Source organism: Bradysia coprophila, unplaced genomic scaffold (genome assembly GCF_014529535.1).
Source record: "Bradysia coprophila strain Holo2 unplaced genomic scaffold, BU_Bcop_v1 contig_94, whole genome shotgun sequence".
In the NCBI taxonomy this organism is placed as follows: domain Eukaryota; kingdom Metazoa; phylum Arthropoda; class Insecta; order Diptera; family Sciaridae; genus Bradysia; species Bradysia coprophila.
Window position 1 is genome coordinate 2,148,348 of NW_023504022.1, and position 243,793 is coordinate 2,392,140.

Below are 243,793 nucleotides of genomic sequence, written 5' to 3' on the forward strand. Positions count from 1 at the left end.
TACAATTTGATTGTCTTGAAATCACACTTTTGAGTTAATTGCGTTCGAACACGATTTACGAGCAAGATACGGTTTTGTGAGAAAAACTAATTTGGTCTTAAAATGTTGCAATGGGACTACCGATGGATTATTCTGCCTTACGATACCAGGCTCAGAATAAAAATTTTAAGTCGGTTTGTAAAGATACTACCAGATTCAATAAATCATTAAATCAATGTAAACATTTCAAAGATAGTATAGATATAGAGAAATTCTAGATCGAAATTGGCAAGAAGGCCAATTTTAGCCGCGAACTATCCCCATTACCACGGGAAACCAGACATTTTTGAATTTAAATGGTTAAATACTTATAAAATATGGTAAGAAAACTTCAGAAGAATATAAAAATGAAAATCATGAAAAAATATTGAGGTTTGAAGTGACGATCTTGTCACTTTGAAGTTCGTCGTTAACCGACCTTCCAGGTCCCTCCGTTTTCATGGGTGTTTGCACGTTCCGACTCATCGCACGTTTTACGGCTTTTTCGAGCCGGTTTGCAATTTGTCCAGGATTTTTAACAATTTTAGTCGTTGACCCGCTGTTGGCTCATATGTTTTCTGATACCATAGCCGAGTAGTTGGATGAAGATTGGTTTCAGTATTGCTAAGACGCGATCGTTGTTTTTCTTATTCAAGTTTTTTGTAGTGATAGTTGGTTTTCGTTCTAAGTTTCGTCAGGTTTCATTTGAGGAATTGTCTTGGTTTATAATTTTTAAGAGTTTGATTGTTAATCGTTGTAATCGGTTATCATCAGTTGGCAAACATGCTGTCGATGATTATTCCGAATAAAATAAATAAAAAATAAACATTTAGATCAGATTAAAATGAGTAAACTAGTAAACAAGCGTCAAACGTCAGGGCCTAAAAAATTAAAATTTAATTCCTCTGGGGATTACTCATTTGGGGATAAGTTCAAGTAATCCCTGAGGGGATTAAATTTAAATTCTAAACAAAATTCGGTCGCGTACTGTTAATCCCAAAAAGATTTAGATCTAGGTCCATATTTTTATCTGTGTACGTATTACACTCTATTCATACAGGTCCGTTCTTGTTGTTTTTATATTTTTGGCTTCAAAACATTTTTCTTTCAATTGCCTACCAACGAAGAACCAAAAAAAAGACATTCATGCCATCGAATATGTCACACAAACTCGACAAAGATCTTCCTACATATCCTCCTACAGGGCAAAATATTATCGCTTGTTACGATTCATATAAAAATTGTCTTTCGAATATATTTATAATTCCAGATGACATGTCGATCTCTCTCCAAAATGTTTTTATTTTTTTAAATATAATTCCGAATTGTATATTCGTATGAAAATATGGCATTACAAAATATTATTTTAATTTTTTTCTTTTAATTAAATAATTTATATGTGGCGTTAAGCTCCGTTACCATATTTTTCGAATGAAATATGAGTGGAAGTATTAATAACAAATTTATGGTCACATTAATAAGTTTTCGGTAGGTGTATTGGATATTGGATGTAACTGGCGTGTGTGTAGTGTTGTAACTTATACGGTAATCAGAACAATTAAAAATAACTATTTGGTCGCTTTAGCGAAATTATTGCGATGGATTTATTAATGGAAGCCAGCGGACTACGAAATAATAATAAATTAACGACACTGACGCGTATTAATAAATCTCTGAAACGAAAAGACCGTTGCTACTTAAGAGATTAACTATATATTTACAGTTATTACTCATTTTATATTTTGCTACCAAAAAGATCATCATTTGCATCCAAGGTATGTAATACATTCCGTACGCGAAAATATAAAAATAATGTCGATCAATAGTCGACATAGGTGTATTCCATCGAACGGTAAAAACGAATTTTGACAGGCCGAAAACAACCGACTGACATCCATAGAAGCAAACATAACCGCAACTTAAACAAATTTGAAACTTCAAACTGAGCCGATTTGCAACATAGAATGTGGCGACAATTGTTTGTTGCGAGCAAAGTTTGAACATATATGAAAGAGTGATATATTCTCTCATTCATATATGATATTTATGTCCGAAGTTCAAATATTTCTTTCGTTCGCGGTTGAGTGCAGCGTCAAAATGAGCAAATTTTCTTTTGTTAAATGTTTGACATTGCCCTCAACTGTCGCTCAATTTCTCCGTTAACACTGTTCGGAATTTTCGCCAAATGTATTTCGTAACTTCAAATTTACGAAAGTTGATAGCAGGAAGATTTATAAAATGAAAATAAGTCTCATCAGTCAAGGGACCCGACCCACCTAAATGGTGGGATCTAGATATACCTAATATTTACATTTAATTTAAAAAAAAACTTTCATTTTATGAGAATAGAGTAAAATAATTAAAGAATTAGTTCAACTGGCTCCAGGCTTTATATCTGTTTTATAAATTCTTGCGGCTTTAGCAGGAACATACGTACTCGATAATTGTACCAAAAGCGACAAAAAATGTTTGAAATATTTTCACATTGGGAAAAGGTTAAACAAATGAAATTGGTTGAGCAATTTCTGTTGCTCGTGTGTAACAATTGTTTGTTACGAAGCGACAAAATAAGAGTTGGAATTTTCTTCCCGAGGAAATGGCCAAACGAGTTTCTTTTCTACAGACTCAGACTATGCATGATCACAACCATTCTGTGTTAATTTCAAACGATTAAGCTCGATAACGGCTTTGCTACAGAATATTCTTCCGTCAGTTACTACAGACCAATTGATTGGGACTTTCCACCTCATAAAACTCGCTTTCAATTTTTTGCTCAGTTAAATAAGTTCTTATAATAAACGAACTGCGACATACGACCTGTTCTGTTGCACGTTTATTTATTTATTTTTATTAGTTCTTCGATGGCGAGTTAATCCAAAATAACATCGAAATGCCTCTGTCGATATTACTCATATGCGGTGATTCGATAAGGTAATAGCATAGCACTGCTTCTAGCACGAACACTCATTTTTGAAACGTCAAAAAGCCTCCAAATGTGTATGAGTGTACGATTGCATGTATTGTCTGTTTTTATTCACACCAAGAAATCATGACTCCTATGACTCCTTTACGAGAAAATGCAAGGCCTATTTTGATTGCATTAGCCTCCAAATATTTCTTATGTTCATGCTAGTAGCAGAGCTTTGACAATAGTTATTTTCCGCATGACGCATGACGCATGCTAAAATGTTTAAACCGCACACGACGCATGTCTTAATTCAACTTCATAGATACTCACTGAAAGAAATTAAATGAAGATCGCGGCTCGTGTCTTTGAAAACTGTGAATGAAAAAAATCTGCACGTTAAACATATATGTGTATCAACTTCGGCGTATGGGACACGTCTTTTATTTTATTTTCAATATTTGCGATCGATGGAAATGAAGCCATATGCTGGATTATATTATTGACTTAAATCATCAGTGAAATTTAATGGGTCATGTCAAAAATTAATTTGGCCAAAAGTTCATGATTACGGTTTCAAAAATTGATTTTGACATTCCGCTTTAATCTGATACTTTTAAATGACATTCCTTAAAATTTAACTTAGCTAATTCAATCATCAGAAATATAATACGTCACATGGCACATGGCGAACGCCGAATAATATTACAATTTTATGGAATGGAAAAACGACACGAGTATCTCATGTCTGATATATGTGCGAACTGCACGATTATTGAATTTCTAAGGAAAAGTGTTGTGTTCAATTATTACGTAGTGTCTAAGTAGAATTCATAGGCGCCCAAAGCCACTTCCAATAGAAGAATAATAAAAGAACAATAAATGAAACTGACCAACTGACCATTTCCTCTACCCATGTCTAAGATATAGGTAAGGTATCCTTGTTTAAACTGCCAAAAATTCGCTAGTGAACGTTTTCGAATAATTACTTTATACGTGCTATAGAAACTCACTCCAAAACAGGCACAAGAACATATTTAAAATAAGGGCAGTAGCAACGCACTTCAAGCATGAATGGTACTCTGAATAGAGTACTGAAACGACACAGTGTATCAAAAAAAAATTGGCACTGTAAAAAAATCTGTACAAAAATTTCAGGCAAAATAGTACTCTATTTGGCAGCTGTCACTCGAAGCACTTTTGCTTGAAGGGCGTTGGTAGTAGCAGTAGACAGAATTTTTCATTTAAAATTAGCTTTTTATGTTGGTTTAATGCCACCGTGCGGTCCAAAATAACAGGCTTTTTGACCGTTAAAAATTCTGTTCTTGTGTCTGTTCTCAGAGTGCGTTGGCTATAGACGCTAGGGGCACTTTAGAAACATACAAATCATTTCGTTAGATAAATACACTTTAACTTGTATGTGGTCGGTATGACACTAAATGGATCATTAAATACTTACTATCTTGTAATGTAATAATTTTTTACAAAATAACTGATACAAAAGAAGCTTTCACCTACAAGTTAATGCAGAATACTACACTGGTCTATACCAGTTCCATAATCTACTAGAGCGAATAGCTTGGAGGTTGCAATCAAAATTTGAACACAATTTTCTAATTTTTTTCGAAGGCTATAGTATATCCCTACTCACGTTAAAAAAATATTTGGTTCAGATCCTTCGGAGGAATGTCGATTTCGTTTCTTTATCGGACACTAAACAATTCTCTAGAACAACATAATTGACAAAAAATTGTTTCTGAGTCGCGCAACGCATTTAAAGTTTACATGAAAACGCATAGAAACGCATGGTAACGCATGGTAACGCTTGCATTTTCGATTGCGTTGCGCGACTCAAAAACAATTCGTTGTCAATTATGATGTTCTAGAGAATTGTTTATTGTCCGATAATGAAACGAAATCGACATTCCTCTGAAGGATCTGAACCAAATTTTTTTTAACGTGAGTAGGGCAAGGCTATCCTCGTTAGGGCGCTCAATCACAAAAGTCGTAGAACAAATGTTTTTAACCTTGTAAAATCTGACAATATTAGACCAATCTCGCGGCCTGTTGAACCTATGATAAAGCCGGTGGGCTCTGCGTCTATTATATCCAAATTCATATAAAGCAGCAAACCCACTTCCTAATAAACATATAAACATGTACTACACAATGCGTCTTAGCTATACGTATACGATACTAAATAAAGCAGAAAAAATTAAAAATATTTTGAATATGAAATTCAACAACAGTATAAAGAGGTGTTATAAGAAACATAAAACTTCGAGTCTATAAATGCTGCTATTAGGTTCAAATATCAGCGATATCTCACACATCTTATTTTGTGTTATTTTTTTCATGGCAATAGTTATATGTATATCGAAGATACATAATATAATAAATACATGAAATACAACTGACTTTATGCGATCACGTTGAATAGCTCATAAATATTACATGCCACAGTAGAATTACTTTTCGAGCCATGGAATTATAGAAGTTAGAGAGGCAACGCTAGGCAATGTAATCTAATAATTTCATCGAACAAAAAAACTGTCCAGTTTCTAAAATTAGGAGCATAAAATTTAAGACAAAAATAAAAAAAAATTGATTAAAAGAGAAGAAGAGAATTGAAAGAAGGAATAAAACAAACTTTTAATTGATTACCATGGCCATGATTGGCACGCCGCACCAATGGTGACCTGCTCCGCTCGCGTATTACCTTATTTATAAATAAAATTTCTTGTTATTCGTTTTATTTTCATCGTCGATTTTAAATTCAAGAATTTTCTATCTCTTGCCATCTCATTTCAAACATTCCAACTGCATCTTTGCAACTCTTTCTCGTTGTTTTGAACATTTTTTTTTTTGGATTTGGTTTTTTGTTGTTGTTTTGTTTCTTCTTTTCATTCGAAATAAACTTCAAGTCTTATAAAGGCCGTGAGAACAGTCTGCGATACTGAGTTCCCAGGCTCGTGCTTCAGTGAAAAGAGTGGGATTATGTGTTATTAGCATAGAAGTTGCTAAACATATGGCAGTTGTATGTGATTTTTATTTTGTTTGTATGCATGCCAACGTACAATTTTCAATGTTTTGTTGTTTTGCTGTTTGATTCGTATGGCTCTTGTGCAATTTATGTTTATGAAGTTAAGAGGCATTATAATATTATGCTACAGTCGTGTGCATTCATTATATAGATTGAATAGGTATTTTCCTTCTTCGTTTTTTATTCAGCCGTAAATTGATAAGATATTAATAGATCGATGATTGATTGATGATATTATTAGACAAGAAAGAAAATTTGATTCGTAGGGAATTTCTTTTGATGCTGAGATAACCATTCGAATGTAGTTTTTAATTAAATTCCGACATTCGTGCCGTAAAAATGGGCTCTATATGTGTTACGTATGCGTGCATTAGGTGAGAATAAGAAGAGAGATTGACGAATAATAGTTAAGAGGTTTGGTAGCGCTTAAGACGTTATACTTTCATAAATGCTTCATAAATCGAGGCATTTCGCATGCAGAGAAAACTCTTTGTTAGTGTCTTTTTGATGGATTTCGCCGGAACCTTGAATTCCGAAACCTGTCAGATAGTAGGAGGGTCAATGCACGGTAGCATAAAATACAACAAGGTGAAGATTCTGGGTTTGTGTCCTAGCTAGGTTACATTTTAACATTTTCACTACAATGTAAACTTAAGGCTCGAAGCGAGGCTCGAACGTAAGGGTTGTCCATTTATTGAATTCCTCTTTTATCATACACCAAAATCGATCTTTCACTACAATGAAACTTAACTCCACTTCCTCAGCACGGAAAATAATTCAATGCTGTTTGAACTAACAGCAAAGGGTTTCTGATACTATTTCGAGCTGATGAACTGACTTATAAAGCACCAAATAGATGCTTTCCACCTAATAGTGCTGTTTAAAAATACCACATCTCATCAGGTCATGGCGACAGTGGCAAAGAGATGACCAACATCGACAGGTAGTCATATCTTTTTGCATGAAAAAGTTTAGCGAATCACAAGCGAAATGAAACTTCAAACCACTTCATCACTAAACTCGCCTAACATATGGGGGCAAGTGTCTGCTTAATTATAAGTGTAGTTTGGCTTGTTGCAGGTTTGCTGCTTAGCATCTCTTTCTTCTATAACGTCTTATTGACTTAGTCAATAGTTTCGAACTTGTTTGTTACATGTGTTTTTTGGTATTGAACGAAATTGTTTGCTTCTTAGACTCATTAGTCGTTTACATGACTACCTACGTAAAAGAAAAGTTTTGTTGATCTGAGGGTAGGTCAATAAAGCCTCAAAAACTGGACCCTTCACTTTTATTCCGAGTTATGTGGATCTCACATGCTGAGCGCATCGATAGTAGTCCTTGGAACCTTAGACAAATTATACCTAAAATGGTATTTCGTGCGATAAAATGTGTCACCGACATCAGTTTGTATAAGGTATACATTTCGTACGATTTTACGGAGAATGTTATACCAATAAATGAACAAACTTTTGATAGTTCAATTTGTCCACTTAGTTAAGAGAACAAACACACATTACCAAAGATTTCGTATTTCATGTTGGGACGACATATTTTTCGTAACATGAAAAGTACGGTTTTCGGCGTGTGTAGCACATAAAGCACATTTAAACGTCTTTTCGCTATAACAACAGTCTTCTTCATTTCCATTATTCATTCAAAATGGTTATCTTATTCACGATACTTTTATACGTTCGCAAAATGCTTTATATTGAGAAAATTTATTAGATTCGAAGCAATACGAAGCAATTATGGTTGATATTTTATTTCGAACGACGAAAGAAGCAAATAATTTGCTCGTTACGTTGGTTTACTTTGAATTATATAAAAGCGATTAGCCGATGACTTCTTTGGTTGCTTGTTGAGTCGTTGAATGAAAGGGAATTAAATTTTTTTTTCTTGTTATCGTTTTGTGTGTTTCTTGACTGGTCGTGATTCAGTGTTTACTGTTCACCCATACATTCAGTCTTTCGTTATTATTCATTCATGCGAAAGTATTTTTTTCAACGATTTTTTTTTTGCTTATTCATGTTCGTCGATTCGTTTTGATAAAAAAAAGGGCAGAAGAAAAGATACCATGTGCCATGTGATGAGTCTATTAGACGACTATGGATTTAGCGACCTTGATTCGATTTTAATCGATTTTCTTCGCAAGCTCATTCATTAGATTGTGGCGTTCATGGCACGACCAAAAGAAATACAGTGGAAATGTAATTGCGGAGTAGAACGTGGGCATATCATTCGTACTGACCGAATGGAAGTGCTCTTACCACTGTCTACTGTAGATTGTTCATTATGTAAAAACTTAAAAGCTAATGAGCAGAGGTCTTCCAGTATTTTTTACCAATTTTATGAATCACACTATAATCATCTGCCATTTGTGACGCATTTGTTTTTGCGTCACCACCACTGGTATCAGTTCGATTGTAAGTAGAAAAAGGGACTTGCGTCACGCCTTCACTGTAAGTGGTTTTTGGGCGATCAGAAAATTTCTCTTCGACCTAGTGATTCAGTAGTAGTGAATGCCGGATGTAAATGAGCTATTTTTGTAGTTGGTGAAACCATCTTTAAATTAGGATAAGGATATGCACAGGGTGTCGATTCTAATGAATTAATGTATTCGTAACTTGACAGTTGTCACCTTTAGAGCCAAACCACATCGAAACTTTCTGTCGTGAAGTGACAGTTTTAACATTGACATATTTGACGTTGTCATTTTTGACACCTGAAAAATTCCGTCATAACCTCAACTGAAAACGTGGACTGTACACAAAACTTGTCTTTAAACAGTTAATTTTGAATAATATTACAGTGTTAAAATAAGTTTTGTGTTCAGTTCACGTTTTAAATTGAGGTTATGACGAAATTTTTCAGGTGTCAAAAATGACAACGTCAAAAATGTCAATGTCAAAACTGTCACTTCACGACAGAAAATTTAGATGTGGTTTGACTCTAAAAGTTACGAATCGTATAGCATTAAGGTGACAATTGTCAAGTTACGAATTCTTAAAGTCACTAACGTATGAGAGTCTAGGCCCTGGTAGACGATTTTTGTATTTTCGTAACTCATAATATTCGTAACTTGACAGTTGCGTGCATAGGTACCATAAGAACTGTCAAGTTACGAATGGCATGTTAATCTACGACCGTTTTAAACGTATCAAAATTGACCGAGCGATGAAACAGTCCCAGAATTGATTTTCAGTCGATTAAACAATAGATTTCAACTTTTATCTTTTTCCCCAAGTAGACACGGAAAATGTTTACAAAACAAATCTCTGTTCGACGAAGAATAAAAAGTGATGTGCATTGTGTATACACACGTTCGTCTATCAAGTAAAAACAAGTGTCAGACTATGTTTACCATCACCAAAATCTATATATATTGAGTTCATAAAACCCAACACGAATAAACGTATGTACACATTATCCAACAAGACGACGACGCCCGATTTCAAAAGAATGTGTAATATTGTATTGGATAAACAAACCGATATAAAAATAAGTACCGCCAGTGCATTGTTCATTCGTATGACTAAAGACGTTTAAAGTAAAGTGGTTCTTCTTCTTACAACAACAAAGGAAAGATGATTCTTAATTAGGAAATAAGAAGTGAGTGGTAAATCCAAAGAACTTTTTTAAAAGGAATTGCGGCGGCATTTTGAACACTATTCAATATTTATTCGAAATGAGTTGGTTAGTAAACGGCTCATTGGGTAAAATGGTAGGCAAGCAATGTATGAGTATATAATGTATATATATACGAAGATAATACTCACCATAATTTTGGTTTATGATTTGACATGGAGAATATTCTGTATGCAAATGAGATGGTTGAAGATGTGAAATTATTTCTCTTCTACTTTTTACTTTGTCAGCGGGAGTGTTTCCAATCAGATTCTACACAGGTGTTTATTAAAAATCGATTCGAAATTTATGTTTTATGGCTGCGATGTATTTTTTATTTCGTGTGTAAGGGAATAATTGCAAGTAAACTTCGTTGCTGGAATTTGAATCTAAATCGGAATGCTACACCGTTGGTAATTGAATTCGTCACTCATGTGGGCATGAGAAAAAGATTAATAGATGAAGAAAAGTGAAGTTTCTGTATGTATTTTGGTGATCCGAGGCGAAGTCAATAAACACACAAAAACGAGACTTTTTTTTCTTCCCGAGTTGCCTAAAATCTACCGTCCACCACAGACATGTAAATACCTATTCCCTCACACTCTGACAAAAGAGTTGAAAATCTTGCCTGTTGCAGGTAGGGGTCATTCATAAATGACGTCCACTACTTTTGGTCAGTTTTAGACCCCTCCCTCCACCCTCGTCACGCAAAAGTGGTTAAATTTGACCCAATTTTGTATGGAGTGTCGGAAATCGTAGACCCCCCCTCCCCCCTCAGTACCGGACGTCATTTATGAATGACCCCTAACTTTGTTTTCAGGTAACCTTATACAGCTGCCATAGCTGTAGCTCTACATACGAAAAATACAACTGTAGCAGACAACATAGATTACGTGGAGACAAAGTTACCTACAACAGGTAACATTTACAACTCTGCTTTGTCTGTGCACCAATACACTCTCGCAGTATGCAGTAAATGTCATCGTGTATAATTCTTATTTATGCAACTAGAACTGTAAAATGGTATCTCGGTTCGAGATGGAGTAAACGGCTCGAGTTCATTTAGTCCAAGAAGTGTGGAACCCATCAATTTTACACCAAGAAATCTTTTTAGCTCTTTTTCTTTAAAGTGGGAACGAAGGGATGAGCAAACAAAGCGAATAACACCTTTAACAGTTTATGGAAATTTAAGTGAACTTCTGACTTTTCTTAGGACTGCTCAAACAGCCACAAACGAATCAATTTTTTATTGAAAGCCAGCACATTGTCAATTTACATATTTTTAAAAAGGTTTCTGATGAAAAGATATGAACGAACATATAAATAATACAAAACGTACGAATGTAGGCCACATATTTAGCTAGGCTAAGATACCTTTTAAAACGACATTTTAACTTGAATTATTCTTCAATAATTATTGAACGAAATGGGGCTTTTAACCTAATGTCAATTGGGGTAATTTTTGATCAACAAAAAAAATGGCATGTAATTAAAGTGATAGCTATTTAATAAGAAATGATCACAAGAAAATAGGAAATGATCACTAGAAAAAGAGAAATGATCACAATTTTTTTATGATAGCAATAAAAATAGAATTTGATCACACGGAAAACTCATATATGCACCCCAGACGAAGAAATCGGGAACAGCTTCATGATTCTAGCACATTAGTTGTGTGCTGCATATTGATCTGAGGATCATACAATGCCCGTCAGATGAATATTGTTGTTGGGTGCTGGATGTAATTTTTAGTTGTAATATAAAATGACGCCATTTTTTAGAATTCAACAAACAACCTTATTTTTCGATTTTCGCGTTAAAGCAAAACAAAACTTGAAAAAAAAACTTTAAAAAAAATTCAATTTTTTTAATTGAAATTTTTTTTATTTGTTATTAGCTGTAGATTTGTATTTAAATTCATATTAAATTGTTAGGAGAATTTTATTTTTAAGTTTTGCTTACGTTTTTTCTGGTCACCTACCCAAGTACTGACCGCGAACATCGATGCTTAACCTCAGTTTCTGACTACCAACGACTTTACCACTGCTGCTATACTGCTTGTATATAGTGACAGTCTTATTTCGAACCATTGTTACATTTGCTTTATGCAGCACACAGGAATATTTATACCTGCATGCTGAATATTGACTAAATGAACAAAGTCGTCTACATTTAGAATGGGATTGGGATATGCAACAATATTTAATTGAATTTATTTTCTATGAAATGTAGCAATGTCATTGGATTATTTTTTAATTCTGAGACTGGTTCTGAATTAGAAGTTATTTCAATAAAGTAAGAAAATTGTTCTCTCATTAATCGTTCGTCAAGCGAGTCGCCACCGGTCAGCAGTGGGTTTTGATTTTTACAAGTTGGTACACGCGTGCATTGGTACGTTGGTAGCTTTAATCTATCGTTCTACAAAAAACTGTTCTCATTTATTACGCGAATTAATTGCTGAATACCACCAATTATTTATGGTAACATTTCAAAAGCCTTTCACACCGAAAATAATTTTTAAAAGTTCGTTCGTCAAAATTGCTATTGAAATACATAAATGTAACGTATCATTGCATATTAATTCGGTAAAGTTAGAAATAATTTTAAATGATTAAGAAATTCTTCTTACTTGTCAAAAACTTTGCAAAATTAGATCTTTACGTGTATGTTGTTGAGATCTTCCTTCTATTTCATTAAAACAAAAAATTTATTGTTGCATATCCCATTCTAAATACAGGCAACTTTATTCATTTAGTCAATATTCAGCATGCAGGTATAGTTCGATAGGACCATTTAGTCAATATTCGGCATGCAGGTATAGTTCAATAATACATCCCACACCTAATTTGAAGATATAATTCAGCACACAGCAAATATATACCTGGGAACCTTACAATATTCCTACGAGCCGAATAATATTGTTGTAGGAACTATATTTTGAAAATATTCATATTAAATGTTTATTGTAATACAGCAGTCGGGTACATTATTCAGTCTGCAGCAAATATGTGCAGCACACAACAAATGTCGAATTTGCCGAATTTTCCGTGCACCAAAAAATAAGAATTTGATCACTAAATATATGCAATTTTACCACTAACATATGATCGTCTCGAAATAAGAAATGATCTACAATTATACGAATTTGATTACAAAAAATAAAGAAATGATCGTGCAAAATAAAAAATTTGATTGCAAGAAATAAGGATATGCTATCTATTATTCTGTTTGATTATTAGACGATGCAAGAGAAAAAAAAATTAACACCTAAGTTACCAACACCGTTCCGGCGCCCGGCTCGCATTGCGGCCCTCCGCTTCGCTACGGGGCAATGGGCCGGATCGCTCGGCGTGTTAAAACGCTTTTTATGTGCAATGAATTACACAGACTAATTATTAGACGATGCGAGAGAGAAAAAATTAACTCCTAAGTTACCAACACCGTTCCGGCGCCCGGCTCGCATTGCGGCCCTCCGCTTCGCTCCGGGGCAATGGGCCGGATCGCTCGGCGTGTTAAAACGCTTTTTATGTGTATTCGTTCGGACTTTTAGTGATCAAATTCTTTACTTTTAGTGATCAAATTCTTTATTTTTAGTGATCACATTTGATTTAGCGGGTGGTAGGTACTACTTGTGATCACTTCTTATTTTAGGTTGATAGAATCTTATTTCGTAGTGTTATATTTGAAAAACTGGTTGTGATCACATTCTTATTTTCCTGCAATCATTTTAATTTTCAAGTGATCAATTCTTATTTTAGATTTATCGCTTTTATTTCTTCCCAAAAAAAAATCCACGCAGTTTTCGACCTTTATTCTCCAAATTAGAAATTGAGTCACAAACTTCTCACGCCTAAATAGCATTCGCAGAAAAAGACATATCTCTGTTGTCGCTTTTTGTTTGTAAATTTTATTTTATTATGAATATGAAATAATAAAAACTGTAAACAAAATATCTTTCTGTATGGGCTGCAGATTCACATATCATATTAAGTACAATAAAATGCCATGCATGAAATAGTAGTTTGTGTACTAAGTTACACAATGGTGATTGTTCAGCACTAGTTCTAAATTTGACCAAACACTGAAATGCGGGACGATAGTAACTTAGTAACGAAAAACAAAACCGTTAGATTTTCGTACAAATTACAAATTTTACGGGAGTAAGCCAATGCATAAAACAAAATCCAACTTAATCGTATACAGTTGAATTTTTAGCCCCGTACGAAGTACTGGGGGCTTATAAGATTAATATGCCGTTTGTAACACGTCGAATTGGAAGCAGACAGTAAGGGCAAAGCATTTGGTTATGTTCATAGATGACGAATCCGCAATAAAAAAAATGTCCGTCCGTCCGTCCGTCCGTGACCCCTCTAGCTTGAGTATATCACAACCTTTTTTCAAAATTCTTTTTTTCCCCGATTGGTATCGACAAAAGTAAGGTCAAGTTCGAAAATGGGCATGGTAGGGTCGGCCCCTCCAGAGCTAGGGCCCTATAGGTGTTTTTCAGTCTTTCGACGATATCTACCGAAATACGCACGCAATAGCTGCTTGTGATATATCAAATGAAAGGTATTGACGAGTAGAACAAAGTTGCTGAACATTGTTTTTGGGTAAGATGCAACGTGGGCTTGTTGGGAGGGCTCAAAGGTCGTTACTCGGCCCTAAGTGTTTTTTGCACATAAATCGAGTAAATCTCATCCGATTTTGCTAGTTTTAGTTTTTTATGGAAGGTAATTGAATACCGAAAAGAACGTGACGAAAAAAGTTTCAAATTAGGGCCCTTGGACTAAGGCCGCTACTCGGCCCTAAGTGTTTTTTGCACATAAATCGAGTAAATCTCATCCGATTTTGCTAGATTTAGTTTTTTATGGAAGGTAATTGAACACTGAAAAGAACGTGGCGAAAAAAGTTTCAAATTTGGGCCCTTGGACTAAGGCCGCTACTCGGCCCTAAGTGTTTTTTGCACATAAATCGAGTAAATCTCATCCGATTTTGCTAGATTTAGTTTTTTATGGAAGGTAATTGAACACTGAAAAGAACGTGGCGAAAAAAGTTTCAAATTTGGGCCCTTGGACTAAGGCCGCTACTCGGCCCTAAGTGTTTTTTGCACATAAATCGAGTAAATCTCATCCGATTTTGCTAGATTTAGTTTTTTATGGAAGGTAATTGAACACTGAAAAGAACGTGGCGAAAAAAGTTTCAAATTTGGGCCCTTGGACTAAGGCCGCTACTCGGCCCTAAGTGTTTTTTGCACATAAATCGAGTAAATCTCATCCGATTTTGCTAGTTTTTGTTTCATTTGAGAGGTAATTGAATACCCAATGGAAAGTTGGCAAAAAATTTTGGGTTTCTAAAATAATGTCGTAAATTGTTGGTTTTATTTAAAAGGTACTTCGTATGGGCTTTCGTAATTGCGCTATGCGCAATTTTAAAAATGAACAGTTTCAGTAAATTTGAAAATGCCCAACTTGACTTGCATTTTGGTAACAGAAGCATTAGAGGGTTGTAAACGTATTACGGTTCCGGGCTTATTAGGGCTACGGACGTATTATGGTTGCGGACGAAATAGGATTACGGGTTGTACGGGGCTAAGTCGCAGCAAACGCTCCGACTGTTCTGATGCCTTGTTTATTTGAAAGGGACCTGGCACTGAGGTCAATTTATCAAAACACACATACGTGCTGCCAACCTTTCAAATTGCGCGGTGTTAGACATAATATTGGATGAAATAGACAGTATTTAGACACTAGATAACATTAGGAATTAGTAGGAATATCAAATAGTATTTCTGGGGACATGCTCGTTATATGTTAAAAGGTATAGGAAAAGTGCGGACAAGAAGGAGGAGTGTCAAGAAATGTGAGGGTGTAAACACTGAAAGTAATACAAACAAATCCACAAAAACCCACGGAATCCTAGTTTCAGGTGAATAACAATTTTATAACGTTGGCCACAAGTCAAATTCAATTTGTTAGTTTGCAACACATGCCAAAACTGTAATGAAGTGTTTTGAAGGGGATATTTGAACAAAGAACTTGCAGTAACTGTCAAACGCTTACACAAAAGAACTTCTCCTTCATTTGACACTTCCCGTAAGTTCGAACAAAAGAAGATATCCCCGTCATAACAGTCTAGTGTGTATTCGTTATTTGATTGTCAGATTGTCAAAAAATCGTTCGATGTGTTCAATATTCTACCTCTATACCAGGATATGCACCTTCTTCGGTTTTACCGTATTGTGGCTGAGCGTTGCATAAAAAATCATTATCATATTCTTCTCATACACATCTGAAATTGCTTTGTATACACGGCACTGACGGTCAAAAAAGAAAAAGGAATAAGAAAATAATAACACAGAACCAGCATTATTACTATCGCAAGACACAGAAGAATATTTTTTTTAAATATTAAGCACACGATTCTCTTGTTACATTCCAGTTTCGTGATCAATCAACGAGGTTGGCGGTCTCCCACGCGACACACGCTTCTTTTCTTCTCATATTCCATTTTCTCGTGTTATTACGTTGCGTTCTCCACCGTGTGCCTTTTTAACTCTCAATCATTTTACATGTTCTTCAGAAGTAGAAAAAAAAATAATGAAGCGAGGCAAAGACAGTGAATATTGGGAAGAGAAAAAAAAAGATGAACAACTTTGACTTCGATAGTTAAGGGGTCACCAACAAGCACTCTCAATAGAAAATTAATCATTTTTGAATGAGTAGAAAAAAAATATGAAAATGAACCTTCCAATGTTTTAAAATTAATTACTGGACTTTCTTTTGATTCTCTTTATTGTAGTCTACACTATGACAACCCAAAGTATATAAACACTGAAGGTAATGCAGACCCTCAGCGGATCAGAGAAATTACGGATCCAAACTTTCAGGTGAATTCATTTTCGTATGTTGTCGAACTTAGTCTTGTGCAACATGACGGCGCAAAATCCTTCCAATTCACCACTAAATACAACTTCACGTAAACGAATGTTATATGTGTGCAATATAACGCCGCTAAATCGTTCTAAATTCACCACTATATGCAACTTGACGCAAACGAATTCATTACGTGTGCAACATTACGAAGCTAAAGTTCACCTGAAAGTTTGGATTTGTATGTAACTCTGGATTTGCATTACCTTCAGTGTTTATATACTTTGATGACAACCAACGTACTGCAAACAGGCACCAGAACAAAAAAAAATTAAACGGTCAAAAAGCTTCTTATTTTGGGCCCGCAGTGGTATTATACCAACATTAAAAAGTCCAATGAAAATGCTGACTAATGCTTCGAGTAGGTACCTTATTTCAAATCTGTTCTGGTGCCTGTTTACAACGCACTCCAAGAACAGGCACAAGAATAAATAAAGGGGCGTAACCGACGCAGTAGTCAGAATTTGAGGAGGCTTTTTGCCCGTTATAAAAATCCGTTAAAAAAATCTGGTAAAGCTGTTGAAGAACTAACATAGAACAACTCTGTAGTCTGTAAACCAAAAGAGAACGAACGACTCAAATACAGTTGAGTGCCGTCACTATTACACGCGTGACATTGGGCAACGCACTACAGTGCGTTGTATTTAGTAAGGCGCTGAAACTCGCAACGATTTTTACAAATTAGCGTGTGACACTCTACCTTACCGTTTTGTTTTTAAGAGCGCGTACAGAAATTCTATTTTTCGTCGCCCAGTGAACGCGCCGAGTTAATAAAAGTGAATTTTGACAACTGCCGATGGAATATAAACAAAATTTATTTAATTGTTTTTCACTATTTAAACACAATGTCATCACTCAAAAATAATTGTTTTTCATGAATACGAAAATCGAAAACTTTTTTACGTCATAAATGTGAAGTTTCACTGACAAGTTAGTTCTTCCCGGACAAAATCGGTCGTGAAGAATCTAACCTGACAGTTAACTTTGACAGTATTAACTGAGCGACAAAAGTTAATTTGAGTGAATGAAATACAATTCTTGTACGAGCTCCAGTGAAACTTGACATTTTTGATGTAAAAAGGTGTTTGGTTTTCGTATTGATGCAAAATAATTATTTTTGAGTGATGACATTGTGTTTAAATAGTGAAAAACAATTTATTAAATTTTGTTTATATTCCATCGGCAGTTGTCAAAATTTACTTTCATTAACTCGGCGCGTTCACTGGGCGACGAAAAAATAGAATTTCTGTACGCGCTCTTCAAAGTATATAAACACTGAAGGTACCGCAGATCCGCAAAAACATGTGGATCCCTACTTTGAGGTGAATTTATTGTATATCAATGCACATGCGTACAACATGCTGTAAATATATGTATTGGCGTCATACGAAATTCACCTTAAAGTCGGGATCCGTATTTCTTGCTATTCCCTGAGGGTCTGCGCTACCTTCAGTGTTTATATACTTTGCGCGCCCTTGGCCGTGGAGAATCTAACCTCACAGTTAACTTTGACAGTATTAACTGAGCGACAAAAGTTAACGTGAGTGAATGAAATATTCTTGTATGCCCTCTAACAATGGAAAGTACGAGGAGCAGTCACGTGACGTGACAAAATAAAATTGGTTCAAATTTTGAAAATTCTACCGCGAAAAACACGTAAAATTGAAAATTTCAGAAAACGTTCGAGCTAATGTTGATTGTGCGTTTCAACATTGACTTTTAATGTTGATGGTATTTTCCTTGTACGGTAACGACTGTGATTTTTCGTATTACCCGCATCAAGCGAGCAGGTGTCGTCGTACCCATGTTTGTACTTTGTTGATTATGTGTCTTGTTCAAATGCAATAAAATACCGCCCACACGCTTACATTTTGCATGCAGATTGCAGATTTATTTCGCTGTTACTCTTTACTTTTAGTTTCTTTTTCCTTCTTATTATCGAGTAAATGAACATCGTTGAACATAACGTATTTATACATGTTCCGTTTCGATGTTATTCGTACAGATTGGATATAAGTGAAGCGTCTCCGCTTACAGCAACTAATCTTCTCCAATAATCGCATTCAATTTTATTTATTTGATGCTATTATAACAAAATGTTTTCATTGAAATTCCTTCGAAACAACAAATAGAAAAACAGATTGTGTCCCGATAAAAATGGTTATGTGACAACCGTTCAATTAAATCGCTAACTATTTTACATTTAAATGCCTTGGTAAATATAAACCATCAAAGCATTTTAATCAACTCAATGAAGAAGCAAAGATCTTGAAGATTTTTTTTTTGTTTGGCTTTTTTCTGGTCGTTTTGTTTTTATTCGAATTTATGTGAAAGAGATTTTTATCGGAAGGTGAATTTCTGTTTTTCTCAAACGGAGGATTAGTCGAAAAGTAGTTTCATAATTACTGTGTCACTTGAGATGTTGAAGATGTTATCACAACCGATGTTGTACATGAGAAATATTTCTTTTTCAATTTATAATCACAGTTGGTTTACCACTGACTCACGTAAACTTTTGCGACTGTGTGGCATTAATTTTGACTCTCAAGATAAAACCGATGCATTTCTAACGAATTGCACTTGGCACTTAAAGAGCGTAAATACAAAATACAAATTATAGGGGAAGGAAATGGAAATCGGCAAAAACATTTAGGACAAATCACTCTGTAATGCAGCACTACTATTTACTGTATACAGTATCTATGGATCCCATCGGTAACTGAGGAAATGAAAACAAAACATAGCTAACGCCGACCCGTACGAAACACCTATTCGTGTCAAAAGCCTTTAAAATCACTTACATTATCCACTCTTTGCCTTGTTATCATATACAAATAAATTGCCGGAGGCAATATAGACAGCCCCGTACGAAGACAAATTTCATAAATTCCTATTTAAACAGCTATATACCGCTATATACCGCTATATTTTCCTATAAATAAACATTTCACAGATGAATATGCTATTATATAGCTCTATATGCCTGTATATAGCTCAATATAGCTGTATATAGGTATATATAGATGTCCATATATGGAATTACTGAAACACCCCACACACATAACAAATTATTTCCATGTTAACAGAAACTCTCTAAGTACCATTTTTCCCAAGATATATCACTTTTAATAAAATCCAATATGGCCGCCGGCAGCCATTTTGTTAGGAGACCGGAAATAGTACCGATGCTTTACATTCGTTAATACCTTTCAAACAAAAAAAATTCATGAAATTCGGTCAAAATTTACTCGAGATATTGTCAAAATACACCACGTTCACTGTCTTCCGAGTAGCCAGATAAGAGCTCACTTCAAGAGACCTAGCTCACGCTACGGAGAACATAATTTCATGAACTTTTTTTTCCCTGATTGGTACGGTCAATACCTATCTAATAAAGCTAAAACAGACGAAATATGTTGAAATGTGGCCGACCTACAAGCAAAAACTGCTTGCCGCCCTGTGCCTGTTTCACACCAAGGGGTCTAACTCACGAGTCGGTCATCCGATTTCCATAAACTTTTTTTTTGTCGATCGGTATTGTAAGTACCTTTTATTTGACGTATCACTGACAAGTGTAGTGCTTAAATGTCTGGAGATATCGTCGAAAAACACTTAGGCATTTATTGGGCCCCAGCTCCGGAGAGGTCGATCCGAAATCACCCATCTTCGAACTTAGCCTGTCTTTTGACATTACCAAACGAGGAAAAAAAGAATTTTTAAAATCGGATGCGTTTTACTCAAGTTAGAGAACCCACAGACAGACGGACAGACGGACGGACATTTTTTTTTCGCGGATTTGGCATCTCTATACAACCACAATAGGTTTCCCCTTACTCAGGGAGTCCAATTCGACGTGTTACAAACGTATGCGTAAACCTATAAGACCCCAGTACTTCGTACGGGTCTAAAAATTGTATTTACTGAGCAGAAGCACGTAACAGTCATATGACAATGCAATGGGAAGACCAACTCTCGCTGCGAAAATACATGAGGTAACCGTTTTGTGATAAAAGCAAACTCACAAAGCAACAAGTTCGGTAACTGTCTTACTGTCTTTTCGACAAGTGTAACTTTTCTGTATAACTGAGCCGGAGTACAAGTTAGGTATACAACTGCACTCAAAAACCATCGAGTCAGTTTGTAATTATCACAAAGTTGTTTCCAATTTAATGAATGACGTAGTAGCATACAATGTATTCACGCCGTAAGTGCGGTCGAAATTCAAAATGGAAAGTGCGGAGGTCTTTCTTACGTAGCGTCATTTTCATACAGTGAAACGTTGAAATGTATTTTTCGGTTAACTTTTTCATCGAATCGTTCACTTAAAATTCAAATTTTAGGCATACTTACGGCGTGAATTGTGGTTTGTTGCCAGCCCCTGTTCCATGTGAAAGTTGCACAAAGGAATTCACGTAAAATCAACCGAAAATACTCTTCATGTAATAGATCGGTTTCGGCTGGAGCAAACTGCTTTGTAATGGTTAACTTTCGCATGGGGCAGGCAATATTAGTAGATTACGTTGGATGTTGCGAAAGTAATTCATTACACAAGGACACAATTTTGTGATACGAGCAAACTCACGAGTAAGTTTTTGAGCAACAAGCTTCGGTAACTGTTTTCTCGAGGCAAGTGTAGAGTTTGCATGTCCGAGCCGAAGGCGAGGTATGCAACTACACTTGTCGAGAAAACAGTTACCGAAGCTTGTTGCTCAAAAACTTACTCGTGAGTTTGCTCGTATCACAAAATTGTGTCCGAGAGCAATGAACGTCGTAGCATCCAACGTATTCTGGTTTATTGCCTGCTCATGCGAAAATTGACTATTACACGGCTGTTCTGCAGAAATTCAACATAAATTCAGTATCTCAATAAACCAAAACCAACAAAAAAAAATCTGTTCTTCCGATAAAACGTTTACAAACAAATCTAGTGTACTGACGAAATCGACTCACACGCTACACGTCTCCTAAAAAATTGATTCCGAAAACAGCACTAATGTTACATTAGTATTGTCGCAACAGTAGTTACAATTGCGTTGGTGACATGTTGACATTGAATAGTTTTTCGCAGTTAGTATCGATGGTATCGATGAAGACGCATTGTTTGTGCAATTATTTTGTTTAGTCCTTTTTAATGTTTTCAAAAAAATTGTTGTGTAGTGTTTGTACTATAAGCAAAAGCATTTAGTGTTACAAGTGAAAAATACAACGAAATGTTTGGCCATAAAGTGTTATTTCGGAACATCAAAATTATTGTTACAATAAAATATGGCCGACAATTCTGTGTTGCGAATTCTTCTAAAAGTATGTTGTAACCAGATTACTTGCGTAACAAGTTTTTCTGAAATAACTGGGTTCATCGATCAATATTTTTTATCAAAAAAATGTTATTTTAGCGACATTTCTTACATTCTTTTTCGATCGATCGATTCATTCAACAAAAAAGATAAAATGAAAGCAAGGCAAATTTTACTTGAAAGAACTGTCAACTTGAAATAAACCCCAAATATCCCTAGTGTAATGGATCACTTTCGCAGGGGGTAAACAGCCGTGTAATAGTCAATTTTCGCATGGGGCAGGCAATAAAAAATATTCCATCCAAACTTTATAAATTGATGCCATTGGTAAAATAGTTCGATTTTAGTCACCAAATAACAGGACGCTTCGTCTGTCGTATTAGTTCAATATCACCCATGTATCATGTAGGTATATTGTTACCACACGAGACGTCTCTTATCATTTACATTCAATTTTCATATAAATAAAAATGTGAAACTAGATAGATATCTCCATAGGTGTGATGCGGGGGCAAATGGGTAAATTTGGTAAGCCGGATGCTCGTTCACAAGTGTAACCGAACAATTATTACGAAATGTTACACTGATTGTGTATGCTAATTGTGTGTAATTCAAAATTAAATTATTAAAATATGCACGCACACGATACCTTTCGTTATTATCACAGTTTGTCATAAACCAGCCTTCAATTTACTTTAAGACGTTAATGTTTACCAGTCTAAGAGTAATAATAAATGAAAACAACCAACAAGAGTTAGAGTCGAAAAAAAAAAAAATTCTTCTCTATTTACACCTATAATATCACGATAAGTTGCATAGTTAAACATAAAAACGCCATAAAAAAAAGTTAAACTAGCAGTTAAACAAGAGTATATAGCATCAGACGCTATTTCGTTTCTTGTCGTTTATTATACTCACACCAAAATCGTAGACTGTTAATCATGTGGTATATAGGTTGGTTCGTGCGTTCCAGACGTTGCAATTTTAAGAAATCGTTTCTTTAACCAAGATTTCATTTTACGGATGAACCAATAGGTTTGTTCCATGGCCATATGAATTGTCAAATTTCATCCATATAACCATAACCTCAATAATACCTCTGTGTAAATCGCGTAGGCGACGTTGGTCGATTTGTATGAAATATCACGTAAGCGACGTTGCTATGGATGAAATTGTCGTTGTTCGGGTTGTCAAAGTTCGTGTTTACAGTTACTTGGAACAAACCTATACCCGCTGTAGCAAACGAACTTCGCTGTCACCATTCCTCCTTATTCCTTTGTTTATAGAATCATACACTGTTGACTAATTTCTAATTTTACATATTAAATGCAAGGGATGCACTTTTAGGTTAGGTTGATAGAGAGGGTATTGATTAACATATTCGTCATATTTTCAAGATGACAAAGTAATGTTTTAACTGTCAAATATGTCAATAATTCCAGAATATGAAATGTTTATTCGATAGAAAGAGCACGCGATAGCGCATGTGTGGTCAGTTACTCTGGTTACTTTCATTCTTTAACATTGTTGACATTCTTGACATTTAAAACATTGAAAAAACCAAAGTTCTTTCAGAACCTTGGAAAAAACGAAATATTGTGGGCATGCAACAACACTAAAGGGCGCATCTCCGATATGTCAAGAATGACTTAACCGATTTTTGTAAAAAGTGAGGAATTTTGGGCATTCAGTTTATCACCATAACAAACATAAATTTTCATCGTATTCTCTAGAGGCTTTTCAGTTTTCCGACAATGTCTTTGGACCCATATTGCCGACTTTATGTCGGAAAAAAAGTTTATCAAAACCTGGTCAGTAATTCCTGATATATCGGAGATACCTTGGGAGACACGCCCTTCAGTGATGTTGTCCACGATATGTTCGTTCGTTAAAAAAAAAAACACTTTGATTGATCTACAAGTATTCCAATTCATTTGGTAACAAGAGCTTTAGTTGAAAGTTCAGCTAAATTATAGCTTTTGATCGTTTGAATATTGGTCGATAAGTTGATTGGTAAATGATTCAACATCATGCAAATGAAAGTTTTTTTTTAAAAAGAAACAAAAATCCAAACGCCTTACAAGAAATCAATTGCAATGCAGCCCTACTTCCAAGAGATTCAACGTGAAGACAACTTTCACGAAGACTGTTTTCCTATGGTAAACTTTAGTGCAAAAAGTTTGACAAATAAATTGCTCGTCCTTCACACGCCTATGGACGGTCATTTTAGCTCTCGTGCCTATTCAAATTTTCATAGATGTGAGTGTCGGGCATCAGGTGTCACAGCAAAATTGAAACGAGCACTGTCATCTCTACAGTATAGACTCTACTGAAACTCCATACCGGAATGAAATTTAAGTCTGAGTCCGGATTCTCCTCAGTGCACTCAGGTATAATACCATAAGATACGTATATATGTAAGATTTGAATGACTAAGTAAATGTTATATAAGTCACGGTGGCAATACACCTGAGATTAAAAGTTAATTTTTTTTTTTTTAGTTTTCGTGTAAACTTATTATATTAAAAGAAAAACTGAAATTCTGATTGTTTGTTTGTTTAAAATTAAATCTCGAAAAATGTAGAAACGCTTCGAAGAGAGATGATTTTGTGTGATGGAATCGTAGAAAATTTGAAGAAGAAAAAAAAGTCTTCAATATTTATCCATCGTCGTAATAAAATAAAACGCACGCCGTTTTTCTTATAACACATTATGGGCATTTTGAGTTTATAAATAAACATTTTTGATGATGAGCAATGTTTACTTTTCCCATGGTTCTCGTTCGGTAGATATCAAACAAGAGTGAATATTTGAGCGAGAGAAGGGGAATTATTTTATATTAAAAGTTTTTTTTTAAGTTTTTTTTTTTCTCCACCCGGGTAGGGTACGGACCCCAGTATTCGGCATAGTTTAGAATATCGGCCACAACAATGGGTTTCATTGGGTTTCATTGTTCTAAACAATAGATGGCCGATATTCTAAACTATGCCGAATACTGGGGTCCGTACCCTATATATTTGTCAGAGATTCTCTGTGATTCATTCACGTTTAGCCATCCATCATTTTGGTGTGTATAATGAATAAAAAAATAAATAAATTAAAACTCTGAGCCAGTACTCAGGTACAAACCCACTAATTTAATTGATTCTGTGGAAAATATTTCAATAATTTACATTGAGCTCATCACAATCTTCTTTTTTGCTGAGACATGCGTGTGCATTCACTCTTGCAATTAGCCATATTGAGTCAGAATAAATATTTTAATGATTTAAAGAGTAAACATATCTTTGAGTCATATTTACGTTATTTTTCAATATTCAATATTCGAGGAAGTGTGGGAGTAATCGATCGATCGACTAACTTCATTGTTTGTCAATTGCATTTTTATACTTTACTATCTGTCTCGGTAGGCAACCTGTCGGTTTATTTTAATGTTTGCGATGTGATAATCAGCTGCCATACGAAATAATAGAAAAAACCTACCGATTTGTTTCAACAGATTAGCATCTAACACTGCTTCAGTACGTTTAATATTGACACGATAAGTGTGACTGGTAATTCAAAGGGGAAAAGACAGTTTTTGCGTTGATTTACGTTGCTGTATGCTTATGGAGGTTACATAGATACAGATACACCACACTTGACGATAGCATAGTAGATTTCATTCAAAAATATTCACTACTCGTGATGCTAATCGTCACCTTGATGATGTGGTGAAGTTTGTTTTTTTCCTAACTTGTGTTGAAATATCGCGATTTCGTCGTTTACGAATAACGTTGTACCTAACCTATGCTAATGAATTTTGAGCTCGACAGGAAGTGAATCGGCCAATCGGAAGATATTGTCGAAAAACTGAAAAGCCTCTAGATAATACGACGAAAAATGCGAATTTCACTTAAATTTATGCCGGGCTCAAAACTCATTAGTTCCTTTCAAAGAAAAAAAAGTTTATCAAAATTGGTTCAGTAGGTCCTGAGATTTTGCAGATACGCCCTTCAGTGAAACCTAATAAAATGTGGCAGAAAAACTCAAAGTATATAAACATACTCAAAGTGAACGAAGTGAACGCGGCCAAATTGACATACGGTTTGTGTTTGGCAGGAAAGTAAAATGTAAAGTTTTAAGTGTTTTAAGCTGTTGTTTCTTTGCCGGTGAACATAATTATCAATATAAGACGTTCATCAACGCTAAGCACATGGAGTACAGTGATTAGCTCGGCAGGTTAATCAACAAATCGGACACGAAAATCAGAGCAGGAAACATAACCTCAACTCGCGCCAACACAGCATTATGATCAACTGATGGGCTTTGTATCAAGGATGTTGACAACCAATTTTGTTTCGTTCCCATGGATTGGTCCTTGAAGATTGCTTATCGAATGTCAACAAACCGGCGACTGTACATTTCATCCGAAATCTCCCAGTCAATGATCACAAAGTCAAACATTAATTCATCGCAACCCCAAATTTTGGTCGAACGCAACGATATGAAAGTTTCGCATGGTTTAGATTTTCAATTCATGATGACCGAACATTTCATTGAAATCTCCCGGTCAATGGAAATCGAGTCGACTGCCTACCAACATATCAAAGGAACAGATCTACACCGGCTAGGCGGCTGGTCATATTTACCGTACACATCTCTTCAAGTAATTATTTTGTCATCGTTTCACATGGTCTCGTATCCCATTCGAATATGGCTGAACATTTCTTCGGAGATCTCCCAGTCAGGAAATCTGTGACCATCAGTGGAACTTGTCATTTGAAATCATGCTGGCCGGATGGATAAGAATTTTGAATTGTTTTTACATTGTCGATACAACATTTTGTTGTATTGTGCTTTTGTTTGTATTTTGTGGTTTACAAGCCATTGGAATAAATAAATAACATACTCAAGGTAATGAAAATCCGCAAAAACTTACGGAACCCTACTTTCGGGTGAATATAATTTTTACAATGTTGGCCACTAGTTAAATTCACTTTGTTAGGTTGCATATTTATACTCAACACAAAAAATTGTATGCAGAGCAACACATTTCTACCAACATTAACACGCCAAACGTCACGCAAGCAACATAACAAGTCTTATATTCACCCGAAACTTGGGTTTCGTAAAATTTGTGATCCGCTGAGCATTTGCATTACCTTCAGTATGTTTATATACTTTGGACTGAACCCTAGTTTCGGCAAGAGTTTCGGGCGAATATAACTTTTCTAACGTTGGCCACAAGTCAACTTCAATTTGTTAATTTACAACACATGCCAACAGTCAATACTAACCAACGCAGTTCCAACAACATTATTACGCCAAAGATCACGGATGCAACCTAACAAATATGATATTCACCCGAAATTCGGGTTCCGTCACGTTTGTCATCCGCTGAGCGTTTGCGTTACCTTCAGTGACAATATACTTCGTTGTGCAGCCTGGGACCAATGCTGGTGCTTGGCTGCACGTAATTACCAAAATTGATTTTTTAACGGACATTTATTTTGTGTGGAACGAGGAACGTCCAAGCACAGTATACCAACAGTATACCAACCTAGAACTAAAATCCTAAACTGCTGCGTTGAGTAGGTATAAAATCGACTGCATGGATAACTTTACACTGTCGTGGTTCGAGTGTTTTCAAGGCACTTCAAGCATAAGTGGTACTCTAAGTAGGGTACTGAAACTGGACAGTGTATCGAACCAATTTTGACACTGTAAAAAAATCCGGACAATTTTTTCATACAAAATAGTACTCTATTTGGCAGCTGTCATTAATGGCACATTCGCTTGAAGTGCGTTGATGTTTTGCATTTGCCTGAGTCGGTGATTTATTAAGCTATTTAAAATATAGTTTACTCAAATCTTTTCCACTTCTACCTTATAATTCGATATATCCAATGTAATATTTATGATTCTAAACATAAGGAATCTCCGAACATTCTTAGATCATTTTTTAAGCACCATCAGTTCTCATTATATTAAGAAGATGATGCAATTAGTCAAATTTAAATAAGCGATCAGCGTACCAAACTAACAAAAATTCAAATTATCGAATTAAATGTTCAAAATAATAAAAAAAGAAGATTTACACCAAAAACTATTCAAACAAAACGAAGCAGATAATTTAAGCCAAGCATCCAGCCTAGCGAAACATTTTGTATTCATTCAAATGATTCAGTTTGATTTTTTTAAGAAAATATGTGCCACGGGTTACGATTTTTTTTCCAGCTCGTTTCGCAGATTTGACTTTCAATAATATGATACGTTAGGATTCTTTTGGATACCTCACGCCGCACACGACTAGTCGCGCGTATACAAATAATTTCCAAACAAAATCACCAACTAGAACACATCAACAAAAAAAATGTTTTTTTATTCGTTTTAAAATTTGTTATAATACGTTCATTTCGTGTGTTGGACTATCAACGATTTTTGAATTTTTGAATTTAAATAGACAAGGCAGAGAAGAAGAACAAAAAATTTTAAATTACCGAACGAGCATTTGCTCGTATCATTTACTTATTACAATGTGAGAAAACAAGCAAGTAACATTTTCAACGTTATCAATCCAACTTGTTCCACATGCGATACCTACGATCTTAATAGGTCGTTAGCCCGTTTTCCAGGGACTTAGTGAGTACATGACGTACCTGTTTGGAACCTTTTATTGACCCACTAGGCAAAATAACAATTTCAAAACAGCTATCTAAGATATTTTACTTGAGAAGACTTTCGATTTTTTACTTAAGCTTTTCATTTTGCCTTGGGCTCTCACACTCTTGATAAAATAAAACGTTCCAAACAGGGCCATAATCTACTACTTCAGAAATCTCTAATTGTCATGTGGGTTAGTAAAAGAGTCGTATACCAAAGATGTCAGCTAGTAAAGCTGAAAAAATTCGTTTTTCGTTTTAGAAAGGGTAGATTTTCTAGTTTGGCTAGTAGAGATTTGAACACCATCATCCATCGGTAAAATAAGCCGAAAGCATTTGTATTTTCAACATCGCCGTAATGATTCTATTTGCGCATATACATAGGTCTGGTATATACTATAATGTATTAATGTAATGGAATTCTATGCATGGGCAAATTAAACGTTCACATAAATTTTCCATCGACTGGTTCGTTCCACGTGTCTGATAAAGTGTGTAACAGTTCTGCACTGCTTCAATTCTTGAATACGAGTTTTTTTTATGTATATATCCGCACCAGCGTACACATTTTGTTATATCAACTTTGAAGTCGTGTATACATTCAGTAAAGCACATCTCCGATGTACATTTGAAATGAATAATTTTGCCCTCAAATAATTTCATTTTTGTTTTTCTCGAATTGAATCTCGAAAAAAATATATTTTCGATTTACCAACTGAAAGGGTGAATCGGTATGTTTGGCTATGTTTTGGCTTTATCAACGAAATATTTTTCAGTCTGGCGAATGCATACGGCTCACCTTCGGCTCTCCTTGCAACTTCTCGTTCTCGGTAAAGGCCAATTTTCCATCCGATATGACACTGTCCTCATGACAATATACTACTTACGCTTCAAACAAATTCCACAAGTTCGTCCCACATTCAGTTGCTTTCCTTTCTTAGGCTTGCTAGAAGTTCTGCACGGCATTTACTAAATCTAGTACTTTAAAGCAAAATACATGCGGATAAATTCACGCGTATGGTGGAAAATGTTTGTCGTGTAGGTCCACCAGGTGGACTACACCTATTACTAATATGAAAGATGAGCAAACAATGCCACAATCGGTTTCCCTCTCTATCGAAACTCACATATTGTGAGATTGTCATTGCGAGCCGCAGACGAGTTTGACTATTACATCGTGTGTAATAACAGTATAACAGTGAAAAACCTGAATCATACGAACTTGCACAAACAGTGCCAAATATACCAAACAAAGGTTGTCTTGCGATAAACGAAGCTTTTGCTAATGCCTTCACCATAGCACTGAGCCAATCACGAGAACAGAATTTATGAGAGAGCCTCCTCGACACAGTAGTCAAAATTCCTGATATAAATTAAGTTTGTTAGGTTGGCCAATTTACCGATTTTCTGGTTAAATTTGTTGTAATGCTTGGTTGAGTGCCGTGCTTTTATACTTTACTGATGACAAACTGTTGCGCCCGTCAACGATCAAAGTTTAAAGAAATAGTTACATGCAGAGAGACTTATCCGACTGATGACAAGGACCACCTCACAACATGTGACCTTTATATGTTCCAACTGCGGTTGGTTGGGACGATAAATGAAACTTTAAGATGCTTGTATCCGTCTAAAACTAATTGTATTACTCTGACTAACAGCAACCCATTTTAAAATCGAAAATAACGATTTCGAATGACAATCTTGGAAAATAATGTTTCATCGAATTTCGGTAATTTATTTGGTTGCGCTTCTCGGACATAATTATATCTGGTATCTGGTGATCTTTAAAATGTAATTGTCGTTTCATTGTAAAAATGGTCCGTTTAGGTGAATGGCGAACGGTTTTGTTTCAGTAGTTTGTGCCGGTGAAGAATAATAATGAGACGAAACGAAAAAAAAAAACAAAAAGATTTGGACAGATCGATTACCGAAAGAAAAGGTTTCTTTTTTAATATAATTAACAAGTTCGATTTCGGTTCATATTTTGATGTATTATTTTACGTGTACTGATTTTGAGGAAATGGAAGGGCCACCCGTAGTTTTGTGAGGCATTCGATTTCATGTGTGACTTCATTAATTATATTTTTTTCGTACATTTTATTATTAATGATATCTTTCGTCTGATTCTTTGGCTGCGTTATGCTGAGAAGTTTTTAAGCCATTAAGAAAAGTTTATATTACCATTCACACGTAGTGTCGTGATATACACTGTATAGTCGTTCGTATATTATATATATGAATGTGGTTGAGTTATCCAAGAAAAATTAATTCAATAATTTCATTTCTGAACAAAAATATTTTTTTTTAAAAAGAGAAGTTAATTCTGTTGATTTTTACTAAACATTAACCGAGTCACACACACAAAAAAAATGGTGTGCAGAGAAGGAATGAGTGATATTATACATGTTGTTATATTAAACCATTAGGAACAAAGAAATATTCACAAAACGGTCACGCGTCCAGAATTTCAAATTAAACGAATCGCAAAATCAGACATCGTCAGCGCCCATCAAAGCGTAATATATGTTACAGACAGGATTTGCGGACCCATGGTCCACTGACTCTTATTTTGTTTCATTTGAATATATTTTTTATGATTTGCGTTTGGTTTAAAAAAAAAAAGATTTTGCTGCGTTTCTGTCTTCGTTGAAAATAACCAAAAATGATTTTCTCCGATGGATTTAAAATTTACTTGCCATTTTAATTGTAACCAAAGTTTTGCCATTAAGATATTAAATTTCATTTAATTATATCTTTTCAGTTCTTCCACTGATTAAAACCTACTTTCAATCGTTCTGTCATGCTATTTCCATTTTTAATTGCTCAAGTCACAGGACTCACGGATTCTAGTGTTGGCACAGGGATTCTTATAATCGTATAATTCTAATATGTCAACTTAAGAGATGTGTCAACTTAAAAGGGAGAATCTGGCACATTAAACTATAGGAGAATGGAGTTTAGAAACTAAGAGTAAAATCTATTACAATTTAGTACTTTTCTTCATAAAAAGACTGCTGTCACTGAATTATTTTTTCATGAACAAATTTCACTGCTGTGGCTGCTGTGACATTTCATGGGAATTAATCAATGTGAAGTTGTTACACAAAAAAAATAGTGAGATTGAAGTACTATAAAAAATGTGGCGCCTCTACAGGCCAACCGACTAGGCGAATACACCCTACACCTACAGCGGAAGAAGTCTTGTATTCGTGTAACTATATTGCCTTGGCTTTCGCCTCGGATCACTAAATTTCACATTTAAAACAAAACTATCTACCCTAATACATCCGAAAAGGCACTGAGTGCGAATAGCCAAGGGAAGGAGGGCTATTCCCACTGAGTGTGATTAGTCTCTTTATGATGCTTCGGCTATTCGCATCCGATGCAAATAGTTATTATATTAAGAAGACTATTTGCACTGAGTGTGAATAGCCAAAGTATAATAGAGACACTTTTCGCACACAGTGCAAATAGCACTAACCTTATAAATCCAAATGCTATTCAGTCTTCACAGATTAAAAATCCATCGCAAATCATTTTCCAATTTGCTCTTTTTATTAACCCGAAAAATTGAATAATAATGTGAACCAAATTGGGTGGAACAAACGCTGAATGCGTTGTGTGTTTTCGTTGTAAAGAAGTTTTTTCTAGTTGTAGAGTAGAAGCCTTTCATATGCAAATAAACCGTTTAATTACAAAATGTAAATGAACCAGAACCACACACAGCATTATGAAAAAGAGTAAATAAAATATCACAAAATGCACATCAAGAGCCAATCGTTAAAGGTTAAATGAATGTTTTTCTTGCCTGATCAAATAAAATTGTACCCGAAACTATCCGAGATTACATAGGTTGTGAATAATTCATCCAGTCACCATCCAATCATTTATTACAATTATGAAGATGAGATAGGGGTCATATTATGAGAAATCGTGTGACTATTTTCTCAAATAAATGGCAGAATGACAGAATTTGATACTTCGCTTAATGCGATGTAATGTGTTCCTGATATTATTACGTGCTGCTGCCTAGTAAAACATAATTTTGAATAAGGAAGGTGATGTAAATAACTTTATTTCCAGCCCCGTTGGAAAGTAGCAGCACATTACGTAGCAGTTTGCCTTCTGCAAAAATGATCCATTACACGAAGAGTATTTTCAGTGAATTTCTTTGTGATAATCAACTTTAGCTTGCAACAGGTAATAAACCAGAATACACTGGGTGCTTCTAGGTAATTTATTAATTCGGAAACAGCCTTGTGATACTCGCAAACTCACTCGTACCTTTTTTTTTGAGTAACTTGCTTTGGTAACTGTTTTATGGCAAGTGTAGCTGTGCACCTCTACACTCGTCGAAAAGACAGAAGCTGGTAGTTCTGTATTTTTGAATGACGATAGCCCAAAGCTGTTATCTCGTATAATGAATTACTTTCGCAGCATCCAATGTAATCTACTATTACGCGCTACATCCGCCAAAATCTCGTTTTTCTCAATCTTGTCATGGAAGAAGTGTTCGGTGCTACAAAGGAGTACCCTACTTGAAGGAGAGAATGATAATAGCACGACAGAGTAAAGTTAACCAGGCAGGAGCGCTGATTTGACTAGGGACCTGAATAAACTAGTAGCCCTATATTTTTTGCGAACCGCAGCTGCCTGGTTTATTTTACTCTGCCGTGATAATGGAAGCAAAAGTTATAAGAAAGTGGTTCTGGCTTGTTACAGCTCACGTTTCGCAATATTCATATCTAATGATTTCGAGGGCGCCCTACCAATTTTTTAAAAGCCCACATCTTTGTCATGTTGCCCTCGTTTTTTATGCTAGTTTTACAATTTACATTCAGAACATCTGAAGAGACTTGCAGGAGGAGGAATCTGTAGGAATCTTGAGACATCTACTTTTACGAAGTAGTTCCCGATCTGCTGAAATTTTACAGAAGCAAACAAGTATTCGAAATTAATTTCTGGTATATTTTCAGATGACTGAACAAATTCCTCTCATATTTTTATACTATTTTCGTTGTTGCTGTTTAATATTCATTTCCTCGAAAGCCAAAGTCTTTTATGTGAATATATCTGATTCGTTCCCACGCCACGCGACAAAATGACTTTGAATAGGTATAGTTAATGTCGATATGTACAAATGTACATACACGTCTACAGCACATAGCCTATAGCGTTTTCATATTGGAAATATTCTTTTATGAGCACCGTTTGTGTTATTCGATTCAATTAAATAAATGGGAGTGAGTGGATAATATGTGGATAGAGATGATGTCGAATGAACGGAATTAGCATATCAAATGAAAATACCTCATTTAGCGGAATGTGATCAGATAAAATGAATGGTCTTTGTTGTGGCAAGTTTAGATAACTTGAACGGATTTTTTTCTCTTTCGTTTTGTGCTTTGTTCAATTAGATAGTTTAATTTGTTTCTGATGGACAGGCGGTTCTCACCATAAAAGGTAATAGCTCACAAGACGCCTTCGGCTCGAGTATATACAAACCCTACACAGTTTCCGAAACAAGTTGCTCAATAACACAACAGGTGAGCTCGCGAGTGTCAGAAAATTGATCCGCATTCAATCTAAGAAGGCAAAGGACCATTTGAAATGGAAGGAGCTATGGACAATGAATGTACAAACCAGGTATGGTCTGTTCATACAAACCGGAGGACACAGCGATTTCATATTTCATGAGAGGTGAGTTTGTTTGTATAAAATCGTTATGTCCTCCGCTACATACAAAGTTTGACATTCGACCAGACCTTGCGTTGACGTTCATTGGCTATGGGCGGCCCACATCCAGCAGTGGATGCAGACAAGCTGAAATCAATGTAATCTACTATGGCATGCTTTTTGATTTTAATTTTGATACGGTCGAAAATGGCTTATTACATTACTAGAGAAAGTAAGCGAATTTGTTTGGGAAATGACAGCATGTAATAGGTATTTGTGATAGGATAGGAAAGGGATGAAATTTGCTCGAGTTGAAATTTCCTATTTTCTCCCAGAGGTGAACACAACGTTTTCATGCGTACTTTGCCGTTCTTCGTTACGAAACGAAAACATGCCATTTTCGAAAACATAAACAAAGTGACAGTTCGAGTGAAAAAAGTTCTATTTTCTCCCTACGGCAGAGAAACTGCTGCACACAAACACAATTTTCTCATGGCCTATTGAGGGGAGAGAATAAGGCAAAACACCACGCTCGCATGAAAAAAATTGCTATTTAGTACGTTGTTGTGACGAAACATTTTGCGGTAACCGATGGCGAATGAATAACAGAAATGTACGGAACCATAAATTATTTGATTTTTCATCGGGTGTTAACTTAATTTGCGTTGGAATTTAAAACTTCTTTTTTTTTAATTTTTAGCGTGCTCATGTTAAAACTCATTAATATTCAAAAGTGATTTGCAATTTACAAGTTCCCTGCATTCATGGTTTATATATGTTGCCGGTGTTCTGTTTTGTGTGTGCCAGATAATCAACGTCTTTTTATATCGACGTTGTAACCCTTTTTTATAAAATATTTCTTTACCATTTCGATCTCATGAGCCTTTGAAATTTGCTGATGTGGATATCCTCGTAAAATAAAGGTTTGTACGCTACTAAACTCACGGCGTACTCTTTTTTTTTTCATCTGCATTATTGCAATGCATTAATGCAAAACCATTCCCCGATTATGAATTGCATATTCAGTTCAATGAATAAAATCAGTCATAATTTTCATGTGTTCCATTTATTCGATTTTGTTCAAGGAATAGAACTATAATGAATGTCATCCACATCCGAATTATATTTTGGACATGAATTAATGACTTTATTTGCTTTCTGATTGATTGATTCAACTTTACATATTATTTTATCTTTTTTACCTACCTGAAGGTATCAATGTAGTTTTGAAAGGTATTGATATATACGACGATTCCAAAATTCAAAATGTTTTCTTTCGTGAAACGGATGATTTTTTGGTGAGATATTAGCAAGGTATGAGATGAATATCTAACATTAATATTTGCTTTAAGAAATTAAGATTTGGAGACTTTAAAATTTAATTTTCCTAACTAGACGTCAATTGTCAGTTCGAGGCGAAGCCAAGGTTGACAAGATTGTAGATACATCATTTTTCGCAATTCAGAGCAATTATAATCATATCACTTTTTCATGAATCGAAGGAATACACGGCGTTTAAGTAGAGCGACATGTAAAATCAACTCGGGGTCTGCTGTCATCGATAATACAAAAGAATCTGACAGCAGACCCCGAGATGGAACAATAGGTTGTCGTTTCGCCATCTCTCTCACTTAAACACTCTATAGCTTTTAAGGTTTTTGTTTCCCTGCTTGTATTTTGTATTTCAATTAGTGTGTTTTTGGATCGGACACAGAGTTCAAGGATAGAGCAATTAAAAGAGGAAATTCTAGAGAGAAGCTAATCTAACGACTGGGTGTGTAGTTTCGAGAGAAAATGTGTTGAATCCTCTCTCAAAAAACCAGCTTTCATTCGACATATTCACTCTGCGTCGAAACGGCGTCCTAGTCGTCATATTAGCACCTCTTTGGGAAATTCATTGAAACAACATCTCACACACACCATTGACACCATCGATATGATATACTGTAGATAATGAGCCACGAAGAACGAAATTTCGGAAATATATGTGTGCTATAAAAGTGAAAAAAATACGAATCACTACACAAAACGAAGAGAAAAAGAAAATTGAGAAATGCAGAGTTTCAATCATTCTCAAATATTTGTATGACATTATTTCGCGTGCTTTCTCAAAACGTAAGTTACGTTACACATACATCCATGTGATCTTTCCGCATAAAGTTACTTTGACATTACTTATCTACCCTATATTATATCGATGACTGACACAAAGTCTCATCTTTTGCTTCATGCACTTACCTAAAAGTGCATCGAAAATCCTATGCCATAATTCAATGCATCAATTCTGACTACAAATCATCCAATTCAAATGGTTTTAATAAATAAATTTCAAATATCCGTTGCGACTTTCGAAAACTTCGCGCGGGTCATTTTGGTTTGATATTTTTCAAACGTGTTTTGGGCGTTGTTTTCATGACGAAATTGTAGCAACTGTCAAATAAAGTTAGAAATAGGTTTGTTCCAAGTAACTGTAAACACGAATTTTGACTAGCCGAACGAACACGATTTCATCCACGGCTGCTTAAGGAAAATGTCACTTTGTGAATGATGCGGCGCGAAATTCACGCCGTAAGTGTGCCTAAAATTTGAATTTTAAGCGAACGATTCGATGAAAAAGTGAACCGAAAAGTACATTTCAACGCTTCATTGTATGAAAATGACGCTACGTTAGAAAGACCTCCGCACTTTCCATTTTGAATTTCGACCGCACTTACGGCGTGAATTGCTCAACACCGTCATCCACATAGATCGGTTTTCATACAAATATTGATGAGGTTATGTCTCTATGTATGAAATTTGACAATTCGTATGGCCTTGGAACAGACCTATTTCTCTATCCAAAATGGCTGCTAGACGAAAAGTGACCTGCGTGATTCACAATATGGCATTTTGTAAAAGGAAAATATCACTTTGTGACTCATAAGTCGCTTTGTGAATGACTCCGGCGCGAAATTCCTCTACACACAACGTCCTCAATTGATGATTTTTCATTTTAATTTTTCAATTTCTTCTATTGAGAGCAGAGAAATGATAACAGATGGCTACTATTACAAGGCGAAGCAACAAATAGACAAACAAATCGGACACAATCAAGAACGTAAGATTTATCTCCATGGACGCACACTGCGCTGAGTAAAATAGAAAGTTAATTTAAAAAGGCGGTTTTTTTAATACCGTTCGATGTGGCTGCGTACTTATAAAAGCGGTAAAGTTTCAGTAAGACATTTTTGGTATTGTTTTGACATTTCCTAATCGCTTTTGTTTATCTTGTAATCTTTTAGAAAATGAACAATTAAATTGTTGGAAATGTTATAGTTTGTCAGTATACATGATTATTTGAAATCGTGAAACGGCGAACGGTGTGCTTGAATCTGATTAAGAAATAATGATCACTAAAAATTTGAGATTAAATTAAACAAAATTCATTCTAACAGAGTTGGGACTTTCAGAAGTCGACTAAAATTTAATGTTGATTTGTCCAACGCACTCCACGAGAACAGATTTAAAATGAGGTGCCTTGTCGGCTTATTCGACGCAGTAGTCAGAATTTTTTGTATAAATTCAGTTTTTTATGTTGGTATAATTTACCTCAGCGGGAGCCAAAATAAAAGGCTTTTTGACCGTTAAAAAAATCTGTTCTGGTGCCTGTTCTTGGAGCGCGTTGATTTGTCCAATTTGTCAGCCATGCGTTTCGATTAAATAGAAAGAGTTGATTTGGCAACCTGTAAGAGACCTAAAATAGTGAAAATGGTACTTCTTGTGTGAAATGTTGAAGAAGCGCAGCCGAGATCGGTAAACAGGCTAGAAGTCATTTTCTTCATTTGTCCCATTAGATCGTGGATTGGATTTGAGCAATATTTCTCAGTAATGTTACTGATTAATGCTAAGGGTAAAGTTTCGTCCCCATGAAAGCCGTGAAGTAAAGTTCCCAGAACCTCAGGAATATCATTTGAAAGTGTTTTCTCTATAAGACCATAAGCTGTCAGAATTTTCTTTAATTTGTCGAAAATTTCGTTTACATTCAATTAACAACTTTAACTCGTGTGGCTATTTTATGAAGGTCTCTTTGAAATGTGTAGACAGGGTGCGTCCGCCAAACAATCAAGTGGATAGTTGTCAACGTAGAACACTCCGTCGGATCCGTGCTCTATTCTACCCCGATTACGTATCGGAAAGACTTGGGATAATAAATTTTGTTTAGTTGTTAATCACTTGATTTCGTGACGGTTTACCTTTGTCATCTTCAGCGTTGATACACACCAGAAATGCGAACACCACAAGAATCAAAGAAACTAAAATTTTCATGTTTACCAACAGAACAGCGTCACCAATTAATCACAAATCACTAACAGCAGACGCAGTTGTGACACCACCTTTTATAATTGTGAAATGACCAGAAATAGATTGTTAGAAGTCATTGTCGAAAAGTGGAAACTCGCCACAGCAAGTTTCGAATTAATCTACTTTTTCAGTCATTAGCCAACACAAACTTGTCGCCTGTTGTAAAACTTGCTTCTTATTTGATACAGATAACTAATCCAAAAAGTGACCGGCCAAACAAACAAGAGCAATTTGCCCTAACACAAACTTTGGAGGAAATATGTTCTCAGGACAGTGCCGTATTTAGCAGCATCTTTTTTTCCGTAATACACGTACGATTTCAAAAGAAGTTTAAGTATTTTTCCAATTAATCGAAATTTCATATTCATTCCAAAATTCAGTTGAATTGTTACTAACAATTTGTTAGGTATAGTCCGAAAAGTCGACGGAACTTCAGTCTAAATTACTCATAAATAGGGTTTGAGGAGGTTGATGAAGGCTGCAGATATTTGAGTGCGGGTGCGAACAAACTCTGCAATAAGAGAGCTGTCGTAATTTGCATGAGGGACTAGGGAAAAATTAATTTAAAGCATTTTAAATTGTGTCTTGTTACAGTTCTGCTACTAGCGTAACGCTAAAAAATATTCGGAGGATCATGCCTTGCATTTCTTTCGCAAAGACAAGAGTCATGATTGGTGTGAATAAAAGCACACAACACATGCAATCTTACAGGCAGAAATTTTAGACGCTTTCTGACGTTAGAAAAATTAGTGTTCGGAACTGTCTTTATGTAACGGTGAGTGCATAACTACCCTCAATTAATGTTCGGTATTTTACAGTCTCGAAGATACGCGCAGACGATTTCCTCTAATTTGACTAGCTCCCCTCTCGTTTTTATATTAAAAATTCAATTTATTCGTTATAAATCCTTAATCGTCCTGGGATTTAGTGGGTAGTCTCCAGGATGAGTACTAAAAATGTTTCACCCGTCCTTATCACCGAAGTCTTCACTAAATCGTTTCCAACGAATGGCGTCTGTATGCTTTTGAGCCATCCTAAGCCAGTAAGTCTAATCAAATTACAAAACTTATCAGCAAGTGAAATTGATAACATTTTCAAAAAAAAAATAATTTCCATTACGGCCACGTCTGATTAAATTTGATTCAAACTGTAAAGCGGATTTTTTGAGTTTTATGCCGAGCCGAGCTTATGTTCCCAACGCTCGGACAAAGATAAATTTTTACCGCTGTTAATTTGAGGTGTGCCGATTAATCTAATTAGTAGATAATGAGAGACCGCCATTCTTTTATCAATTCCGCTGCGATCCAGCGATGTACGCTTTCGCTGTGTAGACGTTGCTAAAATTTGAAAAACGATATTTTGCGTAACAAACATTTCGTTTAGTTTATTCAAATCAATCCAATTCTCTAGGATATCCAAACAAAATTCATCGATAAAATAACGTTATCACAAAGAAGATAGCGGCGTTAGTCTCCAGTGAGAGTTGGGATCGTGTTCATTAAAGGCGGTACATTCCAAATTATTTCCGCGACTGAAATTCGATTCGTTAAAAAACGAAAATCCGAAAAATGTTCGTCTAAATTGTCACTTACCCGTTATTACGAATAGTGAGACCGCTTCGTACATTTTGTATGAAAAATGCACCAGGATTATGGGCTACAGGGAATGCGTTCCATAGTTGGTTATCACCGCCTTGGAAATCCTGGTGCAGACAAAACAATTTTTTAAAATATCTTTCAGTTTCTCACATCTATGTGACGCTTACAAAAATGATGAGCCTACTGGATCCATGTTCCTGATCCAACACTTTCAGATTGTCAGTGACGTGAGATGCCTGTAGGCGGAATCCTCCACCTGAATTAACAAGCGAACAAACATTAAATCAATCGAAAATTTGCAATGGTTTTTCTTGCGAAAATTTACTTTCGCTGCTAGCTGTCCAGATTTGATGGGATTCGCCACTCCAATTCCAAGAGAGAACTTTGGCACCATTATTTCTCCGTTTCTTCTTCACATCAAAAACCTGTAGAAATTTTGATAAACCAATTATAAACCGAAAAGAGATACTAATTCCTTGGTAGTCATTTAGGGTTTACTTATAAGATAAACTTACGCATCCATCAAAAGCGCTTGTGATTATGTAACTTTCTCCATGAATAAAACCTTAAAAGTAGAATATTGCCAGTGATACTCCCCCGAAAAAAAAAACTCAATGCGAACAACTCACCCATGATGTAATACGAGGAGAACCGAGTCGCACAACAATTTTATTCAGAATGCCTTGGGTCATCAATTTAACGGTTAGTAATACCTACGAATATGAAATGATTCATTTTTTGCAGTTATCTCTTGCCGATAAAATCGTTACGATATCATCCTCAGTGTTTACCATTTCTGATTGATTAGATAAACGGTACAAATACTTGAAAGTTGAGATCATTTCGTTGCAACCGTCTTGTGCGTCTTTGACAAAACTAAGTTTCTATTTCACCGAAAAAATCTTATGTTGGACGATATGTCAGTAGCCGACCTCATAAGTATATCTGCGTAACATACTTCTTACTTTACATAAAATTATGTCCACACAAGGGTGTTTCATGATTGAATAACTTGACAATATTTTTTGTTGACTGTCTAACGAGCTGCCTGAATAAATTGTGAGTAGATTGAAGTTGCATATTAGATTTGTTGAAACCGTTTTCAGGTCTAAAATCTTCATCTAAAGAGCTTAGTCATTAAAGGCCTTCTGTGTTCTTATATAGCAAAACAAAAAAAGTGCAAGATTATTGGTATCAAAGGTAGGTAATACTTTGAACAAAAGAAGTAGCAGATTTAATCGTGATATCTCAATACGACTGCCGTTTCTAAAAGGTTAAAACGAAACAATCATGACGTAACAGTCATATTAAAATAACTAGGTCCCACCTTTTGGGCGGGACAGGTCCCTTGACTGACACTTTTCTAAATGTATCTTTGACGTATTCATGAAAACTTGTCACTTTTATTACATAATATATTTACTATATTAATGACTCCACGCAAATGATTACTGATACGCCAGCACATGAGAGAAACCAGCACATGAAAAGTGAACGCATCCTCAGCTCTCTCGTGAGAGAGAGTTGAATTTCTGAAATAGAAAACCACAAATCTCTGGGATCGAACACGGGCACTCTCACACGTCAGCTCATGACAATTCATGTCAATCGTTCTTACAAGAAGTACGGTAATTGGCGAATAGTAATCTGCTCTTGTTGTACCAATTACTTTTATTTGTTTTGAAGCTATGAGAAGGAAACCTCGGATCGACGTCTTCTTATAATCTTTTGAAAGCTTGTAAATTAGGACTTCAAAATCCTAAATACCTCATGGGTTGAAGCCTCCTGGCCCAAGATATAGCTTCTAGAATTTTCATTCCATACAAAGGACTTTGTTCCAGAGCTACCAGAAGTCAGCCTTGGACTCATGTCTCACTATACTCAATCGATAGCTACTAGTGCTAGGCAAATACTGACAAAAAATTGTATGAGTCCAAGTCTATTTTAAAGTGTCCGCAGAGAACAAAGAAAAATGGTGGACAACGTGAAGGCGACGATCGCCAAATTAAACAACGAAAATTTCTTCACTTGGAAATTCCGGATGGAACTTTTGTTGATAAAAGAGGACGTCTGGCATGTTATAACCAAGCCAGCCACGGTTCTGCTAAGTGACCGATCGAATCAGGCAATGTTCGATGCATGGAAGAAATGTGATGATAAAGCGCGCGCCACAATTGGATTGTTGGTCGAAGACAACCAGCTGAATCACATCAGAAATAAAGCCACGGCAAAGGATATGTGGGAAACTTTAAAGGAACACCACGAAAGGAGTACGTTGAGCAACAAGGTCATTTTAATGCGTCGAATCTGCAGTTCAAGAATGGAAGAGACCGGAAACATGGAGGAACATATCGAACAGATGACAGGATTATTCCAAAGACTTGTTGCGTTGGGGGAAAGTCAATTATCCGACAGCTGGACTGTAGCTATGATCCTAAGCAGTCTGCCAGCCAGTTACAGTACGCTGGTAACGGCACTCGAAACACGTCCAGAAGCCGATCTAACATTATCACTCGTTGAATCGAAGCTGATCGGTGAGTATCAGCAACGTAAAGCCAATGAAATCATCGAAAGTCAAAGTAACAACGAATCGGCCATGAGAGTAACTGACAAGGACCCAAAGATTTGCTTTTTCTGCAAGCGCAGCGGCCACATTAAACGAAATTGTTCAGGTTACATAGCGTGGAAAGAGAAACAGGACAGAAAACCATCCGATCAAGCAAAATTAGTCGAAAGAAGTGTCCAACCCAATAAAAGCGAAGATAATCAAGAATATTTATTCATGATGTCGTACAGCAAACAGTCAGAGCGCAAAATAGACAGATATAGTTCTGTTTGGACCGTTGATTCAGCCGCGACGAGTCATACCACAGGAAACAAAAGCTTATTTAGCTCGCTGACATATGGAAGTTACGGAAAATAGAAGGTCGCAAACGATTGTTTCGAAGAAGTGCTCGGCCGAGGATCAATCAAAATCACATTCCTGAACGAATTTGGAGAGAAGTCATCGGCCGTAATATGCGACGTGCTATACACACCAGCCATCACCGACAACTTGTTATCTGTGAGAAAATTAACCTCAAAAGGATTCAGGGTAAATTTCGAAGGGAATGCGTGCAAGATATTCAGTGGAAATCGTCAAATAGGCATAGCAGATTGTTGCGACGATCTTTATAGATTACGACAGCCACAGAAAGTATACGCGACACTATCTGAGCAGCACCGACACCATTCGTCAAAATGCATCCATCACTGGCATCGTATTCTCGGACATCGTGACTCGACAGCGATTAAAGCAATGTTTGACAAGGGCTTAGCCAAAGATATGGAAATCACAGAGTGCGGAGAAAAACTATTTTGCGACATTTGTGCACAGGCTAAGATGACACGTCCACCATTCCCAAAGGAATCAACAAGCAAATCAGAATCAGTCCTTGACCTTATCCATTCCGACGTTTGCGGTCCAATGAGGACGACATCAGCGAGCGAGCGGAAAGCGATATATCTTGACGTTTATCGACGACTTTTCGAGGTTCACTAAAGTGTTCTTCATACGGCATAAATCAGAGACCGAATCGAAACTGAAAAAAATTCGTCGAGATGGTGAAGACAAAGTTTACACGCAAACCGAAAATGATGCGATCGGATAGAGGAGGCGAATACATCGGAAAATCCATGACCGAATTCCTGACGAGCAAAGGCATCCAGACTCAGTTCACGGCACCGTCAACACCACAGCAAAACGGAGTGGCCGAGAGAAAAAATCGATCGCTGATAAAGATGGCGAGATGCATGCTGCTCCAATGAAAGTAGATAAGTAGGTATGGCCAGTCCATACAAGTCGAAGCACATACGGATTTGCATGGCGCCACCTCAAACGAACTCATTTCTAGTGGAAATTTGCACTAGAAATGAGTTCGTTTGAGGTGGCGCCATGCAAATCCGTATGTGCTCCGGCTAGAACAAATTTGAACGTTTGGCCATACCTATCTATTTACTTTCATTGTGCTGCTCGATGCGAAGCTACCACTGACGTTTTGGGCAGAGGCCGTCAACATGGCGAATTATATACAGAACAGACTTCCAACCAGAGCCATCGAAACAACACCATACGAACGATGGAATGATAGACGCCCAGGTATTTCACACTTTAAAGCTTTTGGATCTAAATGTTTTGTTTATATCCCAGCGGAAAAGCGTCATAAACTCGAAAACACAGCGAAAGAGAAGATCTTAGTCGGATATGACGAACAGTCTAAGGCATACATATGCTACGATTTGAAGGCAAAGAAGTTGGTAATCAGTCGTGATGTGCGTTTTGAACCAGAGGACACCCAGCCCAATCCGGAGATCGATAACAACAAAGTGTCGATTCGATTGAGCTCTGAAAACACAGATTACAATTTCCTCGATGTTGATGACGACGACGAATTATTTGAAGATGCGGTTGGGACTAACCGAATTGAAGATCCGAAGTGCGTAACTGCACCGAGACGATCGGAACGCAGTAACAAGGGGGTGCCGCCACGACGATTAATCGAGGAGATGAAAATAGTGAGCCACAATGTAGTTGAACCGAAGTCATTGCAAGAAGCCATAACCAGCGAACATCACATCGAATGGAAACAAGCAATCAATGAAGAAATGCAGTCACTAATGAAGAACGGAACATGGGAAATTTGTGAACTACCAGAGGGTCGGAAAGCTATAGGATGTAAATGGACGTTTAAAGCAAAGACAGATGCAGCCGGCGATGTAGTGCGCTTTAAAGCAAGGCTAGTGGCACAAGATTTCTCTCAAAAGTTCGGCACAGATTATGATCAAGTTTTTGCACCAGTTGCCAAACAAACAACGTTTAGAGCTCTTCTGGTTGTTGCAGCAAAGCAAGACCTTATTCTACGCCACATTGACGCCAAAACCGCATTTCTGAACGGAAAACTGAAAGAAACTATTTTTATGAAGCAACCACCCGGATTCGAAGAAGCCAACCCAAATCTTGTGTGTCGTCTGAGAAAAAGTCTATACGGACTGAAGCAGTCAGCGAAAGTATGGCACGAATCTTTGAGCAGCGTATTAGTCAAGGGTGGATTTACACAGTGTCAAGCGGACGTGTGTATCTACAAAGTGAAATTCAAAAGCAGCTGGGCATTCCTCTTGATATTCGTCGACGACATGATACTTGCCGCAAAATCAGACGAAGAAATTGATACGATTAAAGGCCTGATTGGATCGAAATTTGAAATTCAAGACTTAGGCGAAGTGAAACAGTACCTCGGGCTCGAAGTGACCAAAACAGCCGATGGATTCTATGGTATTTGCCAGTCAAAATATATACGATCGATCATAGCGGAATTCGGCCTCGAAAATGCCAAAGAATCCAGCATACCAATGCGACAAGAATATGGATCAACTCCATGTGTCAACGATGACGGAATATTGCTATCTAGCGAACAATACCAAAAGCTCATTGGCTGCTTATTATTCTTGTCGGTAAATACCAGGCCCGAAATATCCGTGGCAGTTGCAATATTGGCACAACGAGTTAGTAATCCACGACAGGCGGATTGGAACGAACTGAAGCGCATCGTATAGTATTTGAAAAGTACGGTCGACACAAAGCTGATCCTCGGAAGAGCCAAACAGTCTAGCGAGTTCATTCACGGATATGCGGATGCAAGTTTTGCTGACAAAAGTATGAACAGAAAGTCAATCAGCGGTACAGTGTTCTTCGTCAATGGAGGCTTGGTTTGTTGGTCGTCGCGGAAGCAGAATTGCGTAGCGTTATCGTCAACTGAGGCAGAGTTCATAGCATTGTCAGAGGCATGTCAAGAAGTGCGCTGGTTACGCCGACTGATGATGGATATGGAACAAGAGATAGATGGCCCAACGGTACTATACGAAGACAATCAGAGTTGCCTCAAGTTCATCGAAGACGAAAAGGTATCCAACCGAACTAAACACATCGACACGAGAGAATACTTTGTTAAGGAATACATCGACCGAAAATTGGTGAAATGCGAGTACTGTCCAACGGAACGAATGCTGGCTGACTTACTCACAAAACCGCTACCACCAGCCAGACATAAACTTCTCAGAGAAATGTGTGGATTGGATGATTGAGGGGTCGTGTTGAATAACAATCATCCTGTCAACACCGATTCCTGCCATATAGTCGTCAACACCGCTTTACAGTTAAACTATAACGTCATGTACACAACCTATTTATTCATTCTCTTTATGTTTGCTATAGCGCACAGTCGCTCCAATAAATAATTGTAATTCCAAACATAAAGTGTCGGCTTCTTATTTCTTGTGTGATATACTCGAAAGGAAATAAGGTAAATATGGATGTCCAATAAGTAGAGGATTTGGCATTGCCAGCATATTTGTCTTCTGTATATTCATCATCCGATCTGTCAGACGAATTACTTGAAAAATTTTATTTACGAATAATTAATGACGACATTTTACGTTTGATGGAGGATATTCCTCAAGATTTTATTCCAGATAATGATGCCCACAAGAAAGTGCAAAAGAATTGGGACCTACCGCGGATCAAAAGTAAATTTTCGGAAATGTTTGATTCTAGTGAGCCAACTGCTCGTGTTCGACTGCTTGCGTCATCTACTAAAGAATCTTCAAAGTGGCTACAAGTAGTTCCATCGAGTCAGTTAGGCTTATTATTAGATAAAAATTCTGCACGAATTGCTGTTGGTCTTCGACTAGGTTGTCAATTATGCGAAGAACATAAATGTCTTTGTGGTAAAAATGTTAAGAAGGATGGCTTACATGGTTTATCTTGCAATAAAAGCGGAGGATGGATTCCTGGAAATGATGAAGTTAACAAAATCTTTTCTCATGCATTTTCTTCTGCAGGGTTTCCGAATTTAGTACAGCCTCCGGGAATTTCTAGAGATGACGGGAAAAGACCGGATGGTATGACTCTAATTCCATGGAGTCACGGTAGACCTATTTTGTGGGATGTAACCATTAGAGATACCCTAGCCCCTTCTTATGTTAATCAGTCATCCAAAAAAGCTGGTTCGATTGCTGATAATGCCGAAAGATTTAAGCACAATCATTCACGCACCTATTGCTTTTGAATCACTAGGTAGCATGGGTCCTGAGACAAAGACATTTATAAAGAAATTGGGATCATTAATGCAAAAGGCTTTTGGGGAATCGCGCTCTATGGACTACCTGCTACAGAAGGTTTCCATTGCGATTCAACGAAGAAATTCTAGTTGCATTTTAGGGACCTTGGAACGTAATATAATTGATGATTTTTATTTATTGTAAATATTTGTTTGTTGAAAAGATCGTTTTTTTTACTGCGGTTGCACTTTGCAGCCTTTTTTTTGCGCTTTTAATTTAAGAAGAAAATGCACTCATCAGACGATTTAGTTTTTACTGTCTGTTGATTTATTATTTACAAAGGAGTTTCATCTCCGATATTTACGTCCAATCTACTTGATTCGGACTTTAATTCACACGGAATATTCAAGTATAGATCGTTACCTACTTGACTTATCATAGAATTCGAATTGAATAAATTCCTGTGACCATTGCTTTTAACTTCTTCAATTAAATCCGTTAAGCTTAAAAATCGTGCAAAATAAATACTAAAAGAATATGGTAATCCAGTGAAAAATGTGTTAATTTTTAAATTTTCAATTTTCGCTCTTAAGAATCCTTTGGTCAAACTGTGTCCACGATAAAGAGAAAAGATTACGTCTTTCTTGTGGTTTGCCTTTACACTTATAGTTTGTGAAGGCGCCGTTATAGTATACGTTTTTGCTGTTGTCCAAGTTTGTTCCGAATATAGTTCGGCGGTTGTTTCAAACAAAGCTAGCCCTTCTACTTTGAAACCAGCTTTAACAGTTATTTTTTCACCAAACTTTAAAGAAAACGTTTCAGTAGTAGATTCTTGATAAGCACTAGACAACAATTTATCTTCATCCCGATTTCCAGCTCGAAATGTTGTTTTTGATGAATGCACAAGTGTTTCTTCAATAGGAGACACTTCTTTCTCAATAAACGTTGCTCCGTTAGAATAAGTTGCTACTCCATTAATATGAAATTCACCCAAGGTAAATCGATTATCTGGTAAAGTTAACGCATAGTCAGGACTATATCGATTTGATTTTAATGTCGATATTCTATCCTGATTTATAAGAACAACTAAATGTTTCAAAAAACCGTCTACTGTTTTTAAATCCGGTCTATCGTAGTTGTAGTGTGCGAAAATTCGTCTTTTAATCCTGTGCAACACCCTTTGTTGATTAACTGCAGTGATATTTGGAATGTCTGTGCTTAACCCATCCGTTTCAGTTGCGCTGCATACCATCTGCAAGTATGATCGTATATAATAAATTAAATCGCTTTTAAAGAATGGATTCAATAAAAATCTACCTTGATTGCACAAAGTATGGAAATGACCAGCAAAGTAATTTTAAACATTTTCAAACTTTTCTTTTTTCCTTTAAATAAGATTTCACTTTCAGTCATTCACAAGAGCAAATTTAGACTGCCACCAAATTGGGATGATGAACGGTATTATAGTGTTTGATTAATCAACCTACGTGAACGTGATGCCAAGGAAGTTAAAGGTTACTGATTGTTTTATACGGAAAAACCAAACGAGTGGAATTTTTCTACAAAAAGAAATGTGTAAACAAGATAAGTAGATTTACACATAGCAGCATTGAGTCAGTCAACTAACACAACTCTAAAATGAATCAATTTTAAAACTAGCCGTCAGGAATCGTTATCGGAAACATTGACACAGGAGTCCGTCACACTCAGAACTTACTCAGTGGAACATACCGTGGAAATAACGCTGGGGAAAACCACAACTATAACTGGCTCCCTCCGATACAAACAGAAACGGGACACCCTGTATCGGAAGTCACTCCCGAACTGTGGCAACAGTTGCGGAACAGCTAACTCTTCCGGAGACCAACCTCTCGCTTTCGGCGTTGGATCCATTACAAGCATGAATGCGTTGTCAACATTCTCCAGTGTGGGACCGGCGACCGGGTCCAGGAAATGCAGTTGAGCCCAATGTTGCTGCTCCTGGACAAAGCGTTGCATCTGCTTCTCACTTGAACAATACCGGATTGCGTACATTGTCTTGAACGAGTATGGCCTCACTACACGTTGCTGGCGCTGTTGCTTTAGTTTTTCATGCTCGCGGAGGCGGTGTCGTTGCTACTCACAATCGCCTCATGTGGGGCTCAAAGGGCACAAAGGTCTTAAAAATAAAATTACGTAGTGCTAGTAGCTATCGATTGAGTATAGTGAGACATGAGTCCAAGGCTGCCTTCTGGTAGCTCTGGAACAAAGTCCTTTGTATGGAATGAAAATTCTAGAAGCTATCTCGGGCTAGGAATCTTGGACTCATACAATTTTTTGTCAGTATTTGCCTAGCACAAGTAGCTATCGATTTAGTATAGTGAGACATGAGTCCAAGGCTGACTTCTGGTAGCTCTGGAACAAAGTCCTTTGTATGGAATGAAAATTCTAGAAGCTATATCTCGGGCTAGGAGTCTTGGACTCATACAATTTTTTGTCAGTATTTGCCTAGCACAAGTAGCTATCGATTTAGTATTGTGAGTCCAAGGCTGACTTCTGGTAGCTCTGGAACAAAGTCCTTTGTATGGAATGAAAATTCTAGAATTTATTCTTGGACGAGAAGACATCGATCCGAGGTTTCCTTCTCATAGCTTCAAAACAAATAAAAGTAATTGGTACAACAAGAGCAGATAAATACTATTCGCCAATTACCATACATCATGTAAGAACGATTTAGCTCACATGAATTGTCATGAGCTGACGTGTGAGAGGGCTCGTGTTCGATCCCAGAGATGTGCAATGTTTTATTTCAGAAATACAACTCTCTCACGAGAGAGCTTAGGATGCGTTCACTTTTCATGTGCTGGTTTCGCTCATGCGTTGGCGTACCAGTAATCGCAAATGACAGTAAAATTTGACAAATTTTTTTTTCTTGTTTTTCTCTCATCGAGTGGGAATTATTTTTGACCACTTTTTGAGCTCTCAATTTTCTTAAAAATTTTCAATTTTCAAGATTTTCAATCAACCTCAAATCATAAATAAAATATGACTCGTGTAGATTACGACCCTCGCTTCGCTCTGGCCGTAAACTTTCCACTCGTATGAGCTGTCTATTATTCTGTTTGATTGCATTTTTGGTACATCAGAGTAGATGCACAAAATTCACAAAATTAAAAAGTGCGATAGATATTCGTCTCTTACACTTTTGCGTAAAAAAGGAAGTTCCCCGGTACTTAATATACCTTCACATGGTGACATGGTAAAAAATGTACTTAATTAGTTTTTGTTTCATCATTAAAAATAACTCAGTTTACCAATATTTTCGGTAAATTGGTACCACTCTATAATGGTAAAGGGATTAAAAATATTTGTAAAATGAGAAATTTATTTATACACCGAGAAAAAATATTCCCTCGATTTCCCATTCACAAAACCTTCAATCGTGAATAAAATGTCACGACTCGTGTGAATTACGGCCCTTGCTTCGCTCTGGCCGCAAACTTCACACTCGTAAAATTTTTACAATATTCTCTTTGATTCATTTAATTTCATGTATTTAAAAAAAAACTTCAAAAATTAGTTGAGATAATTCATCTTATACAATATTGCCTGCAAAAAAGTTGTTAGTCAACTATCAAATTTGATAGTCAACTATGGAGTTGTTAGTCAACTATCAAGTTGTTAGTCAACTATCAAGTTGTTAGTCAACTATCAAATTTAATAGTCAACTATCAAATTTGATAGTCAACTATCAAGTTGTTAGCAATAGATGTTTACACGTTAGAAGATGGGCATCAAATGATGAAATTATTCTTCCTACTAGTTCCATGCACGTCGAAAACAAACTTATATTTGAAAACAAACTCATTTTGAGTACAGTACAGACTCTCACTCTGACCGGACGTGTAGAGGTCGTGCTCATATATCGCTTTATTAAAAGGCTTAAAATTAATTTCAAGTTCTTTGCGACTTTTGAGTAATTATAATCATTTAATGGTTTAAATAGAGTGCTGTGCTCAACACCGTTCGTTATTTCAAGATATATTTCGTTTTTTTTTCCACAATTTTTTCGTAAAAATTGATGAAGTCTGGTCGCATAATTTGCTGAAAAGAAATTCCGAAAACGATTTCATTGTTTCGCAAATTGTTTGTTCACGTACACGTGCATATTATATGGCATCATTCTGGTGTGAACAATTGATGCTCGCTTGGACAGAAGTCGTGGATGTCGCACACATACGCACCGTTGTATTGTGCCTACATAAACTATATGCTTCAAATGGTGTTCGAATGGCTCACATGTCTCACACGAAGGACTCGGTGCTCATACATCTTTTTGCTTGTGATACGGACATGACGAAAGGCAACATATTTCTATTCGACTTGCAACAGCCCATTGTATGGCTCCAAGGATAGAAAGTGTACATCTAAGTGGCCTCGTATAGCAACGTTTTTAATCGATATTTGAGAGATCAAAAGTGATCGAACTGTATTTCCGGTTGTTTTTGCTTGTATTGAATTGGAATTTTGATTAAAATTTGCTTCTCCTTTTGTGACTAGTGATCGCGGTAAAATCTTTTTCTTGTTTAACTGCTAAACATAGTGTAACATTCAAATGATTTATTGTAATTCTGAGGCTCGATTGAGCAAAATGAGCAGTCAGGTTATGTTTCAGTGTAGCGTCACTTTCCGGACAAGGTTATAATAACTAATTGATTTCAAGGCAAACTGAGTACTGCTGATGAGAGTCCAGTACTCGCGGTTAAATAATTTCAAGACCATTTCAAATGGTGTTTAATTAAGATAAGATCCTAAGTAGCGTTTTTACGCAATGGATAATCTTTATGCTAAGAACTATTGTATTTCATGATGTATGTTTTTATGCAAATTAAATATTTTTTTTTTGGTTACTCCTTTAAGGTGTCTCACAGTGGAGAACCATAATTTCTCATATATAATATAATTTCAAGATGTATAAATGAAGAACAAATAAATAAATAAATAAATAAATAAATAAATAAATATATGATTTACCCACACTACCAAACAAAATCAAATTTCATCAAAGTAATCTTTTTTAATTGAGGCTATGATCAACAGTATAAAATCCAATTTTTCTCGGATAGCTTCCAGATCCTTAGTCCTACATAGCGCACCTTCGAACTTAGCCTCGGGATTTTAATTCCACGTATTTAAAAAAAAGAATCATCCAAATTGGTTGAGAATTACTCAAGTTATCGTGCCCTCAACGATTTTTTGTTACCCACATTTAACGTTTTTCATAGCATTTCATGCATTTTCAATCACTGAACCTTTTTGTTACCCACATTTTTCGGTATTTTCTGGTGTAAGACCATGACTTTCAGTCAAGGGAATTATGGGAAACTATTGGATCTGTTGAACACAGCGTACAAAATATTTGCGGATATTTTACGGCAGCGTCTCATGGCGTATTCGGAACCAACAACTGGTGAATACCAGGGTGGATTCCGCAACGATCGCTCAACAACAGATCAGTTGTTTAGCATCAGGCAGATCATGGAGAAATGCAGAGAGTTCAATGTTGCTCTACACCATTTGTTTGTTGATTTTGAAACGGCATATGACAGGGATTTTCGGGGGAAACTATGGAATGCGATGGTGGAACTTGGTTACCCCAAAAAACTTATTCATTTGGCTAGAATGACCCTGTCACATGTGAGAGCCAAGGTCAGAATTCGGAACAATCTATCTGATACCTTTGAAGCCTTGGAAGGACTTAGACAAGGCAGGACTGGCAGCTTTATTCTTCAACATTGTTCTTGAGAAGGTGATAAGAAAGAGCGACGTGGAAACCAGCGGTACAATCTTCAGAAAGTTGAGTCAGTTGTTAGGATATGCTGATGACCTAGACCTAATTGGACGGGACATTGACATCGTTAAAGAGAATTTCACGAAAATTGAAGATAGAGGTGCTGAGTTCGGTCTCAAGGTAGAGAAAAACCAAGTACATGACAACTTCATTGTCTGATGGCAGATCAATGGACCATACGCTGGAGGTGAATGGAAAACACTTCGAGACTGTCGACAGCTTTATTTACCTTGGGTCGCTGGTCAATAGTGATAATAGCATCGGAGAGGAAACACGTAGCAGGGTAACGCTTGGTAACAGGACAGTCTTCAAAAACTCATCCGGTCAAAAACACTCAACCGCAATCTTAAGTGCGAATTGTACAGATCGCTGATTCGACCAGTTGTAGCATATGGATCGGAAGCTTGGTGCATGACACAAAGTGACGAACAGACACTTTTGGTTTTTGAAAGGAGCTGTATCAGCTTTACAAGGAGCCTGATACAGTCAAATTCATCAAAATCAATCGATTAAGATGGCTCGGTCATGTACAAAGAATGAACGAGGAACGTGTACCACTGAAACTGCTAAGGGACCGTTCATAAATTACGCAACGCAAAAATTGACATTTTCAAGACCCCCTCCCCCCTCCTGTAACGCTAGCGTAACGCAAGGTCATACCCCCCCCCCCCCCTCCCCCGGTTTGTTACGTAACACAACTCATGAAAAAATTGATATTTTTCTTACAGTAATTACAAAAAAACTACACGAATTGTATGTATACGATTGCTTCGGTTTTTTTTTTTACAATTTAGACAGACATGTCCATACTGATAAGTTTCGGGCGTCACCTACTAAAAAATAATGTTGCAATGTGCAAGTTTTTAAGCACATTTTAATTTAGTTTAAATGGAAATGTTTTGATTTGATTTTTTTATGTTACAAACCATGTATTTGAAACTCGATTCGCTGCACAGACTTTTTAGTACGAAATATGTTGCGTGACGTAACGTTATTGTCAGACCCCCCCCCCCTTCCCCCTGTAACGCTGTGTAACGCTAGACTGATACCCCATCCCCCCTCTTTTGCGTTACGTAATTTATGAACGACCCCTAAATACAAATCCCGATGGAAGACGCAGACCAGGAAGACCAAGAGCGAGATGGAAAGATGCAATTGAGTCTGATCTTGGGTCTTTAAAATGACTTCCACACACTTTACCGAGTCGACTATTCATGTGGGATATCATAACTAGATTTCGAAGATCTCCGAAAATACAAACTATCTTTGTGACGAATTTCTTCTGTTCTGGAAAGTATGGCTCATTGTCGACGTGAAAGAATTTTCTTTTGAAGGATATTAGAGCTCCCCACAATGTGTCCCGGAAAATTCATCAGCTTTGAAGCCATTTTCCCTGGCAATTTCCAATTTTTTTTTTCACAAAAGTGGTGTCATTCGAAAGCTATATTCTAACTTTTGATAATCCATGTTCAGAAGACTGAGATATGAGCTGGGAAAGTCCTAATAGGGATTTTTTTTAAGTTCTTTCTAGACCAATAAAAAATGCGTAGCTACAATTTGGGATACTAGCTCCAGTTTTTCTTGCATAGACATTTCGTCAATACTTCCCCTTCTGATTTCTACTTCAAGGATAATGGAAACTTCCACATTTGAAATGTTATTGACGATTTTCCCTATGAAATTTTCAATTTACTTTTACGAAATATTTTTCTTTGGGAATTAACCATTTGATTTTATGGGTTCCGTTCCTCGATTAAATTATTTTTGTGACTTTCTTCTTTCGGCTAACATTTGGACTATTAACAAGTTTGAATTCATCAGAGGTCAGTTTCTCTAAGAATAAGTGAGGACTTCGTAGACCGTAATTTGCATAAAAACACTTACCGGTACATTTCCATTTATTTTTTTAATCAATTTTATCAATTTATCAAATTTATAAACTCTCTAAATGACTGTCACTTTGTATTTAAATTTCTTATTTCTCTTACTTCTCTCATTTCTCTATATATTCGTTATGGAGAAGTTGGAGGAATGAGCGATTTAGAAAAAGACGATCATTTAGAGAGTTCATCGCTGAAGTTTTTTATGCAAATTATTTTCAAACTTTGTCACTTGTTTCCTGTGCAATTTTTCCTGTTTTCTCAAAAGAAGCAACTCGCCGAAAAATGACCACAAATAATTTGCATTAGATTCACTTCCTTCTTATGCAAATTACGACAGTGACTGTCTTCTCTATCGTAGAACTATCGAACTGCAGGGAATTCAGACGATTTTTTCTAGATTTTTTGGTTTTTTTCTTATGACCTGCTGTTACCTCCAACCATCGACAGAATTCAAATTATTTGACTTTGATGGTTTTTCTTGTTATATGTGGGACTAAACCTATCTATCATACTCACTCATTGAAGAGTATACCTTAAGTGAAGCATAACTCGCCAATCAACACAACAATCGCCTTTTCTACCAAACGGGGGTCCAGATGGTCACAGGATCACATGAGTAAGAAGTGAATTTCAGCCAACACTTGCTTCTTCATTCACTCTCTGTTTCATCCTTCTACAGTCGTCTCAGCGTTGGCTTTCATTCTACGCAAATAGCAACAGAAAACAACAAAAAGGCCAAACTTTAGGTCCAAGTAAAGTCAGATTCGCGTAAAAACGAAAAACGAATCGTCCGGGTCTCGTCTTTCCCTAGAGTACCTAAAGACACCGTTTCGTCCCGCTAGTTTCAATAACTTCGACGATTCCCGCGAACCATAAATTGAAACAAACACATTGGGGGAACTCATCAGGGATGGAAATGTGTGGTAGTTTTTGAAACAATATGCGTTCTACTGTAGGAAGGAAAACTTTTTCAAAACAAATGAGCGGAAAATAAAACTAAAAAAGAGTCAGCTCAATCAGCTCACGCAAGCATCCATCCATTCACTTTCATAAACGTCCATTAACACAAAAAACCTTTTCAACACTTAATCGCTTGCGCAGAAAAACCGCAGAAAGAATAATTTCACTCCAAGGACCCTCAGTGCTGAATTTTCTTTTCGTGATGATGTTCATGTAAATGTCGTGACCCAGAGGGTAAAGTCTTAAAGCTATACAGTGTATCACCCATTTTTAGCCCCGTACGAAGTACTGGGGGCTTATAAGATTAATATGCCGTTTGTAACACGTCGAATTGGAAGCAGACAGTAAGGGCAAAGCTTTTGGTTATGTTCATAGATGACGAATCCGCAATAAAAAAAATGTCCGTCCGTCCGTCCGTCCGTCCGTCCGTCCGTCCGTGACCCCTCTAGCTTGAGCAAATCACAACCTTTTTTCAAAATTCTTTTTTTCCCCGATTGGTATCGACAAAAGTAAGGTCAAGTTCGAAAATGGGCATGGTAGGGTCGGCCCTTCCAGAGCTAGGGCCCTATAGGTGTTTTTCAGTCTTTCGACGATATCTACCGAAATACGCACGTAATAGCTGCTTGTGATATATCAAATGAAAGGTATTGACGAGTAGAACAAAGTTGCTGAACATTGTTTTTGTGTAGGATGCAACGCGAGCTTGTTGGGAGGGCTCAAAGGTCGTTACTCGGCCCTAAGTGTTTTTTCCACATAAATCGAGTACATCTCATCCGATTTTGCTAGATTTTGTTTTATTTGAGAGATAATTGAATACCGAATAGAATGATGGCGAAAAATGTTTCAAATTTGGGCCCTTGGACTAAGGCCGCTACTCGGCCCTAAGTGTTTTTTGTACATAAATCGAGTAAATCTCATCCGATTTTGCTAGATTTTGTTTCATTTGAGAGATAGTTGAATGCCGAATAGAATGATGGCAAAAAAAGTTTCAAGTTTGGGCCCTTGGACTAAGGCCGCTACTCGGCCCTAAGTGTTTTTTGCACATTAATCGAGTAAATCTCATCCGATTTTGCTAGATTTAGTTTTTTATGGAAGGTAATTGAATACCGAAAAGAACGTGGCGAAAAAAGTTTCAAATTTGGGCCCTTGGACTAAGGCCGCTACTCGGCCCTAAGTGTTTTTTGCACATAAATCGAGTAAATCTCATCCGATTTTGCTAGATTATGTTTTATTTGAGAGATAATTGAATACCGAATAGAATGATGGCAAAAAATGTTTCAAATTTGGGCCCTTGGACTAAGGCCGCTACTCGGCCCTAAGTGTTTTTTGTACATAAATCGAGTAAATCTCATCCGATTTTGCTAGATTTTTTTTCATTTGAGAGATAGTTGAATGCCGAATAGAATGATGGCAAAAAAAGTTTCAAGTTTGGGCCCTTGGACTAAGGCCGCTACTCGGCCCTAAGTGTTTTTTGCACGTTAATCGAGTAAATCTCATCCGATTTTGCTAGATTTAGTTTTTTATGGAAGGTAATTGAATACCGAAAAGAACGTGGCGAAAAAAGTTTAAAATTTGGGCCCTCGGACTAAGGCCGCTACTCGGCCCTAAGTGTTTTTTGCACATAAATCGAGTAAATCTCATCCGATTTTGCTAGATTTAGTTTTTTATGGAAGGTAATTGAATACCGAAAAGAACGTGGCGAAAAAAGTTTTTAATTTGGGCCCTTGGACTAAGGCCGCTACTCGGCCCTAAGTGTTTTTTGCACATAAATCGAGTAAATCTCATCCGATTTTGCTAGTTTTTGTTTCATTTGAGAGATAATTGAATGCCGAATAGAATGACGGCAAAAAAAGTTTCAAATTTGCGCCCTTGGACTAAGGCCGCTACTCGGCCCTAAGTGCTTTTTGCACATAAATCGAGTAAATCTCAACCGATTTTGCTAGTTTTTGTTTTATTTGAGAGGTAATTGAATACCCAATGGAAAGTTGGCAAAAAATTTTGGGTTTCTAAATAATGTCGTAAATTGTTGGTTTTATTTGAGAGGTACTTCGTACGGGCTTTCGTAATTGCGCTATGCGCAATTTTAAAAATGAACACTTTCAGTAAATTTGACCATGCCCAACTTGACTTGCATTTTGGTAACAGACGCATTAGAGGGTTGTAGACGTATTAGGGTTCCGGGCGTATTACGGCTACGGTCGTATTATGGTTACGGACGAAATAGGATTACGGATCGTACGGGGCTAAGTCGCAGCAAACGCTCCGACTGTTCTGATGCCTTGTTCACATGGAATAGAGTAAGTCGTGTTGCTCATCCTTCACTTAGAAGCGTGTGGAAGTGTTACAAGTAATCTTCGAGAACCATGTACCCATCCTTCACTTAGAACAATGTATGTCAAACTGTGTAACTTATCCTCAGATAGAATAAGCCGTGTCGTGTTACCCGTCTTTTGCTAAAGACTAAAGTATGTTGTGTATACCCATCTTTCTATCAGAACAAGGTATGTGTGATGCCTAGCCTATTCTATATGAAAGTCGTGTATTTTAAGAATTTGAGTAATTCTTTCTGTGATTATTGTGAAGGACTTTTAACTTTTAACGGCGTTTCGTGATGGAAATGAGTTGTCTGCCGTCGCGAAACATTTCAAAGTTAATGCTGATCACAACACTAAAGAAGTTAGTGAATTAGTAAAGCAAGTGAACGACGACCGGTTGCTTGATACATGGGAATCGTTTTTCATGTTTCAGTTTTCCGATAATTTGATGAACGACAGACCAGCCCCGATCAATAGTGGTTTGTTCAAATATTTTGTTTAAGTGTATTTTATTGCTCGTGACGAGTACACAATGGCTTTATTCAATCACAGGGCCTATTATTTGGGAATCGATTTTGTGAATATTTGGGAATTTTGTGAATATTTGGGAATATTTGGGAATTTTGGGAATATCTGAGAATATTTGGTAATTTTGGGAATATTTGTGAATTTTTGGAAATATTCGGGAATTTTTGAGAATATTTAGGAATTAATTCCAAAAAATTGATCCTTTTGAAGATATTCTGCCAAAATGTTAGGTTTCTTTTTTTGTATTGTTATCAACCAGGCTTTATGAATCATGTCTAAATGCCACTGACATTTAATGACATCCATCAGAAGTTTTTTTTAGATGGTATTCTTTTGAATTTCGACTGACCGAAATCAGCCCCATTTTTTTCGGAACTTTCTTATATGTAGTGGTAGTATATAAGAAAGTCCCGGAAAAAATAGCGCTGATTTCGGTCAGTCGAAATTCAAAAGGAAGCTAAGAGTAGTTGTTCACGACATTACAGCAGGTATTTTCTATCGTATTCATTTCTTCAATCTTCTACTTCCCAAATATTCCCAAATATTTCCAAATATTCCCAAATATTCCCAAATATTTCCAAATATTCCCAAATATTCCCAAAAATTCCCAAATATTTCCAAAATCGATAACCAAATTATAAGCCATGAACGACATCTATTCGCGAAGCAGCAAAGCGTATTTATATCGGAAGACTTGAAGAAGAGAATACGATAGAAAATAATTGCCGTTCTACGGACTCATCTCTACTGGATCATCTCTTTTCTAGAATCACGGCCGACTAAAACCAGATTAATTTATCAGAAATCAATTTAGGGACTTAGATGATAAGGTTTTTGAAGTCAAAGCAAAAATTTGGAACCTCGGACGTAATGTGCTTGACGTGATTAGGCAATGTCAATGCATATTCCATATGAACAAAGTGTTACTTTCATTGCACTTAACACTTAAATCTTTTGGGGTTCCTCCATCGGCTTAAAACAGGTCATTTTGTGTATTAAAAAGTTTATAAGGATAATATCCCACGGTGGGGCTGAACGAACTTTAAATAAACATGTCGACTTCCATCTCGGTTCTTTTCATAGCTGAGTTAGGGGAGGCGTGTACTATCAAAGGGCACATGTTGCAGGCGCAACCGCTGAGCCGTTTCTGAGAACTAGGAACATCGTCGCCTGGCTCCGCGGAAGTTGCTGGACCAGTGTTTGAAACTGGAATCGGTAGAGGGATAAATTCTAAGAACAACCATGTAAAAATTATTGCTCTCGGTCATTTGGTCGCAGAGCAATAGAAGGTGAAAGTCGAAAATTCCACCTCTTCAAGAGGTGATGCCTCCTCGACGAAGTTCTCGATCCAGCACTTTAATAGCGTTTCTAGACAAGGATAATGTGCTCTTTCGAATGGCAATAATTTTTTTTTGTAAGTGGTCTCTTTTGGTACATTTTCAGAAAAGTCATTTTTTTGCTACCCTCGGTGAACTTTGGCTACTCCCATACCTTGCCTTCTCTGCGACCAAATGACCTAGAGCAATAATTTTTACATGGTTGTTCTTAGAATTTATCCGTCTACCGATTCCAGTTTCAAACACTGGTCCAGCAACTTCCGCGGAGCCAGGCGACGATATTCCTAGTTCTCAGAAACGGCTCAGCGGTTGCGCCTGCACCATGTGCCGTTGGATAGTACACGCCTCCCCTAACTCAGCTATGAAAAGAAGCAAGATGGAAGTCGACATGTTTATTTAAAGTTCGTTCAGCCCCACCGTGATCCACTGATCGTTCAAATATTTAAAGGGTAGTTTCTGAGTGAAAAGACATCTGCGTCTCTACAGACGACTTCTTCAATTCAGTTCAATATTTGGAAATATTTGGGAATATTTGGAAATATTTGGGAACTAATTCCCAAATAATAGGCCCTGAATCAACTTGACGACGATTTGATAAATTTGAGATCAACAGTTTGGTTTATCACCTCCTGTAGATGGGTTCATCGATCCCGAAAACGTTCGAGGTAAATTTTAATCGTTCAAATATTTGTTCCTCCAGCTTTTCCTGTTCGGTTGTGTATTTTTATCGGTTTGTGTGGAACATTAGGGCGGAAACCTTTCCTTAAAAATGTTATTTGCGAGTTCCATAGTGCTCAAAAAAGACAAAAACTTGATTATTTCCAGAAAAAGTTTTGTTCCACAACTTTTCGCGGCAAACAGAATGGAAACCAATTTTAAAGCGTTACAGAGGCGCACAGAGCATTTTTATCCACATCTCATGACATTGTTTGTGCATAATACGCATGTTAGTTGATAGAGTTGTGTAATGCAAATGAATGAGGGTGCACTGAACGGACTCGTTATAGATATTCCAAACCATCATCACATACACACCGACACTTTCATTAATATATAAATTTTTATTTAATGATCATTTTAAATTAAATTAATTCTATTTCACAAAGGTTATGTTTTGCTAAATTGTTTCCTTTTTCTTCAATTTTCTTTTTTGTTTCTTTCTCTTTTTATTTTGTTTTTGTTGTTGTTGATGTTTTCTCTCAGATTGTTTACAAGTTTTATTGGTTGTGTGTGTGTGTGTACTAAATAAATTAATTTATGTTTCGCCTTCACAAACGCGTCCTCATACAACGTTCATTTCAATGTGAATGTTTTTCCTCTTCCATCCGTTTTGCTTAGTTGAATCCATTTCATATTTTATCCGTCGTTCAATCTGGGTCCGTAATTCATAACATTTTTCTATATAAAATCCATATTTAATGTTGTGTGTAGCTGGATTTGGAATCGAAAGTCTTTAATCTAAAATGGAGAAGAAAGAAATTGGATTAATGCAAGCGCTAAGTGACAAGTTGATTAGTATGGGCGGGCTTGGACCTATTGTTATCACGCCTCGTTTACAAAACACTGTTGCAGTAACGATCACTCCATAACTCGATAGATCATTCCATTTCGGAATCAGTTCTGTCCTCGCAGACCAAAAAATCGCGAAACTGAACACTTTCCTCGTATTTTGTTTGGTGTCTCCGCAGCATAAAAGTAAACAATATCCGAAATGGAACACTCTATAACTACTGAAATGTGAACTATCGCACAAAAACTACACCACCAGCACATGCGTGGTTGTTTTTTACGACTGTGAGTAAAAGTCTTGCCAAGGCACTTGTTTGTGAAGTAGGTACTTCAACGTTGAACTTAAAACAACTGTTCAATGCATTCACTAAAAATCCGTTGAAACATTCTCTCAAAAATGTTAACAAGTTGACCACAAGAACTGTAGTAAGACCTCTGTCCAGATAGATCACTTCGCGGTTGCTGGTATACGCAGTTAACTTCACTCGAATTCGATATAGAGCAAAATGGCTTGTGAGAGTCAAGACGGTTTTGTGTTTTAATTGTACCAAGACTTGACATCACGAAGTGATCTATTGGTGTAAGGATGCACGTACCAGAAGTCTCCTTTAAATTTTCTGAAAAATGCCACAAATGCATTGTTACTAGGTCTGACTTCCCTATCACTTTATCTACCAAACGGTTGATATATTAGATTAGGCCAGGCTAACCAAGTAAGTGATTTAGAACGATCTGAGATGTGACCCTCAATCGGCAAAACTTTAACAATGTTCTCTTAAAAGATTTCAAAGTTGTTCCATCTCCTAAGCGAAAAATCCTTAAACAAAGGCTTATCGACGCTCCGATCAACATCCACACACTCATTACTCCACCAAGTCTATTCACAAAAAAAAAAAATCAAAATTAAAATCTTTTGGCTCTTGCTTACCAATAACGTGGCTCTCAATGTCCATGTTTTTCTGTGAGTGCCTGGATGCTGGTTGTGGAATAATTGTAATCTCATCGTTGATTTTTAGCGGCTTCAACAAGGAATCGCCCGATTTACTGCTGCCGGGTCCGGGTGCTTTTTTGTTGTCCATTGCCTTCTTTGCCACGGTACTGTGCGCCGAATAGACGTGATTTTCGAATTGTTTGTACATACCGAATGTGGCGGTACAAACGGTACACTTGTACGATAGATGGGCAGGTTTTAACGTCATATTGTGGTCGCGCGACACGTGATTGAGAAGTTTCCATTGATACATCTACGAATTGGGCCACATGAATTTATTGTTTGTCGACTTCGGACGAGAGAAGCTACGACGCTACTTACCCTGCCACATACAGGACAGCGACCGGCATCTTTTCCTTTATTAGCGGCTTCTTGCATTGAGCTAGTGACCAATCCGTGCGAACCAAGCAGATGTCTTTCCAAGCCTTGATCGGTGAAAAATCTAAATTGGCATTTCTGGCAATTGAGTGGCGGGCGATTGTATATCATTTTCGGGTGAATCTGCAAAAGGAGAGTAGTTACGATTTTCAGTTTACTTCTGAGCGTTTCTTTTTGCCACTCGGAATGTCGGTATGCTCACCTTAACTTTGTGCATCCATTGCATATGGTTCCTCAGTTGATCCAAATCCTTGATGTATCCGTCGCATATTTCACAAATAACGAATGAGGCCTTACCACCGCCAGAAGACGATTGGCCGGGTTTGATTCCAGTGGTTGCCGATGGTTTGGCCAGTTGTGCAGCAGCTGCTTGTAGTTGAAACGATGATAGGGCCGATGCTGGTTGCCTTGGGAGCGGTGTTATTGATATGCTTGGCTGCTGTTGCTTAGACGACTTGGGACCGGGTTGCTGTAACCATTAAATATGAGAACATTATTGTAAATTCAGTTAAAGATCAATCACCATTGGCTGGGGGAGTTTGCGAAGGACAAATGAGATAACGCACAAAACGGACAAAAGTGTCGTTCTGAATCTGAGTGATGAATCACTCAATCCGGGACTGATGAGACCAAATTCGCAGTGCAGTGGGCTAACAAAACAAGGACGACGAAAACTTTGTATGGAACAGAAGGTACCTAATCGTGTAGACTAAGTAAATTTAAGATTTAGATTCTAAGGTGGGAAAATTGATGGCAGTGTCGGCAGAGACAATAAAAGAAACAGACTAAGAGGTCGTCCCCACTTTTGTCATACATCTACTAGACAAGTGTAACAAGATGTAATAGACTACAGTCATACCATCATAATCTGTGCGTAAAACGAGAAACTAATTGTACAAATCACGTGGAACATTTCGTTTTTATTTTTGATTTACCAACCTGGTTGATGTAAGCATTGAGAGCATTTGGCACCATTGCCACACCTGCTCCTGAAATCTAATTGAGAGATAAATGCATTTAGAATCGAACTTCTTGCATTTGAAATTGGATTAGCCATCGTCACACCAAGCAAAGTTAATTTTTGTGAAAATGCAGAGGGACAAATGAACACAGATCGAACGCTCTGTTTAGTTGATTAGTAGACTGATCGAGTAAATGGTAGAATTGTTGAAGAATGGAAGCATACAGAGTTCGGAGAGTTAATAATTGATTCGTTTTAGTAGTTCCCGCTGTTATTGCAATGGATTTGATAAAGTCGAATTGCGACACATCATTGAAATCGAACTTCGGCAAATCCATTTGTTAGTATTGTATTGAGCCGGTGGTTAATGGTTATACGTTTAATGTTTACGTTGCAGCAAAATGGCCAGTTCATGCACTATTCCTTTGTCATTTGGTGTCAGTTGCGGTCATTCTAGCCTTCTATCCTTTGAACAAAAATTCACAAAAATTTCGACGAAGGTTTCAAGATCTGTCCAGACCTGGAGATTCATTTCATCTCCGAATTTTGATCGACAAAATGGAGGCACCAAACACACAGAAGAAAATGACCACAAAGAGCGCAACGTGGGGGCACTTAGGTTGTTTGTTTGTTTCTTGACTCGGTTCGGTGGCGGGACATTTCTGCAGGTCAATATCATCAGGATAATGTCGCTTTTGGACGATATTATCGTTCAAAAAACATCATTCCTGATGATGTTCACTGTGTAGAAAAGTCGCCTCTGCACTCGGTTCTCGATGGAATATTATAGAGTTGTATGAGACTAGCAATTATCTTCTTTGTGGAAGTGTTTCTGCATATATTTCATAAGAGCTTTTGTACTTGCGTTGTGAGCAATATCTACGACTTGTACTTTTATGGAAACGTTTCGCAATAGGTTACTCTCTTTACTCGATTTCTACGAATCTGATATCAGTGGGCGAATACGAAAAGACCAGTCACACTTCGCAATTTGTGAACAGTTCGGGAAACCTTACTACAATTTCGTGAGGAGTTAAAATCGGATAATTCTTGTCTCTATTTGAGGAGAACGTGAGTCAGTCACACGGCCCACGAAGTAAGTTGCGTAAGTGATCGGAACTAATTCATGAAAGCACTGCGTTTGCTATGTTCCCTTAACTTTGAAGCAAAATTAAATTTTCACAAAAGACTCTTTAAGCCAACGATCAAGTTAACCAGCACTCACGTTACACCATAATGGTAAGATCCGAAAACAGGTTATTGAATTCCCCCCGTTTTAAAACCACTGAATGGTGTCAAGCTTACCTGAATGTACTGACCAGCTGCACCCAATTGGAAATTGTTTGGCAAAACCATACCGGGTATTTGCGGTCGAAGCGGTTGTTGATTAGTTCTGAGCACATTCCCAGCTGGCGATGGTTTAGTAACAGTTTGTGGTCGTCCACGGCCACGCATCATAGCTGCATTGACGGCATTTTGACGTTGCATTGCAGCACCACTAGCTGCTCGTTGTGCTTGCGCAGCCATCGCCTATGTAAATGGGAATGTTTCAGTATTCTAACAAAAAAATGCTAAAAATTGACATTACCTGATAAGCCGTGGCTGTGCCAACCAGTCCGTGTCTTGGCTTTATGCGTGGAATTTTCGCAGGCGGTTCCCAATCCAGCTGTGGCTTCAGATTCTCTTCGGGTATGAATTTTTTCACACAAACCATTGAATGTCGGGCCAACTTCGAGCGTCCATTGTCTTCGAACGGACAATTGGGACATTGATGATAAGAAATTGCCTTTTCTAGCCTAGCCTTGATATTGTGCACCGCCTCCATGTGAAATAGAATGTCGTATGGTGGCCGCGTTTCAAATGTACAAAAGTTACACCGGTACATGTGCTGGTTCATGTGAGGCGTTTCGTAATGATGAGCCATCGCCAGAGCCGATTCGGATTTAAAGCTACAATATTCGCAACGTTTCGTTTCGAATTTGAACATTTCATTTTTCACTTTGCTCAATTCCAAATTCTTTTTCAACGAATTTATTGCCATTTGTACGCTTGGTGGTGCTGCCTCGCCGCTACGTGTCAATTTCTTCTTTTGCTGTCGCAGCAAATCCGTTTGCACATGCTCCTGAACCAAATTGATGCCAATGTCCATGAAGAATTTGCCCAACGGACTTTCGAAATAGTTGTCCTTTTTCACGCCGGTCGCAGGCGGTGCGGCATCTTTGACGGCATCTGGCGTTATGATGTGTGTCTTAATTGATTCCAAGTCCTCATCAACGGCTTTGATTAACACTTTTGTTCGCTGGGTCTCATCGTCGGACAGCTCATCGTCGGTCGATTCCGATTCCGACTCGTCCCACGACTCATCACCGCTCTTTTTTACGCGTTTCTTCTTCTTTTTCTTGTCTTCTGTAGTCGTTGCTGCACTGGTGTCGTCAGCATTCGAAACGGCGTCCACGGCCGATTCATCCTTGACTTTTACTTCATTGTCTTTGGCTTCTTTCTCCTCAGCCTCTTCTTCCCGTTTTCTTTGTTCAGCCAATTCTTTTCCGACCTTGTCGATAATATCTCTCAGATTATCACTAGGTGGCTTTTCGTATATGTAGGGAACTATGAACGATGGTGCTTCCAGCACAAACATATCGTCGGTCAGAGCTGGTAGCAGTAAAGGAGCGGTTGTTGGTTTCGGAGGACTTTTTTGTACGATCGGTGTGATTGAGGCACGCGAATTTGTTGGATAGACTCCTTGAGCTGGCACACCAACGGGATGAACGGAGAAGTTTTGTGACTGAAGCGATTGTACAGCAGCTGCTGTTGCTGCTGCCTGCTGCACACCTCCTCTAGCCATAATTTGATTTGTGTCGATAATAACCAATGTCGGTTCCTTTTTGGCGTTGGTGTTGCCTTGAGCTTGGATAAATTGCTGCTGAAACGATGTACCGATTGTACTGAGGGGATCTGGTGCCAGACTTCTGGCATCCTGGATCGTTATGCCCAGTGATGGTGGTGCTGCAATTTTCGGTTTCTTGGCAACACTTTGTGACAATGGATCTTGATTCACCTCCTCCACATCATCGAACGAAGCAAAGTCGCGAACGTTCAGTATACTTTTGCGTGCTCTCGAACTTCGACGTGGTCCGGTTTCATCATCCTTTTTGTTGTCATCTTCGATGACCACACAGTCTTCATTGTCGCTGGATTGTTCTGTTGGGCCGATGCCGTTCTTCGTGCCCTTATCTTGTTGATCGTCGTCCGAATCCGAATGAATGCTCACAGGCTTGTCGTCGTCGGCCTTACTGTTATGACCGTTTGACTTTCCATCCACTTCCATCGGCGAATCATTATCTTTTCGCTGCCGGTTGTCTTGTTCCTCATCATCATCATCGGAATCGGATATCGCGTGCACTTCATCGACAATGGGGACATGTTCGACTTCTTCATCAATACTACCGCCACCATTCGTTACCTGATTCTCTTTTTCGGCTGCATCCGAATCTTCCAATGGATTCTTTTCATCTACGGTAACATCGTCCTCGTCATCAACATCCTCGTCGTCTTCGTGCTCCATTATGTCGTCAATGTTCTCATCGACCACTCTTCCCTCGATCGGAGCCTCATCGGACGCGTTATCATTGTCTTCGGATGGAAGTTCAGAGTCCATAGTGCTACCGTCATCTTCACGTGTTATATCCATTGACTTCTCCGGCATACTGTCGCCATTCGCCGGTACGGCTTTCGAATTGCATCTGTCATCCGCATCTTTCTTACTTTCAGATTCACTTTTATCACCGGACTCATCGTCGCATTCCTCTTGTGTGTTACATTCATGTATCGGTTCTAATGTTGGCTTTACATGCACATCAGCGTCCCGTACATCCGCTGAAATGTCACTAGCTTCGGATTGTTTTGTGGATATTTCACTCGATTCCTGGGAATCATTTTGTGAATCATCAATTTCCATTTGTTCGTCGTCGTATGTTCCATTGACACCGTTCATTTTGATGTTAATACTTGGACTGTCGGGTGAATTTGTTCCTACTTCGCCCATGTTGTGGCCTTTTGTTTCGATTGAATTTGTTGGAAACTTAAAATTTCGTTTGATTAGCTACGCAGAAGTTGTGAACTGTTAGTCTGTAACGAAGAGAAACAGGAAAACCATTATTGATTCGGTTAAAATAGAACGAAGTGATTGGGGCACTATCACAGGTACGAAAGCTTGATATTTTCAAAGTGTGCATTCTCATTCGCTCCGATTGTTTTTCCTTGAATTTCTTTTCTAACATGAACCCCCCCCCCCCACATGCAATCCAAATCTACAAAGACATTGTTTCCATGAGTGAATGTTATGGGATGACAGATGGAATGGTCAATCGGATTCGTCAAATGCAACCAAAATATTAGCTTTTGGCTAACCGATTCTGATGAGAACACATGAACATCAACGAAACATCCAGGGATGCAGGGGCGCCGACTTCTAAGGACAAGCGAGGCTCGGGCACCACTACTCGAATGATGAGCACCACTACATCTTTCCAGTTTTACTTGAAAGAGCACCTGTACTCCCAGATTCGCTTGTTGTGTGAGCACGACTACTCCCAAACCCAAGTCGGCGTCCCTGCAGGGATGACTGAACAATTGTACTGGATACCGGACGAAACCACCACAACAATACAGTCTTCCAGCACATCAAGGAAACAGAATAAAATTGAAATCGAATAAAATGTGCGAGACGGTGATAACGAATTGCCAGTCTCAGACAGTTACTACTTTCCTCACAACAAATTGCCGGAAATGAAAAAAAAAAAAATTAAACAAAACCAGTGCTCAAACAAAATACCACCAACCAGTGCCGGCAACGTGAAAACATTAAAAATATGCCAGCTTTAAAGTGTCATGTCAGAAGACTTATACAGAAGAAGAGAGAAAAAAAAAACTTAGAAAAAAACCCAACCATCCTACACCTTTCCATTTACCTACTTTACAGAATCCACCGTGTAATCATCGACCGACACAATATTCAATTAAACACTTTTCCCTTCAAATCGGAATATTTTATCGAATTTCATTTTTTGGCCGATTTTGTGATAACAGCAAAAGTGGAAACGAAAGAGCAAAATTAAAACTGGGATGTGTGTATATATCAAACCGAGACCCAAACGACAGAAGAATGCTATATTAACTGCTATGTGTTCATGTTTCATCACCACTCTTTTGCCCGATGTTATTAGGTACAAACAGTTAGAGGTTACAAACTATGTATTATGCACGATATGAAGAGGGGCAAAGAGGGAACGAAAAATCATATCAGCGTATCATGTATGGGTTCATAGAAAAATGTTTTTTGAGCGAAAAAGAAAGAGGAAAAATTGAAAATTTTTGAAGCAAAAAAGACCAGAAATCGAATCGAAATTTTATCGATATTATCGGGAATTGAGTGTCGCGTCGTTCAAATTTGTTTCATTTTTTCTTCTTCTTCTATTTGAACTTTACAGTCATGTTAAGTAATAGGTCAACATGTATCGTTGCATTATACAGCACAAAACAACTGACATTATGATAGGTATTCGCATTAAGGAACGTAATTTTGTCGCCGTAAATTGCACTTTATAATTACTTATAGTTTGTCTCCAAATGATTTCGTTTTAAGTGTAAGCAAACTGTTTACATTTTTCTCGTTTTTTTGTTTTAAATTTTAACATCCGTCTGGTTGGCTCAGTTCACAAATCGGCAATCTGGGACCATTGATTCAGCACTCATCAATGAACATGCACACATTCAATATAGTTCCGTTAATTCACCGTTTAGTTTATGCAAAGTTTTTCTTTCGACTTAAGATTCAGTTTATTGAAAATATTCTATCTTTTTTCGCAAACAATCAAACAAAACCATAAAATCAGCTGGTTCATAAACACACCAGTGAATAATGTACAAACACTTGAACAAAAGCGCATTACATGAATCGTTACGAAAATAATAAACAAAAGTTCGAAAAAAATTGAAAAATCTTAGATGAAAATTTCTAATTACATCAACCGAGTTAATCGTGTACGCTTGGCCCGTATCGCCATTTTGAAAATGTTTGTGGCGTTACAGGTCGGGGCCCCAATGCGGAGCACATAGTCAGTCTAAAGTTTCACAGAGCAAGCAGCAGCTGCCACAAAATAACATTCACAATGCAATACAATAACAGCCGACACACACGATATACAAACGCATACTATCCGACTGAAATTCACATTACATGTGAAGTTTTAAGTAATATTCCTACCGAGCATAAGCAAAAAAAAATGCCGCTGCCAAACACCACACACTCTGTCTCCGTATTTTATTCTCATTCGCATGTAACTATAGACACTATCACACGTAATTTCATTTTGAACCATCCAACCTCAATACATTCACAAATCCACACACACACACAGTGAAGAGAGTCCATGCTTAAGATATTTTTCATTCAAATGTCGAAAACAATATAATATACACCGCTCTCAATACCATACAAGATATTATATTCATTGTGTTCTCCAACCGAAAAATCAAAACAAAATTTCTTTTATTTACCTTTTGCACAATTTTATGTTAATGGATGCACCGTAAACGTATAATCACAGTTTACGATTGCTTGAAATCAAGAAATTTATTTACAAATTGAAAACAATAAACGTTTCTTTGGGGAAAAAAAAACTCTGAATACAAATTCGTAAGTTCCGTTGGCAGAAGGAACTTTTTCACTATTAAAAGCACACTGTAAAGAGACGTCAAGAATACCCCTTGCCATCGACATACAATAAAATGGCGTCAATTTGTGTGATCACGTGACTCACCGTTTCCACACAGACACGTAATTGGGGTGATCCGAATTTCATTTAAATGGTAGACGTTCGACCGTTTCGCAACCGATTCGAATTTGGGGAAAATAGAAACTAGAATCAGTGGAATATTGCTTGATTTGTATTATTTATGATTTTGATTTGTTTTTGTTGTAATGATAGTTTGTTAGATTTTTCGCAGTTCGGATAACGAGGAGTAGGGAAATTCTATTTGGAAATATAAGCTTTAATGTAGTAGATTGTCGTATAATGCTAGATTACATTTCTAGGACATTTCGGCATAAAATTACTTATGACAGCGGACTAGTTTTTGTGAACCAACTTCACATCCATGACATTTCATGGAGAGCATGAAAATAGAGCGCAAAGAATGAAGTACTGAAAAAAATGAGGGTGGGCCAACCGATGTTTCCTTTAGTTTACACGAGTTATTTTAAATATTTTTTGCGTATAGACCTTTTAAGTTAAAAAAAAGACTAGAAGGTCTGGGGGTATGAATTGACAGCTGACAGCTGTAATCGGTTCACTTTCGATCACTTTCGTCCACTTTAACTTTTAATCAACGAAAGTGAACGAAAGTAATCAAAAACGAACCGATTTTACAGCTGTCAACTGTCAATTCATCCCCCCAGACCATCTAGTCTTTTTTCAACTCAAAAAGTCTATTCTAAATTTTGTTGGACTTAAATATAACATCCAACTGTATATTGTGAATGTCGCGTTGAGCTTTCCATAGAATTTTTTTGTGGGACTCTTGGAATTTCGATAGCAAAACGTAACGTGACCTGACAAAACATTAAATTTTCGTCATGTTAAATTTTCTTGCAAAAGAAAAACCAAGTTGACTATTCAGCAAAGTGCCCCATTAAACACAAGACGAGGTAAATTACAATCTGGGATTAGTTGGGATTAAATAGGAAGTGATTGCTCCTTGATATAATCGCAGAGATGTTTAAAATTTGAACGCAAACAGTTGAAAATATTTGATGGCAAATAATTACCACTTTTTCGACCAAATTTGTGATTTCTGTATCGTCCTTTTCGACAGTAATCAATTTGGCTGGTACTTAATAATGGGTCTTGCTTTCACAAGAGATAGAACTCTTCAATCGCAAGTACTAGCTTCAATATAACTGAGAGATACGAAGATTTACGTTAAATATAGTTACGTAACGTTACATGAGTAAGGCCTGGTATATGGCTAATTCCACCAGCTGATCATGTTAATTCTCAGAATTTTACAAAGTTAAATTCCTCGAGATAGGATCGGCAATATTAAATAATAGAATTTAAAATGGACAAGGACCTGAACGTTTGAAAGAAAAATGAGTATGTTTAAATTTTCGTGAATAAATCTGTGATGTAGCGACGAATGGATCTAATCGTGATTGATAAGTGATACAAACTTTTGTTTAAATAATTTGGAATAACTTTGATGATTTTGACGAAACTTTGGGATAAATTTATAAGTCCTAAAGTGATGAGATGAATGTTGATAGCATTTGTAGTCGACACAAAATTGTTTTCTGGGATGATAAATAAAGTCCAATAACTAATTTGGCGAGTTAAAGGATCTTCGCTTCGACGTGCCACCATTTGTTATTTAACCAATCATCTGAACGGGACATTGAATGTTAGTGATCCCTAACAATTCTCTAAAATAATCTTATCTTTATTTGCGAGTAGCTAGCCGATAACACATACGTGCGACGCACATAAAATAGTTGCTGTATCAATATAAATTACGTTGACGGCGATTTCCTCAGACTTTTAATCTTTCCCATTTGTTTCTAGACATCAAAAACTTGTAGCTATTCTGTGAGTGACGCTCAAAATTCCTATTTATTTTCAAACAGCCGCTTTCAAGCTTTGATTTTCTGCCAGGCAAGAAGCAAGAAAAAATTTGTATGAAAGGGATACAAACATAAAACGGGAAGAATCGATTCTCTGATAACCAAAAAATATTTCAAACGAGCCGTCAGAACAGTCGGAGCGTTCGCTGCGACAGAGCCCCGTACGAACCCGTACATCTATTGCGTACGCGACCCTAGTTCGTCGGTCGCCCTACTCTTACCCTAAACCTACTAACCTAAAATTCTTATGAAATGTGCACGTCTTAAAAATTGCGCATAGCGCAATTACGAAGCCCCGTACGACGTTCCTTTCAACTGTAACCCAAACTTAAAAATTTTTGCAACAATTTATATTAACCTATATTTACCTATAAATAAACATTTTACTAATAAATATGCTAGTATATAGCTCAAAAGAACTATCTACACCGTTATATAGCTCAATATAGCTGTATATATTTATAAATAGATATCCATATTTGGGATGCTTGAAACACCCCACACACATAACCAATCACTTCCCACTGATCAGTAACTTTGTAAGTATCATTTTCACCGATTTCTATTGTTTTTACAAAAATCCAAAATGGCGGCCGACGGCCATTTTGTTAGGAGATGGAAATTAGTACAGCTGCTTTACATTCAATAATACCTTTCAAACAAAAAAAAATTAATGAAATTTGGTCAAAGTTTACTCGATATATTAACAAAAAACACCACGTTCACTGTACGGCCGAGTAGCCACATATAAGCTCACTCCAAGAGACCTAGCTCACGCTTCTGTAAACCGAATTCCATGAACTTTTTTTCCCCTGATTGGTACGGTCAATACCTATCTAATAAAGCAAAATCCATCGAAATCCGTTCAAATTTGGCCAACCTACAAGCAAAAACGGCTTGCCACCCTGTACCTAGTTCACTCCAAGGGGTCTAACTAACGAGTCGATCATCTGATTTCCATAAAAAAAAATTTGTCGATCGGTATTGTAAATACCTTTTATTTGACGTATCACTTACATGTTTAGCCTTTGAATGGCCGCAGATATCTTCGGAAAACGTTAAATCAGTTATGGGGCCCCAGCTCGGGAGGGGTCGACCCAAAATTGCCCATCTTCGAACTTAGCCTCACTATTTCGACTATATTTCAGGGGAAAAAAATTTTTGATTTGGATTCGGATTTGATTTACTCAAGATATCGACGTGACAGACGGACGGACGGACGGACAGACAAAATTTTTATTGCGGATTCGTTATCTATGAACATAGGCAAACACTTTGCCCTTACCGTCTGCTTCGAATTCCATCAATTACACACGGCATCGTAATCCTATTAGCCCCTTGTACTTCGTACGGGGCTAAAAACACGAGAGAGTTTGCGCAAATAACGTATAAATTATAAGTTAACTTATAAATCCGGATTTATAAGTTATGAAGTGAGAACCTATGAAGTGAAAGTTCATAAAGTTATGGGTCGAAAGTATGAAAATCAAAAGATGGAAAGATGGTAAATCATGAAGACCAAATAAACTTTAGGAATCAAGTGACATCAATAATCCCAAAAATGTTGAAGAAAACCCAGAAAAACATGAAAAATTCAATATAATCTCGAAATTCTTGGACTGAGAAGAGTTAGAAGCGACAGATGAGCGACAAATTTTGCATCATATTTCTTCACTCGACATCAGAAACATAGCTCTTGAAAATATCCGAGAAATACCACAGGAATTAATGGTCCTGATTCTGTCGTCAGTTGTAGCTCTTCAGGATGAATAGCTATGTGAATAGCTATGACAAAATTTTATTCAGCAAGTTTATTACTAAAAGGTTAAAAAATTTACAACGAGGAAGAAATTTGCCCTCGTTGACACTTGAGAAGAGTTAGCTCAGTCCAAGAATTTGAAAATTTTGATGAATTTTACATGTTTTTGTGGGTTGCCTTCAAAGTTTTTGGGATTGTTGATGTCACTGTAGGATGGTTCCTAAAGTTTAGTTGGTCTACATGATCCACCATCTTTTGTCTCCATAACATTCGATTTTCAAACTTTTGACATAAAAACTTCTGAACTTATATCTTTTACTTTATAAGTAGTTGACCTATAACTTATAAATTCGGATTTATACGTTAACTTAGAATCTACACGTCATTTGCGCAAACTCTCTACTATCAAGAGCTTCTAAGCTTTCTTTCTTGGGACGAAAATACTATTCAGCGTTTTACTCAAGTTAGAGAACCAACAGACGGACAGACAGACAGACAGACGGACATTTTTTTTTCGCGGATTTGGCATCTATGTACAACCACAATAGGCTTTTCCTTACTCAGGGAGTCCAATTCGACGTGTTACAAACGTATGCGTAAACCTATAAGACCCCAGTACTTCGTACGGGTCTAAAAATTTCGCGGGTTTTCAGGATAGCAATCTTTGATATCAAATGATCGTTACGGCCCTGTAGGATCACTTCACATAAATTTAAATCTCTAAGAAACAATGAAAATATGTATGGTCTAACTTCCACCCGAAGGGCATACAGGTTCTGTAAACGCACTCATTTTTATATTCTTTTGACATGAATTGTGAGTGCGTTCTACACCCAGAAAAAGAAACTTCAGACAATACTCCGCGTATGTGTAAAATTCATCGAAACGGTATGATATACATCATTGACATTATATGATACATGGACAATGTTTTCTATACGTGGGACACGTTGACAACGTAGTTACGTATTTCGATTGTCAGATTTGAACATTCATGTGCTACGTATTGTAGTGATGTACGTGCAATGTGAATAACTTACGAGTGGGACGGAAATTAAACGCACATCACGTATGTTTAACGTATATAGTGGATGCTGGTCTTAAACATTGAATTTGGATCATATTTATTTATATTTCTTAACACGAAGAAGATCAACTACAAAATTGTTTTTTAGTAAATTAGAGAAATCTCGACAAAATAATTTCATTTTTTGTGAAGTAGTTTTATTTCGTAATCATATCAGAAAGTTGTTTAAATTGGATTTATCTGAAATTGATTATAAGCATTTTGATAATCCATAACTATCTTGCCATCAAGTCGATTTAAATTCAATTATGTTTAAAAACGACATATAATTATTTATGTGCGATACTTTATAACGTTCTATGCGTAACTTATACGCCACACATGTATATGGCTTTTAAAGTACGCTTCAACAATAAGAAATGTCAACCAGTAGTGTTGGTACTGCAACATTAGAAAGATCGTTGGCTCATGATCCAGAGGTCCCCGGTTCAATTCCCAAAGAAGTCAATTTTTAATTTGAGACATTTGTTACCAATAGCTGCTAAAATACATAATAACTACTATAAGCTGCTAATATGGTGTCTACCGTAGATGAATTCAATAAAATTCATATTTTTAAATCTTTGTGGAAGAGAAATACTTCTCGCACGTATTATATTCGAGCCGGCTGTGTAACTACCTTACCACACTTTTTAACAGGGTGCACGAATGATATACGCATAGCACGTAGGAAATTTCGCTCAGTGTAAGAGTGTCTTTTTTGTATGAATTTTTTCTCCTACAGTGAACGACATCTCAAATGTCTCACTGTCACATTTTTCTGAGAATTTTATTGTGTCATTGCAAATTCACAATGACATTCTCTGAAAAAAATGACAATGAGACATTTGAGATGTCTTTCACTGTAATTTTGTTTAATTAAAACCGACTCAAAATATGATGTTAGCTGGCTGATTCCGAATTTAACTTGAATATATGGGAAAAAATTTTCCCATGCAAACTTTGCCGATTTTTCCGAACCGCTAAAATGATTCCAAAAATCTTAACAAAAATATTTCTAGAAATTTTGAGACATGCCAAAAAAAACGCTATTTTATGCTTGTATTGGGTACCAGCAGGTATATTTGCGTTGGAATATCACTCAATTTTTGAACGTTCAGGGTCATGTCATTCGTAACAAACGCAAAAGCGTAGCAAAAGTGTAAGAAAATTCTTCTGAAGCACGAGGTCATCATGTCCTTATAACAATCGTTTCTTACACGAAAACAAAGGTGCGCAGTGTAGACAATTTTTAGCGTCAAAATAAGAAGATAAAAGAGATCGTGGGGGTGATATAGATGCCCTCCACGGGAATATGTAGTGAATACAGTTATTATCGACTGATAACGGTTTTACCGTATCAAACCAATAAGACGTCAGCTAATCTTCACAATGCCATGTGTCCATGGCGTGCATGTTAATCTGGTCATAAGATTCTCACTAAAGAGGAGGAATTTTTACTTTTACACCTTCGCATTCGTCACATAAATATAAACTGTAAAACAAACTCCACAATTTCTAATAACAAATAGAGAGGCGCGAGAGAGTTGCGGGAATTATGAAATGTTGTCAATGTTGTCTCTGTGTGTGACATAAGCCGCAAGTCACTCATCATAATGGCATGTACATTGTACAATAACATAAGTAACGAAACCCGAGACTTGTGGCGTCTGACTTCATGAGTGAGTACCGCATAGCTCGAGTTAAAGTATGTGTGGACTTCGAAACTTTTTTTTTGTGCAATTAATAACCCCTCTAAAATCACAGCGATTGCAATCAATTGATTAAATTAAATCTGAAACCACTTCAGTCAAAAATAAAAATGCGCCACATTTTCCGTTTTGCTATCATTCAGTTTCTGAACAAACATGATGAAGTATTCTATTGTGATTTTGCTGCTGGCCGCGAGCTACGCTAATGCTCATGTGTTCTTATTTGAACCCATTGCGCGTACATCGATCCAATTGCGTCCAGAATTCGGTGCCACACAACCCTTCTGGTGGGATAATTTCGGTGTTTGGTGCGGTAATGTTCAACAAAATACTGCTTTCTCGACATGCGGACGTTGTGGTGAAGCTCCGGGCAACCGAGATGCCAGCCAAGGTGGACAGTTCGATAAGGGTATCATTGTTGCCACATACACTGCTGGATCCGTAAGTCGTTTTTTCAATCTAACCATTTGTTTGGGCCGTCAATTTTTGTTGCTGTCTTCGTTTCACAGATCGTTGAAATGACTGCTCGTTATCAAGCTGCCCATTATGGAGGATTCCAAATTGAACTGTGTGCCTCTCAAACCGAAACTGACAATTGCTTCCAAGTGTTGCCAATGGTTTCTTCAGCACAAAGAATTCAGGGCGGTAACAGACTTTGCACACCATACGACAATCGTTCAGAAGGTCAATACAACATCTCCGTTAGAGTTCAACTTCCCGCTAATGTCAGATGCAACCGATGCACCATCAGATTCACACACAGGACATTCTACCCATGGTCTCAAGGTAAGCTTATATTAAATATCTAAACCACATACGAACATCGTAACATGGAAATTTTGTTAATTTTTTACAGAATGGGTACAAAACAGTTGCTTCACAGCTAATCCAACTCAAGTATTCAGAAACTGTGCTGATGTCAGAATTGTCTAGATTCGGTGATATAAAAGTTTATCATAAATTTCAGACGCAATAAAAATAATTGTTTAATCTGTAAGTGCACAATCATTTTTTTCACTTGGATATCGACGTTCCTTGTCTGCATTATGGTATTTACAGTCAAATGGAGCTTCTATAACAGATTTTATTAGAAATAGAATCTTCCTACCTAAAACATGCGGTCAATCAATAGTTTGTGACATGGTGAGAGGCACGAGAAGGATATCAGAGTTATGTAAGAAAATCAAGTGAAATGGAAAATCTTTCAATTTGTCGTCGACATTTTTCTACAGCCGATTACACTCAGGTAGTAAGTAGGGCACAATGTGTACTGGAGGAAAGTGTTATCTTTACTTATAAACACCCTAAACGGAATCGACTCTTTAATATTCGTTTGGCTGCTGTAGAAAAACAAGTTAGGCAGGAGCATCCAAGTGTTTGGTGTGCCTTAACTCGATGCCAGTCAGAGTTTATCGCAGCTAATTTTAAATCTTCGATGGATGGGCACAGGTAGCCTAGAGTCTAGAATAATTTTATCAAAATAATTTAATAAATCGTAACGACCTTGATCAGCGTTGCTCAACTGTCACAGGAATCGAGCTATTGTGTATCTGGACAACAAAGATGAGGATGGAGTATTTTCGGTTCTTTGCTAAAGATGCGAATTGAATATTGTGTCGACGATATTTTGGAATACAAATTCCTAAACGCTTCATCTCTCTTTTTCCTCTAATAATAGTTTTGTATTGCACAGTTGGAGAAGCGACGTTTCTACACTGTCAATATCGACAGTAACGTAGTCCAGAAAACGATAATAACGTTTTTTGAACGATACCATCGCTTTCTGAACGATAATATCGCACTGGATGAAAATACCAGCCGGACATCACCATTATCATCTTCTGTACGATTTAATCGTTCTTTTATCTTCCAAAACACAATATTGTCGTCTAAAAAACGACAATATCGTTTTGGAAACGATATTATAGTACACAGGACGATATTATCGTTTTTTGAACGATAACAATCGTTCCTGACGATATTTACAGTGGAGAAATGTCCCCGGACCAAAATTGTCTATTACTTCATTCATCATGTCGAAAATCCGTTTAACAGAATATAACCATCTAAAGCTTCGTGTATACAATTTACTGTTTGACGGAAAAATTGAGAACTGCCGCACCCAGTTCCCAGTTTAATTATCGCATTTAATAAAAATGTGAAAGTAGAACCGACAGCTTTCAGTTAAAGTCCGACAAGAATATGAATCATATCAATTATGCTGTGCTTTGAATTAATGACATCAGTCGAACAAAACAACAACAACAACGAATTCGTCTCTGCAAAATAAAAACCGTTTTGTGAAAAATTGGCACACTTAAAACCCATACTTCAGTATCGGATATCGGTTCAAACCGTCATCGCACAGATACGAATTGAATTATACACGAAGGGAACCACGGTGATCACATCATCAGACGGTATATACACCATATGCCCGAACTCTGAACAAAATTCTCCCAAAGCCGTTCAGAGTTTTTTTTTCTTGTACAAAATAGTACGCTACTTCATTTCACACAACGGAGTCCCCTCTATCAATATAATGGCATCGTCCAAGACTTATTTTGTCTATGTGGCTGATTACGACTCTTTTCTTATGACTCCAATTAAATTCGAAAAATACCAAAAAAAAACCTTTGGAAAAGCTCTCGCTTCTCGCCATACTAATTTTTTAAAAAAATCTGAATTCTTGTAGCAATCATAGCAATTTTGATGGAAAATTTCAGTTTCTAATCGATTTGGTAACTAATATTCAAACCAAACGACCAGCACAAATTGTTCCAAATGGCTTGTAAGTCGTCCAAATCAATGCTGGATGAACAATGATTCATTGTATCAATTCATATATCTTGGCTAATTTCTTACATACACACATCCAACTGCATTGGAAATTTTCGCATGAAAAACTGGTAGATTTGTAGAGAAATTCAGACCGAATATATCGAACAATAACCTTTCCCAAGACAGAGGAGGATAACGTTTATAAAAAAATTAATGGAATTTCAAATTCAGTTTTATTGTTTATAGAGACACAGTGGAAACTACGTGTTCAAATTTCCATTATCGGCTTCAATGCGAAGTTCTTTTACACGAGCCCGAACTCGCTTCGAATGATTTTAACATCCAGAAAATGAACGAAGTAACAAATCTTCCTTATAAAGTGATTAAATTGATCAATTTATGATTTTATGATTCAATTGTTAGAGAATTTGATGGGGAAATGGAACCATTTACTGCAATTTCTTCCTTTTCTAAATTTTGATAAAAGTTTCAGAAGATGGTAAGACATATTTCCAAACCAACAGTAACATTCTCTCTTATGTTATATAAAAGTGTAAGACACAAATCTATTTATTTATTTCGTTTTTATATATAATATGTATAAACCATTAGTACCTAAAACTGATGTGCTGATAGGTAAATGTACACGTAACTATATAAATGTTTAATTCGAAATGTTTGTATGTAACGTGGGTACCTATGTCACAAGTTTATAAATAAAATGATATACGTACGTATGTGCCATCCACGTTTCAATACATAATGTACTGTAGATATGTACACATAAATTGTATATATATAACGAACGACTACACATTGCATCGGCTCTTGTTGTTACAGCGAAAACTTATCGTAGTATGTGTTTTAGGATGATAGGATGGAACGGGATGACTGATGGAGAAGAGAAGAAAAAAAACAATTCGCCAAAGATATTTAACTTTCCTGAGGTGACGGGACATTTCTACCGTGTGATTATCGTCCTCGACGATAATATCGCCCAGAAGACGTTAATATGCAATGTTATCGCTCAGAGATGATATTATTGATTGAAAAAGAGATCATTATCGCCCAGAATAAGATAATATCGCCCAGAAAGGGATAATATCACCCTATCGGCGAGTGGTATTATCACCCAGAGTGATTTTTCATTTATTCAGTAATTGTCCTTCTTGACTTTTATACTTTTATAACATGCCATTATAGACCTCAAACAACCTTCTATTATCAACCACAGCACACGCTGACGCTGCAACTCAATGGACTAACAATTAAATAAAAACAACTTTCGCACAATCTAGAGTCAATTTTCCTTTTACAAAACATTAAAACAAGAAATTTCTTACCATTCGGATGTCACAAACCAGAGCGATATTATCGTACATCTTTGGCGATAATTAGAACTAAATGACGCACTTTACAACTTTTAATTTGCAGTGCCATAAGTTAATACTATCACCCAGAAGTCAATCAATAAGACAATAATGCCGCCCAGAAGACAATAATATCACACAGAAGATGTTAATTTTGCCCAGAAGATGATAATATCGTCCACAAAGTTTAGTGGGCAAGAATATCGACCAGAGGGTAGAATTATCCCGTTCTGGGCGATAATGATCGCTTTTTCGATTAATAATATCATCTCTCAGCAACGCACTTTAAGCAAAAGTGATCATTGTCGACAGCAGCCAAATAGAGTACTATTTTGTATGAAGTGGTTTTTTACAGTGTTTGTACAGTTGTGTCAAACACTGTCAAGTTTCAGTACCCTATTTAGGGTATCACTGATTCTTGAAGTGCGTTGCTCTCAGCGATAATATTGCCCAGAACTGGATATTTTCGTCTCTTGGGCGATATTATCGTCCGGAACGATAATCACATAGAAGAATTGTACCGTTTTCTTTCCTGACCATTTCGGGATAAAAAATTATAGAAAAATGGCTATTTTCCTAACTAGTTTGTAAACGGGGTTGTTTTGCGTATGTGAGATGTGAACGAAGCGCGCTCGGCAACACATCGTGTACGCAAAACCTCATTTACTAACGTGTTAGCAGTCAAAAGTTTCATTGTTTTCATGCAAAAACACATCGTCAGCCATACACGAAGCACCTACTACAACACCAATAGAATCCGTTCGTATATTATTTTCCGCAGGAACCTGTCAAATTACGCTCTGACATGGGTAACATCTACCACAACCGATCTGTCAGTGTGTAAATTTACTCCATTTAGATATTGACCCATGTCACCAACTATGAATATTTTGACATTACAGTAGATAAACTGGTTATTTTCTATACAATTCTTTGGACCAGAAATGGGACAGAGTCCTGAGTGATACCTAAGGTTCAAAGGTTGATGATTATCGTGTCATTTTATTCTTATTGAGAAGCCAATATATTATACACTCAATTATTGATGTCATCAGGATATCATCAGATATTAAGTTAATGAATAGTTCAGGCTGATGGTTAAGACCGAAATCTGATAAAATAACAGAAGATGTACGAGCGTTCTGTCAAACTTTTAGTCTTGAACGAAAGTAGTTGAAAATTTGTGTGAAACCTTCGCTACCATCTACAAAGAATCTGTTCCAATTAGAACCACAAATATCCAAGGTCAAACAGCAAAGAATATTTCTTATTTACAAGAAACACGAGATATTGTGCAAAAATCAATATTAGTACACAATACCCTCTTACAGACGGCAAGCTTACGACCAGTATTATTATCGGCTCTATTACTTCCATCGATCAAAGTATTTTCAATCTGTCGATTTGAAATCTTGTACTTCAATTTTTTTAACATGCATTTTCCTATATAAAGCAGCATATTATCCAGACCTTGTCATTATAACAGATGAATAGCCGTTTGCTGCACCATTTAAAACGTATTATTACAACTATATTTTGACTCTACTCACCGCTATCGTAATTCTCGTCTTCCAGATCAAACGATAGTTTCGATGGTGCTTTGACGCTTTTCTTTGATTTATCTTTTTTCCCTGCACCTGAGTTCTCTTCTTCAGTGGCAGACCTTTTCTCGGCTTTTGATGTTTTCGCCTTAAAGATGACTCGTTGCGATAGGTCGGCTGGTTTCTTTAAATTTTCTGAAATGAAATATAGACAAAAAGGCGGTGAAATAAATGTGTGTGGATACGGACATTGACAATGCGTTAATGATCACCAATTAAATGACAAATTCTTTCAGAACTGAACTAAAAGAGAACTATAATATTAGAGCGACTCTCACAAAATCTTTACATGCTTTTGTTTTCCCTACAGTCGAAAGTGGCTTATTTCACACCTAGGGAAAACAAGAGAATTGGTCTAGGCTTCAAAAACATGTAAGATTCATTACAAAACTCGGGATGAAAAGATAAAAAGTCACGTTTTTGTGTGATTGTTGACATCGGCTTCGCCTCAGATCAACAAACTTCACACGAAAACTCGACTTTTCATCTTTTTATCCCTTGTCATATAAATGACTATGGTTTTCGTTGAACATCTGTGGTAACATTGTAATTTATATTGCAACTGAGCCGCTGTCCCAGTTTGCCGGAACACATCGTGTGGTTAATATAGTTATATCACGGAGTGTCATGTAAATATATGTTATCGTACTGACGAAGGTACCATTGTATCCAACGTTTTTCATAGTTACTCATCGTTAACTCATTTTCGCATTCAGAATCACCAAAGGGTGTGAGGCTACAGAAAAGCGTATGAAAGCGCGCAGTGTGTAGCTTCAAAAACTGATTCTTGCTCAACTCAGTGACGAAAAGTAAAAATTTGGGTTGCTGTGCTGAGAAAAACGTTGTACGAAACTCGGTGGCAATCTAGACGTACACATCTTGTGCTTAAACAAGATTATCACTCAGTGGCATAAATAACTATTTTGAGCGTGCGTACGCTTTGAATGGCAACATAGATCTTTCTAAATGTCAGTTTTACTTGCGGGGTTCCATAATTTATGTGAAAGTAATCTAGATTCGTAGAGACAAACGTGACCTTACTTTTAGGCCATCATTCCCGCGGTATCCACGCTACTCTGTGTAGTTATGAATTCTGACTTTACCTTCTCTACGATTATATAATCGGCATCGGTCACTAGTCAAGAAAATAATTCAGAAAGAACGCGCAATCTACTTTCTATACTTGCTGCTGCCACCGAGTGACATTCCACTCATCTAGTACATAAAAAAAACATTTTCATCACTGCACCTCTGGATGTGCCTACAACGCGTACAGAATTTGAAATTCCTAACGAAACAATAAAATCTTTGCGAATCGATCGTTTTTGATAAACGTTTCGTATCGATGCTACGTTTTCTGGTAGCATTATCATGTACTATAATACTATAATAGGACCCTGCAACCCATCCATTCAAAACAATTGAATAAAAACCATTTCAATCTTCTTCAAAAAAATCACATAAGAATATGAATATTGCAAGCAATAAAAAAGCCGGTATAACCGAAAACACGTGGTGTACCTATATATCGTACAATACAACACGACGTTCAAGCAAACATTCAAATGTACAAGTTCGAAAAGGGAAAAACGAAGTTGAGCAAAAGTAGTGCTAGTGTGTAATGCGTGAATGTACGTTATAGAATGGAGAAATATAGGCGTTTGCATGTGTGATACCGCACACACATGAGTGTGGACCATTATTCATGTGTGACACACACACATCATTCAAAAAGCCACAGGCAAAAAAGTTTATTCTTTTTCTTCAGATTTTCATTTTCTTATTGAATCGGTACATATATCAAGCGCATCTTAAAGATCATGCAATTTTATATCGATTTGGGAACACCAGTTTTAAGCACGAATTACATACGTCTTGGAAGTTTAAGTTATAAGGGAATGCTAAACATCGCGCTCTGTGTTTCTCATCTGGGCCCAGGTTCCACTTATAATATTTCGTGTCACTTATACTCGACTTCAGTTTCATTCCGTTGTAAACAATTAAGTCTGACTTATATCGATCAAAAAAGTGGAAAATAGGATGTCAGTACCGATCGAATAAAAACCGAATGTCATGCAGGTAAAGAAATCTTCAGGATCAACAACTAAGATTAGTCGAGTGAAGGTCCCGAAAAAAGGAATAATTAAATCTCTGCTCATCACTATACATTTCATGGGATCAGGGGCGGATCAAGAACGTTTTTTGATCTGGACGAATGCAATTTAAAAATGCTTTGGCGCGGCCGGTTTCGATTAATTTCATTTTAAAGGTATACAAAAATCAAAACAAAAAAACCTTTCGACCCGGGGAGTTATCATAGGTGGAATTACAGCACCTGCATGGGAGTTAAGTCTTAAGTGGCATCGGTGCTTAAACTTAGCTAAAATTTTACCGTACATTTGCGTGTCTCGTCTTTCATTTTTGATGATATCTTTTCATCAGATCCTCTTTGAAAAAGATACGACCGCAATAACGACCACGAATGTATTAGCTTTATATAGAAATTAGTTTCGGCTGTAGCAACGCACTGTCAGTGCTTTGCTGTAGTCGTTTGACCAGCTCTAAGAAAACTGGGCAAACTGCTACAACCAAATCTCTTTTCTGTTGAAAGCTAACATATTCGTGGTTGTTACTGCGATCATATAATTTTGAAAAAGAATTCATTTAGAAAAACCTTTACAGATTGTGTAATCTGTACAGGTTTCTCCAAGTTATGACTCACAAACCAATTTTTCATTTAAAATTAACGAATTCATTCCGAACGGAGCATTTTAGTCAAATAAAGTGTTTGCGTATAGCAAATGACCTCAGGAGTCCGGAACAGTAATTAGTTTTTCAATTGGACCAATATTTGCTACGCGACAGGAGTTTGGAAGACCTGAGGTCATTTGCTATACGCAAACACTTTATTTGACTAAAATGCTCCGCGGCAAATTTAATAATTTTTCACTTGATTGGATCTGATTGGATTGTCGTAGTACCGTTCCAGACGCTGTTCCAACAGTTGGGCCCTCAGAAAGAAGGAAAAAATCTACATTTTGGCACCAACTTTTTTTCCAAGACTTCTGTAGGCTTGCATCACAAAAGTACTGGGTTCATTTATATATGGAACGATAGTGGGTGACAACACCCCATTCTCAGTTCCATGGAACATCGAAGCAGCAGAGAAGGCGGACTCTCCGAACATTCACTATATTTTTAGTCATAACTCTCGCGGATCTACTAGCACCAAGCGGTGCGTAGACTCTACCTGTAGGTCTTTCCAAGGCCGACATTCGTACAACATTACAACCATTTAAAATAATTTTTTCTTGAGTTATTGTCGAAAAACTGTTTTCGGTACCCTCTGACATGTCTTCGCTTTTGAACGCTTTTTGCAAAAAACAATTTTTTTAAAAGAAAAAGTGAAAGATACGTGTTTCCTAGAATTGAAAGACAAATCACTCATTAAAATCGGAGACCGCATGTTCCCAAAGTTACAAAAATCACCTGAAGAATTGGCGACATCGCTCTTAAAACCCGCATTTAAGGGTTGGCCGGTAAAACAGACGAGACAATTTGTTACATAGAATGGATCGACTTGAAAAATTAGTTTTTTTTTTGCGGACCTGTTCATTAAATGATGCCTGATCTGCTTAATGCATTTCCGCGTAATCATATTCTGGTTTTTCCATGAGTTAAATCAATTGAACATTTTTTCGTAAGAAATTTGTGATTGGCTATCACTGTTCACTGTATGGGCTTAACGTACTGTCATAACCGTAAGTGGTAAGTGTAATCGAATATTTGGATTCATTGAATATCACTGGCGAAATTCCTCAAATTCAAAACAAGCAGCCAAGCTGTGAGTTTACTGCGGTACAATTAACCAATCCGACAGATCAACACAATAAAAGTCAATAAATGCTTACCACTTTCAATCCGCCTTTTTTCAGCTTCAACTTGTTCAGCACTTAAATCACCACTTTTCACGATCACAATTTGGGGCTGTTCGTCGTCACTGTCAGAACTATCATCAAATTCTTGATTCAACTTTTGACGCTGCAAAAATAAAACAACAAAACGTAACCTCACATCAATCAGATCGTTTTGGACGTTTCCATATTCATTTCCCTCTGCGTACGTCTTTCTTTGACGTGCCCCTCTTACCTTTGTGTCAACGCTTGGTTCGTTTTTATAGCCAATTTGCTCTTTGATCAATTTTAAAAACTTCGGATCTTCAGGTCGTGAAAATTGAACTTGATTACGTTTAGACATTGTTCATTGGAGACATTTTTACGAATAGCTAAAATTGGCGTTCGATTCAAACAAAACAAATTGTAAATTTCTTTCTACAAATAAAACTCCACTGAATTTCACATACACGATTTTTATAGGTAAAATGATAAATGACTTTTTTTTAAAGGATATGAGAAGTGGACGTCTAACCCCAAAAAAAAATTATATTAAATAATGACAACTATTCGATGTGAATGTGTGAGTGTAAAAATGGATGACACTCAAATAGAGCTAGGGGAGCCATCTGTAAATGGCTTTTGACATTTCTAACTACTGACTTTTAAGGGCGGTTGAATTTAAAAATGTGGATTTCTGCTACGAATTTTGTACAGATGAATCTCCTCTCTCTCTCTCTCTCTCTCTGCTTCATAAATTATCATTACAAACACAGTTTCGAGCATCCAACTATATTCTACTCACTTTATCACCAGTCTACAATGGACACATGTGGATTCGACACAGATGTATCAGCCGGAATCGCAGGACTCACCAGGGCGACGATTCTCGTATTTTCGTAGCTCATAATACTCTTAAATTGACAGTTGCGTGTATAAAATGATTTTATTAAAATCTTATGGGAACTGTCAAGTTACGAATTCTTAAAGTTACGATCGGCATGAGAATCGAGGTCCAGAGTGACCAAAATGAACTAACGCCAGATTTCTTGAGCTCTGAATCTATCCTATACTAACGTAGCAAAGTGCCAACTCACACCTCAACTAAAAGGTGTCTGGCATAAACATCAGCGGGTCTGACTTCAGAGATTCATCAAAGAAGTTAGGAGCTTCACTTCAGGACTTCACCAAATGCATCAACAATCACTGCAGGCAGGTACATTTTAAGTACTGTCACAAATTTAGGTTTTGCTTCAACTGACATTCCATTCACTGGTCCACATAGAGAACAAACTCCCCGATTTAAAGAAGCAAAAATATGGAAAGACGAGCATACGAGATGGTTATGGACACACTCCATTCGAACCGGTATACCTTTGAAACAAATATTTTCAGTTGAGAAATTCATCGTCCTTCAGAAAAAACGGCGAGTTCTTCAAGAGTCTGAGCAGTCGCCGATTCTTCAAGAACTCACCTTTTCTTCAGGAAATCGCCGTTTTTTTAACCTTTTGTAGAAGGAGATATTCCTTGTTCGAAATTTTGAAAAGGCGAGAAGAAATGACGACTCTCCGAAGAAAAGGTGAGCTCATGAAGATTCGTTGACTATTCACATTTTTTTCAGGAACCCGCCGTTTCTTCAGAATGTCGTCGTTTCTCGTGTCAGCGATTTTTCAGTGCCATATTGCGAAGAACGACAATTTTTGAAAGACAATTTGTCGATCGCTACAACGCGATCCATAATTTCAGGTTGTAATAAAAGTTTGGGATGAGCCCGACGACTTATCGTTGAATGGTACACTCCACATACGATGTTGGACCAAAAACAGTGTTCAAGCTTTGTGATAACGGGAAAGTAGAAGAACTGAACAAACGATCTCTTGTGCAAGGCATTCGTCTCAGACTCCACATTTTTATTCCGTTTATTGTTGACGACATTCGTTCTTATATTGGCTCCTCAAACACTTTCGTTTATCAAAAATTCATTTCAACAGCGTCACTCAACCCGTCGCTTTTTAACCAACGATCCGAGCAAATCCGAAATCGACATATCAGCCGTAGATGTTGTCTGGGCATTGGCTGACGTTTGTGTCTTCAAATTGCGATGATGGGGAAAGGTGGGCATTAATTTCGGATCGCACGGTAACGGTGGCTCTTTGAAATAGCTGCTTTGCAGGCATTCCTCGGCCGTCGCTCGTTTCTTCGGATCGTACATGAAGAGGAAATTTAGCAAACGTAGACCAGTAACTGAGAGCCACGAAAATCGAGGTTTCAGATTGTTGTACGGTTGTTGTTTCAGGGAGAAATTTTGCATGGCCGGAAGTTTGGAAAATTCTGGCCAAATGTTTTCTGATGGAGTTCCTGTGGGATCAACGCACGGTACTTTAGTATCCATTTCGTTCAGATGCTTCCGGCTCTTACCTAAAAGATCGATGATTAGCTCCAGTTGTGAAATCTCTGATGTTCCTGGCAGCAGCGGTTTGTGCCCTGAAACGATTAAAACAATTGCAGAAGTGACGACCAATGTCAACATGGTCAAGAGAAAGTGATAGAATTACCCAGCAGTTCGCCCAGTATACATCCAACGGCCCACATATCAATCGGAGTATTGTGACTGGTTGAACCGAGCAGTAATTCTGGAGCTCGGTACCAAAGTGTAACCACATGTGGAGTCATAGGCTTTGGTGGAACGCCGAAATATCTTGCCAAACCGAAATCAGCTGAAGAAGGAGTGGAACGATGACAACGATTCAAGGAAAAATTTTCGGATCGGAAAATCTTACCAATTTTTACGGCCCCCGTTCTTTCTGTGAGCAGTAAATTTGATACTTTCAAGTCCCGATGAACAATGAAATTCGAATGCAAGTACTTGAGCCCCTTGAGGACTTGCAAAACGATGCATTTCACCTGCGACTCGGAAAACGGTGTGGTCATATTATCGAGCAGTGATGCAAGGTCCTGTTCACAGTATTCCATTGCCAGAAATATGCTGTCGAAATATCGGCCTTAAAATTGGAAATCAACAGTGAAATGGCAGAAATCAGAACCTTTCCAGACTCCGTCCCACGACCACTTCCTTCAGTCTGACAATGTTTTCGTGTGAACACTTCATCAGGATGTGAATTTCACGAAGTCCAGACACCGGCAGGCCGTCTTTTTCCTGGTCCATTCTGACTTTTTTAAGGGCTACGATTTCGTTGTTTGATGTGTCCCTGGCACGATCTGTGTTATGTGGGATACGAGAAAATTTTACTTATTAACTCAGGCATCTGCTTAAGCACACGAAAGACAGTCACGAATAACTGTTTTTCGTTCGTTCGTCTGATCGATCCTCTCAATAGCAATGTCTTAATCACAGCTCTTACCACTGCTACCCGTTGATCAGTCCGCTTATAAAAATCTAACATTTATTACTTACAAACAATCCCATACGTCCCTTCGCCGATTCGATTCAGTTTTTCGAATTCCGTGACTAAACGACACCGTCCGAGCTACAAAACGAAGATCGGTCCATAATTTTGTGTGCTCAATTTTATCAAAGTGAACGTACCAAGTCTTCATCCCGAATTTCAACCGTTCGTCCGGGATTACAAAATGATGGCAGCACTCCGCGTCTAGTGATGGGAGCTTGGGGATCGTATGCCGGGGCTATTGTTTTCTTATTTTCAGTCGAGTCGTCCACGATGTTTATGGGAACTATAATGCACAGTTTGGTGAATTCTTTTAAGGAAATTGCCCAATTTTGCATTGGAATTACCGAGAACCATTTTGTCGATAAAATTGAATTCAAATTTGCAAATTGAATATTTCGATCGGTTTCTGTTTTCTGATTTGTTTATGTTGTCGCACAAAAATGACAAAATCAAAATTGTGTACGTTCACTTTGCTCACACCATTTAAATAATTCCCTTGACTGAAAGTCAGGGTCTTACACCAGAAAATGTGGGTAACAAAAAGGTTCACTGTGATTGAAAATGCATGAAATGCTATGAAAAACGTTAAATGTGGGTAACAAAAAATCGTTGAGGGCACAATAACTTGAGTAATTTTTAACCAATTTGGATGATTCTTTTTTTTAAATACGTGGAATTAAAATCCCGAGGCTAAGTTCGAAGATGGGCTATGTAGGACTAAGGATCTGGAAGCTATCCGAGAAAAACGGGATTTTATACTGTTGATCAAAGCTTCAATTAAAAAAGATTACTTTGATGAAAATTGATTTGGTTTGGTAGTGTGGGTAAAGATCATATAAGTTTGTTTTCGACTTGCATGAAACTAGTAGGAAGAATAATTTCATCATTCGATGCCCATCTTTTAACGTGTAAACATCTCTTGCTAGTGAACTACTAACATCTTGATAGTTGACTATCAAATTTGATAGTTGACTATCAAATCTGATAGTCAACTATCAAATCTGATAGTCAACTATCAAGTTGTTAGTCAACTATCAAATTTGATAGTTGACTAACAAATTTGATAGTTCTATCAACTTGATAGATTTGATAGTTGACTATCAAGTTGATAGTTGTCTATCAAATTTGATAGTTGACTAACAACTTGATGGCAGACTAACAAATTTGATAGTTGACTATCAAGTTGTTTGTCATTTATCAAGTAGGTAGTTTTTTACTCCCTTTACAACCACATCTTACACCAGCAAAATGCCTGTTATCAAATTAGCAAACTTTGATTAAGAAGTGTAAGAAATTTTAATAAAAAAGTTAAATTTTTGCAGACAATATAAGATGAATTATCTCAACTAATTTCTGAAGTTTTTAGCCCCGTACGAAGTACGAAGGGGCTTATAGGATTACGATGCCGTGTGTAATTGATGGAATTCGAAGCAGACGGTAAGGGCAAAGTGTTTGCCTATGTTCATAGATAACGAATCCGCAATAAAAATTTTGTCCGTCCGTCCGTCCGTCCGTCCGTCTGTCCGTCCGTCTGTCACGTCGATATCTTGAGTAAATCAAATCCGATTTCAAATTTTTTTTTTCCCTGCAAGATAGTCAAAATAGTGAGGCTAAGTTCGAAGATGGGCGATTTTAGGTCGACCCTTCCGGAGCTGGGGCCCAATAAGTGCCTAACTGTTTTTCGACGATATCTCCAGACATTTAAGCACTACACTTGTAAGTGATACGTCAAATGAAAGGTATTTACAATACCGATCGACAAAAAAAAAGTTTATGAAAATTGGATGACCGACTCGTGAGTTAGACCCCTTGGTGTGAACTAGGTACAGGGCGGCAAGCCGTTTTTGCTTGTAGGTTGGCCAAATTTGAACGTATTTAGATGGATTTTGCTTTAAGGGGCCATTCATAAAGTACGTACTCCCGAAATTGACGATTTTTGACCCCCTCCCCCCCATTGCACGCTTCTGCACGCTTTTGAAGATACCCACCCCCCTACCCCTTAAGTACGCACAAATTAGACAAAATTCATTATTTTGGTTGAAAAATCGGTATCGATCGATTTTGCTAGAACAAATGTTGCAAAAATGTTTTGATGCCATGCCGCTTGTTTGATGAATGTCTGGTGGGTATACACATGAAATTAAACAATTGCATTGAGTCAAGTGCAAACGCATAGATGCGCAGATTTTAATTTCAATCGAATAGTTAGTATTGGGATAACTCGAAATGGGTTCTGAATCGAAAAATTTTAAACGAATCGGTGAACTCAAGCGAAAATATAAATTTGTGCTGCATTGTGATCTCATTCCATATGAAAATATACCGGACACTATACGTGAAGTAGAGAATGATCTAAGCCAAATTCAATTTATAATTTCGAAATGTGAAGACTTTCAATTTGTAAACGCGTGTGAGAACTTATCGAAAATATTGAATGATATAACGGTTTACTTAAAGGAGAAATTAGAACATTTTCTCGGTGTAAAATTAGATGTGAAGCGTCCGATTGTTTAATAGTAAAATATTTTCCTTAAAGTTTTTTGTGATAATGAGTTTTGTTAATAAAGGAAAACTTTACTCTGATTTATTAAGCGCGTACACAAAAGCGTATTCAGACAATAAGTAAAAAAAAACTATTCAGGAAGATGTGAATAGATTCTGGAACAATGTAAAGCGAGATAAAGATGTGAAAAATTTGGTAGACAATGAAATAGCGAGTCTAAATAAAATCAAGGCGAAAAAACAGGTTTTTTTCCAAAAATTTTGGCTAGATGCCAGTAAAAAACAAAATGATCGTTCAAATAAATCATTACCCTCGGTTGACAAAGAAAATAAAATAAATTCGCCTAACATAATAATCGGATCGCCTGTTGATGAAGTGCGTGTACATGACGAAACTGAAAAAAAAACATTTAACACCCGCCCAAGACAAACTGAAAACAGAATTATTAATTCTTGATTCTGACGTGACCGCTTTAACAAATCGCGTTGATTGTGGTTTAATAACAGAAGAAACCGTGTCTGAATTAAAGATGAAAAAAACTAAATTTCAGGTACTGAAGTGTGCGAACGAGAATTGTTGTAAACCGAGACGCAGTTCAATTTTTAAATTTTTACATCCCACCGGCCTGCCACCACCGATACCGATTCAACAAACCAAAGACGGGCTTAAAATAGCAGAACTGAAGGACATTGACAAATATGCAGATTTATTCGTGACCCTATCGATCAGTGAAGCCGAAAAGCTTAAAATGTTGCCTGAAATCTCAACGAAAAAAGTTGTTTACGATTCGTTCTGTCCGTCTGTCCAAGACAAAATAATTGGTAGGGTCTGTGTTTGCGGCCGCTACTTTAGTTCAGTATCGTCAATGAAAAGCCATTTAAAAGCAAACTTTTCATGTAAAAAATCAGTACCGCCGGTAAAACCTGTAAAGTTGTTAGGGCAACGGAAAGACGAGAAGCTAGTTCTTGTTCAATATGACACCGAGGAAGATATCGAGTGGGTGTATGATCTAGATCTTGAAAGCGAAGAAGAGTTTGTAGAGAAAGTACAGCCTGAAAACGAACATTTTTCGATTGAAAAAGTTTTGACTCCAGTTTGGAAGGAGGACAAACAATAATTTTGATTCTACAATAATTGAAATAATTTGAAATTGTGCGCACGTTTTTAACAGACACCCCCCCCCCTCCCCTGCGAGGGCCGTAATTCACACGAGTCGTGACATTTTATTATTATTTTTTCTCGGTCTACCAATAAATGTCTTTTTTTACAAATATTTTTAATCTTTTTACCATTATAGAGTCGAAATTGGTATCAATTTACCGAAAATATTGGTAAACTGAGTTATTTTTAACGATGAACCAAAAACTAATAAACTTTATTTATTACCATGTCACCATGTAATTAAGTACATTAAGTGCCGGGGACTTCCTTTTTTTACGCAAAAGTGTAAGAGAAGAACATCTATTTTGTGAAAAAGTCCTCGTTCCACATTCACAAAACAAACTTCGCATCTACTCTTATGTAACAAAAAGGCAATCAAACAGAATAATAGACAGCTCATACGAGTGGGAAGTTTACAGCCAGAGCGAAGCGAGGGTCGTAATCTACACGAGTCATTTTTTATTTATGATTTGAGGTTGATTGAAAAGCTTGAAAATTGAAAATTTATAATAAAATTGAGAGCTCAAAAAGTGGTCAAAAATCATTCCACCTTACGCTTGTCAAATTTTACTGTCATTTGTGTGGAGTCATTAATGTAGTAAATATATTATGTATTAAATGTGACAAGTTTTTATGAATACGTCAAAAATACATTTAGAAAATTGTCAGTTAAGGGACCTGACCCGCCCAAAAGGTGGGACCTAGCATTGACAGCGTTGACAGTTCTATCTTTTAAAGAGAGAGAGAAAATTCATTTCAATTCACTCCTGATGGTTTTTTTTTTGTTGTACATACTACTGTCACACGCTTCATCACCGAAAAACTTGTTTGCTCTACAAAAAAAAAGAAAATATTCGAAATGGTCAATGACAATTTATCTGCCTTGGAGAAGGATATTTTTGATAAAATATCCAAGAGCGATGCAGGCGGACTAAAATTTCTCCTCTCACAACTGACTGGTACATCAGTGGACATTGTGGACGAAAATGGAATGACACCACTACAGCATGGTAATGACACCTCTAACACATTAGACTTTTCTAAAAACATTTTTGCGAATTTTAAAACCATTTTTTTGGCCCACAGCTTGTTATAAGGGCAACGTTGAGTGCGTACAGATGCTGCTAGATCAGGTGAGTGTGAGGATTGATTCGAAATGTATCATCAATTGACAATCTACTTTTCTCTTCTCGGACACCTCCAGGGAGCGGACCCGAATTCCAGTAAACATGGCATGAACTACACCGCTCTCCACTTCGCTGCTCTGTCGGGAAACACCAGCATTTGTCTACTGTTACTGCTGGCTGGTGCTAATTCGATGGCATTAAATTCGGTTTCGCGAACTGCCGCACAGATGGGTGGATTTGTTGGCAATCATAGGGCAGTCGCTACCATCAACAATTTCATACCAAAATTAGAAATCGAATATTATACAAAACTACAGGGACAACAAACGGAGCCGTATTTACCGATCATCTTGTTAGACCCGTTCCATCGGTTCGTCATCGAAAGTAACATTCATCCCGTTCGCATTGCACTGAATTTGCAGAAATTCGGTGCATTCAGCGATCATCTGAAACAACTGAAAAAAGTCCTGGAAATGATGGCCGAACGTGAAATGCAGCGCAGCAACGAGGTGAACGAAATAATGGCTTTCAAATACCACTACCTCGGCTGGATTGTAACCGAGATTCACAAATGTCGCGATCATTTTCAATCGCGGAATAAGGACGGGGGTGTCGACAACAAATCGGTTGATTATGTGGAGCTGTTTGCCAAACGTGTGCTGAAGGAGAACAAACAAGGCCTTTTGGAATATGTTGAGTCGACTGTTAGAGATTGCGTTCGTGAATTTCCTTTCAGAGAATGTACAATATTCCGGCAAGTGGTGTCACAATTGGCTAACAAGGACTGTACTTCAGCTTTAGACGTTGTACGTGCGGCTATTAATGGTCAACGAGGATTTGTGGTGAGTTTTTCTTCTCTTTTGTCTCATTCATCCATCACCCAAACTAAAGTTTCGATGATCTGAAAAGTGGCAATTGGTTTAAAAAAAGGACGGGTCATACCTTACGGCGAAAAAGCTACTTTTGCCCCGAACGTTCACCTGCTAAAGAATATTGAGCGATATCGCCAAAACTTGAACCAATTTTGGTGAAAATGAAAACCATGGTTCGGCGATCCGGGCAAGCTATAGCTTGTTTGAATCGTCTTTCAATTCTGAGAAAAAATGGGTATCTTTTACTTTTTCTGTTAATTCCCATTTTCGGTTCACTCCATTTGCATCGCTTCATCCTGTTTGAAGACCAAAAACAAGTTGAAAACACTGAAACATATGAGTCTACTGGACAGAGATTTTACTTCAACTAACTTTATGGCTTGCAACAAAATTTTTCTGGGGTTTATTATACATGGAACGAAAGAGAGTAAGTCCAGCTACAAAACCCTATGGCAAGTTCCGCGGAAAAGTTCTGTTGCAAGCCAGCGGGACTGTCCAAACATTGACCATACTTTGAGTCATACGTCCAGAACGGGTGGCGGCCCATACCGATGATTATACTCTTTATGAAGGTCTGCGAAAGGCCTATATTCCTACAAAATTTCAACTTTTAGAAACATGTCTATCTCGAGCTATCACAAAAAAACTGTTTTCACTACCCTTTGACATGCAATCACTTTTCACGTGTTCACCCCGAAAATGGTAAATTAACCGAAAAAGTAAAAGATCCCTATTTCTTAGAATTGAAAGACGATTCAAACGAGCTATAGCTTGCCCGGATCGATGAACCATTGTATTGATTTTCACCAAAATTGGATCAAGTTTTGGCGATATCACTCTTAATCAACTTTCGCCAACCTCTGCATGAAACGTTGACCACCTAATTCGAGAAAAGTTTCTTGTTTGCAAGGTTGCGATCGCTAACGATTTTTATTAGCGACGCTAACGCTAATTTCGAAAAATGTTAGCATCGCTAAACCTATTCGCTAACCGAAAAAAAATTAGCGCGCTAGTAGCGGCCGCTAATAGCGATCGCTAATGTTTCGCTAAAAGATCTCATGAATAAGACGATTTTTTAATTTATAAATTTTTTAACATTTTTGATCATGCTGAACATGATGAAATCTCAATAATTTTTTTAAATATTGTTTTTGATGAACTTTGATTGAATTTTGAGGAAAATTTATTAGATTTTATGATTACGAAACTGCAAAGCTCTCATTTCTCATTTGACAGGGATCGGTTCTCTAAACGAATTTCGAAAAATTGGGAAGCCTTTCAGAAGCGGCACTACTGCGTATAACTGTATTGTATTTTATGAATAGACGACCAATTTCAAATCGATAAACTTTTGAATACAGAAAATTTGGTATTTTCAAAGTGTACCCCTTGAAATGTCTTTAATTAATGTCTGAGCAATCGTTTTCTTTAGCCGGCTACGGGCTACCACTTGTCAAATAGAATAAAGCTGGTTCGAAAAGAATTGACTTTTGTTCACAATTAGACAAAAGTTCGACAGTAAAGTTCCGAAAATAAATGTTGAAGATTGCCTTTTTACTAGTATATTTACTAGTATATATATAGTTGGCATACTAGTGATGAACAATTGGAAAGTAAAGCTTTCATGTGAATTTTGTTAATGCAAAGAATGAAAAGTATTTTACACGATTGCGAGTTGAAGTTGGTCTAATACATGAAATCTCATAAACTTTCAACGGACTTTGAATAATTTTTCAACGCTTCACTTCTAGTTATGCAAATAACAATTCTAATAATTCAATACTAAATTGTTCAATACCTAGAAAGTTCTGTTTTTCATTAGCGAAGTGATTAGCGATCAGCGAAAAACTTTTCGCTACTGATATTCTAGCGAGCGCTAACGCTAGTAGCGACAAATTTTGAAAATTAGCGTCGCTAGTAGCGACGCTAGTAGCGTCGCTAATGACTAGCGACGCTAGTGCAACCTTGCTTGTTTGTTATCTAAATAGCTATTTAGTAATCTGAATCAGGTGCACCTGACTCCATGACTATGTCGCCATTGGAATATTGTTCCGACGGCACACTTTGTAGCCCATTAAAATTGAAAAGTTCCGTGGCTTAAGAATTTTATTTAATCAATAGCAAAGTCCCTAGTGCCGAAAAGTACCTCAGTTACAATATGTAAAAATGTATTTTACTTGCTACATGCGTCGAAAACCGTACTTTTCATGTTTCAAGCACTTCTTTCGACGCCCTTAGCATATAAAATCCATTACATAACTCGGGATAAAAATGAAAAATCTCGTTTTGGTGTGTTTATCGACCTCAGCTACGCCTCGGATCAACAAAATTCACACGAAAACTCCACTTTTCATCCCTAGTCATGTAAAATACTATTAATGCTTACGCTAAGAAAACGCGTGATTCACGCAAAAAGTGACTTATTGCATGTTTGTACATTGTAGACATTGGTCTTATCTTCACTTCATCAATAACCATCAGACCATTGGTTCACTTATCCGCAAATTGGACGTGTTAGATGAATACGTATCAGAAGTGTTCATTCCGGCATTCGTGTTAAGAGAATTGCGTTCATCTTCACTCTACTTTCTTTCCGAGAGATGCGGGAAAACAGGAAAAGTAGAAAAATATGCAGTTTTGCTTGCTCTCTCAGACTCTCACCTCTAGCTACTGTTGTACACATCTGATTTTTTGTTTCGTCTCGTCACGACCTTTCGTTTGACATATCGCACAGCTTATTGAGCTCAAAAATGTGATGTGTCAAACAAAAGATCGTGACGAGACGAAACATAAAAACGGGTTTTGTATCAAGGTACTGAAGGAACAGGTTAAGACACTTACGAAGGCGGTAGAAACACAAATTTTGACAATTTAGACAGGTTCTGTTGAACGCACTCATCAGAGATTGTGTGAAAAGAAAACTTTAAGAATTTTTTTTATGTTTATCAAGTTGTCATTTCACACAATCTATAATGGGTGTGTTCAACAAAACATATCTAAATTGTCAAAATTTGTGTTTTTAACCGCCTTCGTGATCAACTCAGAAGTGTCTAACCTGTTTTTTCGGAACCTTGGTTTGTACAACAGTAGCTGTAGGCGAGAAAGGAAGCAAAACTGCATATTTTACTAATTTTCCATCTTCCCGGCAAGAAATTTCTTTTGACAATTATTTTGCGAATTATTTGGAATTCTTCAGACACCACACTTTCCCAGATGGGAATTACTCGTCACATCGATAAAATTCACTCATACATTCCTTTAAATAATCCTTTTGATTATGAATACCATCGCATCCCGTTTCTAATGTCCATTTCTGTTGTTCGACAATTCTATAGGAAGATATAACTGCGTGCAGTACGTGTGGCGAAGAAGGACCTGACAAAAAATGTTCCAAGTGCAAACAAGTGCAATATTGTGACAGAGAGTGTCAACGTTTACATTGGTTTATGCATAAGAAAGCATGTGCCCGACCGATGCCAACCGGAACAGCGTCAAATGGAGCGAATGCCAAGAAGGACATTGATGCAACGGAAATAAGCGAATCATTGCAGAATTTGGTCGCCGGTTAATTTATACACAATATATGTTGTGTAGGTGTGTGACAGATTGTGCATAAGAGCCGCACTTATCTCAGCTTTTACTTGCCAAAATTTGGGACCACCTAAAAGCTGTTCCGTACAACGTTTGGCCCGGCACATGTAACCTCTTATTATTTTTCCAAAAAAGAAATTATTTTTTTTTTCGTCAACAAAACATTATTTTCTAATTTGAGATTTCAATATCAAAATTGATGGGTGTCTGTGTGATTTCATACGAAATTTAGTCGGTTTTTCTTTTTCAAAAATATACAGTCTAGGCATACTATATTATAACGACGAGATGTCTGTCTTTCTGTTTGTCCGCTATTTACCGTCAAAATGAAAGTTCAGAGCAAAAAAAAAAAAAAAAAAAAAAACACTTTTTGATATGTTGTAGGGAATGGTCTGAAACGTGGAGAAAACGTGGTCCGGTGAAAAGTCTGTTCGGAGATAGTGAAGTTATGACTGTGGGGAGGTGGAAAATGGGAGAATCGATATAGCTCGGTTATTTTGGGAGATGGAGCGTCGGGTGGGGAACAAGAAATGTTCCATTTATTGCGGTGAACAAAGTTGCAGAAGAAAGTTTTTTTCTAACTTTTCATCGGGAGGTGGTAGAGTGGATTTTATGGGTTTTTTTGAGGGTCTGGAAAATGTTTTAAATTGTGGAGCGGCTGTTTTGGAAGGTGGTGAGGCGTGAGCGGGCTCAAATGAAAGGTATTGATGGTACGAAGCGAAGAAAAAAAAGTGGAAAAAAATTGGGGTCAATTTGTTGGAGTTAAGGTGGTAAGTAGGGTGTTTGACCACCAACGGGAACACGTTTGTAATTGCGGAGCGGCTGTTTTAGAAGCTAGAGGGGCGTGTGAGAGTTTCAATGAAAGGTAACAATCCTACGAATCGAGGAAAAAAAAATTTAGGAAATTCGGATCAATTTCGAGCGAGTGACAGCTCTCCAAGTGGGCCATTTTTGAGCTACTCCAACGTACAGTGATCGATGATGATTTTGAGTTTTTCTTTGGGTAACATGGATTTGTTTTCGGGGAAAGTTGTATGGGTTTGAGAGGTGAGTGGTGTGGTTGAATAGAAGTGAACACGGTGTACGCTTTTGTGTGTGAGTGACCACCCCCTCAATTTTTGTAACTTTTTGTGTGAAGCAGATAGAGAGTTCGTTTCTTCGGCAAAGTTGTTGGGTATTGAAAGAGTGGTTGTATGGAAGTGACCACAGTGTACGCTTTTGTGTGTGAGTGACCACCCCCTCGATTTTTGTAACTTTTTATGTGAAGCAGATGGAAAGTGGGTTTCTTCGGCAAAGTTGTTGGTTATCGAAAGAGTTGTCTACTGAAAGTGACCACAGTGTACGCTTTTAGGTAATAGTGACCACCCCCTCGAGTTTTGTAACTTTTTATGTGAAGCAGATGGAAAGTTGGTTTCTTCGGCAAAGTTATTGGTTATCGAAAGAGTTGTCGTTTGAAAGTGACCACAGTGTACACTTTTGTGTGTGAGTGACCACCCCCTCGATTTTTGTAACTTTTTATGTGAAGCAGATGGAAAGTTGGCTTCTTCGGCAAAGTTATTGGTTATCGAAAGAGTGGTTGTATGAAAGTGACCACAGTGTCCGCTTTTGTGTGTGAGTAACCACCCCCTCGATTTTTGTAACTTTTTATGTGAAGCAGATGGAAAGTTGGTTTCTTCGGCAAAGTTATTGGTTATCGAAAGAGTTGTCGTCTGAAAGTGACCACAGTGTCCGCTTTTGTGTGTGAGTGACCACCCCTCGATTTTTTTTTAACTTTTTATGTGAAGCAGATGGAAAGTTGCTTTCTTCGGCAAAGTTGTTGGTTATCGAAAGAGTGGTTGTATGGAAGTGACCACAATGTACACTTTTGTGTGTGAGTGACCACCCCCTCAATTTTTTAACTTTTTAATGAAGCAAATGGAAAATTAGTTTCTTCGGCAAAATTGTTCGGTAACACGGGAGGAGGTGTTTTGTTCGAAAAGGTGTAAGAGTGGTGATTGCGGGGGTCCAGGGGGCGGCAGCCCCCTGGCATGAAAAATAAATAATGAAAAGATGATATTAGGCATTACAAAAGAAGAAGGTGATGTTTTGGACTAATTTTTCAAAAGAATGTTTGAGCGGAGCGAAGCGATTTTCGTATAGCTCTTTAGCAGACTTAGAGTTGCTTTCGAATAGATGTTCGTCTCTAATTTCTCTGTTTGTCTGTAACAGGTGTTAGTCTCTAACAGGTGTCTGCCCGGTCTAGCTTGCTAGGATGCGACGTGGCACGAAGTGCCACAGGATGCAGACTAGTACTATATTATAATGACGAGATGTTTGTCTTTCTGTCTGTTTGTCCGCTATTTACCGTCAAAATGAAAGTTCAGAGCAAAAAAAAAAAAAAAAAAAACACTTTTTGATATGTTGTAGGGAATGGTCTGAAACGTGGAGAAAACGTGGTCCGGTGAAAAGTCTGTTCGGAGATAGTGAAGTTATGACTGTGGGGAGGTGGAAAATGGCAGAATCGATATAACTCGGTTATTTTGAGAGATGTAGCGTCGGTGGGGGAAGAAGAAATGTTCCATTTATTGCGGTGAACAAAGTTGCAGAAGAAAGTTTTTTTCTAACTTTTCATCGGGAGGTGGTAGAGTGGATTTTATGGGTTTTTTTGAGGGTCTGGAAAATGTTTTAAATTGTGGAGCGACTGTTTTGGAAGGTGGTGAGGCGTGAGCGGGCTCAAATGAAAGGTATTGATGGTACGAAGCGAAGAAAAAAAACTGGAAAAAAATTGGGGTCAATTTGTTGGAGTTGGAGCGGTAAGTAGGGTGTTTGACCACCAACGGGAACACGTTTGTAATTGCGGAGCGGCTGTTTTAGAAGCTAGAGGGGCGTGTGAGGGTTTCAACGAAAGGTAACAATCCTACGAATCGAGGAAAAAAAAATTTAGGAAATTCGGATCAATTTCGAGCGAGTGACAGCTCTCCAAGTGGGCCATTTTTGAGCTACTCCAACGTACAGTGATCGATGATGATTTTGAGTTTTTCTTTGGGTAAAATGGATTTGTTTTCGGGGAAAGTTGTATGGGTTTGAGGGGTGAGTGGTGTGGTTGAATAGAAGTGAACATGGTGTACGCTTTTATGTGTGAGTGACCACCCCCTCGATTTTTGTATCTTTGGCTGTGAAGCAGATAGAGAGTTCGTTTCTTCGGCAAAGTTGGTCGGTATTGAAAGAGTGGTTGTATGGAAGTGACCACAGTGTACGCTTTTGTGTGTGAGTGACCACCCCCTCGATTTTTGTAACTTTTTATGTGAAGCAGATGGAAGCTTCGTTTCTTCGGAAAAGTTGTTGGTTATCGAAAGAGTTGTCTACTGAAAGTGACCACAGTGTACGCTTTTAGGTAATAGTGACCACCCCCTCGATTTTTGCAACTTTTTGTGTGAAGCAGATGGAAAGTTGGTTTCTTCGACGAAGTTGTTGGTTAACGAAAGTGTTGTCCATTTATTGCGGGGAACAAAGTTGCAGAAGAAAGTTTTTTTCTAACTTTTCATCGGGAGGTGGTGGAGTGCATTTTATGGGTTTTTTTGAGGGTCTGGAAAATGTTTTAAATTGTGGAGCGGCTGTTTTGGAAGGTGGTGAGGCGTGTGAGACCTCAAATGAAAGGTATTGATGGTACGAAGCGAGTAAAAAAAATAGGAAAAAAATTGGGGTCAATTTGTTGGAGTTAAGGTGGTAAGTAGGGTGTTTGACCAACGGGAATCGAGGAAAAAAAATTTAGGAAATTCGGATCAATTTCGAGCGAGTGACAGCTCTCCAAGTGGGTCATTTCTGAGCTACTCCAACGTACAGTGATCGATGATGATTTTGAGTTTTTCTTTGAGAAAAATGGATTTGTTTTTGGTGAAAGTTGAATGGGTTTGAGGGGTGAGTGGTGTGGTTGAATAAAAGTGACCACAGTGTACGCTTTTGTGTGTGAGTGACCACCCCCTCGATTTTTGTATCTTTTGCTGTGAAGCAGATAGAGAGTTGGTTTCTTCGGCAAAGTTGTTGGGTATTGAAAGAGTGGTTGTATGGAAGTGACCACAGTGTACGCTTTTAGGTAATAGTGACCGCCCCCTCGATTTTTGTAACTTTTTGTGTGAAGCAGATGGAGAGTTGGTTTCTTCGGCAAAGTTGTTGGTTATCGAAAGAGTTGTCTACTGAAAGTGACCACAGTGTCCCCTTTTGTGTGTGAGTGACCACCCCCTCGATTTTTATAACTTTTTGTGTGAAGCAGATGGACAGTTGGTTTCTTCGACGAAGTTGTTGGTTAACGAAAGTGTTGTCGTCTGAAAGTGACCACAGTGTACGCTTTTGTGTGTGAGTGATCACCCCCTCAATTTTGTAAATTTTTGTGGGAAGCTGATGGAGAGTTGCTTTCTTTGGCAAAGTTGTTGGTTATCGAAAGATTTGTCGTTTGAAAGTGACCACAGTGTACACTTTTGTGTGTGAGTGACCACCACCTCGATTTTTGTAACTTTTTGTGTGAAGCAGATGGAAAGTTGGTTTCTTCGGCAAAGTTGTTGTTAATTGAGAGAGTGGTTGTGCAGAAGTGACCACAGTGTACACTTTTGTGTGTGAGTGACCACCCCCTCGATTTCTGTAACTTTTTGTGTGAAGCAGATGGAAAGTTGGTTTCTTCGGCAAAGTTGTTGGTTATCGAAAGTGTTGTCGACTGAAAGTGACCGCAGTGTACGCTTTTGTGTTTGAGTGACCACCCCCTCGATTTTTGTAACTTTTTATGTGAAGCAGATGGAAAGTTGGTTTCTTCGACAAAGTTGTTGTTAATTGAGAGAGTGTTTGTGCAGAAGTGACCACAGTGTCCGCTTTTGTGTGTGAGTGACCACCCCCTCGATTTTTTTTAACTTTTTGTGTGAAGCAGATGGAAAGTTGGTTTCTTCGGCAAAGTTGTTGGTTATTGAAAGAGTGGTTGTATGGAAGTGACCACAGTGTCCGCTTTTGTGTGTGAGTGACCACCCCCTCGATTTTTGTAACTTTTTATGTGAAGCAGATGGAAAGTTGGTTTCTTCGGCAAAGTTGTTGGTTATTGAAAGAGTGGTTGTATGGAAGTGACCACAGTGTACGCTTTTAGGTAATAGTGACCACCCCCTCGATTTTTGTAACTTTTTGTGTGAAGGAGATGGAAAGTTAGTTTCTTCGGCAAAGTTGTTCGGTATTGAAACAGTAGTTGTGGCGTGAGTTGTGGGAGTGTACGGGGTTCACCAAAAATCCATGGTTTTGAGCAGAGAGTAACACGGGAAGAGGTGTTTAGTTCGAAAAGGTGTAAGAATGGGGATTGCGGGGGTCCAGGGGGCGGCAGCCTCCTGCCATGAAAAATAAATAATGAAAAGACGATATTAGGCGTTACAAAAGAAGAAGGTGATGTTTTGGACTACCTTTTCATAAGAATGTTTGAGCGGAGCGAAGCGATTTTCGTATAGCTCTTTAGCAGACTTAGAGTTGCTTTCGAATAGATGTTTGTCTGTAACAGGCTTTTTTCCGGAACAGGTGTTAGTCTCTAACAGGTGTCTGCCCGGTCTAGCTTGCTAGGATGCGACGTGGCACGAAGTGCCACAGGATGCAGACTAGTCTAAGCTCGTTATAGTAGCGACATCCATTTTACGGTTAAGAATAAAATGTGTGTACAAATTATTGGATGAATTATATTTTGTGTCATAAGAATGTCGATTATTTTCAATTCACACCAGATGATTCTGTGCCCGCACGTTAGTAAGCGGGCATGACGCAAGTCCACTACCAAAAATGTTTTAACAAAAATTTTTTGAGGACGGCGGAGCATATTTACAGCAACTTTTTGACTTCCCCTCTTAACTCAAACTAGAATATCTGGAATCTAGGAAGCCATACGAATTCAACGAGCTATCACACGTTACTGCAGCTTCAAAATTGGCCGAGATATTGAACTTCGAAATATTGATGTTTGTACGAAAATAAGCAAAATTTCGTTTTTTCCGATAACTGAAATCGCCTACGTTAGTTAGTTACTTAGTTAGTTCCTATGGAAAAGTGGATCCAGCAACTCCTAAACGTTTCAATAGATTTTCCTGAAATTTTGGTTATAGGCTAATAATGGCCCAAAAATAAGAATGGAATTTTCAAAAGTTGGAAAAAAAACAGATCTTGGGAGCTGGAGCTCCCCAAAGTCTCCATACAAATGCCATATAAAAGCCAATTTGTATATGTGTGTGTGAGTTGAGTTGTATAAATTTTGTTGCATGATATTGATGGTAATGTGGTGAATGGTGTGTGTTGTTTCGGGATGTATTTCTTGTTGGAAATTGGTGGGATCATTAAGTATTAACTTCCACTAGGTCGGTTCCTAAATTTTGGGATGACCGATGATTCCTCTGGCACTTCCTAACTTCCATCGGATTTTTTATGGATTTAGGTTATTTTCGACATGAGTGAGATGTTCCAAGGTTGGTTCCTAAATTTTGGGATGACAGATGATTCCTCTGGCACTTCCTAACTTCGATCGGATTTTTTGATGGATTTGGGTTATTTTCGAAATAAGTGAGGTGTACCAAGATTGATTTCTAGATTTTCAGATTCAGACTGATTTCTCTAGAATTTTTAGCCCCGTACGAAGTACGAAGGGGCTTATAGGATTACGATGCCGTGTGTAATTGATGGAATTCGAAGCAGACGGTAAGGGCAAAGTGTTTGCCTATGTTCATAGATGACGAATCCGCAATAAAAATTTGGGCCGTCTGTCCGTCTGTCCGTCACGTCGATATCTTGAGTAAATCAAATCCGATTTCAAAAAAAAAAAATCCCTGAAAGATAGTCATAATAGTGAGGCTAAGTTCGAAGATGGGCATATTCGGGTCGGCCCTTCGTGAGTTAGGGCCACCTAAGTGATTTAAGGTCTTTTGGTGATATTTATGGCAAAATAAACGATGGAAATGTAAATGACACGGCAAATGATAGGTATTGTCAATACCAATCCAGGAAAAAAAAGTTTTTAAAAATCGGTTGAGTGGACCGTGAGTTAGGGCCTTAGAAGTGAAAAGCTACTAGGGCCCTATGTGTATTTTACATAGAACTCAAGTAAATTTCATTCGTTTTTCGTAATTTTTGTTTGATTTGGAAGGTAATCGAAGGCCGAATAGAAAGTTGTTGAAAAAAAATTAAATTTGGGTCCTTGGACTAAGGCCACTACTTAGGCCTATGTGTATTTATACTCAATAAATTAAAATTTTAGGGCTATTTCAAATTTTTGTTTTATTTGAAAGGAACGTCGTACGGGGCTTCGTAATTGCGCTATGCGCAATTTCTAAGATGTACACATTACATAATAATTTTACTTTAACTACTTTAACCGGCGCATAGGCTTACGGTCAAAGTAGGGTGACAGACGCACTAGGGTCACGTACGCAATAGATATACGGGTTTGTACGGGGCTCAGTCGCAGCAAACGCTCCGACTGTTCTGATGGCTCGTTTTTAATTTCCATAAGGTTTTTTGATGTTGTCGAAATGACATACTTACAAAAGTGGTGATATCAGTCAAAAAACCCTTAAAGGGTAAACGTGACGCAAGTCCTTTATCTTATTTACAAAATAACTGATATCGCTGAGGATGACGCTTTGTGCGTCGTACGCAAAAGTTTTATCAACAAAAAATTGACTCAAAAAATGTGTGAAAGACAATTTTACAACAAGAAATTTGCGTCACAAGTGGCAGATGTTGAGGAACGTATTGTTAGGAAATGGTTGAAAAATGTATTGAAAGAATTTAAACGAAAGAAAACCGAATCATCTGCCACTTGTAGCGCAGTTACGGCGTGAATGGAAGGACGATCACCTGTCACGACAGACTCTTCAATAAAAAATTTTATTTTTAAATTTCATACCCCATTTGGCACCAGTACCTTCATTTTGTCAAAGCAATTTTTTAATGTGCGTTGTGTCTCCCCTGCAAAATCCGGAAGCCTCAGAATCTGTAACCCACAAAAAACAGTAAAACTTCTTCGATTGTTACGCAAGATTCTAGTGATTGTTATGGCAAATGGGCGGACTAATTTTAATAGGAGAATTGTCAAAAAGCCTCCAAATTTTCACACATTGAAAGGTGTACACTCGTATGTGTTGTGTGTTTTAACACACACGAAGAAAGCATGCCAGGAGTTAACGAAAGAAATGTAAAGCCTCCAAATATTTTCTAGTGTTAGGAGTAATGCTATGGGTGCTGCGATTTCTTTCACTATAAGTTTATTGTTTCATTTATTTTGTGATAGAAAGTCAAAAGCTCAGATCAAATTGTTTATTTTCCATTTATCTTTAATCGTCAGTATTATATACGTATGTTTTGTCGGCAGTCAACTTCCTTCCTTTTTTTTCTTTCCGAAATTTTCGCCATCTTCTAGGGTTTCCGGTAACGGCGCACCATTTGTTTCCGGCAAAAAGAATAACAAACACATACCAGTTAATGATGCTACACCGAAAATAACTGGCGGCAACCAGTGGTGGGTCGCTGACAGACCAGCAACAAATGGAGCGACCATGCTACCGAATCTGGCAACCATCGATGCGGTTCCGACACCAATATTTCGGACAACTAATTTTTGAATTTTTGTATTAGTTGCAAAGATTTGTGCTCAAATTCAAACGGCTACCACGGTAACCGTTACGATTTTGATAAGTCTAAACGGCCAAACTCACCTGTTGGAAACAATTCACAAGCATACAAATATGCCGTAGGAAATGAGATAGTAACTCCAACCAAGCCAATAGATGACAGTGCAATAATTGCTCCTGATTCGGTTGCTGGAATAAAAGCTATAGACAGCATTGATATACCGACCAAGGCATTCGCATAAATCATCGATTTCTTTCGACCGAATCGTCTCATTGTGTAAATGCAGGATAAAGTTCCTGGCAAACCCATTATCGCAGATATGGCTACGTTCATGTATATATTTCCAACCGCTTGTCCGATGTACTGGGCTAGACCGAAAAACCCTAAACCACAGACCATCCAATTGAAACACATGCATATGGTTTTAGTGCGCATATTCGGCGTACGAAACAAATCCCAAATATTTCCCTTCGATTGTGTGGAGTGTTCCGACGTTAATTGCTTCTTGTAGGCAATAAGATTTCGATGAATATCTTCGGTGGGCAGCTTATTCATTCGTGCCGATTTTTCCAAAACTTTTGACGCCTCGTCGATTCGGCCGACGGTGAAGAGCCATCGCGGCGATTCTGGAACTAACCAATAGTACGAAATCAAAATGATCGAAGGCAGCGATAATGCTAATTGAAGGTACCGCCAGTCACGAATAAAATAGGCGAAACCTGGTAACGTTAGATGTCCAAAATTGAATGGAATTTGGTAGAAAATTGAGATTACTTCACGCCATTGGACGCCAGTTATTTCCATGACTAAAACAAAACTGAAATAGATGAAGTTATTGCAGATGGCTTCTGCATGAATGTATAACAAAGACAATCAATTTAACCTTGTTGTCATTGATCCTCCAGTCGCCACAGCATTTACAAACCGCAACAAGCAAAAGAGCCAGAACCAAGGAGAAAATGATGTGGCTACTCCACTTATTAACTGTAGAAACACAGCCACTACTAGTGGAATCCGTCGACCAAATCTAGGAAGACATTTATTACCAAAGTCTACCAGCCAGTGGATAGAATATTTAGGTTCTTAGGAAGATAGACCGTACTACGGTGTACATTTAGCATTAACTCACTTGTCTGCTAGGGTACCAAATAGAATGCTTCCGACCAATATTCCGGACATAAAAATTGTTTGTGCAGTGTTCGCCCAGTGTTCATTCTGGCAAACTAAATCAAACGTCGTGATAATTGTTTCGCTAAATACCGAACGATCGTATTCGTATTCGGCACAGTCCGGCGAGCATTTTTCGATCGAATAATTGGCACACTTAAAATTCGGATTCGGAGCCAGAAAAATTGTGCTCATCTAAAATGTAGGTTGCATTTCCATAAATTGAAAAATTTGTTTTGGTTGCAAAATTACTTGATGCCATGCCACTGGAAATTTGACAAGGAACACTGTGGCGCAAACAATAATGTGCCATTTTCCGAATTGCCCCATCGCTTGCTGAATGGGGTCACCTTTAAACTTTTCGTCACCATCGACCCTTTGGGCTGTGAAATGTGCGTTCAATTAAACTAGATTCATGATTAAATTCTGATTAAGTAGCAAGTGGCGCCAACTAATTTCGATAGAAAACAAAGTGGCCAAAGTTGCCGAACGTTTGCTGAAAAATACTTACGGCTATTCATCTTTTAAGGACTAAAAAATTAAGGACAGGCTCTGGGAAATATGGTTCTTTATATAGTAAGATGTCTGTTTAAACAATAGAAGTACAAGATTTGAAATCAACCGATTAAAAATACTTTGTTCGATGGATGTAATGGACCCGATAATAATACTGGTTGCCGTCTGCAACAGATTAAAGTGTCGAACCAACTAATTTCGATAAAACCCAGGAGATGCTTTATTCAAACGATGTGAGACCGTTTATATTGAAGTGTTTACAGGGTTAACAACATTTAATGTCACATGGCACTTTTTATACTGATAGATGGAAGTGATAGACCCGATAATAATACTGGTCGTGTAGTTTCGATAGTGTATACCTTTCTGAAGTGGTATCAAACAGTGACCGTTAATATAAATCTCAATCAGTTAACGTAAGTCTAGTGGGAATTCGGCGTATTAAGTAATTCCATATAAAAACCTAGTCAATCAATACATGTTATTCTGACACCAGAAAATACCGAAAAATATATGTCCCAAAATTTGTTATGGAAAAGTCTGTCCAATCATTGGCAATGCCCTCTCTAGCATCAGAGGGTATTGGGAAACATATTAACGTGAATAATTAGTTGAGAATTTAAAGTTTTTTCACATGAAAATAAGCTGCAGAGCTAATTTTTACGAAAATTTGAACTGGCCTTGAAAATCCGAAACATGGCACCGTGGCGTTGTCATTTTTTAACAAAATAGTTCCAGTCAACTTAGAATCCAACATTTATGATTTGTAGAAAATTTAACTCATCAACACTCTTTTGGCATCTTTTATCCTACATTGTCCAATGTTCTGAAAGAACAGGTTTCTTCTGAGTTGATCAAAATTTCTGTGTGGCACACCAGCTAGGTTTCAAAAAGTCTATAATGACGATTTCAAATTAAGACTAGGCTAACGTTGTTTATATCGCAAAGTGTAAACGTCTTAACCTGGCCTTAACAACAACTCTTCAAGTTGAACTTTTACACAATGTAATGAGTGCGTTATTTCAGAACCTTGACATTACCAATGTAAATATTACGTCCAAAATATTTAAACCCTGAAGGTAATGCAAATCCACAAAAACACACGGAGCCCAACTTTAAGGTGAAGCTGTGGTGAATTTTTTACTGTATATCGATACACATAATGCACACAACATGCTGTCTTATCAACATAGGAAATTAACCCGAAACTTGGGTTCCGTAAAGTTTGTGATCCGCTGAGTATTTGGCTTTTCAGTGCTTGCTTATATACTTTGATTAAAGACCGGAAATGTTTCAACTCAATTGAACCGTTACGCAAATATCGTTCAACTACGGTTGATCGTCAGTGTTTCCATTAATTTGCCATTGAGTGACACATTTTAATTAAACATTGTAGTTCAATCAATAACAAGAAAATTTATGACTTCGTTTACATTTCATGTGATTGAGTTTACCTAACAAACGTAAATTGTATAGAGTCTAGCAAATAATTGCATTCCAACGACACAACTACTTCAACAAGACTCTTTACATGCGTGCGGATCGAAAATCGTTCGTTACATTCAAACCTTGATTTGTCACGTTTCCTCCTATCTAAGGCTCGGAACGGGTTCGGGTTGACCTGATCAGTTCAGGTTATGACCCGAACCGGTTTTAGACCCGAGCCTGAACTAAGACTTCGGGTTCAACCCGAACTTGACCCGAACCTGAATTTTCGATTTCTGGTTCAAACCGAAGCCGACTCGAACCAGAAGTTATTCAACCCGAACTTGACCCGAATTTGAATTTCCATTTCGGGTTTGACCCGAACCTGATCTGAACCCGAATTTTTCAAATAGATCAGGTCCGGTTCGGGTGACCCGAAAATTTTACACTAAAAAATGACAAAAATTTCGGGTTAACCCGAACCGGACCTGATTTATTTGAAGATCTCGGGTTCAGAACAGGTTCGGGTCAAACCCGAAATGGAAATTCGGGTTCGGGTCAAGTTCGGCTTGACTAACTTCGGGTTCGGTTTGAACCAAAAATCGAAAATTCAGGTTCGGGTCAAGTTCGGGTTGAACCCGAATTCTTAGTTCAGGTTCGGGTCAAGATCAGGTTCGGGTTCCGGTCTGACCGAAACCGTTCCGAGCCTTACTCCTATCCCTACTTATGTAAATGACTATTTCATCTTTCAAGCACTACTTTCGACGCCCTCATAATGTAAAATCTTTTAATTCAATAAGAAGATGAAAAGTAGAGTTTTTGATTTAATTTTGTTGATCCGAGACGGAGCCGAGGTCAATAAACACACGACAACGAGACTCTTTATTTTTAGTCAAATACCATTGAGTAAGTCTTAGACTAAAAATATGATATGAGTAAAGTTGTCATTGCTTCTATTTCTCGTTCAAATAATAACACTGAAACTTTGTTTTTATTTGTCTATTCGAAGAATGGTTTAACTGCCTCAACACTGACTCTGCGAGAGTTGGTGATTATTTTTGGTGTTTAGAATTTCGAGTCTCAAATTTAACGGAAGAATTTGTGGGTGTCCGCTGTAAATCATTACTAATGAGTCATTAGGCCACTACCCACCACTACCCATGCTTAAATAAAGGTACTGCTAAGATAGCTGGAAAGGGTAACAATAATTTTATCTGATAGAAATATTGTTTAGAGGATTTAAAGGCTCTCTGTACTTTTACGAAACATTTAACAAAAAAATTGTTTAACTGCCACAGTTATACAAGAGGTTCTTACTTCAGAGATTATAAATCACTGTTCACAGTAAGTCACAGTCCGTAAATCCAACCTAAATTAAGACAACGCAGCCCGAATTAACACACACTGATTTTATGTTTTCAAAAGACTTCTTTTTGTTCACTCCAATAACTCACTATAAAGAGTTTCACTGCACGAACAACTCACCATTTTCAAAAACAGGAAAATCCTTTTTCTTTGTATCAGTTTCAGGTTTTGTCATTGTATCAGCCATTTGTACAAAAATCAATTTTCTCAAACTTAAGTTCGAAAAAATCGTCTTCTCTAAACACAATTTGAAATTAAACTCATTTCCAACTAACGTTAGTATTTCAATCTTAATTTTTAAACTGATTCAATATTGAGACTGTGGATGACATTAAAGTATAAAGTTTTCACTCAATTTACGTTTTATGAATTTTGAACTGTTAAGAACGTGGTATACGTGGTGAAATATCGTTAACTAGCTGCTCAGATTAATGAAACGTTTTCTTTTTCAATTATTTAAACAAAAGAAGAAAAATTTATGCAATCGAACAGAAACGACATTAAATCTGGAGAAAATTAACTTTTATGACCGTTACGTGTACTTCTGGAACTTCAATTGAGCACTAAATTTTATTTTAAAATAATTTCGTTCATTTTTATACCTATCAATAATAAAGCACTACATCCAACTCTCAGTATAGCTTCAAGTACATAAATAATATTTTATTATCATTTACATTGCAATAATAGTATAGAGATATAACTAAATTGGAATTGATGCTACGAACGAGAATAATAAGTATTATTGTTAAATTGAGCTTTCATCTGAAGCATATAAACAATAAACAATCAATTACCGAGGTATGCTAACTGAAACTATAATTAGAGAATAAGCTATAGTGCAACAAACTATTGGGCTAATAACCTAATGCTGATTTGAGAGACCCGAACTGAATGAAAAATGTTGTCATTAGCACTCTGTCCGCATCTTTTCTAGTTAAATTGATTAAAGTGAGATCTAAAATATTGACTTAAATGAACCACCACAAGCATGAGTTATCGTAGTGACAGCAGCCAGATGGAGTATCATACCATTTTGTATGAAAAATGTGTCCACATTTGTTACTGCGTCAAAATTTGTATGACACGACTCACTGTCCAGTTTCAGTATCTATTTGGAGTAACCACTCATGCTTAAAGTGCGTATGGATGAACAATTAGCATATGAACGATATCTTACGTTACAGTCAACTTGGTTTGGGCATCAGCTTTTACTATGAATTTTCCATGTTACCTGTCATGGTTTCATATGAAGACGTAACATTTCTACTGTGTAATTATCGTCTCGGATGATAATATCGCCTAAATGACGACACTATACAGTTCTGGGCAATATTATCGCTCAGAGATGATATTATTAATCGAAAAAGCAATTTCTTGATTTTATTATCATCTTCTATGTGATATTTTTGCCCAGGGCGCTAACAATTGTAAAATGCATAATTTATCCCTGGGTAATATTATCGCCAAGAGTGTACGATAAAGGAAAATTGACTCTAGATTGTGTGTGTTTTATAAGAGGCATCGGTTCTTTGCTGAAAAGCATACATTAGGGCGATTTTTTAATACTGAATTTTAGTTTACTTTTGATGATATCTTTCCATCAGAAACCTTTTGGGAAAATGTACGACCGCAATTCCGACCACGAATGTGGTAGCTTTGCACAGAGCATACATATTGTTGTAGCAGTTTGACCGGCTCTGAGAAACGTGAGCAGTTTATGAAAATTGCGTTAACTCGCTTTTCTCAGAGCTGGTCCAACGACTACAACCAAATGTATTTTCTGTTGAAAGCTAACTCATTCGTGGTCGGAATCGCGATCGTCCATTTTTGGAAAAGGAATCTGGTGGAAAGATATCATCAAAAATGAAATATGAGACATACAAATGTAGGCTACAATTTCAGCTAAGTACAGGTGTCTCTTAAATTTAATTGTTAGTTCATTGAATTGCAGTGTGTGCTGTGGTTGATAACAGAAGGTTGTTTGTGGTCGAAAATGTGATGTTATAGAAGTATAAATAAGCATAGCACTCTCAAGCGACCTTCTAATTGTGGGATGTCAAAGTCAGCTTCGGTGATTGACAGTGCTTTGATAAAAGTCAAGAAGGACACTTACTGAATAAATGAAAAATCACTCTACGTGATAGTATACATGAAAAAGATGCGGTGCAGAAGTTCAAAATATCGCCGAGAAGATGATAATATCATTCACCAAATGTTTACTGTAATTTATGTATGCAAACAACGCACTTCAAGCAAAAGTTCTTCGTTTTACAGCTGCCATATTTTGTATGAAAATTTGTTCTCAACTTTTTTGCAGTGTAATTTTTTTTTGTACACTGACTGGTACTCTAGAGCAGCACTCATGCTTGAAGTGCGTTGATTCAAATCGATTGATAGAATCTAGTGTTCTGGAGCCAATTTTTCTTAAGAATAAAATCAGTTTGAAACTACAACTCAACGAAAATTGTGTGTTGTAATGTAACCCTGGGTGATAATACATGGTGATAATGTCTACGCAATAATATCGCCCAGTGGGTGAACCACTTTGGCATACTATTATAAGGTTGACTTAAATGTTGGCAATAAGACAAATTTCGAACAATAATCGCAAACATCGCAAGCAACATCGATACAAAAAAAATGGCCCTAAGAGCTGATTTCTCCTGCATTCGAGCAACACGATTTCGGTAGACTGTAGATTCAGCTTACGATGTATTCGTTGGATGTCGAATGCTTAAGTCTTTTAATGAAAATTACTTTACAAAAAGAAAAACTCATCTCATTAAAGTGATTTTTCAAATAAAGGTGGAAAGATTTTATTACCTTACTATGACGACATACATTTCTGGACAGATCGATCCACCGTTTTTCATCGTCCCACAGTAGTCTTTTTATTGCGAACGTATTGGCCATGTAGACTAGATACGTGAATATGTTATATTATCATCGAGCGAATGTTTGGTAATATGAAGCACAAATATTTGGGCCGCGATGACGTCTTCGGAATCAATCGATCCCAAAATTAATTTGGTTAGAGCGATGATTCCTCTCCTCGGAAACGTTTTTTTCATCCAATTAGTTTTACAAAAGTTGTAAATTATCGCTGCCGCTAGTTTTCTAAAGGTACATGATATACCGGTTAGAATCACATTTTTGCTCCATCTTTATGTCACGGCCATTTTACCGAAATAGTGAGGTAGTATAGTGTGCCACTTTGCGTACAATAACTAGTGTTATTGAACTCTAAGCGGGATCGCACACACAAACGATTCAATAATGTTATTTAAAAATCTTACTTCTTAGATTCATGTTTCTCTGTGTAATTGAGACTTGTACCCACTTTTGGCTTTCTATTATTAGTGTCGAAATGTCGACCGTATCGGTATCATCTTCGCCATATGATGGGATAAACGATTCTTTGTAGAATTTGGTTATTTCAATTTCGGACATTCTGAGTTTATTAAAAGTTTCAATCTTTATAAAAAGTAAATAAACAACATAAACAATCAACAAAAACAGCTGTTCTGGACGCTTGTGTTTTCGTGGAGGTGGGTTCGTTCAATACCATTTTGTTTGCGTTTGATGATACTCCTACTCCTCCAACCAAGGTTCTGAAAGAACAGGTTAAGACAACTCTGAGTTGATCACGAAGTCGGTGACACACAATTGTGTCAACGACTGCGAATTTATGTGTAAAATGGAACTTAACAAAAACAAAATTCTGAATTTTCGAGAAAAATATTTTCTTTAAGTTGTTTTCTCACACTATCTGCTTATAAAATTTGGTGTCACCCGTCTTCGTGGTTGTCTTAACCAAAGTATATAAACATACTGAAGGTAATGCAAATCCACAAAAACTTACGGAACCCTACTTTCGGGTGAATATAATTTTTATAAGGTTGGCCACAAGTTAAATTCACTTTGTTAGGTTGCAAAAAATTGTATACAGAACAACACATTTCTACCAACATTAAAACGCCAAACGTCAATCAAAATAGGCCTTGCATTTTCTCGTAAAGATAAGAGTCATAATTTCTTGGTGTGAATAAAAACACACAATACATGCAATCGTACACGCATACATATTTAAAAATTTGGAGGCTTTTTGACGTTCCGAGTGTTCGTGGTTCCGTAAAATTTGTGATCCGCTGAGCATTTGCATTACCTTTAGTATATTTATATACTTTGGTCTTAACCTGTTCTTTCAGAACTTTTCCTGCAACAAGATTCTGAAAGAACAGGTTAATATCAAGGTTCTGAAAGAACAGGTTAATATCAAGGTTCTGAAAGAACCAGGTTAAGACAACTCTGAGTTGATCACGAAGGCGTTGACAAATTGAGAAACCTCGTTTTGCGTTCAGCAAATTGTATTGTTTTGTTACATGAAATAATCGGTTCAGTTCGAATCACTTTATTTATTTTGCATTTTAATTTCGGCTAATTGTGTTCGTCGTAGAAATCTGTGTCAATACTGATTTTGCCTTGTCCTATGAACCTGTTAATACAGTATTTGAAGCACGTATTTTTGTAACAGCCGAAAATTTTACCACTGTGAACAAATTGAGTTCAGCGGCTACGAAGTTTATATGAAAAAGGCCTACGTAACAAAAACAAAATTCCGAATTTTCCTAAAAAAACATTTTCTTCAAGTTGATTTCACACACAATCTGTGCTGAGTGCGTTTATCGATTTCGGTGTCATCCCCCTTCGTAGGTGTTTTAACCAAGGTTCTGAGACAAATTCGGAAAACGGATGACTGTGAATTCAGACTAAAGCTCAAATGTAATTAGATTTTCGTAATTTTCTAATGCTATGCTAACACACAGCGATGCGAAAGTGACAACGCCAAATTTTTCTAATACGGCAACCACAAATTTCATTCATAGTTAGCAGTTTTATGAATGAAATTTGAGGATGCCGTATTAAAAAAATTTGGCGCTGTCAAGATGAGTACACAGTTCGTGAAAAATAGCTGAAAAATTACTGAAAATCGTCACTCTGTGAAATTCGGTTTCGATTTTTCAGTCATTTTTCACAAACTGTGTACTCGCCTTCACTTTCACATCGCTGTGTGTAGGTCCTTTCTAGTAAATTTTTAAATTCACGCCGTAAGTGTGCCTAAAATTTGAATTTTAAGTGAACGATTCGTTGAAAAAGTGAATCGAAAAGTACATTTCAACGCTTCCTTGTATGAAAATGACGCTACGTTAGAAAGACCTCAGCAATTTCCATTTTGAATTTCAACCGCACTTACGCGTGAATTGTCTACGAAACAAACCTAATATTTGAATAAAACAACAACAATTGAGCGAATGTGAGCGTATGGGGCGTATGGGCGAGCTGAAAAAAATATGTGTCGGCAACACTGCATAAATGTCACTGTCATCTTGTTTTTGTGGTTAGGAATATATTTTCAATCAGATATTGTGTAACACAAAACCGACAATAGTATATATGATGAGAATAACGCAATCCGGACGTACAGCATCGAACAACTAGCCGAGAACAAGTGAAAATCCAATAACATAATGGCTCATCGCCTTTTACACACCGCAAAACGAGTGGAAAAGCTACTATTACACGGATTGCAGCATGGTCGAGTGAATACGATTCAGGTTTGTGACAAAATGACAATTATCGAAAATAGTGACGGAAAGAATGTTTTAAATTGTGAAATTCGTTCGTGCATCAGCTGCAACGTGATCTAGCACTTTTCCGGTCATTCAATGGATCCTATGCACTCGAATCGATATGGCAACAATTGTGCTCGAATTCGCCAAAAGGTTTCGACAAATACTACAAACCCGGTGGGGCAGCTAGTAAGAAAAATGAAAGCCAGGATGCAAAGGCAGCCAGTGACAGTCCGAAGCCAGAAATAGCCGATCCACCATCACCCAGTAAAAGTAGCAGCGAAGGTAAAGCGAAACCCCCAGCGAACAATGACTGGAACTTTGGTATGTTCGGACCGAGTGCTTCGAATAAGGGCAGTGGTGGTGGTCGACCGATTGACGGCGAAAACAACGATAAAGAAAAGTGGCTGATAGTCGGTGCATTAGGAGTTGCAGCGCTGATCGGTGGACTTGCGTACTCGGAAATGGGCTACAAGGAAATCGGTTGGAAAGAGTTTATTAACGGGTTAGTTGCTTGGGACAAATGAGGTGTTACAGTTAATGAGCTAACGAGCGAATTTCAGTTATCTAGCTCGTGGCATCGTTGAAAAATTGGAAGTCGTTAACAAAAAGTGGGTGCGAGTGAAATTAACGCCCGGCAGTTCGACGGATTCGTCGGTTAGTCTTTCTATGTCGATTATAAGTTGAGCAGTTAATGAATTACTTGTACGTCTGCACTAGGGAATTCTTTGGTTCACCATTGGCAGCGTCGATTCGTTCGAACGGAATTTGGAAAATGCGCAAATGGACTTGAACGTCGAGCCGGTGAACTTTGTGCCAGTGATCTACAAGTCGGAAATTGAAGCGTCTAGTCTGTCTGGATTGTTGCCAACGTTACTGATAATCGGCTTCCTCGTTTATATGATGAGACGATCGGCGAGCATGATGGGTGGAGGCGGTAGCAAGAAAGGTGGTGGACTTTTCGGCGGCGTCATGAATTCGACAGCAAAATTGATCAATTCGACCGATATTGATGTTCGCTTCAAGTGAGTCCATTTGCCTTCAAAATGCCTGATAAGTTCGCCTAATTCTGACTAATTCAAAATCTCCAGAGATGTGGCCGGTTGCGAGGAAGCTAAGATCGAAATCATGGAATTTGTAAATTTTCTGAAAAATCCACAACAGTACATCGAGCTGGGTGCAAAAATTCCAAAAGGTGCAATGCTAACAGGACCACCAGGTAAAGTTTTCATGGGTATTTTGTAACAGGGCAGACCACAGAGCTCTGGATTTGACCAACTTATGAACTCGTCGGCGAAGAGTGCCGAGTGATAGAACAGTCTTCTCTTACCAAAAATTATCGTTTTTTCCACCAGGTACCGGTAAAACGCTGTTAGCCAAAGCGACGGCTGGTGAAGCAAATGTACCGTTCATAACTGTCTCAGGATCCGAATTCTTGGAAATGTTTGTCGGTGTCGGTCCATCCAGAGTTCGTGATATGTTTTCGATGGCACGAAAGCATGCACCGTGCATTTTATTCATCGACGAAATTGATGCTGTTGGACGGAAACGGGGTGGCAAGAGTTTCGGTGGACATTCCGAGCAAGAGAATACACTCAATCAGGTAGGGTTTGTGTGTGCGTGTCGTATGACTCGATTATAATTGATATGTTACACAGCTGCTGGTTGAAATGGACGGTTTCAATACGACAACGAACGTTGTTGTTTTGGCTGCCACAAATCGAGTCGATATTTTGGACAAAGCCCTTCTTCGACCCGGTCGATTCGATCGTCAAATCTTCGTTCCTGCTCCAGACATTAAAGGCCGCGCTAGCATTTTCAAAGTTCATTTGGGGCCGCTGAAAACAAATTTGGATAAAAATGACCTGTCCCGTAAAATGGCTGCACTAACTCCAGGCTAGTTCAATGACATTTCGATTGACTCGGGCGAGATCGTTAAACAAATTTCCACTTACTTCCACTTAGGGTTCACTGGCGCTGACATTGCAAACATTTGCAATGAAGCTGCACTGATCGCTGCTCGGGACTCCAACGAGACCATTATTATGAAAAATTTCGAACAGGCCATCGAACGTGTGATCGCTGGCATGGAAAAGAAAACCAACGTTTTGCAGCCAGATGAAAAGAAAACGGTTGCCTACCATGAAGCCGGCCATGCGGTATCTGGGTGGTATCTGGAGCACGCCGATCCATTGCTTAAAGTGTCGATTATACCACGCGGGAAAGGATTAGGCTACGCCCAATATTTGCCGAAGGATCAGTATCTGCTAACGAAGGAACAGTTATTCGATCGAATGTGCATGACACTGGGTGGACGTGTTTCGGAGGAATTATTTTTCGGTAGAATAACGACGGGCGCGCAAGATGACTTGCAAAAGGTGACACAAAGCGCCTACTCGCAAATCGTTCGTTATGGAATGAACGAAAAAATCGGAAACGTTAGCTTCGAAACGGGACAGCCGGGTGATCCACAATTCTCGAAACCATACTCCGAAGACACGGCTCAGATGATTGACAGTGAAGTTCGTGTACTGATCAAACAGGCCCATAAACGAACGACAGATTTGCTGGTGAAGCACAAAGACGAAGTGGCCAAAGTTGCCGAACGTTTGCTGAAAAATGAAGTTCTCAGCCGTGACGATATGATTGAATTGCTGGGACCACGCCCGTTCAAAGAGAAGTCAACGTACGAAGAATTTGTGGAGGGAACGGGATCGTTCGAGGAAGACACCAATTTGCCGCAAGGTTTGCATAGTTGGAATAAAGAAAAAGTTGCAGCGTCAGACGAAACTGCTTCAAAATCGGATACAGCTAAGTCGAATGCATCAACAAAAACGTAGAGCAACCGAAATGATTTAGTTTATTGATTTTGTTGAGTGCTTGCTGTGGGCAATAAAGTATTTAAAATGAATTGGCTCGCATTGTACGTGTTCTGTTATAAGTGTAAGACGATTTGGAGCGCTTTGGAAGCCGTAACCTAAAGTTCAACGTTGCCGAATATGTGTGTGACCATGAATGTTATTCGATGTTCATCAAAGTGGCGGAACACTAAATTGCAGCATCAGCACATGGAGGGTGAGACATCATGCCCGCACGTCCTGAAATTTTGCTTGTAGGCTAATAATGGCCCAAAAATAAGAATGGAGTTTTCAAAAGTTGGAAAAACCCCATATCGACACCGTGTGTGCGTGTGTGCGTGTTTTTAGACTTATCTCGGGAACTGTGGCAGATGGAAGGTTGGTTTCTTCGGCAAAGTCTTAGAGTTTTGAGAGTAGAATTGGACGGTATTGGAGAAAAATGTCGCGAAGTTGGAATTTTCTGTTTCAATTAGGTTTTTAGAGCTATCTCTGTTGGCGCGGCAGATGGAGAATTGGTGTCTTCGGCAAAGGCTCAGAGTTTTGGGAGTAGAATACGGGCGAAATGACCAAAACTCGAAAAGTGTTTCCATTTTAACGTTGGTGTCTTCGACAAAGTCGCAGTGTTTTAGAAGCAGAAAACAGTGGCAAATATGAAAATTGTCGGGTAGTTGGATTCTCCTGATTCAAATGTGGTTTTGGTATTGTCTCTTTCGTTACGGGACATATAAAATTGCTTTCTTCGTATCTAAAAAAAACTTTTGATATGTTATAACTGGCGCTTTAACCTTAAAACTTACAAAAGTGGTGATATCAGTCAAAAAAACCCTTAAAGGGTAAATGTGACGCAAGTCCTTTATCTTACTTACGAAATAACTGATATCGCTGAGGGTGACGCACTGTGTGCCGTACGCAAAAAATTTACCCAAAAAAATTTTTGAAAGAAAGTTTTACAAAAAGAAATTTGTGTCACAAGTGGCAGATGTTGAGGAACGTATTGTTAGAAAAATAGTTAAAAATGTTCTGAACGAATTTACACGGAAGAAAGCCGAATCATCTGCCACTTGTGACGCAAATTTCTTTTTGTAAAACTTTCTTTCAAAAATTTTTTGGGTTAATTTTTTGCGTACGGCACACAGTGCGTCACCCTCAGCGATATCAGTTATTTCGTAAGTAAGATAAAGGACTTGCGTCACATTTACCCTTTAAGGTTTTTTTTTGACTGATTCCTATTTACATTCATTACACATATGTGAGGCTCTTCATTTAACGTCCTTAAGTTGTAGAGATCTTAGCTGAAAAAGTTTTCAATAACGAGAAAAGTGATAGAACAACGTTTTTCCTTACTAACGAATTCAACACACATTCACTTATATGCTTCTGAGGTTTTGAAGAATTTGATCAACGAGCACATAGCGGACCATATTTATCGAAATCTAGTACTTCCAGTGGCTTATATATTTTACAAAAAATGTGTTTGTGAACATGCAAAGGGAAAGGGAGTCTAGCAATAGTTATTTAAGTTTCTGCACTTCTTTAAAAATCTGCAACCCATTTTAATCATTCGAAGCAAGTGCAGTAGTTAGTCTTGATCCAATTAGATCCAGTCCTTAATTTGCTTATGTGAGACCCTTACTTTTTTTTCTCGAAAAATTCGCGACAAAAGCAAATCCTATTGGAATCGATAGCCCTTGAGGATACATATCATCTCCCAAAAGTCCCAAAAAATCCCATTGGCACTTTTTTGAATGAAAATATTTTACCACCGAAGTGAATACAGCAAACATTCATTCTAGTACTTATAGTAGCGGAGTGTCACAGTTGTGTCGAATTATTTTCTGTGTTTTTGTCGCGACAAAACAAAAAAAAAACTTTTTGTTTTTGCATCGTGTAAAAAGTGTTTAATGTTCAAATATGCCTTGGCGACCTAAAGTGACCATAAGAGGTGAGTTTCTTTGAATTTTTTCGGTGAATTTTTGTGATAAAATTTTCCATACATTTTCGGGAAACTGTCTTGTCATTTCCCAATGACGGGCCTTTTAAAACAAAATTTTCGAACAAAGTGATTTTTTCTTCGAGGCAGCCATTTTTCAGTGTGTAAGTAAATTTTCGACATGCGAGAAAAATGTTTGTCTGTAAAAAATGTTATGGCATGCTGCTTATAATAAATTAAGATTGGCTCACCTAGTTTGTGTATATTACGTAGGTGGAAGCACGGGGGTTTCGAACATTTAGTTTTTTCATGTTGCAGATATTGCAGTGTCAAATTCTGTCCAAGATGTGACATATTTGCAAGGTATTGGCCTTTTTCACAAAGTATAATCAGCGTAACCTTCGTAAAAAGAATCTTGAATCTGACAAGAGCACGTGTGCCAACGTGTAAAAAACAAATGTTCAAAAACCCCTGCTGAACCGTGGCGATCCTCTTGTCAAACGGACAGTACATAAACAAATTCCATCATTTATAGGTTCGTTCAGGGTAGTTCAAAGATGTTTTTAGGCCACTTTCCGAAAAAAAATTGTGATACGGACTTGTGATATAACGATGTAAAGTCAAAAAACACTTTCGCGGTAGTCGAAATGTTGACTTTGAAAACTTATTTCTCGTGACCAAAAACATTAAATTTTCTTTTTTTAGTTTTTGGTACCTTCGAGTGTCTAGATTACGATAACAATAGCTATTTTCATAATAAGGTAGTAAATGGGATTGTTTTGCGCACTAAATTGCCGATACGAGCGAAGCGAGTTCGGCAACACATCGTGTGCGCAAAACCCCCATTTACTACCGTGTTATGAACAAGGTTTTATCTCCTGTAATGTCATAATCACCATAAAAAACAAATTTAAAAAATCAAACTGAAACATAAACACGCCATGACGCCGTCACTCATTCATATTCCCCACAAATAAAACACTCATCTAGTACACTGTCAAGAATTTGTCAATTTTCAGTGAATAAATGAGAAATTATCGAAGTTTTCCGTGAATAAATGTGAAATTATCGAAGTTAGCCGTGCGAAAATGACCATTTATCGAAATTTTCAGTTAATAAACGTACGTTCTGTGAATGACGTGTTTAAATCTAGCCCATTTTGATTCTAAAAGTGACACTCAAATTGTGAATATTATGACATTACAGGAGATAAAGATTTTTTTTGAAAAAGTTGGAAAAATGTTAATTTAGCAGGGAACACTGAAACCTTTCATTTAACCTCAATTTTTCATTATTTTTCGATTTTCTCGAAACGCGCCAATGGGATTTTTAGGTCTTTTTTCTTCTAGAAAAAATACCCTATTATGGCCGGTTTGTCTGTCTGTCCGTCTGTCTGTCCGTCTGTCTGTCCGTCTGTCTGACCGTCTGTCTGTCTGTCTGTCCGTCTGTCCGTCTGTCTGTTCCACAAATTTGGTAGTTTTGGTAGCTCTCAGTCGGTAGTTGGTAGCTTTGGTAGTTGGTAGTTGCGAGATGGATTGACATTCAAAATTGCGAAGCCACCATGAGCATATCGACACCAGGCAAATAATAATTATTTGTTATCTGATCACCGATAGCTCACAGTTAACATTGCAATTCGAAAATGTGGTAGTTTTGGTAGGTCAAATAGTTGGTAGTTTTAGCCTTAGGCGGTCTATTCTTGTTTGGGACTTTTGGGAGATGATATTATGTATCCTCAAGGGCTATCGATTCCAATAGGATTTGCTTTTGTCGCGATTTTTTTTTTATTAAAAAATAAGCGTCTCACACCATATGTTTCGTCAAAGCACTGTGATCGAGAAAACCCTAGGGCTTAAAAACCTGCTGCTGTGCAACATAACAGTGAAACTGGAGAACTTTTATTGTAATGGAGCCGTTCTTAGACGATTCCTATTCCGAACGAACTATAGAAGTTTTGGATGTTACGAAGTTCTTTAATAAATCTTTTGATCAATTCAAATCAAATCAAATGACGCAGCCAGTAAAAAGACGATCTTTACTCTGCCGTGATACAAAACATAAATTATTAGAAAACTCTTTTACATTTGAATCTAAGTTTCTACAGTTATTTCGTAAATGGGATTGTTTTGAGCAATAGATGTGCACTAGAAGCGAGTTCTTCAACCAACACTAGTAAGGAAAAACATCATGAATTGTCTTGAAGTCGATAAATGGGGCTAATGATGAGTTTTGAAGTCGACAGCCGCTATGTCGAGTTGAATAAGAATTATCAGGTACGAAACAACGGTAGCCATTACCTAAATTGTATAAAATGTAGAGTCTCACAGGGTTTTCACACATCGAAACAGACATACCGAGAATAAGAACCGCTTGTTAAATGTAAATATTCCGCAAAATGTGTAACTTGGCTTCTCTTGTTGCATTTGAATCGCCAACAATTCAATCTGCAATAAAGTTCTCTTGTTAAAGCAACCTATTGACACCCAACCGACAAATGGTGTTTCTACTTCATCAATAAGTGCCCTATCAGTAGCAAAGCATTGTGGTCGTTGGATTAGGGAATGAAGTTCTTCGATCTAGGAAGTAACCAATATAATTTTACCTTTAAAACTGCACTCACAACTTCCATTATACCCTTTTCTTGACCTCTGACGACAAAGCAACTATGAACGTAAACTCAACCAATTTGAAATAAATGTAACAGGCTGCCATTAGGAAATCGACTAATAATCTGTCCATTTGAATTAATTCGCCATTTCGTACACTGCAGTAAAATGTGAATGACTGAAAATGAAACCGCATTAAATCAATCGAGAAATCGATAAAACTCACGCGCTTTTTTGGACATAATTCTAATTGTGCGGTACAGATCATCTTCAATTTACGTTACTTCCACACGTAATCTCACTTAAGTTTCGTTCATTCATTCATTTGTGGGAGATTTTCTTTTTAACGTGGATGGCATTTCAAACGACCTTGAAGATGATCTATTATCATGAAATCTATGATTGCCTTGTGTGCTCTATATATATTGAGGACAATCCCTTCTGTACCACGGTCTAGATAGATATGCCCTACGCAATTGAGGGTATACCTAAGGAAAGCCTTACCAACAATAAAACATTGAACTTACTCCATGTAAGCTGATAATAAATGTGGAGCATGCACAAACAACAGCATGAGATGCGAATAAATTGTGGCTGCTTTCTGTGAACATAACGATAACATCATAAGCTTTCAGTATCTGATGTAACTTTTCCGTGAGCTTGAACTGGTCGCTTCGTTCGATTGTGCTTGTAACAGTTCGCATCATCAGTTCTTGAACTCGGCGGTATAATACCCGACAATATCGATCGCATAACATTAACGAACCGCCCAAGTAAACGGTGGTTACGAAAATTGCATTGATGTACGAGAAACAGACAAATGCTCGAACCAATGCGCTCGCCTCATGATGGGAAAAATTTCGGCTGATGTAAGCATTAACACCAGTTACAATTGCCACAGATTGTAAAATGAAAAACAGAATTCGTAATTTGATTTTTCGGACCAATTGGTCATCTAACAGATGTTCTTCTTTGCAGACACTCGTCAAAAATTGATTGATGTAAATTGCTCGATTAAAATGATTGATAATTCTGTCGCGGTTGATAATAGTGAGGATTTGATTTAACCAAATCTTAACTAAGGTGAAAAGGATATGCAAGTATCCTATTGAATAAGAAACCGTATTGAGTCTACTCGGTTTGAAATGCGTCGCTGATATCATCTCTATTGGTAGGCTAACCACTATGATAAGTCCACTAACAAAAAAGGACAACGTTGTGGAAAGTTTACAGTGAACGAACATCATTCTTGATTTTAAATAAGAAAACGGCGCTAGACCAACTGACTTAAGAACGCAGTTCAAAAAATTTAACAAATGGCCCACAAAAACGTCGTTTTTCATTTGAAGCCAAGTTTGAACCGCTTGTTCTAATTATGACAAAAACACTAGTGGCTCTTCCGTATGCCACTTTCAAACGAACTACGTAAGCAAAAAAAAACAACAACATAGGGTGGATCAGTGTATCGTGACTACAATTTTTGCTTGATTAAATGTTCGTGGGCTCTTAATTTTGTATGTATAAATTAGGTGGAAAGAGTACACGAGAACAAGACACAGTGCAAGCGAACTATAAAAACTATATGTTAGAACACCAAAAGTATCTCGAAATTGAACCACCTTTCACATGCTGTGGGCGTCGAAACTTCATAAAATTCGATGAAACGAACAGTTTTCGACCCGCAAGCATGTAGTAGTTTTTTACATTTTTTTTGTTTTCCCTAGGGTCGAAAGTGGCTTATTACACAACTGGTGGAAGCAAGAAAATTGGTTTAGGTTTCGAAAGCATGTAAAATCCATTACATAACTCGCGATAAAAATGAAAAGTCTCGTTTTCGTGTGTCTATTGACCTCGGCTTCGCCTCAGATTAACAAAATTTACAAGAAAACTCTACTTTTCAACTTTTCATCCCATACGTAACATAGGATAAAAAGTTTTCACTAGTCAAAACAACAAATTTTCAAGCAACGACGTAATGTTCTAGTCTTGATATTTCTTTGAACCTAATAGACTGCATAGATCCGGTGTATAACATACAGTCATAAAGGATATTCTTATGGTCAATTTTATGTTAATTCTCAAATGTGTTTTTTGATAATCAAAAAGAAATCAACTTTTAAATTTCGTTGTGCCCTATGGCCCTGTTGCACCGGCAATGGTATTAATTAACTATAGAACGCTTCTTCAATCGATTTTTGGGAATGACATGCAAATTATTATCATGGGACCGAACTCCTATACGATTTATCACAACAACTTTTTCCGTTTACTGGATACAATTTACATCTACTCAGTAACAGGCCTTTATTTATACGTGTCGTACATTTCTATGTTATAATCTATACATTGTTAGCTTACGTTAAAGAGGAAAAATTGGCTTGCCTTTTGACAAATTGGATTATGACATTTCTCCGGTCTATAACATCCAACTCATTACATATTTCCCGAGAAACGTTGGAATTTTCGGAAATTTAAAATGCAGACTAACTCATGCCCTAAGTGCGCCTCTCTCAACTCTGATATGAGAATATCGTCAAAAGGTAGCAATTCAACGCTCCGTTTGTGTTTTCCCAACGCACTACAAGAACAGGCAAAAGAACAGCCAAATTAATGACAGTTAAGAGGAATTTCACTTGGCAAATTTGTAGCCTACACTTAGGCGGAAAAAATATTCGTTTTTTGATGACAGTTCCCTGAACCAAAATATTTTTTTGAAAAAAGTTAAAACCTTCAAAGTACGCAAAAATGTGCGAGCGCTCACCCCTTCGCAATTTTCTAGCCTACATTTGTACGGAAAAATATTCGTTTTTTTATGATTTCTCTGAACCAAAATCTTTTTTTTGAAAAAGAAAAACCGTTAAAGCATGCAAAAATGTGTTACTTTTAAGGGACAAATTGGTTTGGTTTCTCCAAGTGGAATAAGTTATCATCCACAAACCAATTTTTCTCTTAAACGTAGCACATTTTTGCATGCTTTCCCGGTTTTACTTTTGCAAAAAAAGATTTTGGTTCAGATAAATCATCAAAAAACCAATATTTTTGCGCACAAATGTAGGCTAGAAAATTGCGAATTGGTGAGCGCTCTTAAAGGAAAAATTAGCTTGTGGATGATAACTTAACCCACTTGGAGAAACTTGTGCAGATTACATAAATTGACACAATCTGCGAATGCTTCTCCAAATGGGTTAAGTCATGACTCACAAATCAATTTTTCCATTGAAAGTAACACATTTTTGCGTGCTTTGATAATTTTACCTTTTCAAAAAAAGATTTTGGTTCAGAAAAATCATCAAAAAACAGATATTTTCCCGCCTAAATGTAGGCTATAAGTTTGCAATAGGGTGCATTGCTCTTAAGAAAATATTTTCCTTTTCCTGTTCTTGATCACGTTTCCGATTACATTTTCAGATGACTTGCGATATCATGTCTTGGCGAACTGCCTGAGATAAGTGAGATAAACTTACCCAATCCATTGTGGTCTGCGCATAGAAACCGAAAGAACTATGTACACCTCCCTGAATTATATATATTTGCAAGCGATACGTTATTATTACAGCAGATGTGACATTGACTCTTTCAAATTATTTATATTTTGGTCTCGAATCAGTTTAATACGGCCGCGTATAGTTCTTCACCACGATATACTCTCGGAATGTGGCGTTCGATGCATCCTGCCAAAACAATCAACCATTAGATATAAATGCCGTTGCAGCCAATCATTTTTCAATTGCCCCCTTACCTTAAAAACGTTCTCGTCAATAAAACATTTGGAAAATGCAACCAACAACCGACTTTTTTCGTTGCAAATCGCTTGTGATCGCTTGCGTGCGTCTAGAATTTCCTCCAAGAAACTGGGCGCGATGAACAGGAAAATTTTGATCGTATCGTTGATCAAATGTACGGATTTCAGTTGATGAGCTAACGAAATGAACTCAACTAAATCGTCTCTTGGCATGAATGCTTCTTCTTTCAAAGTCAAATCGAAGTGGTGCAAATCGGGCAAACAGTACGCCAATTGAGGTAATCGATTTTCAATTAATTCCTGAATGGATTTGTAGAAGATAAGGCTCACCGAATTCAGTTGAGTCATTTTCAGAATAATGTCGAAGCAATTGGTGTCGACGACCTCGATTTGGATATTCCTTAGCTTTTTTAGTTGAAGCAGACGTCCGACGCTATCCAGCGGAATCGTTCTCTTCATTGTGTTTGATATTTTCAACGTTTCCAGATTTTTAAAATGATCCGACACATCTACTATCCACGTCATCCAACTGGCATGATTCAGTGAAATTATCCGGTCCAATGTTAATTCCTTTATCCCTGACCAATCAGTGAAATCGACCACTTTCCAGCGTCCATGAAGGCTTAGTCTTTCAAGATTTGGAAATTTCTTTTTAATTTCGACTATTATCGGTATGTCATAGTACTGACTGTCCAAGCACAGCGTTCGAATTTGTCCGAGCACCTTGCTGGACGTATTTTCCAGTATTAGTGACAGCCAACAGAAATTGCATAGTCGCAGGGTATGCAAATTGGGACCGACTTTACGGATCAATGAATCAAAAATTCCGATTTCATTCGACGTTCTACCCACCGATATTGTAATCTCTTCCAAATTTTGACCAATGCACTCTAAGACTTCACTCATTTTGCTCACAGATTTGTCGGCAAAAATCGCCTCTCCCTCCGTTTCGAAATATTTGTCGTAAAATTTGAAATGGAAGCTTTTCAGATTTTTCACTTTTCTGTTGTGCTGAACGAGCGCACGAAAATCGGTACATACGGCAGATAATTGAAACAAGTCGGTCAGATTTAAATACGAAAATATTTGAAGCCAACAGTCCGCTTTAAGAAGGTCAGTTATGTTTACCGAATCGCCCGAATCGCATTGCTGGTTCGGTAAATTTACTTCCTTGTCGACAATCTTATGTATAGGAAGTAAAAGACATCTCTCCGTAAGACATACCGATAAGTATAACTCGTATACGTGGATATTTTTAGCCGTTACCAATGCTCTGTAGCAATTTTTCTCTCGATAGCTTTTTATATCGAATTTCTCAATGTTGGAGAGTTGCTTTTCCGTCTTCGATATTTTTTCATTCTGCAATTTTTGCAATAAATTAACGAAAACAATGAAAATGGGAAGAATATTTGTTTCAAAGGAATAGTACCACAAAACACATTGGACTGCAATCTGAGTGATCAATGAATAGGAAAAACCGATCTACTGGCTCCAACCGATTTCCATGAGATATTTCAATGCACTTTTTGTTATCATTTCTTTTGAAATAATCGAACGCGAAATGATCCACATTGATTTCCTCTAATTCCTCGATCATTTTCTACTGAACCAGTTATAGATGTTGTAACGTTACGTAAAGTCGAGCGCGGTGAACACTAATAGAACGGTTGTTGTTTACTGAAATTTTCATTTTCGATTTTCACTGATGGTGTGGAAATGAGAGCATGAGAGAGAGAGAGAGAAATTAAAAATAAATTGTGTTTCAAATGGGTGTCAAGACACGCATTGCATCAGTAAGATGTTAATTTCGATAAGGTGAGAATTTCCAAAAATTAAGGCAATCTGTAGTTCGGATTCTGGTGTCACGTTTTCTAATAATTAATGTGGGAGGGAAAATCTGAGATCAATATTATTAGTTACATTACAACTAGCATGTATATTTTACACACAGCGAGTAAAATTGAATTTGTCATCAAAACTTTCAATCGAGTTATTATTGAAAGGAAGAAAATGCAGAGAGATATTGCAACCGGTAAATAAAAGCCGGTAGGACTGTATACCGTTTACAGAGATTTCGCATTTTCAAAATCACTTTTCTATCTTCTGCTACAAGAATCTAACAAATTCTGTAGTCGTTTTCTAGGAAAATCTTTTCAGTCCCAAGAGAACGAATACTCAGTTTGCATAAAGTGACAGTGCGTACACACAACGACGCGAAAGTGACAGATGCGAAATTTTTCTTTTGTTCTTTGACATTAGGACAAAAGAAAAATTTCGCATCTGTCACTTTCGCGTATAGCTGTGTGAAGGCACAGTGACAAAGAAAACCTCGAAAAAATCAAAAAATGCAGCCAATAGACTATTATGGCGAAGAAAATATTTTGACAAGTACCCCAAGGCAGGTTTTAACAAACTGGTGTTCGGTCCTCTCGCTCACATTGTAACATGTTGAAAAAGAGAAGCAAATATTTTGATAAGTACCCCAAGGCAAGTTTTAATTGACTAGTCTTCGATTTTCTTTATATAACAGCTGTCAGAATCTGTGGGCGTAGCAATATCAGATCCTACATAAAACAAAAATGTGATAATTCCTCACTTTTTATAACTGTGAGGGATTCTTTTGAAAAACAGCCTACCGAAATCGGACGCATTTTCCAGTGGACTTTTTCTATGTGCCTAGAAACGTATTCGACCCTAGAAGCCAAAACCACTTTCAAAAAAATTCTTTGAAGTTTGTGTGGCTAGCGAGAGGTCCTCAAAAACCGAAAACTTGCAATTTTCTTACAAAAATTTCTCCAGTTACACGAGCCGTACAGGGTCGTGTGAGGTGTCATTAGAAAGGTAATTACATGTGCTATTGAGCCGAATAGGGACTTATTGGGTTTAAAATTCATCCACACTGAAATATGTGCAGTTGAAGGTTACAACTGAAGACTTACACTGTTCTTACAGAAATTTCTCGAGGTACACGGAACATACATGGTCGTGTGGGATGTCATTGGAAAGGTAATTTTATGTGCTTTTAGGTTAAATAGGGTCTTATGTGGTTTGAATGCATCTACGATGAAATATGGACACGTAAACATTTCAACTTCTAGTAGTTTTGGCTTCTAGGGTGGAATACCTTTCTAGGCACATATAAAAAAGTCCACTGGAAAATGCGTCCGATTTCGGTAGGCTGTTTTTCAAAAGAATCCCTCTATACACATTTGATTTTACATTTAAGTTGTCAAAACGGTAATAATACATTACTTACGAATGGGGCAAATGATAAAAAAGGTACTTCTTGTGTGAAATTTGCCGATCGAGGCGTAGCCGATTTACCCCTTTTTAAGGTATTTTATTCAAAAACTTGTGGTTTTAAGTTTTTGATCAGTGCAGTAAAAAGTTAACTTTACCTCACTTTTTTGAATAAAATCATTTCCCGGTTGAGCTGAGCTATTCTAATATTGATAAAAAAAAACATTTTAATAGTAAAATTTACCCCAAGCCACAGCTCTGCTACTAGCATGAGCACTGAATTGACAAGTGTCAAATTTGGAGGCTTTAGTGATACGAGCTACCGCTTAGGTTTGTTTGTGTTGTATGTTTTAACTCATACAACGAAAACAAGTATTCTATCTGTATAACAGAAACACAGTGCTTACTGTGATTTCATCAGCCTCCGAATATTTTCTATGTTCGTGCTAGTATAGCAGTGCTGTACCCAAGCTTATAATTTAAGTTGTGACCCTTCGAGAGTAACAGATTCGTAAGAACTATCAATACTAATACTAATATTCTACAGAATTCAAGGCTATACTTTTTGTGGAAGTCACGCAAGTAGCCATTTCATTAGATAACCCAAGATCACATCACTCTTGATGATTTTAGATATAAAAGTCACCATGTCATCAAGGGAGGTGACAGCCTTGATCGCCTTGATGCAGGTTATGGTAGGCCATAGAAATTCGATTTAGGTCAATTTCAAGGTATGATGGAAAAGGTGTGTTCCCCCATATCTGCATGATGTCCCCCAAAGCATTTGCCTAAGGCGAACACCATAATCTTGTAAATAAATTTTCGTGAGTCAGACTATAGACTGTTATGACCAGAGCGAGAGAACCGAAGACTAGAACACGTTGAAGTCAATTCCGGCTTGTCAACTTTCGGCACCCTGGACTTTACTTAAATCGTCGAGGAATGCCTCCAAATAAATTTCTAAAAATCCAAAACGGAATTCTAGATTTTTAGAAATTTACTTGGAGGCATTCCTCGACGATTTAAGTAAAGTCCAGGGCAGGCATGAGCGCCGCCGAAAGTAAGCCGCCGATAAAGCCGCCGCCGGCCATTTTTGAGCAAGCCGTGCCGTAGCCGAGCCGGTGCCAAAAACACGGCTCAAGCCGGCTTGAAACGGCTGGAAAATGAAATAAAGATTTCGAAAGGTGAATGTGTGAAATAATTTTGAAAACCGAGATTCCTGTTGATCCTATGCAGCTCAAGTACATTTTGAATTTTTTTTTTTTCAAAATTAAGAAAATTTTGAAAATTTTCTTGAATTTTCCAGAATGGTATATTACGTCCTCGCTTCTAAGTTTGTTGTTTTGGCAAGTATGACCTTTGCGGAACGAGCCGAAGGCGCACAATCAGTTAATTCACAAATTTGAGAAAACTTTATCGATCTTTGCGAATTTTCTCGATTTTTTTTCTTTTCAATTTTTACTTGATTTTCGTGAGCTTTCGATTTCTTCTCGAAAACCATTTTCTTAATGAGTTAAATGAGTGTACCGGAGCATGATTTTCCATTTAGTTCAAGTTTTGAGGCAATAAAACTTGACGTGTTAGTGAACCTTAGACTTAGAGACTTGCTTGTAACAAGACCAGTTCCACTTGCACTTTGAACAACCTAATCTACCTACATTTTCGCTTTCCGTACAATTTCATTTTCATGCTTACTAGTTCATTTTCCATGAATTTATCTAAACGTTTTTATTTTGAAAAAAAGTTAAAAGGAACCTCCAGCCGAGCCGTTTTAAGCCGGCTCAAGCCGATTTTTTCGCCGCCGCCGAAAATTTTTTTTCGGCTAGCCGCCGCCGAGGTTTCTCCGTCGGCGCTCATGCCTGGTCCAGGGTGCCGAAAGTTGACAAGCCGGAATTAACTTTAACGTGTTTTATAACTTGCCTTGGAGTACTTGTCAAAATATTTCTTTCTCTTTCATCATAACAGTCTATTAGTCTGCTAACGCTGCTTACAGAAAATACTAGTTGTACAGTAGCACTGATCTGACACATTGACAGTTTGTGTTCTTTTCATTGAAGTCAGGTAAACAAAAACGCAAAACATTCTTTCTTCGCAATATAAAGCCTGCCACCAGAATGGATATAATTGCTCCTCAATTGTTGTGGATTCATGGTCGTTGTTATCGGGTAAATCCCACGGTTGAAATAGCAGATATCAATGAAGGAAAAAGGAATGTCGATGAGATCGTCCGAGCAGGTTTCGAATCTTTTCAGACGTAAATATTGGAATTTCATGGACTGGTTTCTTTGCTAAATTTCTGAATGGATTTTATTGCAGTGAAGACGACGACTTTGACAATGAAGAATGTTATGATATCGACCAAGCGCCCAACAACCAATTTCGGACTGCATTTGATGTGCCAAGGTTTGTGCGACCGTTTATTTTACATTCTCACCGACAGTCGTGATCTCCACACTACTAGGTGGTGAAGACCATTTGTTTGTGACATTACCATTTACCTCTGTTCCACTCTCTCCCAATTGGCATGTGCAATTGGCAGATGGTAAGGGCAAAGCATTTGTCTATGTTCATAGATAACGAATCCGCAAAAAAAATAATGTCCGTCTGTCCGTCTGTCCGTGACCCCTCTAGCTTGAGTAAATCACAACCTTTTTTCAAAATTCTTTTTTTCCCCGATTGGTATCGACAAAAGTAAGGTCAAGTTCGAAAATGGGCATGGTAGGGTCGGCCCTTCCAGAGCTAGGGCCCTATAGGTGTTTTTCAGTCTTTCGACGATATCTACCGAAATACGCACGCAATAGCTGCTTGTGATATATCAAATGAAAGGTATTGACGAGTAGAACAAAGTTGCTGAACATTGTTTTTGGGTAAGATGCAACGTGGGCTTGTTGGGAGGGCTCAAAGGTCGTTACTCGGCCCTAAGTGTTTTTTGCACATAAATCGAGTAAATCTCATCCGATTTTGCTAGATTTCGTTTTTTATGGAAGGTAATTGAATACCGAAAAGAACGTGTCGAAAAAAGTTTCAAATTTGGGCCCTTGGACTAAGGCCGCTACTCGGCCCTAAGTGTTTTTTGCACATAGATCGAGTAAATCTCTTCCGATTTTGCTAGTTTTTGGTTCATTTGAGAGATAATTGAATGCCGAATAGAATGATGGCAAAAAAAGTTTTAAATTTGGGCCCTTGGACTAAGGCCGCTACTCGGCCCTAAGTGTTTTTTGCACATAGATCGAGTAAATCTCTTCCGATTTTGCTAGTTTTTGGTTCATTTGAGAGATAATTGAATGCCGAATAGAATGATGGCAAAAAAAGTTTCAAATTTGGGTCCTTGGACTAAGGCCGCTACTCGGCCGTAAGTGCTTTTTGCACATAAATCGAGTAAATCTCATCCGATTTTGCTAATTTTTGTTTTATTTGAGAGGTAATTGAATACCCAATGGAAAGTTGGCAAAAAATTTTGGGTTTCTAAAATAATGTCGTAAATTGTTGGTTTTGTTTGAGAGGTACTTCGTACGGGCTTTCGTAATTGCGCTCTGCGCAATTTTAAAAATGAACACTTTCAGTAAATTTGACGTTTATTACTATAAACGGGAGATATAAAAATCAAAAAAGGAGATATAAAAAACAGAAATGGAGGTATAAAATTAAAAGTCGAAGATAAAATATTTGAAATTGCAGATAAATAATTAAAAACAGGAGATAATAAAATTAAATTTGGAGTCATACCGTCTCCTTTTTTGAATTTAATATCTTCATTTTAATTTTTTTTATCTCCATTTTTGTAATATCGTTATCTCCAATTTTTAATTTAAAATTTTCATTTTAATATATATTTATCTTCAAAATTAAATTTTTTATCTGTAAAATATATTCATTTATCTCCAAAACTAAATTTTTCATTTTCAGAATTTAGTTTTTTATCATCTTTTTTATTTTATTTATTTCCAAAATTAATTTTTTTAATTCCAAAATTTAGTGAAAATTATCTCAATTTTTGAATTTTATTACGTCATGTAATGTGCATACAAATTTTTGAAACTTGAGTCAGTTTTCATAGCAAGCGCTCTAATTGTGCAAAATTGTAGTGGCAGGCACAGTGCCGCATCCAGCATATTCAGCGCCCTGGACCATTTTGGTTTCTAGGGCCTCTTTTTATGAAACACCTTTTTAGTTTTCATGATGTAAAATAGATTGAGGAAATTGCTCTCGTCACTCCTTCGAGTCAGTCTTTCCAATGTCCATACAATCCGGAGGAAATAGCGATTTTATCTAAAAAAATTCACCTCTCAATTAAAATCATTGAAAGGTGAGTTTGTTTATATGAAATTGCTATTTCCTACACTCCATAGAAATTTTGACATTAGACCATACCTGGGAAATTCCAGCGTAAGTCATGTTACCAAAACAGAATTTTGTCTCTTTTCAATGTACGAATATGCACCAAAGAAGATGCGAAAAAACACACCGTAAGTCATGTTACCAAATGTGAAAATGGATATTGTAGAGCGCTATCGCTACAATACAGTGGTGATGTTGTGAGAGTGAAAGAGAAAAATCACTGTCACAAAATACGTGGATTTACCCACCTATTGAGTATACTTTCATTGGGTTTTTACTGTACGATGAAAGAAACCTATAAACAGTTTTGTTTTTATATTTGGATTAGCTTAAAAACAGCTGAAGCAAATTCATCCTGAAATTGCATTGTCTCTAACTGTATTGATACAATATAAAATTTCTAAGAATCTATACCTTAAAGTATTGGTTTTAGTAATAGTTGTTCGACTTTATAAAAAGCCTAAACTTTTAAAGTTTGACCCTCACCGCAAAATCTTACTTTTTTTTCTTTTTTCGTTTTTGTAAAAAAAAGTTGAAGATCGTTATCATTAGAGACGAATCTAGCACACATGAGTGGTAAATCGAAAAATCTTAAAAAATTAGCCTGCAGCGCTTCAAGTTGTTTACTTGAGTTAGAACAGTGGAACTATATATCTTAAGATGGATATTAAGGTGAATTGTGTTAACCCATTCACAAGGGTTTGTATCTGGATTTTGAACAACGACTCACATTTGTAACTATTTTATCTTCCTTGAGTTCGAAAACTAGAAAACAGACCGCAGCTGAAATGAAGTTGCAACCTTACAACTCTTCAATAACTAGTCTGCATCCCGTGGCACTTCGTGCCACGTCGCATCCTAGCAAGCTAGACCGGGCAGACACCTGTTATTGAGAAACACCTGTTCGAACGCAACTCTACATTTGCTTAAAAGAGATATACGAAAATCGAGGGGGTGGTCAGTAACACACAATAGCTCAATAGCTTACACTTTGGTCCCTTCCACACAACCACTCTTTCAATACAGAATAATTCTTTGCCGAAGAAACTAACTCTGCATCTGCTCGAGGGAATGGTCACTAAAAGCTGACTTTGCTTTATGTAAAAAGGCCCTTTAAGGGTTTGTGACTAATAAACACTCCATCTGCCAGTCGCAGTAATTTCAGCACATTTCTGCCCCGGAAAAATTATTAGACGAAGCGAGAGAAAAAAAAATTAACACCTAAGTTACCGACACCGTTCCGGCGCCCGGCTCGCATTGCGGCCCTCCGCTGCGCTCCGGGGCAATGGGCCGGATCGCTCGGCGTGTTAAAACGTTTTTTATTTGCAATGAGTTACACAGACTAATTATTAGACGAAGCGAGAGAAAAAAAAATTAACACCTAAGTTACCGACACCGTTCCGGCGCCCGGCTCGCATTGCGGCCCTCCGCTGCGCTCCGGGGCAATGGGCCGGATCGCTCGGCGTGTTAAAACGTTTTTTATTTGCAATGAGTTACACAGACTAATTATTAGACGAAGCGAGAGAAAAAAAATTAACACCTAAGTTACCGACACCGTTCCGGCGCCCGGCTCGCATTGCGGCCCTCCGCTTCGCTGCGGGGCAATGGGCCGGATCGCTCGGCGTGTTAAACACCTATTATCGAAAAACACCTCGTTCCCCGTAGACATTTTTCCGTTTCACGTACACATTTTTCCATTTCCCTTTGTTGAAAACCATCAATTTGGTGAAACCCGTACCCTTCTACACCCCACACCACAACCACTGTTTCAATACCGAACAACTTTGCCGAAGAGACCAACTTTCCATCTGCTTCACACAAAAAGTTAAAAAAATCGAGGGGGTGGTCACTATTACATAGAAGCGTACACTGTGGTGTGGTCACTTTCAGACAACAACTTTGCCGAAGAAACCAACTTTCCATCTGTCAAACCGCTCCACAATTGTAAACGCGTTAAATATTTATCTGCAATTTCGAATTTTTTATCTCCACTTTGAATTTATTTTATCTCCATTTTATTAATTTCGGTATCTCACTTTTTAAATTAAATATTTCCATTTTAATATATATTATCTCCTCTTTTATGTTTTTTAACTTCATTTTCAATTAATTTATCTCTTTTACTATTTTAATTATTTCCAAAATTTAAATATTTATCTCCAAAACGAAATTATTATCTCCAAGATTGTATTTTCTATCTCGAAATTTGATTTTTATATCTCCTATATTAATTGTTTTTAACTCCTTTTATGAATTTCATATCTCCAACTGTGAATTTTTTATCTCCAAAAATATTTCCCTTTTTGATTTTTTTATCTCCCGGTTTAATATAATCCAATTTGACAATGCCCAACTTGACTTGCATTTTGGTAACAAACGCATTAGAGGGTTGTAGACGTATTAGGGTACCGGGCGTATTACGGCTACGGACGTATTATGGTTACGGACGAAATAGGATTACGGGTCGTACGGGGCTAAGTCGCAGCAAACGCTCCGACTGTTCTGATGCCTTGTTTTTTGTAAACGTTTTTCTCCTATTGTAGCATACTGTATGGTGTTCTAGTGGGAGCCAAAGGATCAACCAAAAAGCGCATACAATTTGAAACGAAAACCACTATCAAAATACCAAAACAAGGGGTTGATGGTCCCGTTGAAATCGTTGGTTCCACCAAAAGTTCAGTAATTTCGGCAAGACGTCGATTGGAATTGATTATTTTGGCTGCAAGGACCAAACAGGAAAAAACTCATTTTCTCTGTGTACCGGTTAAACATCAGACTGTTCGCGAAAAGTTTGTACAATTTAAGGTATTTGAGGTCCTATTAGGTCTTCGTGGTCGGAGTTGAACAGCCTTTAAGAGCTTCTCGTATTCAGAATCAAATCTTACTGAACCGATCAATTACCGGTATCGACGAGTCAATGTTCCAAAACATCAACAAGCTGCACATAACATTTGGCACTCTATCGCTATTGAACAGTGCAGATCGTATCCTGGCAACGGAATTGTTTCAAGAAAGTCGGGCAATTGTCGACAAAATTCGGTATGTTGTGTGTTGTTCCCAGAAATGCTGCTGTTCTGATGAATAATTTCCTGTGTTTTGTTCAAAGATCAACCTCGAGCAATTTGGCTATAAACATTAGAGGAGTCGAGATAATGAACGATGATGCCAGTAGTTGTAACGTTCTGTATGGCAAGGTAAATTGAAGGAGAGCAATTGGCTTTCGGTAATTTAATTGTTTTTCTATAACGGTTCGTTATTCATTTTTAGGTCGACAGTCCACAGCTACAGATAATCGCTGATGAAACGGTCAATCGATTTATTGCTAAAGGTAACGTTGGCACAAGTTTTTGTTTCGCTAATCGAGGGATTGTTAACCTTGGAAAAGTTCTCTGTCAGAATATTACGGACGGACAACAACGCCGAACAATTCGATTATCGATGCTTTTATCTTACTCGAAGCATCAGTGAAGTCGTCGGTAATGATTGAATGTTCTTTATAGGTCTGATGCAACGCCAATACGACAGAGTGAAACTACACGTTACCCTAATCAATACGCGATTCGTCAACGGCGGCGAAGCAGATAATGCTAGAACGTTTGATTGTCGATCGATTTTAGATACTTATGCGGACTATGAATTCGGCACACAGAATATTACCGAAATTCACTTGTCCACGAGATACACAACGGCGACTGATGGGTTTTATGAAGCTACGTACAGATTAAAATTGTGATTCGACTTTTTCGTATCATTTTTTCGTTAAATACAGGCAGTTTGCACTAAAATTGGCGAGAATGTTCATCTTTTAAGTTTTGGATGGATATGAAGTCCACTGATTTTTTTTTACAACTTTTATTATGTTTTATTCGCAAACTCCATAAACCCTAATTGCACTTAAAGCTGTAGTACTGATGCAAATACTGAATTAGATCGTCAACCGTTTTCATTTCTTCCCAAATACTGGGATCGATTGATCTTACCAGCGAATTGATCACTTCTGTGTGGCTGGTCTAACTTTTTCCTTTTTTTTTAAATTTTTACATGTCTTATTAACCCGTAGACTCCGTGTAGTAAAACAGTTTTGCAAAGACCCCATATTAAAGAACAACCAATGAAATGCAACAGCGTCTTCCTTTCAGAAACGACCGACATATCGCGATATATCAAATCTGCTACTTCTTTTGTTTAAACTGCCACTTAATTTTCAATAAAAAATCGTCCAAAACCACTTACAGTGGAGGTGTGACGCAAGTCCTGTTATACACTTACAAAAGAACTGATATCGGTGTAGGTGACGCTTACAGATTCAACACGCAAAAAGATATGCGTCACAAATGGCAGCTGATGAGGAAATCACGCGAAAGTTTAATCAACAAAAATTTTACCCGAAAAATTTTAGAAAGAAAATTCTAACAAAAACAATTCGCGTCAAAAAGTCGCAGATGATTCGGCTTTCTTCCGTTTGAGTTCCATTCTTTAAAGCGATATATTTCACAATTTTAAAAATTTTCATTCCTCAACATCTGCCACTTATGACTCAATTTTTTTTGTTATAATTTTCTTTCTAAAAATTTTCGGCTACAATTTTTGTTAACAGGACTTGCGTCACACCTCCACTGTAAGTGGTTTTGGGCGATATCAACTCTTTTGTAAGTTGTGATTTTTTAGAATTTGGTCGCAGATCATATTGTGCAATTTGAACGAAAATATTCTTCTTACAAAACTATGTAACTTTCTCTTTGATCTGAACCTTCCAGCTTTCATTTGACGAAAATCGAAAATTTGACCAAATTCGAAAATTTGACGGAATTCAAAAATTTGACGAAAATCAAATATTTGACAAAAATCGGAAATTTGACGAAAATCAAAAAGTTGATCAAAATCGAAAATTTATCGAATTTCGAAAATTTTACGAAATTTAAAAATTTGACGAAAATCTCGAAATTCAAAAATTTAACGCACTTAAAACGCTCATAGCTCCAAAATAAGCGACTCTTTAGGGAAACCATGAAACACGCATAAATTATAATCTAAAACTCTATAAATTTGTCTTTTAAACGAGGTTTCTATCTGCAGTATTTTCCGAGTTATGGGTCCTGTAGCTCAATAGCTTAACAAGCTCATAGCTCCGACATTATAAGCTGTTATGAAAATTCCTTTAAATTAGTTTCTTAGAATTACGTCCTTGACATACCCTGAAAATTTCAGCCAAATCCATCGGTAAATTCAAAAGTTTCGTTGTAACAAAGTGACAAAGTAACAAATGTTGGTAAAATTCATCTATTTCAAAATGTATGGAAACAAAGGTGATTTGATGGAAATCAATTTGTTCATACAAATTTTTCAAGTTTTGAAATTTAATAGGTTTGTTCCAAGTAGCTGTAAACTCGAACTTTGACAACCCGAACAACGACAATTTCAATACAAATCGAACAACGTCGCCTACGCGATTTACTCAGAAACATTATTGAGGTTATGGTTCTGTGGATGAAATTTGACAATTCATATGACCTTGGAACAAACCTATATCTCGGCCAAATCTTAACCTTATGATGTGTGTGATAGCTCGTTGAACTCGTATGGACGCTCAGATTACGAATAAAATAAGTGGAGGGTAGTATGAGCAGAGGGGTAAAAGTCAAAAAAGTTGTGCATATATGTTCCTCAGTCCTACGGAAATTTTTTTTACATTTTTCAGTGTGAACGGACTTGCGTCACGGCCCTTCACTAAAGTAGGGCCTTGATCTGTTACTTCATTTGTTTTAGCATTCATTTTGATACAGAAAATCAGATTGAGTGAAGTTTATTTTTGTCGTCGTTGATTCTTTGAGATGGCAGCTGTACAAAAATGCAATCAGTTACACGTTTTTCTCAAAATTTATAATTCCAGATAACAGACTTAAGCTTGATTTCCACTTATCAAAAAAGTACTCCGTGTGAGAGATAAAATGGAATTTCTTCAAGTTTTCAAGTTTTTTGTTGAGTGGAAACCATACATTACTGTGCTTTTACACAACAACGTATGCGAGGTTTCCAGTGCTGAATTACGACGGACGCAAGATTTTACAATTTTTCATTCATAAATCTTGTCGACATACTGAATTTGCACAACATCGAATTCTTGATGTGCTGAATTGCTGTATTGAAAAGTCACTGTACTGGATACGTTGGCAAAATTGAAAAAAATCAGGTCATCAGATTTTATGAATGAAATTTGGTTGTTGACAGTATTTTGGTTTTGCTAAATAAATGTTTCATCTGATTGTTTATTAATCTATTTTCATTAAAGAACAATATTTGACAATTATTTGTGCGAATTTCTATAAATCTGTTTGACCTACTTGTATGCGCTTTAAAGTAAACTAAAAATTTTAAATTTGTGCCACTTTTGAGGCTCTCATTTTTATAAAAATGGCGGTTCAAAAAATTTTGTTTATTTTGTGGCAGATCATATTAGAGAGGCTAAATTTCTGTTAAAAACGAATTTTGACAGGCCGAAAACAACCGACCGTCATCCATAGAAGCAAACATAACCGCAACTTAAACAAATTTGGTCGTTAAAACTTCAAAGTGAGGTTGTGTTGGATTCTCTGTGGATGAGGATTGACATTTTGAACGGCCTTGGCTATTTGAAGTGGAAACCGGACTTAAATGTTTGCCAGCTGAAGCAAAACCAGCTGTTCCAAATTATGCAAAACAAAATAATTTAAAGACTGTAAAATTAGTTATTTACGTATCGATTGAGGAGGCCGAAAGAGTTACGTATTAATTTTTGTATGCTTGCTAAGAGGACTGAAAGTAAGTAAGCTATCGCTTTCGCCGCTTTCGCCCCTTAAATTGACAGCTTTACTTTCGGTCCTCTTAGCAAGCATACAATAATTATTTGTATGATTGCTAAGAGGACCGAAAGTAAAGCTGTCAATTCGCGGGGCGAAAGCTTTCGCTTTCGCCCCTTCAATTGACATTTCTTTACTTTCGGTCCTCTTAGCAAGCACACAAAACTTAATACGTAACTCTTTCGGCCTACTCAATCGATACGTAAATAACTATTACACACCACTTCAAATCAGTGCTAATGGTAACGAGCAGTTGAAACAGTGTGATACGAAAAACCAACTTAACAAAAATAAAATTCTCTGCAATTCGATACCGATACGAACTGTCATACCGGTGACGCATGCTTAAATTCACTGAAAGCACGTTTTCTAAATTCCAACCGCTTTGACAGTTTTTCATACACAAACTCAACACATTGACAAGACCGAGGATGCATGTGTAACAAAACAAAGAACAGAATAATACGATGAACAACGCTGTGTGAGTGTTTATGTGGCTGTATAGTTTTGTGTTGTGTTGAACGTTGGATTTACTTCAGTTCTTCGGCGTACTGCATGCCGTAAACGTTTGCATTCGGGTCGTGTGATTGTTTTGACTCCTTGTATTTAAGATTCGGTATAAGAACATTTTTGATGAATGTTGTGTGTATTGACAAACAGAAAGTACACATTTTTCTGTTAAAAATTTGAATGGAGTGCTAAGAAGTAATTTGATATTTTTCTCGTCAATTTTCATTTAAATTTTAAGATTGGTTCTTGCTTGGTTCGATTAAAATTCAGAATTTCGATGCGGTTCTTGGTACATGCAAATTTTGATGCAGATGACTGTTTAACAGGAAGACACTTAATGAAGTGTTTAATCAGTGCCATTCATTGAAATGTTGTTTTTTTTTTTGTTTGCTCTCAGTTTGAACGTTAAAATAAACAAAATCGGTTATTCATGAACTTTGCTATTTCTAAGAATAAAATAATGTGAGCGAATATCTTCTAAAGCCAGTGTCTACTTCAATAAGCGAAATAATTCTCTTTTTTTTGTTTTAATTTATTTGTGGCGGTTGATGATGTTACCATACAGAAATAAAGTTTTATAAATAATACACAAACGCAACGAAGAATAAGACTAAGGAGGAACCCGTGTAGACATCATGTATATTATAGCATACACCAATCGGCATAATAAAAATCTATTTTTTTTTACATTGAAATTACGTGACGTCCTTTTTTTCAAATAATCTCATATATCAATTGTTTTGATATCTATCGAAATGCTATAATTTAAATGATAAAAAAATTCGAGAAGAAAATTTCTGCAATAAAATTGAAAGTCTCCAACTATATCGCTCTCTCAATACAACAGTCAGATTTTTGAAATTCGATCGTTTTAATTCCGTTGAATTTTTTATAGAGAAAAAAGAGATTTTGACGTAATAATTGTATATTTTGCTAGAAAATATTTCGAAACTTTGTCTGATGTGTTGCTCATTTCTTTAAGTTATTTTTAAAATAAAAATAATCAAAAACATAACACCTCAATGAGATTAATATAATAATATATATAATTGACGTCATAACCCACGGTCCACGGTGTGTGTGTTGTAGCGTCGCTGTACGTTCCGTTCAAACAGATGCAGTACGAAAATAATTCTTTCTTTTTTTTGAGAATTTTTGATCTAATTTTAAGTGTTTCGAATATTTCAGAATTTTTTGATTCTTTCAAATCATTGCGCACACACATCCGAGAGTGTCGTGTGCTGGATACTCATATGATTCGTTAGGAAACTGGTTGGCAATTTCATTTTTTGTAAACGAAAAATCGACTATATCTAGACGAGGCATTGCCCAAACAGCAATAATGGCTTATCCTTGTATCGCTTACTTTCACCCGCAATGAAAAAACTACCCAGTTCGGAGTGACTAGTTGATTCATGGCTAGAAACAATAAAAACAAAAAACTAAGCAAATGTTTTCACTTGATGGAGATTCATCTCCTCTCCTTATCCATTGTTCATTTATTACTTCGATTTGTACACAAAGGTTAACCGATTCTTTTGAAACCAACCGAAATCGGATGCATTTTCCAGTGGAATTTCTTATAAGTGCTCAGAAAGGTACTCGACCCTAGAGGCCAACATCAATTTCAGAAAAATTCTTCGAAAAGCTTGCGTGGCTAGTGTGAGGTGATCAAAAACCGAAAACCTGCGCTTTTCTTACAGAAATATCTCCAGTTACACGAGCTGGGCAAGGTCGTATGGGTTGCCATTGGAAAGGAATTGCATGTACTTCCAGGGCAAATAGGGTATTATTGGATTCAAAATTCATCCACACTGAGATGTGTGCAGTTGACGTTTTCAACGGAAAAAGGCTGAAAACTTACACTTTTCTTACAGAAATTTCTACATGCCCTGAAACAACATAAAAATACCTTTCTAATGACACCCCACACTACCATGTACGTTTCGTGTACCTCAAGAAATTTCGGTAAGAAAAGTGTAAGTTTTCGGTTCTTGATCACCTCACAGTAGACACGCAAGTTTCGAAGAATTTTTTTGAAATTGATTTGGGTTTCTAGGTTCGAGTACCTTTCTGTGCACACATAAAAAATTCCACTGGAAAATGCGTCAGATTTCAGTCGGCTGTTTTTCAAAAGAATTCCTTATCGAAATGTACAACGCTGGTCTTCTGTTAGATTTGTCTTCGGAAAGTGCCCTGGCCTAATAAAATAGTTTTGCATTCGAAAAATGACTAAAAAATAAAACTCGAATCATATGCTCAAGACTTAATCGACTCGAAAATTTCTGAAATTATTTTTTGAAAATCTTCGATCAAATGAAGTAATAGATCAGATAGTAAAACTGTTAATTTGCTTGCCGTCTCTGACAGGTTAAATAACGAACAAAACAATTGAATATAATAAACAGCGACACAGCGACAATTTCAAACCAAAAATGATAATAATTAAAATCGGGACGGTGTACTCTTTATGATCGAAATTATCGTTTGACTAACGATTGTCATTTTTATCTCTTTTTCTAATAGCAAACACCTCTTCCATTCATAGAATTGAATAAGAAAAAGTTAAAAGGAAACACGCAATTAAAAATAATTTCATTTCGGAACTTCACCAAGATAATAATAATTCAAACAGAAAAAGCTGATATAACAAAGCCAATTGGAGAAACGCGACTAAAATTATATGAGTGCCAAAAATAAGGACGACCTATTCATTAAGATAAATAAATCATTACACAGAAAAAGTGATAAAAAAATGAAATTCATTTCATGATATTACTACTTGAGTGAATCAGTGATATCGAGATACTTCAATATGCCGTCAACGCCGTACGATTTGGTCAAAGATGAACAGGATTTGCGAATTCCATTGCATGCTGAACAGGCTTTCTTCCACGGGATCACATTTCAAGCAAAGGTTCGTAGTGAGTTTTCATTACTTCCCCTATTTGTGACTGTTGGGATCAAACGACGGTCATGTTTTTCTGTCTGATCATTTCGTCCAGGTATTGAGAATGTTCAGGGCTAGTCAAATTTGTAACACTGAAAAGCTTTTTATGACGTAATGAATGTGATTGTAACCGCTAACCACTCGTTTTGACACTTTGTAACCATAACTAGACATCATTCTAGGGGAACTTTGTAGAAGACACTGCTCCCTTTTACAAACTATCAAAACACACGGGAGGTTAACGGTTACATCATCTAATGATTTAAGTCAATGCTGTAAATCAATTCTATTCGCACAAATAGCCTCTTGTCTTTAATTCGCTATTCGCACTTTGTGCGATTATTCAAATAAAGACTAATTACACTTTGTGGGAATAGTCTTTTCGCCAAATTCATCTGGTTTACAGCTCAGCTGCACTAACAAAAAAGTTTCGAAAAACTCAGCTACTGCAGGTAACTTTGTCTCCAGGTAGTCTACAATAGCTGTGACAGCTTTAACGCCCTATACAAAAAAGCACAGCGGCAGATAATGTAGATTACCTGGAGACAAATTTAACAGGTGAGTTTTTCGAAAATTTTTGTTAGTGTGATCTTGATGTCTCTACTGCTCCTAGTGGGATAACATGAAGCTCCCACTTTGTGTTATTTTTTCAAGCACGGTAGATGTCACAAAACACAATTAAAATAAGACAGGGAATTGTGTTGTCTTCTCAAGACCTAACTGGTTCATGAGAATCAGGAACACCTTCACTTTTTACGGGATGTAACACTGTAGTATTTTCATTTTGGTAGATGCTATTTGCACCCGGGTGCAATTAGTCATATAAAGACTATTTGCACCCGGGTGCAAATAGTCATATAAACACTATTTGCACCCAACTATATCAAAATCCAAGGAAATTACGTTTTTTTTTATATGGAAACTATTAGAAAAAGCTGCCGTTTAAGTTAAAAGTAACAATGGAAGTACTTAGTGAATGAAAATTGTATTTTTATTTATCAAAAATACAAAAAGAAAGAATTTCAGTGTGGAAAAGTACAAAAAAATTAGATTCTGCAAGATTTGCAAAAGAATGTCACATTTACTTGTTTTGCTGCAGCGGCAGTAATATCAGTACATAACAAATGGAACCAATCGAGGCAAGTACACAGCACATTACCTGAAATGTGTAGATAAACAAGAAAATTCAAAGCACTGCCGATGGTTTTGTACTGATACGATAATCTGTAGTAGAACAGAACCTTGTTTTTGAAGTAGATAAATTTTTGATAAGGTTCAGACTCAATATCTGAGCTGCGATCTAGTGTGTTCGGACCCATTCGTAAAAGGAAAAATCTAATTCCTGAAGAAGTCTATCGCAGTATGTTCGAACTCATTCGAAAAAGGATGAATCTAATATCTAAAGTCCATCACAGTGTGTTCGGACCCATTCGTAAAAGGAAAATTCTAATTGCTAAAGTCCAACAGAGTATTTTCGTTCCCATTCGTGAAAGGAAGAATCTGATTGCTAAAGTCCAACAGAGTATGTTCGAACTCATTCGTAAAAGGAAGAATCTAATTACTAAAGTCCATCAGAGTATTTTCGTTCCGATTCGTGAAAGGAAGAATCTAATTACTAAAGTCCAACAGAGTATGTTCGCTCCTAGTAAAACGGTCACTTTTTTCTTATTTTTCCATAACAAAAGCGGGATTTATGTTGGAGTTGGGTGCAAATAGTGTTTATATGACTATTTGCACCCGGGTGCAAATAGTCACTTCGTTTCATTTTGCGGCGTGACTTAAGAAGATTAAGAAGATTTCCTGTCTTCCTTTCTTCTTGCACAACAATCATAATATTTGTTCAGCGACTATTGTTACTAACAATAGTGTCCTCCTGTTACGGAAGTTTTCATTGCACGACAAAAACGCTGTCTAGTCAGGTTCGATTGGTTTGTCAACACTTTTTTTAAGGAAATTTTGGAAAATCCTTAAAATAGGCCCTGGTTTAATGTAACGTAATCTTTGAAATCTACATCAAAAATGAGCAGTGAGCACTTCCCACTCCATCCAAGTGTGTATTTCTCCCAGTCTAGCATTTTATTGTTCCACGTCCGTCCACACATCACTCTCAGTGATAAATGATTCATTAATAGATACGGAACAGTAAATACCATCTGAGAAACATTTTTCTTTTCGTTCTAACTACACTTTTCGGGTTCAATTTACGCATTTAGGCATTTACCATTATTAAATACACAAACAATCACGCATTACATTGTAAAAAAGGCAAGAAAAACACCACCTCTCCGGAATATGAATGAATGTTTCCCATCATAACCGTATCGTTTTAAGACTGTGTGCGTTTTATGATGGGGAAAAGAAAATGATTCGGTAGAGTAAATTGTGAAGATTATGCCTCGTAAATAGAGATAAATGACTGAAAGGGATGTATAAAATGTAGCGCAACTTGTTTTTTTCTTTCATTTCGGGTTATAATGCCTGACCTATTTACAAATGCGTGTTTCGTGAACAATGGTGTTATGCCGTTTTTATTGGGTGTGCATTTTACCCTGTGTCTATAACTGAAAAATATTTGAGACACAGTCGTTCCTTATGCTTTCAGTAGAGGTGTGTCCCGTTGAATTGAAAACGGACAGTGTCTCTGGTACGGAAAAAATACTGACATCGTCCAGTTAGACCTGCCATGTTAAACCAAAGAAACGTATCACATTGTTTGTGTGCTTCAGAGAGCTTGCGAAAGCTTTGAGCTTCTTTTGGATTCCATTGGAGAAGGGGAAGCTTTCAGTGGAATACAATGTGAACTCAAAGCTCACAAAAGCTCTTCAAAAGCAGGACACAGATGCGATATGTTATTTTGGCTCGTCTCTCTCGATTATCGAATCGATAAACACTTATAATAGTCATCTGATTAATTCTATTGATCTCTTTATTGGTTAGATATTATTAGGTACCACAATCGCATCCAACAAACAAACAAAAAAAATTATCTTACGGCTGTTTCGTTCAAATGTAAAGTCCCACACGGACAGTGGTTAAACTGAACATTATAAATAGTAGAAAATACGATGCTACTAATGCGAATTTCGCTACACAATCGTTAAAATTCAGATCTTTGATTGGTCTCGAGGGCAATATGAATATCTTTCTTACCACAAACCGAAATTTTTTCGACAATAATTCGATCTGGAAATGGCAAATTATTTATTGATTTTCACCTACCAAAATTTTGGGGAAATAAACTCGACGTTTCCACTGCTGAATGTCGATTTCCCTTACGACACAAATCTTATGCAAATAAAGATATCTAACTACCATTCGCATATTTTAATGAGTCAGAAGTTGGAAGTTTACATAAACAATTAAGTTGTTCGTCATGTTCTTGATTGTGAATTTGGTGGAAATCAAATTACAAGTTTTCCATCATTTGATGTGGAGTCGTTGAGAGTTGTGGAACATTTTCCAACTTAAGTTTCGTATGGTAATGAAGCAGTTAATGTAGTCGCATGGAATGTTTTGAATTACCATAAAAGGCGAGAAACGAGGAAATCATTAAATTCTTGCCTTTCATTTCGTAAAGAATAGAATGTTATAACTTTTGTGAAAGAGTCGTTGTTGGAACACACGGAAACTTTAACTGACTAACAAGAAAAGAAAATTCATTTATCACAGCGAATTTCTTCTCTTTTTTTTGTGTGTGCCACTCGAACGAAAATTCATTTCTCAATATTGTCTGATGACGTGACGTTAAAGTTTTCCGTTTCTTGTATACGGAACACGATGTCTTTCTTTGCGTATGTACAGAAAATTTTAAAGTGCTATACATTTCCCGTGCAAATATTTTCCCCAAAAAAATTGTCTTTATGAATTCTTTTCCCTTTCAACACAACACACTATAATGTATACTCAACTCACATATTTATGTCGATCCTACCTTCCCTACTTTGTCTCTCCAACTCTGTTGAACCATAAATTTTCTTGATGTTTGCTTTTAAAATTCACCTAAATATCGTTTGTAGTTTTCTGTTATACATCTCAAGGAAGTCCTGTTAGTAAGCATAACAAACATTGTTTTCATTTTCTTTTAGAGGAAGTGGTAAGTGAAGTGGAATTTTTATTGTTAATGGCCGAAGGCATACGGCCACGGTTTTACTTTTCAAAAATAAATAGATTTTTTCGGAGGGTGAAGTATGTTTTCACAGATTCCTCTATTGTAGAGGTGATCCGGTCCTGTTTTAAATTATAACCCTAAACTGACGAAACTCGAACTCGAAAGAAATATTCGCAAAAGGTGATAGAAAAGTGATGTGTACAATTCCGCTCTCAATTTCAAATATTGTCTGTTCCTTCACCAGTCTATCGAAGTTTTAATTTTATCTGCGTTGATTGGCGATAAATGTTGCCATGAATCCTGTAAGGTAATATGAACACTTACTGACCTCATTCATCAATACTCGCTTGTAAGGCCTGACTTTGGTGGTTACTTTAACTACTTTTTTGGAGCTTTGGCCATGCAATACTTTGAACACTGTTCAATGAACAGTCATAAAAATTCCAAGTTTTAATTGAAATTCAAATTTTTAGCCCCGTACGAAGTACTGGGGGCTTATAAGATTGATATGCCGTTTGTAACATGTTGAATTGGAAGTAGACGGTAAGGGCAAAGCATTTGACTATGTTCATAGATAACGAATCCGCAATAAAAAATGTCCGTCTGTCCGTCTGTCCGAGACCCCTCTAGCTTGAGTAAATCACAACCTTTTTTAAAAATTCTTTTTTTCCCCGATTGGTATCGACAAAAGTAAGGTCAAGTTCGAAAATGGGCATGGTAGGGTCGGCCCTTCCAGAGCTAGGGCCCTATAGGTGTTTTTCAGTCTTTCGACGATATCTACCAAAATACGCACGCACTAGGTGCTTTTGATATATCAAATGAAAGGTATTGACGAGTAGAACAAAGTTGCTGAACATCGTTTTTGGGTAAGATGCAACGAGGTCTTGTTGGGAGGGCTCAAAGGTCGTTACTAGGCCCTAAGTGTTTTTTGCACATAAATCGAGTAAATCTCATCCGATTTTGCCAGATTTAGTTTTTTATGGAAGGTAATTGAATACCGAAAAGAACGTGTCGAAAAAAGTTTCAAATTTGGGCCCTTGGACTAAGGCCGGTACTCGGCCCTAAGTATTTTTTGCACATAAATCGAGTAAATCTCATCCGATTTTGCTAGTTTTTGTTTCATTTGATAGATAATTGAATGCCGAATAGAATTATGGCAAAAAAAAGTTTCAAATTTGGTCTCTTGGACTAAGGCCGCTACTCGGCCCTAAGTGTTTTTTGCACATAAATCGAGTAAATCTCATCCGATTTTACTAGTTTTTGTTTCATTTGAGAGATAATTGAATGCCGAATACAATGATGGCAAAAAAAGTTTCAAATTTGGGCCCTTGGACTAAGGCCGCTACTCGGCCCTAAGTGTTTTTTGCACATAAATCGAGTAAATATCATCCGATTTTGCTAATTTTTGTTTTATTTGAGAGGTAATTGAATACCCAATGGAAAGTTGGCAAAAAATTTTGGGTTTCTAAAATAATGTCGTAAATTGTTGGTTTTATTTGAAAGGTACTTCGTACGGGCTTTCGTAATTGCGCTATGTGCAATTTTAAAAATGAATACTTTCAGTAAATTTGACCATGCCCAACTTGACTTGCATTTTGGTAACAGACGCATTAGAGGGTTGTAGACGTATTAGGGTTCCGGGCGTATTACGGCTACGGACGTATTATGGTTACAGACGAAATAGGATTACGGGGCTGAGTCGCAGCAAACGCTCCGACTGTTCTGATGCCTTGTTTTTTGCTAACAAAGTCTTAGTTTAACTAAATTCTCACAAAGATTTAAAAAGACTTAACAGCCATTACACAAGTTGTTTACTATTATTCAAAGCTAGCGCGAACGCCTGAAACCACCTGCTGCATTATACCATCATGCTTCAATTCAATTTACTTTCGGAGATTTGTTTCAATTTTTGGGCATTTGAAATTGTTATTTATAGCCACAGGTACTCACAATAATTCATAAGACGAAGAAGCTGAGGATCATAACACGTTTTCCAATCGAACTACATTCTTCATTTTCGTCTGTTTCAAACAAGTTGCCTTCTTCGTCTAACTTTAAATGTTCTATTAGAAATCTTACTTTTAATAAAGAGTGAAAATGGGAAGTCGTTGGTATTGGTAGCGTCTAGTGTAATATAATAGGTATTCAAAATGCAACTTCTCATCACATGTGAATAGTCAAAACAACTATCATTAATATGCCCATAGAACCTGAGAACCGGTTACCGGTACTGTTGCACACAGTTAAACAAAATAAAATTCTGTTGCTGTTGTTTGTTGTGTTGATCGTTGTACCTAGCCGAAGCAGCTTTTATATTAATTTTCCATATAAAATAAGCACATAAGATCAACGTGTACGGTTCGTATATATAAAAGTATCGTATCGTACCGACACATCCTAAACGAATACGGCGAAAAAAAAATACACAAAGAAGACTGACTCTCCGGACGAACCATCGCGACATGCAACATTTATTTAGTTAAACTGAAATCGACTGAATTATAAAGTATGAGTATGAGCTGAGAGTATATTGTATTGGAAAGCAATGACCTTAGAACTTGAAAAATTTTTATGTTTCAGTTCACATGCAATAGTTTTTTTATTCTTCTGTTTTTCGTCAGCGCCTCTCTTTTGTGGTGTGTTCATTGTACAGTGTACAATTTTCCCGTCGAATATCTAGCTAACTATTTCGTGCATTCAACTGTTTTAAAGAAACCAATGCACCGATTTCAAAAGTATACTTTGCGGTTGATCTTGATATGAATGCTCAATGGTAGACAATGGAAAATGCCATATCGTATATTAATTGAGCACACTATACGGCGAATTACTTTCGGGATAGTTCGATTAATTAACCCGTTATAGACGGCAAGCATATGACCAGTATTATTATCAGGTCTTGTACTTCCATCGATAGATGTATTTTTCATCGGTTGATTTCAAATCTTGTACTTCAATTTTTTTAACATGCATTTTAGTTGTGGAGATTTAGTAATTCTGCACAGCGGAATTGAAAGACGTGTGCTCTTGACGACGGTCACAAACAAGAAGAACGTTTATTGACACATATGGTTACGACTATGTACAACAATATGACTAGACCGATATGTCCATATGAACAACATTGAAACATTAATTCCTAAATTCAACACTCTCCCTGAATGAATATTTCAATTCTTGTCAATAAACTAACGAAAAACTCTCCCTGAATTGAAAAATTCTTTCTCAGCACAATTCAAGGTAAAAAAATAAATTCTTTGTGAAAAAATGTTGCGAAACATTAAAAAAAAAACACAAAGTCATCACACAATAGTAGCGTATCCTTCGATCAGACACTTTTACCAATAATGAATCTCTCATCTCAGACCCCAATTGCTCGTCCGCATTGTACCGAACATCGTATTCCAAATTTGCATAATTGCCATGCCCAATGTTGCTTGTCGCCGGTAATTCATTTAGTATGACCCTCGCAATTTCATCACTTTGCCGTCTAAATCCTTCTTACCCAGCACTCCAACATGCCCCACGAATTATGCCAAAATATTTCCGATACGACATCACCTTGTAGAAAAACGACGCAGTCCGATTTGACCAGATTCCAATTGAACATGCGGTTTCCGAAAGATAACCTCATTTTGCTGGAACCACAATTTCTCCGGATTGTCTTGTTCAATTTCATGTACACTGTCCATCGATACGACGCCACCATTTGTACGACTAAAACCATTTGAACAGCCAGCTGAACGACCAAATCATATCGCTTTTACATCAATTTTCTCCTGATGATGCTTATCGCCGTTGATTCATTCGGTGTGACCGAAAAACCTTCCAAAATCACGCCGGATTTTACCTTTTTCGTCGTCCGAGTCCTTCTCACACAGCACCATCCATCCATGATTGTTGTCGCCGTTATCGATAACAGATGTGACAGGTAAATTGCTTTTCATACTTACTGTCAAATTATTTGTTGAGTGAAATCTCACTCCCGTTGAAGTGACAAATATCGTCAAATTTGATGTAATTCGAAAGCTATTAAAAATGAATCGAACGACATCAATTTGACGATATTTGTCATTGCAACTGGACTTGAAGCATAACTTTCGGATACTGGGCCGCTAACTCTGAAAGACCATAAAAATCCACAGGGAAATCGAAGCATAGCAAGATGTAGCTCGTTAGAAAGTCACTGTCATTTCCTTTCGATTGATACTAAACACGATAACATTCATTACGTTCTAACTTATTGGGATGGCCGCCATACCCCTCATATCGGAATTCTTTGAACCCTATCTTATACTCTCATCTATTCCTTACACAACAACAAAAAGAATCACGAAAATTGGTTGATTTGTCCTTGAGTATTCACTCAACCCTTTTTTTCGGATTTTTGAAACACTGTGGCGTCTTATTATGTATGACCCGCTAGAGTTCGAGCTTCACTTAGTCTCACTCACGAAAAAGCTCCTATCTTAGCTTACAAAACAGAGTTTCGGGAAACAGTCCAAAGACTCAATGACAAGATCTGTTCCGGTACATCTGCCGTAAAACATTTCCAATCAATTGTACACGACAGTCATTTCAGCTTTCAGCTTTCATACCAAGAATATAATTTTCTCGTTGCTTGTTTCCATGGCATCCCAGTACCCATAAACAACATTACCATTCATTGCACTTGATTTCCCATTTCAGTTTTGTGAAAATTGAACGCATTTCTCACATTTATAAATGTTGTGATTGAATACCGATTACAAGGTGTGACAAATCAAGCAGAAAAAGTTAATATTTTCTTTCCAATAAGCGATCGTCGCCTCTATGCATTGCATGTTTCTATTTGAAAGAAAATTTCAATAGAAACATGAAAAATAGAAAGGTTTGTTGTTGTTGGTGAAAAAATGGCATTTCAATTTATAAACATCAACAACAGCAATGCACTTAACATAATTATACCAATCAAGTGCCACAAACTACTCATCAAGAAATAGAAAACGCAGAAAATAATCCGTTTCTTGGAATCGAATGAAAAATGAAAATGAACCGTCCATTACACACATACCTCGTAAACGTAACATCTTGTATGCCTCCTGGTCTCGATTAAAATGCGCAATAAGTTTTCGTAGCAAATAAACATAAAAATTGATAAAATTGTGTAATCCATCTGCACAAAAAGCAATTCGAATCCGAAAGTGCATTCAATATTTATAATATTCAAAAGTTTCATTCAAATTGTTGTTCAAAGTGTTGGAAATTGGTTTTGCTATTCTACAGTCGACGACGCACACTAGTGCAGCGATATTAATGCATTGGAATTTCTATGCGCTGTGTATTGACTCTTATTTATAAATGTAAATGCATTAGCTCGTAAGATGGTGGCTTAAAGACTGTACATACAGCTGACATTTATGTTTGAAAATTTGTATTGGTTCGCTTATGTGATTCATTTCTTTGTCCACAAGACATATGGACAGTTAGATTGTCACAGGCAGTGTAATTATGTACTTCATATTGTCCATCATTCGCTCTTGTAAAATTCAGTTTTGTTAAAGTCTCAATTGTACAATTGAATCCCTTCTGTTTGATTAGACTGTGAAGTGAAATTTTGGTGGCGGGACATTTCCACACCGTCAATATCGTCAGGAACGATATTATCGTTTTTTTGGACGATACTATCGTCTAAAAAACGATACTATCGTCTAAAAAACGATAATATCGTTTTTAGACGATAGTATCGTCCAAAAAACGATAATATCGTTTTTTGGATGATAGTATCGTCTCAAAATCGATATTATCGTTTTTTAGACGATACTATCGTCCGAAAAAACGATATTATCGCCCAAAAAATTTTCATCCAGGACGATAATATCGTCTAAATTGAAAAATTCTAAAATATTGTCTGGACGATAGTATCGTTTTCTTGTCGATATTATCGTTCAAAAAACGATATTATCGTTTTCTGGACGATATTACCGTTCTAGAAAATCTAATGGATATTTTCGTTTTCTGTACGATAATATCGTCCAAAACGATAATATCGTCCTGGGCGATATTATCGTTTTCTTAAACGATAATATCGTCCAGGACGATACTATCGTTTAAAAAAACGATAATATCGCCAAGGACGATATTATCGTTTAGTTTTGGGTGGTAATATTGTCCAGGACTCAATTTTACTCAGAGGTGCAGCAAGAACCGAATTCTCTTCCAAAATATCGAAAAACAATTGTCAGAGGAAATCACCTACACATCAGTGTTTAAAAATGGCGTTTAGTTCGTCCCTAAATAATTCATCTTTTTACGCAATGAATACCAACTTTGATTGTACATAAAAAGCGTTTTAACACGCCGAGCGATCCGGCCCATTGCCCCGGAGCGAAGCGGAGGGCCGCAATGCGAGCCGGGCGCCGGAACGGTGTCGGAACTTAGGAGTTAATTTTTTTTCTCGCATCGTCTCATAATTAGTCTGTGTAATTTTTCTATTATAAAATTTAAATTTACGGAACCAAATGAACCAATTTTTAATATGCATTTGCCGTCTATAAAAAGGTGTTTATCTACAAGATTTTGTGTTTCGTCTTCAACAACCATCCAGAACGATAATATCGCCCAGGACGATATTATCGTCTAGAATTTTTATTTTAAATAAATTAAAAACGATATTATCGTCCTGGACGATATTATCGTCTCAAATTTAAAAAAATTAATTAATTAAAAACGATATTATCGTCCCAAAAATTATCGCCCAGGACGATAATATCGTCCAAAATAACGATAAATTTGTTCAGAAAAAGAAAATAACGATAATATCGTCCAGCGGATATTTTCATCCAGGACGATATTATCATCAAAAAAACGATAGTATCGTCCAAAAAAAACGATATTATCGTTTTTTTAATCGATAATATCGTCAAGAAAACGATAATATCGTCCTGAAAATATTTTAAAATTTATAATTTTAAACGATATTATCGTCCTGGATGAAATACTATCGTCTAAAAAACAATAATATCGTTCCTGACGATATTGACCGTGTAGTTATGTCGCCTCATCGAAATTTTTTCGCTTTTAAATTTGGTAATAGGTGGTATGTGGGAAAATTCTTGTCGCAACATCGACATTCATTCTACCCTTCAGTGCACGCTCTTTTTGGTAAAAACATTTCAGAAGTTTTGAATTTGAAATGAAATAGATATTTACGTCACAAGTACGGAAAAACTGAAAAGAGACAAAGTCGAGGTAAATAGTAGCTCTTTTGAATTGTTTAGTGCAAACTAGAGTTACGCAGGTCATGTAAAACAGAACTTTTTTTAATATGAAATAAATGAAATGAAATATTCACGCGGTCGAGGTGGTGCGTAGAATATTTTATATACTGAGGGCACCGATTGCATGCTTGTGTACGGTGAGTCCATTTTCATTGTCACAAACAGTGGCGGTAAGTGCACTTCACCCTGCATAAGCATGTAAATTAATTTAACGTCAGAATATGATGTTCAAACAATAATGATGCTTTGACCAACAATCCAAACGTTTAGTCCTACAAATTGCAATTTTCTTCTTTCCTTATTATGCTTCTTACTCAATTCATTTCAAGTCTATCAGCAGCAGCAGTAGGTTTCAGCAGCTGTACGGCAACTGTAATTTAGTTTTTTTATGGATTTATTATCTCCAAAAATTTTGGTTTTAGTTTGAGACCTGCGTCATGACATCTTTTTTCTGGCATTAGCATCATGCATCAATCCGAATACTATTTAGTTGCGATGAGATTTCAATCAATGAACAGATTTTGTTTGTTTGCACACATTCGAAGTTATGCCTTCAATAAAAACAAAACCTCCGTTATGTTATCATTCACTTTGTCGTCGAAGATGATTGTGGACTGCAACTGAATGTTCTTAATTCAATTTTCATGTTTGAGTGGTAAAATGTTTGAACATTTTACTAAAATAAAATATTGATATTCATTAGGCGATAACGTTTACGCTGACTTCAGATGCGAATGGTTTAACACGAAAAGTAACTGTTCGAAATTCTTTCCGATGGATAAGTCGTTGATTATTTCATAGTCGTTATCATTAAATACTTTAGATCTGCATTGTTCACGTAATGTACGTTTCCTATGCGTTGCTACCTATGTGGTGACAAATGTAAACGCTCTTGAGTCGAACTAGTTTTTCAAAAAATACTCATTTTTATGCGACCACTTTTCGAAACTTTTCGTGTCATGTGTTATGGGTGGTGTTCAAAGACTGAAATTTTAATTTTTAAGCAATTCTTTCTTCTGCATTATTTTCTGAGTTGGAACAATGGACAAATTTGAATGCATTGGTTAAGTTCCAAGACTTCCGATACATCGACAAAGCAACAAAAAATTAAAAATATTTTCTCCCACATTACTACTAGCCTAAGCTTTCCACCGATACGAAGCATGCATGGGCAGTGGTTACTCCACTCGAATAGAATCCCGAATTGAGATTTTTTTTATAAGATTGTTGGGTTGGTGCACTACGCATCAGTCAAGAATAATACGTCCTATTCATGTGATTCGATTGGGTTCTCTTTTCTTTATAAACGACCTGTTGACAAGTGATAGGCAGTCAAACGTTAGCTTCAGTATATATGTTCGTAGGTCATAAGATTTGAACGAATTTAAACTGATGGGATTGATGGTTTTAGGCAAAGAAAAACCTACGTAAATGAAATGTGATCGCAACAGAAATCTCTTAATATTGTTGTCAGGGCTTTCTTTTACCGAATTGTTTAAAATGTTACGAAAAATGTACAAAAATCTCCTCACTGTTCATCTACATTTCCCAGATAGTAGATAAGGACAACATTCGTCTAAATAAGCGCTGCCTCTTATCAATTTCGCAAACAAACGAATTGTGGGTTGCGTGCTCGATTGTGTGCAAAAGTATTACATGCCTTTGGGTCATTCAGTTGTAACGTCGAAGTAAAAAAGCTAAGCCAGACACATGTGAACGATTAGGGCAAATAGTCACATACAATCATAATAGGTTGACAGTTTTGAAATTGAAAAATATACCCAACGTTCTGACTTTTACGGCACGAGACAGCAACAGTGAACCGAAAAAGAAAAAAAAATTTTTTTTCCTTTTTCCTAAAATCTAAACAAATTGTGTGTGCTTTTTCCGCAACTTTCGCATTAATAAATCATTGTCGTTTGTTCACTTTATGTATTATCTTGAATGTCGAATGAATAAACTATGAAGCTGTTTAACAAATGGAAACGGGGAGTGTTTTTCTCGTGGCACTACAGAAATTCATTTGAGATTCAATGCATGTAACAGTCGATATCGATGCATATTTCATTGCAATTCAAGGATACTTCTAATGTTTGCATATTTTCTTAATTAAATTCTTTCAATTCCAAATGAGATATATAGTTGAGCTTCGAAATTTCAGGTTTATTTGAAGCGAACAACACGAATTTTACATGCTATTTACATGTTATGCTATTTACATTTTGGGATCCGGTGTTTTGGATATGTTAAATTAATCTACTGGTCAAAGTAAAAACACGTTTTTTCTATCACGCCAACGTTTCGCTAATATTTAATAGCTTCATCAGGGCATATACGAATTCTGCAAAATTAACAAAGAAAAAACAAACTTATTTCTAATTTTGCTGCTCGTAACGTAAAACTTATAACAAAGAATGTCCTTAAACAACGACAAGAAACTTACGCTTAAATTTTTGATACGAAAAATTCCAGTAGGAAAATAAGCTACTCGAACTTCTCTTTAGAGAGATCAAAAACGAAAGAAATTTATGAGAACAGACACGTCAAAAAGTGTCATCGAAAACAGAAAAAATCAGTGTTATGGAACAACACTTTGTCAAAATACAAAATTACTTTTTGCGCAAAAATTCTTTCAAAAAACTTAATTGAAAAACACAAAAAACTTAATCGGAAAAACGAATGTCCAACAGATTGTGGTACACTTTGCTTATGCTATCGGTATCACGTCTGAAATTAACTGAGTCGTTAGTCAAAATGCACAGCGATTCGAGAATTCTTCTCTTAAACTCATTCGGTTCTGACATCAAAATCGAAACGTTTTGAAAATCTGGAATATGACCATCCTGGTAATGTCGCACTAGAGCTGTATGGCCTTTTGAAACGTCATCTGTGTTCCAATTGCTGACATCCTTTTCATGTTGTTCAGTTCTGGTTGCCAGCTTATTGCCAGTATGACCAATGTAGCATAGGTCACATTTCTTGGTTGAAAAACCATCACCTAAACAAGGAATCTTGTAGACGACATTGCACCTTTCAGTCTTGGAGCATTTATCCTTCAACATTGTGAAATTGGATCTGTTAGTCTTAAACGGCTTGAAACCAATTCTGACATCTGTAAGTCCGTCACATAAAATACGCCCAATCGTTTCGGTAATCGAAGGAATGTAACACATGCCTCTGTAAGAGATCGTTGCATTGACAGTCGTATCTGTTGTCTTGACGATCCGTTGATCTTTCTTGCAGAGAAACTTTTGGATTCTTTTGTTGATGATGTGTGCTGGATATTGACTTCGTTGTAAAATATCCCTCACCAGCGACGAATTGAAAATGAACGAAAGAGATGGACTTAATACAAAAATCCGGTTGATCAGGTTATCGACTACGCCAATTTTATGTTGAAGTGGGTGGTTAGAGAAGAAATTTAGCAGACGGTTGGATGCTGATGGTTTCGAATACCATTGGGTGATGACTGTACCATCGTCGCATTTTAAAATCGTCATGTCAAGAAAAGAAAGTTTGTTGTCTTTCTCGACTTCGCTTGTAAATTGAATTTTCTCGTTTATCGAATTGAGAGTGTTGATAGTATGGGAAGCTGAGCAAACAGGTACGATTGTGAATATGTCGTCGACATATTTGACGAAAATGTCCGGAATGAATTCGAAGCGAGATATCGCTATATCCAACACCTTCTCCATAACTATGTCGGCTAAAATTGGAGATAACGGGAGGCCCATCGGAGTTCCGTGTTTTTGCTTGAAGATTTTGCCGTCACCGGCGCACGAAATATCCGCTTTCTTAGCTCAGATTTTAAAGAAGCTTACTGTCTACAGTAAGTACAATGTGAAGAACTCTTTTGAATTGGTAAAAAAGATCTCACGTTTAAAAATAGACCCCGATTCACTGATGACATCGTTTGACGTCACAGCACTGTTTACTAACGTGTCTGTGGACTACGCTTTGGAGATCATCGACGAAAGATGGGACGAAATTGAACTACACACACCGATTCCGAGAGAAGTCTTCTTCAAAATTCTATATTTCATTCTGTACGACTGCAATCAATTCAAATATGACGGCAAAATCTTCAAGCAAAAACACGGAACTCCGATGGGCCTCCCGTTATCTCCAATTTTAGCCGACATAGTTATGGAGAAGGTGTTGGATATAGCGATATCTCGCTTCGAATTCATTCCGGACATTTTCGTCAAATATGTCGACGACATATTCACAATCGTACCTGTTTGCTCAGCTTCCCATACTATCAACACTCTCAATTCGATAAACGAGAAAATTCAATTTACAAGCGAAGTCGAGAAAGACAACAAACTTTCTTTTCTTGACATGACGATTTTAAAATGCGACGATGGTACAGTCATCACCCAATGGTATTCGAAACCATCAGCATCCAACCGTCTGCTAAATTTCTTCTCTAACCACCCACTTCAACATAAAATTGGCGTAGTCGATAACCTGATCAACCGGATTTTTGTATTAAGTCCATCTCTTTCGTTCATTTTCAATTCGTCGCTGGTGAGGGATATTTTACAACGAAGTCAATATCCAGCACACATCATCAACAAAAGAATCCAAAAGTTTCTCTGCAAGAAAGATCAACGGATCGTCAAGACAACAGATACGACTGTCAATGCAACGATCTCTTACAGAGGCATGTGTTACATTCCTTCGATTACCGAAACGATTGGGCGTATTTTATGTGACGGACTTACAGATGTCAGAATTGGTTTCAAGCCGTTTAAGACTAACAGATCCAATTTCACAATGTTGAAGGATAAATGCTCCAAGACTGAAAGGTGCAATGTCGTCTACAAGATTCCTTGTTTAGGTGATGGTTTTTCAACCAAGAAATGTGACCTATGCTACATTGGTCATACTGGCAATAAGCTGGCAACCAGAACTGAACAACATGAAAAGGATGTCAGCAATTGGAACACAGATGACGTTTCAAAAGGCCATACAGCTCTAGTGCGACATTACCAGGATGGTCATATTCCAGATTTTCAAAACGTTTCGATTTTGATGTCAGAACCGAATGAGTTTAAGAGAAGAATTCTCGAATCGCTGTGCATTTTGACTAACGACTCAGTTAATTTCAGACGTGATACCGATAGCATAAGCAAAGTGTACCACAATCTGTTGGACATTCGTTTTTCCGATTAAGTTTTTTGTGTTTTTCAATTAAGTTTTTTGAAAGAATTTTTGCGCAAAAAGTAATTTTGTATTTTGACAAAGTGTTGTTCCATAACACTGATTTTTTCTGTTTTCGATGACACTTTTTGACGTGTCTGTTCTCATAAATTTCTTTCGTTTTTGATCTCTCTAAAGAGAAGTTCGAGTAGCTTATTTTCCTACTGGAATTTTTCGTATCAAAAATTTAAGCGTAAGTTTCTTGTCGTTGTTTAAGGACATTCTTTGTTATAAGTTTTACGTTACGAGCAGCAAAATTAGAAATAAGTTTGTTTTTTCTTTGTTAATTTTGCAGAATTCGTATATGCCCTGATGAAGCTATTAAATATTAGCGAAACGTTGGCGTGATAGAAAAAACGTGTTTTTACTTTGACCAGTAGATTAATTTAACATATCCAAAACACCGGATCCCAATATTTACACTTGGTCAATTCAACATAGAACCTCATACATCTTCGGTTCAAAATATTACATGCTATTTACATTTTACATGTATATTCCTCCAGTAAAACTTCGTACAGGATTTGCAAAAAAGATAAATTCAACGTCGATTGGCAAGTCAAAATACGGCTTTTCGGAAGTCTCTTGTCAAAATTTGTTCTTACTTACGGTGCTTTTCACTGTAGCGCAATTGTAGCGTAAATAGATTTTTTTAGGGAGTCCGGTAGTTATGTGAGGGGGCTCAACTTGTTGTTAAACTATTTGGTACCATACAAAACTTGTTCTCTTTAGACTCAAATTCGCGGGTTCAATGCATCGTTTTCTTCACTATGCACTATCTTCTTCTCTTCTTCTTCTTTTTCAGCCTGTTTCTATCCACTGCTGGATGTAGGCCCCTCCAACTTCTTTCCATTTCGTACGATCCATTGCCATTTGCTGCCAGTTTGTACCTGCAATATTCTTAATTCCGTTTGTCCATCTCTCTGGTGGTCTACCTATAGCTCGTCTTTTATATGGTCGCCAGTTCATGATCTTTTTGGTCCAACGTTCGTTCCATGGCTCTTTGTGTCACTCTCAATTTATCTTCGGATGCTTTCGTTAAAGTTAACGTTTCCGCTCCATAAGTGAGCACTGGAAGGACACAAGTGTAGAAAACTTTGCGTTTCAGACAATTATTCATTTTGCTTTTGAAAATTAGTCTGAGTTTTCCGAACGCTGCCCATGCAAGACCAATCCTACGTCTTATTTCTGCAGTCTGGTTGTCCAGACCTAACTTCAGTTTATGCCCTAGATATACACAGCTGTCGACTCGTTCAATGACAGTGTCACCAATTTTGATTTCTCTATCGTCCCCGATGTTGGTCATGACTTTTGTTTTCGATAAGTTCATCTTGAGGCCAACTTTGCTTGCCTCTTCACTTAACTGTTGTAGCATAAGCTGAGCCTGACCTAGATTCGATGCTATCGGTACAAAGTCATCAGCGAAGCGGAGATTGCTCAGGTACTCTCCATTTATCTTTATTCCCATTTTTCTCCAGTTTAACTTCCTAAAAACACTGCAGAATCGCCGTGAATAACTTAGGTGATATGGTGTCACCCTGCCTTACATCTCGGCCGATTCTGAATTTCTCCGTGCTCTTATGAAGTTTTATACATGAAGTAGCATTTTTGTACACATATCGAATTGTGTTGGAGTACCTTGAGTCTACTCTACATTCGTCTAATGCGTCCAATATCGACCATGTTTCCACTGAATCGAAAGCTTTTTCGAAGTCTCTGAATAACTATATCAATAATGAATTGATCTTTAATTGCGCAAATATTTGATAACATGAATCTTTCAGACTTTAACCTTCCATTCCGAGCGAACCCCAACTACCATTTTTGCATATTCCAATCAACTGTCAGTATATCATGAGGTACATTTCATTTGATTTATAATCATCGATTCTGCGGCATAATTCACCACACCGTGAACAACCTGATCACAATACCATTTTATTCCAAAATTGTTGGTATACACTTGTCATGTTGATATGTTTAACTTGTTTTCTCATCATTACACACTGGTGGATTACCGTCGAATTTAACAGAAAAACAGATTACCGTAATTATGATTGAAGCTTCTGTCGGTCATCCCTTTTTCATTGAAGTACTGACACTATGAATTTTGGTGTTTGAATGCCGCATTGAATCTATAGATATTGGGGACATGAATGGGGAAACGAATGGGAAATCAAAAATCTAGAAAGTATTTTTGTGACACGTTGTTGCCGGGATTGCAATAATTGAAATTACCCCCCGGGCTGCAAGCATTACAATGTTCGGAACTTACATCGCGATGCTAGCAAATCCCGTTCGCCCCTAGAAGTTAGAGTGTTACGTCGACTCGACTTCTATTCATCTCAATCGTTAAAATGCAGTTGACACTGGTACCGGTACCTACAATCGTTTCCTTTGAGACTTGAGGTTTTGATAGAATATTTCTCTCACTTTGTCATTGTCGTTCGGTCCTTCATAATTCCCGTTCAAATCTTTCACAATTCATAATTTATGACTGTGAATAATTGTTAAATGTGTTACTGCCATCAGCTCTGTCAACCACACCTCATGAACCGTTTCGTAAATAGTTGGTTAATCGTAAAAATTATTTCGTTTTGTTCTAATTTTCTAAAATAAAAGGCTAAGCATTTCACCTGATATCTAATTGCAAATAATCTCACCTATCATCGACATAACGAACGTTCCCTTAACGTTTTAGCGGATATAGATAAATGAATGTGTTGGCTGTTGTATACAACATACGTACACCTCAACAAGATAATATAAAACTATTGTCGTTAGTGCTGTTAAATATCAGTTGAAAAGGTATTTTAACTCTATGGTTGAAAATATGGTCACGGTGCTGTTAATGGCCATATAAAAATCCACGGTGCTGTGGTGCAGCTTTATATGTTTCTACCTTTTACATAGACGGAGGGACTAGTTACATTGTATTACGTTGTGGTGTATCTTATATCATTGCTAAAGGGCTATAGGTCAGTGAACCTCCACATAAATATTATTTAATATTAAAATTTCGTTCCAATGCTGCTCATGTTGCATCGCCATCACATTTTCTATTATTATACCATGGTGCACAGCAGAAACAGCATATGAAACTAACTTATTCTTTATCGTTTTCTAAATCAGAAGTGAAGAATATTTCGTTATTAACGTTTCATATATGTTTGGCATTCATGGACGTTAGTGTGACAGAGGACAGAGATAGCTAGAGAGAGGGGGGACCAATATTTTTACCAGAGGAAACGGCACGTTATGAACGTGGGCGATTTTATACGATGATACTTAGACATGCCAAGATTTTGTTTTGTAACTCTAACCTTGCAATGGAATATTATTTGCTGCAAGGCATCGTACCACCCGTTGGCATCGACAGGTTAGTCATATCTGACAAAATAGATTTAGACGAAGAATTCCGTAATCTATTGATGGTATGGGTAGGACGTATGCTCCTTACAAGTATTTTAAGCAATTTTAAAGGGAGAAAACATAAAGAAAAATTTATAGAATCGCGTACACTATGCGTACGGGTCCCTCCTTCTTATGTTTATGTGTTTATAATTCAGAAAGACAACAGTAAGATGTTTTAATATTTCGTATAGACACACCATTAGATTCGCTTCCTTCGACAGAATACTTATCCTCGTCAATGGATATAAGAACGCCACACCATATTACACAATCAACGTTCCCTTTATTATGAAAAAAATCTGGATTTTAAATGATAATTCCGGAAAAGCAATCATACAGCACAAAGGACGAACGTAACCGTCTCATGCAGACAATGACGGATAAAGCTACAGACAATAAAATCTGAAGAAAAAGGCAAAATACTCTCGATGAAAATCTCATCATTTTCAATAAAATCTCTTACAGCAGACAACCACTTTAGTCATAATCCCATTAGATTGATTTATTACTGTGTTATAATGTATGTATATGCGTACGAACGAGCGTTAACTTAACTAAACATGAAGACATCATGAAGGGATGATGATGTTAGGATATGCTAAAAAAAATAATAATTTTATGTTCAAGTTGTAAAAGCATTCATTGAGTGACATTATACAAAATCTGATGGTTGGATGTGCTTTTTGATGACATGTCTCTCATAATTCAATTAACTAATTTTCGTTGAAATGCCAGTTATTACAGTTTCTTTCTACATGGAACGTAATAGCGTAGCCAAATAAAGAGATGACGCGTTAATATGGGTAATAATTGTGATGCCATAAACGCTTTCAAGGAATTTAGTTCCTAAAAAAGTCTCCAAATACGTCTGACGATTCTTATCTTCGGTCTGACAAAATTAATTTCAAGATGATCAAACCTTTTATTATACAAAACGTATGCGTAATAAATGTTCAAGCTTGTTGCCTGGGTTGGGTCTGCTCTGGCATCCAGATGCGTAATTTGTCAAAGTTTTTTTTCCTCCACGAAATACAATCTCCACCGAGACTTCGTCTCGAGTCATTTACGCCACCTCGAGCCCAGATACCACTTTACAGTTCCAGTTATCAGTCAAAAAACCCTAAATATGACGCATGTCCCTGTGTCTACTTACAAAATAGTTGATATCGCTGAGGGTGACGCATTCTGCGCCTGTACGAAACAGTTTTACTTGAAGTACTTGAATAAAGCTTTCGGATGACACCACTTTTATGAAAAATGGTTTCGAATTGACCAGGGAAAATGGTTTTCAAATTGATGAATTTTCCGGTACAGTTTTTCGGAGAACCGTTATACCGACTTCATTCCGACTCCTCAGAAAAAAATATTCTTCCATGAAATATCGGTGATGTAATACCGGCCATACTTTCTAGAACAGAAGGTTTTCATATGAATGGCTTTTCCGCCTGGAAAAACAATTTTCTATTACTAACATGCGGACATGATAGAAATCCCTTGTAATGCTGCTGAACAAACAAGGATAACATTTCGAGGATAAAGACGGTATGACCGCATGAAATACCTTCTTGAATTAGTCTGTAAAAGGGGATGCTACACTAGCCAAAACAACAGATTCCTAGCAATTAATTGTTTACTTGGTGCAGTGATCTATCAACGATATCCAGTATCATCATCACACAACCATACCTAATTATTCATAGCCACCATCACGCCAAAATGAGTGCTAGAAATGAATATGCAAATATTTACACCAATACCGAGCTCTAATATCAATTCGACAACTTAATTATGACCCGTGTATACAAACAAAAAAAAAAACGTAAAAATTGAGTCAATGAAATTTCTCAGCATTTCATGTGCACGATTTAAAAAAGCAAAAACAAAAAACAAGCGAACATTTTACCCCAACACAATAAACACAAAATTTTATCCCTTTTGCCACCCTAATATTCATTCACTTCCGAAAATTTTCGTGAGAAAAAAAAAACGCCTAATGTTTTAGCTCCCATAAACATCCGACGAAAATCACCTATTTCGCTTATGTAATCGTTTGGTTATGACCCTATTTGTTATAAGAAATGTTTGATGTTTATTTTCAATGGATATAAATAATGCATGGTACAGTATGTGTTGTGTATCTTATGTACAAAAGGGCTCTAGCTGGATTGACTGTATATACATTCCGTATCATTTATATTGCTTAACTTGGGTGCCTTTCTTTTTGTTGTTGTTGTTCCCGATCTTCTTGCTCTTACCCTCCTGATTCCTTTCCGAATATTTATATTTCATTAAATGAAAAAGGATTCGAATTTTACGTGATGTAATACTAGGACGTGTGTAACATGGGCACCACACAAATCCGTAAATCACACTAGATTTGCAAAACGTTTATTATTACCATGTGCGATATTGCTGTTTTGCAATAAAGTATCGAACAAACACCAATGTTTGTACGTATCAGACAAACTGTTCCGTTGCGCCTTACGTGTGATTACCGGTATTATAAATAATTCGGATTTTTTCCGGTTTCCTGTGTTATTTACACATTCGTTCGTTTGCCGGCAACGTAAGAGTACACTCTGCTATATTTATGTATCAACTTGGGCAGCGGGATCTTTTAACGAATTTTATAAGCGAGTTTGGAAACATAACATGTGCTTTAAGAGTCAGCCACGCAACATGTTAACATGTTGCATGCAAGATATTTTGCAGGGGGATCACAGGCATTTTTCTCTATTTCCGAATCTTTTTCATATTCGACGCGAGATTACAGTACGATAACTTCACGGCTGAGAAACTTTATCTCGAGTCTTTGAGTAAAGTAACTGAAAAAAAAACCCTATGGGACAAACGGTTTCTTGTGCGATACTGACTTCACCTTCAGGGTGGATCAACAAATTTTGACACAAGAAGGAGTAACATGATGTGAACGCAGTAATCAATATCACACTAGGGCGACAATAAACATTACCAAACTGAATAGAATCTCAGAAATGTGTAAAATCACATGGGATAAGCTATCAATCATGTCTGGAATGAATCAATTTCAATTTATTAATACAAAAAAGCACAAAATTTACTCAGTCTCTAACTCATGACTTTTTAATTCTTTTCTTTGCAGGTAAGAGAATAAGGAAATGAAGTCACGATGTCGATCAGAACCAAGTGCTGTCTTACATTTTAAGTGTTAATGGACGCCTGTTTGAGCATAAATATTCTGTTATACTAAGCTTATCTGTCTATAACGGTAAGCGCTAAATTTGTAAACAACAAAATTAATTTCGTCTCACAGCGATTGATGTGAACGTACTCATTTAAGGAAATAAAGAATTTCCGACCTTTATTTAAATAAATTGAACAATTATTCAGAGTAACTTTTTCTTAACTTGCTGTGCAAGTTAGGGCTCGGAACAGATCAGTTTCACCTGAAACCTGCATTGAAAATATCTGAACTCTTTTTCGATCTGAACCTGATTCGCTTAGTTTTGACCGGAGCTGAATTCCTGATCACATCTGAAAGGTCCCCTTTTTTTAAATAAAAATGTCAGGTCAACAGGCCTGACCTGTTCTGAAATTTTAGTTCAGACAATTTTTCGACCGTGGTCGACCTGTTCGAACCCTTGGTGCAAATAATGCAAAATGTTTGCTGCATTCACGTATAAACTGCATTTAATTAAGGCGGTTATTCGTTCTATGTGACATGATGAAATGAACAGAAAAATCTTTGGAATCAAAATGTTTCGATCAATTTGTTAGCATTAGAAATCTACATATATCGAAAAACATGTTACATTTACCATTTACCCCGGTAGACTTAACAAAACAAATTTATTTTTATTAAACTTGTTGAGCTTAAAGTTTATCCTTGCAAAGCTCTTCTGCTTTGGATTGAATTTACGATTTAGTTTTTCGCTTCTTTTTCTTACAAACGATGCTCTTCTTCACTGCTAACGTAATTCCATTGTTTATTTGATTAACTCTTGAAAGAAATATTTATCTAGGGTTCCCAGATCGAAAATTTCAAAAAGAGTACATTTTTGACTTGATAGAGTACGGTTGCCGCAGCAGGAAAAAACCATTAAAAAATGGTTTTTCCGTAATAGATTTGTATTTTATATGTAACTATCGTCTTTGCTTTAATGCCCTAGCTGCCAACTCTTGACATATGAATGTACTTTGTCCGAAAGGAATGTTAGTACAAAGTTATCATCGGAAATCTAATTTTTTTGCGTATAAGTTCAGGCTTCAATTTAGCACATTCAAATGATTCGTCTTACTGTGACACTGTTTCAAGTGTTGTAACTCCCAACAAAAACGAAATGTTGATTGCAACTAAAATTCAAATTTTCTCAATTGAAGCCATTGTTTCAACAACTACCGTTGTTCTGTTGTACAAATTTGATGTTTGTAAAAAAAAAAAACTTGAAAACTTCCCTTCTTTGAACACTTTCATATCCTACTAAAAGAAATCTCTGGTGAAAGACGTACAATGACTTTAGTAGAAAATCAACCTGTCACAGGCATATTAACAGTTTTACTAAACAAACTAATACCTTCACTTCATCTAAGATTTTCAGAGATTGATTTCAAAAATCTTTTACTTCATTTGTTGTGAACATGACTCTTGCTATATTAGATCTCATTAGTAAGACCTTGTCGTTTATTACTGTCGTTGTCGATAGAAGATGACAGCCGTCTGTAACAGATCTTATTGCCACTCACCGAATATTTTTTATCTTTTAAAGTCAATTATACAGCCCGTCGGTGAAATGAAATTTTGACACAAAATGTATGGGCTAATGGTCAAAATTTTCAGCTCGTGTGGAAAATTGTATGAGAATTTCATTTCGCTGCAGAAAAATATTACAAAGAGTACAAAATCAATGAAGTAGTAGCGTCTGGATCTGGGAACCCTAATTTATCGCACTTGGAACGAAATTATTTTAGGGTGTAACAATGCTCATACGACACGACATACATATTGGTTTCTTTAGATAATCTTGCAGATTTGTACGAAATCTTTAAATGTTTACAGACAACTAACCACCCATTCACAAAGTTGAATTAGTTTTTTATCAGGCAAAACTTCACTTTCGTATCAGGAAGCACTTCTTCTCAAGTACCTGTTAATTAAGTGATAGGTGGTGTTTGCCAACGTATTTATCCAGCAAATCTGAAGGCCGAATGTTTTAATGTTTTAAATAGAATTTCAGTGGCTGAGTTAATGATGATGTTATTTCGAACAAACACATGAAATGGATTTTCCTTTCAACCCTTTTTCATGTACTACGTGCTGTTAAACCTCGGCCTAAATATTCTCATTTCGCTGTTCTTTGAAACAATTGAATTTTTTCCCGTACTTCACTAGTTTACATGCCACGAAAGCTCTTCGTTTATATATTCGGAGATCATTTACCACAAATTGGAATTGTTGAACTTTAATATCAGTTCATCAATTCATGCTCTCATATAATATACTGGATATTGGATGAATATTTATAGTTTTTTATACCACAAAATTGTCTGCACCCAATACTTATTGGTTCGTGGATTAAACTTTCTGTGAATATAAAATTTTCGTCTATGCAGCACATAGTTAAGAATGTGGTTGATTGTAAAACTGTCGAAGTTGGAATAGTCTTGATAGAAAGAGTTGATGTTCGTATATATATAGCCAAAAAAACGTACGAACTATAAAAAAAAATGGTACAGCATTGCAGACAATTCAAAAAGCTTTTGCTATGAATCCAAAATGTACCAGTGAATCGTTCTTCTTCAACTCATTTTTGTTCATCTTTTTGTTGAGTTTTTTTTTTTTTTTCTTAGCTCAGAACATTCTTTGACAAAGAAATTCATACAGGACATTGATGTTGAGTGAGGTTGACCCTAAATGTTCAAATATGAAGTTGAGAATAAAAGTTCGTTTTGCTTAAATTATTCTGAGGGATTCTTCTGAAAAACAGAAGACCGAAATCGGACGCATTTTCTATTGGAATTTTTTATATGTGCCCAGTAAGGTATTTGACCGCAGAAGCCAAAATCACTTTCAAAAAAATTCTTCGAAGCTTGTGTGGCTAGTGTGAGGTGATCAAAAACCGAAAACATGGACTTTTCTTACATAAATTTCTCCAGTTACACGAGCCGTACGGGGTCGTGTGGGGTGACAATCTCCTCACACTAGCCACAAGCTTCAAAGAATTTTTTTGAAAGTGATTTTGGCTTCTGCGGTCGAATACCTAACTGGGCACATATAAAAAATTCCAATAGAAAATGCGTCCGATTTCGGTCTTCTGTTTTTCAGAAGAATCCCTCTCTTTACGTCGCTTGAACAGGATGAATGGACAGTTTAATAGTTTTGTGGTGTTCAAATTACATCGCACAGTGTTTCCAAAAAATCCAAAAAAGACTGCGAAAGCCTAATATCGCTATTAGTCGTATTTACAGCCAGTTTATGACCTTTTTGTAGTTGGCAAACAGTAAGTTTGCAGACGGACACTACAACTGGACTTAAAGCATGATTTTCGGATGTTAAACCACTGACTCTGAAACGACATAAAAGTCACAGGCAGGTCGAGGCATAGTTAGTTTTAAAGCCACTACAATTGCCTTTCGATTTACTAAACATGGTAAAATTCATGAACGGTCTAACAAATGGGGATGGCTTTCGCATTTTCGAAATATTTTTAAACTTTGGGCCAGTGCTGGCGCTGCGACTTGAGGAGCATTTGACTTATTTGTACTTTATCTTATACTCTCATCTATTCCTTGCACAACAAGAACGGAATCACGAAAATCGGTTGATTTTTCACTCTCGTCGTTTTTTTTCTCGGAATTTTGTGATCGTTTAGGTGTAATTTTGAGCGAAACTTTTTATAATGAAGGTTTAATTAATTTTGTCTCATTGATGGTGTCCTTGGTACATTGTCCAACTCGGTGCATTTTTGGTGTACATTTTTCATGTCACAATCGTCCACCACTCCAACATCAACAATATGCAATAACGTCGGCTAACAAAAATTAATTTCGAATTTTATCTCTTCAAATTGCATGGAAATTCGAATGTGGTGTGTTGGCACATTACTCATACTGAACAATTTAATCAAAGTATTCTATAAACAATGGGAAAGTATTATGCAACCCTTCAGCAGATTACATCAACTTTCATGACTTCAACATTGCATTGATATTGCAATGGTACGAAAGTGGTGCAACATTCACCCAAAAATAGCATAGCCATTGTTCCTTCGAATCGAATCAAAATGTGTACACGATCGATCATCGAGACGATCATGGTCCACACTGGCATTTTTTTTTAAGTTTCACAGCTCCTAGCATATAGTGATCAAGAAAACCGATTCTTGAGAGATGTGACCTACTTGCTCCTTCCTAACCAAAACGAAAGCTCAAAAGTTTGTTTGTTGGTTTCCGTTCGACATTTTCGAAGAGCCCAAAATCTTGTTTTGACCACTCTTCTGTGAGAGTTGTTTTGAGGGATCGGTAGTAGAATGTGAACTTAGCAACACATTCTCCACGTTCAACTTCATTCCTTGGTTCATAGATGGTATCCACGTTTATAAGTCTTTCCACTAAACTTCTCGTACGTACGAGGTTTTCAAATGAATATGCCTCACATCATGTGGTATGATATAATACCTGACAGACAGTGAGATGCTGGCTATGCAATGTTTGTTACTCCATAAATTTGGTCAAATTAAAATTTAAATGAAATTGAAATGATGGATGTTTCATAGACATTGTGCCACTCCTCCTGTGATGGTATGTTCCACCATTGTGCTGAAAACAGTAAAGTGGTTTCAAAGAGACACAATTTTATTTCCCTTTTTTTATGTTCAGTAAAGTGCTTATGTGTTTAAAGTCCTTGAAAATATTGTGTAGTAGTGCAGCGTCTTCATCTCACTCAATGTTGAATAATATAGAATATGATTCAATCATACGCCTAACTGTAGACACTTCATTATCCTTATGTAGCAAAAACACATCATAATGTGAAATGTGAAGGGGAAAAAATGGGAGCCGTTTTTCTAGATCACAAATTTATTTTTATGGAAAATAAGTTTTAAAAGCATTATATACGCGCAAAGCCGTACACTCCCATAAAGCATATTGTACTACAACACAAAAAATAAAAGTTTGATGAAAACATTCTTTACATAACTTTGTACTAAAAAACATTTTTTATTCTTTCTCAAATTTTCTTCCTTATTATTTCTTTTTTCGGCTGCCGTCGTTCAGGGGGTGTATATGTTGAGTGATGATATTTTGTGATGGAATAACTTTGTACTCCGTTAGCGTAAGCATGCATCAACGTTACGTACAAGTATTTTCTGTGCGCAAAAAATATATCCAAAAATCCTGCATGAAAGTAGCACACACAAAAAACGGGAGAAATGGCTAAAAGAGAATGAATTAATTTATTGAACTGTCTAACTGATAAATTCGGACATGGTTTTCTTCTTAATATTTGAACTTGTTTCGAAATGAACTTTTACTATAAGTTTCTCTTTGTTCCATCAACGTATATACCTAATACAATGCAGTTCCGTTAGCATAGAATCGTTTATCGGCCCAAGTTTATACACACAAGTAAACAATGCAATTCTGTTCGTGAATTTAATAGCCTTGACGAGCTTTGTTCGAAGCTAAGTAAAGTGAATATTGAATACAAATGAAAACGTAGTTTATTGAATGGGAATTTATTGTTTATTACTCGGATGGTATGCACGATCTTTTCTCGGAAACCAAGCCGAATAGAACTTTTGAGGCCGAAAACAGTCGAGTAATTTTGCGCTGATGGGATCGACGATTAAGCCGAGTTTTCCATGGGAATCATATCTTCATCACAGGGTAAACAATGGAAAACGCAACACAATTTTCGATCCCATCAACGCAAAATTGCTCGTGTGTTTTCAACCCTAGAAGATTTACAGTTTCGGCAAGGCAGCTTTTGGCTCTACAAACATTTGAACCCTAGGTGTGTCTTACATACCGAAAGGGTTGCATCCATACAGTTTTCTCAACTTGCAGACACTCAATCCGATAGTAAAACGTCAGTACATTTTACTCTTAACCCCTTGACTGCCTCGCTGGTGAAAGATAAGTTGAAGGATAACCAAGAGGATAACAGTGTAGCTAAATTACATGTGATCATATGACAACAACCTAGGTGTCGAGAAAAATTGGAAAGGCAGTCGCAACATAAGAATCTGAGAATTAATTAGTGAAAATAAAATCGTCAACAAAACCAAAAATGTAATGTAAAGGCCACGCGAGAGTCTTACATTTTGCAAAAGAACCGAAGCGCAGTTACATGGGTCAGAAATCTATCGTAGCATGCAAGCTACACTTAGTATTTCAGGAGAACACTTTCGATGGCAAACACTCAGGACACACGTGATTCATTTTGGGATCTTAAGGGAACACTTTGAACTACTACCACTTTGTTCAACGTTTAGGAAGTATTTTCAATTTTGGGAAAATTAAAATAGAGTTTGAATGAACAGCTCCACATATTTTGCCGATGTCCACTTTATACATTTTTTTGGCTCGTTCAGCTCATTTTTCGGTTATTAATAGTAAATTAGATCACATTCATTTAAAGGACAAACAACAAAACACATAACAATAACTTAAACAAATAGCATCAACTGATGCGTAAAATAAAAAAAAATCACTCGCTACGCTTGTGTTCTTACATATATGATCGTGAAGAACCACTGAAAACCTAGCGACGAAAGTTTTCAATTTATGTATGGAAGAACACAACATCTTGCTTGAAGAACACTTGTAAGATTACTGACCCATGAGTTACAAAAGCATATAGTCTCTGAATCTTCCTTTTGGTTTATTCTGCGGAGTCTTTCCATTCCAACTTAAATCTCTTTTAGTTATGATGTCGTCCACCTCAGTCATCGGAAGACTTTAAAAAAAAGAATGAATCAACCAGGCAATATTGAATATCCGACGATATAAAGTGACTCAATTTCAAAAATAAATCGAATTTTCTTCCTTTTCCGTAGATTTTCGCAAAATCTCTCCTTTTTTTTCAATTTTTTTTTGTCATCGAAATGAAAACATCCTTTGTGTGTCCTTTGTTCGGTTTTTGTTTTTTTTTTCTTTTTTCAATCCGAAAAGATTATGTGGCTAATAATGCGTCTAAATCAATAAGGTGTAACAAAAATAAATCGTTACGATTGTCCTTTAAAGCGTAAAGTGTAAAGGATGGCTTTGTGGTAAAGCTTGTATTATGTGTACGAGTTTGGTGTGTTGAGTAAATCCATTTCCTGTGTGTATATAAACAAAAAAAAGCTTTCCCTTTACACTTACAGCAGAAAGTCAAAATAGAATCGGTTGAAATGCGAATAAATAACACGACGATAATACTTGAAAAGGAAAAGCAAAAAAGAATTCCTTCGAAATTACATTTTGTCAAACCTTTTTTTTCTTTTCTCCGTATTCTCAAGTTTTTATTTGGGGATTTTATTGTGTTAAAAATCCCTTTAGGATTCAGATAGTAAGTAGATAACATACAATTTCAATGTCATCCTATTCTTTCACGTTTTACGAGTCGAAAGTCTGTGTGCTCTTGATTTTTATTGTTATATTCACTTCAAATGTGATTCAAATGTATTTACGACAAAACATTTTGCATTCAAATATCAGAACAACGAATCGAACATCACACACCTTCAGATCAATAATTACATTATCATCCGTGCCGTGTGTGTGATGCGATGTGTGATTCAAGTATAATTTCGTCGAAACATCATAATTCGGAATATTTATGCAAATTCATTTGTTTACCTACACATGAGTCATATGACAGATATTTCTCAATCCATCTGTAAATCTCCATAAAGGAAAAGTTTACGCACTAAACTGCGATTTGTCGGAATGTTGCATTTGAAATAGTTTGACCCAGAAAAAAAAACTCAGCTATCTTCACTCGTTGACAAAACGATCAAATTCCGAAGACACACATCATATGCACCAATGTCGCTCTATCGTACAAATCATTGCATTCGTTAGCATATTGCCGATAAGTAAAGTTGTAAACATAATTTTTAAGTTCGAGTTAAGAAGGCAAATAATGGCCCTACACATTTCACTGAGTGGTTTTTGGTTCATAAATTAGAAACCATGTCAGATGATTGCCTTGGAACGGTTGCGTTGAGATGTGTATTTTTTGGTCATCGAAGATGGTTATTCACTTAGTGTGAGTGAAATATTAGGTGGCGCGGCGGGACATTTCTACACGGTTTCAGAAAACGATATTATCGTTCAAAAAGCGTTTCTGTCCTATGGACGAGATTGCCGTTTTTTGAACGATAATATCGTTCCTGACGATATTGACCTTGTAGAAATGACACCTCTCCAAACAGATTTTTTGGTGCATTAATTTGACATTGTAAACTGCATGACCATGGTGATAATGATGCGTATGCGTTTACATTCAAGCCCTTTCAAATTTATAGACTTGTGATTGGACATTGGATACATAAAGTCGAATCGACACAACGCTAAATTGTATAGCCTCAGAGAAATGATAAGTCACGGTGAGGCTTAAATTTTTGAATAAACGAGTAAAATATAGATAATTCTACTCTGGTTCTCAGGACCAGTAACACTATCAATCTTAGAATTTGTCTCTATCTTAAGTTCTCACTGTTCCACAAGCCCTGACTGACGCTGGTGCTGGTTCTCAGGAACAGCTCAGGGGATTTTGCTAAAACTTGTTTACTTGAACAGCACTTCCCTCACCCAACTCACTTATGAAAAAAACCTGGATGTTAACTTACTCGTTTATTTAAAATTTTTAAGCCTCACCGTGAAGTTGGTACGCCTGTAGCGAGGTAGTAGGAACATTGGAATGACAGTTGGCTTCATTTCTCTGTATAGCCTAAATTTGTGCGCAAAACTGATATATTTTCGATGATAGCTTCGTATCTGTGTCCTTTCTGGAAAAAGTGGGACCATCGTTTTGTGTCAAGAAGTGTTGGCTTCCAGTAACAATGATAAATATTTGTGATGGTGGCGTAACCTACTACGAAAAAACTCAAAATTTGTACCAATTTCATAGAATTGCTTTTTCTCGCAGTACCACCACCGCCATCACAAACATTTCAGCAACATTTTGCAGTAACCATTTTTAAAGACATTTTTTAAATGGTCTCACGTTTCCCAGAAGTGAACCGGATGAGCAGTTATCTATCATCAAAAATGTGGCTATCCATCTGTTATCGATAACGACGACAAAAATAATGACAAGCTGTGGGTATTATGGTCGTTTATATAGGAAATTGCATGTTAAATAAATTGAATAAATTGAACAGCAAAATAGTATAAACGATAATGGGTTTCATGGAATCAAAATGCAAATCCGTCCAAATGAAAGAGTCGAAACTCAGTAGAGAAACTCTTGATCTGATCGCAAGCCGAGTACAATTGATAAAAGACGGAAAAAGAGATTCGGTAGAATACCAGGACTTGACAAAAATTATCAACAAAGCGGTGAAATCAGATCTAAGAAAATATAATGTCCAACTGGCTCCAAACACAGTTGAAGCTAATTGCAACATGAAGGTCCTACGGTCAAAAATGACGAACGCAAAGAAAGAAATCTTCAAATTACGAGACAAAACAGGAACAATTCAAACGGATCGAAATGCGTTATTAAATATCGCAAAGGAATTTTACGAAGATTTATTCTCATCAGTTCGACCAGATCCGACGAATACCAACGAAGATAGACCAATAATAAGAAATGTAGGATCGGAAGATATGCCTGACATAACTATTGATGAAGTACAGGCTGTAGTAGCCGAAATGAAGAACAAAAAGTCTCCCGGTGAAGATGGTGTTCCAGTGGAAGCCATTAAATTAGGTGGCGACTCATTATTGGGTGCAATAACGACTTTGTTTAATCAATGTCTTCAATGGGAAGAAGTACCAGAAGCATGGGAAAATGCAGTGATAACATTGCTGCATAAAAAAGGAGACATAACAAAGTTGGAAAACTATCGACCCATAAGTCTCTTATCAACACTCTACAAGTTGTTCATGAAAATAGTTACGAAGAGAAACACCAAGAAGCTCGACTTCTACCAACCTGTTGAACAAGCTGCATTTAGATCAGGATTCAGCACAAACGACCACTTACATGTGATGAGAACGCTAATTGAGAAATGCAATGAATACAAGATTGCTGTGGTCTTGATATTCATAGACTTTGAAAAAGCTTTTGATTCAGTGGAAACATGGTCGATATTGGACTCATTAGACGAGTGCAGAGTAGACTCAAGATACTCCAACACAATTCGATACGTCTATAAAAACGCTACGTCGTGTATAAAACTTCATAAAAGCACTGAAAATTTCAGAATTGGCAGAGGTGTACGACAGGGTGACACCATATCACCTAAGTTATTCACATCGATTCTTGAGAGTGTTTTTAAGAAATTAGACTGGAGTGAAATGGGTATCAACATAAATGGAGAGTACCTGAGTAATCTCCGTTTCGCAGATGACATCTCCCTGATGGCAGCTGATCTAGATCAGGCGCAAATTATGTTGCAACAGCTGAATGAGGAGTCAAACAAAGTCGGCCTCAAGATTAATTTGTCGAAAACGAAAATCATGACAAACATTGACGACGACAGAGACATTAAAATCGGTGATACTGTCATTGAACGAGTCGACAGTTATGTGCACCTAGGTCACAAATTGAAGTTGGGTCTAGACAACCAAACTGCAGAAATAAAACGTAGAATTGGTCTTGCATGGGCAGCGTTCGGAAAACTCAGGCTAATTTTCAAAAGCAAAATGAACAATAGTCTGAAACGTAAAGTGTTCGATACGTGTGTCCTTCCTGTGCTCACATATGGAGCGGAAACGTTAACGTTAACAAAAGCTTCCGAAAAAAAATTAAGAGTGGCACAAAGAGCCATGGAACGGAGTATGCTTGGAATTACGCTCAGAGATAGAATGACAAATCAATGGATTCGACAACAAACAAAAGTCGTTGATGTCATGGAAAGAATAGCATCTTTAAAGTGGAGCTGGGCGGGACATATTGCAAGAAGGACGGACGAACGTTGGACCAAAAAGATCATGAACTGGAGACCACCTAAAACACGACCTAGAGGTAGACCACCAGAGAGATGGAGTAATGGTATAAAAAGAATTGCAGGCGCAAATTGGCAACAAGTGGCAACTAATCGTTCGGAATGGAAAAGAATTGGGGAGGCCTACGTCCAGCAGTGGACAGAAACAGGCTGAAAAAGAAGAAGAAGAAGACAAGATTTGAAATCAACCGATTAAAAATATATTTGATCGATGGAAGTAATAGACCCGATAATGTTATTGGTCATATTCTTGCCGTTTGTAACAGGTTACACATTGAGCATTGTATAATATCTACCCAGCAATTTAAATGACTTGCATGCAGAAAACGCACATGCATCATTATTACCATGGTCATGCATTTTACAATGCCGAATTGTTGCACCAAAAAATCTGTTTTTTCGCCCCAAATCAATCGTTTTCTGACCTTCAAATGTATGACACATCAATCGGTACAACACGAGAGTATAATATCTAATTGAAAGAGGAAATACCAAACCTATGATACCTTCAAATCATGATTCTACACAACATACCTCTAACTCACTAGCAGGTATTTATATACCGAAAGAAAAAATTAATTTTCTGTGTACACGATATCTGTGAGGCGTTCAAACACAAAGGATTTCGATGCATTGCTAACGAAAAGCAACAAAAAAAAGAAACGAAAACATGTTTAGTTTTAAGTGTATGCTTTTTTGCAACACAAAGAATTCGCTGTCTTGTCACAGCAGGTAAAACGTTTCGAGAAACTGGTTGGTGGCATTTTTGTTCAGATTGATCGTAAGAATTTTTTTTCGTTTTTTGTGCGCAATTATGCAATTCTCTTTTCACGTTTTAATTTTGCTGGAATCATGCAAATATTGATGTGGTGCCAATACATAACTGGCTTCTTTTGACAATTTCGTATTTTGAGTTTAGAGGCTAAATTACTCTTTCCAGTAAAAAAACAAGATTGTCGCAATTACTGGCAGTAATAATGTCGTGATCGTCGACGGTCTGATTGGCGGGTGATCGATCGCACGCTATTGGAATGTAATTTCAAGTAAGTAATTGTCAAAAGTCATATTGAAAAATCGAATCCACAGTCGTCATGCGAGACAGAGGGGACAGAGCTTATTTTCCTTAGTTTTCTGTATCAAAGTTCCGTCGTTAAGTTTCTCAGTTGGTTCGTTTCCGTAAGAGAGATCATAGTTTACATGGACAAAATCGTCCATGCATCGGAGAGAAATTTCATTGTGATTTCTACAGTCGACGGTAGTGAAATTTAGACCTGAATTTGCTTCAGCTGTTTTTGAGCTGGTCCACTTAAACAAGCAAAAGTTCTTATACGTCTTCACACAGGTGAAATGGTTCCACGCGATGAGGCGACATAACTACACGGTCAATATCGTCAGGAACGATATTATCGTTTTTTAGATAGTATCGTTTTTTAGACGATATTATCGTCCAAAAAAATTTCATCCAGGACGATAATATCGTCTAAAATTATAAATTTTAAAATATTTTCAGGACGATATTATCGTTTTCTTGACGATATTATCGTTTAAAAAAACGATAATATCGTTTTTTTGGACGATACTATCGTTTTTTTGATGATACTATCGTCTAAAAAACGATATTATCGTTCAAAAAACGATAATATCGTCAATAAAACGATACTATCGTCCAGACAATATTTTAGAATTTTTCAATTTAGACGATATTATCGTCCTGGATGAAAATTTTTTGAGCGATAATATCGTTTTTTTGGACGATAGTATCGTTTTTTAGACGATAGTATCGTCCAAAAAACGATAATATCGTTCCTGACGATATTGACGGTGTGGAAATGTCCCGCCACCGTTCCACGCACGCCCGTAGTAAAGTCGTGTAAAGAAGCAACTTTGTTTATTTGAGAGGAGCAGCTGAAAAATAGCTGAAGCAAAGTCATACAAAACCAAAGTACGGTTCGAGCGTTTTGGTTCTTGTTCTAATTTTGTGAATAAGGTCCCAATAGCAACAAAAACATGCATGCCGTCGACAATATCCATTTTAATAACGATTATTATTGCTTCCGTACGCTGCCTTCCTTATTAGTACGTTTCATTGTTCCCCCTTTGTATTCCAAGCCACGATTTGCGAGAATTACAAAAGCCATTTATCGTTACACAATGCTCTTTGAAATCTGTAAGTTCTTCGAAATAATACTAAGTTTGCTCATTCCACAACCAATTTTCAATTAGATTAGCAAAATCTCAACATAAACGTTCCGAAATCTAATTCATATTCTAATGGATTATTCAAATAGATTTCACATCATCCATTTAGTTCCAATATATTCTTACAATAACATCAACATATTACCATTGTCGTCTCAAATCCCATTACTTTGGGGCCGTTCATAAATTACGTAACGCAAGAGGGGGGAGGGGGGGGTATGAGGCAAGCGTTACGGTTCTAACAAAATTGGGTCAAACTTGACCCTTTTAGCGTTACAGACCCGGGGGGGGGGGTCTGAAAAATGTTGATTTTTGCGTTACGTAATTTATGAACGGCCCCTTTATAGTTTCCACAAAGGAGAAAATCAATTTGCGTAAGACTTCCACCGAAAACCCGATATGGTGGCACCCGTGTACACACCGATGTGTACGTTAACACATTCATTGTCATCCGTTTTCCAAACATAATTCCTATTCCTCTGCGATCGCTCCTTGTGTAATATCCGTCAATTCGAAGTGTGTTTGTAAGTTATTAAAATTAGTGGTATGATTGCCACATAAAATACATGGCATAATGCGAATTAAGTGCTAACAGTTAATTAATTTTAATGGAATTTTGCGGCATATTCCTGTAACATCGAAGAAAATTGCTGTACGAAAATTTTCAATTATCTTCGAGTGTGTGTTCAGTGTGTGCGATGAGATCGTTTTTATTTGATTATTTTTCGCAATAAAAGCCAACTGAAAGTGGAATAGAAAATGGTTTGCCGTAAAATTTCATAGTCCTAACAGCGCCTTAGAGATATCCATAACACTCCCGACAATATGATATAACAATAACGACACCTGTTCCCAACAATGGCAATATTTGCGATACCCGTTGCGGTGTCTGAATAATTTCCTACTCAGAATTACAACCGAATTTGAAAATAACAAATTAACTGCAGGTTATATGGAATGGATCCATAATCTGGAAAAATTTCGTTCGGCAAACCAGGTCGAAAGATTTTATTTAAACTTTGGAGCAAATAGTTTCCTTTTTTAAAGGGTGTTACAAACAGCAAGCACATGACCAGTATCAACGCACAGTGCTTTGCCAGTATTATAATCAGGTCTATTACTTCCAGCGATCATAGCATTTTTAATCTGTTGATTTCAAATCTTGTACTTCAATTGTTTTAACATGCTTTTTCCTGCATAAAGGACCATATTACCCACAGCTTGTCATTATTTTTGTCGTCCTTATTGAAAACAGATGAATAGCCGTAAGTGACAACACTTCAATATAAACGCCTTCACAGCTACTGGGTTGTATCGAAATTAGTTGGTTCGACACTTTAACCTGTTACACACGGCAAGCATATGATTAGTATAATTGGTCTAATACTTTCATCGATCAAAGTATTTTCAATTGGTTGATTTCAAGTCTTGTACTTCAATTGTTTTAACATTACCCAGACACCACATTGCCCAGACACCACATTACCCAGACCTTGTCATTATTTTTGTCGTCGTTATCGATAACAGATAAGTAGCCGTATGTGACAGGATAACGACTAATTAGTTTAAAGATTATTATATCCAGCACTGTAATTTTTGCCTTAAAGTGAATATAGAAATGCAATAGTCATCTACTCGGGATAAAAAAAATGGAAAAGTCAAATTTTCGTGTGACTTTTGTTGATCTGAGGCGAAGCCGAAAGGTCCATTTTTCGATTCACTTGTCCATTTATTGATCCACCCATTCATTCCAAATTGTATCGCACGCTCACGATGTAATTAATGATTCTTAATGAAATCCTCCCTTCTTAACTGTGAATCAAATTTCGGTCACTCAAAACTGTGGAAAACAATGATAAATCAATCTCCAGAACTAAACATGCCCTGTGACTTAATCACGCCAACTTACAGATTCAAGAGATCATTCAGTGTCAATATCCCGGAGCGTGAACACTGGTCAAATTCTGACTTGAGTTTAAGTGATAACGTTGCAATAACACCGGCTCAGGAATTTTTTGCCCAACTATGGGAAAAGAACTTTTCATTCCACTTGGCAAGTATACTACGGTCTTCGTAACAGAAATATATTGAATACTTGAATGTTGTAGATACATTCTTAAACATTGCGTCTCAAACTCCCCACCTATTATATGCACAGATAGTTAAGGAGCAATTAAAGCCATGAAGAGATATAAATTTTCGTCAGCAATAGTACTTGAATGCCGCGACACTATTCAAAAATTGTCGGAATCTATCTGGGTCCCAGGTCACTCAAAAATAGCCGGTAATGAAAAAGCGGACGAACTAGCAAGACTAGCTTCTAGTACTCGTTTCACTGGCCCCGAACCAGCAACCGCAGTATCATTTTCTACCCTCCAACGAATAATATCGGACTGGAAACCCCAAAAGTTCAAAAATCACTGGAATTCATTGAACACCGCGCGACAAGCCAGAAACTCAATTAAAATAAACGACAAAAATACTAAGTATCTCTTGTCGCTCAGTAGATCCAAAATTAAAAGGCTCACAAGCGTTTTAACAGGTCATAACACCTTGAAAAAACATCTTCACACGATAGGTATATGGACTGACCCGTATTGCGACATGTGCGGCGATATTGAAACTACAGAACACTTCCTTTGCCATTGTCCAGCGTATATCAAGTCAAGAGCAACACATCTAGGCTCGTATACAATCAATTACAACTCAATATGGAGTATTGCTCCAGCAGACATCCTTAAATTCATAAATAAATCCAAAAGAATTTGAGTAACTGTGGGGAAGCACAACATGCCCATCTGAGGCTTAGGTGCAGGTTATATTCCACCCACTTATTCTATCTAATGAAATCCACTTATCACAAAATCGAATTCTTAGTGCTGAACACACACGCATATCTGTTTGTTTTTGTGGCTCTGTGTGACAAATAAACGTTTGATCGAAGCACCTGTTTCAATTGCTTGTGTGTATTCAGCATCAGTAGAGGGATTACGGCATCGGTTATCTATTCCCAGTTCTATGTCAACTCTGCGATCGAGAAAATGATTACTGTTCCGGAGTCCTGAGTTCATATGCTATGCGATGCCATTTTATTCGACCAAAATCCGTTGAGTAAAAAATTAATTATTTTTCGGGTGACATTGGCTTTGCTGGGGCTAGGGAAAAATCTCCGAGTGTATTATCGTCGGGGACGATAATATCGTTTTTGAAACGATAATATCGTCGCTGTGACGATATTATCGTTTTCTGTAACAATATTATCGTCCGAGCGACGATAATATCGTATTAGACGACAATAATATCGTTTTCCGGACAATAATATCGTTTTCTGTAACAATATTATCGTCCGTGCAACGGTATTATCGTCCGAGCGACGATAATATCGTATTAGACGACAATAATATCGTTTTCCGCACGATAATATCGTTTTCTGCAACAATATTATCGTCCCTACAACGATATTATCGCCCATGAAACGATATTATCGCCGATTGAAGGGTGAATTCAGTTGCCGTCTATAATTTGCTTCTGTAAATTTAAATATTTTATATAAAAGTTACACAGACTAATTATTAGACGATGCGAGAAAAAAAAAATTAACACCTAAGTTACCAACACCGTTCCGGCTCCCGGCTCGCATTGCGGCCCTCCGCTTCGCTCCGGGGCAATGGGCCGGATCGCTCGGCGTGTTAAAACGCTTTTTATGTGCAATGAATTACACAGACTAATTATTAGACGATGCGAGAGAAAAAAAATTAACACCTAAATTTTAGAACGTTTGATCGACTAGACTAATCGGCAATAATATCGTCCGTGCAACGATATTATCGCCCATGAAACGATATTATCGTCGATTGAAACGATAGTATTGTTCTTGCGACGATAATATCGTTTCATGCAACAATATTATCGTTTCTGCAGTGATAATATCACCCGTGAAACGATATTATCATACAGGAAACGATATTATCATTTCTGATATGATATTATCACCCGTCAAACAATATTATCGTCCGAGCGACGATAATATCGTATTATACGACAATAATATCGTCTTCCGGACGATAATATCGTTTTCTGTAACAATATTATCGTCCGCGCAACGATATTATCGCCAATGAAACGATATTATCGCCGATTGAAACGATATTATTGTTTTTGCGACGATAATATCGTTTCATGCAACAATATTATCGTTTCTGCAGTGATAATATCACCTGTGAAACGATATTATCGTCCATGAAACAATATTATCGCCGATTGAAACGATATTATTGTTTTTGCGACGATAATATCGTTTTATGCAACGATATTATCGTTTCTGCAGTGATAATATCACCAGTGAAACGATATTATCGCCGATTGAAACGATATTATTGTTTTTGATACGATATTATCGTATCAGACGACAATAATATCGTTTTCCGGACGATAATATCGTTTCCCGGACGATAATATCGTTTTCTGAAACAATAATATCGTCCTAGCAACGATATTATCGTCCATGAAACGATATTATCGCCGCTGCAACGATAATACACTCGGAGATTTTTCCCGTCACCGCTTTGCTGCAGCGACATCTTTCATGGAAATGGTGAATCGCACTTCATCGGTAGAGTGGGCATAAAATAGATGAAAGAGAAGTGATGCCGTAATCGCTCTTCAGAAAAAATTTGGCAACAAACAAGCAAACAACTGCTCATGTACTAAAATTACAATTTTCTACTTAAAAGCTACTAAAGTGCCTAAGAGTCGTTCGTTTGTTATAGTAGAAATTTCGAAACGTTGAAGATTCTGTTGGACTCAGAAATGTAGCAACTTTACTCCTCAGTTATTATGCCACTTGTAATTCTCATTTCAGCACAGTTATTCGAATAATTTTAGGTTATCATTGACACTGCACTAAGCTGTTAACTTAGTTTAACTTATTTGTCGGAATTATTTAATTGAAAAATAAAACTTTGTTGCGGTACAGTGGCTAATTGGCTATTCGTTGATTATTTAATGAAATGGTTGATGTTTGTTGGATGCTAAACAACTGAATCCATCTTAAATGATGATAATCATTTTAATGTACAATTTAGGTCGAAATTGCAATTATGAGTCTCTACGTACGATTTTAACAAAAACATATGAATTCCACAACCACAACGACTGATTAAACACACTCAAATTAAAGTGGTTAAATGCCATACGAATTAATACTGAATGCAGCAGCCCATTCAATATAATTCTACCAATAAACCATGGTATTTGATGTACAATATGCTCGTATACAGCCAGCGTGCAATTATTATTACTGGAAAATGTAATATTTCATTGAAATGTAAATAATATGAGATATGCGAGTGTATGCAATGCAATATTACACCGATCGGTGGTATACTCAATATACAAACAATAAAGCTGAATCATTAAATTGCAATTAATGCCAGCTGCTCGGTGAATAACCAGTGAATATCGCAAGACGAAAACAATAAAAACTAGGGATTAAATCAATGACCAATATACATACAATGAATGTGCGTGCAGCAATTGAAAACTCGATCACTTTTTAGATTTTATTTGCTTGAATAAAAAAAAAATAGTTTAGTTTCCTGTTTGCAGCTGGAAAAGGTGACGCGACGACGACAACTCAATAACAACAATTTGCAAATTTTTTGTGTGTAAAACAAAAAATCCACCGACAAAAAACTTCGATTAAACACTTGGGTAGTGCGTACTTGTGAGGTTATTTTATCCGTTAAAGAGAACTGATTGATCCCGTCGCGCCTAAATACGATTTGTCTGTGTATCATTTTCATTCTTCTCCTCAAAGAATCATCCCAACAAAAATCTCTTCGAGAAAAGTGTGACGCAGTCTTTGAAGTACAATTTCTAAAATGAATGATATCGCTAGAGTTGACGCTTTCAGCTTCGTTACGCAAAAATTAAATTTTACACCCAATTAGTTCAAACGGTTCAAACAAGCTGGCTTAGTTTTTCTCATCATCTGCCAAATAATTTTTACCCAAAAAACATTTGACTGGAAACAACCAAAATTTTACCAAAAAAATTTGCGTCTGTTCCTGAACATTTGCCACTTTGCGACGCAGACTTTTTTTCAACCGAATCTGCACCGATTTTTTTAAATTATTTTTTTGTTCGAATCGTGTTACGAATACCTTTCATTTGATGGGTCGCATGCCTCTGTAGGTTTCAATACAGCTAAGCTACAGCCGAAAACGCGTTCCCGACCCTCGAAAACCACACTCAGAAACCACTTCGAGGCCAATAAAACAAAATTCTGGTTTTTCCTGGGGTAATGGCGTATCACAATTTCATTTTTATGCCCACCCTGAGGTTCCTGCAAAATTTCATGGAGATCGGCTGACTAGTTTCCGAGATCGACCGTCGATAGATAGATAGACAGATAGATAGATAGAAACATACAGGTAAGTTGAAAGATTTTGATTGTTTGGAAAAAGTCAATTTGGTGCATTTTCTATGAAAAATGAGCAACTTCAAAACGATGTATCTCCGGCAATTTTAAAGCTACATAGTCGAGTGATAGCTCGTTTTACTCGTATTTGAAGCGAGAATATGATAGAATGATAGAATTTTGTGATGATAAAGTCCAAAGGGCAGAAAATGAAATGTTCGGCTATATATAGTTGCCGCGTCTCAAAAAAATTTCTTCGTTCTTTTTTTGGGGTTAGACTGCGTCAAGTCCTCCGCTATCGCTCCGGACATGATTGTTATTTTCCACTTAAATTTTACTGCTTTACGTTTTCTCGCATTTCGTTAGTCACACAGCTGCAAAAACCAAAATGTAACCCAAAAATATTCCGATTTTACTCAAGATTTTGTACTGTGAACGTTTCTCCGTCCATGTGCATAGTGCACATTTGCAATTTACAATCTTACAACAGTCACATAGCACCATAATGGCTTTATGTTCTACACTTTTATGGTCATTATGCCCATTGCAGTTGTGCGTTCCATATTTTTGTAACTGTTTTATTTATGAGAATTTAATTCTGATGATTTCTCTCTCTTTCCTTCTCTCTGCTATGTAATCATTCAAATGCCGTCTAATTGATGAAACGTGAATCGCTAATTTCTCTTTCTTGATAAATGATTTTAGTTCAGAAACGATTTTCAATTCACATAAATTCTATCTTTTATCTGTTCAGTTGGGAACACACGTGTAGTACACTAATAAAATTTTTGATTTCTACAGTCATAGCCAATGAAATCTCAGCATTAATTTGCTTCAGCTGATCCACCCACACATACAATCAAAACTGTTTGTTTATACGGTTGCAGCTGCTAGACGCTGGCGTGTGGTAAAACCTATAAACAGTTTTGATTGTTTGTGTGGATCGGCTGAAAAACAGCTGCAGCAAATTAAAGCTGAGATTTGACTGTCTCTAACTGTAACTGTACTAAAATATTCAAAATGGAAGTGTAACGCAGCGTTAAATCGCTCATATTCTTATAAGAACGCGTTGAAATTTATCAACCAGTTCATATTTGTTCATTCGTTCACTAAAAATTCAATTTCTAGGTCGCACCTACGGCATCAATTTAAAACAAATGCATGTCCATGAGCAAAGTAAAGCAATATCGAAGCGTGGAAGTCAGTATCCAAACTAAAAGCAGTTGTGAGAGTAATTCGCCTGATAAAGATTTTCATATAAATCACAATAATTCGAACTTAAGCTCTAAACGTTACTATCCTACAACTTTACCAGTGCTTTCGAACGATTGCGACCCAATTATCTGGATTATCTGGAACGACAGTTCAGTCAATATATAGTGGGATTTATGTGCTGAGGTAGATTTTTTCTGAATATTTTCAGTTTAGCGCTAAAAGGAAATCGGATCTGAAAAGCTGGTTTTGTAATAAAGCAGAAACATTATTGACTCTCAAACTCAAAATTTATTTGGGATGGGAATGGGTGCGAGAGAATATTTCGGAGGCTCAGAACTACTTAGTACAAAAAGCGAGATGAATTTTCACAGTGTGTGCACGGTGAGGTTGAACAAAACTTGAATAGAGTCGCGACACCACCTCTGATTTTTTTTCATGTTCTTATTGAGGGACTCGAGTACTATAAGGAACCACATTCAGTTCGCGGATCCATCCAGCCGTTTTGGAGAACCGGCACTCATGGCCGTGCGGGACCGACGAGTCAATTTGAATACAGATTCTTATCGCAACGGATATAGTGACTAATTCTAAGCTAATTCGTGGTGAAATGGCCTCACTCGACAACTTGACCACGTAGCTACAGCCAGCTTAAATAAAAAAAAATCGTCATCTTTGAATGGTGATATGTCCAAGATGAAGAGAGCATGCTCTATTAAACGTCGAGAATGGATTTTACAAAATTTGTCTGAATTGTACAATATTTGAAAAAGTTTATTTTCACCATCCCCGGCGAAACTTGAACTCATCTGTAATACACAGATTGATCATGTCTGCAACAAAACAATAATGCCTGATCAGACTGCAGTCTAAGCTTTACAACGATACCACACTCGCCATACCAGCCTCACAACAAGTATCTGTTAAGACATTTTGTTGCAATTTTAAAGGTTACATTAATTACGTGTATCTGGAGTCGGTTAAAGCTGATTTCCACATGTTTTTGGGTTAAATTTCCTCTACCGGCTAACGAAATCAGCTTTAATCGACTCCAGATATACGTAATTATCGTAAAAAATGCTTTAAATAACTTAAATCTTTTATTAATGAAGAATGGAGAACAATTCCACTTATCCGAAAGGAACTGGCACTTGAAGATAGATGATAAATTGAAAATTTTGGCGTAGAGTGACCTTGCTACAAACAAAATGTCGTAACAGATACTTGTTGTGAGGCTGGTATGGCAAGTGTGGCATCGTTCTAAAGCTTAGACTTAGACTACAAGCTGACAGGCATTATTGTTTTGTTGCACACAGGTTCAACCTGTGTATTACAGATGAGTCGAAGTTTTGTCGAGGATGGTGAAAATAACATTTTTCAAATATTGTACAATTCAGACAAATTTTGTAAAATCCATTCTCGGCGTTTAATAGAGTCATTCAAAGAGTTTCAAACTTTTTTCATCTTAGACATATCACCATTCAAAGATGTCAAATTTTCGACTTAAGCTGGCTGTAGCTACGTGGTTAAGTTGTCGAGGGAGGCCATTTCACCACGAATTAGCTTAGAATTAGTCACTATATCCGTTGCGATAAGAATGTGTATTCAAATTGACTCGTCGGTCCCGCACGGCCATGAGTGCCGGTTCTCCATGAGTGCTGGATGGATCCGCGAACTGAATGTGGTTCCTTATAGTACTCGAGTCCCTCAATAAGAACATGAAAAAAAATCAGAGGTGGTGTCGCGACTCTATTTCAGTTTTGTTCAACCCCACCGTGTGTGGTGAAGAGAAATCTTTTTTTCAAAATGCAACGTTTACATTTTGGACTTTTATATTATGAATACAACCGTTTCATAATATTTATTAATCCGGACATTCAACTGCCTCGTCTTGAATTATATTCACTATTGAGCACAAAATGGTGTGTACGCTTCATCCTGTCTTTTCCGCCACATAAATCTCATCAATTTCACACAATATTCTACAATGTTTGTGTGTTCTGTACGTCTGTACATCTGTTTACGATAGCACAAAATTCACATAACATGTGTTACACGATGACCTATTATAACTGCAATATTTTCGAATATACTCTTGCCCTGGTGGAAAACATGACATAAACCATAACACTAACGTAACGCAAGAAACACAATTTTGCATTTAATATCGCGTTAATGTTAGCAAAAAGAAAAAAAAACGCGAAACCTCACACACACCCAAGCCTGATGGTCATTTTACTCTAAATTTAAGTTTAAATTTAGGTTTGATAGAATTTGAAAATAAACTCGACGGCCACGTCTGAACCGTTGAAATAAGTTTGTAAATAGAAATCCATTGCGGTCAATCCCTTTCGGTTGAACAGAAAATTCATTTCGATTGATTTAAGAATAGCATTTCTCAATTTAAAATTGGCAAATTTTAATTTAAAACAAAAGTTTAAAAATAATCTTTTGCGAGTTCTTTTTTCGTTTTGAACTATGTATGTGCACGTACGTACACACAAATTGCTTGGTGTTCTGTATACGCATTACATTTCGTCAGTCAATATTGGTAGTAGTCAAGTCTGGGATATTACAAACATGCGATACAGTACATAATACTAATAAAATAACGGATGATCTGGGCATGGAAAAGAGTTGTAAAAATATGTAAATCGTGCGTCTTTAAGAACACAGATACCTTCTCGTAATTGTTTTGATTGAGTTTATCGCGGTTTGAACTGACTTTCTAATATATTTTTTAAACAAAATTAGGCTATGCACATGTTTGCTGTTCATTATGGTCGAGTGCGTAAAATGAGGGAAACCTTTCTAGCAATCCGCGAATAAATAGTTATTTATGCAATTCAGAGAACGAATTCGATACTTACGCCGCAATGTTGTGCGCAATGTCATATGAACGTAATTTATTGCACTAGTGTAAGGGTTTTTGTTGCACTCAGCATCATAATAACGTATTTCACAGTTTTAGTTTCAGATTTTTGAATTGAAAATTTAGTTTTGTTTATATCCGTTTACCTTATACGGATCAGACGGTTGACGTAAGAATTTTTTTCCCGCGATTTACCCAAAATTTTCCATCAGAAGATGGCAATGTTTCAATGCAAACAATCCTACACTTGTTCATGGAAAGTTTTGCTGCTGTCTTGTGTAAGAGGCTAGCGGAAGCAACTGAAGATGGTCAGTCCACTCTGACCTGTGACCGCCGCTAGTTCTCGAGGTCGAAACAGCTTTTCTTTTTGTCTTTTTTGCTACTTTACGTGATTTGCGGGAAAGGGAAGATCTATAGCTCTCTTTGTCGTTCCAAAGGATGTTTCCTTGAAGTTTAATAAATGTGAAAAGAAGTGTTGTTTTGGTTTTCTGTGTATAAAAATTCGGTTCTTGCAATTTGCGCCCCTGAGCTTTTCGTCTTTGGGTAAAATGATGATGTCATCTTAAAGGTCCCTAAGAGTGATTGCTTCTAATTTATTGTACATAATTAAATGAAAGCATTTCCGCAAACCCGTCGTTTCGTAAGTTAGCGCCTAAAATAGTTTGAGATTTGCTGTGTAACTTACGGCTAGTTTTTTTTTGAACAGTTTATTATCAAACGGCCTCATAAAGAATACAAATTTACAAAATGTAGTCAATAACGAAGCTATGCTGACAATGCGTGTAAGTTAAAACGAATTAGCATGTGAGCCGAAACGAAACCAGCAACGCGGAAGCGGCAACGACCCGTCGGAGTCGTAACCACCCTCTGCTTTATGTAGTACACTATGTGCCAAATGAGCCATACCGCAAGACTATTTTCATGTCCAACAGCGTGACCATTGCAATAATCGTGGTGAGAAACGAAAAGTTTGTGCAGGACGAGTCAAGTAGATGATGTGATCAGCGATCTTGCCCTGGAACGAAAATCTTGGCGAGTATAACTGTTCTCATAAATTGCTTTGAAAGGTTCGAATTCTCTGCAACTCGCAGTTATTGGCTCATTGAAGCCATAATCGGTCCTGTGCTGGGGTGGGCGAAACATATCAATCACACGTAGTCCGTAGGAATGAGATGGCGCATTACGGTAAGAGTCAAACTGGGCGCAAAGATCAGGTGCACTAACCCTTCCCTTTAAAACGTCATACAAAAAAACCACACGACTCAGAATGCGTCTATCAGAAAGACGGCCAAGTCCCAAAACTTTACGTCTCTCGTCGTATGGTGGGAGCCGAAAGTTAGAATCCCTTCTGACCGACCGCCGGAGTGCAAACATGACGAACTGTTTCTGGATCGATTCGATTGAGTTGCTAAGTGATACAGACGCGGGGCTCCAAACCACAGACGCGTACTCGAGATGAGACCTGACGTGAGCGCTGTAAATGGATGTCAGGCACTTCAAGTTAACAAAATCCGCGCAAATCCTTCTCAGAAAACCAAGCATAGCGTAGGCTTTCGCTATCTTATTGTCGATATGGGCTCTAAAGTCAAGATGGGGATCCAATACTACACCCAGATCCGTCATATTAGGCACACGTTCCAATTCGGTATCACCAACACAATAGCTGAAGAAGGTCGGTGACCTCAGGCGATTCACAGCATGAATTGCATAAAATGTTGTATGAAACACGAATCGTATGCTAGAGGGATTCTTTTCAATTTCGACTGACCGAAATCGGTGCTACTTTTTCTAGGACTTTTTTTTGTCTATGCCTTGGTGCCTAGCCCCAAAACCAGTTTCAGATATTTTTGATCTTCCATACCTGACTGGTGGTAAGCGATCAAAAGACGAAAAATGGGGTTTCGTAGTCCGGATTTCAATTCCGTAAGGTGGCGAGGACACGGGTGTGGAATGGAAACGAAAACCAAACGGAAAGACTGTGAATTCAGACTTACGGAACTTTCAAACGTAACCTCTGATTAGTTTCGTTGTGTTCTATTTAACACAAACATTTATAACAACAAGCAGTTACCATTTAAGTACGACATTTGAAATCCTTTGTAAAAAAAGAACGAACAATAGGCGGCGGTTCATAATCTCTCGTTCAATGACAATCTATTTGACGTGGTTGGCAGTTCTTAAGAGGCACTTAGCTAAAATTGTAGCCTACATTTGCATGTTTCGTATTTCATTTTTGTTAATATCTTTTCATCAGAATCCTTTTTGAAAAATGTACGACCGCAATAACGACGACAAATGTGTTAGCTTTAAATAAAAATTAGTTTTGGTTGTAGTCGTTTGACCAGCTCTGAGAAAAGTGAACAGTTTAGTAAAATTTTCATAAACTGCTCACTGTTCTCAGAGCTGGTCAAATTGCTACAACCAAATCTATTTTCTGTTGAAAGCTAACACATTCGTGGTCCGAATTGCGGTCGTACATTTTTGAAAAAGGATTCTGGTTGAAAGATATCATCAAAAGTAAACTAAAATCCAGTATTTATAAATCGCCCTAATGTATGCTTTTCGGAAAAGTACTGGTGTCTCTTAACGTAGATGGCATTTCAAACGGTTTTGAAAGTTATCTATTGGAACCGAGTGATCTTGTCACTCTTCAATTTTATTGTATTAGGTAACCTTTAAATACTGCTGAGATCATAAGTCTCTAGAACGTCCCTAGGATTTCAATAAAACATAGTTTTTTGTAACGGAAAAGAAAAACTAGAAAACCTCTATCAAAGACCCGGGCATATGATTCTCATCCTCTAAAAAAAATTTTGACGCACTGATACCCTATGACCCTTCAATCTTTGTAGTTTTTCTCTTTCATGACGACACAGAATTGGTAAATAAACCTGAGGAAAAATGTTAATATTTCGCACATTTTCAAACGCCACATTAAGAAATTAGCTACAGTGCAATATTAATTGAAGTCATAAACAGACACAAATCATAAATTCAACAAAATTTATAATAAATTCTTGAGTAACATACGAACGTGTAAATTTATACGTATACAACTTGATCAATGATTATTGCATAGATAAATTTTGTGTAACCAATTTGTTCGTGTGAAAATATTGCGCTGAACAAGTTTTCGCTTTTAAATGAAGCAGCCGAGTCAGACACCTTGTAAGCGTATGTACTCACTTATTTTTAGAACTCGAAACTTAAATATAAATGTTCCTACGTAAAAGCCCTATTGACGCAACACGAACGTCCACCGTTAAGAATGTGAATGTCGGCTGTTGTAATATTAGTGCTAAGGACGTTGGGTATACCCCAAATATTTCATAGAATTTAATTTGAGATTTATTAAAAGAAACCATCAGAAATAGCCGAAAGTCTGCAGTAACAGAAGCGTCCCACATATTCTGTAATTGAATTCCACTTTCCAAAAATTCCAATTAACGTCCAAAAGATAGCTACAAATTTTGATCTCCCGAAAAATATTGGATTCGAAATTAAAATCGAGTGCTTTTCAGATGGAGTAAGAGTAACTGGAACTCCAATTCTCAAATCAGTTCCAAGTTGATTCAATAGAAACCCAATTTAAAAAAAAATGTATCAAGCATTCGTTGCATCAATCGTACCAGTTCCCCTTCCGTGTGCTTCCTGTATATGTGTATTTATTCAAAACAAAACGCGTAATAATAAAACGCTTTCAATAACAAACAATCAATTTGATTTCATATTTCTCTGGATTCGTTTGCAAAATGTTTTTTTTTCTTCATTCGAATTTAAATTGCGTCGATCTATCAATGCCGCTAAAACATCATTCATCACAGATTAAATTGTCGAGTTCAAAATGGTTGAGTGCAGCGCTTGGTCCGAAAAAAAAAAACAAAATGAACAGAGAAAGATAACTGAAACTGACAGAAAATTGGAACAACATGTCACACTCATTCTTAAATTACAAGCTGCGTTAGAAGTGCGTGTCGCCGATTTTCAGCCGATTAGCCACGGATTTCTATTTCTCGTATAGTTGTAACTGAGGAGAATATATCTCAACCGTAAACGCCGATCCTCTCAAAGAGAGAAAGCTTAATTCATCCCGGAAAACAGGTCATTACAGTTAGAGGCAGTGAAATTTCCGCATGATTTGCTTCAGCTGTTTTTCAACTGATCCCCATAAACAATCAAAACTGTTTACACGTCTTAATACGGTTTTACCACTACTGCGTGCGTGTACCAGCTTTATGTGTTTATGTGTTCATCAGATGAAAAACAGCTGAATCAAATTCATGCTGAAATTTCTCTGTCTCTGACTGTATTTTTTTGGTGTGCGCGTTAAAAATTATTTCCCGGACGCTAGGTCCATAAAATAACTTACATAAGTAATTGGAATCGACTCTCATTAAAGAAAATATGTCTGCCTTAACTGGCTCAACCGAATTCGGAAGACTCAGCTATTAGTCGTTCAAAACAAATTGTCGGCGCCCACTTCTAGCTGAGTATTAAATGTTCGTAAATTATTATTAAAATTGGGAACACGACAACGCAAACGTATACATTCTGTTAACTTGTAATGTCGAAAAATTGTCGTTATATTTAGCAGTGCAATACAGCGACGTTGTATACGTTTGTGTAATTGCATTTTATTTTTAAATGCACATTTTTGTCGACCGAAAATAACCTTACGCAACATTTAAAAGTCACTTTTTCAATAAACTGCGCCAAAATTCTATTTTTGCATCAATTTTGAAATCAATTGTATAATTACACGGCTTGAAGTCAGTGCCGCATCATTCTAATGTGAAAAAGTGGGCAATTTACATCTTTGGTGGCAATGTGATATGCTAACGCAGATATAAGTAACTTCCGCTTTATGAACAGGATGTGAGATTGGAATGGCGATTGAGCTTCGTTCTTCCTTTTTTTTACATTTTCAAGTCCCAAGAAATAGAGTAGGTCTGTAGTCTTCTGTGTACCACACAGTGCGTAGTGTAAGTCTTCTAGGTTTAGTTTAAGATAAGATAAGAAAATGGCCACCATTAACCTAGTGGGAACTTCCTACTCGTGCAATTCATTCAACCGAACTGTGCGAAATCTAAAAACGAATATATCCGTCTCACCTATCAAATTTCTCCGTTACCTTTTGATGTTATTTTAATTCGCTCGTGCTAAAAAACTAAATACGAAATGCGGCCCTGTCGCCCGAATCACTTTCCATGATACATGTACACAACAGATTGTTACACTAAATAGAAAGATTAGGAAAATCTTATAAGCGACGGTTATGTTTGCCTTGGGTTTAGTATTTTTATTGCGTTGTGCCTGATGTTTAATTCGTAATTGACTAAAATTGTCAGCGATGAACATCAGTTTTAACTCCGCAAAATGAAGAAATAATTTCACTCAAAATGATTTACGTTCTCAAATAAAATTTGTTTATTTCAGCTCATCGGATGGCAAGAGGTTCCACGACCAAACAGTAGAACGGAAATCGTACAAGCTATGAGACGAATTCGGGTGAGTGCATATCGCCGTCTAAATTATAAGTCATTCCATTTTCTCGACACACTTTTCACAACGTAGACTAGAAAATAATAATTTCCTCCGTTCCTCTGAATCTTTAGAAGCCTTTGTCATGAGAATATTGTGTTTACGGTGGAAGTAAGAACTTCATAAGAAGTTTCATTTACCGGGCATTCCGGTATCTTGGTAACCTATTACCGGGATTTTTTTTGTAAAAATTTCGATACCCGGAACTCGAGCCTTCGCTGAACAAAGCCCAGAGAAATCTATGGACCGAGAAGTCAGTTTTACGTTTTTTGGGTTACCGGAAAATTTCGAATTGGTTATCGTGAAAAAAACATTTCCATGTCCGCTTTCGAAACAAAAAGTCGTTAGGTAGACTACGTAAAGTGTCAATTCTTTAGATCATGCCCGCACGTTAGTAAGCGGGCGTGACGCAAGTCCACTACCAAAAAAGTGTAATTTTTTTTTTGGTGACGGCGGAGCATGTATACAGCAACTTTTTGACTTCTGCCCCTTGGCTCCGAGCTAGTTCAACGAGCTATCACACGTTACTGCAGCTTCAAAATTGGCTGAGATATTGGATTTAGAAATTCTGGTTCTTCCATATAAAAATGCAAAATTTCGTTTTTTCAGATAACTGAAATCGCCTACGTTAGTTAGTTAGTTCCAGGATCCAGGAACTCCTAAACGTTTCTATAGATTTCCCTGAAATTTTGGTCATAGGCTAATAATGGCCCAAAAATAACAATGGAATTTTCAAAAGTTGGAAAAAACTCATATCTTGGGAGCTAGGGCTCCCCGAAGTTTCCATACAAATGCCATATAAAAGCCGAATCGTATGTGCGTGTGTGTGTGTTGCGTATTTTGGTGCATGATATGGATTGTAATGTGGTGAAAGGTGTGTGTTGTTTTAAGATGTGATTCTTGTTGGAATTATCGGGAATCATTAAGTATAAACTTTCACTAGGTTGGTTCCTAGATTTTGGGATGACAGATGATTCCTCTGGCACTTCCTAGGTTCCATCGGTTTTTTGGATGGATTTGGGTTATTTTCGATAAAAATGAGGTGTCCCAACGTTAGTTCCTAGATTTTGGGATAACAGATGATTCCTCTGTCACTTCCTAACTTCCATCGGATTTTTTGATGGATTTGGGTTATTTTCGACATGAGTGAGGTGTTCGAAAGTTGGTTCCTAAATGTTGGGATGACAGATGGTTCCTCTGGCACTACCTAACTTCCATCGGATTTTTTATGGATTTAGGTTATTTTCGACACGAGTTAGATGTTACAAAGTTGGTTCCTAAATTTTGGGATGACAGATGATTCCTCTGACACTTCCTAACTTCCATCGGATTTTTTGATAAATTTGGGTTATTTTCGACGTGAAAAAATGTTGTTTCTAGATGTTGGGATTCACATTGATTTGTCTATTTAACTTCCATAAGGTTTTTTGATGTTGTAGACATGACATACTTACCAAAGTGGTGATATCAGTCAAAAAACCCTTAAAGGGTAAATGTGACGCAAGTTCTTTATCTTACTTACAGAATAACTAATATCGCTGAGGGTGACGCATTGTGCGCCGTACGCAAAAGTTTTATCAACAAAAAATGGACTCAAAAAATATGTGAAAGAAAATTTTACAAAAAATAAATTTGCATCACAAGTGGCAGGAAAATGGTCAAAAATGTACTGAAAGAATTTAAAGGGAAGAAAACCGAACCATCTGCCACTTGTGACGCAAATTTATTTTTTGAAAAATTTTCTTTCACAAATTTTGGGTCAATTTTTTGTTGATGAAAGTTTTGCGTACGGCGCACAATGCGTTACCCTCAGCGATATCAGTTATTTTTTAAGTAAGATATAGGACTTTCGTCACATTTACCCTTTAAGGGTTTTTTTTTGACTGATCAACGCACTCCAAGAACAAGAAGAACATAACAAAATAAGGGACCAAATAAAAACTAATAAAATCTGTTCCTTTTCCTGTTCTTGGAATGTGTTGTTTAGGCATTTGAATAGTTAATAAAATGTCAATGTCCAGTAATTGCCACAACAATTTTCGGCCAATGAATCCACAATACAAACAGTCTTCAATACATCCAAGCAGTTCCCATTGTAAGCAAACACCACCACGGTCAATTACTTTTCGGTATCATATTTTGAACTCGCTTTTAACAACCTAAAACGAACATAATTCATTCGGCAATTATCCACATTGTCCAAAGAGACAAAATGGATTACAAACTTGTACACAATGCCAATTAAATTTTAATTACTTAGTTACCCGCCAGAGTAACATTAATTCATTTAAGCAGTCTGCGTTAGTTTATCTTGATTTATACGTCCTGATACGAAGTTATGTATACAAAAAGCGAACCAAAAAAAAAGAACATTCCCCACTGGATATGAACACCAAGGGGTGTGTAGAAGATTTAATAAGCTAATTTATATTCAAGTCCTGTGTTGTTTTTTCTGTTTTTTTTCTATAAAGTGTCTTGCTGACAGTGTTATATATGAACGTGGCGCTCTGAGTGTGAAAAGCGGTGAAAGAATTTTCTTCTTAAAGGAAGCAAAAAAAAAACATTTGTCTGTGTAATTCTCCTTATGTTAAGGCTGTTTAAAATATACTCAGCATAACACATAAACAACACCCATTCGGTGAAGATACTGAACTAAAACGGCAGTCATCGTATGCTTTTAGGTAATATTACAGAGGTTTTACAGTTTGAAATTAATTTATTTTCAGGTGAATTATCTTGAGCTTTCCTTTCCATTGATGAATTTAGACTATACGTTTCAGGTGGATAATTTCTCCTTCTCTCTCTCACACTTTATTTCGGGAACGTTTTATAACTGTAGCATTCTTTCCGTTGTTTTGCTATACTTTTCAACGTATATGACTCGACGAATTATTTATTACGTGTTTCGTACACAAAAAACGGTTTCCCATCTTTCATGCAGAGCATTTTCTTTGAGTTAAAGAACAAAAAATTCAGTTTTCAAAATGAAAAGTTAATTTGTCGAGAGAGAACTTCAGCAAAAACCGTTTTTAATTTTCAAAGTTTATGCGTGCGCTGAAGGTAATACAAATCCGCAGTAAGACACAGATTCATATTTGCAGGTGAATTTAGCTCCGTCATGTTGCACACATGTTGAATTCGTTGCGTCAAATTGCATTTAGCAGTGCGTTCAGAACAATTTCACACAAACGAACCGCAAGGTGAAGCCAAAGTATATGAACACTGAAGGTAACGCAAATCTGCAAGAACACATGGACCCCTACTTTCGGGTGAATATAGTTTTTATAATGTTGGACACAAGTCAAATTCACTTTGTTAGGTTGCAGCACATGCCAAAACTCAATACTAAACAACAAACTTCCACCAACATTATCACGCCAGGCGTCACGGATGCAACATAACAAATCTTATATTCACCCGGAACTTGGGGTCCGTATTACTTGCTATTCCCTGAGGATTTGCGTTACCTTCAGTATGTATATTTACCTTGGATGAAGCAACATTAGTGACATGAAAATGTGCGTGAAAGTTTGAATTCATAATTTCTCTCTGATTGTGTTTGTACTACCTGCCTTCAGTAATTATGTACTTTGTATATGTGCTCGTGGACTCTACAATGTGGAGTATGTTCAAAACATTTACTCGTTGCATCCTCCGGAAACTCGTTTTACGTCAACAACTCTATCCAGGTGGGGAAGTAGTGCGTAGTCTTGTAGGGCTGTAATGGTTTTTTTTTGCCTGAGATCAAAATTCACACTTTAGGCTCCAACTTTCAACTTTTTGTTTCTTCGTTGCTGTTCAAATATTCAAATATCGACAGTGGTGACGATGCAAATCTGTAATAATTTTCCCATGCAATCGGGTCCCATAATTAAAATATTTTCTCAAAACTTTTTTTCATTTTCAGTATGAATGCAAAGTACAAAATACAAAGAAAAGAAAGGTGACCATACAAATATCGGTAGATGGCGTCAAAATAGCGTTGAAAAAGAAGAAACGAAAGGTAAATTTTTGTGGATTTCAATATGATGCTAGCGATGATCTCATCTCTATATTATTCATGCAGAAAAAGCAACAATGGCCCACCGATTCCGATTCCATTGAACTGATGCAGCATCCAATTTATAGAATATTTTACGTGTCCCATGATAGCAGCGATCTCAAAATATTTAGTTATATTGCAAGAGATGGCAGTACCGATACGTTTAAGTGTGCAGTATTTAAAAGTAATAAAAAGGTAAGTTTTACGTTTGTTTCTTTGTCGTTTTTCTTTGCGTTGCATTTTTACTTGTTTTACTCAATAAATGTCTTCCGGCCGCAATTTGTGATCAACTTGAAAGCTTTGAAATCGAATGGTAACGTTAATTACGACAACTTTGTATTTAGCATGAACGAATGCAAAGACACCATCCAAATTACTTTTAATTGCGAAAATAGTGTGCTGAGAAGGGAATATTATTTGCCGTTGCTGGTTCGAAAAGTTTTGCTTTTCATTAAAGTTTGTCAATTAAAAAACAAACATGCAAAAAGACTTAGAGACCTGATTGCTACATTATGATTCACATTGAAGTTTGGTTAAAGGGAAAAAAACGGAGATTTTGCATTTTCATGGATGTAAAGTGCTAATGTGATTGTGTTGTTCGGAGATTCGTACAAAACAAATTTTGCAGAAACTTTGTGGTAGTGTGATATACTTATGCTGATAAACTCACATCCATATATAGTGCGAGAACAATCTTTTTATTTATACCAAAAACAATTATTCCGATATCGTCATTAGAAGCGAATGGACAGCAGAAATTTTTGCTGGATGAGTGATATCTCTTAAAAGTACCAGTTGCTGATTTTAACCTATTCGCCATTAGAATGAATTAAGGTTGAAGATTTTGGACCACACCGTTTTGCCTGATTCAAAAACTGCCGCTTTAAGGCAGTGTTTCTTGTGAAATATTGTCAAAGTCAGAACGCCAGAATTTTGAACTTCACGAACAAAAATCGTCACAATGAGAAGAATCACCAAGAAAAAATACCGACCAAATTCGGCGATTCCTACAACTTTTAAAATTGCTGTTAGAGATTTTTCTATTTTCAGAAATTTGATTTTGGCTTTATCATCGCCAAAATGAGAAAAATCTAGGAAAACAAAATCATAACTCGTTCATAGGCCTGGTGAATTAAACATTCTGCCTAACTATGCTTAACCAAGAAAACCAAAACACAATTACTATGCTTAACGTCGCATAGGAAATGGTACTTGAAAATAAGACCGGTACCATAAAACGAGAATCCTATAGTCTACACGAGGAACAGTCCATTTTGTCGATATAAAAAGCAAAAGTCATATCGCCAAAATTATTGACTTTTTATTGGCGATTTTTCTCATTTTGACGATATTTCTTGGCGATTCTTCCAATTTTAGCGATTAGTTCAAACTATTTTTAAGAGTCAATTCGCCAATTTTTTGACCACTTGGAAAACAAGCTATCTCCGATATTATTGAGTTATAGCTCATTCGATTCGTCGTTCAATTCTAGCGAATGGGTGTCTGCCATTTTTTACAAAAAAAATCCAGTTTGGATGTACACGAAAAAGAAAGCGTCATCTACAACGATATCAGTTGTTTTGGAAGTAAAGACAAGGACTTGCGTCACTTTTTACTCTTTTAAGGGTTTTTGACCGATCTATTCTACTCCAATTTGTTGAATTGCAACAGGTACAGCATGTATGTAGTTCTGGGGTGCCTAGCAATGTTTTAAAGATAGACTATGTTCACTCTGCTACACCAATTCCCTACAGTCAAGGAGGCTTCCCGACTGTGAGCAAAATGTAAAAAAATAGTGTTTTTTTAGTTAGAGTCGCTCGGAATCTATCATTTATGGGCTAGAATTGTCCCCCAGACACGTTACTAATAAAAAAAAACTATTTTGGACGAGAATTTGGTTCAAATTTACTCTTTTATTCCAGCCGTAAAGGTCAACTTTTTTTCAAATGGTCCGCAAATCGTGCAACACAAAACTTTTGAGGTCAAATTTTGATATATGATGGTGGCTGAAGTCAGCTACCATAATATGTAGTCAGCTCCTCAGAACAATGATGTTGCAGAGATACAGCACTCTTTTAAAGTTGACCATACTTTGACTGATGCTGACCATGGGTAGTGAGTGCGGAAGTCAGGGTGGGCTCAAATTGTCGGCCGTGGACAGGCCAACAATCCTACAAAGTTTTAACTTTGTGGGTTCCTCCTTCCTCAAGATATTGCTAAAAAAAAGTGAATTCACCACCCCTTGACATCATATGACATGTACACACATTACACCCAAACTGGATTTTTTTTGTAAAAAATGGCAGACACCCGTTCGCTAGAATTTAACGATGAATCGAATGAGCTGTAACTCAATAATATCGGAGGTAGCTTGTTTCAAAAATTTAAAATTTGGCTGACGAATTGGCGAATTGACTCTTAATCGCGAAAATGAAAGCAGCAAGCAAATTTTTGGCGATTTTTTTTTTCTGCAATATTCCTCGAGTATGTGGGAGTGGCTTATTGTGTAAGCGACGCCGACTCCTTCCGATTGCTTCTTTTCCTTAATTCGTGAAAAACAAGTCACCATAAACATTTGCATTTGTTTTCGTGAAAATGATCATGGCTACACACGAAGTGCAATTCGTTTAAATAAACAAATTTACGAACCGTTTTTTGAAGAAAAAAGAACTTTAATTTACAAACAGCAATCAACAACAACAAGGCTCTCTCGAAAAAAAAAACTGACGAAAAAAAGCATTTAACCCATTTTTACATCAATTCCGAAAGTATAAACAAAATAAAACTATGGTGATTTGTCGTTGCTGTATTTATACCACATACCAAAGAAAAACACAATCTTCTTCTGATGTTATGATTTTCACTTCGCATTTTCCACATACAACACACCGTAATTTCGAACGTCATCATCCCATGTGTTTGTACATCATACATTATGTGCACGTCGAAAAGAAATTTGAACATAAAGTGAAGAAGGAAGGAAAAAAAAACAACGAAGAAATGAAAAGAAAAACACTCTCGCATGTGTACACTTGTTCGCGATAATTTTCATAAAGAATTAATTTTTCTTCTTCTGTGAAAAAGAAGACAAACTTAAAATGCTCTCATCCATTTTAATAACTAGAGGTACATTTATACACAACTCACACGTTATTGTGCTTTGTGGTATGAAAGAAAATTTTACAAAATCAGTGCTAAACGTGTTTTCACAATAACATGGTCGAAGTTTTCCTCCGTTAAATTGCGTATAGAAAAATCATTTAATAATTTTCGGGTCGCTGATGTAATTTCGAAAAAAGAAAAAGAAAAACGAAAATCGGTTTTGGCTTCTTGAATAAACCATTTTCCTTGTATGATACCGCTAGTATTTAATGTCGAACGATTCGATAGACGAAAGGAAATTTTATTATATTTTCGATGACAAATTGAAAAATTGATTTTAAATTCGGTTGGATATTGGCCATTAATTTAATTAAAATATCATTCAGTCAGTAAATTTATTTCGTGTTGCTGTACTACCGCTATTCAGCTCCGCCGTGTTGTTGTTGTTCTTTTTTTTCTTCGTTTCTTTCACTTGTTCAACGTGATCCATCATTTTCATCAACACTCTGTGTGCTTCATTTTACTCGACATATAATTAGTAATTTGTTACCTCTTAAATAGAGAGTGTGAAATGAAACGTCTGAGGGAAAATTGTGTTTGATCTGTAGTGTTTTAGCATCTACATAAAAAAGAAGAAGTGGTTTTGATGGACGAAATATTTATTAATTAAATCGCACGCGGACAATAATAAAAATGGAATTTTAATGAATTTATTTGCTCATACCGAACCAAATGTGTTTTATATCAACATTTAACAGCCATAAATACACAAATTAAAATTTAAAATAAAATCTTTTAAAACAATTTAACAAATGAAACGTGTAACAATTAAATGAAAATCATAAAATAAAATAACAAAAACGAGACATTAAATCAACGAAAATCGGTGTGTGTGAAGTTATTTTATCAGATTAAATCTGTGAAATAATTAATTTCGATTTTGTGTTTATTTTTGCATATTGTCAATTATTATGAACGGCTCTCTGCCATTGGGTGAATTATGAATTTATGGATTTGGGTTTTATTTTTTGTTATCGTTTTTCCATTCAATTTATCATTTTAATTGAACCTACTCCAAACGGTTCGGATAAACTTTTTTTGTTGGCAATTCATGTAAATCATGTTGCTAAAATATGGATTCGCTAATCAATAACAATTTTCGATTGCATTGTTTATGGAAATGATAATCAGCAATTTTTAGACACATTATAATAGCCGAGTGAAATGTGGGACCGGTAAATGCTTTTCGGGTGGTTTGATTCGGTTCGGGGGTTTTGACTTTTTTTTGGCAAAATTCATTTTTATTTCCATTGATATTTACGTCACAAGTTGAAAAGTCGAGTGTAACCATGCAAAAACGTGACTTGTCATTTTTCGTCCGAGTTAGGTACAATATTTTTACATGCTGAGGACACAGAAAAATTGCTTGATTGACGAAATGATCGGTTTTCAGTGCAGAGCCATTGAAAAGCTTTTTTTTATAAACTATAGCTAGTAAGCTGAACTCATAAGTTATGAGTCATAACATTGAAGTCCATTGTGTAAGAGGAAAAAACTCTTCTTCCGCAATGGGCCAGTCAACAAGAGCTGTTGATGATGGTCTAAAGAAAACGACCGAGTTCCGATTCCAGCTGCCACTAAACGTTTGATCGAATTTAGTACTGGCGAGGTCAGAGAACTTTTTGTTAAATAAATTTTGAACCTCTGTTGAATAGAGATCGCATCTTTCATCGCACTCGATTAATAAATAGGGCGAAAAAACGACGAGACATTTGAAATTTGTTGAACCGAGCCGATACCAGACAAGGTGCTTGTGCCATAAAAATGGTTCCGCTATCGGAAAATGTATGGATTTTCGAAGTAAGGAAATTCTTTCATAATTTTTTCGTTTCCAATCGAATGGGCTAAATGAAAATGTCGAACAACGCAAAGCGAGCGGATTGACACAAGCACCTGGACTATTATCAATGAGTTTTATCGGAGAACAATTGTCGTGCGCTTTGTTTTTAATCTGGATGAAACGTAATTAAGAGCTTTTATTGTATGTTCTCGGTTAGGAACCATGTGTCCGAAAAATCTGTGGATTCAATTCAATTCAATTCAATTTCTTTCCGACTCCCGAGCAGGAATATTCGATTTATTTTACTCAGGTCTCAATAAGTCAATCGATTATAGGCGGTGGATTTTTACATAAATTTGCGGATTTGTCAGCGTTTGACGATCATAAATGTTTTGAATTTTTAGTTCTAATAAAATTTAAAAAAAAAATGATTTTCCGGAGTACACTACGATAGACTCGTCTCGGCAAATTATTCAGTAATAAATCGGGCGGACAATAAATTTAAAAAATGACATAAATTAGAGAAACGATCTACGAGTAGCGACTTTCCCTTCCACTATATCAAAAATTAAATAAATAAACAAGTCAACGAGGAAAGCAAAAAATAAAAATAATTTAATGGACTCGTTCAATGACAATTTTTTTTTTCGTTTGCAAATATAAACACACTACAAGACCACAGAACACGCATAACACAAAACGGTCGGTCGAACTTAAGAATCTGAACGGTTGGCAATTTACCAAAAAATAACTTTTTGACTTCTGAAATTATGATGAGTTTTTGCTTTTTCGGGAATAACCTCTCTACGTATTACCTTTGCGAATTGCGAGCTGAACATGTGACGTTGATATTGGAAAACTATGATTTATCAATGAAAATAATTAATTTGTCCGTGTAGCGATCGTCTTGAGCTGAGTACCATTTTACATTCAATTCTCTGCCATTTATATTCGACTGTCCAACTATTTTACCGAACTTGCCAAAAAAAAGTGGAGAAACACTATTTGTCCGAAATTCAATGTGTGCGGCGACCGATACACCTACATTGTCGATGTCACTGAAACGGACAGAATACACGTGATTGTTTCTTGCATATTTCAAGACGAAAATATCTGGATAATATTCAAAAAATTAAACAACAACGGGGCAAAAATAATTCGTCGTTCATTTCAAATTGAAACGCAGAAATGTTGCGTTGGTAGGTGAGAGAACTACAAGAATGTCTCTTCTGTCGCTTAGGATTATTTTGACAAGCGAAAGCACTTTAGTGGATATTTGTTATTTAACATTTTTCAATTTTTCTTTTTTGAAATAATTTAGGAATATTAACGTACCGGCGGTATTTGCATATTTGAACGAATTAGAACGTGAAGCGAGGAAATATGTGAACAATTTTTGTTCATTTATCATCTCTGATCCCTAGGTCCACAATCACTTCTTGGAAAGACGTAACCAAGACACATTACTCTACATTATCGGCTACATGATCTTCGAGAGCCATATTATAGTTCTTAAGAGATTGTCCTATTGTTTTAAATTACTCTAGAGCTAACTGAGACGACCTGTTGTTAGACCAGTTAAGATGTCTTTATCACAACACTCATCGTGATGATATTCTTTACCGGATAAGCTAGCACATATAATCATGTCCGGAGCGATAGCGGAGGACTTGACGCAGTCTAACTTCCAAAAAAAGAACGAAGAAATTTTTTTGAGACGCGGCAACTATATATAGGCGAGAATTTAAGTTTCTTTCCTTTGGCCTGTATCACTACAAATCCTATTCTATCTTATTCGCGCTTCAAATACGAGCAAAACGAGCTATCACTCGACTATGTAACTTTAAAATTGCCGGAGATACATCGTTTTGAAGTTGGTCATTTTGATAGAAAATGCACCAAATTAACGTTTTCCAAACAATCAAAATCTTTCAACTTACTCTGTATGTTTCTATCTATCTATCGACGGTCGATCTCGGAAACTAGTCAGCCAATCTCCATGAAATTTTGTAGGAACCTCAGGGTGGGCATAAAAATGAAAATGTGATACGCCATTACCCCAGGAAAAACCAGAATTTTGTTTTATTGGCATCGAAGTGGTATCTGAGTGTGGTTTTCGAGGGTCGGGAACGCGTTTTCGGCTGTAGCTTAGCTGTATTGAAACCTACAGAGGCGTGTGACCCATCAAATGAAAGGTATTCGTAACACGATTCAAACAAAAAAATAATTAAAAAAATCGGGGCAGATTCGCTTGAGCTAGAGTGATTAAAGTGACCAAATTTTGAGCTACTCGAGCGTAGGATGAAAGGACTAATATTTTTTTGGGTTATGAGAGATAGAGAATTACTTTCTTCGGCAAAGTCTCAGAGTTTTACGAGTAGAACAGAAGGGCATATGTGAAAAATGTCGAAAGTTGGAAATGGGTGGGTCAATTGGGGTTTTGGAGATATTTCTTGAATGGTGGCAGATAGAGAATTACTTTCGTCAAATTTTCTGAATTTCGTCAAATTTTCGAATTTCGTCAAATTTTCGAATTTCGTCAAATTTTCGAATTTCGTCAAATTTCGTAAAATTTTCGAATTTCGTCAATTTTTCGATTTTCGTCAAATGTCGTCAAATTTTTGAATTTCGTCGAATTTTTGAATTTCGTCGAATTTTTGAATTTCGTCAAATTTTCGAATTTTGTCAAAATTTCGAATTTTGTCAAATTTTCGAATTAAAACTAAACTGTTATAAAAAGCAGTGTTGACTACACTTCTAAAACGACTGATATCCCAACAAAAATCTCTTCGAGAAAAGTGTGACGCAGTCTTTGAAATATAATTAAATTTTCTTGCTGGTCTGTTCCTGAACATCTGCCACTTTGCGACGCAGATTTTTTTGGTAAAATTTTGGTTGTTTCCAGTCATTTTTTTTTGGTAAAAATTATTTGGCAGATGATGAGAAAAACTAAGCCAGCTTGTTTGAACTAATTGGGTGTAAAATTTAATTTTGCTTTTTTGCGTAACGAAGCTGAAAGCGTCAACTCTAGCGATATCATTCATTTTAGAAATTATATTTCAAAGACTGCGTCACACTTTTCTCGAAGAGATTTTTGTTGGGATAAACTGTTTAAAGAGCTAACGAAATATTAACTCAAGCGACTTCCATCCATTTGACCGGGAGATCTGCGCTACCATGATACATGGATTGCAGGCTCAAGGATTATTATTCGGAATTTTTTCGAGGATTCCTAAGAATTATTTGTTATAATTTTTAAGAATTTTTAGGAAATAAATTCTTAAAATTCATAAATTTAAGAATTATTGGTAGTTTTTAAGAGTGATGAACGCTTTACAAATTTGTAGCCTACATTTGGGCGGAAAAATATTCGTTTTTTGAACCATTAAAGCACGCAAAAATGTGTTACTTTTGAAGGAATTAGGGCCTATTTTAGGTAAATCGATTTTCCACACTTTGCCAACATTTGTTAAGATTTTCCGAAATTTGCTAAATTTGCTAATGGCAAATTCTAGCAAATATTGGAAAATTTTGGCAAATTTCGGAAATCAATTTCCCAAAAATAGGTCCTGTGAAGGATAAATTGGTTTGTTGCTGATAGCTTATCCACAAAAACAAATATTTTCTCGCCCAAATGTAGGCTCCAAATTTGTTAAGGGTTCATCGCTCTTAAGTACTTTGAAGAATTTTCGAAAATTTTTTAAAAATTTAAGAATTTAAGTTCTTATCTTAATAATAAGTCCTGGGATTGTCTTGGAATTAGTGGAGACCATGTCCTAAGAGTTAGAAAATGTATCACGTTGTAGCCTCCCCTTCCAGAAAGACTTATTTGCCAACATTAAACATACCGGGAAGGCGTGCCAAAAAGCCATTTCTCTGAAACTATTATTATTACGTACACACTAAATCACATACAATGGTAGAAGTAGCAGCTATGAATTCGTTAACTGTAAATCAAAGTTTAAATAACTTTCCCAAGCTTCATTAAATACTTATTCAAATAACTTAATATTCTACAACCTTAACACGGACACGGCAACATTAAACGTTTATTTCAACTTTAACCTACAGACTCTTTGTCAAACAAAAAAAAAATCTGAAACTAAAATTAGAACTTTATACTGTAGTCGTAAGCGAGCGTTACCAATTATTTTTGTTGATATTGCCACCAACCACTGAAAATAATAAATAATTATTTTGATCGTAAAACAAGGCAGTTGATGTGCATTTGGTAGAAAAGCCATAAATCTATTCTAAGTACAATCAACAAGTTAACAACGAAATTTCATAAGGAAATAACACGTCATCCTCCATTCGATACCCAGCACAGCATAATTTCAGTGTTCGTAAAATGATTTATTTTCATGTTTATGTTATGTCTCAAATCTCAAGTGTTTTTGTTTTATTCAGTTTAGCTAAGTTTAGCACCAAGCCGTTATAGACTTTTTAGCGAAATTAATTTAAATTACAGAAAGAGTACAACCTTTCAAATATGTTTAAAGTCAGAAGCAACGCATGAAACATAAAAATTCACCGCAATTTCGTTATTTCTGATTTAAAGTTAGCACAAATTTTAAACATAAAAAAAACTCAAGAAATTTTATGCGAAAATATTTAAACGAAAATTGGGAACATTTCTGTTTATAATAGTGTCCGGGTTATATTGGTTCTTTTATTTAAAACTTATTGTAAATACGAAATGGTCGTTTTATTGTTCCATTTCTATTTGAGATTTTTTATGTATCATGTGGTCATGTGCTGTAAGTTTGGTTCTTAATTATCGCGCTGGGTCGACCAAACTGGACAAAATAGCACAGACTTTAAAAATGAGCTGAGCGACAGTTGAGGTCCTTAGGGATCATTCATAAATTACGTAACACTTTTGCAGTGCTGTCAGCAAAATTAAATCCTAAATAAGTCGAAAAGTACGCGCTCTGTGACGTTAAAACAACTATGATCCACTACATTTACGGGGAATATTGGGAGGAGTAGAACATAGTCTAACCTTCGCAGTTCGCATATTTCTCGAGTTATTTAAGATTTAATTTTAATGACAGCACTGAAAAGGTGGCGTTACGTAATTTTTGAATGATCTCTCATCCGAGAACACAAACAAAAACATTTTACGGGAAATTACGATACCCAACGGAATTATGATTTCCGTTCTCTGTAATCAGTTTATCTTTTTCATCAGCAAAAAAGGGAGATTGAAATTCTTATAAACTCATATCGAGATATTCTGCGAAGTTGAAATCCGGCTGGCCCTGAATTCGGGCCCGAAGTTACGTTTTGATTGTTGTTTGATTGTTTTTTGAGTTTTCGTTCTGATCCAGTTTGTGATTTCCGGGTCTAAGGAGAAGAGCGTTGACTCCTCTTTCAAATGTGACTTTTTTTTAATTGTCGTAATCAGTACTGCTGGTTCGACCAGAAAACCTAATGTGCTAAATCACCAATGCTATAATACAGTATTTACTCGCTTACCGTGCTCTTGGTAAAATGGAAAATTCCAACAAGAGGCAAGTTTGCCTAATTCGATCGGAATTTCCTATTTTTCTCCGACAGCGTTTTTCAAGTGTTCGTTCTTGTTCACAACGAAACACACATGAAAAACAAATGTTAGCTTGAGTCTGAGTCATTGAAAAAAGTGTTAAAAAGTAACTCTCATGAAGTCATTACACTTTCCTCGACACTTCCACCTGAAACGTTAAAAATTCCTTTAAGTCACATGAACCGTGATTCTGGGTATATCATCTCCGAAAACGCACTTTAAGCTACACCGCATGTAAATTTCTTTGTTTTCTACTCACTGTATCCGCTGAAACGCAACCGCTTCCTAAATATTTACTTTCGTTCAAAAATTTATCTCATTTTTTGTCGTTAAATGTGCAGACTAATAAAAAATGTTCCCCGAAATCGACCAGGTAAATAATTTAGCGGACATTTTTCCATTACAAGATAATCGTTTCAATTTAATCTGTTCCTGGCTAGACAGAACTAAACGTCTGGTTTTAATTTAAGATTTTTCAGCAAACAAACGAAAATCTGATTACAGTCCCGATCGTTGACAGGATTTTTTTTCTTTTATTTTATTTTACAGCCGAACAGATTTATCTTAAGAGTATAATGTTGATCATCTCTATAAAAAAAGCGCAAAACAAATAATAAAAATAATTGTTGGCACTTGAGTTTATTCGATTTTTCGCTTTCCGAAATTCTCCTTTTCAATTTTCAGTTTGTTTACATGAAAACTGAAGAAACAAAATTCAATTTTTACTTCTCAACAAAAAAAAGACGATCTGCACAACATACCGATTAGTCAGCGAAAACACGAAAAGCGTCTCAAAAGTGCCAGTCGAATAAAAAAAAATCTGTTTGATATTGTTGGCCAAATCCCATTATTCAAACTTAATATATTTAGTAGAGTTGATATGCGGTGTGTTAAGTAGTAGTCAAGGCCGCTTGATGGATTAGGAAGTACAAGAAAAGGAATGGCAATTGTTGTTTTCTATTCATCTAAAATTTATTGCTTGACGGTTGGAGACAGTTGCACGTGTCGACAAGAATTTTTATTTTTATCGAATTGATTTAAATTCACAATTTTAACTTCCATTAGAAAAAGCGAAACGAAATTTTTATTTATTGGCTCCTCATGGAATAGAACTTGGATCAAAGATCATTACTTTTAGTTATTATCTGTAGAAGAAGTTTCACAAGTGTTATGGAATGCGGGAGTGATCAGGAAAATAAACGGTCAGAGCTAAGAATAATTAATCATTTACCTGAAGGTCCACAGGAAGAGCCGAAGACATGTGAAAATGAGTTCTAATGTCAATGAAGAATGACGAATTATTTTTTAGGGATGCAACAAGTAAAATATGGCAATGGGGTGGGATGAAGTAGTAGATTATAATCACGGAGTTCCATTTCTGACTTAAAACATTTCACATTTTGATGGGACAAACGATGGAACATGGAAATTGGTTCCATTGTGACTACTGCATCCATTGTAATAGTTAGTCGGTCCCTTGTAATATGAAATGGTAAACTGAAATGATCGATTATGAAGACTTCTAGCATAAAGTGATTTGAAATCAAGTACAGGACTCGAGCTTTCGATCAATTTGCATCACATTCACAATGTTTATTCAGTGTATTGAGATTGCGTGTACACGTTTATACTACGAAGTCGAGCTTGGGTGTGTGTGCATTGGATACTTAGTGCAACATATAATACTTAACCTTACGAATGTAATAAAAAGGCTGATGCTATTCGCACGCGCGTGCGAATAGCCATTTCACATTGGATTTGACTATTCGCACTCGTGTGTGAATAGCCAAAACAACTCGTACGCAAAAAGGGCTGTTGATGGAAAAAACGAATATGATTTTCTGGTTCTTAATTATCGCACTGTGTCGACCAAACTGAACAAAATAGCACAGACTTTAAAAATGTGCTGAGCGACAGTTGCGGTCCTTAGGGATCATTCATAAATTACGTAACACTTTTGCAGTGCTGTCCGCAAAATAAAATCCTAAATAAGTCGAAAAGTACGCGCTCTGTGACGTTAAAACAACTATGATCCACTACATTTGCGGGGAATATTGGGAGGAGTAGAACATAGTCTAACCTTCGCAGTTCGCATATTTCTCGAGTTATTTATAATTTAATTCTAATGACAGCACTGAAAAGGTGGCGTTACGTAATTTTTGAATGATCTCTCATCCGGGAACACAAACAAAAACATTTTACGGGAAATTACGATACCCAACGAAATTATGATTTTCGTTCTCTGTAATAAGTTTACCTTTTTCATCAGCAAAAAAGGGAGATTGAAATCCGGCTGGCCCTGAATTCGGGCCCGAAGTTAAAGATATTTGCCGCTAATATAAAGTCGTTATTTAATAGAATTCGAACTCCTGAAGTAAATTTGATACACTTGCACAAGTTTGTTTAGATGGCACCACGTGAAATGTGTCAGTCGAATAATTTCGAAAGAATTTTTTTTGTGTTGAGTGTCAATGTTGAGGTTTTGCACATTTTGATCGATAAATATTTTCTACCTATTTTTAAATGTATTAGAGAAATGATAAGTTGGTACGCTGTGGCGAGCTAGAAGCACCATTGGAATGACAGTAGGCTTCTATGGGAGAGAATGTGAAAGAATATGTATGTAACTATATCACATTCTCTCCCATAGAATCCAACTGTCATTCAAATATTCCTTCTATCTCGTCACAGGCGTACCAACTTATCACTTCACTGAAATGTATAAATTCATAAGTCGTACTACATTCACTCTTTTCTTTTCCACTTAAAACAACAATACACTGATCTACGAGTACAGTTATGCAGCTTCGAGTTAATCCAACAGTGATAAAGAGTCCAACCCAGATCGTTCATCTCATTCTTATCATCTTCTTTCTTCAGTTTTTGCTCTCATCAGTTCTCCTTCGCTTCAAAGCTGTTGAAAATGTGTATGTGGAAGATGTGGAATTACCCGATTGCAAGTAGACAACAGAATTATATCAAAGAAATTTGTCTTCTATAAAAGAAAATGCTTGATTTGAGGTTTTATTGAAACAAATCATCATTTTGATTTGGTAGAAAAATTTGAATGCCTGCGAATAGTCAAATCTCAAATCCAATGTCAAATTGTATAAAACAGTGTGCGTGCAATGCCTATTCGCACGCGCCTGCGAATAGTCACAGCGTAATAAAAACAGTTCAAATGGTCGATGTTAAAGACTGTACTGGCTTTCAAATCACGATACTCTCAGAATCGATCATTTTAATTTGAATTTAATTTTTACTGAAATAATTCTAAAAATTGCGAAAAAAAATCGGCGACACATTTCCATAATGCAATCGATTTTATCGTTGATGATCTAAAGCAGAATCTACCGAACATTGAATTAATTCAAAACTGTGTGCATAACAGCATGTAAGTTACCAGTGTCAACGAAACGAACAATTATTAATGAAAATTCATCAGCCACAGTCAATATGGCAGCATCAAATGTTAACAAATTTGAAGAAACGAAACCAGTACATCAACCGGGTGTAATGAATCGTGCTCGTACAACAATCAGTACGATTGGTGATGCGTGGAAACAAAAGTCGACCGCCGCTACAGCAGCTAAGTTAGCAAAAACCCAAGGTCAATCGTCACCCACAGCCACAAATAAAACGATGGATTTTTTCACGCTCTGGACACGTCACAAAAAACTCGCCAATAAAACGAAACTGGAATTAACGGATGAAAACTCCGAAGGAAAACCATCGAAGGATAAATCTAAATACAACGTTCAAGGTTCCAATTCATCGCCGACGAATACGTCATCGATACCAATCAAAAATGCCGTCAATCGAGACAAAGAGAAAAACATTCTCGTTGACAACTCAAACAAACATCAAAATAAGAAAAAGGTCACGGATACAACGACGCTACCGGCCCACACACCGAAAACTAGTAACATTCACACCAATAATATGCGGAATAGCAAAGAAAAACGTAGACGTCATTGCCTATCGCGCAACACCAGCTTGGACTTGGATTTATTGGCACCGGAAAATTCAACAAATTTCGTTTCGACTCAAACATTGGGCCAGTCATATGATGATATTAATGTTGATTACGGTCATCAAGTGATTGTAAATCAACGACGGAACACATTCGGCGAAAGTGATAGGAAACGGAATGGGAGCAAGACAAACGACAAACAGAGTGCGGGGCAATGTAAAGACAATTTGATGGTTGGACATAAAATAAATGAACAAGAAAATTATGTGCTGGAAAATGAGGAAATCAACGAAGATGCATGTGTTAGGGGTGTTATTAGAGCGAGACTACGATTAGCAAAACTAAATATGCAAGACGAGCCGCCGGCAGTCAGTAAACCGGGAATACTACACCGACGCAATTCAATTGATTCGCCAACAACGAGCCGGAACGAAAGTGAAAACTTTTTAAAATCGGTTGCTGTACCATCGAATGCGTTGAAAGAAAATCAGTTAGGTGTTGCCAGGCCGCGTAAAAAATTGTCTTTCAAGGAACCGGTTGAGTGTTCTAAGTTTTTGGATTTGAAATCCGACACATTGCCTAGAGCGACGAAATTTTTAGAACAATACGAAGAGCAACGGTCAGGTAGCCTCGACTTTGAGTTAGAGGTTGGTAGTTGTGCTTTTGCTAAGGACACACCTTTGTATGAAAACATAATTTCGTTGCTACCGCGTGTCCGATGAAAGTACGATGCTGTAACTTGTTGATTGATCAATGAACACTATGGTCAGTTGAAATTATTTTTCCATACAAACCGACAATGCTTTTAACATCCCTTTCTCCTCTCCTACCTAGTTTGGTGCAAGCCAATACAAAATCTCATTTAATTCAACTTTTAACGATTCTTTTTCGCTTTTTATTTTCAGTCTCACGCTATGAGAATTGTGCGAACGGTTGGCCAAGCATTCGAAGTGTGCCACAAATTTAATCTTCAAAAGAATTCCCTAGACAACAATGATGATCATTCGGATACACCGTGTGAATTCACCGACAAATGTTCGGAGTTAAGTGACGACGATGATGACAGAAAGAAGGGTGAGTTGTTTAAAGATACCATTGAAATATACACTAGACGTGAGCTCTGGGCTGTCCATTTAATAATAATTTTATGATATTATGGTGAGTCCAATCCGTTAGTCAGTGTGGCTGTTTGAGATCCATACTTTAATGCTCATAGAAATGTTAAGTTGTCAGCACTACACTACGATCGATGGGTGATAATTGCAGTAGCGTAACATACAGAAAGTGTTGAGTCTTCAACACCGCTAGATACCAAGTAGCTTTTAAATTTGTGGATTTTCGGGCGAAGTGAAAATAAACACAACAATTCGGGCGTGCTGCCCTTACAACGTCTGTATTTATTCTGACAAAAGCTTTTTCTTCTTCACAAATCAGTGCTTATTCGATTTTTCATTGCAATTTACAAGAGCACTTTGATTTGTCATATTTACGAGTAGAAACACTCCTCTTCGAGATCTAACAGAAAGGGCTTATCTCTACCAAAGAACAAACTTGTCCATCAAATGCATTTTCTATTCCGCACAGTGTTGCCAACTTTAGCATTACTCTGTCGAATGCAATCATTTTGAACGAAACGTTGAGAGAAGTTGTACACATTGATGAGTGGTATAGATCTCTTCGTTTGGTGAAACTGATGACGGAAACGTGAGGAATGGTGGGGAAAAGTGTGCAAACTAATCGAAACCAACTTCACAATTTCACATAGTAATGAATAAGTGAGTGCGTCCAATTCTTTGAAATGAATGCAAATGAACTAAATACGGGGAATTCCCTTAGAAGCAAAGTTGGTTGTCATTAGTTTGCACACAAAACCGAACCGTCGATCGTCACGCCAGCGGTCATTTTAGTGATCTATATTACTAATGTTTTCAGCTGAATTCGCTAGCCCGCAGTACTGGTCTCCGTCTGCTTCACTTGCAATCATCGTTCTAGATTTTACATCAAAGATTTGCGGTAAATCTCGTAAACGCTAATACGTACACGCCATTATACCAACAAAGACGCCGCAAGACGATTAAATCCGTGTTCAGATCGTTTTCCAATCTTTTTATATTCCGTTTTTCATTAGTTTTGATTAGAAACCGCATAAAATCTGTCTCTCCTGTTATACGTATCAAATCGGAAAAAAGGTGAATTTTTCTAGCTACAATGCCACGTTGATCTATTTATGTGTTATGTGTTATGCCACCTCACGTAAATGTTATATTTATATATTCAAACACGTACGATTTCTATTAAGAAAAGAACCCTCTTTTTTTAAACGCTCTTCAATCCATACAGGGTAGACAAGATCGATAACGATTTTACTATTTGAAGGTATATGTGCCAGAGAAGAAAAAAAACTTTTTTTTTCTTCTTATTTTGTCGTTTTGAGTGGTTGAGCGAGCATAATAATTTTTTTCTTTCTCCTCTTCCAAATGAAACATGAGACGTTGTCAATGAGAAAATCCGAGAGATAAAATAAGAAAAATTTCTGTTCCAATACGTTCCGAATGAGTACTACATCAATCTGTAACGTTAATCACGAATTAAGTTAGTTTCGTTTCGTTTTGTTACGCAAACAATGTGAAAGCTGAGATGAAATAGAGTTTCAGGTTTTTATATTATGTGATATAACACAATGAGCAGGGAGCCTTGTTCTTAATAATAGTGAATGTGTTGGGTTAAGGTTCTACATCTGTAACATTCTCCTCAATAAATTATTTTTTTTTGCTGAAGTTAAAGTTGAAGAGAACAGATACAGTTAGCGTCAACCAAATTCGTGTGTTAGGATTGCTTCACCCGATCGACTCATACAATCATACAAGCAAACTGCTTATACACCTTTCATAGCTGGTAAAACAGCTGAAGAAAGCTTCGACACAAATTCGGTTGACAATATGCTCTTTTTACAAAAAATGTTGTGGACTTACGTGTTGAATCAATCAGCAGAAGGAAAGTCTTGTAAATGAAAATGATAACACATCGCTTCGCATGGGTAAATATTATTGATAAATGAATGAAGCCGGAAGATTGGTTTGTATTCATCGAAGACGATTTCCACTTCCTTGAAGTGTCTAAGTTGTTTTTGTTTGATTTTGAGTGTTGCGGGAAACGCTCACATTTGAACTAGTCTAGAAAAAGGGTCATTAGAGATTGTAGGTGTAATTGGAAGCAGAGATAGAATTGTAACATGATTCATGACGAGTACAAGCGCACCTCAGAAATTACAACTTTTTAATAAACTTTTTTGTGGGACGGGTTTTGTCGGGCTTGGAGTCTGCGAAACACGCAATCGAAAAGCAATAACCATAATTGTTCACCTCGTACTGCCAATGTCTAATGGTTAATTACATTACAACTGGTTATTAACAAGGGATAGAAAGTGTAAATGTAGAGCTTTCGTGTGAGTTATATGGATCCGAGGCGAATCCGAGGTCAATAAACGCACGAAACCGAGATTTTACATTGTTAATCCGAGTAATGTGATGTATTTTACATGCTTTTGAAGCTAAACCAATTTTCTTGCTTTTCCTGGGTGTGTTATAAGCGAACTTCGACCCTAGGGAAAACAATATTCACTTCGTCGTTGAGATTTGAAATGTTTTCCAATTAAGTTAATTGCACTTCAGCGAACAATATCCATCATCTATAAAGTGTGAAAAACTGCAAGAACGAACAGTGTTCGGATCCTTTTTTCTTATTCCATTCAATTATCATAATTACGATATTCAGCAAAGTAAACGCTTTTCGCAGACATTCTAATTACGAGTACTTAAGTCAACACAGAGTGAATCATTTAAGAAAAATATTTATTTTATGTTTAAGACATTAGTGAGTCTGTTGACAAAACATAATAATTCTCTGCCAAGAAAATTTTTGCTTTTGATTTATTAGTTATTCGGTTATAGCGAATGAGAGAGCTACAACGATTTCATTTTCTTTCCGAAAATAAAATTTATAATTTCAAATTATCTTTTAATGTTTCTGCGAAGCCATTTCGAACGAAAACCATTTGGTTTTCTTTTAAAGTTTTCCATTGTCGATTCAAAAACATCATTCACATAACAGAGAAGTCGTTACAGCCGCCGTAAATCAACTGCTGTTACAGTTACCTCAAACCGAGCGGTCAGCACACAAGTGACTCTAAAAGTCCCGTGAACATTGTTTGGATTCGATTAAATCCAAGGTTCTGGAGAGCTCTGAAAATTGTTTTTTTTTTATTTTTCACCAAATTTTATCCTTGGATTTAGTTTTTCCAGTCGCAACGTATCCGCCTCAGTTCTTTCACAACGGCTCTCATGACTATTCGACTCTTAGTTTTACTATCAATAATCATTACGAACAATAATTAACAGAAAAATTAATTTACTTCCATTTTCAGAAGAAGCCCTACCTGCAGCACCGTTGAAACGACCGAGCCATTTGGACATAATGCCAACATCCAATTTCAATTTCCGGAAAACATCAGTGAGTAAAATATGGGAAAATATTTAATTGGAAACTTTTGTGTTCTCTCAGTTTACTCTCAGTCATCGGAATGGGATTTCCGAATGAAAATTCATTTCAGCCTTACAATTCTTAATTCTTCTACTTCTTGTTTTGAAATAACATTTTGCCGACTATAAACACCACAACATCAACCAACATCCTTTTCGCTATTACCATAAAATCATTGTAATGGTTCTACGCCGTCAACGTTGTGGTCGTATTTCGTTTTCGCAATTAATTAGATCACAACGTTTTGTATACGAGGAAATTACAACTTCTATCCGAAATCCTAAACAGTGAAACGGCAAATCATCATTGATGCAAACGTTAATGCGTTAAGGCAGACGTAGATTTTATATGTGAAGCTGTGTCACAATAGATCGATTAGGTTTGCGGTTTTCTCCTATAAATGTTCAGAATCGGTTTGAAGTGGTCCGATTGTCGCTTTCAATCGATCTAGTATAACTACGTGCTTTGATAAATTTCTATTCCGTCACGAAATCGAAAAGCATACATTATGCCGTCCCAGAATGGATATATAATGATCCATCACCAGCAGCTTGCGATTCACAGGCTCATAATACTGAGTTTTCGGTTCGGACATTTTTATCAAATTAAAAATTCTCGCTACACAATTTCAGGACAACGAAGACAAATCCCCCAGTTCACCACTGTCACCTGGCCAAGAAATGCAAAAGCTGCGTGAACAATTGGAACAGCAAGCACTTCAAACCCGCGAAGCCCTCAGCCAATTGATGCTTGTGCGCGAACAATTAATAACAGAAACAAATGCCCGAATAGAGGCTCAGGTAATGTGAATGTGAATCATCCGAAATGAACGACGAAAGAATAAATTGAATATTGAACTCAGGCTCGTACACAACAACTGCTTCAACAAAATCGCGAACTTCTCGAGCATCTAGCTTCACTGGGCGGTTACAATGAAAGCGACAGACCCGGATTAACGCCAGCCACAATAGGATTAGCGCCACAGGTAATTAGAGATAATTGTTTTCTTGTTGTTTGCATGGAAATTGTTACCGTTTGGATTTATCGTTTCAACCTTTTTGCCTTAATCGTTTTCTGAAAGCATGTTGACTGTGCTTTGTTTCCCGGTGCGTACATACTTTCACCAAACATATATGACACCGTATGAACGTTACACCGACGATTTTCAGTTCACATATTTTCCAACGAAATGAACATCGTTACAGTAAATAAAAATGAATCACATAACACAGATCGTTTAGGTACCCGACATTTGTACCATTTTTGGGAATCCTTATATATCCGAGCCGTGTGTATAGTATTCGTTCATACGAGATAAATAAACAACAACCAATTACGACCGTTTGCTTGCGAATAACTTTCTTCGCTGCTGTCTGTTGTATACAATGCTAACACCACAGGGTGGACGCTGTGGACACGACTTAATGGGATTAGGAATTTCAGACGAGAAAATAAAAACTTTGAAGCAACTTTCTTGGGGAACGATTTGACTTGAAGTCTTTGTTTACTGTTCGATTTAGATATCCCAGATTTTGTCGTTGGAATACTAAAAATAAAATTAATTTAATGGCTTAGCAAGAAAGGGACAGGGAATAGTTGACATTTTAATTTTTCCGATAGTGAAAACATCGGTGGAACATGCAGCACAGTCACTTTGTTTTATTGTTAGCAGCACTTTCTTTCGAAAGAAAAAATCGAATTTACAACAAATGGACATATTTAGGTCCCACTGATGGTTGGATTGCCTACGGTGGTGAGGCGACATTTCTACACGTTCAATATATGTAGTCAGGAACGATATTATTGATGTAGAAACGATAACATCGTCCTGTGGACGATAATATCGTTTTCTGAGCGATAATATCGTTCAATAAAAGAATTTGTCGTCTAAAATATAATCGTTTTTTGGACGATATTATCATTTTTCTAGACGACATTATCGTCCACCGGAAACGATATTATCGTCTTAAAAACGTTCCTGACGATATTGACCGTGTAGAAATGTATCTCCACCTTGCCAACATTTGTCCTTGGACAAATTCATACCTTCAACTCATTCAAGCAAAGAACCACACAAATTCGTGATATGAATGGCAATCTTAATCTGCTGCAGTGAAAGCAAAAAGACGAAAAGTTCCGAAACCTTCCTAAGATTCTTTTAAAACTTTTCGTGCTGTCCAGTGAAAATTTAGCTTCAACGCAAAACAAAAATTGTTGAGCTGAACAGATTTCTAGTACCTATACCGATGATCACCGGACCGAGTGATTACTCCCGAACGAACCCAGCGTAAATGACCAAATCTCTTGTTATCACCTTGTAGCACACAGAATTGCTACATTTCTTGCTGCAAATATTTATGACGTGATGACCCCAATTTTCACTCCGCCAGAAGAAGGGGGGGAAATGTTATGAAACAAAACAACAGAGTAAATGATTTGGAAAAGAAAATGATGGCAGGACGTCGTCAGAGTGAAACTTAACTTGAATGTATTGTTATAGCGTATTGTTTAGGAAGCTTTGGCCATATTAAAAGTTTCCGACATGAGGGAGTAATTGATGGCAATGATAAAAATTTGTTTTCGGTGAACTGTTTGAATGCGAAAGGGAAAACAAGCATACTGAACGAAATTGGATGGGAAATTTATATATTGTTTGATAAAACCGTGTGGGGGCCGATATGTGATATGGCTATACACACCGGCTAACGTCTCTGTCGTCTTATCCGTTCGACGTAAACAAATATCAGTGAACGAAATATCACAGCGACTGGAAACGTGTTTATTATTGCATCTTAAATGTTATTTCAACGAATCTGGCAAGCAAAACACATAATTTACGACTTGCAAATGATTATGGCATTAGTAGTGTAATTCGTCAGCTCAGCACATCGGACTTATAGCAGACAAAATTTCCACTTCCGCGTAGAATTATGAAGATGGAATGGACGTGCCAAAAATTATTTTTTTTTTCTGTGAGTAGGCAATGGGAACTGTCTGAGTGAACAGCGAACGTTTCTTCTTTTTTACGGATTGTTAGAGAAACGATTCTCGTGTGAGTGTGTTACAGCCGGTCTGGTGAAACTAAATGCAAAATAAACGTTCAAAAATGAACAAATGTGTTCGCAATTCCATTATGCGAGTTCGTATGTGTAGCGTCCTATAATATCGCAGCAGTAGCGACAGATAAGTGACACTTAACTTATTGCCTAGGAAACCCCCGGGTGCACTAATGTAGTTACATTTTATTTAGCCAGACATACTACACAACCCCCCAAAACCACTATTATTCAACTCATCCTAATTTTCCATTACGGCCGCTTAACAATATTGCTGGCATGTTTAAATACACTATGAGATAACCAAAATGCTAACCTTTCAACCTCTATCTGGTGAAAGACATAAGCAAACCGATTGAATTTATCGCACCCGTTGTACCTACACCAAAGATTTACATAAATCTTCCCTTTGTTGACAAATTGCTGAACAATAATCCGTCTTGCAAAGAGATTTTACCGAGCTGAGCGTGAAAATGTGTAACGCATACCTCTCCAGATGGTCGTTTGATATAAATTTCAATTAATGAACAAAGTCATGTAAAAGACCTTTTTCCATATCTTCACAACCTATCAATTAAAATATCTTGGAGCGGGGGTTGTTGCTTTGATAACCATATCGTTTAGTAGTTACTCTGAAAACTGGGGATGGAAACGAATTTTGAAGCATATGAAAACACGCTTCATTACATCACACATTGTATGCTAAGACGGGCAAGAATTTATCTTTTTTCATCAGTGCCCATCATAGCCAATTTTGACAAGGCAAAGCAATTTGAAAATTTCCCTTTTTTATTTCGAAAAATTTCCTTGCCCGACCCACGACCCATCCATATAGCATTTTGATGGATTGTCTTTTAAAGACTTCGTTTATTTCATAACTGGGATGTAACATGTGATTGCTTTAAATTTTCACCAGCACCTGCTACGCTGTGACATCCTTTTGTGTCATTTGTATCTAATCCATCGAGCATTTCTGGAATAATTTTGTTTTCCCGTTTAAATACGAAATGGGAAATTGTTTTTGGAGCCAAAGCATGGCTCCTATCCCATTCTGTATTGATTGTTCATATCGTTAAATGTTAGTGTTAAGATGTGGGCTGCTGGCTATATAAACCTCAATGAACGTTGCTTTCTTGCACTCATCCAATGAGGTTATATCGCGAACACACTTATCAACGCTTTAACCGACAATCAAAATCACCGAAAATTGTCAATTTTCCAATGACTGTAATCCAAGCGACTGCCACTGATTTGAATTTATTCACTTAACTTAATGGGCATTTACGCTTTTATATGCGTTTTTACCCTATGTGGTGATAAGTTAAAATGTACACGACTCCTCATACAATTATTGATGTAAAAAACACTCCATGGTATCGTTAATTTCATTTTCATGCCACCATTTCGGTAATATATGTAGAAAGCATACATCTCCTCGCTTGGTACAAAATAGGAAAAAAAGAGTGAAAAATTCTGCAAATGATATGTATACATAGGACGTACACAATAGTTATTTATGCCACCACGCCAGAAGACAGAAGATGTGTAGATTTACACTCCGGGCCGAATGCAACAATATATTGTATTAATACACATCTTGTGTGCCGAAATAGCTATTTTGCTAAACGGTGTTGTTTTGCGCATTATATGTCACATTTTCGAGCGAAGCGAGTGCAGCAATATTTCGTGTGCGTAAAACATCCATTTAGACAACAACCTGATGAAGCGAATTTTATTTGTGTTGCGGTTGAGTTTCAAACCCACAACTGGCAATTCAATAATTCAATGTGAAGCCTCGACGAACACGCTGCGCTATTGAGTTGTTATTTTAGTCAATAGATGCATTCAATGCAAAAACATTTCGTCAGGCATAACTAGCAGTAGATACTAGTTATTTATCAATAAAATCAACCAAAGCTTTACATTTCGTCACTGAGTTGAGGAAAAAAAAAACAATTTCCTTGCTATATACGTACTACGTACGTACGTATACTTAAACATTCCACACTTTATATATGCTGATGGCTAAATTGAGCTTTTGGGAATTCATGTTTACATTTAACGATGAAAATGTTTCCTTTTGCGTATAAAACCAAAAATACCATTGCGAAAAAAAAAAACACATTTCTTTATGTAGATCGATCGATACACGTACATATTCCAGTTGATCCTTTCGATAAATAATTTATAAAAAAAACATCTTTCCAACACACATTCTGAATATTGATTGCATCGATAACATCTCTTGGCGATGGGAATGTAGCACTTTCAATGACAGAAATGGCTCATATAACGTGAGAATTTTGATTCATTTCGTGGCACTTGAAAGCGTTTCTTTGCAAATCAGATGCAAATCTTGTGCTCAGTTAAAAATAATTTGTGAGATTCTTGAATCACTTCACTTATACATACATATTAGCTGTATTGACGTGTAATTGTGTAAACTTCAGGCACATCGGTACAATGTGGGAAATATTTCTATAGAATCCATCGAAGTCACAGGCATAGATAGGCTTTGAAGGCGACTAACAACGATTCAGTTACTTACAGTATAAACCACATTTAAAGCCACATCTAACGTCCTTTGTAACGTCATACATTCCAGGGCCGATTTTAAGGGAATTAAATTCTTTAATATCCCGAAAATTCCTTAAAATTCCAGAAATTTTTTAATTTTTTTTCCCTCGTATATCTCAAGACATACAGTCGACGACTCTAAAATGAATGATGTAATTGTTTCCAGCTGATCCACTCTCCCAAACAAATATGGTTTTGCATCTTTCAACGGTTTTACCACGCATGTGTGTGTACCATGTTCACATTAGCACATTTTGTTTGTATGAGTCTTCTTCTTCTTCTTCTTTTTCAGCCTGTTTCTATCCACTGCTGGATCCACTTCTTTCCATTTCGTACGAGCCATTGCCATTTGCTGCCAGTTTGTACCTGCAATATTCTTAATTCCGTTTGTCCATCTCTCTGGTGGTCTACCTATAGCTCGTCTTTTATATGGTCGCCAGTTCATGATCTTTTTGGTCCAACGTTCGTCTGTCCTTCTCGCAATATGTCCCGCCCAGTTCCATTTCAGAGATGCTATTCTTTCCATGACATCAACGACCCTGGTTTGTTGTCGAATCCATTGATTCGTCATTCTGTCTCTGAGTGTTATTCCAAGCATACTCCGTTCCATGGCTCTTTGTGTCACTCTCAATTTATCTTCGGATGCTTTCGTTAAAGTTAACCTTTCCGCTCCATAAGTGAGCACTGGAAGGACACAAGTGTCGAAAACTTTGCGTTTCAGACTAATCCTCGTTATTATTTCTGCACTTTGGTTGTCCAGACCTAACTTCAGTTTATGTCCTAGATATACGTAGCTCTCGACTCGTTCAATGACAGTGTCACCAATTTTGATTTCTCTATCGCCCCCGATGTTGGTCATGACTTTTGTTTTCGATAAGTTCATCTTGAGGCCAACTTTGCTCGCCTCTTCACTTAACTGTTGTAGCATAAGCTGAGCCTGACCTAGATTCGCTGCTATCGGTACAATGTCATCAGCGAAGCGCAGATTGCTCAGGTACTCTCCATTTATCTTTATTCCCATTTTACTCCAGTATAAGTGGTTCAGCTGAAAAACAGCTGGAACCAAATGCATCACTCATTTGAAAGTTGCCAACTGTAACATTTAATGTTATTTGGCTGGCTTACCGAAGATCAAAAACAAGTAAAGATCCACAGGCTTTTCAATGTGTAGCCTTAGAAGTGGACAGCCTAAAAAACGTCTAAAAAATTAAGGTTTTTTAGTGAATTTAATTCCCTCAAAATAGGCCCTGACACAGAAAAATTATGCCTTCGAGGGTACATGTACAATACCAGGCAGAAAAGGATGTAATGCTGTCGAACATAAATATAAATATCGGACGAAGTACAGATAATTTTGTTCAAATTGGGCGTGTTACTTTAGATCAATTTCTGGCATCTCTTCTCGGTGAAATTAGATGTGATAGATGTTCTTCTGTCAGCTTGCAAAGATTGCTCTAAATTTTAAAGTACTTTCGAATCTTAAAAACACTTTGCTATAAAATCTCCTCTCTGTGCAATCCTTGAAACTTAACCACAAACAGTTTCATAATGTTGCTTACTATTGCAGTGTGATTCCCTAAACGTATTTCTCCGTCGTTTAACTTTACTGAAGCGTCTCCCATTGTGTAAACACTTATCCGACGGTAAAATCGTCGTTATCTATCGCACAAACTCCAAATTTTATGCTGACACATTCCCGAATTCAAATTCAAAATTTACGAAAATCGATGTGTACGTTCCGATTAAATTACATCGCATCAAAAACGTTCATTAGCTTGTCGAAATTAAACGGAATCCGGATCTAATAAGATTCCATGTATTATATAAACCGCACACGGTCTGGTAATTTCAGTAAAGTGCTGGTAGATTTTACAACCCACGTGAATTAAACGATAATCCAATCAATGTTATGATGCTGGATGCCCCAAGAGACGTAAAAACTTGAAACAATAAAGTTGCTTGGTTTGGAGTTGATAGAAATATTTTTCTCGAGTTGGAGATATCGCATTTAACGAGGGTAAGAGGATACGAGGGTGTGCTTTGAATGCATCCCATAAAGTTTGTTATATCCTTAACGGCACTGCAATCTCTAGTGTAAAATTGTATGCATAATCGAATGAAAACTGTGTCTATAAATACAATTCCAATCATAAAATAAAGTTTTCGTTTACGAGGATGGATTCTGATGGAGTGTATAAGTACCAGTGAGTTTCTGGTTCGCATGATAATGCACTTAAAAACGAGCTTTATGCGTACACTGTACAAAGACGACGTTTGTCTAACTATACAAAGATTGTTTGTATGTACATCAGCTGGTGAATTAAGGTGAACTAAAATACGGCACATCGTAAAAATGAGAAGACTGTATTCCATTCGAACGTCCACAGTACCGTGAGCAATTTCACTACTTAAATTTTTTATAGCAGTACGGCGAAGATAATCTTTTAAAGAAAGACATAAGACGTGTACGAGTTGTTGGTCTGGAATAGCAACACAAAAAATGCAATTGTTTTTTTTTTTAAATGTAACGACAACACTGTCTTCGCTGGAGATAGGACGACGATAAAAAAAACTCATTTCGTACGCGAATCACTTTGTCCATATTTTAAATAAGACTCTCGTAACATTTCGCTTTGTTTAGAAGAGTGAAATTCTTGCATTTATGTTAAAATTCATTGTCCAATCTTAGAAAATGCTAAATAGTTGTTTACATACTTTTGTTTTCCCAAGGGTCGAAATAGCTTATTACAATCCGAGGGATGAAAATTCCTTTTACAAATATTTTAAATCACTTTACCATGAATTGGTACCAATTTGACGAAAATATTTGTAAAATGAATTATTTTTAACGCTAAGCCAAAAACTAATATCGCTCGAATATTACCATCCAAAAGCAAATTGACGTAAAACTCAAAAACATGTAACAGTCATTCACATAAACAGAGATGAAAAGATATAAAGTCTCGTTTTCATGTGTTTTATAACCTCGGCTTCGCCTCTGATCAATAAAATTTACGCGAAAACTTTCCATCTTTTTATCCTTGGATACGTAATAGTATGTTACGTCACTGTTTGTAAATATTTGTTTAGGCAAGTGTGAGGTTTGCGGAACGAGCCGAAGGCGATTGGAGTAATCACACATGCCTTAACAAGGATTTACAAACAGTGACGTAACACATTTTATATGTTTGTGGACGGTAAGTGCATTTTCAATGTCACAAGCAGTGATGTAAACTGCACTTTACCGTGTAAATGACTCTTACATGACAAGGGATAAAATGTTGAAAAGTCCAGTTGTCGTGTGACGTTTGTTGATCCGAGGCAAAGGTCACAAATCACACGAAAAGTGACTTTCCGTTTTTATCTCGAGTTTTGTAATGGAGTCTACATGCTTTTGAGTGTAACGTCAACTTTCCTTTCCTCCTAAGGGTTGTAATAACTGATTTTACACCATAACGAAATCAAAAGCTTGTAAAATGGTTTGAAAGGACTAGGAGCGTGTCTTCTTTACTTATCTTAAGATTTAGTTAGAAAACTATTCGAAAGCAGCACATACATCAGACGCAACCATCAAAAGTGCGCTAGAAACGTTTTCTACAAGATTCTGTCACATTTACGAGTTGAACGTAACTGATATGGTCACAGCAACTCATCCATTGTTCACAATTTTTACTCAGATTACTATCCTATCTATGCATAGATCTATGAAGAATGTTACACATCAACCGATGTTATACCGACATACTCTTGATATTTAACCATATACCATGCCATATACTACACATCAGCAAAGTACGTTCACATCTCCGGAGCATAGTCACATATGTTCGCTTTATAGCTTGGAAAAGTTTTATTATCGCGCGTATTTTGCAAATATATTATCAAAATAACTTTTATGTGCATAAAAGATGTTGAGGATTTATGTTCTAAAGTAAACCAAACATTTTGCACGCTACGTGTTTCTAAGATAGAAATGTAATAAAAAAAACGAAACTTAAATAATCTGATAATGCGCTCCCTTCTCTTCACTACATGTGAGAAGTTGTGTGCTTAAAAAGGTTGTTGAAATCTTTATCGAGCCAATTATTCGAACCTCAACACGCTGACAATGTTTTCACTGTGGCTTGCGTTAAAGCAATCGTAAAACATCGTTTAACCTTTTTGGAGGACAGTCACAGTTTTAATGGGAGAACTGTTTCTAAACAAATATGTTCAGTTGATTCGATTGGCGAAATGAGACGTCAATAAAAATCGATTAACACTGCCGTAAATTTCCGTTTTAAGTGAAAAATTTAGAAATCTCAATTTCTTACATCTTGAACCCAACCACTAAATGTGGCTGAATGTAACATTCAGCTCAGTGACCAGACCAGTCAGATGAAGTGAATAGTCCGGTTATATCATCATGGTCGCGGTCGTTGAAATAAATCAAATTTTTTCCGCAACTAATCGAATGGGATGCAGTGGCATGAGCATAACACCTCTGGTATCCAACCAGAGTGGATACGTTGTATTCTCGTGAAAGGAAAATTTGAAATTTTTTATCATCGTTGCAATGCCCAATTTGACCTGCATTTGACCAAATCTGTCGAAATACATGAAGAAAATGCATTTTAGCTCATTGTGCTTAGTATGGAATAGTCATTTGTTCATCGATAGAAGTGACAGTACGGGGGAGAAAATGTCTATTTTCTGCCCTGTCAAAGCAAGAGGGTAGAAAATAGACATTTTCTTCACCGAACTGTCATCAGACAAAATCATTTATTTATCATTTATAAACTTACCTCATGCCCATGCAATTACGCGGACCGTCACCTGAAAATGAAGCATACTTTCAAAACCTTCGTAACAAACAAATCAATCATCCAAACCGAATGGTAGAAACGAGTAATGTGACCGCTTCTTAAGTTCTTCGTGGCTGAATCGGTCTGGATTAAAGACCTCGGGATCGTAATAATATCTGGAGTCGTGGTGTATGGCATGAACTGGGATCATGACTGGCATTCCCTTTGGAATAACGAAATTCGTGCCAAGGACTTTGTAATCGTTGATGCATATTCGGAACAGTTGACTGACTGGCGTATACAGTCGCAATGTTTCTGTGTTTAGGGGGGAAAGTTGGTAAAGTAGGTGGTATTTGTGTATCACCTGTACGAAGTTTGGAGGGCTTTGCTTTTGAATTTTCAATTGTTTACCGTCAAGTCAAGCAACATCCTCCAAGCTTTGTAATTGCATCCAATCATGATAATCGTTTAAACGAACCATTAACAATCTGATCCAGATAAGTCATTTCACCGATTGCTTCATACGTAATTTCACCATTGTGGTGTTTTTCCACCTCAACGATCTCCTTTCTCAGCTTCTCTTGAATATCGCTTCTGTATGCTATCTCGTACAAAGCCAATGTCATGGTTGTACTGCTTGTTTCAAAGCCTAAAAGTTCAAATTTTACAAGACTTTGGCCATCAAATCACAGCCTGTTTTCAATACCAGCCACGAAAAATAGGAACGCCTGCGCTGCTAGTTCATTGAATGTCATCGCTTCGGTACCGTCTCCATGACGAACTTGACCACTCTTCATGATTTGTATGAGCAGTGACATAAAGTCGTTTCTCTTAACGTCGTCGCTGTTCACACGATAGTCGTACGTCTGTTTAATTACTGGCATGAAAAAATCGACTATGAATTTCGGTGTCACTTTCATCTTAAATCGCTTAGCAAAGTTGGGAAACACGTTCACGAAAAAGAAATTCAAACGAACCCACGGATCTCGGAGATCGAAAAATTCGCCCATTCTCAGCATTTCGGAATTTTCGTCTTTAAGTGCATTGCATTCAAGGCCGAAACCGCACGAACCAATCACATCAGCCGTAAATCTTGTACAGACTGCTTTTATGTCGAAACCTTTCGTGTCCTTTGTCGATAGTTGTTCCACCAAATTAACCAAATCGTGCGAATACGACTGAATTATCGGAAACATCATTTTCATCTTGCCGCTGGTGAATGTCGAACTCAATTTGTTTCGGATATTCCGCCATTTGGCGCCCTCGATTGCCAATAGATGGCCGGAAAGTGGATCTTCGTCGGGATTGTTGTACATGCCTCTGTCCACGAAATTATTGAAATCCTTGATCAGTATGCTCTTTACCAAATCCAAATCCAAAATGATAAGGAGTGGCGACTGCAACAAGTAGTATCCGCAAACTTTATGGTTGATTTTGAAATTTTCGTAGACCAATTGAACGTTGACATTGTTGTGGATTTTCTGGCCAACACCATCCAGATTGCCGACCAGTAACGATGGTTCCAGACATGGAATGCCACGGTCTTGCCAATAGTTCATTTTACGACGCAAAATTAAATACAGAACGGTGACGACACCGATCACTAACGTTAGCAACACGATCATGTTCACAGCTGAACGCGTAACGCCTAACTAAATAATTTGCTTTTTTTCCTTCTCTCGATTATGATTTTCTATTATTAAATCGACAAAACGAAATTAATCTTAAGGTGGAACGACGACATAACTAGTGTCCGTATCGTTCAGATTGAAAATACGAGATATTATCGAACGCGACACTGTATCAAAAATGTAATAAATTCCATTTCTGTATCAATTTGGCTCACTCTAACGTGTAGGTGAATTAACATCGGCGAGAGATATAATTTCTGAATAAATTCTCTCGCTGAATACTGTGCATATTGTACTATTGTAGTGTGTTTCATGCTCAATCATCATTAAAATTACGTATCAATGAAACTACATTGTAACCAAGTTGTTTGTTGTCGGTCAAGTTGTCTAGTGACTTGATTAAACAACAGAGTGACTTGCGATAAAAGGTTTTGCTTAAAATTGATATCTTATCGGTTAATTTAGTGATTCACAATTCACTGTTTTGTTCATAATTTATTTCTAGAAGTTTTATCGAGTTGACCCTTCACCTCACCATCTTAACTTTCGCTTCTTTATCGAAGAACTTAAAATACTACGTGTTTCAGGGATTCACGTATTCGGAAACTGTGTAAACTCTAACTATGGGGCATGAGTCTTGTTGACGTTTTGTCAGCAAATTTTCTATAGCTAAACAGTTTTCAGGATAAAACTTCAAGAAACGACCGTATTCAACTCCCAAGTAGCATTTCATAACCGCGGTTGGAAAATTGACTAATTCGTTGCAAACTTTTTCGTTGTCCAACGGTTATGTAACGAATACGTTATGTTCACAATAACTTATTCGTTATATAACCGTTTAACAACTAATTCATTATCATTCAATTTTTAACGAATTAGTTGTACTACCGTTATAAAACGAATAAGTGAATCGACAATTTTTGCCCAAAACTTATTCGTCAATTAACTGTTATGCAACCAATAAGTTGGAGTAATCTACTTAACTAATTCGTCTTAAAACGGTTATGGAACCAATACATTTTCAGTTGTTGATTTATGACATCTTGATTCTAACTGACGCGTCAGTTGGAATCAAGATGTCATGCAAAAAAGATCGGTCGGAGATGTAATCTGTGAGAAACTTGTTGTGCTTTAGTAATGCTTTAGTGATGCAATTTTAATACGATGCCATAATGTGAAACAATGAATTAATGTGAAGTTTGAAAATTGTGATGAAAATTGATCGTATTTTGTGAATAGTCATTTCGTATCTTTATGCCAATTTGTAAATCAGCATTTTATTGATCAATTTCACAACTTTTGTCTGCCGCTGTCGTCGAAGTTAGGATTCTTATGTCTTGTTAGGTCTCTTTAGGAATATCCCGCTAGGATTTAGGATCGACAACAGTTTCTTACAATAAAAGTGAAATAGATCGATAAAATTGTGTTTAACTGGCATAGCAGTGAAATCTTTCATTATCAATGTCCGGAAAATTGGAAAAACGTCTGACTGACTAATTGTTGACCAAAATCAAACTGTGAAGAAAGTAGGTCTTACTTTATTTACACACCAAATAAGGAATAATTAATTTAAAAAAATCGATTGCAGTGCATACAAACGTCTCTTCTGTGCATATAAATTGATTTACGAATATCCTATCGCAGATGGAAACGTGTTCTTGAAAATGTAGTTAGAAGCTGAAAATAATGATAAACGAAAAAGTTGTCAAACGTTAGAACAACAGTGCTACAACTTAAAAGTGCGACAATATTGAAATTTCAAATGTGACTTATAAGTCCTACGACGGTTTTGCAACCCTTTCACAACTTTAACCAATTCGTTGTATAACCGTCACACAACCAATTCGTTAATAGAATTTCACAACTGGGCAAAAACCGTTGTGCAACCGTTGCTACAACGTTGTAGTAACGTTGCGACAACTAATTAGTTATTTTGGGTTATCTCCAAATTATTTATAACCGCGGTTACATAACGGTTGTACAACCGAATTTTAACAGTTGAATGCTACTTGGGCTGTGAAAACAAGGATGTCTCTTTTATAGTTTTCAGGATAAACTAGTACGTCGTCCCATGCCATACTCATGTTGGGAGAATTCTTTTGTGTTGTGCGAAAGATTTTCGACGGATTTCTATAATTCATTTGAGTCGACGTGCATTGTTAGAGTCGATATTTCTTACGTCAAAATATAAAGGATTTTCTCACTAAGTGACTTATGAATCAAAACTTTTTAGCCCCGTACGAAGTACAAAGGGGCTTATAGGATTACGATGCCGTGTGTAATTGATGGAATTCGAAGCAGACGGTAAGGGCAAAGTGTTTGCCTATGTTCATAGATAACGAATCCGCAATAAAAATTTTGTCTGTCCGTCTGTCCGTCACGTCGATATCTTGAGTAAATCAAACTCGATTTCAAATTTTTTTTTTCCCTGAAAGATAGTCGAAATAGTGAGGCTAAGTTCGAAGATGGGCATATTCGGGTCGGCCCTTCGTGAGTTAGGACCACCTAAGTGATTTAAGGTCTTTTGGTGATATTTACGGCAAAAAAAACGTTGGAAATGAAACAGCAAAAGATAGGTAATGTCGATACCGATCCAGGAAAAAAAAGTTTATTAAAATCGGGTGAATGGCCCGTGAGTTAGGGCCCTAGAAGTGAAAGGCTACTCGGCCCTAAGTGTATTTTGCATATAACTCGAGTAAATTTCATCCGTTTTTCCTAATTTTTGTTTCATTTGGAAGGTAATCGAAGGCTGAATAGAATGTTGTTGAAAAAAAATAAATTTGGGTCGTTGGACTAAGGCCGTAACTAGGCCTTAGGCCTCTCAATAAATTAAAATTTTAGGTCAACTTGAAATTTGTGTTACATTTGAAAGGAACGTCGTACGGGGCTTCGTAATTGCGCTATGCGCAATTTGTAAGATGTACACATTTCATAATAATTTGACTTCAACTACGGTGACAGACGCACTAGGGTCACGTGCGCAATAGATGTACGGGTTCGTACGGGGCTCAGTCGCAGCAAACGCTCCGACTGTTCTGACGGCTCGTTTTTTTGCTGTTATTGAGAAAAACGTTGAACTTAACTTGGTGATAAATGATTTTTTTACGCACATGATGTGTATCGCCATGCTTGGCCTGCGGCTTTGAACGACGACGACGACGATATGATGCAAAACATATCCCTTGAGTGCATAAATATCTTTAATTGTATAGGAGCCAAAAGCTCCCCCATATTTCCGTATAAATTGTTAGCAAAAATAGGCATTGCACAGCACGGTTATCTTTCCATAATTTTTTCTATGAATTTACCAATCTACCATCCATGTTGGTCAAACCAAAATGTAATATCAGTCGATTTAAATCTTGATTGCATCCCTCGACTTAAGCTGAAAACGCCACACTCGTCAAAATAAAAATCTCTGAGTATTACGTCTCGTTACTTCATAAATCATTTGTAAATCATGATTTATTTTAAATCATCAGCCAGTACTACTCACCCCCTCGTGTTACACATAATTTTTATTATTTTACTTTTTTTGTGAATTGCGAATGTTTTGTTGTGCTTTTTAGTTTGAAATTAACCTAGCTGTCGACGCCCCAAATCAAGGTAAGTGATCAGTGTTTATTTGTTTATTTGTTTATTTATAATATTGCCAGGAAGAAGCGGCTACAACAATTGGGCACAACTCACTTTCTAAATTTAGGCGGGAAAATATTCGTTTTTTTGATGACCCCTCTGAACCAAAATCTTTTTTTTTTTTGAAAGAGTAAAACCATTAAAGGCACGCAAAAATGTGTTACTTTTGAAGGAAAAATTGGTTTGTGGACGATAGATTAACCTACTTGGAGAAACCTATGCAGATTACATAAATTTACACAACCTGCAAAGGTTTATCTAAGTGAAATAAGTTATCACCCAAAAACCAATTTTCCCTCTGAAAGTAACACATTTTTACGTGATTTAATGGTCCCACTTAAAAAAGAGTCTTTTGGTTCAGAGAAATCATCAAAAAACGAATATTTTCCCGCCTAAATTTAGGCTACAAATTTGTAAAGGATCCATTGCTCTTAAAGTTTTTCCATTTTTTATTTAAATTTGAAGCAGGCTCATGCTCTCCTATGAGGAAGTTAATTGGCAATTAACAATTACAAATGGACCAATCGGTTTTCATCAATTTTAACATGCTTTTGTTTTCCCTACGGTCGAAAGGGCTTACGCGCACCTTAAGGGATAAACAAAAAAATTGGTTTAGATTTCAAAAGCATGTAAAATCCATTACAATACTCGGGATCAAAATGAAAAACCTCGTTTTCGTGTGTTTATTTTCCTCAGCCTCGCCCTCGGATCAACAAAATTCACACGAAAACTCTACTTTTTATCCGTATAAATAACTATTCATAACAGGGGATAAAAAGTTGCAAATTTTCATTTTTATTCCAAGTTTTGTTATGGATTTTACATATTGCTTTGATTTCCCAAACTAATTCTCTTGTTTTCCCTAAGTGCGTAATACGTCACTTTCGGCCCTAGTTCAAATGAAAGCATGGAAATAATTGATTCCTTCCTAATGTTTACGTGCATGACACGCATAGAAAAAAAATGTTTTTTTAGTGTTTTTCATTTTAACGTTTTACTTACGAGACTGCTTAACAAGCATGCATTTGCCGTTTTTTTGAACTTGGAATTAAGCAAACTTCAATCGAAAAATGACCTAACATTGACCAATAAAAACTTTTCGATTTTAGTCACCGCTCTCCATGATACTATCGGATGCCAACGATCCCGGATCACCGTTACGTAAAAGCTTCATCCACTCCACTACCAGCAACAATAACAATTTAGCGTCGATAAATCAACAGCTCAACAATTTAGGCTCAATAAATCATCAGTTGAACACACTCAGCCAACAGCTGTCGGGACTGAATCAACAAAGCCAAAATCTACAGAACATACAAACGTTAGGAAACAATTTCAACGCCGTTCTGCCCACCATGAATAACAATTTAATTAGCCAGGACTTGATGCAACAACATGATCTGTTTCAGTCCAACCAAGAATTGTTGAACCGTTTGCAGGCATTAAATATTGGATTCAACAGCAATAGTATTAGCAATTACTCACCGAAAGGTTCATACATGTATTCGACCAATCAGCTGTCGCCCAACAACAACACTATCAACATGAATTTACTGAGTTCACCGTCTAGTGTCGGCAATTTAACACCGTCCCCCATCCTAAACCGCAGTTCGTATTCGAGCAGTCCGATGGAAGATAGCCTCGGCGTCAGTATGGAACGCAATTTGGATCGAATGTCAAACGATTCCCAATTCATCCGACCGTTGTCGCAAGTCGGCACGATGACCACAATGGACAACGACGGTAAAGTGAAAGTGGTGGTACCTGTGGCCGGCGGTGAGATGACTAAAGTCGAAAATAATGCTAAAAAGACGGACAAACATGTTACGTTGCCGGATTTCGTCACGTTACGGGTGACAGATGAAACGGGAAACGTTACAAATACGAGGAAAATATCGGCAACGCCAAGCTTCATAACACGAAGCACCAGTGAGAAAGTACCGAATCGGAGTCAGATCATGAGCGAAGTACAAAGAACGGCTTGGGCTAGACATACAACGAAATAGATTCGTTTCTTCTACGTTCGTTGGTCGGTCAATTTTTTTTTTGTTCGTTAGGTTGTTCTTTTCTAGTGGCGTAATATATGTAAGATTCATTCAACCAAAAAAAAAAAATGTTTTTTTTTTGTTAAAATAAGATTTTGTTAAATTTAGAGAGCGTTTTATTACTCGATCCACCTATACTACATAACAAGTCTCGATTAAGTTATTCATTTTATCAGACTAATTTATTTATTGTCGACACCACAAAAGTGTGTAAAAAATCTGTAGTCTGGAGGAACAGAAATAAACAAAAAAAAATATTTTTTTTTCGTTTTTCTTCACTACAAATACGACAGCGAACATGATTCGATGATATCTGTCGCTCAGAAGGTTTTCCACGGAAAATGACCAAAAGTGCGCTAATTGTGGACATTTTTGCTCTTATTTCGTAGACGATAGGTTTTCGCGAAAAGCCTTCTGAGAGACAAAGTTTGCTTCAGTCATCAGTCTTATGCAATAGCGTTTTTACTTGAGTGATTTGGATCAAAAATAGTGGAGATATGGTCGAAAAACGAAACTAGCGCAACCCAACTGTACCACATGACCATAGTACAAAATGGCATATTTTTTTTCAATTAAAATCCTTGCAGTCAGAATTTATTGATTTTTTAGTGAATCTGTCAAACTTGCCCTTTCCGTATGTGTTTTTGTTTGGTTTTTCTGTTCAGAAAATCTGACGTTCCTTAATATGCAACTTTGTACCCGTTATGATTTCCAAATATTTTCTGATTTTCGGAAAAGTTACATGTAAAAGGTAAGGATTAAAAGGATAGGAAAGGTTGATATGAGGCTAAGTTGACGTAACTTTTCAACTTTTTGTTCGGAGTTATGTAACCGATTTTCCGTGTTTGGGGCGTCGAAAGAAATGAATGAGAGGGATTCTTTTGAATTTCGACTGACCGAAATCGGCGCTATTTATTCCGGGACTTTTTTATATATGCCTAGTTAGGCCTTGGTGCCTAGGCCCCAAAACCAGTCTCAGATAATTTTGATCTTCCACACCTGGCTGGTGGTCACCGGTGCGAAGTCGAAAAATGGGGTTTCGTAATCCGGATTTCATTTCCGTAAGGTTTCGAGGACACTGGCGTGTATGGGTTCGTTGGAAAGCTGAGGTCGAGTACTCCTGGGGCAAATAATAACTTCATAGAATTTGATGATAAACGGCCGAAAATATGACTTCCGGAAAATTTCTGAAAATCGATGTAACCTCGGTGAACTTTGATGAGTGCTGTGACCTCACTAATGCAATTATTTTATTAAATTATTACTTATTATGAATGTGTAGGACCTCAGCTTTACAGCGATACCCATATTTAGTAGTTTGGCACGCGACTACGTAACAGATGAAAACTGTGTGTTTCACTCCGCCAAACTACTAAATATGCGTATCGCTGTAAAGCTGAGGTCCTACACATTCATAATAAGTAATAATTTAATCAAATAATTGCATTAGTGAGGTCACAGCACTCACCAAAGTTCACCGAGGTTACATCGATTTTCAGAAATTTTCCGGAAGTCATATTTTCGGCCGTTTATCATCAAATTCTGTGAAGTTATTATTTGCCCCAGGAGTACTCGACCTCAGCTTTCCAACGAACCCATACACGCCAGTGTCCTCGAAACCTTACGGAAATGAAATCCGGATTACGAAACCCCATTTTTCGACTTCGCACCGGTGACCACCAGCCAGGTGTGGAAGATCAAAATTATCTGAGACTGGTTTTGGGGCCTAGGCACCAAGGCCTAACTAGGCATGTATAAAAAAGTCCCGGAATAAATAGCGCCGATTTCGGTCAGTCGAAATTCAAAAGAATCCCTCGAATAAATTATGAAAAGTACGATTTTCGACGCATGTAAATAATACGGTTCTGGAGCAGATTACGGAAACCAGACAAGTACATGTAGCTAACGGATAAGTTTTAAACCCCACAACGGACTTAGCGGTGTCAATAGAGACATTGCGCAAATGACTTATATCGCTAACGTTGTAAAAATCGTCCTACCGGCTTATTTACTCCTACAAACACCTTTTCCGCCTAAATTACATCATGAAATATCATCAAATTAATGTGAAAGAACGAAATTCCCACACACAGATTTTGTAAGAATTTCTCTGATGGCACGTCGGCTAGACATTTACTTAATTTTAATTGCGTTTCAGACTGCGATCTGGTTGACTTTAGGAAAATTTCAATTTTACGTCCACACCGCGTCACAGCCTCTTAACCAATGGATCAAATTTACATTTCTTTCATTTTTCGTTGCAGCTCTCATCAACAGCCAAAGTGGCCCGATGGTTTCAACAGTTAAACTCTAATCCCCAATCTCTATCACGTCCGGAAAGTGGTTTTGTGTCTGGTGATTCACGGTCGGAACGAAATCAGGAGGATCAAACGGATGCGAACAAGGATACAGCCGAAGACATTTGTGACGAATATCTGCTGGTCGAAGGAACGAACAATTTATGGAGTAAATTGAGCGCAAAAAAACGACGGAAATTGTTGGGAATGAAATTAGGAAAAATTACGACTTTTTGAGGGCATTTGACTTTCAGCGTTTGTTCGCGGGAAACTTTTTTTTATTGGACATTAGAAATCAACTTTTTTGTTTTTGTTTTTAAATTCTTTTATTGATTTTATCGTTCACAAAATAAGGTTAATTTTTTTTGGAAATTTTGCTGTAGGAAATTTTGATAGAAATAAATTTTTACAACAGCGACGAATTCGATGACGAAATGCTAGTTTTAAGATAAGCAAATGAAATTTTCAAGCAAAAAATGCCATAACATTTTTAGTGTAAAACGAAAGATTTGTAATTAATTTTACAGTAGACATTAAGCAAGACCGAGTAGCAGATATTAATTGTAAGGAGTCTATAGCCGACATAAGTTAGGGAAAAAAAAAGAAGATTTGCTAATCTTGAGTGGCTACTTCGAGGCGTACAGTAAAATTGTTTCACAATTTACACATCTCGAAATTTGTTCTGTCTGAGTCTTTAAATAATACTCAGCCTTACCACGACTAAACCATACCCAAGAGCGTTCGGCAGTTCAATCAATTTAAATCTCAAACGTCGAATTCGAATTTCATTCAATAAAGAAATTCAAGTAAAGCTTGACAGTTTAAAGTTTAATTATGTCTTCAACCGCGTCTATGCTAAAATTTCGGACAATTACTTAACAGTCAAAGGTGCCAGCCTATGAGTAATCGCTACTTCGCTAAAAAGCCGACAATAAGAGACTCCGGTACCTAGCTAAAATTGTAGCCTACGTTTGTGTGCCTCATATTTCATTTTTGATGATATCTTTCCATCAGAATCCTTTTCCAGAAATGTACGACCGCAATTCCCACCACGAATGTGTTAGCTTTCAACAGAAAATAGATTTGGTTTTAGTCGTTTGACCAGCTCAGAGAAAAGTGAGCAGTTTAACGAATTTTTCATAAACTGCTCGCGTTTCTCAGAGCCGGTGAAACTGCTACAGCCAAATGTATTTTCTGTTGTTGGTTGGAATTGTGGTCGTATTTAAAAATCGCCCTA

At 36.9% G+C, this 243,793-nt stretch overlaps 12 protein-coding genes and 3 long non-coding RNA genes across 30 annotated transcripts; 5 read left to right on the forward strand and 10 right to left on the reverse strand.

Annotated features, from left to right (window-relative positions):
• Positions 1-38,098: 38,098 nt before the first annotated feature.
• Positions 38,099-38,570, reverse strand: LOC119084919. The gene is made up of 2 exons (XR_005089163.1): positions 38,366-38,570; positions 38,099-38,310 (listed from the first exon to the last, which is right to left on the reverse strand). It is a non-coding gene; the product is annotated as an uncharacterized LOC119084919 (long non-coding RNA).
• Positions 38,571-39,831: 1,261 nt separating this feature from the next.
• LOC119084903 lies at positions 39,832-40,846 on the reverse strand. The gene is made up of 6 exons (XM_037195058.1): positions 40,702-40,846; positions 40,588-40,637; positions 40,398-40,497; positions 40,240-40,328; positions 40,067-40,176; positions 39,832-40,005 (listed from the first exon to the last, which is right to left on the reverse strand). The coding sequence occupies exons 1-6, from the start codon at positions 40,703-40,705 to the stop codon at positions 39,921-39,923; spliced, it is 438 nt and encodes a 145-aa protein (XP_037050953.1). The 5' UTR covers positions 40,706-40,846; the 3' UTR covers positions 39,832-39,920.
• A 20,351-nt stretch (positions 40,847-61,197) lies between these two features.
• LOC119084836 lies at positions 61,198-87,273 on the reverse strand. 6 transcript variants are annotated; one of them, XM_037194926.1, is made up of 10 exons: positions 86,978-87,268; positions 86,740-86,869; positions 82,778-82,963; positions 65,448-67,987; positions 65,165-65,389; positions 63,838-63,894; positions 63,101-63,367; positions 62,842-63,021; positions 62,458-62,773; positions 61,198-61,478 (listed from the first exon to the last, which is right to left on the reverse strand). In XM_037194926.1, the coding sequence occupies exons 4-10, from the start codon at positions 67,902-67,904 to the stop codon at positions 61,474-61,476; spliced, it is 3,507 nt and encodes a 1,168-aa protein (XP_037050821.1). In that variant the 5' UTR covers positions 67,905-67,987; positions 82,778-82,963; positions 86,740-86,869; positions 86,978-87,268; the 3' UTR covers positions 61,198-61,473. The 6 variants fall into 6 exon arrangements, with proteins under 6 accessions (XP_037050821.1, XP_037050825.1, XP_037050822.1 ...); XM_037194930.1 differs by lacking the exon at positions 63,838-63,894 and having other exon boundaries at positions 86,978-87,273; XM_037194927.1 differs by lacking the exons at positions 82,778-82,963; positions 86,740-86,869; positions 86,978-87,268 and adding an exon at positions 70,418-70,651.
• Positions 77,204-78,081, forward strand: LOC119084896. The gene is made up of 3 exons (XM_037195047.1): positions 77,204-77,517; positions 77,586-77,862; positions 77,933-78,081. Exons 1-3 carry the CDS (start codon positions 77,233-77,235, stop codon positions 78,007-78,009), a joined length of 639 nt encoding a protein of 212 aa, XP_037050942.1. The 5' UTR covers positions 77,204-77,232; the 3' UTR covers positions 78,010-78,081.
• On the reverse strand, positions 82,770-87,085 carry LOC119085489 (uncharacterized protein KIAA1143 homolog). Its single transcript, XM_037195905.1, has 3 exons — positions 86,978-87,085; positions 86,740-86,869; positions 82,770-82,963 (listed from the first exon to the last, which is right to left on the reverse strand). Exons 1-3 carry the CDS (start codon positions 87,083-87,085, stop codon positions 82,770-82,772), a joined length of 432 nt encoding a protein of 143 aa, XP_037051800.1.
• Positions 87,274-88,596: 1,323 nt separating the features above from the next.
• Positions 88,597-90,620, reverse strand: LOC119084873 (cyclin-dependent kinase 10). Its single transcript, XM_037195013.1, has 8 exons — positions 90,476-90,620; positions 90,269-90,414; positions 90,137-90,209; positions 89,766-89,940; positions 89,502-89,707; positions 89,277-89,438; positions 89,140-89,205; positions 88,597-89,079 (listed from the first exon to the last, which is right to left on the reverse strand). Exons 1-8 carry the CDS (start codon positions 90,483-90,485, stop codon positions 88,715-88,717), a joined length of 1,203 nt encoding a protein of 400 aa, XP_037050908.1. The 5' UTR covers positions 90,486-90,620; the 3' UTR covers positions 88,597-88,714.
• Positions 90,621-94,021: 3,401 nt separating this feature from the next.
• Positions 94,022-99,438, forward strand: LOC119085490 (ankyrin repeat and MYND domain-containing protein 2). Its single transcript, XM_037195906.1, has 5 exons — positions 94,022-94,031; positions 94,560-94,805; positions 94,882-94,928; positions 95,000-95,764; positions 99,130-99,438. The coding sequence occupies exons 1-5, from the start codon at positions 94,022-94,024 to the stop codon at positions 99,361-99,363; spliced, it is 1,302 nt and encodes a 433-aa protein (XP_037051801.1). The 3' UTR covers positions 99,364-99,438.
• Positions 99,439-107,678: 8,240 nt separating this feature from the next.
• Positions 107,679-113,029, reverse strand: LOC119084858 (organic cation transporter protein-like). Its single transcript, XM_037194992.1, has 6 exons — positions 112,592-113,029; positions 109,418-109,548; positions 109,128-109,360; positions 108,882-109,025; positions 108,082-108,815; positions 107,679-107,977 (listed from the first exon to the last, which is right to left on the reverse strand). Exons 1-6 carry the CDS (start codon positions 112,656-112,658, stop codon positions 107,739-107,741), a joined length of 1,548 nt encoding a protein of 515 aa, XP_037050887.1. The 5' UTR covers positions 112,659-113,029; the 3' UTR covers positions 107,679-107,738.
• Positions 113,030-114,403: 1,374 nt separating this feature from the next.
• On the reverse strand, positions 114,404-115,988 carry LOC119084929. The gene is made up of 2 exons (XR_005089173.1): positions 115,771-115,988; positions 114,404-115,591 (listed from the first exon to the last, which is right to left on the reverse strand). It is a non-coding gene; the product is annotated as an uncharacterized LOC119084929 (long non-coding RNA).
• Positions 115,989-117,853: 1,865 nt separating this feature from the next.
• LOC119084843 (AFG3-like protein 2) lies at positions 117,854-121,022 on the forward strand. The gene is made up of 8 exons (XM_037194949.1): positions 117,854-118,089; positions 118,167-118,609; positions 118,668-118,761; positions 118,825-119,129; positions 119,196-119,323; positions 119,460-119,707; positions 119,763-120,000; positions 120,070-121,022. Exons 1-8 carry the CDS (start codon positions 118,003-118,005, stop codon positions 120,942-120,944), a joined length of 2,418 nt encoding a protein of 805 aa, XP_037050844.1. The 5' UTR covers positions 117,854-118,002; the 3' UTR covers positions 120,945-121,022.
• Positions 121,023-128,986: 7,964 nt separating this feature from the next.
• Positions 128,987-130,904, reverse strand: LOC119084854. Its single transcript, XM_037194986.1, has 3 exons — positions 130,670-130,904; positions 129,238-130,599; positions 128,987-129,169 (listed from the first exon to the last, which is right to left on the reverse strand). Exons 1-3 carry the CDS (start codon positions 130,835-130,837, stop codon positions 129,107-129,109), a joined length of 1,593 nt encoding a protein of 530 aa, XP_037050881.1. The 5' UTR covers positions 130,838-130,904; the 3' UTR covers positions 128,987-129,106.
• A 3,596-nt stretch (positions 130,905-134,500) lies between these two features.
• On the forward strand, positions 134,501-140,607 carry LOC119084881 (activating signal cointegrator 1 complex subunit 1). Of its 2 annotated transcripts, none has more exons than XM_037195026.1 (7): positions 134,501-134,734; positions 134,797-134,883; positions 139,362-139,623; positions 139,691-139,857; positions 139,925-140,012; positions 140,086-140,146; positions 140,319-140,607. In XM_037195026.1, the coding sequence occupies exons 1-7, from the start codon at positions 134,595-134,597 to the stop codon at positions 140,549-140,551; spliced, it is 1,038 nt and encodes a 345-aa protein (XP_037050921.1). In that variant the 5' UTR covers positions 134,501-134,594; the 3' UTR covers positions 140,552-140,607. The 2 variants fall into 2 exon arrangements, with proteins under 2 accessions (XP_037050921.1, XP_037050922.1); XM_037195027.1 differs by having other exon boundaries at positions 134,518-134,731; positions 134,790-134,883.
• Positions 140,608-144,182: 3,575 nt separating this feature from the next.
• Positions 144,183-243,579, forward strand: LOC119084841 (capon-like protein). Of its 10 annotated transcripts, none has more exons than XM_037194948.1 (10): positions 144,183-144,270; positions 146,691-147,081; positions 199,382-199,453; positions 203,394-203,489; positions 203,553-203,723; positions 218,897-219,065; positions 222,415-222,500; positions 223,163-223,330; positions 223,393-223,515; positions 242,524-243,579. In XM_037194948.1, exons 2-10 carry the CDS (start codon positions 146,980-146,982, stop codon positions 242,791-242,793), a joined length of 1,257 nt encoding a protein of 418 aa, XP_037050843.1. In that variant the 5' UTR covers positions 144,183-144,270; positions 146,691-146,979; the 3' UTR covers positions 242,794-243,579. The 10 variants fall into 10 exon arrangements, with proteins under 10 accessions (XP_037050843.1, XP_037050838.1, XP_037050841.1 ...); XM_037194943.1 differs by lacking the exon at positions 242,524-243,579 and adding an exon at positions 239,324-240,316; XM_037194946.1 differs by having other exon boundaries at positions 144,187-144,359.
• On the reverse strand, positions 200,331-222,056 carry LOC119084925. The gene is made up of 3 exons (XR_005089169.1): positions 222,043-222,056; positions 216,800-216,803; positions 200,331-200,471 (listed from the first exon to the last, which is right to left on the reverse strand). It is a non-coding gene; the product is annotated as an uncharacterized LOC119084925 (long non-coding RNA).
• LOC119084862 (probable cytochrome P450 6a21) lies at positions 232,246-234,694 on the reverse strand. The gene is made up of 5 exons (XM_037194995.1): positions 233,654-234,694; positions 233,426-233,596; positions 233,035-233,262; positions 232,948-232,978; positions 232,246-232,748 (listed from the first exon to the last, which is right to left on the reverse strand). The coding sequence occupies exons 1-5, from the start codon at positions 234,570-234,572 to the stop codon at positions 232,592-232,594; spliced, it is 1,506 nt and encodes a 501-aa protein (XP_037050890.1). The 5' UTR covers positions 234,573-234,694; the 3' UTR covers positions 232,246-232,591.
• Positions 243,580-243,793: the final 214 nt, after the last annotated feature.

Excerpts from the sequence above, each read along its gene's own strand:
- LOC119084903 (XM_037195058.1), bottom strand. Across the intron at positions 40,329-40,397 it reads CTGGACAGCTAGCAGCGAAA|GTGGAGGATTCCGCCTACAG; the intron begins GTAAATTTTCGC and ends TTGTTAATTCAG. Across the intron at positions 40,177-40,239 it reads CCAGTAGGCTCATCATTTTT|GATTTCCAAGGCGGTGATAA; the intron begins GTAAGCGTCACA and ends TGTCTGCACCAG.
- LOC119084836 (XM_037194926.1), bottom strand. The coding sequence starts at position 67,904 with ATGGGCGAAGTAGGAACAAATTCACCCGACAGTCCAAGTATTAACATC. Across the intron at positions 65,390-65,447 it reads GCACAGCCACGGCTTATCAG|GCGATGGCTGCGCAAGCACA; the intron begins GTAATGTCAATT and ends CCATTTACATAG. Across the intron at positions 62,774-62,841 it reads GCTGTCCTGTATGTGGCAGG|ATGTATCAATGGAAACTTCT; the intron begins GTAAGTAGCGTC and ends CCCAATTCGTAG.
- LOC119084896 (XM_037195047.1), top strand. The coding sequence starts at position 77,233 with ATGATGAAGTATTCTATTGTGATTTTGCTGCTGGCCGCGAGCTACGCT. Across the intron at positions 77,518-77,585 it reads CCACATACACTGCTGGATCC|ATCGTTGAAATGACTGCTCG; the intron begins GTAAGTCGTTTT and ends TTCGTTTCACAG. Across the intron at positions 77,863-77,932 it reads ATTCTACCCATGGTCTCAAG|AATGGGTACAAAACAGTTGC; the intron begins GTAAGCTTATAT and ends AATTTTTTACAG.
- LOC119085489 (XM_037195905.1), bottom strand. The coding sequence starts at position 87,085 with ATGTCTAAACGTAATCAAGTTCAATTTTCACGACCTGAAGATCCGAAG. Across the intron at positions 86,870-86,977 it reads AACCAAGCGTTGACACAAAG|CGTCAAAAGTTGAATCAAGA; the intron begins GTAAGAGGGGCA and ends TTATTTTTGCAG. Across the intron at positions 82,964-86,739 it reads AAAAAGGCGGATTGAAAGTG|AAAATTTAAAGAAACCAGCC; the intron begins GTAAGCATTTAT and ends ATTTCATTTCAG.
- LOC119084873 (XM_037195013.1), bottom strand. Across the intron at positions 90,210-90,268 it reads AAATTCGGGATGAAGACTTG|CTCGGACGGTGTCGTTTAGT; the intron begins GTACGTTCACTT and ends TTCGTTTTGTAG. Across the intron at positions 89,439-89,501 it reads AACGGGGGCCGTAAAAATTG|CTGATTTCGGTTTGGCAAGA; the intron begins GTAAGATTTTCC and ends CTCCTTCTTCAG.
- LOC119085490 (XM_037195906.1), top strand. Across the intron at positions 94,929-94,999 it reads TACAGATGCTGCTAGATCAG|GGAGCGGACCCGAATTCCAG; the intron begins GTGAGTGTGAGG and ends GGACACCTCCAG. Across the intron at positions 95,765-99,129 it reads ATGGTCAACGAGGATTTGTG|GAAGATATAACTGCGTGCAG; the intron begins GTGAGTTTTTCT and ends ACAATTCTATAG.
- LOC119084858 (XM_037194992.1), bottom strand. The coding sequence starts at position 112,658 with ATGGCTGATACAATGACAAAACCTGAAACTGATACAAAGAAAAAGGAT. Across the intron at positions 109,361-109,417 it reads TTCCAGTGGCATGGCATCAA|ATGAGCACAATTTTTCTGGC; the intron begins GTAATTTTGCAA and ends CCTACATTTTAG. Across the intron at positions 108,816-108,881 it reads GGAGGATCAATGACAACAAG|TTTTGTTTTAGTCATGGAAA; the intron begins GTTAAATTGATT and ends CATCTATTTCAG.
- LOC119084843 (XM_037194949.1), top strand. The coding sequence starts at position 118,003 with ATGGCTCATCGCCTTTTACACACCGCAAAACGAGTGGAAAAGCTACTA. Across the intron at positions 118,762-118,824 it reads GCAGTTCGACGGATTCGTCG|GGAATTCTTTGGTTCACCAT; the intron begins GTTAGTCTTTCT and ends CGTCTGCACTAG. Across the intron at positions 119,130-119,195 it reads GATATTGATGTTCGCTTCAA|AGATGTGGCCGGTTGCGAGG; the intron begins GTGAGTCCATTT and ends CAAAATCTCCAG.
- LOC119084854 (XM_037194986.1), bottom strand. The coding sequence starts at position 130,837 with ATGATCGAGGAATTAGAGGAAATCAATGTGGATCATTTCGCGTTCGAT. Across the intron at positions 130,600-130,669 it reads GCAGTCCAATGTGTTTTGTG|AATGAAAAAATATCGAAGAC; the intron begins GTACTATTCCTT and ends CAAAAATTGCAG. Across the intron at positions 129,170-129,237 it reads TTGACGAGAACGTTTTTAAG|GATGCATCGAACGCCACATT; the intron begins GTAAGGGGGCAA and ends TTGTTTTGGCAG.
- LOC119084881 (XM_037195026.1), top strand. The coding sequence starts at position 134,595 with ATGGATATAATTGCTCCTCAATTGTTGTGGATTCATGGTCGTTGTTAT. Across the intron at positions 134,884-139,361 it reads ACTGCATTTGATGTGCCAAG|CATACTGTATGGTGTTCTAG; the intron begins GTTTGTGCGACC and ends CTCCTATTGTAG. Across the intron at positions 140,147-140,318 it reads CAATCGATTTATTGCTAAAG|GTCTGATGCAACGCCAATAC; the intron begins GTAACGTTGGCA and ends TGTTCTTTATAG.
- LOC119084841 (XM_037194938.1), top strand. The coding sequence starts at position 217,475 with ATGGCAGCATCAAATGTTAACAAATTTGAAGAAACGAAACCAGTACAT. Across the intron at positions 218,639-218,896 it reads GCCTCGACTTTGAGTTAGAG|TCTCACGCTATGAGAATTGT; the intron begins GTTGGTAGTTGT and ends TTTTATTTTCAG. Across the intron at positions 223,516-239,323 it reads CAATAGGATTAGCGCCACAG|TCACCGCTCTCCATGATACT; the intron begins GTAATTAGAGAT and ends TTTCGATTTTAG.
- LOC119084862 (XM_037194995.1), bottom strand. The coding sequence starts at position 234,572 with ATGATCGTGTTGCTAACGTTAGTGATCGGTGTCGTCACCGTTCTGTAT. Across the intron at positions 233,263-233,425 it reads TCTGGATCAGATTGTTAATG|AAACATTGCGACTGTATACG; the intron begins GTTCGTTTAAAC and ends CCCTAAACACAG. Across the intron at positions 232,749-232,947 it reads CGTAATTGCATGGGCATGAG|ATTTGGTCAAATGCAGGTCA; the intron begins GTAAGTTTATAA and ends GTATTTCGACAG.